This window comes from Lepidochelys kempii, chromosome 15 (assembly GCF_965140285.1).
Source record: "Lepidochelys kempii isolate rLepKem1 chromosome 15, rLepKem1.hap1, whole genome shotgun sequence".
NCBI classification, from domain to species: Eukaryota; Metazoa; Chordata; order Testudines; family Cheloniidae; genus Lepidochelys; species Lepidochelys kempii.
Genome location: NC_136394.1, coordinates 19,750,916 through 19,978,294, shown reverse-complemented (window position 1 = coordinate 19,978,294; position 227,379 = coordinate 19,750,916). Strand labels below are relative to the sequence as shown.

The following is a 227,379-nucleotide window of genomic DNA, read 5'->3' as shown; positions in this document are numbered from 1 at the left end:
CCCTTCTTTTTTTTAAGCTCCATTTTTTAAAATGGGGAGCTAACTCAACGAAAGGCCGTTTTAACCACCTACTTCAAACTACCGTCAGAAAAATGATAGTCCTCTACCTTCCCCTTCAGCCGGGCTTTGTGGCTAGTTTTATAGCGAGCTAACCTTAGAAGCGTACTGTTTGTCTGTGCGGATTGATGGTGCTCTTGGAACTGATCAGACTTAGAAGCTGAAGAACTTTGAACGACTGATGGATTTTTTTTGGGTGGGAGTTGCAGGAGATGGTGCAGCAGAATGGGTAATATGCTAAAGTGGATTTTTGTGAGCAGAGAATTAACACCATTCAGACAAACCCCACTGCTTAGTTTAATGGACTCTGTGTGCCTTAAATATACTGCTATCAATGGAGTGCAGACGATAGGTGCTGGCTTGACAGCCCAGGAAGTTAGCTTCTGTCATTCTCCAGCAGGGCATGGCGTGTGTAGCAGGAGGGCAAAACGTACGGTAGTTTTGTGAGGCAGTCTCCCTCAGGGGGCTGGACTGAAATCTCTCGGGTTAGTGTACGCACGTCAGAGCAGGGATTGTCGCTGTCTCCTTACTGCGCCCAGCACAACCGTCCCCCAGTCCTGACTATGGGCTTTGGGTTCTGCCACAGTACAAATAGTTACGGCTACTGTTCCTCACATGATCCAGCAAATATTAGAAACTAGGCTGTCACAGTGAAGCCCTGCAAACTCTAGTAGCTCAGAGCCCAGCTGGTGGATTTGAGGTGCTAAATTCATCACTTGCTTCAATGGGGTTACAGCAGGGATGAATAGGGGACTGAACGTTGGGTGTGGGCTGAATGCTGACCTGAGATCCAGGCCCTTCTGGGAGTTTCAAATAGTAGTTTTGCTCCAGGATCTGTCTGTGCCCTGGGGCCAGTCACTTCACCTCTGTGGGACTCACTTTCTCCATCTGTAAAATGGGGTGCTGGGAGGCTTAATTAAGGGATCTTGGGTGAGTGTCACTAATTGTAAAGCATGGAAAGCTATTATCAAGATCCCCTGGAGTTACAGTAGCTCCAGTTGGAAGGAAAACTGGGTCAGTCAGGAGTCTTAAAGTTCCTAACACTTGGTCATTAGGAAGGTGAAACTTTCTCATTCCATTTTTTTTATATTGATGCTAAACTAGTGTGGTTATGAATATCTGACTCTTAAGGTCTTTTAGCTCTAAATATCCATCACTTTAATACCACTGAACTCGTTTTATTCACACATGGCTTGTTTTGTAGCCCTCATTAAAAAAGTAAAGTAAATCCATTTATTCATGTCTAAATATCAGTGACATCATCGCAGACTTTTCAGAAGCTTTCTGGATCCATCCCTATCTTGGAGCTCTCAGCAGCTGATCTTCCAATGATCTGCCCCACACCATCCATCCATCTTCTTGCTGCTCAGCCCCAGCTCTGTGATCCTCCGCCATTCCTTCCATAATAACTTTCTCAAGATTAAAAAAACCAAGCCAAGGCTGAAGACTTGAAATATTGAAACTTCCACTATCGTAGTCTATAAAACACACACACACACACACCAACCTTTATTGACTGATTTTTCTCTTATGATAGGAGTCATATTTTAGCGCAAAGGGGTAGAATTAAGGTTAAGTGTACAGCCTTAACACTAACGTTTCTGACTTGAGTGCTTGCTGCTATTAATACTGTTTTTTGTAAGCATGGAGTTACAAGTATATTAAAAATATTTGCTTAGTGTCATATGTATTACTATTAAAAATTAAATGGCCACACCTGCAACATTTCATATGTAGTTACTGTGGATCTTTACTAGTTTCCAGGTGAGACTGGACAGGCTGGCTTTGTAGATCAAATATGTCACCAAGAGGGAGCACTCAACTTGAAATGGTCTCTTAAAGCTTTAACACATCCAAGTTAATGAAAGAAGACATTAAACTTGGAAGTCCCACAGAGAGCCATGTGCCACAAGTTTACAACCTACCCCTAGCCTTCCATGTAGAGCTTGAAACCATTAAACAGGGGTCAGCCATTAAAAGCAGGGAGGAACAAAGCAGAACTATTGTTAATCTATGTAACCATTTGGCATTTTTCTCTCAAAGGTGGCAGGAGCTCCCTTACTGTCTAGCCCACATACAGCTGCTGAGCAGGGCTCCTACTTATCTCTTCTTGGATCTGGTCTCCTCCTTATGGGCATCTCCTCCTTGGGGCATCACTCCAGCCATGCCTTTGCTGCAAAGCCAGCATGGGGCATATCTTTCTCAGCAGGATGTGCCCCAGAATGCTGTATTTCTTCCTGCTTAACTAGCATGTGTTGAGTCCTTGTGTAACCAGCAGCACTCAGCTACTGAATGTGTGATTCTGCGCCATTAACAGTCAGGCACAGGATAGGAGAAAATGGCATTGAGGGTAGTAGGAGCAGGCTGTGCTGGATCAGCTGTCTGGGCATTGCAGCTGAAGACAGTATGTTTCGTCCTCAAGTCAGGCTAATTCGCTATGCTGCTGGGCTGTTAGGTTTGACAAGGATGCATGTTTCAAAGTGAAGGCTTCACTGTGCGTATCAGAGATGGGCCCACACCACACATTCAGCTCTGGGTGAGCAGTTCCTCTGAGTTTCAGGGTGTTCAGGCCCACCTCCCACATATTGGCACATGTTCAGCTTAGACTGATTATACTGGCTGGAAGTACAAATATGGAGCCATTGCTTCAGACCCGATCTGCCATCGCTATCGCGCCGTCCAAAAGGAAAGGACAGGGTTTAAATTCCACTAATCGTAGAGGGCCAAAGTATCAAAGGAAGGTGTAAGAAGGTGCAGGTGGCTATTAAACCGGAAACGCCCCCAACCTGTGCAATGCAAATGGGCGTTTGCAGGTGGAAACCATGTAGTTTTGTGCACAAAGGGTCTGTCAGATGTACAGCCTCTCCACTGTGCTCCTAGAAAGGAGGATTGGGTGAGTGCACCAGAAATGCCCATCAGCAATATTTTTACTGCAGGGATCTCCCTATATTTTTAACATAATTATTTTTTTTTCCAACCAGCAGAATTTTGTGCCTGTTTGTATTACAGTAGCGCTTAGAGAACTGGGACCCGTTGTGCTGGGTAGAGCTGGCTGGAAAATTTGGCAACAATTTTTCATTGAAAAACACAATTGGGTCAAAATGAATGTGTTGATCGTGACAATTTTTTTGATGGGGGGAAAGTCAAAATGTTTTTGAGTAGCAGCCGTGTTAGTCTGTATTCGCAAAAAGAAAAGGAGTACTTGTGGCACCTTAGAGACTAACCAATTTATTTGAGTGAAGTGAGCTGTAGCTCACAAAAGCTTATGCTCAAATAAATTGGTTAGTCTCTAAGGTGCCACAAGTCCTCCTTTTCTTTTTTCAAAATGTTTTGTTTCAACAGTGTTGATTTGATTCATTTCTACTTTTATAGTCTACGCCAATTAATTTAAATATTGTTATGTATTTAATATTTTGTAGATATATTTAACATTTTAATATGGAAAAATGAAATTAATCAAAACACTGTATTGATTTTGTAAGTGAAATTAAGTGATACTGTCAACAATTTTTTCCCCAAATTTTCAGTTTGTAGAAAAGTTTGCATTTCTATTCCAAATTGGACCTATTATTTTTTAAATATAGGAATTTCTTGTGGAAGGGAACTTCTGGTACTTGATGTTATGCACTGCAATATACAATTTCAGGTTAGCTTAAACCTGTTCTTAATTAACTTAAGCTAAACCTCAATAAGCCTGATTTAAACCCAAATAAGAATGTCAAGTTTAGCTTTTTGCATCGGTTTAGAATCACGCTGTATGTTAAACTGGTGCACCCCTGCATGCAGGCAAACTCCCACAGCTAATGTCTAACCCGATTAGATAAGAGAGCTGTACTTCCCACTGCCAGACTGTGCTACCTTTCCCCATGACGCAGACTTTCTCTCTGATAACATGAAATCAAGAAAAAGCTAAATACTGTGGGTTTATCTACTCTGCAAAGAAAAACCCAGGGCACTGAATCTCAGAGCGCTGGTCAATTAACTCAGGCTTGCAGGGCTAAAAATAGCAGTGTAGCCATTCCCACTTGGGCTGGAGCCTGGGTTCTGAGACCTTCCCCACTCGCTGGGTTTCAGAACCTGGGCCTCCAGTCCAAGCCAAAACATCTACACTGCTATTTTTAGCCCCGCAGCCTGAGCCCTGCAAGTCTAAGACAATTGACCTGGGGTCTGAGACTCAGTGCTGAGGGTTTTTCTTTGCAATGTAGCCAGACCCTTTGACAAGAGTATATAAAATCTCTCCCTACATCCCCAGCTGGGCCCCAATTCAGCAAAGTTCTTAAGCACATGCCTAAATCCATCTCTACTTAGTACATTTCTTAAGTGGGTTTTTTTCCCATTTGAAGTCTATGCAACTTACAGTTAGGCCCATGTTTGTTATTTGCTGAATCAGAGTCTGTTTCCTCTGACATTTAAAAAAAAAATCTGGCTTCTGTATTAAGTATGAATTGGGGCACTGTGGATGTTTGATCTTTTAATTTCTCCCGGACAATTAGCTGTTAAAGGCCATGCAATAAGAGCAAGAAAGTAAAGAAAGGTAATTTTATACCAAATCCAGGGATAAGTCTCTGATGTGATCTATGATCTTGATATACCAAGTTGTTAACTATCCCTGTATAGATATTGCACTGGCAAAACAATTTTTTTTGTTAGAATTGCAATAATACACAAGGAAGAACTCACCCAGCAAAAGTCATTAATTTCAAAATGTAAAGTGGTTATGGTTAAAGTGTGGGTAAAGTGGTAAATTTCCACAGCCTTACTCCAGGACTAGGGGAGCTGCAGTCGGAGTAATCCCCTTGATCTCGCATTAAAATGCATTTTAAATGTTAAAAACACTGTCCTCTCAAAAACTCCAAATGGACAAACTGAAGGGGCCGATGCTAAGGCAGAGAAGCCAGAGTCCACTCCTTGAATTGCGTGAGTCTGAAGAGAGGTTGGGGTTCGGAGGGGAATTCACAACAAACTTGTAACCTTTATACGGGCTTTAAAAATCAAATAAATAATATTTCACCGGCCAAATAAAAGATTTGAGCAAATTGCAGAAGCAAACAATTTGCTCCCTTCCACTGCTCTTCAGGTCACGCTGTCTGATGTATGATAAGTGGTTAGTAAGATTTCAGCCTTCTATTATCTAATTAAAATTAAGGCCCGTAACATGGCATGGGTTGCTGAGACCTGTCTGGCAAAGGTGGCAGGGCTGTTTGGCTGGGCCCTCTATACAGTAGGAAAAGATCGGCAAGGAGGTGATGGGAATGTGTTGTTTTTGCATCCATTCTGAAGTGGAGCAGGGCTCAAAACAGTGAGTTCAGGATACAGTGAACATGGGGCTGAGTTTTGATGCCCGCTGTGGAGATTCTCTAAGGCCATCATGGGAAGAGCTCCTATTCTCGGCCCCTTGTGCCGTTCTGTAGCCTCTGCTCCAGCTTTAAGGGTATTGTAGGTTTGTGCCCCTGCTGCTTCCGGCTGGACGGGCCAGGGAGACTGAAGAGTGGGAGACCAATAGGCTCTGCTTCCCCAAACCCTACTGCATGGTGGTTCCTATGCAATTGGACTTTCTGATGCAATGGGGGTGTTCATCCCCCTGCTCGGCTACCAAATCCTCTCACCCTCTGTGTAGCAGAACCACTGCCATGAGGCCTTCCAGCATCGAGAATGGAATTTCCTCCGTGAAGTCATGAGCTGCCTCCTTTCCTCTCCATGCAGTAACCAAAGCTTCCCTGTCTTGGTTTCATCCCCTCAACACTGCAATGAAGGGGCTTTCCATTATCCGTCTAGCCACTCCCCCGGATCTGCGAACTTCAAACGGTAACAGGTAGGAGCCATGGGATTTCTCTGCTGCCTCTGGTGGCTTTGCTCACTCCCTCTCTCCGGGCAATGCTCTAAAGCCCGTCTGGCTCAAAGTTACTCCTGCAGTTCAATAGCTGAGCTCTTGAGTTGCACCAGACTGCATCAAGAGGCAGGTAACTGCAAATAATTTTCACAGGCAGTGATGCATCCAGAGCCATCTAAAGAGTGACAGACACACACACAACCATACCCACATCTTTTCTGACAGTGGTGGTGTTGCTGTGTTGGTCCCAGGCTATGTGAGAAACAAGGCAGGTGAAGTAACATCTTTTATTGAACCAACTTCTGTTTCCTTCCCAGATCAGAAGAAGAGCTTGGTGAAGCTTGAAAGCTTGTACTGCACCTTCCACCAAGACAAGTCGGTCCAGTAAAAGATATTACCTCACCCACTTTGTCTCTTTTTGTTTTAAGTCACAGTCTGATCTCTTCTGTTGTAAAAGAGCACCATCTGCTGGTTCCCGTCCTTGTTTTAGATTCGACTCAGGCTGGCATTAAAGGCTCATTACGCAATTGCCATAGTATCCAGCTTCTGGACCCACTGATTGTGAGACGTGTGTCTGTTTCTGCCAAAACGTTGTATCTGATATTTTGGGTGATATCCCCAAATTAGATGAGTCCTGGGCTAGTAGGGGGAAAGCAATCCAAATAGGCACCCACTATTAATCATAGAATAGAATCATAGAATCTCAGGGTTGGAAGGGACCTCAGCAGGTCATCTAGTCCAACCCCCTGCTCAAAGCAGGACCAATCCCCAATTTTTGCCCCAGATCCCTAAATGGGCCCCCTCAAGGATTGAACTCACAACCCTGGGTTTAGCCGGCCAATGCTCAAACCACTGAGGTAACATCAAAAATCTCGAATTACCTCTAAATTTTTTAAACTCAATCCAGCAGTTCACCAGCTATGCTCTTGCTCCTGAGAACTGATCCTGGCAGCTTAAAATAACTAATGTTGGCCATGGTTACGCAGCTAAAGTGCTGTGACGACTATCTTTCATGCTGACCACTATTGTCGCCTTGAGCTCCCCTGGCTGTCTGTATCCAGCTGCTGTCTCTTGTCCTGTACGGAGACTGTAAGCTCTTTGGGGGCAGGGACTGTCTTTTCATTCTATGTTTGTACAGGCACAGTGGGGTCCCGGCCCAGGACTGGGGCTCCCACGTGCTACAGTAATATAAATAATGCAGTTGAAGGCATTGCAACAGTAGTAGGTGGGCAATGAATGAAGATATGGCAGGTGCTTGGTCTCTAAAATACGGTAACCTTTTAAGCACGGTGACCACTTCTACTAGAGGGAGCTGGTGTGAGGGTCAGTTCAAGTCTGGAAATTGGAGAGTAAGTGAATGCAAAGCAGTGAGAGGGAACCTGAGCTGGGGAACTCCAGGCCTTCTCTGAGGGTATCTTGGGAGCCAACAAGAAACCCAGAGATAAGGCAAAAAGAGCAGAAAGTACCAATGTCTAGTGTAAAGCTAAGACCAACAGAAGGGAACACTAGACAAAGTAGCTATTAAGGTAAATATTGAGAACGGCATGCGGGCTTGCTTTCAAGACTGCTCTGATGAGCTATAAGAGCTTACACAGCAAAATATGAATGGATTAGTACAAGAACATATGGATTCTCAGAACAGTGCCTTAGACAATCCTCTTCTGTATCTTTTCCATATCTCAGGTTAGTGAATGGTATTAGCAGTGGGAAATTTTGTGCTGTTAGTTTTTGGACTGGGCCCAATGGACTGAGACAGAGGACCCTGACTCTCATCGCTGAAAGGAGCAGGGAACGGAAGATTTCCAGTGTGCTAAGGTAAGTTGTGTTTTATTTTTAAAGGTGAGTTACTTTAGCAGTACCTATCTGCTGTTTTGGTACTCCTCATTCTGCAGCCTGGAGAGGGCAAACCTTCTGATTCGCAGCCCCAGCAGTAGGGACTGTGGTTGCCAGTACAGGCAGCAAGTGAACCACTAACTTCAGATCTGTTCAGCGCCCCCCCCCCTCCCCCCCGTGCAAAGCATGAAGGAAAAAACAGTGTTGTCAGCATGATTAATTAGCATTGTGGCAGCTGAGCTCTGCAGTGCCTTTGAGGAGCAATTCCAGGCAAACCTTCTGAGGGTCCCCACTGCAGCAGCAGAGACCACTGGCTCTATCCTGCATCCATTAAAGTCAATAGTAAAACTCCCTTTAGACTTTAAAAAAAAAAAAAAAAAAAAAAGACTTTAAGCCCACCGGACACAGGCAGTCTGCTTGCCTGGGGGGGCAGGTGAGAGCAAATGTAGCTCAGGCTGAGTTTGGTATACCTGCTCCTTAGAGTGACCACAAGCAGAGCACAGGCCCCGAGCATGCATGCCTGCTGCAACATGCCTTTTCTCTGGTAGCTATTACCATGGGCATGCAGAGACCTGAAAAGTGTTTTAACACTCGCTAGATCGATTAGACATCAGTGTCATGCAAGCTACCCACCTTTGTCCGAGATAAGGCAGCGGTTCAAATTCTGCTCTGGTTTACATTCCCAGAAGGGGGCTGATGGCAGAATTTAGTGCACAGTATTGTATGCTGTAGGCAGAAGATACAATACCTGTGACTAGGATGAGCTGAGTAATTAGTTCAGGAGGATGCACCTTGGGATTTTTCCCAGTGAGATTTTCAAGGGCTTGTGTGAACGAAGTTCTTTTCTTTTATAAACTGAACCTGAGAGAGCGAGGAATGACGCTGACTACGTTTAAGGAGCATTTTCGCACTAGAAAAATAATCCATATGCACTAACTTCTCCCTCTGCTCCCATCGAGAAAGTCTAAGCTATTTGTCATGCTGTGCTGAATTGCTGTTTGACACGTGTGTAAATGTCCCATAGTCCCTGGATTCACTTGAATCCATTGAAAGGTTTTAGGACGTTGATTTCACAACTGAGTGAACTTGAGAGTAGCAACTGCAGCTCAGGGCAGGTAGATGCACCATTCAGCACACTTCAATGTTGTTATTGCTACTAAACATACATGAAACATTATGCTGCTCTCATAAAAACAGCAGGGAACTTTGATTTCCTGTACAGACTCCAATTTAGTTTTGATCATGCAGCAGAAATGCATGTGCAGGGAATTAAACCCCTCGTTAATTTCATTCCCAAAGATGCTAGGTAAGAGCTAGCTGTGTACTGCATATCAAATCCAAGCTACTGCCCTGATTCTATGGCTGCATAGACCTCATGATCATCACCAACAATCAAATGCAGGAATCACAAACCACCTTCACCAACTACTGCAATATTAAAGCTTCTATCCTTTGGGGGCGGCAGGAGGGGAAGAGGCACTTCCCAACTCTACCACAGACTTACTCTGTGATCTTGGGCAAGTCACTTAAGCTCCTTGTGCCTCAGTTCCCCATGTTAAAAATCAACCAAATAGCTCCTCACCCCCCTTTCCCGCCTCCCAACAGGCACAGAGGATAATGAACGATCCTTCCTTTAGCAGTCTTGTCTGTTTAGTTTGCAAACTCCTTGGGGTTAGATGTGTTCTCTTACTATGTATTTGTACCGCATATAGCAATAACGGGACCTTAATCTAAGCTGGGGCCTCTAGGCATTACCACAGTGATGGTGACACCATTAATGGGGTTTTGATTCTACAGAGATGGGCACTATAGAAAACCCTGCGATAGATAGATTTTCTTAAGAAAACCTGAATATCTAATCTAATCTAAGGCAGCTGTTCATAACTAGGCTCCATGGGGCACTTGCTGGTGATCTGTACACAGCTGGCTGATCACATGGTGCTAGCTGTTCTTCCTTCTTTCTGGCTGCTAAACTGCACTAAAGACAGGTGAAGTCCATTCAGTACTACTCACAATATTCCTTTACCACATAAGCAATTGTGGCTGTTGTGACGAGGATGTTATGCAACTGCAGATTGGGGTGGGGGGTCCATGGGGCTGAGGATGGGAAGGGAAAAGAGGCCTGTATGAACTGAAAATGCATTAGGAGGGGACTGTGCAACTATCAATTGCGGGGGGGGGAGCCAAATTGATGTTTGTCCATGAACCTGTGGGAGGGTAAATGGGCTCATGTGCTTGTACTTGGCCATGAGACAATAGTCTATTACAGTGAAGTTGACTCCATGAAATAAAAAATGTTTTGAGAAGCCCTGGTCCAAGCAATCTATAGATTGCTCTTAATGGTTTCATTGGCAGTGGGTCTGCTTCATCTTATTTTGACAGGCTGACTTTTATCACTTCTCTAAACAAAATGCGGCTGGGATCAGGTGATGAATCTTCCCCATCCCACATTGCCTCTGAAATAAGTCAGATGTGTTGGTCCTGAAAGGGACATGCTGTATTTCTTTCCCTTATTAGCAGAAACAACAAGTCCGTAGTTGATAATCTGGCCTGTTTATAATTGCCAACCATCCCAGTTTCCAACTGAATAAACAGACGTTGCTCCCTGATGCTAATCTGTAGACCCTTCTTACTAATATGGAAAGAAACCAGAGTCCCATTCATGTGGTTCTGCCCTATAAAGCAAGTGGTTCTCAACCAGGGGTACACATACCCCTCCGAGCACAGGCGCCAAATTTCCTTGGCGCTGGTGGGTGCTCGCCCCCAGCCCCGCCCCCTCCCCAAATCCCCGGCCCCACCTCTTCCCTAAGCATGCTGAATTCCTCCTCCCTCCCACCCTCCAGCGCTTGCCACGCCAATTTTTCCCCGTGGGTGCTCCAGCCCCGAAGCACCCACGGAGTCGGTGCCTATGCCTCCGAGTACATAGAGGTCTTCAAGGGGTGCATCAACTCATCTAGATATTTGCTTAGTTTTACAACCGGCTACATAAAAAGCACTAGCGAAGTCAGTACAAATTAAAATTTCATACAGACAATGACTTGTTTATACTGCTCTGTATACTATACGCTGAAATGTAAGTACAATATTTATATTCCAATCGATTTATTTTATAATTACATGGTAAAAATGAGAAAGTAAACAATTTTTCAGTAACAGTGTGCTGTGACACTTTTATATTTTTATGTCTGATTTTGTAAGCAAGTAGTTTTTAAGTGATGTGGGGTACACAAAACAAATCAGACTCCTGAAAGGGGTACAGTTGTCTGGAAAGGTTGAGAACCACTGCTATAAAGCACAGAGACTCAGAGCATGAGAACGCAATTTCCAGATGCACTCTGCTTTTCAGGAGATACATGCTGGTGCCTGATAAGGTGACACCTCATGTTATAATTGTGCAAATCAATACAGATAAAGTTTGCTGCAGAATACACTGCCAGATAGTTTCGTAAAGAATGATAAGATAGGTGGGGAAAAGAAAATGTTCAGAGTCCCAAGTAGATCAGGGCAATTTTTTTTTTGATCCAACCTTTTTTGGGGCAAAAATGCAGATTTGGTGACACCAACACATATTGAAAATTTGTGTTAATTTTGCCAAATTCTTTCCATCAGAAATAAACCCCCTAAAAATTTTCCCCAAAATTCAAAACGTTTAATTTTGATATTTTTGTAACAAAACTTTTGATTGATTTTGATTCAAAATGACATTTTGTTTAGATGTTTCCTTTAATTTTATTTTGAAAATGTTTTAAAAAATTAAAAATGCTCTAAATTGAAATGAAACATTCTGTTTCAAGTCAAACGAAGCATTTCATTTGACCTGAGAAGAAATTTTGTTCAATTCACCAAAAGTTTAAAAAATTTCAATTTACTGTTCAATCTGAAATGATTTGCGTTTAATTTTTTCAGAAGCGCCAGCAAACCAAAAAATCCATTATTTGCCCAGCGCTATTCCACTGGACAGCGATGAAGTCTGAGCAGCGAGCAATACATTATCAGACTGCTGGTTCTTGGGTGATATATTAAGCTTATACATCATCAGACCCACAGTGCTGTCCTGCTCTGATAATATATTAATGTAACATGTCTTTGCAGGGGCAGCCCTCTCATGATGTATTATCAGCTTGTTGCCTCCCATTCCGCTGAAACATTGTCCATTAGGCAATAATGCAGTAAATTTAGACTTTTGTGGGTGACTTTTCCCAGCTCTGACATTGATGCTGTCTGTGACTTTGGGTAAATTGCTTTATGTGCCTCTGTTTCACCATCCCTAAAACAAGGATAGTAATCATACTTATTACCTCCCAGCAGGAGTGCTGAAATAATTTGTATTGTGGGGGTGTTGTGAGCCATTGAACCAAACTCTAAACCCTGTATATGATGGAAACCACTTCAAGCCCCGGGGGTGCAGCAGCACCCCTAGTTCCAGCACCTATGCTTCTCAGAGATACAGTGAGGATTAAAATACTCCTCAGGAAAATCTTGCATGACCAATTAATTCAGGAGAAAAAGTGAGCTCTTGGCTCATACATAAAAACAACAAGGAGTCTGGTGGCACCTTAAAGACTAACCGATTTATTTGGGCATAAGCTTTTGTGGGTAAAACACCACTTCTTCAGATGCATGGAGTGACAGATGCAGGCATTTTATAATGACACATGAAGGGAAGGGAGTTACCTCACAAGTGGAGAACCAGTGTTGACAGGGCCAATTGGATCAGGGTGGATGTGGTCCACTCCCGATAAAAGATGAGGAGGTGTCAATTCCAGGAGAGGCAAAGCTGCTTTTGTGATGAGCCAGCCACTCCCAGTCCCTATTCAAGCCCAAATTAATGGTGTTAAATTTGCAAATGAATTAGCAATAAATGGTGTTAAATTTGCAAATGAATTTTAGTTCTGCTGTTTCTCTTTTGAAGTCTGTTTCTGTCCCCATATCTACTCTAGTGACACCATCAGAGGACTCAGCCACACCATCAGAGGCTCATTCACCTGCACGTCTACTAATGTTATATATGCCATGATGCGTGAACAGTGCCCCTTTGCTCTGTACATTAGCCAAACCGGACAGTCCCTACCTAAAAGAATAAAGGGACACAAATCGGACATCAGGAACAGTAACATACAAAAGCCAGTAGGAGAACACTTCAATCTTCCTGGACATTCTATAACAGATTTAAAAGTAGCTATACTTGAACAAAAAAAACTTCAGAAACAGACTTCAAAGGGAAGAACTAAAATTCATTTGCAAATTTAACACCATTAATTGGGGCTTGAATAGGGACTGGGAGTGGCTGGCTCATTACAAAAGCAGCTTTGCCTTTCCTGGAATCGTGTGCAGGGGGAGGCTGACAGGTGATGCTGAAAGAGACTGGCTGATGGTTGGAGAAGGGGAACTTGGCCACAGAGAGAGCTGGACCAAGTCACGTGAATGGCCGTTTTGGAGGGTTGAACCAGGGCTACAGGTCGAATGAAGAGGTAAGGAAACATGCGGCCAAGGGGTCAGGTGGAGGCTGAAGTCACTGAGGATGAGTGAGGAGAGAGAGGTGGAAGCTGAGGGGGAGGAGTTGGGTGGACGGTGGATGACAGCCCCAGGGAAGGGGAGAGAGAGGCTGGGCAGGCTCAGAAAAGGGGAGAGCCAGGAGGTGGAGGGATGAAATATGACAAGGTTGTGGAGGGCCGAGATCTGTTTAGAGAGGGAGGGGGCACGCCGGAGCCAGCAAGAGAAGGGGCAGGGGCAGCTCGGGTGACCAGATGTCCCGATTTTATAGGGACAGTCCATAGTTGGGGGCTTTTTCTTATATAGGCTCCTATTACCCCCCACCCCGTCCGGCTTTTTTCACGCTCGCTGTCTGGTCACCCTAGGGGCACCAGGGAGAGGGCGTGAGGCTGAGGAGGGTAGCGCAAGGCGGGCGGGGGCGGGGGGGAGATCTGGCTGTGGGGCAGGAGGGAAGGCCAGGGCCGGCGCTGGAGCGAATGTCACCACAGATGAAGGGGCCGGAGGCGGGGCCTGGATGCCAGGGGACAGGCGGGGCTGAGCCAAGCCGCCTTCGTTACACTGACAGAGCTCGGCGCCCCCCCCCCCCTCCCCGGCCGCCCCCGATGCTGGGGAATCCGGAATCCAGCGGGCTCCTGGCTGCCTGGGACCGGCCCTCCGGGGTCTGCGCAGCGCCAGGGGAGCGCGGATCCGGGCGGGGCTCCGTTCTGCAGGCTGCCCGGTCCCCTGCGGGGGCCGAGGTGGCTCGCAGGGCGCGGGCAGCCCCCCAGCAGCACGCCCTGGCCGGCCCGCCTGGCGCTCGCCCCGCGCTCCTCCTCCAGCTCCTCTCAGCACCGGGGCCGCGCGGCGCGCTGGGAAGGGAAGCGTGTCCCGAGCCGGCGCCCGTAGGGGATCCCGGGCGGGGGGTGGCGGTGACTGTGCCCACGTGGTGCCGGCCGCCGAGCCCCAGCCCTGCGAGAGCCGCGTAAGTGGCCGCGGCCGCTGCAGCTCGTGGCGCCCTTGCTGGGGGCGGGGCTGTTCCCCCGGACTCCCCCGGGGCGGGCGGACCTGGCGGGGGCCATGCCTGGGCGGTGGCGACTTCTCAGGGCGGTGGCCCGGGGCCTCTCGGCGAGATCGGGCGGCGGCGGCGGCGGCGGGGGGCTGAAGAGCGCGCCCGGCGTATGTACCCGTGTCTGGCGGGCGGGCCCTTCGCCTGGCCCCCGGGCTCCTCCGGGGGGGCGCGGCTGGGCTCGCAGGCTGGAAGATGGGCGCAGGGAGGGGGAAAGTGTCTGATCCTGATGGTGCAGCTTCCTCCATTCAGGGCTAGGTCCTCGCGGGGGGCGTCCAGCGCCTCAGGTGGGGGGTGGGGGTGGGGTGACCCCCCGTCGTGGGCGCCAGATTTCAGGAAAAAGGGGGACGAATTGGAGAACGTCCGGAGGAGCGCAACACAGACGATTAAAGGTCTAGGATACATGCCCTATGAGGGAAGAGAGAAAAAGCTGGGTTTGGTTAGTGTGGAGAGGAGAAGCTGGGGGGGAAGAGGGTTGGACTAGGTGACCTCCTGAGGTCCCTTCCAACCCTGAGATTCTGTGATAACGGTTTTCAAGTCCATAAAGTGCCCGAAGGAGGAGGGTGAAAAGTGGTTCTTGTGAGTCTCTGAGGCTAGGATAAGATGCAGTGGGCTTCAATTGCAGCCCGGGCGGTTTAGGTTGCACATTAAGGAAAAAAGAAAAGGAGGACTTGTGGCACCTTAGAGACTAACCAATTTATTTGAGCATGAGCTTTCGTGAGCTACAGCTCACTTCCTCAGATGCATATCGTGGAAACTGCAGCAGACTTTATATATACACAGAGAATATGAAACAATACCTCCTCCCACCCCACTGTTTCTAACTGTCAGGGTAGTTCAGCACTGGCACAAATTGCCTGGGGAGTTTGCAGCATCTCCTCACTGGAGGTTTGTAAGAACAGGTGAGACAAACACCTGTCAGGAATGGTCAAGTTGGTAGGTAGTCCTGCCTTGAGTGCAGGGGACTGGGTTAGATGACTTCTTGTCAACTAACCAGTCCTACACTTCCTTGATTCTGTGTCTCTTATGCACTTCCCTGCCTCACTCTCTCAAGGTGGCCGTTCTCAAGCATTCTGTATTAGATAATATATGCTGTGGCATATGCCATCACTAAGGCTGCGTTTTAGTCATGGGTATTTTTAGTAAAATTTATGGATAAGTCATAGGCAGTAAACAAAAATTCATAGCCCGTGATCTCTCCATGATTTCTACTATATGCCCCAGACTAAATCTTGGGGGGGGGTGGCCTGGGGGTGCCAAAGGTGCTGGGGAGGGGTGGCCCTGGGGATGCCACGGGTGCTGGGGAGCGGCGGTGGTTCGGGGCCCAGGACCCTGCTGGTGCTGGGTGTGTGCGTGGTGGGGCCAGCAGGCTCCCTACCTGGCTCCGTGCCTCCCCAGAAGCGGGGACATCCCCCTAGCTCAGCTCCTAGGCGGAGGCATGGCCAAGCAGCTTTGTGTGCTGCCTCCGCCCAGAGCGCTGGCTTCGTAGCTCCCTCTGGCCACCCGGCTGACTGAAACTTCATACGAGAGTGTGGCCTAGTGGAGAGAGACAACAGTGGGGGATCCAGGAGAAAGCTGGGTTCCATTCCTAGCTCTGTCAGTGGCTTGTTGGGTGACCTTGGACAAGTCTCCTCCCGTACATCTTAGTTTCCTGATAAGTAAAATGAGGCTAAAGATGCTTGTAAAGTGCTTTGTGATTGTATGAAAAGCACTATTAAAGAGCTAGGAATAATATTGTTAGTTCATTTATAAACAGGGGGAGCACCATTGGGCACCTTGCTCAAGGAACAGCTGTGGACCAACAGCTGTGCAACCCTGTTTGGACCAATGTTGGACAAGAAAGGGTGAGAATGTGACCAAATTGCAAAATACTGGCACAGGCTTGGTCTAAGTTAGGTTGACATCGCTACGTTGATCCGGGGTGTGAAAAAAAACTAGCTACTGTAGTTTAGCTGGGGAAGAGGAGTGTAGAGGTGGTGTCCTACACTGATGGAAAAATCCCTTCCATGGGCGTAGGCTTAATCTATGCAGAGGTAGCTATGCCACTGTAGTGTCAATAGTGTAGACACAGCCAAGTGGAAATTTTCTTAAATTACTTTCCCCACAGTTTCTCCAGCTCACAACCAAAAATATTAAACTGCGGCCCAAGTGCTGGGTGTGATCCATTCGCTGTTTGTTTTTTCCACTGATGGAGGTGCCGTTTTGTTGTTCGACTACTTGCTGAAGCCTGCTTCCTGCTCTGTCACTTTCAGTGGTTTGCAATGGCTGGGGATATGAGAGCAACTGCTGCCAGTCAGGCAAAAAGATTTAAGAGCAGCAATGAGGAAACAGAAAACCAAGAGGAAAATGGACACCAAGACAAACGGTTCAAGAGAAGCCAAAAGGATGTGGAGGATCAGAATAAAAAATTTCCCAAAAGGAAGATTGTTCTGTTGATGGCATATTCTGGGAAAGGCTACCATGGGATGCAAGTATGTGGTTAGGCAATAAATACTATTCAGCCTCTTGTGTTTGGGGTGCATGTCTGTCTCCATCAATATGTCCAAAGTAGTGCTGTGTCTGAAATGAGGGGAGGGAGGTGGTAACCAAGAAGGACGAGAAGCCGTAGGCTCCAGAAATCCAGGAGGCTGGGACACGCCTCGCTTAACCTCAGATTCAGATGTGTTAGTGTCATTCAGAGAACATAGTTTGTTATGCTAGCAGCCAGTCCGCACCAGCTTTCCCACCAGTGCAGATCCTGGTAGAACTGTACCAGAGCTGTAGCAACGAAGGGAGATTTTTCAGAAAAACCTTGCTGTAGATAAGCCTGCTGTGTGCACTGAAAGCACCATGCTGCAGCTCCACCAGTTCAATGAATGACCCTAGTGCTATCTTATAACGTCCCTGCTACCTTTCCATTGAGCTCTCTGGTTGAGGCTCTGCAGTTGTGGCTGTTTCACTGGCTCTTGGATTTTCCCCGCCCTGCTCATTTCACTTCTAAAATGTGTTTGGCCACTGTCGGAAGACAGGACACAAGCATCTGTGGGCTGGATGGACCTTTGGTCTGACCCAGTATGGCCATTCGTATGTTCTTACGTTTAGATGTGTACAAGCAAAAATGGTAATAAGCATTACATTCCGGAATGTGTCCTGTAGTGTAGATGGGTATTCAGTGTACCATTGAAACACGGCACATGGCCCCAAAACATGCAGATTACATTTCTGCCTCTTTCTGTTGCATTTTTTGAACCTGTCTATACTGGGGATACTTGCCCTAATGCAGCCCCATGGTTTTGATGTGCTGCACTGGAGTGGCTTACTTCAGTTTGGAAACAGGCTAAACTGCCCTGCTGCAGCTAAATTACATAGCGGGGGTGGGTTTGTGTTGGTGTAGCAGCAGTATAACAAAACTGCTACAAAATGTCTCCAGGATAGACAAGCCCACAGATACATGGCTGCTCTCTTAACCACGCTGTGCAGAAAGTGACTTTTCTAATGCAATAGTAGCAGCAAAGTTGTGAACCCTTAGATTTATACAATCGAAGCATGTATAAATCTAATTTATGAATATGGTGACTCAATTCCAGTGTGCTGGCTTTGGAGTGACGCTGGCTGTACTGGAATAACATCTCCTTTGGTCTCGTGTTGCAGACCCACAGATGGGTCATTTGTAATCTCCATATAAATCCAGTTACTCATGGTTTGGGCAGAGGTTGAGGAATCATCTGAAATCACTTCTATTTGTTACCAGCTACAATAGTAAAAGAAATACTGAAAGTGTATCTGTCTCATTCATAACTCCAGGTAAAATATAATTGGTAGGGTTTGCTAGAGAGGGGCAGTGCTGTTTGTTTTGTGAAGAGATAACTTTGAAAATTGATTGGGACTCTAGTGGTTATTGGGTTCTGGGTAACGATGGGTCTTCAAAGAAAGTATTAATTATAGTTTTCTTCCTCTATTTTATCTTCAGCGAAACGTGGGGTCCTCGCAGTTCAAGACGATCGAGGATGATTTAGTATCTGCCCTCATTCGGTCAGGGTGCATTCCAGAAAACCACGGTGAAGATATGAAAAAAATGTCCTTTCAGAGGTGTGCGCGAACAGACAAGGTGTTGAAGCTCTTTCTTTCATGCTCTAACAGAAGCTAGTAGCACTGAGATTGTTGTGACTGTCTCTGGTCATGTGCATTTTGGATCACAGATGAGAAATAGGTTTCAGAGTAGCAGCCATGTTAGTCCGCAAAAAGAAAAGGAGTACTTGTGGCACCTTAGAGACTAACACATTTATTTGAGCATAAGCTTTCGTGAGCTACAGCTCACTTCATCGGATGCATACTGTGGAAAGTATGCATCCGATGAAGTGAGCTGTAGCTCACGAAAGCTTATGCTCAAATAAATTGGTTAGTCTCTAAGGTGCCACAAGTACTCCTTTTCTTTTTACTTTAACTGTGTTCATCTATTTGTTACTTCTTCCTCCCAACCCACTCCTGCCCTGTTTGTTCCATCCTGTTTGATATATTAGGAATTTTTTGGGTTGGGGACTGTTTTTGTTCTTTGACTATGTGGTGTCTAGCACAAAGGGGGCCCTAATTCTTAACTGAGATTCATAGATGCTACCATGATGTACAGACTTGCATACAGCATGTGTTTGGTTTTGTATGACTCAAATGCAGTGAAATACCACAGCAGAGAGTGATAGTATAATATATTTTCAACCTTATCCCTTCCTCCACACTAACCAAACTACACTGCTAGCCCATGAGTGGACAGATGATTTTGTGGCTGAAGCACACAGTTGGGAGATCTGGGTTCTGTTCATGGCTTTGCTACAGTAGGCTTCTATGTGATTCAGGGAAAATCCTTTAAACTCTTTGTTATCGCAGTTTTACAAGTGGGGGAAAAATACCATGCATCTTTAGGTTTGCAGTGGTGCTGAATTTACTTGTGTGTCTTTCTGTGTGATTTTGACTTTATGGTTCTTCACTTCAGTTTGCAATGACCAATAACAGCAAAAAAAAATGAACTGAGAATGTAAACAGACTATCCATTTTAAATTTTTGTTCTCATACAGATCTTTCACTGTGGCACAACTACCAATGTGTGTTCTCGTTGTTTTTGTTTTCATAGGGCGTGTCTGCCGCTGGACAGATTGTGTCACTGAAGATCTGGCTGATAGATGACGTTTTAGAAAAGATCAATAACTGTCTTCCTTCTCATATCAGAATTCTGGGTAAGAATAATGAAAAAGTGGGTATCCCAGCAGTCTGTACAAACACTGATTTTAGTTTAAAGAGGAATTCTTTATCATGGAGCTTTTTGCTATATCATTCAGATTTTTTTCCCCCTCAAATATTTCAATGTGAAAAGGGTTTTTTTGTTCTACCCCCTGTCCCCCCCCACACCTTCTATTTTATATAGTTTCTTCTTGGTGGGCGGGGATTGTAATGTGGCTGAAATTGGCTGATTCAAAAGTTTTGTTAACAAAATGTCATTTTTAAAATGAGGACTGAAAAGAGTCACCGGAGGATTCAGCTCCAAGAACAAGTGTGATGCCAGAACCTACTTCTACATGCTACCAACGTTTGCCTTTGCTCATAAAGACCGTGATATCCAAGACAAAACTTACCGTCTGAACAAAGAGACTCTTGAGAAAGTCAACAAGCTTCTTGCTTGCTACAAAGGGACCCATAACTTCCACAACTTCACTTCTCAGAAGGGACCCAAAGACCCCAGTGCCAAACGGTACATCATGGAGATATATTGCGAAGAGCCCTTTGTGAAGGAGTGCATGGAATTTGCAGTGATAAAGGTGAAAGGACAGAGTTTTATGATGCACCAAATAAGGAAGATGATTGGTTTGGTGATAGCTGTAGTGAAAGGCTATGCACCGGAGTCCATCATGGAGCGCAGCTGGGGAGAGGAAAAGGTGGATGTCCCCAAAGCTCCAGGGCTTGGGCTGGTCTTGGAAAAGGTGCACTTTGAAAAGTACAATAGACGCTTTGGAAATGATGGTTTACATGAGCCACTGGAATGGACGGAGGAGGAGGAGAAGATCGCTGTTTTCAAAGAGCAACATATCTATCCCACTATTATCAACACTGAAAGGGAGGAGCAATCCATGGTGAACTGGCTGAGCACGCTCTCCATCCATGACTTCAATGCCACTTCTTCAGGGGTACAAGTCAATGACAGAAACTCAAAGGTAATGATTGAAACTATTATCTTTTTAGAGGAATACTGTCAATTTAAAAAAAAAAAAATTGCTTTTCTTCCTGAACACTTTTACCTGCTGTCACTACACCACCTAACATAACTATCACTTAAAGAGACTAGTCTAAAATAATCATATCCAGATGTCGAGAAATACATATATATATGACAGCATTTTGCGGATAGTCCCTTTCACTGCTTTTTGTTAGTTTTGCACATGGCAAGTGGAAAAAGGAAGAAATATATTAAAGCGCAGGAAGATGTGATTGCTAAACCATATAAATCTGGGTTGGGAGCCAGGGGCAGATGTTGCTATCTGTAACTAACTTGAATTCAAGATAGACTAAATTTCAAATTGGTAGGGTCCCTTTAAATACCAATTTGCACGGAGAACTCTCTTATCCTTTATCTAATTTTCTGTTTTGTTTAATGGTCTGTTCACTTGCAAAGAATCTTAAACTCAGAGGAAAGTAAGTTTAATTACTCTGCACCCAATCCTGCAAACCCACCAGTAGCCAAAACTCCCACTGAGCTTAATAGGAAGTTGTAAGATGAAACTTTTAGTGCATGGAACTGCTATTGATTTGAATAGGTATAACGAGGAGATATGGGATATAGTATTAAGAAAGGGAATTTGTAGACTGAAATTCAGATCTTCCTGAGAGATATGTTGGGCTGGGGAATAGTCTCCCAAGGGAGTCGTGGAAACATTGTTTGCTTGGGACCTGTTAAAACTAAGCTGGAGACAGTACTAGAAAAACAACTCAATGGAATCCTAATTTATTTTTTTAATGAATGTCTTGCAGCACACCTGAAAACTTGGAGTGGTGATTGAATAATCTTTAGTTAGCAGTTCTTTAAATTAGGGTCTCGCTGTGTTGGGAACAATCCTGCACTGACAAGGGTCAGACTAGGTCTCTTCCACCGCTAACATTTTATGATTTGTTTTGGCATGAAACAAAATTCTAATATTGAAATTAAAATCCACAGCCTGGATGAACTGCATGAATAAGGACAACTAGAGACTTGTCAGGGTTATTTTTTTACTTCTGGTAATTGTTTTGCTGTGGTGGTGCTGATGTAGATACAGTGCATGGAAACACTGTTGTCACTTGATGTAAAATGCTTATACCACATGCCACCTTAATTTGGTTTAATGTGACTCAGAAAGGTACAAAGAATTCTCTCCTGCCTCCAGTGCTGTTTGATGATGATATAATGAAGGCTCACTGATGACATGTTAAAGAAGCACTGAGCTGCTGGGCTAGCAGAAACCATTTGTGCTTGTTATCAATAAACTCAAACAAATACATCAGATTTGCAGTTGTCACGGGCTGGCTGGGAACAGATAAATAAGGAGTTTTGTGACAGATTCCATAATAAAAGTTTTTTAGCCTATTTACACTGCAGCATGTTGTGCTGATGGTTTTGTAGTTGGATACATTTACAGTCTTTTTATTTTATAATAGAAAAGGCCATTTCCTTTTCAAAGCTACATACAGCTGTTTGCATTTGGTTTTAAATCAACAGTTGGAAATCCATCATCCTAAGCCATACCGTGATCATTGCTGACAGTGCTTTTCTTTATTATAACTGCACTCTGAATATTTGTGCTAAGAAAACACTGTAGAACCCTTGACTTTATTCAGTCACATTGGCTCGTTCTTTCAAGGGACAATGTCAGTGTAGAATTCAAACTTTAAACCAGTTTCCTTATATGTGTTACTAATAGCCCCTTAGATTGTTTCTGTACAACTGAACACATTTTTAAAAAAGGAACTTACTTTTCAGCACTTGTACACAGGGCCCTATTTCTATGACAATTTGGACCTAAATTTTGCAGTGAGGTCCATAGATTCTGGAGTGCTCTGGGGAAATTCTCAGTTTTGTGACGGCTTCAAGAAATGTGGAGGTTTTCGTTGACTTAAATATGAAAAGGAAGAATACACTAGGTACAGGAGCCCTGTGTCGTTCATTGTGTTTTTAAATTAAGTTTTATATGCTCTCCCTGTGTTTTCAGTATGCTGCAGATTGTCATCATTCAGTTTCACACTTAACTGAACAGAGTCCTTCAGCAATTGCTTAGAATTTAGTAAACAATTCTATTAATGAGGTATGAGAGAATAAAATCCTGCTTCTCATCTTAAGATGTATTGGCTCTGCTGTGCTAACAATAATGACAGAATTGTTATTCCTGTTAGGCATCTAAATTGACCTGACAGCATCCCTGTAAGTTATTGCTTCCGTGGAGCTATATGGAACTGGATTCTTCCATTTCACTATCTGCCATAAGAAGTAAAAGACAGTATTTCTCCCCCCCCCGACTCCCTATAATTTCAAATGCAGTAACTAGAGGTGGGTCCAAGTCATGAAGTTTGGATCCAGATTCACCTTTCCCTAGACTTTGGAGCAGTTTCGATCCAGTCTTTTGATTTGGGTCTATAATAAGCTGATGACAAAACCATTTTTTTTTCATTCTACTTTGCAGAGCAACGATCTTGAAGGCAGTGATGGTTGTGACGATGACTCTGACTGAGTCAGTAAATAGCAGGAGCTGGGATCTTTGCTGCTTGTGATTCAGTTTGGGTAGAACTAAGTGGCCTTTCTAAATCCAGCAATCCAGTAAAGCAGAGGTTTTCTTGCATGCTGAAAATGAGTTGTCACAGATGACCAAAAGGAACTGGGGGGGGAGAATAATGCAGCAGTGACCCTGAAAGTGACTGTGTACACCACTAACTGATGCATTGAAACGTGGAATACTTGAAAACTAAAGTAACAAAAAATGTACTTTATAAAGGAATCTTATTGTGCAGGAATTATGTAATTTGAATTATGTTTTTATTACAGTAAAAGTGCTTATATGAAACATACAGTTATTTAAACATATGTAATCTCTACATAAGGCAAGTGCAAAACATTTTAAAATAGATTTTTTTTCTTTTTCTTTTATAAATTGAAGACATCTATGTACTATTTTAAAAATCTCTTTAGTTTACAGAATTTCTTCATCTGTAGCTGGAGTGATTTCCAAAATTTGAGAGAGAGACTTTTTTCTTTTTTTTTTTTTTGCATACTGTCCATGACTTTCACATGCAATTTGTGTGGGATCAGAAATCTATTGTTATACCAATGGATTCTCTGGCTAGATAGAGACTTAACTTTCTTTGCCATCTCTAAGCTTAAGAAACTGTCCCTTTCATGAATGAGATCTACTTTTGGAAAGCGGGCTGGTATGTGTGTATGAGGGGATACGTTGATCCTTTTATTTTAAAGATGTTATTAACAACAGATGGTTCCAATGTGTTCTTGTACTTGGACAATCCCAGAACATAGATGTATAGCTGCCTATGTATGCAGAGTATCTCCAGCCCAAGTAATTGTTTCACAAACCCTTTAATTAAGGTTTGTTAAACCACTTTGAACATGTAGTGTACTGTTATCACAAACGCAAACTACGAAACCTTAGAAGGGGTTCAGTACTGCCTGTGGTAGATTGCCAGGTATATTGCTGGTGGTTTGGCATCCCGCTCTACTTGCTAGGTAGCTCTTGGTTACATTTTGGCCTAAATGTGTAAAATGTAAGGTTCAAATTTTCAGTAGGCTTCAACCTAGCACGCAGAAACGTTGCATGGACAAATCCTCATTATTCATCTGCCCATTCAGATGGGGGGGTTGTGTGCAATAATGTGGGAATTTTATGTGCTGTCAAGTAGGTGTGCACACCTACACACATGGTTTCAGAGGTTGTGGCTGAAAATTTGGAAGAAGAAGAGGAGAATAAGCCCCTAACCTTGAAAGAGTTTAGAGGGGAGAGTATGCAACACTGCTTAAGAGACAGCTGCTTTTAACCAAGGCCTGACGGCCATTGTTCCTCCATGAGTTACATTTTAGTCTTCTGTGTTTTGGGCATATGAAGCTGCTACGGATTTTTTTGGTCAGACTTTGGGCTTAATTCACCATCTGTGGGACCAACTTCCTTTGGGGGTGGGAGAGAGAAGTAGCAGTGGTGCAAGCCTCCCACAACCCTCGTACTTAACGGGGGCCCTGGAGCCAGCTGGTGCCTTAGGAATGGGATGCCTAAAGGCATCTCTACATTATCGGGACTGTATGGCATAGGTACAGCACCATAGCTATGGTAGCATAACCCACAGGGTAGATATAGCGACAGAGGGATTTTTCTATCACTGTAGGGATGCTGTAGGTAGGTTGACGGAAGCATGCTTCTGTCAGTCTAGCTGCATCTACACCAGGAGTTAGGTCAACATAGCTACAGCACTCGGGGTGTAGCTTTTTCACACCCCGATCACCATAGCTATGTCAACCTGCATTTGAAGCAGAGACCAGGCCTAGGAAACATGCTGATTGAGCCCTTTCCAGCTAAACTTCACCAGGTGGGCTTCAAAAGAGGCTCAGAGCTGTGTAAATTAAAGCTCCCTTCCTGAGCTGGTCCTGGGGGAGGGCAGTGGCATTGATGGCAATGGATGTAAATTCCTACTGGCACAACATTCCCTGTGGGTTTGACACACAAACGATAGCACCTGTGGATGTGAATTAAGCCTATGGTCTCCACTGAATGTAATACTGTTCTCTTTTTGAAGGGCTGTCTCCTCTGTTTAGTTCTGTGCAATGTATTAAATGGTTTCTGTCTTAAGGCCTCTGGACTTAGGATTCCTTGTGGACTCCACTTCTGCCAGAGTGGTTTGTCCTTTTACCTTTATTAATAAGTTGCTGCCAATATTATGCTCTTGTGTTTTAATTAGGAGTTTTATTTTTATCCGCAGAAGGTCTTGATCCATATTTTGTCTTGTAGGTAAAAGCAGGAATGTGAGGGGTATGTCTCAGTGTGCCTTCAGGAGATGCTCTCTTCCCCTAGATATTCTTTTACATCCCTCAATATTTTGTATAACTTGTATCATCTTTATCATCTCTTCCTTTTTTTTTTTTTAAATCAACCTCAATCTGTGAGCAAAGTTTGGGTCATTCTTAATAAAATAACCATGGGAATATTGTCAACTCAATGGGAACTTTCATTTGTAACCTTTAGAGGAAACTGCCCTGATCATTAAAATTGAAATTTTTTACTTTATTTGCTCTCTGTGTGTTGTTTACTTTGTGCCCCTTACCTTGGAGAGGCTGCTGTCCGTTCCAGTTCTGAGTTCTCATTCGCTGGCATAATACTACAATGTCTGGGTTGCAGATTCCACACAGGAATGTTTGATTTGAAAGCAAATAAACCCATTGTTTGTTCATTGGGATACTTCTTCAAATTTAATGTAAAGATTCCTGGAGATAGACGTGGGCTTTTATAAAATCTGCTTTTAGCACTTGCTTACACTAGAAGGTTTTCTGTTGCTTTAACTGTGCTAGTACAATTAAAGTAGCAAGCTTCCCCTACCTGCAGTGTGGGTGTGGTTGTTTATGCCAGTATCTTAAGCGATGTCTAAACTACAGAGTCTATGCCAGCATACCCCCCTATTTAAGGTGCAGCTTTTTCACCAACATACTAAAAACAATGGTAGGTAGCTAAATTGCCAAAGCACTCTTTTGTCAGCATAGTTCCACCGACAGTGGACGTTCTGCAGGCATAGCTATGTTGCCCAGAGCTTTGTGAATTTTTCTCACCCCTAGCAGACGTAACTATGCTGCCAGAAGTTTGTAGTGTAGACCAAGTCATATTGTGGTTTGTGAAGTGAAATAGAATCATAAGACTGGAAGGGACCTTGAGAGGTCATCTAGTTCAGTCCCCTGCACTCATGGCACAGGCAGGACTAAGTATTATCTAGACCGTAAGTGATGTTCCCTTTATACTGGATAACTTAGACTACACTAGGGCTTGAACTCAAACTATAATGGTTTTAAAAAAAAGACTCCTAACTCACATTGTTATACCAATATAACTTCATGTACAGACCAGGCCTTCTACAATTGAAAACTTGGTCCACACTTGTCTGGGCAGCTGCCTGTGTCTGTGGGTACGTCTACACTAGAAAAATTATAAGCAGCACTGTTAACAGCTGTGCTGCCCTGTCTACCTCTCCAAGAGATGGTAGCTAGGTCAATGGAAGAATTTTCCTATCAACTTAGTGGTAGGATTAGGAGTGGGGTTTAGGCTTAGTTACTCGCCTGGTGCATGAATTTGTTCACAGCCCTGAGCAATGTAGTTAAGCTGGTCCAACTTTCTAGCACAGACCAGCCATGCGTAATAAGTCTGGCCCAGCTCATCTTGCCAGGCAGCATTAGTCAGACGCTCAGAACTAATGTGATTTAGAGAAAAGACAGATTGGTTCTTATTTGCCTTGTGCGCCTGCAGGGTGCAGGTGGGTCCTAACTTACTTGTTTTTTTAATAGGAAAGTGGTGATTCTTCCATAGTAACATGACTCCAGGAGCTGGGGCTTACGGACACGCACCACTTACCCCCAGCTAGAAGGCAACACATGGGGAGTTGGCAGCCCTGTCCCGTTGGAATTGGGCCGTGAAGCGGTGCAGGCACCCTAGCAACTTGTGTAGCAAGATGAGGGTTGTCCCCCCTTCCTGCCTCCCCTTGCTCTTGTCCGACAACAGCGCCTCTGGTGAGCACAGAGCAGAGGGGAAGTGGAGGTGGCTGGGAACCCTCGCTGTTCTGTCCCTGCCGGGTGCCCGTAGCGGAGTCCTCCGCCATTCTCTGTCCCCCCCTCCCCCGCGCGCTTGTGATCGCCCCTCGCCCGACAGCCTCGCTCTTCCCGGCTAAGGTGAGTCACTGCGCCAGGGCCCGGAGTGGTACACCCCACCCGGCATTTCTCCCCCTTCAGGGTGAGCTTGCGGTGGTACCACCCGGGACTTCTCTGAGCCGGGCCGAAGGGCCGCTGGGAGGCGGGGCTAGGCCGGAGACACTCCCGCGGCGGGGCGGGGTCGAGGGGAGCTGCCTGAGGGCGGGGGACCAGCTCTGAGAGGGGGGTGTTCAGAGGCGAGACGGTCCCCGAGGGGGTGGAGGACAAGCTCGGGCGGGGCGGGGCTCGCTCGGTTGAAGGGGGGAGAAGCTCGGGCGGGGCGGGGCTGGGCTCGCTCGGTTGAAGGGGGAGAAGCTCGGAGGGGGCGGGGCTCGCTCGGTTGAGGGGGGAGAAGCTCGGGCGGGGCTGGGCTCGCTCTGTTGAACGGGGGAGAAGCTCGGAGGGGGCGGGGCTGGGCTCGCTCGGTTGAAGGGGAGAGGCTCGGAGGGGGCGGGGCTGGGCTCGCTCGGTTGAAGGGGAGAGGCTCGGAGGGGGCGGGGCTGGGCTCGCTCGGTTGAAGGGGAGAGGCTCGGAGGGGGCGGGGCTGGGCTCGCTCGGTTGAAGGGGAGAGGCTCGGAGGGGGCGGGGCTGGGCTCGCTCGGTTGAAGGGGAGAGGCTCGGAGGGGGCGGGGCTGGGCTCGCTCGGTTGAAGGGGAGAGGCTCGGAGGGGGCGGGGCGGGGCTCGCTCGGTTGAAGGGGGAGAGGCTCGGAGGGGGCGGGGCGGGGCTCGCTCGGTTGAAGGGGGAGAGGCTCGGAGGGGGCGGGGCGGGGCTCGCTCGGTGGAAGGGGGAGAGGAGAGGCTCGGAGGGGGCGGGGAGAGGCTCGCTCGGTTGAAGGGGGAGAGGCTCGGAGAGGGCTGGGCTGGGCTCGCTCGGTTGAAGGGGAGAGGCTCGGAGGGGGCGGGGCTGGGCTCGCTCGGTTGAAGGGGAGAAGCTCGGAGGGGGCGGGGCTCGCTCGGTTGAGGGGGGAGAAGCTCGGGCGGGGCTGGGCTCGCTCTGTTGAACGGGGGAGAGGCTCGGAGGGGGCGGGGCTGGGCTGGGCTCGCTCGGTTGAGGGGGAGAAGCTTGGGGGGCGAGGGGTAAGCTCTTGGGGGCGGGGAAGAGGCTGGCGCCAGATCCCGGTGGACAGCAGCCCGGTGCCTTCTGTCGCTGATCATCAGTGGCAGCCCCTGGGCTGGTGGGCGGGCTGGCAGACCCCTGGGGCCCCCGAGGCCCTGGCTGAGCGAGTGTCTGTCCCGTTTTCCCGCAGGGACCCTGTCACGCAGCTGTCAGCGCTGTGGTGGGTGCAGCCCCGTGCTGCCGTTGTCCGGGGCAGGGGACGACCTGTCTCCTTGCTGAGCCTTACACCGCCCCTAAAGCTTGATGCCTCCACGCAGGTGTCTGTGCCTTTCTGGGGTTTAAGGTTACCCCCAGAATAGGCTGCTTGACTCTCTGTGCTCCTGGGACAGACGCTCCTTAACCGCTGGTTTGTTAAAAACAACCCAACAAAACACAGGCTGAGTTAAGCTTGGTGCTGCGTGGCCCCCCTCCAGCTGGTTTTTAGGCCTCGGGAAGGCGCAAGGGGAGTCCTCTAAAAATCTGGGGCATCGCTTGAAACAAGACACACTGGGCACCCTTACTTCAGACCTGGATATATATATAGTAAGAACATTTACTGCTTCACTCTTGCCTTGAAAATGTTGCTGTTTCCAGGGTTGGTGCTAGAAGAAGCATCAAATAGATTGACAAGCACAAAATGACACACAAACCTAAATATTTAACTTGCAATAGAAGACTAAAGCAAAGAAATGTAGTACTAACACAAACAAGATTCCTAGTCTAGACATGGCCTAAGCAGGTACCCAAATGAGGGATATATGGTGTATATTGGATACATGTATGTTTTACTTTAACTCAGATCTTCCTTGCTTTTATGGATATTAATTACTGTGTTAATGTTGTTTGGACTTAGTCATCTCTATTGTTAAGGTAAATTGGGCGTGCAGAGAAATACAAGGAGCTGCCTATCCGATATATTTTCTGTCTCGATGTATGATATCTATGTTGCTGTGCTGCTTCCCTGTATCCCCTGCCCTTAAGGGATATATCTCCTCTGGAAGCCTGCCTGCACCACAGTTACCAAATATAACTATTTATAATGAGTTGAATTCCAGTAGCTGGGCAGAATGGGAACATGACACTGCAGTTTGACCAGCAGCTCTAGGAATCCAGCAGATAATGTTTATCTTATTGCTAATCACAAATCCAACGTTGTCCAAAGGAGGTTTGAGCATTGATCTCTAGCACATACTCTAGTTATTTTGCCATTGCTCCAACAGGTTCAGTCTCAAAGCCCTACACAATCCAGCTCTGTACTGGTGCTGTCGTTACCAAATGTTTAGGTAGACATTCTAGATCCTGGCTTCAATATTTAACACCAAGATTTGTAAATGTTGGTGTGTTGGGAGATTAATTAATCTGAGGCCTTCAAATTATGGACTTTTTGTATATCAAGAAAGCTCAAGCATGGGTACAACTTCCATATTCTGGAGCAACTGCTGTTGTATGAGAATTCAGGTTTTGACAACCTCATTCACAGATTGTTTCATTCAGCATCTTGGACCTATAGCTAGTGAAGCAAACATTGTCAGTGACTAGCCGATGTCATATGAAAACTACTAATTTTCCACCATGAATCAATACTAGTATCCAAGGGCAGCTTCTAACAGCATCAAGTGTTCCAAGGAAAATAATTGAGCAGATCCATTGTATATGATGGGACATCAAGTAGATTAAAAGCTGGAGCTAAAAGAGGTGTGGGGAAAATGCTGAGGGGGGTCTCCTGGAGGAAAAGGGGAGAAGTTCTGAGGAGGCGGTCTTGAAGGGCTGAGGGAGAAGCTCTTGAGTTTGGGGGAAGGGGAAAAGACCAGGTCTCAGTGGCCAGCCCCGTGCTTTCTATAGCTGATTTTCAGTGGCAGCCCCTGGGCTGGCAGTGTGAGGACTGGCAGGCAGGCCCATATGGCCACTGAGGCCCTGGCTGACCATCGCCTCCTTTTTGAGCTACTCTTGTACAGGATTTGTTTAACCTTGTTTGCTTCGCTACAGATATACAGTAGTAGGGGGGCAAAATCCCTAAAAGCTAGAAGAGATTCAACCTACAACTCAAGAAACTGCTGATAAGAAAGCAGTGCTTAGATTGCCACTACGAATGGATGAGGGTTCTGAAGGAATACTTGATTGAACTATTTCTTGCTACATTGTCAAAAGGAATAGGATGAACTTCTTAGCTTTTAAGAAAAAATACCGTGTGCCATTACAAGCATACCTTAGGCAAAGTAGTTTGGATCTGGAGGAGGAGGAAAAATCTGAGATTATCAATCATGAGGTAAAAAACCTTTAGTAACTTGGAATGGAGACACTAAAGGAAATATTAGTGAAAGCACAGACGTAGCACAAATATTTGTACTCATGAGATCCCAAGTTCCGAAGAACAGTGATTTTGCTAGAGAAGTGTTTTTCAAGCAAGTGAAGAATTTGGTGAAGGCCATCAGAAACACACAGGAGGTAAGTAATATGAAGGAGAAGAATTGGGATGCTTAGTATGTACATCCTCGTAATCATATACATTTTCATTGTAATTTTAAAATAAAGTCACAGTCTTCTTCCTTTGGCAAGTAATTATATAGCAATTAGTGAAATCTTCAAGGTAGTTTAATTACATTGTGGTTTGCTATCTGAACAGACATAAGGGTTCTTAAAATTGTGTGTGTGGTGTAAAGTCTGTTGCCTAAAGCTGAGGATTCCATTTTCCCCCTATTTAACTACAGCAGCTGTAACTGGATTTTGTAAAACAGTGTCACAAAATGAAAGATGACATGAAAACTTTCTTTCTTAATTAAAAAGCATATATTAACTTTGGGAATGAGATTAATTCTTGTTGATATAAATGTTGATATATTCACGTACGGGGGGGGGGTGCCTTTACTCTGCTTAACTTGAACCATTTTTGTTCTTAATTGTGTCACTTAGCTGTGCTCTTATTTGGATCATGGCCCTTTTGTGACCAGAAGCAAGTTTTGTAATCGCGCAGTGTCCGCTGCTGGCAATTTAAAGCCTAGTTAATTTCAAAACTGAATTGTTTTCCTTCCTTTCCAAAGTTATTAATTAGTTTATCTCCTTAGAAAGTTGTCATACAGTAACAGAAATACAAATGGCTTAATTCTCTTTGTTACCTGTATAGGCTCTGACTCATTTTCTCTTTTCTTTCTCCCTTTGTTCCACCTCTCTCAACCACTCTGCTATATTGCTGCACCTCAGTCATGATCCCTAGCATCAATAAAGGCAATGGTTGAAGTGCCTGTTGTTTATAAAATGTTATGGGTTTCTATCATGGGAAGCTTTGTAATTCTTATATATTAGGAAGGACGTTTAAAAAACCCTTTTGATTTGAGTTGAACTTAATACAAGGGTTCCAATTGTGATAGGCCTTCATAATTGCACACACTTCCACTGTGATAGAAGTCTATTAGAAACAATACATGATTCACAGCAAAATATGCTTTTTCCTCTTATGATTTCAGTGAAACAGCTGTATAATGGAGTATTATCAATAAAATGCTGCATAGTTCTCAGAAATTTTAAAAGGATAATTACTTTCTTTTTTCACAATATTTTCTCTGGGGAAAAGATTGTGACAGAACAAGGCAGATGGAGATATATTCCTGCAACTGCCCACCTAGATACAAGTTAGAAATTGTTTTTTTTCATCTTAGCAGCAACTATTTCAAATACTGTTCAAAAGTTCTAATTTATGTATCATCCCAAGATTTTTTCCTTCATTAAATTTGATATGTTATAGAAGAATTCACTACTTTTGACTGCATCTCTCATCAATTAAAAACAATAAAATGTTGCCTCTAAACTTGCATGGCTAGTTTTGATAACAGTACAGCAAACAGCTTAGTTCCTTAGTTTGTTGTTAATTTCGTCTAATTTATTTACTTCTGGACTGTGCACTGTTTGGGTTTCCCTTCTCCTGGCATTTTAAGGGGGATTTTGCATCCTGCTTGTTGCTGTACAGTTTTCAGAATAGATCATACCTAGAATTTGTTCAAGTGATGCAAATATGAGAGTGTCAATTACAGAACTAAAGTAAAGATTAAGAGTTATGATCTACCTGTAAATTGCTAAATGCCCTCAATTTCCTTTTAAATCAGTGGGACTTGAGGTGTTCCATTGTAGAACTGGGCCACTCTTGTTAATGAGACCACTCTAACAAGTAAGGGTTTTGGTATTGGGCCCATTGTACTACTGTAAAAATGACCAGAGTGATTCCAGTGAGAATGAATGTCTGGAAAGAAAATGACTGACTGTGAAAACACAGTTATAATGGAAGTTTGTGGCTTCAGATGTTCCTCTTCAACAGCTAATGCCAATGATACAAGGTAAAAGTTTTAGAATAAAGCTGGTATACCCACTACTGATACCAAAGATTTATAGTTAATGTTTAATAATGCAAATGACCATGACTAGTCTAGTTTTACCTTTCTAATTAAAGATAATTGCTTACATTATTTTTTCTCTAATTGGAACATTACACCTAATACCAATTAATTTAACATAAAAACTCTCTGGGGTAAATTCCTGGTAACCTTGGTGAGAGTTGCACATCTCATTCTCAGAGCTCTGGGTTGGATATTTTACCCCTCTGTGTCTAATTTGCTGTTTTTCTTAATTGTTGTTTTAGTGAAGTTGTTCCTTTGATCGTTTGATACTCTGACTAATATAAAATTGATTGCCTGATTCACATCTCTTTATCTTGCATATTCATAAACAGAAAATTAGTTTATCATCAGCTTAAAGAGCAGCATTGCTATACAGCACACTTTAAAACACTGATTGCTTTGCAGCTTGGTAGCTGTAGTTTTTTGGTATGTAATTATATTATAGTGATGGTGTCCTGTGATAAAGCAACTTGGTTAACAAAAATCTCTGTGTTTTCCCTTTTGCTATCTTAATATTTCACTAGTTAAATTAGCAGAACGTCAACCCTTAAAATGGATATGTTATGATTTTCTTTTGCTTTGCAGGTAGAATGCCTCCCACTCCTCCAACAGTGCAATTTGCAGGACAGAAACAAAGCCAACAACAGTAAAATAATCCATCCAAGCATCTGTCTGTGGAAAATGTGGCAAGTTCACACACTCCTCCATCTCAGCTGCTCGGGAGGCAGCAACCTGCTGACGTCTTCACAGTGGCTTTCCCAGCTTCATTGCAGCTTTCACAGCATCAACCACCTGTCGGAGAGTTTCCAGAACAGCCTCAGAAAATGGAGTCCCAGCCACAAAGTATTTCCATCGTTTCGGCTCCATATAGCCACCTCATGATATCTCTTCAACAGCAGGTACAGCCAGCAGTCCATGTACAGAGGCAGGTGCCACTGTTACCTGTTGCTGCGTTGGAGCTGGTATTCTGATTAAAACTTCTTTTATACAAGCACTGTCTTGTATGAAATCTATAGAAAGTGTGGTTTTGTGTGTTATGTTTTGGGAAATGCATGCAGGTTTTCCTCTATTATGTTGTTTGTTTAACACAATTGGGTAGTTCTGTTTGACTGTGATAGAGAGAGAATCCTAGGAACAAAGACATAATGTTGTAATCTTTTTGTCTAGTTTTGGGTCTCTTACCATGTCAAGTTTGAAGGTAGGTAAACTCTGTTCATAGCCTTTCTGCTGCTTTATTCTCTTAAGGATTTACTTTTGTGAAGTAAATATTCCTTAATCTTCTTTTTTCTAGTTGGTCTAATACTCAACCCCAGGAACTTTAAGAATCTTTAGTTTTGTTTTTATTTCCTTTTACTTCACCAAATTAATTTTTATATTTAAGTGTATTTAATACCTGTGGAAGGTTTCATTCAGATTGACAGCCTTGAAGATTGAAGTCACCTGCCTAACGTGTACAACATAAGGAGGGGCATGCAAACTTTTTCACAGTGCCCTGACAAGATGGACCCTGTATGTTAGGTCTGAGATCTCTGGGGAAGAGAGAGTTATTGATTTCCTGTGCCCATTTAGTCCTATGCATTTCTGATACTGTCAGTAAGGGAGCAAAGTAGGGCCAATAATCGTGGGTTTTTTACTGGAACTTATTAGGAACCAATGACTCACTTCAGAGAGCCATCACATAGTAAAACTGGATTTTGATTATTAATTTGTAGATGAAAATCTTTGTGTCCATGCACACTTCACATATTCTGTAGCTAATAGTATCTGTATTCCAGTTTCTCTTATCATACAGTGGTAGCTCTCATAGGTGCTGACTCCGTGGGTGTTCTGGGGCACAAGCACCCACCAAAAAAAAAAAAAGAGATGTTCAGCACCTGCAGGGCTGGATTAATCTTTTGTGGGCCCCAGCACCTGGCCCAGCCCCGAGGCTCCTCCTGCTGCTCCGCCCCAAGGTCTTGTCCCTACTCGGCCTGTTCCTCCCAAGGCCCCAACCACCGCTTGCACGGTAGTGGGTGGGAGGGAGAGAGGAAGGGAGTGAAGAGAAATACCCACTGGCAAAAACAAAAGTCAGTGTCTGTGGTAGTTCTGGAGAGAGTGGTGCCTAGGAAAGGGCCAAGATATCTACCTTGTCTTTGCTGGAATTATTTTCTTCAGGACCTAATATATCAATCTGTATTTTGTTGAAAATAATATTTGTCCAGTTGTGATTTAGCAAAAGACTCCAGTAGCGGGTGGTTGCTTTTCTTTCAACTTGGATTTAGTAATGGCCATCAGGTTAAATGGTTGCTTTCAGCTGAAAAATGAAAGGTCTCTGTCTCAAGATGCATCATTCAAACAAACAGTATTACAATCTAGTGGAGGAAAGGGTGATTCTTCAACTGGTCTCTTTTGAAAATTCTGGACTTCAGACTATACGAGGGGTGGGCAAACTTTTTGGCCCGAGGGCCACATCTGGGTGGGGAAATTTCATGCAGGCCATGAATGTAGGGCTGGGGTAGGGGTTGGGGTGTGGGAGGGGAGTGTGGGGTGGGAGTGGAGTGTGGTGTGCAGGAAGGAACTCAGGGCAAGGGGTTGTGGTGCAGGAGGGGATGCGGCATTCGAGTGGGGGCTCAGGTCGAGGGTTGGCAGCTCAGGGCAGGGGATTGGGGTGCAGCAGGGAGTTGGGGTGAAGGAGGGGCTCAGGGTGCGGGCTCCGGCCCAGTGCCACTTACACTGAGGGGCTCTGGGGTGGCAGCTGTGCACAGCGGGACTAAGGCAGGCTCCCTGCCTGCCCTGGCGCCACATCGCTCCTGGAAGTGGCCAGTACCGCGGCCCCTGCGGGAGGGGCCGAGGGCTCTTTGTGCTGCCCCTGCCTCTGGGTACCTCCCCTGAAGTTCCCAGCTAATGGGAGCTTCTGGGGCAATGCCTGCAGGTGAGGGCAGCACGTGGAGCCCTGTTCCCTCCTTGCCCCCCCGCCCCCTCCAAGGCTGCAGGGAGCGGCGCGGGGCCAGGGTGGACAGGGAGCCTGCCTTAGCCCCACTGCACCACGGGGCTGGCAATCCCACAGGCCATAGTTTGCCCCCCCCCCCCCGGACTATACACTGAAGAGACTAATAGAGTAATCCTTTGTTGAAAAGGAAAGCAGTATTATGAATCTACTAAGTTTTGCACAGAGTTTCATGAAAAGTTTTGCATAAGAGTCTTATGCAGATCCTTTGCACTGGTGTAAAATTCACTCAGCATGCAGATATCATGCAGCCACCTGCATACTACAGCGAGATGTGCTTTATAAATTCTGATAGGGTATTATATTTGACTTGAGTGAGAGGCATCCTTCCTTTTCTAGAAAGGAAATGCTTTAAAAAGATTTTCTTGGAGGAAAAGAACTTGGGCCTCATGATATCAATTATGCGAGACAATTATCGGAGACATCATTATGAGACATTTATCCTTTTATCTCTAGTAAGAAAAGGCATGAAAAGGTGTGACAGACAGTCCTCCAAGGAAATAGAATCTGTTCCATATAATGGTATCCGAGAGGTGGTATAACCTGTTTTGTAAGCAGAGATGCAATTAAACAAAATAAATTATCCCAAACAGTAGTTGTATAACTTGTGTATGCACAAGAGCCAACTAGAGAATGATTACAGATATTCTTAAAAAAAATCCAGTAAATTGTGCAAGTTCATGCTTTGGCACTAGCTTTGCAAAGCTTCCATCTATGAAATGATAGGATAAATGGGGGAACTCCGCATGTAGTTTTCTGCTCTCTATTTTAATGTTAATTTGTATTAAAACTTATTCATCAAATTATTCCCTACTTGGTTCTCAGAATAAGAAAGGAGGATGGAATTGAAATTGTATCTGAGCCAGCCATCAATAATCATTAGTCAGATGTGTAGGCTTTGAAATTTTTTGTTTAAAGTGTGATATGCTGCATTGGGGGGAAAAGCTACTATGCTGATGATTATTTTCACCTTTTCAAAACATCTATTCTGAAGTCTTCAAGAGAGAGCACCACTCCATCCTGAGTTCCTCTCCTTTTGAGAATTTATGCAAACCATTAATGTTACCTGAACCGTTATTCATATTCTTTATTTGGATAGTGTGATGTAAAATGTGTGAATTGTTTCTGCAGATAGTAATACTTTCTTTCCATCATTCATTTCAGTGAAGAAGTCATGTCTTCTTTCTGTGATCATCCTTTTTTTTATGTAACAAGAGAACTAAGTATAGTTTTGCATATTTTTAAGGAAACCCAAGTGCATCAACGAATAGCAGACCTCAGGAAAGAAGGTTTATGGTCCCTAAGGCGATTGCCCAAACTTCAAGAGGCTGCAAGACCCAAATCTCACCAGGATTATCTACTGGAAGAAATGCAATGGATGGCAACTGATTTTGTTCAAGAGCGAAGGTGGAAAACAGCAACTGCTAAGAAGGTAATATGGATATGATTCTTTCTAACACACAGCATGGAAAAATAGGCAGCATTCTCATGGTTAGAACCTGGACACTGAGAGTCAGAATGCAAGAGTTTTATTTCTGGCTCTGCCACTGACATTGGGCCATTTTCAATCTCCCCGAGCAAAACAAGCATATTTGTAAACTTGTAAAGTTTGTAAAGCACTTCATAAAACACTTATATTTTCAGAGAATTCTAAAGTTCTAAAAGGAGTGACCTTTTGTCTTAAGTATAGGAACCTAGGTCTCTCATCAGCACTGGTGCTAGGTGATTATATATTGGGGCACTAGGTTATTCTGGTATCCTGTAAGGTGACATGAATGTAGATTAGAACATAAGAAATCTCTTCTCTGTGTCTTGGATTCATTTACGTGATGAAAGACTGCAAAAACAGTTCAATCCATGAGCATTAAATTATTGAGCATTATTCTCTCCTCACCAAGAGATCAGTTAATGGTTACCCTAATATATAATTATAGGCATGTCTACACTGCAACGAAATGCCCGCAGCACAGAGTGTCAGAGTCCAGGTCAGTTGATTTTGGCTTGTGGAGCAAGGTCTCCTGGACTAAAAATAGCAGCATAGATGTTGTGTCTCAGACTGGAGCCCAGGCTCTGAACCTTGGGGAGTGGGGAGAATTATACCCTCTCCATCTCCCTGGTTCTCACCAGGTTGCAGAGCCTGGGCTCCAGCCTGGACTTGAATGTCTATACTGCTGTGTTTAGCCCTGCAGCCCAAGCCCCATGAACCCAAGTCAATGACCTGGGCTCTGAGACTTGGCGATAGGTTTTTCTTTATGGTGTAAACATACCCTTAGAGTGTGTGTATTCCTGGTGTGCTTTGCTTAAAGTGTGCGTATATAGGCCTAGGGTTGTTTTTTTTTAGTGGTATATCTTTTCAGGGTATATTTTTTTGCTTTCTTCTCCAGTGTGAGGCACAAAGCAAGAAGCATAGAGCTAGCTGGTGCTACACTTTAAAATAAAACTAATGCTTTTATCCAGCTGATCAGAAATGTGGTGTGCTATCATGAAGATAAGAGACTTCATAAGGAGAGAAGAAAGAAAACAGAACAAAATCGACTGAGGCGCATTGCTGCTTCTACTGCTAGAGAAATTGAACATTTTTGGTCCAGCATTAAACAGGTAAATGTATTGTGAAAGTATAAATGCAAAAATGTTTAAAGAGGTAGTGTAGTGCTATTGAAAAGTTATTGGGCCATATCCTCATATGTGGTTGGTTTGGTTTGTCCTGCACTGACAGAGTAGTATGTTACATGGATGATCTTGCAGTGTACTAGAGCCAAGGCAAGGACTCAAGTAGTGTTGGGGAAAAGGGGCATGGTTGAGACAGTGTCTTGTGCCATGGAGATCCTGGGCTGCATGTTTGGCCCACTATAAACATTAAAACTTGACATAATTTGGATCATTCCGCAGGCAGATTTAATAGAATGGCATGTATAGAACAGCATCAGGATCTGGGCAGCAGTGCCGAGGAGAACTTTAAAGCCATTTTGGCACTCCTCCCCGTTAATGGAACTCTGCATTATGGCCATAGCTGAAGATCTGGCCCAATATTATTATAATTTCTAAACTGCCTATCACTGTAATATCCAGGTATTCTTCAAGATTAAAGATTCATTAGTTTCTTCTGGAAGGAAGAGCCACCCTTGCCTCAGGATCTCATTTAAAAATCAGTATCTGTAAAATTTCAGAGTTCCACACTGGTTTAAAATCTTCTATATTCGAAGACTTCTTAAAATGACAAAAAGCAGCAATTATGTGACTTGATTGGAATGAGGAGTGCATGTAAAGGTTGCCTGTCCTGTTGGTGAAGGAATAGAAGGAAATTCATAGTTCTCTTTAAGATTAAATGCAGTTAACTTCATTAATGTTTACTGCTTTCCTTTCACCTCACACTTCCTTTTTTAGGTGGTAGAATTAAAACTGCAAGTAGAAGAAAAAAGAATGAAAAATACCTCAAATGTACAAGAAATTTCAAAAAGAGGTACATGGATGTTTTTTTATCAAGACATTTTTCAGAAGATTCTCACAAGGTGGAAATGGTGAAAGGCCATCAAAATACTATTTAAAAACAAATGTCTTGGTCATAGTTTTGTATCCTAATTAACTTTTCTCTTTCCTAGTTTAATTAGAACTTTACTTGTGCTGCTGTTAGAATGGATATATTTGAACATAATACCCAGAAGTACCAAGGCTCTCACTGAGAGTTCATTAGCCTGCAGCCTTTGTTGCTGATCTCTTGTTCCTATGTGGGTTTAATATGGCACATCTCATGATTTTCTGAGAGACGGGATGCACCATTTCCATCAAAAAAACAAACTCTCTCTCTCACTTACTTCAGTGGAGTTGCACCTGCTTATGCCAGAGCTGAATTTGGTCCGAGAATTAAATTTGAACATAAATTAAAGCTACAGGACCTCATTGATTTCAGTTCTTCATGCTTTTTTATAACTTTTTCCTTGGCACATAATCATGAATGATCTCATACATTCTTGAAGAAATTGATTAAAAAAATGAAGAAACATGTTGAATAATTTTCAATAGGATGTGCTTTGTTAATCAATGAAAAAATGGTGTCTAATATGCTATTATAATCTTTCAGGTCAAGATACAAGAATTCAGGTAACTACTGTTAAATCAGAATGCATTAGTGAGCTAGCTTACTTATTTTATTTATGCTAATTTTACAGTCCTGAAATGAGTGCTAATTACAGTGAGATTTTTTGTTTTCATGTGGTCAATATAAGACATTCAGATAGTTAATGGTGGTTGTTTTAGTTCATTGTTAAAAATCCAACCTAGTCTCAGTAAAAACATGCTTAAACCTCAGTCCAGAAACTAGATGCATTAGCATAGTCTCCTGTCCCAACACAGTTTCATTTAAGTCAGTGTGGACTCGAGGTGTATAGTTGTCGAGATTAATGCCTGTGTTTGCGGGATTGGGGCCTTGTACTATTGTGTAATTATATTTGGGAGGGAGTCTGGGCAAGGAGGGAAAGTAGCATGAGAATTGTCTTTGGAAGTTTTGGAATGGTCTTACGAAATTGCAGCTGCTTACTGATTATTTTGCATCTTGCATGTTGAAGGTTTGGGATTTATAATTTGTGTAAAATAAGCTCTATTTTCTATTGTTTAGGATCCAGCAATATCTGGGAGAAAAAGAAAAGCAATCACATTGCTTACTGATCACGAAGGTCTGGTTTTTTTTTTTTTTTTTCTCCCAGTTGTAGTTATAGGTTTGTTATAAAGCTATCTGTAAGACTTATTTAAATTAGAAATTTAAGAACATAAACTCACTCAAAGACAAAATTGCCCCAAGTGTATGTGTTGTTTTGAAATGGGGCTTACAAGGCCTAATGATTGTTTAATCGTATGCTTGTTCCTTTAGACTTAAATTTTGAAGAAGCTTTTAAGGAAACACATTGTGGAACATGGAAATAATTAGTAAGGAATATCTTCTGCCAAGATGTCCTTGTGATTAAGGCTGTAAGAAAATCATGAGCAACAACTTTGTTTTGTGAACTGCATCTTTTAGCAGACAAAACAAGTTTTTATAGTTGTCACAAATTTCAGCGCCTCCAGCCCTTAGATGCTGCTTCCAGCAGCAAGAACCAGCCTCTCTGCAGCTGGCTCTGTGTACCTCTACTCCCTGCCAACAAGGAGAACAGTCTGGTTTGAAATGGCATCCCTGTGTTTTGACCACGTGCATCCGGTTGCCACACCACTTACTCAAATTTGGCCTGGCTGCCTGTTCACCAGGGTCAAGCCAAGTTGTTCTCCTTGTCGGACAGGCAGGGAACAGAGATACCTGGAGCCAGCTGCAAAAAGTCTAGCCCCTGCCGCGGGCAGTAGCGTCCAGGGGCAGGCAGTGCTGAAATGAACCCCTGGCAGCCTGGCCCGGTAGGGATCTGCGGTATGAGGGGAGGGATGGAAAGGAGGAGTCTGTGCTGCTGTCACTGGGGCAGGGTTGCCCAGTTAGTGCGCTCCTGCCTGCTCCATGCTGCAATGGAAATTCCTTCCCAGTCTCCTCATGATGGGGTGGAGCAAGCCTGGATATGGGGCGAGGTTGCGGTTTTAGTGTGAGCACACCAAAACTGCAGCTTTAACAAACTATGGCCACAACTTTTGAACAAAAATATCACAACTTTCTTATAGCCTTACTTATGATGTGAAAAGCAGCTTATCTTTAATTTCACTGAGGGTAAAGTGGGTGAAACTCACCTATTCCTTATTCAGTAATAAATCTGACACACATCATTTTAAAACGACAGTTCTCAGCCTTCTTGGTTATCTTTGGAGCTACTGCAGGTACAACACAACTGTAAATGCATATCATGTCAGTAAATGACAGTAATGCTGACTTAAGTTGCATTACATGAGGGGCAAATTTGGCTCATTGCTGAGAAAATTCCTAGAGATTACAGTTAAAGTCACTTCTTGTAATTTAAACAGAGAAATTAAATTGCTCACATTTTTTACTCGCAATATCAATAATGCTTGGTTTTAGAGACAGATGAAGAGAATGCTGAAGTGAGAAATTTTGAAAAAGAAAACATGGGTCATCAAACTGAGTTGACTGATTTAGCCAAAGAAGGTAGGAAGATTGTTTATCAATCTTATGTATGAGGGTTTTTTCTTTTGTAAAGAGTCTTTCTAGCATAGGTATCTTTCCAATGTGTATATTGTAGGATACCTTTTTATAAGATAATGCTGATCTCCTGAAATATACTTGATCTGGAGAAATGTCAGGTTTATTTTTATATGAAAAAAACCTTGGTGTGCATGTATGTATGCGTGCATATATAATGTGTGTGTGTGTGCGCGTGTGTGTATGTATGCAGATATTGTCCCAGTCCACAATTCTTATATCCCAATGGTTAGCACAGCTGAAATGTACATTTTTGAATGGCATGTCTGTATATTGCATCAGTTGTTACTGAAACATGCATCACAGGTACTGGAAACCTCATGATCTTTATTACTTTTGTTCAGAAATGGAAGACTCTGTAAGTGAGAGAGCGAGCCCTCTGAAGGAACTAGTATTCATAGAGTCACTCCTCAGAATTGATCAGCATGCGAGTACAGAGAAAACAAGTGCTGCAATGAAACACATGAGAGACATAGTAGAGGTTGCTGCTGCTGCAGAAGTGCTGTTACCTAAAGACAGTGCTCGAATCACAACGACAGTAAAAGGTGATACTCTGTCCCTGTTGTATGGGACTCTTAGAGAGTATCAGAAGATTGGGCTGGACTGGTTAGTGAAGTTATATAAGAAGAATCTCAATGGTATTCTGGGAGATGAGGCAGGACTTGGCAAAACTACTCAAGTCATTGCCTTTTTCACACACCTGGCTGGTAATGAAGGTATGAAGTGTGAGTTTTTAGTTTTTACTGTAAACCCATATACATAATGTCTTCATTGTCAAATATATGTCTAAAGAATAAAAAATAATTGTTCTAATCTGTTCCAGTCATGAAAATCACGGTAGAATAAATAAAGACTTCTGACTGTAAGCTTTTTCTGTTTGTGCATCAGTTTTTAATGAATTGTGAAGCCATGTGCATTTTTCTCTAATACATGTTGTATTTATACCTCCTTGTAGGTAATTGGGGTCCTCATCTTGTTGTTGTACGGAGCTGTAACATACTGAAGTGGGAGATTGAACTGAAACACTGGTGCCCTGGGTTGAAACTTCTTCTGTATTTTGGCAGCCAAAGAGAACTTATAGAAAAAAAACAGGTATTGTAAGAAATCCATGCACAAAACATGTTGTTTGCAGTAGCATAGACATGCCAAAAGAGGCAGCAAATTATGACCAAGAAACAAATCTCAGAAGTGTCTGGATGGCTAATTTAGCCTGTTTGATAGGGAGTTTTTCCATTGACCTCAGTGGGTAGAAACACTATAATAATATGCAGATTTATAGGAAGCAGTTTGGAAAGAGTCGATTGTAAAGAGAGAGAAAAGAGTTATTAATGACTATCTGTTACCTCAAGAGAAGACACTTTGTATCTACAAGTTGTTTCCTGCTCCCTGGTTAATTAATAATGGATCCAGTTATCCCTATAGATGAGAGTTTTACAAAACTTAAAAGAACATGAATCATTGTGAGTTAAATTAACGATCAAGAAATAAAAACACTGCAATCCAAGATCTTCTAAATATAGCTATGCAGCAATTTATTCTGAGATTTATATTCTAAAATCACAGAATGGTAAATTTATTCTAATACTTTAGTCTTTGAGTAGATGATTTTGGAATTATTGATCCTCATTATGGATGAGTGGTGCCTCTTGATGTAGGTGGGTAGATGCTTTAGTTCAGATACCCTTCTATAAGGTGGTCTTACATCTGTATTCTTTGTTGTTCTCTGATTATGCAGCAGTCTCCTTTCAGAGAGAATGAGAGAGCGTGTGTGTGAGAGTGAGTGAGCAAAAGAGCACTAATCGTGGTTTTGCTTGTGACCTGCACTTCATAGTTACCAACAGGAGCGGCTTTACAGTGGCCAGCTGATGCAGTGGCCAGCTGATGATCTGCTTTCTTTTTCGGTTTCAAGGTTTACCAACTTTATGTGCAAAACAAATAATAGAGTTTTCTCTGATTCTTATTTTTTAAACTTTCACAGTCAAAGGATGTGTTGGACATCTGCTGAGAATATTCTGGTTGTGCCATATGAGGCTTTTTGCAAAAGTTCTTTGGGCCTTCTGTGGGGATGTTGTCCATCTTTTTTAGTTGCTGTTGTTTGACTTCACTTCCTCTTCAAGTTGGAGGTCCTTCATAGCAGTGTATATTTCTGACTTTGTGCAGTTTTCCCATCCTCTCTGATGCTTTTATACTCCACGGAATTCACATACGCATTTTCTCTTGGCTTCATACGGTGCCAGAGCAGGAGACAGTTAATGAAATCGCAGGTCATGACAGTTATATGTCTCTTTACCTTGTGCGTCTTTGTTGACTTTTCATTTCAGTCATGTAGTTAAAATTATTTGTGCTTTTGTGTTTCTAAATAGGTTCCCTAGTTTGCATTTCCCCAAAATATCAAGTCTCTGGTTACTCAAGTGACTAGCAACTTTTGCAGTCAAGTAGATAGTCCTTGTGGCCCTCGTTGGTGGAATCAGCCTAAAGATTTTCACTTGGCTTTACAAGATATCAATTATTTGTCAGGTTTCACTCCTATTAAATTGAATACTATGGATATCTTTATTTTTAATCTCTTAAAAATATTGTAATACTTTGCTTCTTATTTAAACTAAAGGCTTGCTTCTGTATAATCAAAGCCTTGCAATTTCAGCAAATGATTTTAAAACATAATTTAAATTTAAATGGACTTCCTTTTACTATCAGGTGTTTTTGGCTTGCTAGAAAGCTAGTTGTTTTTAACTTGTTTTAGCATGGCTTACAGAAGCAAATTTTGCTGAACAGAGAAAAACAACCTCCATTAATTATGTCCGAGATTATATATGATTCTCAAGGTTAGGCAGAAAATTATGCCCAGGCACTGACACGTTTAAAAATAATCACTGTTATTTATTAATCAGTATTTATCTAGTCATATTGATTATATTTTATATTATTGTGTTCCTAATAGCTTAGCCACAGTCCAAAATTAAATAAGGCTGATTTACAGTACACTCTTTTGAATGTAAAACTTTGCATGTAAAAAGATTGTGAAATAATATATTTGAATCCCAAAAGGAGACCCACTCACCAATCTTTATTCTTCATTCCAATAAAAAAGAGAATAAAGATTAAATCTTTAAGATTTGTATGTTGCAGGAGTTGATGAAACCCAATAGTTTTAATGTATGTATCACCTCATACAAGCAACTGTTTAAAGGCCACCAAACGATGAGGAAAATGCGATGGAAGTACTTGGTTGTAGATGACGTGCAGAAAATCAAAAATCTGACAGAGAAGCACTGGGAGGCACTCTTCCATCTCCAGAGGTCTGGAACATTAATAAACTATTTCCTCTTGCATGTCTCTATCCATTATTTTGTGATAAGTTTTAAACTTATTTTTTCTTTTAATTTGTTTGATGTGGAAATTACTCTTTTTAAATTATTAAATTCATTTGTAATCCTAGAGTTGTCTTTCTTATTGTTCACAGCCAGCATCGTTTGCTCCTGATAGACACTCCTTTGCCCAATGCGTTGAGGGAGTTGTGGACCATGCTGCATTTTCTAATTCCAGGAATTTCCGTACCTTACCTGGATTTCCTGGTTAAAGCAGCCAATGAGGGGACCCAAGATTATTGCCATAAAGTGGCTGCGAGATTGCACAGAGTATGTCCACCTTTAAGATACTCTTTTAATCCTATTGTGAGTTGCCACAGGTAAATAATCACTTAATTATTACTTATCTTTATTCTTTTAGATAATTCAGCCATTTATTTTGCGAAGATCCAAAAGACATGTTGAAAAACAATTACCAAAGAAATATGAATATGTGCTGAAATGTCATCTTTCTAATCGGCAGAAGGCTATGTATGAAGATGTGATATTACAGCCAAGGTAAAGCAAACAAATAGTGAGTCATAATGTTGCCTTCATTAGAGTGAGAGAATATGCAAGTTTTCTTACTGCAAATAGGAACGGAGATTGGTGGCAAGGGAGATTCTTTTGAAGTGAGCCATCCAACTTAAATCTCTTGACTAAAGGACATGTCATAATAAATGCAGTAATCATTTAGTTTAACATTAATTTACTTTTTCTGTCTTTTTATGTTCAAAATCACAAATGTTTATTAAAAATATATTTAACAGATTGTTCATGAGCAGGAAAGAGTAAATTAAATTGACAAGTAAGTAAAACAGATGAGTTACATATAATTACAGACAGTGGGATGATATGCAAAGTTTCCCATAAGCATAACATGCGCATACAAATATGTACATACATACTACACCTCAGATCTAGATTAAGTTCTCAAGTGATTTTACTAGCTGAAAGACATGCGAATAACTAGCATAAATATTATTTGACTATTTGTCTGAATTGCTGTTCTTTTCTGCAGTGAACTTTTCAAGTTCTGACTCTCAAGAAATTGAGGTATTAGGTCAGGTATTAAAATCTAAGGCCTGATCTTGCAAACGCTTACTTACATTCATAAGTTCTGTCATGTTAATAGTTCCATTTAAGGCAATAGGACTACTCAAGAGATTAAAGTTATGTTAATGCTTAAGTGTTTGCAGGATCAGGACCTAAGCAGTTAAAGTTCTGCTAGCTTTGCTTAGACTTCAGAGGAATTGTGGAAAAGATTTTCCATAAAACTTTTCAGAAGTTTTTGATCTTACGATAACTCTAGAATCAGCAATTAATGAAAATGCTACCATGTCTATTATCTCTGGAATGGTTCAGAGAGCTAGAAAGGCTAGGCTACTGGAAACTAACTTTTCTAAATCTAATTTTGATTTAAATTTATTTTCATTTAATGAATAGAATCCAAGAAACTCTTAAAAATGGAAACTTTGTTAGTGTCCTTCATGTTCTGATGCAGCTCCAAAGGATCTGTAATCATCCTGATCTGATAAAACCGAGGCTTTCTGGCTCCTCCTATGTATCAGAGACACTGGAATATACAACTGCTTCTCTAGTACTAAAGGTACTAGAACGGGATCTTTGGAAGGTTAGTGGAAAAGTTAAATGTTAAAAATAATCCTTGTATGCTTGGTTTAACACTTAAAATTGTTTTTCAAATCTAGCTGGAGACATTAAGTGTGTGTTCGCGAGTGAGAGTGTGTGCATGTGCCCTGAGTGCCCTAATCACTATACTATGGAATATTTTCATGTGGGGCTCCTTCAGTCTTTCTTATTGAAGTTATTTCATTTTAATTAAATAGATGAATAATTAAATATTCATTGGGCCCAAGATAGAGTTAGAATGATTATGTAGCATAGTGGTTAGGGCACTCACCTGAGAGGTGGCAGGTCCCTGTTCAAATTTCTTCTCCTGCTCAGGAGAAGGAGAGACTTGAACTGGGGATTTCCCACATCCCGGGTGAGCACCCTATCCACTTGCCTAAGGGTTATAAGGGAGGTGTGTCATTTGCTTCCCCCCCGCCCCGGCTGTTTTGTTTTGGGCCCAGTCAGCCAAATGCCTATGTTGCTCCAGTTCGTGGGTTGCTCACAGAGATAGGCACCTCCCTGCAGCCTCAATGTAGGAGCCTAAGTCCAGAGCGGAATGGGGCTTACCATACACCCCTTCGGTTGGCATCTCCAATTGGCTAGTTTAAGTGGCCCCGCTGTCCAGCCTTCTGGCTTTGTGGATCACAGTCTAAGGTGCCTATTTCTCCTTGTTAATTGGTTAGGTGCCTTAGGTGCCTAACTCAGGCTTTGTGGATCGTAGTGTTGTTCCTCTGACTTTTGGTGACCTGAGCCAATCACTCTTTTGTCTTATTCTGCCAGAATCTTTTAAAGTAACTGCTTTATGTAAAATCATGTGATGCTTGATCTTTCTTCTTTTCCTTGCTTTGTCTTCCTACTGTTTCGTATCACACTTGATCGCTAAAAATTACAAAGAACCTGTTATTTCTTAATTTTCTGGTTAGGAATTGTTAGAATTTTTCTCCATATTTTTTATTTTAAACTAAAATTAGGATTCAGACACACGTCTCTTTGATCTGATTGGGGTGGAAAACAAAATGACTGACTATGAGGCACAAGTACTGCCCAAACAAAAGGTGACTAGAAAGCTTATTGAAGAGATCTACAGCTCCCCTCATCTTTCACCCAGACCCAACCCAATGAAGCTCAAATCAAGCAGGTACACACTGTTTTGGAAATGCCAGTCAAAAAGAGAACAGTAGTGGGGAAAGGGGGAGGTTCAGAACTGTCTCATGCTCCCCCTGACAGCTGCTTGAGACTATATGTTTGTCCCCTGAAGGAAAGGGGGCTGTCTTTTGCCACTTAATAATTTTGTTTATAATAACCTATAAAGTTATGTCTACACAAGGATAAAAGACCTGCAGCATGGCTGTACCTGGCCTGGGTCAGCTGACGAGCTCACGGGGCTTGGGTTGCGGGGCTGAAAAATCCCTGTGTAGACCTTTGGGCTCAGGTGAGCTCTGGCTTGTTGATGACTGTAAGAGTATCCTATGCGGATTGTATTAGACATCTGTGTCATTGGAGGAACCTTAACAATTGAAAGGGCAGCTAAATTAATATACAGAAAGGAAAGTTTCACATAATTCTGGTGACAGGCAGTCTTACTCTCAGTGGAGAAATACACACTAAGCTTAATTACAGATTATTCTGTAGACTGTTCTGCTCTGTAGGTGCTCAAAGCATGTGAGATTACAGGGGTCCCTGTCCCACATGTCCCTGTGCTGCAACCAGCCGCAACTGAGGCCTTGTGCTTTGTAGAGCACAGAAATTGATCCTTGCTAACACCTCTGCGGGAGGTGGGGGTAGGAGAAGTGAAACACTCAAAAAGAGGTGGGAAGGATGCAGGCCCATGACCCTGTTGTCTGTCCATACCAGCCCATAGAGCTGACTAGGTACCTGGGGATATGCTGCACCTTCTGAAGTGGTGTAGCAGAGAATGTGCTTCCTCTGCATGCTGGTAAACTCTGGGAGAAAGAACACTCTAGGAAGGAATTGACTCTGGGGGGCTCCTTTAAACTCTAAGCCACTATAAAGAGTAATTGGGCCTTTAACTTGAGTTTTGTATTTGGATGAATGGGTTAATAGCATTCTTATTAATTCTTAATATGCCTTTTCTGTATGTGTTTTTTTTCTTTTTAATATCTAGGTTATTTCAACCAGTGGAATATGGACAGAAACCTGAAGGTAGGATTATAGATTTCCTAAATCCTTCATCATGGCATACAGGGAATACAGTAATGGTTATGGCAACACATCATGGGAAAAAACAAGGAAGATTGCCTCCTGCCACGTTTTCAGCAAATCATAATAAGAAAGGTTTGATCTGTATGCCAACACATTGTTGTTACTTTCTTTTCTCTCCAGAGCTTTTTCAACACAAAGTAAATATTCCTTGTCGTCTGAGAACTATCCATATCCAATGATTTTTTGTATCCCTTTCTTAAATGTAACTTGCTCAAGTTCTCTAACCCAAATTCTCTCTCAAAGTCAAAACAGATAATTCATTTTTTTCTTCTGTAAGGAGATTAACATTGCTATGCAAACCTTGGAAATTTTAATGTTCGGGGATCTCTAGGGATTCCATGGATTTTCATCTTGATGAAATCAATTCCACATATTTCACCTGCCATCCTTAGTGTCAGACATGTATCAACCTTCACTGTCTCTCTGCATAGGCTAACTAGACTTAGACATGCTAGCCTTTCTTGGTCTTACTGTAACAGTGACCACTAGAGTCGCAGAACACTGACTTGAATCATGTGACACAGCCTTCTGAAACCTTGACCCGTTTAAGGTGACTGAGAACAGGAACTAAAGTCCTGCTTGTTACACCTTTATTAAATTATCTGCATGCTGATGGTTAGCCTATGTATGATATAGGTCTGTGTAGTTACATAAATAGAAATCTGTTTGGAAAGTATCCATATTCAGTACTGAGTAGGACTGGAGATAGAGAGAAGACCCTATAAAATAATAATCATCAGATTCCATCTAAAAGCTTACTTAGTAAGCAAGAAAACAAATCTTGAATTGAAATAGAAGTTGGAGATGGAAAAGGCCTATTAGATAATTCAGTCAATTTCATAAATACACTTACTGCCTAAACTATATCAGGCCATATTTTTTAAAGCCCTGCAAAATGTGTGAAAAGTTTAAAACGTATGTGCACATTATTGCAAATACTACTTACAGTGCAAATGTGGAATGTGTCCACACAGCTATTGCCCTGTTGTTCCTGACTGTCTCTTTCAATCAGTTACAAATTGTGGCTTCATAACCTAAGAAGAATATTAGAGGTAGAGCTAGTCTGTTTATTTGTGTCTTCTGGGGAGGTAAAGAAAACACTGAATTGTACTGAAGAAGCTATGATTGGAATAGGGAATCCTCTACAGTAGCTCAGGGCCAAAGTGCAGCTCATGACCCAAATGTGGAGTTTGGCTGATCTGCTTTCCTATCTGGAAATGTGACATGCAATGTGTGTGTAGGGTCAGTTCCCAAGTTTTGAGGCTTTGACTAAGAAACATCTCAATTTAAATGCTGTGCACCTTTTTCCTTCTGTTTTTACCAGGTGACAAGATAGTAAAACTAAGCCAGCCGGCCTCCACAGCTGGAGCCCAAAGCAAAACTATTCATCCAAACATGCCTGTAACCCTGCAGTTTAAAGGGAAAACATTTACTTTATCTTATGGCCAACTCTGCCAGCTTACTGGAGGACGTCTTCGGCAACTTCAAGGTACTGTACTGTTTAGCTTCAAGCAGTTGCTTTTGCTAAACCCGTTGGAGCAAAACATCTGGCTGTTTATTGAAAATCATCTTGGATTATCATCTTTTTTGGAGAAGAGAATATGCCTGCATATATGTTTGCACAGTGCCTGCCTGGCACAACAGGACCCCAATACTTTATTACATAAAAAGTATTATATTATAGCTTTTATAAATGGTTATTTTAATTGCAGTAATGGACAGGTTTGTATTCTCTTTAACTTGCAACATTCTACTGGCCCACTCACCTCGATGATCGATGGATAAAAATATTTTATTTTTCACTGTTGTAAATCATCATGTCAGAAAGGAGAGGAAGCCTGTAACACTTGTGCTGGGATTGTGTCAAAATTGTCAAGTCTTTTTTTTTTTTTTTTTTTTGAGCTCAGTTGCAAAATTATACTTGGGAGGCATTGGGAGCAGTGGACTGAAAGTTGGGATTCCTAGGTTCTACTCCCACCTCTCGTACTCACTTGTTTTATCATGGATAACCTAAACAGTTTATAAACGGGCAGAGGCAAGTTATCTTAACTGAATACTTTCTTCTGTTTCATAGGACATAGTTCAGTTCAATTGAAATAGCAAAGTTCCTTAAGCCCAACAATTCACTTTAAGGGGTGGTCTCGGGGTAGGTGACTAATGAATACTGAGAATCTTAAATTCAAATTAAATCCTGCTATTTCTCTCTGTCTACCATCGTTATTGTAAGCCTCCTCTTCAGGAGTACACAGTCTAAATAACCTGGTGTTTAACAAGAGAAGTTGTTAGTACCTTAAATTACAATAGCATTTCAACACACATTAAAATTATTACAAGAACAATTTAAGTCCAATCCCTTGGCAATGCTTTTGCAAACATCATTTTACCAGCAGTGTTGATGGCTTGGTAATTTTACTGTGTTGCAGAAGCAACGCTGAACTGGGAAGTTGCTGCTTGATACTGCGTGCTGCTTTGTCCACCTGCTTGAATGATGTGAACAGGCAGTGCTGAGATGAGAGTGCTGACAGCTGGTATCTCATTTCAGGGAGATTTATGCCTTTCTCTTTCTGTAGTTTCACTAAACACACACCTCTTTCAGAGTGTTGGCAGGATCCAAATATCAGCTGCTGTCACTTTTTTTTTTTTATTGGTTCAGTCCCTTCAGGGGATGGTCTCGGTAGCATCTTCAGCTTGTGAACACCCAATCTACTAATGCACATGCTGTAGGATTGTAAATTTTCAACTTTAAGGTGATTACTTTTGTCTTTGTGCTTTCCTTAAAGTAAAATGAATGTGTATAAAAGAAACCAGTTTCAATTAAAATATTTCAATAATTCCTTGTGTGGGTTTAAAACTAAAGTTTTTTCTCTTTGAAAAGAAGAGGGGGTGATAAGAGGCTCTTGCCTTAGGTTTTGTGGCCTTGATAAGCTAGGAACTACACATCACTACTCTTTGAGCTCCTAGACAAAGAATAGCTTTACATTCTTTAATAAGGGAGGGTGACCTGCTCCTTAAAAAGACACTCCTGTTGGTTGTTAGAATCTACAGTAGCTTCACCCACAATTTACAATTATAGACTCCTACCAGTCACACTATACAAGGTAAAAATCACAATAAGTAACATTTAGATGTATTTGTTCAACATAATATACAATAAAACAATATATAATATTTAAGCAAAATAAAGTTTTATAAAGCTGCATTCCAGAACTTGTGCTATCAGATCTGGAGGTGATTAGTACAGATTTATGACCAAAGAGGTGGTATTTTCCTTGAAGCTTTTCATATTTGTACTTACTGGGAGAAAGCAAAGATTTCTTAGGAATTCTTCAGCTTGTCTGGACATTTCTTTTAATAAAATAAGCAGCCAAAAACATAAACATATGCTTCACGTTACATGGGCAACCTCTGCTGAAATACTTTAAAGGATTGGAAAACATGCCTTACAGTGATAGACTCAAAGAGCTCAATCTGTTTTGTTTAACGAAAAGAGGATTACTGGTGACTTGATTACAGTCTATAGGTACCTAAATTGGGAACAAAACTTTTATGTCTTCAATCTAACAGACAGGTATAACAAGATCCAGAGTCTTAAAAGCTGAAGCTAAACAAATTGAACCTGGAAATAAGGTGCAAATTTTTAACAGTGAGGGTAATTAACTATTAGAATAATTTATCAAAGGTTATGGTGGATCTCTATCACTGGCAATTTTTAGATCAAGATTGGATGTTTTTTAAAAGATATACTCTAGTTCAAACAGGAATTAATTCAGGGGAAGTCCTTTGGAGGTCAGACTAGATGATCACAAATGTCCTTTCTGGCTTTGTAATCTCTGAATCTATATGTATGAACGAAATTGTATCTCCTACAATTCAGTAAAGGCAAGTTTTTAAAATTATAGTAAATGTTATAGTTATGTTAATAACCATTTTTGCATTGATACTGAGGTTTATGCCCCACGGGGATACTAAGGGGAGTTGTAAGGCATAAATAACATTTGTAACGTGATTAGAAATCCTTAGATGAAAGGCACTATGAAAGTGCAAGTGTTACTAAGAGTAATGTGGAAAGGAGAAAGCGTTTGATAGTCAGTGACAGACTTGTTAGACCTAATTTACTCTATATAGTCAAAGTTTTAGAGAGCTGATGAGTCCTGGAAATAAACATATACAATATGGGAATGAGGGCTTTTCTTTGGAATTTGAGTTCAGGTTCTCCACACTCCTAAAAAGACTTCAGGAAAAGATTTAAATTTATACCCCAGAGTGGGAAGTGAATTGGAACACCTAACCTCAATGATAAGTTAAAGAAAGGAAAAGCTTTCAGGGAGGGGAAGAGTGATAATGCATCTGCTGTCTTCTAGGGCTCTTTTTGGTGGGAATGGGGAACTGAAATCTATAACTTGTCTTTAAAAAACCCCCAAAAAACCTTAAACCTAAAATTATTCTGGCCCGGTAGCAGATATGCATATTACTGTGTAGAAGGGGAGTTTCTGGAGGGCCATTACTTCCAAGACGCTAGAAGTAGGTAGATTGAGGCAGTAAAATGTGTGAGCTGTGGGGAAAGTTGGCTTTGGGGGGTTTATGCCGTTGGAAGAAATAGCTCACCTTTTTTAGGCCAAATGAAGAAATGGCAGGAATCCATTAACGTGTCTGATACTTGTCTGGTATTTAGAGTGATTGCTCTCTTGTGGACAAATTTTCATTGCATTCGCTCTTACGTAATTATTTATCAGGACCATGGAGAGAGGGGAAATTATGCACAGGAGATTTGTGAGGGCATAAAAAACATTTATAGGAAAAATGGCTAGGTAGCACTATACTGCTTTAATTGTATGGTTTCATTTTTTTATTACATGAAGTGGCAAATACATTCCGTTCAAAATAGGTGTAGAATAGATTTGCCATTCCCAGAATTTACTCATTAAATTGTGCATTTACAGTTGCAGGAAGTGTTCTTCACATTGTTTCAGTGCCAGGCTTGCGGTATTTGCAATCTCAGTGGCCAGTTGCCTTGTTGCTCCTCTATTGTGCTGGGGCTGGGACTGTTCAAGATGCTGGCTTCCCAGAGCATTTAAAGTATCGAGCAGATTTGCCAACGTCTACAATAGTAACGCAGCAAAGTATAATGACAGGTTTCAGAGTAGCAGCCGTGTTAGTCTGTATCCACGAAAAGAAAAGTACTTGTGGCACCTTAGAGACTAACAAATTTATTTGAGCCTTTAGCTCACGAAAGCTTATGCTCAAATAAATTTGTTAGTCTCTAAGATGCCACAAGTACTCCTTTTCTTTCTGCAGCAAAGTAAGTAACTCTTTCGCCAGATAGCATACGATAATCTGTCATTTCAGCAAAATACTATTTATTCAGTTTGGAATATGATTGAAGTATTAATATTAAGAATGAGTTCTGACGCTTCTATTCAGAAACAAAGAAAGAAACTTATTTCATGACTGATAACATCTGACATCTTTGGGGAGTGTGGCATGGGTCTACAGACTTTGTCATCTATTTGAGTACCTAAAAGTACCTGTCATACACCTTGGATCTAATTTTCTGGTTCTGGAGACTGAGGACAAAGGAAAGGAAAATCCGTCTATATAAAACTGACAGTAGTTACATATTCTGGATGTTGTTGAAGTGTAACAGTTGATGTAAATTCAGATAAGGAGTTCTGTCAGAAGATGGCACCGTGCCTTTCTGTTAGGTACATAATACATCTGTTCATACTAGAATATATTTTTGTACAGTATAATTGATCATCAGTTGTTTGAGTCTGCAGTATAATGTAATTGAATACTGTGGAACTGTCGAGTTGATCAATCTAAATGGACACTGTTGACAAGCAAAATGTTTTGTTTCATCTGAAAAATATATTTATTTAAAAATAACCAGAACCATTGTAATTAAAGATGGGATGCATGTACATCATACTGTTCTTGAACTATGCCCCTCAGCTCCATTTGTAAGAACTGGAAAATATTAAGAGCTGACAGATATGCTTTCTGAAACAGGCAGAGAATGGGATCCTTGTTACTTTGAAATAGCAAACCCTTCATCAGAGCAGAACAGGTTCATGGTATATGAAGCATATATGTTTCTGTAATGGTGTGACTTATGAAGTCTGAGCCTTGCTGTAATTTTGGTGAGATGCCCAGTTGAGCAGCTGGAATTTTGACTGTTAGTATGCATTTTGGAAAAATAATATATTTAAAAAAATCTTTTAGGAGCAAGCATTAAAATTTTTGAACTATTCAAAATGTCAGTTTGTTTCAAAAAGACACTTAAGTTTTGTCTTCAAAAATTGACTGAAGGGGATTACAGTGAATGATCCATGCGAGCATTTAGTGTAGTTGGATATATTTTGACCGCACCTAATTAATATATTATCTATGAGAGATTGGTCTTCTGTTGCTAATCAGACTTCTAATAGGCAAGGAAATATAACTCTGCCATGTAATATGAGATAAATAACATTTCTTTTTTCAGTCTATTTAAAATTGAAATATAATTTTTCCTTCAGATTATGCCCAAGAGTGTTATTTCTTTTGTTTTATTAAAGCCACCAGTTACTCCCTCTATATTATTAGAGATCTGTTATGTTCTTTGTGAAATTGTCAAGCCTTCTGGGGTCTTTGAATGAAAGGTGGAATATACATGTCAATCTTTTTCTTTTTGCTGATCTGTGTGGAGTTTTTAGAGAGCAGTAGATTCCTATATCAGAATATCATTTGTATGCATCAAATTAAATTGTATATCTATATCTGAATATTGGCTATGAAATAAATACCTTCTTTTTGTCTGTCTGTTTTCTGGAAAAAATGCAGTTACCAATTTGGCCGTGGATGATCCAGAAACTGAATCAAAATCTGTATCTACCGTAGAATGTCCAACACAGGTATAATACTAGATATGGTGGGGAGGGAAGGGGTGTGTGTGCACACGCACCAAGTAGAACAGTATGTTAACAAAGCATGCAGAATATACCTCCTGCTGTAATTCACACATTGCATAAGGTAGAGGAAAAGTTTGTAGCAGCAGGCAGGACATGGAATGTTGATGTTGATTGCTTTAAAATGTCCTATCCCAGTATCTACATTTTCATCATACTTGTATAATTCTTTACTGCATTTTGTTTGTTACCTAATCTTCCCACACTGCCATTATTGGAATTCACACTTAAGGTAAAGTTTCTCTTGCACAACCTATGTTTGTGTGTTCTTTTGTTTACATAAGCGATATCTAGTCAAAGTATATTAATAACAATTTTATTATAAAAGACAGCATTTGACGAAAAGAACAGGCACCTAAAAGAGCGCCTGGACAGAATATTTTCTGGAAATGAGCGACGTTGTTCCAGAGTCCCAATGTATGGCAGAGACATGTTGGGAATTTGCTCTTTGATTGGTGAAAAAAAGATTCCTCAGCAGAGTTCTACCAGGGACAACAAATGGATGTGGGCTGGTTTTGTGAACTGTTGCCTTTCTTCAAGTGGCTCAGGAGGCCAAAATGATCCACTGCAAGCCCTGATCCTGACATCCGATCAGCGACAGGAATCCCTAAAGGATTATATTAATAGGTAACTGTAGTTTAATATAAAACTGACAAATCTATATTTTATCTGGTAGTAAGATACGGGATTTTCTGAAGGCATTCCTCTCAGCTGTCCTATTAATAGACTTATTTGCATTTGGCTTACACAAACTTTACCACAAAGCTTTCCCTTCTGTAAAATATTTACATTACAACTGCAGAATCATGACAACTATTCTTTTTGCTAAAGAAAGTAAATCTGTTACATCAAGTTTCCTGCACTGTTCCTTGTTTCCCTCATATTTGATTGGTCTCCCATGTTGTCTCTACATTTTGTATCCTGGCAGGTAAGAAGGTACTGTGGTTGTAAATTGCATGGTAATCCCAGGTTATCTACAAATATTGAACATTTTACATTGCTTCTTTTTTAAATCAACAACAAAAAAAAACCCATACAGACATTTCTGTCTCTTTTTTAAAAAAAGTTGAATCTAGGGTCCACACTGAGCAACAAATATAGATAAGTAAATGATAAACTAAAGAGAAAACAAAAGGAGCAGAGGAATAGTGGATATCTGGTTAGTTTGGATTTCTCTTACTCTATGTTCGTCTGTATAGGTAGGTACACTAAGGAGTCCTTGGTTCTCCTTGGCATGACATAAAGGTTTTATCCATTCATTTACTTTCAAGTGCCTTTTTCTACTCTCCAACCCATAATCTCATTGTCTCACTTTCTCAGTGCAGCAGATAAAATCACTGATTTAACCTACACTTAAGAGGATGGGTTGCAGGATGATCAGTTCCTACTGTATATAAGACACCCTGGGAACAAGAATATAAAAAATTATGTAATAGTCAGAAAAGCACACATGAGGTTTAATAGTTATTAAATATAAGGATGATTCTTGGAAGAGGTATTATGCTGGTAGACATTGAATATTTTAATACTAGTTTTGAATATTTAACTCAGTGTTCCATATAGACTGTGGATTTTTAGCAGCTCAGGCTATATTAAAGTTTTGCTTCATTTTACAGCGCTCTCTGTGTGCTGCCGGCAGCAGTTGCTGCTCCCGCATATTTGCGTGTCGGAAATCCTCCCCCTTCATATAGGCATGGAATGAAAATTTTCAAGCATAATCTTAAAGAGCAGGCAGCTCCCTATTTATATCAACTGCAACAGATTACAACTCCACGCTTACTACAGTTCCCTGATCGCCGACTGGTGCAGTTCGATTCAGGTAAAGGAGAATGGGTGGCAATATTCTACAAACCTCCTTTCTCTGGCACTTGAATGCTGCATGCAAACCTTTTATTATTCTCTTTCAAAAACAGGCAAATTGGAAGCTCTTGCTGGCTTGCTTCAGAAGTTGAAATCTAAAGGACACCGTGTGCTGATTCTAACGCAGATGATTCTAATGTTAGATATACTGGAGCTGTTCTTAAATGTCCAATTTCTCACCTACATAAGAATTGATGAAAATGTCAGCTGTGAGCAATATCAGGTGAGAGAGGCCTCTTAACATCTGTTTATTACTAATTCGTATAACTGGAGGAAGAAAGCCCAAGTGGAGATTTATACAACAGCACTCTAATGTTTTGAAAAATTAAAGGAGTACTTGTGGCATCTTAGAGACTAACACATTTATTTGAGCATAAGCTTTCATGAGCTACAGCTCACTTCATCTGATATATACAGTGGAAAATATAGTGGGGAGATTTTATATACACAGAGAACATGAAACAATGGGTATTACCATACAGATTGTAACAAGAGTGATCAGGAAAAGTGAGCTATTATCAGCAGGAGAGCAGGGGTGACGGGACCTTTTGTAGTGATAATCAAGGTGGGCCGTTTCCAGCAATTGACAAGAATAGTAGGGGGGGGAATAAACAAGGGGAAATAGTTTTACTTTGTGTAATGACACATCCACTCCCAGTCTTTATTCAAGCCTAAATCCATCGCCCCCCGCCTCTCCTGCTGGTAATAGCTCACCTTTCCTGATCACTCTTGTTACAGTCTGTATGGTAACACCCATTGTTTCATGTTCTCTGTGTATATAAAATCTCCCCACTATATTTTCCACTGTATATATCAGATGAAGTGAGCTGTAGCTCACGAAAGCTTATGCTCAAATAAATTGGTTAGTCTCTAAGGTGCCACAAGTACTCCTTTTGTTTTTGTGGATACAGACTAACACGGCTGCTACTCTGAAACCTTTAAAAATTTAAGTCTTCCTATTTGGCAGTGCCATAGGCCTATTATGTATTTAGCTAGAACAACTAAGTGGTAGTAGCACAGAAAGCACATTTAGTAAAAACCGATCAATTAAATTGCTAGGTGTCAGTGAAGAGAAGAAGTTGCCAAGACAGCATATCCTGAGTCGTCCTGCTTCATGATTATTTCTTGTAGAGAGCCTTAAATCATTTTATCCCAGATGAACAGTAGCTCTTATGTTTTAGTAATATTCTTGACTTAATGCTTGAGATTATACTGTCTGTAAATGCATGGTGAGTGTTTTTAAGTTTGTTGGCTTTTCCTCAGCCTTACTCCAGGGGCTTTTTTGCCTGTATAGTGCCCTGGCATTGCCTGAGGATAAATTAAAAATATGCTCAGATCCCTCCCCAATAGGACTCTGCATTTCCTTTGGGGCCTACAATTTGAGCAAACATTAATCTCAGTAACATAGTTAGTTCTTCTTTCTCATTTTTCATCTCCTATATATCACTGTGCTTTGAGCCGGATACAGTGTAAAACATCAAGAAAAATATTTTGCCTTAAAGCAGCATAGCAATCTGCACAGTATGGGGCAAGTAAAAAGAGAAATCAAGAAGAAAGTATGCATAATTTAACAACAAAAGAAGATATTTGTGATGTGTTCTATGGAGGATAAATGGAATGACTGCGTAGAACTGTAGCATTTAGATTGGTCAACTAAAGCCTGACTCTAAAACATTTCAGAATAGTATGTAAATTAATTTAAGATTATTTATTTGTGTCAATTTATAAAATATTAACAAAAAGACTGAACACCTTTGACCTAGATCACAAAAATAAATAATAAAGTTAGCAGTTTAAGATCTTCTTGTTCTTAAGGTGAAGTAAAACGTAGTTCAAAGATTTCATGTACAGCAGTTTGGAGTTGTAACTATAACTTTTTCCCATTTAGGAGCTGATAAAAAGATTCAACAGAGATAAGCGAATCTTCTGTGCCATTCTTTCCTCCCACAGTCCTTCCATGGGTGGCAGTCATGTACAGGCAAACATTGTTGTGTTCTGTGACACTGATTTAGATCCACTGATGCATGCAAAAGCTCAGGAATGGTGTGATATAATTGGGAGAAACAAAGACATCCACATATACAGGTGACACTAGTATTTAGAAGCCAGTGTAGCTATTGTAAAACTGAAAAGGGGAAAGATACTTAGACTGACCGAAGTGCTCCTAGCGATGGCTTTGGGATGGGGTTTTCAAAAGTGCTCAATGTTGGCTGAACTCTGCTTCAACTAAAATCAGTTCCACTATAAAACATCTGCGTTATGATGTTGGGATATTCTCCATCTGAAGACTTTTTTTCCCCCCTTAAGACTAAAGGGAAATTTAAAACCTTGTTCTTTTCCATCATTATATCTCTGTCTTCCTCTTCCATTTTTCTGTTCTCATATTCTAAATCATCTGTATTTCTCAGTATTCTGTTCTGACTGTTACGGTTAATATGCCTGACAGTCTCTTGATGGTGATGGACAATAAATGTCCTTGCTGATCGAAGTCTATTGGTAGCTTTGGAAACCATTGACCAAGAGATGTTGGTGATCATGAGGCTCTAGTCTCATAATTTCATAGACTTACCACCAAAAGAGATCATCATGATCATCTAGTCTGACAACCTTCACATTACAAACCTCACTCACCCACTCCTGTAATAGGCCCGTGACCTCTGACTGAGTTAGTGAAGTTCTCAAATCTTGATTTAAAGACTTCAATTACAGAGGCTGTTCCAAAACTTCACTCTTCTGATGGTTAGAAACCTTCATCTAATTTCAAGCCTAAATTTCTGGATAGCCAGTTTATATCCATTTGTTCTTGTGCCAACACTGGCCTTTATCTTAAATAACTCCCTCTTTCTTTCTTGTATTTATCCCTCTGATGTATTTATAGAGAGCAGTCATCTCCCCTGGCAGGGAGATCAACAGGAGGTATAGATTGTGGACTTTTCATACTGGGGATATGCATTGCAAGCATCTTTATGCTTTGAAGTTATTCTTACGTAAAGTTGCTTTTTTATGCCAAACTTTGTCCTGTATTTTGAAAATATCTGTTTTGAAAGTGATTTTTGAACTTGTAAAAGAACTTTGAAGTTTTTAAAATCAAGGTCTCTAATGAAAATGTGTAACAGGCCCTGAACTAAATTTGTGCTGCTAGACACTGCTATAATATAAAGAAAGTTAGCTGTTAAATGCTTAGTTTCAGAAGAACATGCCTTTAATGGTACATTGCTGTATTTACTGGGTGTTTTGTTCCACAGGCTTGTAAGTGGTAATTCCGTAGAAGAGATGCTGTTGAAAAATGGCGCAAAATCTTTGATTAAAGAAGTAGCTGCTCAGGGAAATAACTATCCTATGACATTTTTAACACAGGTACTTCAAAATATTTAAGCATGTGAGTAGTACTATTGAAGATGCATAAAAATTAAAGCTATGTGCATGTTTGAGAGCCTTACTAGATTGGTGTCAGAGTGCTCAACACCTTGCCAACGTTCCCTCTAATTTTTGACAGGCCGTGTGCGCAAAAAATTTCTTCTGTGCAAATTTTTGTGTGCATGGTGTTTCGGATCTGGGTGCGCGCGCACACGCACACAGCTTAGAGGGAACAGTGCACCTTGCAGCATTGCTCTCTTGAAGAGCAGCCTTTTGCCTGGGGCTAGTAATATCTTTTCATAAGCATGTAACATTAAACTATTATTGTAACGTAGTACATTTTGTGCCTGCCTAGGAAATTTTCATGATGATTTTACAAGGCTAGTTTAAAAGCTACATTGATTGTTCTGTAGCAGTTAGTAACTATGAAATGAATGTAGAAACATTTCTTTACATTGAGAGTTAAATTTCATCCAGAAGAATTTTTTCAGATTTGTGTAGAGTGATTTTTTAAAATTAATTTCCTGGTGGTACATTATTAGGCTAGATGAAAAATAAGTTGTTTCAGCAATGGCTCCCATTTAAAGGGGCACACCTGTTTCCCACTGTGGACAAGATGGGCTGTAGAAAGAAATAGGGTAACCTGTATGTCCTCTGCATTCCATAAGGCAAGATCTGTCATATGATACCATTGTCAAGACAGGTCAAGTTGAGAACTTAATGACTTTAAGATAATCTTGTATTATGTGTTAAGAATTTTCATAGGTAATGCAATTATAATTCTCCCTTCACTGACAGACTGTTTACTGAAAGAACCAAGAATGTGGATTTAAGATAAAATCAGCCATTTCAAATTTTCTAATTATAATTGGGAATCCAAAACATCTTTTTGACTTTCAGCAAACTGCTCAGGAGTTACTTGAAGTACATTCTTCGTTAGAGGACCTTGATTTCAGAGTCAAAGCTGGGGAGTTTGTGGTACTTTCTGAGAAACCTTCTCTGGCAGAAACAGTCTCGTCCAAAGTTGCACGGCTTTTTGCAGAGGTAAGAGAGAGGAACAGAAATACTAATGGCCTGACTTCACTTCGACTGAAGTGTTTTTGTGTTTAGACAGGTTACTTGTACCCCAGTATTTTAACTTCTGTAGAAATTGTATCAAGAATGAAAAAAAGTTTAATTTAGACATAGTCCCTCAGGGATAAGTATGATGTCTGGCATCATTCATGCGCACTCAGATTCTGGCCAGATTTGCTGAAAAACTTGCTTAGATTCTTCTTTTGGGGGAACTGTGGCAGAGTTTTGGGATGAAGCAAAGGTTTTATTGTTTTGGCATCAAAACCATATAAATTCAGTGGGTTTTGTAGGGCTGTAACCTGAAATTGTATGAAAGTCAGTGATTGGGCTGAAGTTTTTGTCTGAAACTCAAAACAAAACTTGAGATATAAATTCCACATGAATCACACCTAGAAAAGATTTTGGTCCACAAAACAAAATCATCATTTAAATACAAATCTTAAAACTACAATACCCACCTGTTGAAGTGAAGAAACAGATTGACAGAGCCAGAAGAATACCCAGAAGTCACCTACTCCAGGACAGGCCCAACAGAGAAAGTAACAGAATGCCACTAGCTGTCACCTTCAGCCCCCAACTTAAACCCCTCCAGCACATCATCAAAGATCTACAACCTATCCTGAAGGACGATCCCTCACTCTCTCAGATCTTGGGAGACAGGCCAGTCCTCGCGAATAGACAGCCCCCCAACCTGAAGCAAATACTCACCAGCAACTACACAACAAAAACACTAACCCAGGAACCTATCCTTGCAACAAAGCCTGTTGCCAACTCTGTCCACCTTTCTATTCAAGGGACACCATCATAGGACCTAATCACATCAGCCACACCATAAGAAGCTCATTCACCTGCGCATCTACCAATGTGATATATGGCATTATGTGCCAACAGTGCCCCTCTGCCATGTACATTGGCCAAACCGGACAATACACAAAGGACTAAATGGACACAAATCAGACATCAAGGATTATAACATTCAAAAACCAGTCAGAGAACACTTCAACCTCCCTGGTCACTCAATTGTAGATCTAAAAGTCGCAATTCTCCAACAAAAAAAACCTCAAAAACAGACTCCAATGAGAAACTGCAGAATTAGAATTAATTTGCAAACTGGACACCTTTAAATTAGGCTTGAATAAAGACTGGGTGTGGATGGGTCATTACACAAAGTAAAAACTATTTCCCCATGCTAATTTTTCCCCTGTACTGTTACTCGCACCTTCTTGTCAACTGTTTGAAATGAGCCATCCTGATTATCACTACAAAAGGCTTTTTTTTTTCTCCTGCTGGTAATAGCCCACCTTAATTAATTGGTCTTGTTACAGTTGGCATGGCAACATCCATTTTTTCATGTTCTCTGTGTGTATATATATCTTCCTACTGTATTTTCCACTGCATGCATCCGATAAAGTGGGTTTTAGCCCCCCGAAAGCTTATGCCCAAATAAATGTGTTAGTCTCTAAGGTGCCACAAGTACTCCTCGTTATTTTTTCATTTAAATACTGTAATGATATATGCCTGAGTGTTACACACAGATCTATTGACCGGTTTCAGAGTAGCAGCCGTGTTAGTCTGTATTTGCAAAAAGAAAAGGAGTACTTGTGGCACCTTAGAGACTAACAAATTTATTTGAGCATAAGCTTTCGTGAGCTACAGCTCACTTTATCGGATGCCACAAGTATTCCTTTTCTTTTTACAGATCTATTGGTAATCCTTCTAAGATTAAATTTAAAGAATGAACTAAATGATTACAGTGAGCACTCCAGAGAATAAAGCTTTGGAACTGTTCATTCTGTAGCATACCATAGATTTGTATTACTAAAATCTGATCCCAATTCTTAGTTGAAATAAAAGCTCTAACCATCATAGAAATTTTTTTTTATGGATGAGGGCACATCATGTGTTCTCATTTTGTTTAATTTTAGCACATCTGCTAAAAAATTGTGTGGTGATTTTTGAAATCTGAGGTAATAAAGAAAATAAAAGAGGTCAGTGATGAGAAAACTCTCATGATTGTTTTCGTACATCACCAGTTCTTTATTTCTGCAGTTGTGCTATTGCCCTATTCCTGGCTTTGTTCACTGACTCAAATGACAAATGGCTTTATATTCAGCTAACATTCTCATAAGTGTTTACTTTTCTAAAATTGAGAGTAAAGTCCAATTCCAATGTAACTTTTTTCTACAATCACACACTCTATTTTTTCTTATAATGTTTTTAATATTTTCACAAGGCTCTTAGTGTTGAACAGAGAAAAGAGGATCTTGGAAAATATTCACAAGAGGCAAGAATTGAGTCAAGAACTGAAGTAACTTCAGAGTTATGCTGTCCAAGAAGTATTAAGGCTCCGTCACAGTTAGAGGAATTGGCTGACATTATGGATCTGGTAGAATTATGTCTCTTACTTTTATGTCTAACCTTTGGAAACATTTGAAAATAACTTCCTGTGTGGTAATGAAACAGAATTTTATTGAAGTACCCTAACATCACCTCACTGGCATCAAATTAATTGCAAAGCCTTGGGTGATAGTCTGAGCTAGTTATGCCAATCTATTGGGCCATCAACACAAACTTTTCAGTCAGCAAGTTTTCTCTTGAGAGAGTGAGTGCTCTGGGGTAAAAGTAAATGGTTTTACTTAACCAGAAAGCAACCCCAGCTTGGGTTACAGCCCAGCACTTTCCCAGATGTATGTGCAACCCTCTATCTTCCTCCTAATTATCAAGTTAGCTATTTTTAGAGTTTCCTCTATTTCCTTAGTCTGATTGGGCCTTCATTTCCCATCCCTGCCTCCTTGTTGCTCTACGGACCCCCGTGCAGAGATTAAACAGAGAGTTAATATCCTGCTTACTGGAAAGCAATTAGGGCTTCTTTACAGTATTCAGGTGGTATTACCTTCATTTTTCAGATGGCAAAATGGAGACCAAGATATTCTGGCCTATCCCTGGCCATATTGAGAGTCAGTAATAGGACTAGAACTTGGGAATTTTTGGCCCTCAGGTCTATGTTCTGATCATCAGATCATGCTATCTTTTTGTGCATCAGAAATAAATAATGGTCTTTTTCCTAAATAACTGGTAAAATAGGTTTGTATTTTAATTATAAACCTAAATAACTAGCGGTATGTGAAAATGTGTTTTCCTAAACAGCTGACGCCGATTGAAAAGTATGCTTTGAATTACTTGGAATTATTTCCTGAAAACAATGATCAGGGAAAGCAGAAAGTCAATGAGGTAAGGAAATACATTTCACTACTGGGAATATACCATTATAAAATTGGTAACCAGTATCGCTGAGGCTTTCGTGACAGCCCTTTGTGCAGCTGTGGCGCAATACAGACGGTGACACACATTGTCGATGAATGCCCACTGACTAGGTGGCCTAGAAGAACTGCATCATGCCACTGAAGATGCCATCGCTTGGCACACGCTAAATAAATAAATAAATTAGAAAAATACTACTGGAACTCTTGTCACTGAAGCTTTGTTTAAAATGGTTGTGCTTAATATTACATTAAAAAAAAAAGACTAAATAGGACGAAAAAGACTTAGTGAGCATTTTATCCCTTGCTAAAATAAGTTTTGTGTCTATGGATGGCGTGGTAGGTTTGTTTCTGTGTCCTGGCATTTCCTGTCTTACTCCATGAGAATGCAGGTTGATCTTAGTAAACTCTTCGTACCACTATGTTGTCATGTCAATAAATACATCCATTCCTTAGTTATATCCACATATGTGGCAATCCACTTTTAAATATCATTTAATTTTTTGTGAAAAGCTAGGCAGTTACTTTCTGAGATTGCAATGCTGTAAAGCTTAATTTAATTGTACTGAATTTCCCTGTTAAAGAAGTCGAAAACTGCAAACAGAGAGTGGGAACTCAATCATATCAAAGAGCTGAAGGAAAAGGAAGATAAAATGCAGTTGGAAGAAGAAGAAGAGCTCCTAACCTACACCAGGCAAGATGCATATAACATGGTAATTTCAAAGTAACCTTAGTCCTCGTCTGTCATGAAATTATGTATTTGTGATGATCATTGGTGCATTTAAGAGTGAGTTGGTGGTACCTGTTACACTGGCTCCCACCTTGTATCCTTTAACTCTAGGTTGTAGTCTTGTCCACAGAAGTGACCCTAATCTATCCTAATTTTGAAGAATTGATGGTTTCTGTTGGGGGAAAAAAACAGCAAGTCCATAGGCTGATTTGTCTTGACATTTGGCATTGTTGGCAGTGCTAAGCAAAAAGTGGGAGCTCAAGAGAGAGAGGAGGGCAGAGGAGAAGCAGGAGGAGATGAAAGCACTTAGCGTCTGGGAGTGACAGTGTGCTGCACCTTGAAGCTGATCTTTTTCATTAATGCACTTAGTTACATTTACTACAAAATTAAATATATTTACTATAGTTATTGTAACTATACCTATTCATTGTTAGCTGCTTGTTTGTAAATGTTGGGATCTCTTCACTGGTATCATTAAGAGTTGTAAAAAGAAAAGGAGTACTTGTGGCACCTTAGAGACTCACAAATTTATTTGAGCATAAGCTTTCGTGAGCTACAGGTCACTTCATCGGATGCATAGTTTGTTTATTGCATCCGATGAAGTGAGCTGTAGCTCACGAAAGCTTATGCTCAAATAAATTTGTTAGTTTCTAAGGTGCCACAAGTACTCCTTTTCTTTTTGCGAATACAGACTAACACGGCTGCTACTCTGAAACCTGTCATTAAGAGTTGTATCTTTCCTGTACAGGAGTATGTCTGTGAAGACCCAGATGGACAAATAGAAAGAATGTCAGTAAGTCAGTAACTTTTTTTGAAGAGGAAATAAACCTATCTTCAGTTAGTTAATTAATCATGATGACATATATGTGTTTTTTGCAGATTTGGACTCCCCTTACTCTGCCTTCAGATCACGATAACGTCTACATTGATTCTGTTATGTGTCTGATGTATGATTCCACACCAATTTCAGAGTCTAAGCTGCCCCCTTTATTTGCCAGAAAGGAGAGTAAGCAATTCAGAATGGATCCACCTGGTAGCTTTTCCTTATTTATTTCTTTGTGAAATTTTCCATTTTATTTACAATCTCAAGTGGCCAAATTTTAAAAAAACATTTATATGTTCAAACCCAAAGATTAGGGTGTTTGTATACCATTTCTCTATGCAAATTAGATTTTTTTTATATATGTGAATGATTTTGAGTGCTGACTTAGAGACAGGGTGGAGTGCCTTTTGAAAATTGTGTGCCAGAAGTCTTAACCTTTTGTATTCTCTGAACTGAAATAGAAATGAATGAAATTAACAGGAACTGAGCAGTGAAACCTGTGTTATTCTTCCCCCACCCCCCCAGCCCCAATTAGACTTATTTCCTGTCTTGAGAACCACATTCAGTACATTATCTAAACTACAGTAAAAATGAAAGTGAAAAACTATAGTAGCTGTGGTTTAGTAATATTTAAAGGAAGTCAAAGCTATTACGATAGAAGAGTTAAATTAGAAATCACTGGTCTTATTAAATTTATTTATGGTTGACAATAAATTGGAGGTAGACACCTTTTTACATGCAAAACACAGGATTGTGAACACTTCTCCAGTAGAGCCAGATGACTGGTATAGTCATCTTTTTGTTATGGATTTTTTGCTTTAACAAAGTTCCACCCATCCTTTCACTGAAAAGGTCCCCTCTTTCCACTGATAGCTGCAGGTCGGAGGAATAAACATCGTCATGGAGAGGTGGCTATTCCTCCTCGGTCACTTTTTCACCGAGGGACTCCAAGAACGTTGAAAATGCGTCGAAAGGTCAATGAGCAGAAGACCATCCTGCTGAAACAGCAAACATATTTTGCAAAACCTTTGCCTGTTGTTGTCAAACCAGCTGCTGAGGCAGCTGCTGGGCAGGACAATCCTGAGTGGCTGATCAGTGAAGACTGGGTGCTGCTACAAGTAACAAAGTCCTTCTGTTCCATTATTGGGATTTTGGGGTTTTTTACTTTTAACTATAGTTTGTTTATTGGCTCCAGAAATAACTTTTCTCTGACTTTCTCTCTCCAAAGTTATTTCCAGCATCTGTGAAGTCTAATTAATTTGGTGACATCCACACACAGAAAACATTTACTTTACACTTTGTAGTATTAGTGGTGTCATCCTGAGTCTTATACCTTCTTCTTTTCTAGGCAGTGAAACAGTTACTGGAGCATCCTTCAAATCTTGCCATTATGTCACCGGTGCACACACTCAATTGGGATCTTGTTAGTGACCTTGTTAACTCCTATAGCCAAGTTTATCACTCACCAAAACAATGCCAAAATCGGTATGAAAATGTTGTTATTCCAAGAGAAGAAGGAAAGGTGAGTTTAAATTGAATTGTGCATTCCTTTAAAACACTAGGGGCACCAATTTATTCAGTTTTCATTGTAGACTGTACAGCATTTTGCTTGATTTATTGTAAAACTGCCCTAGTGTTCAGCAAGCATATACTGCAAAATTCTGTATACCATGGTCTATTGGCAAGCATTATACACATTTCTCACACCAGACAATCAATATGGAGTATGTTTAATATATCACATTAAATAAATGTACAAAATGTATTCCACTAATACAGGACAACATTTTACATGCCTACTTTGACTGCCTAGTTTGAATAGATTACAGTGGTGTAACAGAGTATAGAATATATAGATTAACAAAATAAATGATTGTGATTACATCTGATATTAAGGAAGAATTAAAAAATCTGAATTAACTTTGATACTGTGGTGTAGATTATAACTTTCACTTATCAACTGGGTACTTCCATTTGATCCAAGCAATAGCGGTTCAGTCTTCACCAAAGCCTGAATCTCTGTCATTAATTATGGATTGAAACAGACATCCTGGAATAAAATGAGAATAATTTGTAGAGAAGAGCAGACTGATTTTAGAGTTTGTCAGTGAAACAAGTTACAGCACAGTAGTAAATTCTGTTTGTATACATCTTAATTAGAGCTAAACGAATAATTTATTTTATATTTGGTAGTCAAACCAAAAAATCAGAAAAAAGATTTAGTTTCTAACCACAACTAAATTTGTTTTGTTTTCCTCACCTAAATGAAAGAACAAAAACATTTTTTGTTTGGGCCAAATGAAATTTTTTGAATGTCAAATCAAATCAGTATTGTTGAAATGATGTGTTAAATCAATATTGTCAAAATGAGATGTCGATGTTTCCAATTTTTTTCAGTTTTTTTTGGTTGAAACTATTTGCTGAATTTGACCTGAATTCACAAATAGTTTGAGCTCCCTGTCCCCCAAATGCATTTTTTGGCAAATGTTTACTATTTGCCAAAAATATTTCACTCAGCTCTTGCTTCTCTACAGCGTAGAGGCAAACGTGTTAGTGTTAAATCATTAATTCTGTGGATCAACTCTAATTAGTGCCTCCTGGATTAGTCGTATCTTTCTGGAAGTGATTCTTTGGACTCAAATTATCAGACTTTATCACATACCAACATTGAGTCATAAGTGAGGCTCACTGAAATATCTGTGCAATTTAGAAGCATTGCTGTTAATTGGCTATAACTATAGTGTGCAAAAAATAAAACTGAAATATTGTAACAATGTCTTCTGTTTTATGACTGATTTTGACGGTCATCTAAAGGAGAAAGCAAAAACTAGTTATGAGTGTGGTTTTCAGAGAGAGTTTACACCTGATGATATCAAATAAAACAAATTTTAAACTTAATTTTGCACTATATAGTAAACCACAAGTTTAAAAAAAATTAAGTTCCTAACTTTCTTTCATCAATATAAAGGATTTACCTCTTTGCAATCATGTCAGGGAGATAATCCAGTGATTATTACAAACTTAACAGTTAAGAGAAGTTGAGTTATGAGAGAGAGAGAGACAATGCACACACCTATTATTATAAAAACATTTCTTGAGTCCATAGAGTAAGAGAGGAACCACAGATATGAGCTTATTAAATATGCAAATATGTTTCTCCCCCCAGAAAAAGAAACACGGTCTGATCATTGGGAACAAAACTCTTATATGTTATTCCTTGCTCTGACACTCACTTGATGAATGACCTTATACAAGTCACTTCATGTCTTTTGACTCAGTTTTCTATCTGTAAAATTAGGAAATTACATGGTATTTTCAGGTTTAACTGACATTTCCAAAATTCCCTGATGGTGAAAAGCGCTATAGAAGTGACTATTTAATAACAGATTTGTTGGTAAATTTTAAAACAAAAATGACAAGGCAGTTATTTCTTTTTAGTTTCTTCAAGTGGCAAAAAATTGAATTAGAATGTGTCAGAGTCTGGTTTAATATAAACCATAATTTTTGAGATATTACAGTGGTGAATTATGACATTTATCATCTGATGCTATTTTTATTTCAGAACATCAGTAGTCACCCTGTTTGTGCCAGACATATCTATGCTGAAGACCCGAATGCTGCACACACCCAACTTTACATGAGTCACTTTGATTTAATGAAAAAGATAGCAAGAAGAAGAAGTCCCTCAGTTAAACCTCTGTATGTTTACTTAAAGCCCATATCATTTACATGTTTTAAATCTGATAAAAATGATGTTGAGAATGATATTCTGTGTGTGTGTGAGAGTGTGAGAGAGAGAGAGAGAGTGATGCAAACACACACAGACAATTCCATTATACTTATCAAAGGCGTTCTGATTCCACAGATATTCTTGTGAATTTCAGTTTGGGCATGATTACCTTCCTGAAGAATCCAAATCATGCTTCAGTAGTCGCAGAAGTTGTAATGTCTCAATTGCACCTCCAGCTAGCTGTATGAATGGTGAGGTGGGCATGCCCCACTGATTAGTTATCTCCTTTATGCCCCTCTTAATCCCAGCAATATGGCTACCATCCTTTTGGGTAACGAGACCTGCATAAAACTCTGCAACTATGGTCCCACCCTAAGAGTGACTCTTTAAAAATGGCATTGTGAAATTCATTGATTTGTCCATTTTTTTTAGGACCGACAACCTGCAAACTTACAATGAGCTTTTAGAGCCAAACTGGGTTCTTTACATGTCATGCATCATATCCAGTAAGAAGGTCTGCAGATTGAATTGTGCGCTCTACCACACCCGTGCCATCCCATTGTGGTATAACTAGGGTTGTTCTAACCTTAGTGAGGCCAAAATCTGAACTATGGGGTACAACAGGTATAACTGAGGACAATGTAGAACAACAGTGAAAAGGGAAGTTGGAAGTTTTGTTAGATGGGTCGGGACCACTGGGTCTTTTGGCACATGCAGAAGCATGAGAGGCGATTTTAAGACTGGGATAAGCACTATAGTTTGGTTCAGCTAAAATGATCAGCAGTGAAATAGTTGCCAGCTTAAACATCAACACTGTTATCTTCATATTTCAGATTTAAAGGCCATTGATATAAACTGGGCACTTCACACATCTAGCTACTCTGAAAAGGATATCTAGCCATCAGAACTAGCCAGGCAAGGACTGGAGTGCATGTTGCATCTGTTGAAAGGGTGGCAGAACTCTTGCTGCAGTGTGTTTGGGTCAGACAGAATTCCTTCCAAGGATTTCCAGTGTCTCTGCACATGCTATAGCATGACTGTTACTTGAGAGCCACAGTCCTACAACTTCTGCTCATCAAGAGAGGGGGGAGTCTGAATTGCTGTAAAAGAAGGTTATTGGAGAAACCTCATTGTTACTGTATTTTGGCAACCTGGATCAATTTTTAGGACATCCAAAAACAATAGCTGATTTTCACTTTTATGTTTGATAGGAAGGGAGAATGGGAAGATGATGGGCAGGATATAGATCAGGATTAGGGTGTAAATCTGAACTCCAGTCCTTATTTAGTCTTTTGTCGTCTCTTTTGAACCTTGTAGACATCAAACAAAGCCTAGTCTATGCACACAGATGCATCAGTTTAACTAAAGGTGTGATTTTTTTTTTTTTGATACTTTGTGTATGGACACTCTTAAGGCATGTCTGGACAAACTGTGTGTGTGTGTAAATCTACATTGCTCCAGCCTGCTGTGCACTGGCTGCATGGTACCTGCGCTCTAGACGATTCCTAGTACATTTGACCTATTGCTGTTTCAAACAGCAGTGTATAAAGCGCACCAGGGAACTTCTAGCATGCATCAATAGGATAAATCATGCAGGGTCACACCAAGAATTAGGCCTGGTCTACACTAAAAGTTAGGTTGACTCAGCTGTGTTCCTCAGAGTTGTGAAAAGTCCACACCACTGAGCTCTGTAGTTAAACTGACCAACCCCCGCCATAGACAGAATTCTTCCATCAGTTTAGCTACAGCCTCTCGGGGAGAGTGGGGTGGATTACTTATGCTGATGGGAGAAGCTTCCCGTTGGTATCAGTAATGTATACACTGAAGCACTACAGCTGCAGTGCAACTGCTGTGCTGCTGTAGCGTTTCAAGTGTAGACAAGCCCTTAGTGTGCAGCAGGCTGGCATGCTGTGGTCTTTCACCCCAGCTTGCTGCACACTAACTGTTCATCTAGACAAGCTCTTAAGTAGATTTAAACCTCCTTTATATAGGTTCAGGGCAAGGTAAACCGATATAACCAGTTTTAAACCAATAGAGCAGTGGTGCCCAAACTTTTCAGGGTAATGCCCCCCCCCCCCGCCCTGTCTGCATCCCCCCAGAACTAGGAACATGGACAGGGTAAAGGGGCCGCAGCTGGGGGTGAGTCTGGGGTCAGGGGCTGGGGTCAGATGGAGAGCCGCAGTTGGGAGTCATTGCTGGGGATGGGGCCAGAGCTGGGAGTGGAGCAGGGCTGGGTGTTGTTCTCTCCCTGTCCGCTGTGGGGGCTGGCCTGGCCCCCACCGCCCATGTCTCCCCCAAACATTCCTCTGAGCCCCCATACAGGGGCGCACCCCACAGTTTGCACTCTGCCATTTACATTGGTCAAACTGGACAGTCTCTACGTAAAAGAATAAATGGACACAAATCAGATGTCAAGAATTATAACATTCATAAACCAGTCGGAGAACACTTCAATCTCTCTGGTCACGCAATCACAGACATGAAGGTCGCTATCTTAAAACAAAAAAACTTCAAATCCAGACTCCAGCGAGAAACTGCTGAATTGGAATTCATTTGCAAATTGGATACTATTAATTTAGGCTTAAATAGAGACTGGGAGTGGCTAAGTCATTATGCAAGGTAGCCTATTTCCCCTTGTTTTTTCCAACCCCCTCCCCCCCCCAGACGTTCTGGTTAAACTTGGATTTAAACTTGGAGAGTGGTCAGTTTGGATGAGCTATTACCAGCAGGAGAGTGAGTTTGTGTGTGTGTGTCCCCAGGAAAAAAAAGGGGAGGGGGGGTGAGAGAGCCTGGATTTGTGCTGGAAATGGCTCACCTGGATTACCATGCACATTGTAGGGAGAGTGATCACTTTGGATGAGCTATTACCAGCAGGAGAGTGAGTTTGTGTGTGTGGTTTTTGGAGGAGGGTGAGGGGGTGAGAGAACCTGGATTTGTGCAGGAAATGGCCCACCTTGTTTATCATACACATTGTGAACAGAGTTGTCACTTTGGATGGGCTATTACCAGCAGGAGAGTGAGTTTGGGGGGCGGAGGGTGAGACAACCTGGATTTGTGCTGGAAATGGCCCAACTTGATGATCACTTTAGATAAGCTATTACCAGCAGGACAGTGGGGTGGGAGGAGGTATTGTTTCATGATCTCTATGTGTATATAATGTCTGCTGCAGTTTCCACGGTATGCATCCGATGAAGTGAGCTGTAGCTCACGAAAGCTCATGCTCAAATAAATTGGTTAGTCTCTAAGGTGCCACAAGTACTCCTTTTCTTTTTGCGAATACAGACTAACACGGCTGTTACTCTGAAACCCCACAGTTTGGGGGCCTCTGCAATAGAGTATGTCTACTTGTGTTCGCACTGCTTTAACTAAACTAGTTTAACTAAACTTGTGCAAGTGTGTAGATAACCGCAAAGTCTAGGGCCCAGAAGTAGATAGAATTAAGTAGTAAAGGGAGAGAGGACCTAATTCTCAGTGCTCAAATCTTTTCTTATTCACAAGCTATTAGTCATGATGCAAGATTTTCTGTTCCTGGAGGTTTTTATAGAGCCTTTCAAAAATCAGCTATTTAAACTATATCATATTTACTTCCAGTAGAAATAACTATGATAAGCCATCCTCCATGATTCACGCTGCATTCTGCTGTACAGAGTCTATGTCAAAAGAGCAAAAGGTATGTTCTCTCACTCTAGAAGTTTATTCTGTAATGTCATCATGTGCTTTATGTATGTATTATTTGTATAAGCAACATTTAAATGGGTTGTGGAAAATTCATATTTTTCATGGACATTTCAAAATCATTCTATAGCAGTGTAGAGTATTTAAACCCCATTTGCCAGTAGATCAAAGGTATCAGCATTTCTTCTACCTATGTTAATTCCTCTGGGCTTTGTCCCTTTCCCGGGCCAGGAGGTCACCTGATTTCTTTGTCTTCAACCCTTTAGCTCTCACCTTGCAGAGGGGAAGGGCCAGGCTATCAATTGCCAGGAAACAGGGTGTCGGCCATTCTCTGTGTCCAGACCCCTGCACACACCTACCTTCTAGGGCTCTACAACGATCATACACCCTTATCCCACCAGTTGTCACAGAGTCCCCGGGCGATGCTCTGGAACTGCTCCCAGTGAAGCCAGTCAGGACTCTGGGGAAGTCTCCTTTCTGTGAGCAGCCTGTCTTCAGGACACATAGCTCACACAGCTTCCACCTTCCTGGGTCTGACCTCGGAGCATTCAGCATCCTCTGCCCCCCTGTGCGCTTCCCACAGTGAGTCCGCCCAGGTGGGGTCCTGGGGAAGCCAGAGGGTCATGCACCCCAACTCCGCAGTCAGACGTGACAGTCAGCCAGCCAGTAAAACAGAGGTTTATTAGACGACAGGAACATGATCTAAAACACAGCTTTGTAGGTGCAGAGAACAGGATCCCCCAGCTGGGTCCATTTTGGGGGGCAGTGAGCCAGACAACCACGTCTGCACTTCACTCCTCGTCCCCAGCCAGCCCCCAACTGAAAACTCTGTCCAGCCCCTCCTCCTCTGGGCTTTATCTCTTTCCCGGGCCAGGAGGTCACCTGATTCCTTTGTTCTCCAACCCTTTAGCTCTCCCCTTGCAGGGGGGAAGGGCCTGGCCATCAGTTGCCAGGAAACAGGGAGTCGGCCATTCTCTGTGTCCAGACCCCTGCACACACCTGCCCTATAGGGCTCTGCAACAATCATACACCCTTATCCCACCACCTAGATACTTAAGAACTGCATAGGGGAAACTGAGGCACCCCCACAATATTCAGAGGAAACATTAAGAACAGTCCTGCTTCATCACCTTTGAGACCGACCTGAGCGGGGTCACTTTAGCCGGTGACCTGGAGAAGTTCGAACCCACCAGCGTTCCCATGGATACCCCAGCATCTCTCCCATTCCTTGGTGAGAGTTACACCAGGCCCTTCCAGTTTCACGCCCTCCCTTATGTCAGGGGTGGTTGATAGCACTTGCATGCCGCATATGGAAAGGTTTATGCAGCCTGTGCCCTTTTGCCACCCCAAAACCCCCAGGGGTCGAACTGGGATCGGGTCTTCTCCCAGCACTCCAGTCTGGAGGGCTGCAATTCGGGCTCTCTTGGTTAAGAGCCCCCATCTTGACCTGGGCCACATAGTGTTCACTTACAGAACTAACATGGAGACATTCCTTTCTCAACAACCTTGTCTCCCCAACAAGCTGGCCAAACAAAGCCACTTGGTTATAGGACTGTTTAACTTTCTTAACAGCTTTCACTCCATCTGAGACCTTTTCAAAGCTGTCCACACTGGATCTTTCAACAGGAAAGTCAGTGGCTTGGTGTAACATTCTTTTTCACTGACTGACCAGTTGCTTCCCCTCTCAGACAGCTTCTTGCTGAGAAACACTACAGGGTGGAATTCTTGATCCGGTCCTTTCTGCATTAAAACTGCTCGCGCACCACGCTCGGATGCATCTGTGGTTACTAGGAATGGTTTGTCAAAGTCTGGGGTACTTAGTACAGGGTCAGACATGAGTGTCGCTTTAAGCTGGTTAAAGGCCTTCTGACACTCTTCGGTCCACTGAATGGCATTTGGCTGTTTCTTTTTGGTTAGTTCTGTCAGCTGCGATTTGGCTGTATTGCGGTACAAATTGCCTGTAATAACCGGCCAAGCCTAAGAAGGATTGGACCTGTTTTTTTGACTTTGGGACAGGCCACTTTTGGATAGCATCCACTTTGGCCTGTAGGGGGTTAATAGTTCCTTGACCCATGTGATGTCCAAGGTAAGTCACTGTGTTTAGGCCTATTTGACACTTCTTAGCCTTAACAGTTAGTCCTGCCTCCCTTATGCGCTCGAAGACTTTTTGTAGATGTTCCAGGTGTTCTGCCCAGGAATCCAAAAATATGGCCACATCATCAAGGTAGGCAACTGCATATTCTCCTAATCCCACTAGGAGACCATCTACAAGTCTTTGGAAGGTGGTGGGTGCATTCCGCAGCTGGAAAGGGAGTGCATTAAATTCATACAGCCCGACGTGTGGTGAAGGCTGACCTTTCCTTGGGGGATTCATCTAGCGGTACTTGCCAGTACCACTTGGTTAAGTCCAAGGTAGAGATGAACTGGGCCCGTCCCAGTTTCTCTAATAGTTCATCTGTGCGTGGCATTGGATAGTTGTCTGGGCGAGTTAGTATTTAAACCCCATTTGCCAGTAGATCAAAGGTATCAGCATTTCTTCTACCTATGTTAATTCCAGATCCATTTCTTTTTCAGACTTTGTGGCTTTTAAAATGTCCACAAAATTATATTAGATCAGAAGCAGAAAGGCACCATGTTGTATTGCAATATTTTTATGAAGTCATTCAAACTCCTCTGATCCAATTTTTGGTACATACAACTAATGGCCCATTTCAGGATATCTCTTTTGCAGGCTTTAGCAGGAGAAAGCAGGATTTTTACAGTGAAGAGCTGTAACAAACAAATAGTACTATAATGCAAAAGGAAAAAGGTAGCAACAATTAATATTTTCCCCACCTCCTATTGTTTTAGGCTTTGACCGAACAGCAGACAGGCCCAGAGCCTCAGCAGCAGTGTGCTTGCTAACTCTAAATTCAGCAGCTCGCTGAACAGCAAGCAGAAGCCCAGCTTCAGCCACAAGAACAACTGATGGTGCAACAGCCACAGTTAGTAGTAAAGACTGTGGTAGCCAACCTGGCAGGATTAGTTGAAACTAAATATCTCTAAAGCTGAAATTTGGATCTTTCCACTTAATATGTGCAGAGATATGCACTCTTCTAGGTCCCGGCCCTGCAACTGGATTAGCAAGCCTTGATCCCTATGGCCTTACAGAGTTCAGTTGACTTCAGTGGCGCGCCACATAGCTGCAGGAGTCTGCGCTAGCAAATCTGATTGCAGGATTGGGCCCTTTGTGTTGTGTTGCATGAGCAGGTTGGGCGAGAAAGGTGCATTTGTCTTCACTTAAACTGAGAAAGTTGATGATGCTCTAAACTCAGATGAAATCAGTTAGATGTGCAGAAGTGCCTATTAGATCATCCAGTCTAGTCCCTTGTGAGGTTTTAATCTCCACCAGTCAGGGATACATCCAACATGATAGGAAAAGAGATAAGTGAATGAAACACTAGTGTTAATTTAAAAACATTTACTTTATAAAACCCTTTAAATGTAGTTATTAGACACAGTGCATGAACAGTACCCTTTTTTAAGTGAAAATTTCAAATCTGTGAAACAGTACAGAAGCAATCCATTTTTGCTGTTGTGTGTAGCAATATCATTTTGAAAAAGCTTTGAAATGTTCAGCTAATTATTCCCGGCCTAACAGAGTACACAGTCTTGAGTTCTCTAAAATCCCCCTGGTTGGAGATGGTGTATATTCTTTTAGTTAACTTTTGGCAGGGTCAGTCACAGGCCACCTGCACTAAAAAATTAGCATTTTCCATTGAAAATTCTGATAAATATTGTCCTTTGCTTCTGAACTCTTAAATATTACAGCCTTGCTGTTCAAAGTTGTAAATTGGTGTCAAATAATTAATATGGACAAGATTCCTGTGTCTTTATCCCATGCTAGATTTTATTATATGGAAAATGTCATTCAGCACAAAGAACAGATCAAATGTACTTATTTATTAATTCATTCATACTTGTTCACTGTGTCTATCTCAGGCTCTAGGCGCATGTGTCAGACATCATGCTTTGTATTGTATATTTAAAAAAACCAACAACCTTATATTCTAGAATAAATTGACCATGATACTTTGTTACTTTGTGTAACACTTTCTAGGCTTCAGGAGGTGCAGGTACAGCTCAGGTACAAACAGCTGCAGCATCCAGTGCTCCAACAGAATTAGTGACTGTAACATCTACTCAGGGTTCTCAAGCAGGAATGTCTGTGGCAGCATCATCGATAGTAACCACCAGTCTGACAACATGGCAGACCCAAACGCCCTTAGTGGCTCAGGTTATGTCAGGTAACCGCTGTTTTTTTCACATTCTGCTGCTGAAAATAAAACTGCTAGAAACTTGCATTTTAAGTGTTAGTTATTTTCAAATTATTAAGTAAAAGAAGATGGGAGGGGAAGAATGTCAGTTTACACTCTGATGAGAGATTGTCTTCTATATTTTTCCTTTTATAGCCAAGCCAACAGAAGTTCAGCTTTTTAGTAAAACAGTCACACCTGTCCATTTCCAGCTTCCTGGGCAGCAGGAGACAGAAGCAGTTGAGGTGCAAGTCCCACGGATTCAGTCCCAGGTACACACTTTGGGTACATCTTCACTACAAGCTAGGCGTGTGATTCCTGGGCTTGTACACATACTCGTGAGCTCTCATTGAGCTAGTGTGAGTGTAAATAGCACTGGTAGCAGCAGTGGAGACACAGCTTAGCTGTGATGAGTACATACCTACTAGGGTTTGTACTAGGCACAAAGTACACTGCTATACACACTTGCACTAGCTGAATGAGAGCTAGTGTGAGTGCGTGTACATGAGCAGGGGAATCATGCCGTTAGCTTGTACTGCAGATGTAGCCTGAGACTCCAGTCCAAATAAAAAGTGTAGGAAAGCTCTTACAAGGAACGGATATTTTAAGAAAAACATGTCTCCAATTCTTTCCTTAGTATTTCTTCGCCAACAGAAAAGGAATTGGTGGGAAATTTTTGTTGTACTGTTTGTAGTTTATATGGTTTTAAACCATGAGCATTCATGCCGGTTTGATGCTTCTGGTGACCAGATTTTCAAGACCCCTCCCCAGCTTGATTTTGCCTGGAAGGGCGGAGCTGGAGGTTTTGTTCTTCTTTGGCTGAACTTTTGAGAATGCCCATTGATTACTTTAAGCTGCCCTCCTTTGCCTGCTTTCATGATGTTTCTACATAATGAACATAATGCTTCTAAGTTAATCAACATTTCTTCCTACTTAGTCACAGGGTTCACTGTTGACTGGCATTACACACTTTCTTTCAGTAAGTCCTCTGCTGTTCAGAAAACTGTACTTTCCCACTTCATCTGAAGATGTACAGTGTTTGAGTATAGTTCATTAAATGTGCTCTAATGGTTAGAACAGGAGACAAGATGCCCAGATTCCTAAGGTTCTCTTCATAACTCAGCCCCTCACTGTGATATCTGGGGCAAGTCACCACAGCAATTTAGAATCTCAGCTTACCCATGCATGGCATGAGGATATTATTACTTATTTACCTTTAAGCAAGGGGATGTGAGTATTAACTGTAAAGTGCTTTGAGAACTTCTGATGGAAGGTACTATAGAAGTGTAAAGTATTTTTATTATTAAATTAAATAGGATAGAGAACCATAATTGAATGAAATCTTTATCTCAGAACCTGAAAACCTTTGCACAAATCATATGTGCAGCAGAAGTGGGAAAATTAAATGTTAGTACAGAATAGAAATTGCAACTGACCTGTCAGCAAGAACTGTAACATTAGCAGCTCACTGCAATCAACAGCATTTGGGCCTGGAGCAGCCCTCACTGTTACCATAACTAGCACCACTGTTACAAACCTCAAGTGTACCGTATTTAAAAAAAACCCAAAAGGTCCCAAACACAACAGAGCTAGATGTAAAATGATTCCAGTGGATTAGATAAAGCTTTTATATTCAGTTTCTGAACATATAATTGTCATGTTGCAAAGATCTAGTGAAAAACAACTAATATTCTTTGATCCTGATTCCTTGCTGCTCAGATTCTTGTTTCTGCTTCCCAGCTTCAAGCACAAGGACAGATCCAGATCCAAACACCTCAGGCAGCACAAGTTCCTCAGGCAAATCTTCCAGTGATGTCTGTTCCACCAACAATTGTACCATCTGCAGGAGCTGCAACGCTCCCTCTTACTGAGATCTCTGTCACTGAGATTACTGTTGCCCTTGGGCATCCACAGAAAGCAGCAGGTACAAAGAAATCTCACTCAGAGGCAATCTTATAAATTTCTTCCAATTTATTAAATTAATTGGACTTCAGAACCACTTTGACACTTAAATTTTAAAGGTTTTTAAATTAGGTTACTAAATTTATAGCATAGACTAATATTTTTCCTACTTTTTTGGTGCTTTTAGAAGACTCTTATTGAAAGCACCCTTTTAAACAATATATTTGGTTGCAAAGTAACTTTGTAAGTTGTAGTAATATCCATGATGCACAATAATTGATAGTCCTTCCATTTATTTTTATATTTCTAGAATGTGTCTAATTTTGCATACTGGAATTTGTAGGCAAGACTAGAAAAATGTCCTGTTTGCCAGTGGAAGTGGACTTTTGTCAAATCCTGTCAGAAACTAAATTTTATATCACAATAATATATATGGTTAGATAGAAATATAATAGGAAAAGGTAGACATTTTGATGATATTCTTAGAATAAATGTGTGTTACATTCTAAATACTAACATTTGCACCTTATTTTACTGCTGATTTGCAGGAGCCCAGACATTGGATGTACATGTCCATCAGTTTCCAAAACTTACACATCAAGTAGCTCAGCAACAGAGCCATTCATTCCCAGATGGTTCAAGGCCAAGCTACTGTGTAAAAAAGGTAAGCACCTTTGCCTGCTGTCTCATTCAAATGATATATGCTTTTCAGTGTTGTTTTGACAGTTTTGCATCACTACTACTTTGCTCGTCGGTAAGCCAGGTACTAGAGATGATCTTCTCCTTTAAGTGACCTGCTAAGGATTTTTTAAAAATTGGGTTTTCCAAGGTTCTGTTGTCAGCTCGGCCACTGATCAGTTCTGTAACCTGGAGCCAATCAATCTTTCTATGAGTATCTTCTTATCTGTAAAATGAAAGCATTACTCACCTCACAGGTGTTTTCTGAGAATTAATGTTTGTAAGGTGATTTTGAAATCCCCAGATATGTGCTACATAAGTGCAAAATAATATTATCCTTATTAACTCCAAGAATCTTGGTCTCATTTCTCTTATTTTATAAATGGCAAAACTGATTACAGAGAAATTAAGTGATTTGGCGAAAACCACACAGTAAATCAGTATCATGTTTGGGAACAGCATTTCATTCTCCTGACTTCCAGTTATATTCTTAGTCTCTGGCTTCTCCAGAGTTTCTGCCATCTCTTACCTTTGTTTCACATTTTTGACTGTGTAAAATGTACAATCAGCTAGTAACTTACCTTCATCTATAATTTAGGTTCAGGCTCAGTCACAAACTGCGGCAGTGTCCCAGTCACCACCTGCAGGTCACCACGCCTAAATGATTTCTGCAGCAATGGCTACAGCTCAGTTGATCCCCCAGAAATCAATAGAGGAACAGGTCCTGACAATAGTCTCTCTCCATTCACTGACCCCAGGTGTACAGAACTCAGCAGTCTCAACCAAAATTATCAAGTAAAAGTGCACAGATTACCTACTTTCATACTGTGAAAGCATCTATGAAACCTTGTTGAACTAATGATTACATTAGAATAAGCAGAAAAGTACAGTATTTTATATTTGCTAAACCATGACAATAAAATCCGCAGGTTGTCCACATTTTATTTTCCAAATGAAGACTCGAGCACTTTTTTACAGACATAAATGCAAGAGAAGTTATTACTGAAATCTGAAAAAAGAAAAATGTACTCAACATTGAAAATATATTAATTGTAATGTACAGATAAAAGGTCTGTTAAAATGAAATGCTTTCTGCTGACAGAAAATAACCATCTTTCTGTACCAAAGCAGTGAATAACTAAATTACAGAGACAGAGGTGTAATCAACATGTTCATCATTGTGCTAGGCTATTGTCTCCAGAACAATATCAAATAATAGCCAGTTATTTTTTAAACAGAAGTACATTTTACTTGTGGAGTGTTGCACTAAATGGAATGCGTAAAAGTAAAAACTGCTGGCTTTTTTTTGTTAGAGCTACTGAACTGAATAGGTGTCCTGTTAGGTGTATGGAAACAAAATGCAAACTAAATTTTTAGATGAATCTTTAGTGCTGTAAAGTAGGAATTCAGTGAGCACTGACATACTGCCTAAACCGAGTGTAAGTTGAACAATAAAGTGTCCTTTCTTTTTTATATAAATTGCCTTCTTTCTGTCCTGTTTCTTTGTGCGTGTCTGGGGGTGAAAGTAACTTGAAGGGGGCATGGCCTCAACTGGAAGAGGTGATTTAAAGGCCCCGGGACTCTGGCTGGGAGCCCCGGGGCCTTTAAATCACCCCGGAGCTACCGACTGCAGAGGCGGCTGAGAGCCCCAGGGCAAATTTAAGGGCCTGGGGCTCCGGCTGCTGCAGAGCTCTGGGCCCTTTAAATCCCTGCCGGAGCCCTGGGGCTCCAGCAGTCAGGCTCAGGCAGGGATTTAAAGAGCCTGGTGCTCCTGCCACTGCGGGGAGCCCCAGGCCCTTTAAAGCCCCGCTGCTGGAGCTCCGGAGGTGATTTAAAGGGCCCGGGGCTCCCCGCAGTGGCAGGAGCACTGGGCCCTTTAAATCACCACCGGGGAAGCCGGTCTGGTCTGGTGCGGCATACTGGCTTTTGCCAGTATGCCGTACTGGACCGTACCAGCTAACTTTCACCTCTGTGCATGTCTCATGTTCCTATGTACGCTGTTAACAAAGTGTGTGGCCTGGGTTAAGATTCTTTCCCCTCTGACCCCCTGTGGACATTCCCAACACACAGCTTGGGTGGCCCTGCTTTAAATGCCTCTGGAGGGTGGGTATGGGGTCTGTGTAGAAAATCTCCCAGGGCTTGCTAATGTGCCCTATGCTGAGCTCCATCCTGAGGGGATCCTCTCCCGCCCCACTGCTCTCTGTGTTGTGTCCCTGCCCTGCTCTCTCACTCCAATCACTCTGAGCGGGTGATATGATTAGCAAGGATGAGGGTCCTGGTTCCTGGCTGTCCTCCCTAGCATGCCAAAGACAGGACACGCGTATGGGGCGACCTGCCCCCTACCCCTAGCGCAATCCTGCTGCTCCCACTGTTTGGTTTGAGCCATTGCGCATACGCAGTGAGGGAGTCACAGTACAGGAACGGAACTCGCGGTTTGTCTCCTATCAGCGCCCGTAAGAGATGTATTTATCCCCAGTGACAGTCCCCAGCTTCCTGTGAGGAGGGAATGGAAAGTGTGGCCCCAGCTCTTGGGGTAAGTGGGTCCCCTCCGGGGGTGCCAGAGTGGGAGGTGCTGGGCTCCCCTCCGCCCTGCACCCATCCCATGCGCGGGGAGAAGCTGCGGTGCGGGCCTGTGGAGTTGGGTCCTCCAACTCCAGCTATTAATCCACCAGAAGCCCTATCAAATCCTATGGGTCTGCTCAACTGCTGCCCTTGAAGTGCTTGCTGCTGCTGCATGAGCTGCCCTTGAATAATATTGCTGATCTGCGGTGGCAAGTTAGTAGTTGTAACATGACCGGGGCTAGTCAATGGTTGCATGTTTGCTCCACTAGCTACAAGACTTTGAGGTCCAAGATGATGAATGGTGCCACCAGTCTGTGAATGAGGTTGTGAAAGCCTGCGTTCTCGTACAGTTGCAGGTGTCCCAGAAGATGGAATTTGTACCTGTGCTGCAGTTCCTTGAGCAATTTGTGCAATTCCGGATCCTTCTTGATATACAAAGTGTCCACCATTTGAAGGGCTCAGACTGATCTGTCGCACAAGCAAACTAGCATCTACAAATCCTCTAGTAGGGCTCTGGCTGCACATACCCAAGCCAGAACCTGGAGTGCCTGCCCGAACATTTGGTAGTGACTGCACTGGTACAGGACTGGGTTGTGTAGGGCTTTGAGACTGAACCTGCTGGGGCAATGGTGAAGTAACTTGAATATACGATGGAGATCCATGCTCAAACCTCCTTTGCTGAGGGCTAAACTGAAAATTTGGTGATGTTGGATTTGGTATTGGCAAAGGGGTAAGTGTTATCTGTTGGTTTCCTGATGCTACCGGTCCAACATTCTGCAGTGTGATGTTCACATTCTGCCCAGTTACCGGACTTCTACTCATTATAAATTGCTGTATTTGGTAACTGGGGGACTGTGGTGCAGATGGGCTTGCAGAAGGAGCAAATGAAGTTGCAGGGGACTGCGGTAAGTTTGTCTGCTGCTCTTCTCCCTCACTACCTGTGAAGGATCTGGACCTCTGGAGCTGACGCTGAACATTCTGAGGACCGTTCCCATGGTGCATTTTCACCTTTTTGGTTTTTTAAAGTAAATTCTAAAGGAATACATAAAAACAGAAATTTAGTGACGCTAACTTTTTTGGGGTAACTGAATGTTAGAAGATAGACATTTGAGTAAGAATGTAGAAGTTTTTCTGCCTCAAAATTAGGAACACATTCTACCGTTAGAGTTAATTAAACCAATAACCTTCATGCAATTATTCAAAATATGGATGGTCTGAAACACAACCACCCCAACTATATTTACTATCTAAACCTCTGATACGCTTCTCTGGCCGTCTAAGACATTCTGGAATAACCCACAGCAAGATGGTAGAACAAGGCATACGTTCCTCTTTTGACCAACCAAGCTGAGATGAAAGTTAAAAGGCCGCTTTCTCCTTCCACTTGCTGTGGAAGATCCAGGAGAAATGTAGGCTCCATTTTTCAAACGGCCCCGGGAATCCCCAGACCAAGGCCCGCTCCTCGCGTGGGACGGGTGCAGGGGAGCTCGGCAGCCCCGGCGGGGACCCACTTACCCCAGGCGCCGGGGCCGCACTTTCCCTTCCCTCCTCCCAGGAAGCTGGGGGGCCGGACACATCCGCTACGCTGCCCGCTGCCCCTAGCGCAATCCTGCTGCTCCCGCTGTTCGGTTCGAGCCACTGCGCATACGCAGTGCGGGAGTCTCGGTGCAGGAACGGAATTCGCCGTTTGTCTCCTATCAGCGCCCGTAGCGGATGTGTTCCCCCCCCCCCCGGTGACGGCCCCCAGCTTCCTGTGAGGAGGGAAGGGAAAGTGCGGCCCCGGCCGCTGGGGTAAGTGGATCCCCGCCGGGGGTGCCGGAGCGGAGGGTGCCGGGCTCCCCTCCCCTCCGCCCCGCTCCGTCCGCGGAGCCGGGCAGGCCTGGGGCTGCGGCCGGGCCCGGGCTGCGGGGCACCCGTCCCACCCGCGGGGGGAGGCTGCGGCGCGGGCCTTGGTCTCTGCTCCTGCCCCGCCGCGGGCGACCGGGGAGGCGGGTTCCCGGGAGTTCCCGGGGCCGTTAGGAGTTAAGTGTAAAGGGGAATTCACACCCCGCCCCCACGGCTCCCCGCTGAGCAGCATCCTCCCGCTTTGCGCTGGCGGCGGCGAGCCGTGTGATGATGATCGGGGGGGACGTGAACGCTCGCCTGCCCCGCCAGTCTCGGGGCTATCCAGGGCCGGTCTCTACAGACAGGTCTCGGTTTCCGTCCGGGCGTGGGGCCGCATTGCAACCTGTTAAAACTGGGAGTTCTGAGAAATCAGGATTCACTTGCCTGAAGTAATTCGTGTTACGGGAGCACCGCTCGAGCCCGTAATTCAAAGGGTAATCGCCCTTCCCGCTTTCCAGCCAGGAGGTTAATAGCGGGGTGTGCTGATGAGGTCTCATTATCAAGGGTTGATTGTGCATTTTCACTTATTTGTAGATTGCCAAGCATGATTAGTGTTTGACAGACAAATTAATATAACAACTCCTTGTTCCTAGGAGTTTAGATTTAAACTAGCCAGCAACCATGACAAGAAACGGGGGAGTGAAGAGGTTTGGCACACTATAGACCAACATATTTGTATGCAGTGAAGTATTAGAAATGGAACTGCAGTTTTCAAAATAAATGAGCAAGGTAGGTTTTTTGAAATATTAGCTTTCTTTTGATTCTCCTGCTAATTTGCAGTGCCCAGTCTTTGGCAATCAGTCTCCCTGTCAGTGCACATCAGTGAGATTGTACTACACTAGAATGCCAAATAACTTGAAAACCAGAACATTTTTCACTTTAGATAATGTTGTTGAGCCAAATTAGATATGTTTAAAAAATGGAGCCTTCATTTCTTGTGGATCTTCCACAGCAACTGGAAGGAGAAAGCGGCCTTTTAACTTTCATCTCAGCTTGGTTGGTCAAAAGAGGAACGTATGCCTTGTTCTACCATCTTGCTGTGGGTTATTCCAGAATGTCTTAGACGGCCAGAGAAGCGTATCAGAGGTTTAGATAGTAAATATAGTTGGGGTGGTTGTGTTTCAGACCATCCATATTTTGAATAATTGCATGAAGGTTATTGGTTTAATTAACTCTAACGGTAGAATGTGTTCCTAATTTTGAGGCAGAAAAACTTCTACATTCTTACTCAAATGTCTATCTTCTAACATTCAGTTACCCCAAAAAAGTTAGCGTCACTAAATTTCTGTTTTTATGTATTCCTTTAGAATTTACTTTAAAAAACCAAAAAGGTGAAAATGCACCATGGGAACGGTCCTCAGAATGTTCAGCGTCAGCTCCAGAGGTCCAGATCCTTCACAGGTAGTGAGGGAGAAGAGCAGCAGACAAACTTACCGCAGTCCCCTGCAACTTCATTTGCTCCTTCTGCAAGCCCATCTGCACCACAGTCCCCCAGTTACCAAATACAGCAATTTATAATGAGTAGAAGTCCGGTAACTGGGCAGAATGTGAACATCACACTGCAGAATGTTGGACCGGTAGCATCAGGAAACCAACAGATAACACTTACCCCTTTGCCAATACCAAATCCAACATCACCAAATTTTCAGTTTAGCCCTCAGCAAAGGAGGTTTGAGCATGGATCTCCATCGTATATTCAAGTTACTTCACCATTGCCCCAGCAGGTTCAGTCTCAAAGCCCTACACAACCCAGTCCTGTACCAGTGCAGTCACTACCAAATGTTCGGGCAGGCACTCCAGGTTCTGGCTTGGGTATGTGCAGCCAGAGCCCTACTAGAGGATTTGTAGATGCTAGTTTGCTTGTGCGACAGATCAGTCTGAGCCCTTCAAATGGTGGACACTTTGTATATCAAGAAGGATCCGGAATTGCACAAATTGCTCAAGGAACTGCAGCACAGGTACAAATTCCATCTTCTGGGACACCTGCAACTGTACGAGAACGCAGGCTTTCACAACCTCATTCACAGACTGGTGGCACCATTCATCATCTTGGACCTCAAAGTCCTGTAGCTAGTGGAGCAAACATGCAACCATTGACTAGCCCCGGTCATATTACAACGACTAACTTGCCACCGCAGATCAGCAATATTATTCAAGGGCAGCTCATGCAGCAGCAGCAAGCACTTCAAGGGCAGCAGTTGAGCAGACCCATAGGATTTGATAGGGCTTCTGGTGGATTAATAGCTGGAGTTGGAGGACCACCTGCTTTTGGAATGACATCACCACCCCCTCCTACGAGCCCTTCACGAGCCACTGTACCACAGGGTCTGTCTAATCTTCCTCTTACTCCTACGGTAAGTACAGGAGTGAAAAAACAACCTAAAAAGTTGGAGGAGATTCCGCCTGCCACCCAAGAAGCTGCTCAGATGAGAAAGCAGTGTTTGGATCATCACCACAAACAGATGGAGATTCTGAGGGAGACTTTTAAGGAATATTTGATTGAACTATTTTTCTTGCAACATCTTCAAGGGAATATGATGGACTTCTTAGCTTTTAAGAAGAAACACTGTGTTCCATTACAAGCATACCTGAGGCAAAATGACTTGGACCTTGAGGAGGAGGAAGAGGAAGAACAATCTGAGGTTATCAATGATGAGGTAAGAAATCTATTGTTTAATAGTTTGGAATAAAACACTAAATTAAATTGTGGCAATTGGATACCAATGTATTGGATTCTACCTTAAATTATACCTTAGAGATATTTTAAATTTTATTTCTGATTGAAGTAATAGAGCAAACTTTTTAATGAAGATTCTGAGTGAATTGTAATTTTGCTATGTGACGACTGAAACTGAAGGTTGGTTTGAGCATACAATTGGAAGCATGTATTTTAAGAACAGAGGTAATTTAATAGAGGGGAAAAGAATTAGGGCTTTGAAGGAAAGTACACTTGTTTTCTCACTGACCAAGTTCATGTCAGTATTCAAGTCCCCACACAAAATAGTTAAGCTCTATCCTAAACCCACAGAAGTTTTGAATTGTTGCTGGAAGCATGTTAGCTTATAAAAAATTATTATGTATCCTAGAGTAATTTTAATTTATAAGTTATCATCATGTAATACCTACATTAAAAAAAATAATGAGATGGAAAAACAACCTTAACTTGGAACTTGGCTTTTGTCCAAAGAATTTATAGTTTGTGCATAAAAAAACAGTTTCCTGTTTTAATTAAACAAAATATTAAAGTTCTTTGAATGAATTCCATGCTTAGTAATGGCAAGTGACTTGAACCAAATATGGTAACCAAATATGATGCACAATTTTTCCTGATTAGTTATATCAGTGCATATTAATTCTGACCTGCGGTACCCCTCTACCCGGTACATTTTGGTGGCCTGAGCAAAACCTGTCTTGAGCAGACTCTGACAGTTGTGTAGCAAGTAGTTGTGATGTCATGTTTGGCACAATGAGTAAATTGATACCACTTGAAACTCTGAAATACCCTTTTTCAAATTATGTATCCAAAATAGGGAAGGGTATGTATTTGCCAGTTTGCAAAAGGATTCCATTCAAAAAGACTTGAGTATGTTTGACATTTCTATAACAGTTCCATATATCTTCAATGAAAAGTTGATGAACCTTTAAACTAAAGGGTTACTAGTGGCCCCAGCTTTAGTTTGAATTTGCAGATGGGTCAGAAGTTGTAGCATAATGTGTAGCATTTAGTATGTTTGACGGGAGAAGAAATTAAACTGTGACTAAGATCAGATACTGATAATTTTGAAGAAATAATTGGTTTCTGCACACAGTAGCTTAAATTGTGATAACAGGATGTCTTATTTATTTATTTTTTAAAATCAGCAATGGGTGTCCATGAATTATTCCTTGTGGTTTGAAATTTATTGTCAAATTGTTTGCCTGTCCTTGTTGGTCTATTTATTTGTCACTAGCTGAAATGGCCAGGTCTGTTGTACAAATTCAGGGGCACATCCTCACCTGATAAATTGACATAGATCCATTGAAGTCACTAGAGCATTGACAGTGCACACCAGCTGAGGATCTGCCTCTGTCTTTTGGGGTTCAAGTTTGCTCACTCTTTTTTTAGTTCTAAGGCACAGTTTAACTTATACAGACAGTTATATTTATGCTATATGTGAACAGCTAATTGCTCATAAAAGTTGTAATCATTTTAACTGTTGTAGGATTTTGCAAACTGTGCCAATAAACTTGTTTGACCTAACAAATTAAGATAGCTTTTGCAAATCAAGGCACCTTTTGAGTATGTTTTCTTTCTTTGTATTTTTGGTCTTCCTCTCTTTTATTTCTCCCCCTCTTTATCACTTTCTGCTAAAGCAATGCACCTCATCCCTTGCCTGGAAGGGCTGATCACTTTGGAAATTAATGGGGGAGAGAGAATGGTGGCTATGCTCATTGCTTAAATAAATGTTCGGGCTCTCTTGAGTTCAGACTGTCTGTCATGCTAATTTGTTGTCAACTAGGAACTGAGATAATTAAATTTAACCCACACTGTTACTTAATCTGGATTTAAGACAGTTTTTCAGTGGTGAGAGTCATTGGAGGTAGTCTGTCCCCCTCTCACTCTGTTCTGCTATTAAAAATGAAACAGAACTCTTCAAAAATTGTCTATATTCAAACCAAACTGTACTAATGGTCATTTAGTTATAATCCCCTCTTCAGTGAGGTACCATCAGTACAGTGTAAAACAAGTGTGTTGATCAGTTTTAAAAACTTTTAAAAAGAAAATGATTCTCCCTTTTTTTTTGTTTTTTTGTTTTCCCCAAAATATTTTCTCTCAGGTAAAGGTTGTGACAGGAAAGGATGGGCAGACTGGTACTCCTGTTGCTATAGCAACCCAGCTTCCTCCAAATGTTTCTGCTGCTTTTTCATCCCAGCAGCAACCGTTTCAGGTACTTTTCAATGGTTCTAAAATGTAGTCTCATCCCAGATTTTTTTTTCTTCATTCAGATTTGATATTTCTTAGCAGAATTCGTATTTTCCCAAGAGCCCATCCGTTGTCATCTAAAACAAACAAAACCAAAAATAACTTCAAATCTTGAAACGCATGAATGTTTATTGGGTGTTGAGGAAAGTTAAATCTTTCTTGTCTCAAAGTTGCTGGCTTATTTCATCAACTTTCAGCTTGAATGTTTTTCACTTTGGTTTGTTTGTCGTTTGTTTCCCTAAAGCATTTGGTTCATTTGTGCATTCTGCATAGTAGTAGTTTGGATTTCTCTGTCTGTGGCATTGTAACTGTGGATTTCTTCTCAATTTCTTTCTTTTTTCTTGATTGATTGAAGGTTTTTGTATATGCCTGCAGAAGGTATTAGATTTTCCTTGCTTGCTATATAGATTGTATGATGCATTTTTCTACCGAAAAACTTCAAAATGAGTCATCATAAGTACTCCAACTTACCTCACTTTCACTAGATTTATCATGGGTATCAGGTAGAAGAAATAAAAGTGTTTAGAGGGTCCCATTTTAGACAGAAGTTTGTTTTTGGATGGGAGCACACTGAAGAAGGTATCTAAAGAGAGGAATGACATCTATAAACAGAACTAATTATATGGATCTGTGGCGATGCACTTTTAACACAGGCTAGCTTGTGTGTACATCACTGCCTTCTACTGGGTATTTCAGACCTACTTCAGTGTACCTGGCTGTTACCCTCTTGCTGTTGGCCCACAAAGGATAAGCCCTAATTCTGTAGTTGAAATATTCTCTTTCAGCTCAAATGTTATGCACTTCTATTTTGGTGAGGAAGATCTTTAACAGCAAATGTACCTGATGGGCTATATATCCTGCCTTACCTTACAACTTGTGCAACCCCACTAACTTCATTCTAGATTGCCCTGGGGCTTTAAGTCAAGACAGTATTATTGTCTGTATTCACAAATATAATTAATTTTATGTAAATTAAAAAAAAATTAAATTGTTTAGCGAAGATGTGTTTGTTTCCAATGCTTTTTAATGTGGCCAGTAATTACATAGGTTTCAAAAGTTTTTGAAAGTCAGTCATATATCATCTTTTGTTCAATCCATTTAAAATATATGCATTTGAAAACATTGTATCAGTTGACTTTGTATAGCACTTGTGGATGTCCGTAAGCTCTGCCCATACTAATGACATCATAGTTTCCATAGGAACTAAGTTACTTCAAAATGAAAATAGCAGACACACTAAAAATATACAAAGTGCTGTGAGTAATATGATTATTCCCAAGCTTTTAGCAGAAAAACGATAGTACGCCTCACATCCTTACATCATCTCTCTCTGTTGCTGTTTATAAAACATAGTAGGTATCTTGATCAGTTCTGTCATTGAATTTGGAGTGTTGTAAGCACAGTAAGTTAAAATTATTATGGTGGACATCCTGCCTGATAACCATATAGTACCCAGAACTTTTCATTATTTTTAAGAAGATTTAGAACAATTTATTTTCTAGTGCCAGTGTTGTACAGTTGCATTTCATATAAAACATAGTGTTTGCTCTCAAAAGCTTATGTTCTAAATTCAGTAAAAATAATGCAAATAAGTTGGAGGCATTCATATACTAAGTGTCAGTCCAGAAACCTGAAACAAATAGACCTGGAAATCGAAGCCAGGAGCAGTAGTAGAAGTCAGGTGAAATAAATGGGTTTTAGAGTGGGCTTTGGAGGAGAAGGGTTGCTTAAGTTGTTGCTCAGAAAGACATTTGGTACAAATAGTGTCTGAGTTGGATATATTAATTAATTCTGTGCAATTCTATGGTTGTATGGAAGGTGTGCATTGTTTATTGTAACACATTATTTGAAATCAGTCATATTGTACACATCTAAATTTATCATACTTTGCCAAACTTAACTGTTTGGGCCAGGTGTCTGCTTCAGACTAAAACTTCTTTGAAAGTTTTTCATATCCAACGTGACGTAACATTATTACGTTTGTTAATGTAAATAAAAGTAGTGAATTAAAAAGGAAACAATGAAGGCAGACAGTTAATCCTTAATCATTTGAGTACCATATTGGATGAGTGCATATGCCATATAGTTTGGGGCAGTGTCCACCGTGCTTGCCTAAAAATTCTTAACTCAGATGAACATCTTAATACCATACACATACCACTGGTGGTCATAAATGTCTATCTGTTAATCCTAGACTTGGACAGGGTCCTCATATGTGAGGTTGAGCAGAATACATACTACAGTACTTAAGTACAATGGGATGCTATGCATATAAGATGTGTGTGTGTTAGTTTATACTGTACAATAGGACACTGAAGATTTTTGGACACCTACAATTTATTTCAATATCGTTTTGTGTTTACTTTCTTGTGCTTTATTTAAATTGGTATGGCTTTCTATAAAAAGAGGGGAGGAAGGAGAAAGGAGGAATCCCTGAGAGCATTGGAGTTGTGAATAGACTAAATGTACCGTTTGAGAAATTACTGTCTTCAGTATAGATGTATTTAGATATACAAAAGGTATGTTATGATATGTTGTGATAAATCCTTTGGGAAGTGCTTACTATGCATTTGCATAGTTTTTGCCACTTTCAACAGCCAGTTGCACTTAGAGAACTACAGAATGGTAAATTAATTCCTTTTTAACGACTAGCATAATTTCCTCTTTTTTTAAAAAAAAAAAAAAGAAAAGAAAAAAAGAAAAAGCTGTTAAGAGCTTTCTTTGGGTAACCTTTATTTTTTGCATAGTTAATCTCATAATAGAGTATGTGGTGATAGCATGATAGTTTGGAAATTTGCACAAAAGAACTGTGCACCCATAAACTCTCCTAGACTTTAAGCCCTTACTGGCAATGCTGTGGAATAGCTGAGGGCCAAAAGAGCATGCAAATGATCATACAGACAACCTGCTTTACTTCAAAATTTCAATATCCATTTGACTAGCTGTACCATTACGTTCTAGTAGTCAGCTGCTTATGTCTAATAGCAAGCTATAATAAAATAAATTTAAGTCTGGGATTCAGAGAAGTGGAGCTGAAATTTACATCTGGGTTGAGATTTTTTTTATTCCACATTTTGATTCTGAGCCATTTTTTGGCCAAGTTAAACAGCTGACTTGTGGAGCTCAATCCTGAGGCATGCCAACCACCAGCTTCTGTTGAAGCCCACAGTAATGTTGATGGCCTCTTGGTAAGCTTAAACTCTCTTCAAGATCCAAATTAACTTCATTCACATGCTTTCCAAATATTTGGCATACAGAATTAAATTAGCCCTGCATACTGAATTTTTAAAAAATAAATAAATAGTCTTTATTATATTTTACCATATTTACTGGTTACTGATACTAGTACTATGCAAGGGCTGTGTCTTCCAATCTGATTTGCCATCTATTTAATTCTGTAGTGAGGTAAAAATATTCAATTTTTGACATGACTATTTTTTTTTAATGCAATAACAGTGTGATGATACATGCACTTGGTTGTAACTTCATTGCAGCGTCAGGCAGATGGCAGGAGGAGAGAGGTCTTGTATAAATGTAAATCCTTAATAGCAAAAGGAACCCAGAAAAATAATGGCCAAGTATATTTTCTTCTCCCACCCCATTTCCTAGTTTTATTAGCACTTTCCTTGAAACTCAAAATTTATCACACACATAACTGATTTCCTCTTTTTAGTTAACATAATTATACTTGAAAGCTGAATGAAGGACTCTCAGGGTCACTTTATATAGCTTTGTTATAGGAGTATTTAAAAATTGCCAGAAGATATTGAACAAGTCTTACTTTTTAGAGTATACAATCATTTTGAAGCGCTAATAATACAAGTAGGTGTTCTTTGGATTAACTGTAACTTCATGTGTTGTTGTAAGGGAAACTGATGAGGTAGCTGAACTTTTATGATTTTTGGTTTTTTTAATAGCAAACGCACACAGGGACTCCAGTAACGGGGACTGTGAATACCATAGAAATTGAAGCTTTTAAGAGACAGCAAGCACTTACTCCAGCAGGTATGTTTGTCTTCAACAATTTAATTTTATTTGGAAGGAATATAGAAGACCCACTACTGCATAATTATTGAAATGTAGCTTTGCCTCACTCTGGCAATTGCTAGATCCTTTGGCCTATTCGTTGTGACTGGTATGGTGCAGTGTGTTCCACTTACAACAAATGGGACTGGATTTGGCAAGTGTAGAAATATCAACAAGTCTGTCATTTGGCTGAGGGAAAGTGAAGTTGGTCACCTTGAAATATAAAGGAACTCTGCCCTTGGAGCATACTCCTCATGAATGCTACACATGTGTAGTGGAGTTGTAGCTTTCTGAGCTGATGTTAAAATCATGTGTAGTACTTTTGCTTTGTAAACTGAACCCATTCCATTATACCATGCCATAAATGGAATTTGAATATCACAGATTCGTCTAAGAGACCACGAATTGAAGTGGGCCGTCATGGGATGGTTTTTCAGCATCCAGGTGTGGCTTCAGGAGTTCCTCTACAACAGCTAATGCCAACGGCACAAGGTACTGTCACCACATGCCAATTGCAAATTAATTTAACAAGGAGATGAAAGTGATGGGACTAGAAACTTCGGCTCCTAGTCTTCTGAGATCCTAGTTCCACCATAGACTTCTCCTTGTAAATTAATTCTTGGTATGCAATGCCTGGTTTGTTTAAGGAGCTGAGTGATGGGCTCCAGTGGTGCATGTGGGCATGGAAGTACGTCACAAGTGCTGGTGCAAAATGGTTAGCTTAGGAGCTCTGGATCTAAACCAAGGGTTTGTGAAAAAAGTAGCTCCTACTTTGCCATATGTGTGATAAATGTTGGTTTTACTTCATTACTGGTGTTAGTTCGCTGACGGTCATTTTTGGTCCAAGTGTGTTAATGTACAGCATCCTCCGTGTATAACATTCAATGAGTTTTGAGCTCCCGCTAACTCATAAATAGTTGAAAAAACAATTAGGAAATCCAGAAGACAATTTAGTAAAGAGAATGCATTTTATTGTAATTGATTCTTATTCAAAAATTGCTAGCTGCATTCCTTTGTTTGATAGATTGTTTACTGTAATGATGATTTATTTTTGTGATTGTGATGTGGTATTTTCAAAGTGATGGTATCTTATCACCAAGTAAGTAACAAGTCAAAATGTGTTCGCTGTCTAACCATTTTCTGGTTAAAGTGGTAAAGAACATTGACACTTAAATTCATCTGTGCTGATTTCCTCTTGCTTTGCAGGTGGAATGCCTCCTACTCCTCAAGCAGTACAGCTCACTGGACAGAAACAAAGCCAGCAACAGTATGACCCATCCAAAGGTCCTCCTGTGCAGAATGCAGCAAGTTTACACACTCCTCCACCTCAACTGCCGGGGAGGCTGCAACCTGCTAACGTCCCAATAACGTCTCTCCCAGCTGCACTGCAGCTTTCACAGCAACAGCCACAGATAGTAGAGTCTCCAGCACAGCCCCAGATTCAGGTGAAGACCCAGCCCCAAAGTGTACCCGTCACTTCTGCTCCACATAGCCAGCTCCCAACACCAGTTCAACAGCAGGTACAGCCAGCACTCCATATACAAGGACAGACACCAACACAAGTGTCCCAGCCGCAAGCTGCAATACAGCAACAGGTATATAAATATTAATGTTTGCCTAATGTGAAAAGCTTACTCCTAAAACAACTCTTGTTGCAATAACTGGGAGAGAATGACAGCAGTCTGTTCTTATAAATATGTGAAATATGTTAAGTGGCTGAAATTTTTAAACTCTACAAGACAAAATAAACTTATGTAGATGTAGCTTGTTGAGTAAAACAGTAAAGCATTTGTAAAGCATTTTAAATGTAGTATTTCTAGTGGATTAAAGTTAGGTCAGCATTTGGCTGGCTAACATATTCTCCTGTAATGCAGCATTAGGTAATATTTGATTATAAAGTTCCTTATCTCTCCGCAGACTGTGACGCTGACACGACCATCTGCAGATGCTGCCCAAACTTCTCAGCGTCTTACGGCGAATTCATTGCCACCTGTCTCCTCTATTCCACCAGCAGCTCTCTCAGGCACAGCACCGCTTTCTTCATATCCAGTACAGACAAACAGAACTTCTCCAGCAACTAACAAGTCACTGTCTCCTATTGCATCAAAACCCCCAGGCTTAGCCGTAACTACAGCACCTAAAACACAGAGCCCAGCTCAGAATGCAGCGGTGTTACCTCAGGATAGCTCTCAAGACAAGCTTGCTGAGCAAGTAAAACTGGTAAGAATTTTCTTTCGGAACCTAAAGACCGCTAACGTGAAGAAAGGTTACATTGTTGAGCTGTTAATATACACAGGAGAGTTCCAATTTTTATTTCTCACATTTTTGGTTATATTTTATGCAGTTCCAAAGAAGCTAGAGATAAAACTGCTAGTGAAATCAGTCTTCTTTGCTAAATGCATTTTTCTTTTTTGTATTTCCATAATATTGATCACACCTGATCACTCAAGATGTACTGTTGTGGTAAGATAACTTTTCTAAAATTGAGCCAGGTCATTCTGCCTCTTTAACAGGATCCTTGTAGATTTTGTTTCTCCTAATAGCTAAGAAGGATTTGTAGTGAAGTAGTCTTATCCTTTATTATATTTTCCTTATATAGTAAAGCTCTGATTTCAGTAAAAAAGGATAGTTCAGTGTAGTTTTCATAGGTCTTGTAAGTTGTTTGCTGTGCTTTCATATGAAGTGTCTGTCTGTCTTGTGTTACCGAAGGCACTTTGTTGAATACAGTTTGAACTATTGTAATTCTTATTACAACTGAATCTCATTTAGTCTGTTAATTTTGGCACTTCAGTGCTATGTGCAGACTTGATTTGTTTCCCATGGTGTAGCATTAAATTTAAATGTGAAATTTGTTTATGATATTGGGACTTTATAACACTTTTTTTTTTTTATTCAGCTACTATCATAGCTGCAGCTGGACAGAGGCATCTGCCATTGAAATGTATTTGTACATGACATATTTGTGGAGGGATTTTTTGTTGTGTTTTTTTTTTTTGTAGGAAAATCAAATCCATCAACGAATAGCAGAGCTGAGGAAGGAAGGCTTGTGGTCTCTGAGACGATTGCCCAAACTCCAGGAAGCCCCGAGACCCAAATCTCACTGGGATTATCTGCTAGAAGAAATGCAATGGATGGCAACTGATTTTGCTCAAGAGAGAAGATGGAAGATGGTTACTGCTAAGAAGGTACTTTGAAATATGTTTTTGAAGAGAAATAACTGGTCTTGCTGTCAGTCATCTTTGGAACAATGTTATTGAAACACGTATTTTGTCTAGTTATAGTAAAATCCTTATGTTTTTAGATGGAAGGGAGTGCCAGGAGTGTAAAGTATTGGCATTTCACCTAAATAACTGGCCTGATTTTTGGAAGTGTTGAGCACCTAGCATCTGCCATTGACTTTAGCGGCAAATGCTGCATTCTCAGCAGTTCTGAAAATCAGACTGCTCATTTAGGTGCATCAGTAAGGATTTAGGATCCTAACGTTAGGCAAGTTTGAAAATTTTGGCCATAGTGCGTGTGTCTCACATCAGCCACGCCCTCCAATCCAAAAATAAATATATAGCACTTTTATTACAAGTAGATATATGTATACTGTTGGGTGGTTAATAGTTTGTTCAGTTCTGATCAACCCATCTCGTAAAAAATATAGCAGAAATTGAAGGAATTCAGAGACAGGCAATGAAAATGAGGCATGAAGAGGTTTCCGTATGAGGAGACTGACAAAACTTTTAATTTAGTTAGGAGATTAATAAGAGGGAACCAGAATGAAGGATATAAAATAATAAATAGTACAGAGTAGATAAATCAGGTACTACTGTTTATCTGTACTCATAATACAAAAGTAAGGGAATAGTCGATTACTGAAAGATAAATTTGAAACTGATACGGAAATGTATTAGTTATATATTTTTTTAAAAGTATGCATTAGCCTTTAGAACATGCTGCCAGAAGATATTGTTGAGTAGAAACATTTAGTAAAAGTTTTGAAAAAAAACAAAAACAAAGAATTAGACACTTCTGTAGAAGAGAACATCCAAAGTTGTGACCATATGGTAAGTGCTATTTTTTTCTTTTCTCTTTTTAAAGGACTGTAATCCTTAACACCTCAGTACATAAACCAACCACTAAGTGTGTGTCTACACAGCAAAGAAAAACCCAAGCTTTGGGGTCCTCCTACCCGCAGAAGTCTACATGGCAGTGAAACAGCCCCACAGCCCAAGCCCTGTGATCCTGAGTTGGCTGGCACGAGCCAACCGCGAGTTTTTTTTTGCTGTGTTAGATATAACCTCAGTGCCTGGGGATAGGAAGAAACTTCCCATCAGGGCATGTTATTCCATGGTTATTATTGTGTTGATTCTTAAACCTTCCTTTGAAGTATCTAGTACTGGCCTCTTCTGGGGTCAAGAAGTAGGATTATTAAGGACCACTGGTTTAATTCAGTATGTCATTTCCTATTCTGTATTTTAAATTGTTGTGAATTCAGATCCCTTCTCCTTACAGGCGATATCCTAATGCAGTGCACCACTTACCTTGTTGTTCAAAAATTTTAAATTATTTTAGTTTATATTTGAAATACTTATTTCACAAGTTTCAGAGTAGCAGCTGCGTTAATCTGTATCCGCAAAAAGAAAAGGAGTTCTTGTGGCACGTTAGAGACTAACAAATTTATTTGAGCATAAGCTTTCGTGAGCTACAGCATCCTATACAGCAAACAGGGAAAGATTAAGAATGAGCTCTCAAAACTGGATACTCTCATAAAAAAACCAACCTTCCACACAAACTTCCTTGTGGCTGGACTTTACAAAAACTAGATAAGCCATTCACAACACACACTTTGCTTCTCTACAAAAGAAAAAGGACACTAGATGCATCCGATGAAGTGAACTGTAGCTCACGAAACTTATGCTCAAATAAATTTGTTAGTCTCTAAGGTGCCACAAGTACTCCTTTTCTTTTTATTTCACAAGGAAATTCTAAAATACATCTTATAAATTATTCCAATAACCTTAGGACTTAGTTTTGCATTAGTAAAGTAGCCTTAATGTAAATAAGACCATAATCTAGTAGACTTTTCTGTCTTTTTTTTTTTTCATTTCATACCAGTTACTTTTCTGACAAAGAAAGATTATAGAAATATTGAAGATTAATTACACCATAGGTGCACTGAAACTATGCTACAGTTAACATCTAGTTGATGGGTAAAAAATCTAATTTTAAGAAATGTTCTGATGTATATTTTGAGGAAACCTCATTCAGAATCTAATGTTTTTTATTAGATGGTGAGAACTGTGGCTCGCTACCATGAGGAAAAGAAACTTAATGAAGAGAGAGCCAGAAAAGAGGAACAAAACAAGTTAAGGCGTATTGCTGCCTCAATTGCTAGAGAAATCGAATACTTCTGGTCAAATATTGAACAGGTAAACTGTCCACTTCCTTAAAAAAAAAAAATTATTTGTGACTGCCAGATTGTTTTAAAGTCTTGTTAGAGGCTCTAATCACATTTTTGTTGCAATTTTATATATTAGGTTGTTGAAATAAAACTGCAAATTGAATTTCAAGAGAAAAGGAAAAAAGCATTGAATTTAAGGAAAAGTTCAAATAAAGGTAATTGTGTTTCAGTTTATTAAAACTGGAGTATAAATTCATGGGCCACCCTACGGTTTTTACATATTTGCATCCACTTACTCAAGTATGGGGTCTCATCTTTTTGACAGTAGAAATCCAAATTGTGAATCATGGTATTTATTATGTTTTACTGTTAGACTTTACTTATCTTGATGGTTTTTCTCATGGATGCAATTAAATGTTAACATAAGAAACACAAAGTTACTGAAGTGTCTGTTGGATGTCTGTAATAATTTTCCAGGGAAAGATACAAAACCTGCAGAAGACATTTCATTGGAAAAAGAAAGTGAGGTGGTAAGTCTCTTTTTTACTTGTTACTTAGAGTCTCAGATTTATTCTAAATTTTACTGCTTCTTATGAAATATTTAATTTTTTTGTCTGTTTCAAATAAACACACAAACTGACATTAGCTCTTTTAGACTAACACGCAAACTGACACTAAACAGATTTATGGAAGTTTAATGCTGAGTTTTTGGCCTTAAACGATTCATCATTGTGTGCAGGGGGGAAAACACAGTATGTTGTTAGTAGGGTGACCAGATGTCCTAATTTTATAGGGACAGTCCCAATATTTGAAGCTTTGTCTTATATAGGCACCTATAACACCTGTCCCACTGTCCTGTCCTGATTTTTCACACTTGCTGTCTGGTCACCCTAGTTGTTAGGAACCATAAACCTTTGACATTTGAATGTTCTGAATTTTTTGTGTGTCTGAGATTGATAATATAATACCTTTTGAAAAGAGAGTTAATGTTTATCCAGGAACCTATAAGGGCTTCAAAGTGGCCATTCTAGTGTTTAGGGATGAAAAAGATGTTTGGACTTTTTTAAAGGGTATATTATTTTCCCAGTCACACACATAGGCTCTGATCCTACAAAGTGATCTCTGCAGCGACCTTTATATCTGCATACAGTCCCATTGACATCAGTGGAATTCAACTCATGTCGATGCCTCTGATTGACTTTGGTCAACTTATTATACAAATATTGGTATGGATAGTTAGATTTAAGGATTAGCTGGATGGAGATTTAGCTTCCTCCTGTCCTATAAGTCTTGTTTATGTATTGGCTTTATATTCCATGGGTTTGAACATTTAAATTATTTAATGCTAGGGTTCGCTGTCATTTGGAAGGAAAAGAAAGGCAAGCACATCCTTGACTGATGAGGAAGGTTAGTCACTTTTTAAAATTCTGTCTACAATGCTTGATGCATTTGTCTTTGGAAGTGTGGGTATGTATTTTATATATTTAAAAACTGAACACTGATTTTCAATCTTGTGATCCAGATACCCTGCATTTTCGCCACATAATTGCCAACCTTATCCACTTCTCGGCAAAGATTAAATAGCAGAGTGAGGGAAGGTGCTTCAGTGACGTTTTATTACCAAGACTTTACTATTGTTACCTATTATACCCAATCCTTCCCTAAATGCCCAAGGAAAGAGATGAATAAACATTTTGTGGTATTGGCTTCTTCCATCGTCTGCTCCTTTTTTGTGGAATTACCAACTGAATTGAGCTATAGTTTTCACTTTAAGAACAAAATAATATTAATAAAGAGACTTTTTTAGAAGCATGGATGCTGGTATTGCTAGAACTAGGGAGTGGAAGAAAATCTTCTCTTGTGGGTCAGTATATCTGATTATAATTTTCTCCTCCTCCTCCTCCTCCTCTTTCTCACTTCTCCCCAACCTCCTTACTTGTTTTTTACACTGCTTTTTCAGGGGGATTGCTATACAGGATCAGACTAGTGGTTCATCTAGTTTAATATCCTGTTTGACAGCATACAAACTGCTTCAGAGGAAAAACTCCTGCAATTAGCAGTTGTGGGATAACCTGGCCCCAGGGAAAGTTTCCTACTAACACTCAAAAGTTCAAGATTGACTTATGCCCTGAAGCATGAAGGATTCTATCCCTTCCAAACCTCTTTTGTTAAAAAGAAAATATTATTGTAATTTTGGATATTCTTGTTGTTCATATAAATATCTAATCCTTTTTGGAATCCTGCTAAGGTTCTCAGTGATATCCGGTTATAGTGAGATTCAGAGATACCTAAATAGTGACTTGCATAGCTTCTTGAGCTGGTGAGATCTTAAGAACCTGTACTCCTCACTAGATCACAGATACGAAGTAATGGAGATGCTACAATCTACCACTGTCCAAAGTTCAGCAATTACACTGAGACGAGGCTACCTTAATGACCTTTCTCTCTTGCTCAACTCCACTGTGATATCCAGTGCCTTTGACTTGGGAACAATCTCCAAAGCAGGCTTAAACTGGCAGATCTATTATGTATACAGTCATACTCTGTTTTTTTTATACTTGTTTAACTAAGCTGCCTTTATAAATGTGTGTTTCGGTGATAGTTGAAGATGAAGAGGAGACAATTGAAGAGCAGGAGGCTAAAGAAGGAAATATAAACCATCAAGCTGAACTTTCTAACTTAGCCAAAGAAGGTAGGTATGTGGATTGCCTGTGGACACAAGTTTGCTACGTATTGGTGGGGTTTGGAGTAAAATGTGAAAACGTATAGTAGTTACTATATTTGCAAATATGGTAACTGTCAAATGAGTGTTTGTTTTTCTGAATCCATTCAACTTTCAAACCATGTATAGTTTGTATTCCTGTGTGTGTTTTTTGTTGTTTTTAATAGTGGACTGTGATGAATGTTAGTGTTTATGGAGTGGTATGTATAATGATTACCTAATTCTTAAGTAATTTGGTTTGGAAAAGAGTTTGTATAAATGTTTTTATTTAGATGTTGCTCCTATACAAACTCTACACTAAAAGGGTCCCATCCAAATCTCCAAGTGCCCTTGATATACACTGAAAACACAAGAGCATTGGAGATGCAAATTAAAAATTGACTAACATGGCAGCACTTCTCCTTCTTCCCAACTACCATGATCACTGGTCATGTGAGCAATGCTGCTTAAAACCCTACACAGCACTTTCCCATTAGATAGAAATCCCACCAGCCTCAGGTGCCTTGGCTCTTCACCAGTGCCTGCTCAACCAGAATGGCTTTGCAGCAAGGCTGGAAGGCCAGCAGATTTGGTCTATTTCAGATCTTGACAAGCTAAGCATCAGAGGGGAAGGGGCCTTTCCAGAGAATGCTATGCCAGTAACCTCCTCCCTTTTGTAAAACTGGTCAGAGGCAGGTGCATGTTGCTGCTGTGCAAAATACCCCACAGAGATTGCCAGCGTCCTTCAGTTTTGATATCTAACAAGCCTGCTGTTTTAGTGCTGTGATTCTCCTAAGCAGTAACTGATTGTCAGATTAGATAGTGGGTTTGCATTGTGGTAAGAACCTACTGGGTTGAGCCAACTGACTTTAAAAACGTAGCTTTGCTTCCATGTGTTAATGATCTTTAAAGTCAATTTCTGAATTGAGTACTGTGTGGATTACAACGTATATCAAAGCATCCTTGGTCATTAAAAAGTAATGTTATTGATAACTGCTGGTTTTTAGTATTAATATCCTTGTATTTGTTCTTCAATAACCTTCAGCTGAATTGCCTTTGGATGACTTAGTAAAGATGTATGAAGGTGCATTTTCAGAGAATTTTCACTGGCCCCAGCCAAAGCCTGACTGCAAAGAGGACACCAGTGAAGAAGGTAAATTTATTTTTATTTTATTTTTGTTAGAAGAAACTGATTGTTCATTGGGCTCATCTTATCAAGATGGTTCATGCTATAGGAGAACAAATATAAAGTAAATCACATCTGAAATTAATAAAAAGTACAGTACTGGTGTCTATGGGATTGTATGAAAGGTGGAATTGTCTTGTGGTTAAAGATCTGGAAAGGTGCTTGGGAACTGTGTGTTATATTCCCGGCACTGCAAAATATTTTCTGTATGATCTTGCACAAAGCATTTAATCTCTGTTTATTAGTTCCCAATGTGTAAAGTGAGGATAATACTTCCTAACCTACCTAACAGGAGTGTTGTGTGGATAAATCCAGTAACATCTGAAGATGGTCAGAAACTATAGTGAGGGTAGCCATAGAAAAGCCTATAAATGAAGTATATACGGTTGCATGCAGAGTGGTTACTTTTCTTATCGTGATGTGTCCTAGATATTATGTGTCACAGCTATCATTGGTCACAGAATTATGCATTCTGGGTTCAGTTTTAGAAAATTGGGAAATGCCAGAGGATTTCTTAGAGGGAGTGTAAAAATGTATTTCTGTGCCAATGGCCCCTACAAACTAGGTAATGTGAGCATTCAGAACGTGGTGCTGCACTTAACTTGATTTTCATTTTAGCTTGGCTAAACAGAAGATAATAGAAACAGTGAAAACAATTTGGTAACTTACGTCTGATGTTTTATGTCTGTGTGTAAAATAACCATCGACTTGCATCTTATGTAGAATTGGAAGACCATATAGGAGACCAAGAAAGCCTTCAGAAGGAAGTGGTACTTATCGATTCACTTCTCAGCATTGATCAGCATAAGGGTGTAGAGAGAACAAATGCTGCAAAGAAACACACAAAAGACATAACAGAAGTTGCTGCAGCTGCGGAAGCACTGTTACCTAAAGGGAGTGCTCGTATCTTGACGGCGGTAAAGCTTCTCATTTTCCATTACATCGTGTGTTTGTGCATAAAGATTATTTTTTAAAAGTGTAGCTTTAAAACTGGAAATACTGCATAAAGGAATGTCTTTTGTTGTTTGCCTTTTAGCCAGCATAATATTGGATGCAGCCTTGCACCCTGACTTAATGAGGGGAATAGGAATTGAAAGTACTGGGATTCCATTCCCCATTCTTCCAATGACTGGATCTTGGGCTTAGGCAGTTCACTTAATTCCTCATTACTCAGTTTCTCCATCTGTAAAAGTGTATAGCACAACTTCATAGAGAGTGTTGTGAGGCTTGATTAATTATGAGTGGGTCAGGATCTTCTAAAAGGAATGCTAGAAGTAGAAAGCAAGCAGTGTTGCTATTTCCTCAAGAAATTTTGCACCATTTTTAAAATATTTTATTTTTTTAATAATCAATTAATAGTAAAATATCGTCATAATTGTGGAGTTATAGAAGGCAATGTTTGTTTACTTGCTTCCTTGAACTTAATCATACTCTAACCTTTGATCAAAAGCAGCAACATAAATGCATATATTCTTTTGGCACAGGTAAAATATAATACTCCATCTTTATTGTATGGCACTCTCAGAGAGTATCAGAAGATTGGGCTGGACTGGTTAGCGAAGCTATATAAAAAGAATCTCAATGGTATTCTGGCAGATGAGGCTGGGCTTGGCAAAACTGTGCAAGTCATTGCCTTTTTTGCACACCTGGCTAGTAATGAAGGTAAGCTAATTCTGCTGTTTCATGCAACTTTAATTTAAGGTATACCAGCACTACCATTATAAATCACTATTTTGCCTGTTTACAGCTGTCCTGCACATTTCTTGAAACTCTGCCTACAATTGTGGTGATTCCTTTTAAGAATATTGGCAAAAAGCTGGCAGTTTTAGTCACTTCTTGAGTAACTACTAGAAGTGCTGTTCTCAAGCACTCTTAAACTATCTCCTTCTGGTTAAGAAAAATGGTCAAGATACTCAAAATACTCATCGGTGTTTGATAATAAGCTGCATTATGTTATATAAGGGATTGTTGTTTCCTGGCTTCCTCTAAAATCTCTGTGTCTTTGTTTGCTGTGGTTTGCGAGAGGTAGTATTTATCTCCAGAAGCGGTGAAGGGTGAGGTATTTATAAAGCTCTTCTGATGCCTGATTAAAGGTGCTGCAGAGCTGCAAACTATTATCTGCACTTTAATACATATTACCTACAAACCGAAAAGGATGCTAACTTCCCAAAGACTGCATCTGACATGTGCTGACCACGTTCCTCAGATCTGCATGAGTCATTTCTAATGTAGCTGCAGTCTGGGGTTTCAGTTACAATCTGGGGGTTTTTGTTTTAAGAAGTACTGACACGTCCCAGTGAAAACCTGTTGGGTTCATCGGGGGCAGAACTGTATAAGCAGCACACAAGCGTTGTGGCAGCAAAACGCACTATTCAGATACCCTGAAGGTGGCTCAGGTATTAGATTAGATTTGCTGCTGTTGGTAAGTGGGATGAGGAGGGGATAGGAGCCAGCTGCCAGCAACATCAGAAGCTAGTAGCAGAAGCTGACAAATTAATGTACTCTGGACAAAATGTGAGAGAGAGAGAGAAACAGAGATTCAGTCTTACATCATCATCTCTTTGATTCTGTGGGTTCAAATCAGACTTTGGTAGCATATGGGCAAGGACAATTATTTTAGTAAAAACCTGTTTATATTGGAATATGACACTCAGGTGCCTTCGTGTTTTAAGTGGACAGTTTTAGTAGTTGATAGCCCACTGCTCAATCTGCCATTCCCCTGCCTTGGATTTTGGGGGCCAAATTTTTTAAAAATCTCCAGTTTAACAGTATTTTTTTAAAAAATCAATATTGTGTAATGAACAAATGACTCAATTCACTTCTGAGACTCAACCATTGATAGACAATTGCCGTTACAGAACTGCAACCTTGAATTACAGTTTTGTATTCTCTCAGACTAGTTAGCAGTTGATCTTATAGTAGTCCTGTATTGACATTAGTATTGGCTCACACAGTGAATTCAGTACGTACAGTTCTTAACTTTAAAAGCAGAAGGGAGAAAATGAGTTTTCAATATTTATCCCATGTCTGTTTTGTCCTCTGCTGTATTTTTCCTCCTGTAGGTAATTGGGGTCCTCATCTTGTTGTTGTACGAAGTTGTAACATACTGAAGTGGGAGCTTGAATTGAAACGTTGGTGCCCTGGATTGAAAATTCTTCTGTACTTTGGCAGCCAAAGAGAACTTAGAGCAAAGAGACAGGTATTCTGTTTTGCAGGGTTTATTTTTAGTGATGAGACTAGATCACTGTTTAGGTACACAGATTTATGCAGCTTGTTCTTGTTGAGATATAACACAAAGTGAACAATGAAATAATGTAATGTGGGCTTCTTGCATTTACCAAGCACTTCTTACCCAAAAGTCTCTTTGAAAATGCAAGTGAAGCAACAGGGTGTTCTAAGTATTGAACAATACGTACAGCACCCTTACTCACTTCTGGACCCCGACTGTAGTTTGAAGACCAGGATTAGCTTATAAATCATTTGGGATGCATTTTTTTAATAGCTGTACAGTGGATAGCATGCAATCATAATCACTGGAATTCTGCCCTTACTTTTCTGTCCTACTAGTATTAACTGTTGGAGATTGTCTGTATGGATCATAATTTATTTTGGTTTTTGTAGGAATGGATGGAACCCAACAGCTTTAATGTATGTATCACTTCGTACAAGCAACTGTTTAAAGGCAACCATGCCTTCATGAAAATGCGATGGAAGTACCTAGTCGTAGATGAAATGCAGCAAATTAAAAACATGACTGAGAAGCACTGGGAGGCACTCTTCCATCTCCGAAGGTGTGGCGCATATCAAAAACTTTTCCTTCGTGTTGCTTTTAGATCAGTTTTTCTGTTAAAAAATTCAAGAATTCTGTTCCAGAATTATGTAGAACTAATTTTTCTATCTGCCCGGGTTCTTACATGGATAGTATGATAGTTGCACACTGTAGAGTTCCTTTTACTTGAGCAGTCAAGGTTCAGAGACCTGCTTAGCGCCAAATGGTAGCAGCTCACGTAGCTCTGTAGCTGCTCTGTTCTGGACCTTGACTTGCTCAAGCAGAAAAATTCCCTACAATTTTTTTTATGCTATGGAAATAAGAAACTAGTTTGGTGGATAACTGCTTTATTTTGGATGCTTCGCTAGTTTTGCATAAAAGCTCCAATGAGTGTGTCAGAAGGCTTAAGTTAATAAAACTTTTTAAAAAAATTCTTTTTATTAAAACACTCAAGCATATAGGAAGCTCTGTAGTTTAATATTACAACTATAAAGATAACTGTCCTAAATGTTAATGTAACACTGATTGGTTTTGTCTTAAATTTCAGATTTTAATAACTAGCATTCTGTCTTAACCATTATGGCTGAGATTTTCAGGGAAACTGATTATTTAGTGAAGATGCAAATATTGTTGGAGGCAATGTTTAGGGAAAATGTAGAGTTTTTATTTTTGTGTTAATTTGGTTTATTGTGGATACTTAGTGGTGTTGTATGCTATGGGGTTGCTGTTTTTCTTTTTTTAAAAAATTGTGTTTTAAGTTTTTGTCAGATACCCAGGGAGTTCAGATAAGTGTCTCATTATTTTATTTAAAACTACTTAATTGTTAAACCTCATTACTGAGTTTCTTTTTCTTATTGTTCACAGCCAGCATCGTTTGCTCCTGATAGACACTCCTTTGCATAACACTTTGATGGAGTTGTGGACCATGGTGCATTTTCTAATTCCAGGAATTTCCAGATCTTATCTAGATTTCCCAGTGAAGGCAGCCAATGAGGAGAATCAGGATTATTGCCATAAACTTGTTATAAGATTACACAGAGTATGTCACTTAATTTTTTTCTCATTTTTACGTCAGTATCCAAACACAGTTGACTCAGGAGGGTTCAGATTGATGAATTCTCTGCCTTTTCTTAACATTTGGATCAGCTGATACAGGAACTCCTTCTATAAGCATTGTGTTATACATTGATCAGAGCATTGTGTCTTATGTGGAACACTGGGCCTAAAGTATGGAGCCCAGAATTTATGCAGCAGGGATCTTCCCAAGCCATCTGCCCCTGGGAATCCAGTACAATCATTAGTAAAACCTTAAGAAAGATTTGCATGTTCAGTTTGGCTGTTTATATGGTGTGCACAAATTTTCAATGTGTGCCACAGAATTTTATACTGATAGAAGGGCATTTTAGAAATTGTTGGGGGAGAAACTGGAAGTGTCTGCTAAAATGATAATCACTGAAATAATTATCAGTCTTTAGCATCTCTTTACTATGAATACAAGCAGTTCACACCTCTCTCAAAGCTGCCATTTCAGACTCGGGGGAGGGTTGACTTACATTCTTTTTCCAGCTTGTAGGGTGGGTTTTGATTTGTGTGGGTTTCCCCACGGCCAATAAGGGCTAAAATTGTCTTTAACAAAAAGCAAAAGAAAACCGAAAGCTTAGATTTCGGAGCACCTTTATGCAGAAATTATAAAAACCAACAAGCAGCAGTTTTGCGGCCAGTTTTGTAGCAGCGTAATCGCGTTATACACAAGTGGCTGCATAACTGCTGCTTGTGTGTGCATTATATCTGGTAATCTTAGCTTCAAGTTGTCAAAGTATCTTTAATGTGAGGGAAGATTATTTAATTTATTATGAATTAGCGAGCAGATCGAGGGACGTGATCGTCCCCCTCTATTCGACATTGGTGAGGCCTCATCTGGAGTACTGTGTCCAGTTTTGGGCCCCACACTACAAGAAGGATATGGATAAATTGGAGAGAGTCCAGCGAAGGGCAACAAAAATGATTAGGGGTCTGGAACACATGACTTATGAGGAGAGGCTGAGGGAACTGGGATTGTTTAGTCTGCAGAAGAGAAGAATGAGGGGGGATTTGATAGCTGCTTTCAACTACCTGAGAGGTAGTTCCAGAGAGGATGGTTCTAGACTATTCTCAGTGTTGGAAGAGGACAGGACAAGGAGTAATGGTCTCAAGTTGCAGTGGGGGAGGTTTAGGTTGGATATTAGGAAAAACTTTTTCACCACCCTCCTAGTGAAACACTGGAATGCGTTGCCTAGGGAGGTGGCGGAATCTCCTTCCTTAGAAGTTTTTAAGGTCAGGCTTGACAAAGCCCTGGCTGGGATGATTTAATTGGGTATGGGTCCTGCTTTTGAGCAGGGGGTTGGACTAGATGACCTCCTGAGGTCCCTTCCAACCCTGATATTCTATGATTCTATGAAATTTTTCAGATGATTCAACCATTTATTTTGCGAAGATCAAAGAGAGATGTTGAAAAGCAACTAACAAAAAAATATGAACATGTGCTAAAGTGTCGTCTATCTAACCGGCAAAAGGCTATGTATGAAGATGTCATATTGCAGCCAGGGTAAGTAATTCAAATAGCAAAGTGAAAAAATCTTATGATTCTACTCTTTGGATAAGGAGATTTTAAAAACTACTTAAGTCCTGGGTGGTTGCATTTAATATTTTTCCTAACCTTTTCGTGACCAAAGAATATGACATAACTACCCTGAAACTTCTAACATTAGAGCCAAATAATATGATGGGCTTTGAAAAAAGCAACCAGTTACTTCTGGAAGCCTAAAATCAAGTTCTCATGGTCAATTAAAAGCTGTTTTGGAATAATTTTTATCCTCTGTGGGTGCTTCTTCAAACCACAAAGCCACCAGAGTTCAACAGAACGGTCAGTTGCTACTCATGGGATGTCCAGGAGTGAAACGATAGGAATAGTGGTGTGGGTAAGGATGCTGCTGACTGACAGAGTTGTGGGGTGGAGAACCTGTCTGTTTAGACCAGGGGTGGGCAAACTTTTTGGCCCGAGGGCCACATCTGGTTATAGAAATTGTATGGCAGGTCATGAATGCTCACGAAATTGGGGCTGGGGTGCAGGAGGAGGTGAGGGCTCTGGCTGCGGATGTGGGCTCCAGGGTGGGGCCGGAAATGAGGAGTTCAGGGTGCAGGAGGGGGCTCTGGCTGGGGGTGCGGGCTGTGGCGTGGGGCTGGGAATGAGGAGTTTGGGGTGCAGGAGGGTGTGCCAGGGCAGGAGAGGGATTAGGGCTGGGTCAGGGGGTTGGGGCACGAGGGGGTGGCTCAGGGGTGCAGGCTCTGGGTGGCGCTTACCTCAAGTGGCTCCCAGAAGCAGTGGCACGTCCCCGCTCTGTGTCCTATGTGGAGGTGCGGCCAGGTGTCTCTACTGCACGCTGCCCCGTCTGCACATGCTGCCCCTGCAGCTCCCTTTGGCTGTGGTTCCCGGCCAATGGGAGTTGCTTGGGGTGGGGGCAGCGTATGGAGCGGAGCCCCCTGGCTGCCCTGCGCATAGGAGCCAGGGCGGGGAGAGGCATGCCGCTACTTCCAGGAGCCACGCGGAGCGGTCCCCAACCCTGCTCCCCGGCGGGAGCGCCGGAGCCAGGCAAACCTCAGACCCCACTCCCCAGCAGGAGCTCGAGGGCCAGATTAAAATGTCTGGCGGGCCGGATGCTGCCCGTGGTTTAGACTGTTTTTGACTTTAGGCAGTGTCCTTGGTTCCTCAGTTTCATAATTCCAAATGCACATTTACATATTTTGAAATGATATTGTGTTACACTAAATACTCCTGGAACATCTCTCCATTTAAAACCTAAGTATATATTAAGATTGCTATTTAACACATTAGACTTCAAATTCTAGCCCTATGAGTTCAATGCCATCTGTTTCAGGCTTTATAAAAACTATGCTTAAACTGAGAAATTTTAAATTATTTTTTTTTATTTGATAGAACCCAGGAAGCTCTTAAAAGTGGACATTTTGTCAGTGTCCTTTACGTTCTCATGCAGCTGCAAAGGATTTGTAATCACCCTGACCTGATAAATCCCAGGCTTTCCAGTTCCTCATATGTATCAGAGGCACTAGAATACGGAACTGCTTCTTTGGTACTAAAAGCACTAGAGCGGGATGTTTGGAAGGTGAGTGGAAAAATGAACTGTTTAAAAATTGTCTTTGCAGAATGTTGGTGTTTAGTGAACACAGCATCAGTCTCTCATTCACGGGACTGTGCTACAAGCCCAACTGTAGATTATAAGTGGGATGAATTTGCTATTGGGAGTCCACCACCTAACTGAACACGTTACTACATTTTTCTTTCTCCCTGCAGTATGAGTTTTAAGAAATGGTCGAGTAATAAGTTTGCATTCGTGTTCCAGCTGTCCGAAGAGAAATTGGCTTAATTTTGCATTACTGTTATGTATTTTTTGTCTTCAGGAGCTTTCCTATGCCCCAAAAAACACTCTTCAATGAGAAGAAAATCTGGATAGGCTGTAGCAGTATATTTAATTACAGGGTTCCAATTAATTTTCCTGCTTTCAGGATTTATAATTGCCTGGGGATAGTATGGGATAGCAGGGGACACTGTGACTTTCTTTTTTAATACCAGGGTGAGAACTTTCTGATTCTTTGCACTATTGTTCTTGTGTTAGCACAAATGGTGATGCTTGGGATGGCTTATTGCCAAAGTAGTAGTGTCGCTCTAGACGAGCAAGGGAAAACAACCTCTTCACCTTAAGAAAGCAGGCTAAAAGTCGAAGGCGTGGTCCCTTTGGATAGGTTTGTTGCTGTCTTTAGTGCGTATGTACTATGCCTACGTAATGATGGGCATGTTAAAAAGACAGTTGAACCTTTTTTCCACACTCTTAAAAATCTGTGTATGCCCTGTATTTATATTTACAAACTATATTTGCTGGTATTTTGCTCAGTTGATGATATTTGAAATACCAGGAAAACTGCAACTTAGGTAAAACAGAGTCCTGATTTCCCTAACTCTTCTCAGTTTAATTCCTCTCCTAGCCAATTTAATACTAAAGATGGGACTGTCAACTGTAGTTACGGCCAAAAAAATACCTGGAGATTTGGCATTTTCAGTTTAACTTTTATTAGTTTAAAAAAAAATCCTGATTTTCCCACCCCCCGTTGAAATGTATGCTGTAAATGAGAAAAGCCAGCAATATTAGTTTCACTTTAAACAGCCAAAAGGTGAGAGTCTAATTTTTCTGTGTCATTTATGTTGAACTTTATTATTTTTATGTGCTGACTTGTAAACCTTATTGTTTCACAATAACCCTAGGATACAGACATGTGTCTTTTTGATCTGATTGGGGTAGAAAATAAAATGACTCACTATGAAGCACAAGTGCTGCCAAAACAAAAGGTGACCAGAAAGCTTATTGAAGAGATTTACAGCTCCCCTCATCATCCAGCCAGACCCCACCCCGTGAAGCTCAAACCAAGCAGGTACACCCAACTTCATATGAAAATGCTATTGCTTTGAGCTAGAATATTTAAAAAGGAATGCAGTTCATCTTAAACTTGTCAGAAGTCATCTGTCACTGAGTTCTACCTGTATCTAGTTTATAGGTTCATTGTATTTTCAAAATGTTTCTCCATGAAACTGAATGTTAGATTTAAAGATCCCTTCTGGTAATGCATTACATTCGTCAGACCACATCATACTCTGTATTTTGTTAGTATTGTATGGCACGCTTTCAGCTCGTTTGCCCTCAAAACTAGATTTTGGTTTAGTAAAGCGTGCTATAAACTGATAATGGGGGTTAGTTGAGCAGACTCGGGCTCTAGATCAACAACAAAACATCATTATGACATGACGCACTTTCATGACAGGCACGTTGTATGGAGCTGCTTTGTGAAACACAAGACACAGGCTACGTCTGTGCTGTGCTGCAGTGTTGACTGTGGAGATGTGAATGGCAGAGGGCATCAAAATGTTGCAACCTAACTGCCTTGTGTGGGTGCTGCTGGCGCAACTAAAAGGTACCTAGTTTGCGTTAACATATGTTAACGCCAGGTAGGTACGTTTTACTGTGTGCCAGCAGCATCCACGTGAGGCAGTTAGAGCACAACATTTTAGTGCTTTCTGCAGTTCACACTCCCATAGTCCGCACTGCAGCACAGTGTAGACAAGCCACGAAATCCACTTTGAGTCAATCTCTAGGCTTGCTGAATTTTTACTTTGGCTAGTGTGGTGTTATGGTTCACACTAATATAGAAGTAAATCGTCTTTGGGTCTAGGAATCCGAAAATACTGAAAGCAAATCTTGCAGAATTAGTGAATATTTTGCAGGTAGTTCTTCAGACATTTATCTGTGTCTGCAATAGCATAGGAACAAACAGTGGTATGCTTTCTAACAGTATTTCTCTTGTAAGGAACCAATGTACTGAAGAATCTGGAGGTTGTAGAGATTTTTTTTCTAGAGATGCCATAGGGGGGTGCCCCACTTCCCTTTGAAAATTCTGAGGACCTCCTTCTTTTTCCTGCTTTCTGCCTCGATTCTTGCAGCCCATCGTAGTAGTTTTAATTCTTCTGCATGTGTACTACACAAGTATATGCTGGAATCTATCACTTGGTGTTGTGGTGAAAGAAATGTGGCAATTCATCCCCTTGGGGCTTAGTGTACAGATTTTGCAGCACTTCTGCATACATGTAGATTTTCTAGTATGTAATAACAAGACTTGCAAACTTTATCAGATATCTGCCAGCCAGAGTCTGGTATTAAATATGATTAGATAAGAGACTGATCAGTGAAGGCAGAAGTGGGATGCTGGAATTTCTACCAGTGTTGAGTCCTATTCAGATGCTCCCTTGTAGACGCAAACATCTGCAAAGGAGAAGGAACTTTCCTTCTTGTCTTCCTTCCTTCTCCTTAGCTGGGTCGAGTGGCCGGATATCTTTGCTCCGCTCCTCCTTATGGCTTCTCCTTTCCTCATACAACTCCACACCTATGTGTTACAAGTCATAGCTTTTCCAAGCAACAGTGTCAGCGATTTTTAGTTGGTTTCACTGCTGTCCACAAGGGTTTTGAAGAGTAGTTCATAAAGCCAATCCGCTTCTTTTTCAGTGTCATGCTGTTGCTGCTCTTGGAAAAGCTGTGAGCAGCAGCCGAGGCAATGAAGCTGTTGGTCTGCAGATTCAAGAAATCAGCATTGCGTCAGTTGAAATTTGTTTTTTTTTAAAGGAAAGCTTAAATTTAGCAGGCACAGGTGGGCTTGGTCTCCCTGTTCCCCTGGGAAAGTTGAGTGGGTTAATCATTTTCTCTTAAGCTTTTATTTTGCATGTACTTTGCAGGTTGTTTCAGCCAGTTCAGTATGGGCAGAAGCCTGAGGGCAGGACTGTAGTTTTTCCAAGTGCTCAAGTACAGCGGACAGTGACCACAGCAACAGTAACTCAGCAGGGACAAGGGCGAGGAAGGTCACCCATTGCTACAGTATCTGCAAATCAAGGTAAGAAAGGTATTGCGACCTGAGTTAGTTAAGCCTCTGAATATACTGACATATGCTAGTTTGTTAATAGAACTCTTCTTTCCTCTAGCTTGATGATCTAGATTGCTAATGGCTTTTAAAAAAATAAAATAAAAACAAACTAATAGCCAGTACATTTCCTCCACTAGTTGCTACAGTGTGACCTACCATTGTAGTGCAAAGCTAATCCGGTGTAGCCGAACTGATAATGCATGAAATATAGTGGGACACAATTGGTATTTAAACCCCCAACTGTATATAATGTTCTCTTGAGTTTAGGGTTTTACAGGGCTTTTGTGTATATACTTCGTCTTTTTAAGAAATGCTTACCAATGATATACTGTTGTAAAAATAGGATGGCGCGATAGGTACGGGTAGGAACCCCAGTCTGGAAGGAAAAGCCATTCCTTTAGCCATTGTAACACCCTGTTGGAAGGTTTCTTTTTAATGCAGGTTGTTTAAAGCACTGGAGCTAAACCCTCTAACAACTTGCCCAAACAAACCTTATTGATTGCAGCGGCAGCAGCACAGTTTCAGACAACTCAGGCTTCTACCAGTGCTCCAAGACACCAGCCAGCAGCGACCTTCACCACAGCAACTAGCACAGCCCATCCTGTGAAGCAGCGGGGTCAGACCACTGCCCAGGCCTCACAGCTAGGCCAGACCCAGCCACAGGCCCCCTCGCACACCCTCCAACAAAGTGTGCTGCCTCAGAGGCTGGTACTGACCTCTCAGGCCCAGGCACGGTTGCCTAGTAAGTGGCCTCCCCTTTCAAGGTTTCTCCCACCTTTTTACTACAATGAGGTTAAGTTACTAGGCACCCTAAAATGTGTACAGAATCTTTGTTTTTTTTCACTCTTCTGATTAGCCTTGCTCACTACGCTGCTTATGACCAAGGAAAATCAAAAATTGGATAAGAAACAATAGAATTGCTGTGGACATACATTAGTGGTGTCAACTTAATCTCCTATTTCTGCATGTTTCCTCTGCTGGCAAGACTTCCTTCAGACCAAATGTTTTAGCTCTATCCTAATTATTCTTTTCATATTAAACACTAATCCATCTGCTTAAAGACCTCTCTCGCAGAGACAAAAGTCACAACTGTTAGGCAGAGAAAAGCAGTGAGGCTTTGCTTTAAGGTTGTATGTGCCCTGCCTATTAGCATGTATATAGAATACTGAGCACCGATGTATTAATTTTTCTCTCTGGGGTAATGCACTGCCTTTACAAAAGCTAAGTTTCATGCCACCATTTTGTAACTATACTTGACGCTTTTTGCTTGTAAACTTTCTGCATTTAAATCAGAAAAATCTCGATACTTATAATTTTAGAGCTTTCTGACTTGTCTAAAAGTGCAGCTCACTTAATATAAATCTTGCTTACGCTGCACATTTTAATCTTCAAGCTTTTTAAAATGTGTTTTTTCTCATTTTATTTTGAGTGATTATTTTGTCTCTTCTTTAAGCCTTTCTTAGTGCTCTTGAAAAGGCAGTGGAGATCACTTTAATATGTATACTTATTCTGTTATAAAGTGTCACATGAGTTTTCAGGTAGCTTTTACACTTTTTGCAACTAAAAGAGAATGGATAACTTCTCAAATGTTGATGTTTAATTTTAAATGATTGGTTTTTTCCTGTCTGTCCAACAATCACAGAAAGCAATACCTGCTGAACTTTTATATGACACTTTTGAAGCACTTTATATAATTATGCATGGAAGGCGCTTCAGCACCAGTTTACTAACCAACATTTAGAATTGTTGGGACAGAAGGGCATTCATTAATGTATGTTTCCCTCCTTAACAGGTGGTGAGGTAGTAAAAATTGCCCACCTGGCCTCCATAGCATCAGCACAAGGCAGAATCGCACAGCCAGAGACACCTGTAACACTGCAGTTTCAAGGGAATAAATTTACTTTATCACACAGCCAACTCCGCCAGCTGACGGCAGGGCAGCCTCTGCAGCTGCAAGGTACTCTTCTGTCCAGCTTCAATCAGTGGGTTTTCTAATGCTGATACCCTAGATCATTGGAACGGGGAAGGCTTTCCTCATTGCTGTACTTTAAGCATATTAAAAAAGGAGGTATTTTTTTCCATTGATAATACCATTTGTTGTGTCTTTCCTCTGTGTGTGTGCTGTGAGGGGCAGCAAGGTAGATCTCTCTAGAAAAAATATACACCTGTTGGAGGAAATGTGGTTACAGCATTTTTATAAATTTTATTTGAATATTTCATTCGTGAATATATTCTTATATGTATATCGTGCAAATAGAGTAAAGTAATGCTTTAATTAAAAATTAAATACACAGTCATGTGGAGCAAAATTAAAGTAATCTTTAACCTTGTTTCTGCACCTCTCCATAATAAACTAATGTGTGTCTATTTTAACCCAGCCACTGCCATGGGCAGAGTACATGGCATACGATATTCTTGCTCTGAAACAGCCCCTCTTGGCTCTGGTTATGGAGGTTCTGTGGTTTGTAAACTCCCATATTCTCGGGAAATTTGCTTAGCTGCAAAAGAAGAGACTTTAATTAGGCCCATGAAATAGATGTAATTGCGGAGGGAAGGTGATGGGCTTTTCCTAGTTTTAAAATGATTTAGCCTATGAGGTTCCTTTCCTAAGTGGGGATATTTCTATATGTAACTTTGAGAAAATGGTTGTCCTGACAGCAGAAAATCTTAAATTTTGAATCCGGTAAGTAAATTAGATGTACAGCAAAATTAAAATTAAAATATTGTATATTTGGGGAAAGAAATTACATAATTGGGAGTAATTTTAAAAACAAATACCTACATAGATTCCGAATACCTTGCTGCCTTTTCCTTCTGGCATGTAAGGAAATGATGTAATTTTAAGAACTTCCTTCAATTAGTTTCAGATTAATAATTCTTGCATTAGATGAACAGTATCTTTACATTCATTCACTTTGAATGAGATATTCCCAGCAGGGTATGCCTTACCTGTTGCGGCAATACACCCTGCCAGAGAAGACGTTTGGTTCTTCTCTCTTTTGCGCTGAGTAATTTTTTTCATTTAACTCACAATTGCAGGAAGTGTTCTTCAAATTGTTTCGGCTCCAGGCCAGCAGTACTTGCGGCCTCAGGGCCCAGTTGTCATGCAGACAGTCTCTCAAGCTGGAACTGTTCAGAATGCTCTTAATGCTTTGGGAAACCAGCACCAAGCAGGTGTGCCAGCTTCTACAGCAGTAACACAGCAAGGTAGGTGCTCTATCGTGACGTTATGTCTCCGGTTTGACATCTACCTAGCAAAATTGCTTTTTATGTATTTCAAGTTGCTTATTAATTGGTACCAGGTAATTGCCATTATTAATTCAGAAACATGCCCTTGCTAACTGATGGAGCTATTTTGTTCTGTTTAAGTGGCAGGGATTGAGTTACCTAAACTGGAAATGAACACAAATCTTTAAACCAAAACAGTCTTAGGTTGGAAGGTGGTATAGCTTAATGTTTCATCCTTCAGCCGTGATACCACGTTTCAGTGCAGTTTCAGTACCACTAATATTGCTAAAGTTCTCCAAGAAAAACAGGTAATTCTCAGGACCGTATATTTCTGAAGTAAAAAGCTTAAACATTCTATTTGTTTAAGATGAGAGAAGAGTCTCCCTGAAACTACTGAGGCTACTTTTATATATTATAAAGGAAAACTAAAGAATGACTTCTGTGATTCATCTTTTAAGCACAGTAAAAAATATTTTGGAAGTATCTATTTTGACTTTCAAGACTTTGCTTTAAATGCTGAATGAATGCCATTATTGCAGATGATGGGAAGCCATAATTGCTTAGTTTGTGTCTGTATATTGCAAACTTGCATGTATGCTGGAAGCTCAGAGTCGCTCGTTTGCTTAATGTAAAAATGTTTCCACAAGAAGATGTCCTCTCTTTGCTTCTTCCAGTTGATTATTCCTCTTAACTGTATAATATATTTGCCACAGATTGTGCTAATTGAGTCTAATTGTTCATTAGTGTATCAATTCAGCCCCGAAATGCAGTGTCATATTGAGTAGCAGGGAGTTAGTACAAACTTTCTACTGAGAGCATTCAGTATTGGTGAGCAGTGTGTGTGCTAAGAAATTATACATCTTCCCTAGAAATCAAGAACAATACTGTGTTCCCACTAGGTGAATGCTATCCTTGATGTATGTAGTTTTATTTGTTACTATTGTGTAATATTCTAGTAGCTGGTTTAGCTGTTTTGGGAAAGAACTTGGAAGCAACTGCATTCATACACCTGCTGCAAGATAAGGCAAAGATGTTATACAAAAGATGTATTAGGTGCATTTTTAATTATATAAATGTTGTGTTTCATTGTATGAATATTGAATTGATATATTTTTGGAAAGAAGATCTAAATTACTATGAGATCCCTAAGATTATGACAGCATCATTTTATCTGGCAGGACACTCTTTTTTTATTTTTTTAAAAATTGGATAATTATCGAATTGTCAGACTAATACAATAATGTTGCAAATGGCATACACACCAGATCATGAAAGCACCAGGTCTTTGCATAAGCAAAGCAAAACCCAGGCAATGGCATTGCTCAGAAATGTTGATTGTACACTTGCTTAGTCAAATTTCAGAAAGACGAAAACACTCTCACAACTTCTGAACACATTTAGTGTTCCTTTACAGGACAATAATTTTTTGTGGTGCAAAATATGTAGGGAAAGGGAAGGAACACAGACAAGTAATTACATGAATATTGGCAATATATTTACATGTTTGTACCAACATGCTTCATACAGAGCCAAGTTATTATGGCACAGGTACTTGTTGTGACCTTAGGTTCGCCTTCACATTTAAACATCTCTCTGCTGCTTAAATCCTGCAAAAGCAATACGCTGCAGATACTAGATGGTAAATGTACAAAAAGAATTGCCTGAATATAAAATCCTAACAGTAATACTGTCTCTTTCATGTCGCTCTTCCCTGAACAAATAAATACAGAGGGGAAAAAATACAGAAAAGACTTACCAAAACCATCTTTAAAAAAATAAGATGGTGGAGAATACTTGACAATCCTATAAGGTGAGACTCAAAACTAGGTTTTTTAATCACGATAGAATAATTTGATATACCACACTTATAATCACATGCACTAGTAAGAGAAGATAAATCAAAGTCCTAGTAATAGAGCTGAGGACAAAAATTAAGGTTATTTAGTACAAGCCCAATCCAGCTGATTGTAAATCAATTTCTCCTCCTCCTCCTCCTCTGTATTATCTTGTAAATTTAACAACTTTTTCCTTCAGATCTGTCCTGTAGACAAATGAGACCTTCTCACTAAAGGAGAAAAGCAGGTTAATTGAGCAAAGCTATAGACAAAAAGCAAAGCCTTTTTTCCCCAAAGAGAACTTTAAATGGACAAAGCTCTTGCAGTATGTATACTGAAGTATAAGCAAAAACAGGTTAATTTCTGTCAGAAGTGAGAATAACCAGGTTATGCAATTTTTACCTCTGTCACTGGTCCTAATTCAACTTGGCTTGCTAGTATTTAATGGCTGTTCCATGGTCCTTTTGTTCTGCCTTTGGGGCTTTGTTTGTTTTTTAAGCAGTTGGTATGAACATCTGTCAGCTGTTTGAATCCTGACAAGATTGGTACATTGTTAGAATGTTATATCGCCGTAAAGACTGAGAGGTTCTGTACATCATAGATATAAATATAAACACTTGGTTTATCTTTAGTTTGTATTCCAGGTAGAACTGCAGTTACTAACTTAACATCAGGTGACACGGGGCCAACATTAAAACCTGCACCTACCCATGGTGGACAATCACAGGTACTTGTAATTATTTTGCAGTGTAAACAAAACTTCTCAGAATTAATATTGTATCAATTCCAAATAGTATGGGAATAAAATTTACAAACTAAATAAATACAGCTGGAATATATAGCAGTTTTGATTTATAGGGTAGGCAAAACAATTTCTTTCAGTATTTCAGATTTTGTTTAGACTTTTGAATTTAAAACAGGCTAGGAATTATTAATGAAAACGTATTTTGGTAAATAAAGCTCCACAGCAGTGAATGGATTGCTTGCGTATTGGCATACAGGATATTACATAGTAAATAGATCATAAGTATGCAATAATGCACAGAAAGACACAATTTCCTCCAGTTGTGGAAACAATTATGAGAACCATCAAATTCCCTGTGTGTTCTTAACATGGAGGAAGCTTAGAAATAGATGAAATTTTTAAAAGTTGTTGAAAAGGTGAGAAATTTTTAGGATACCCATAAAAATATGGGGAGACAGCAAACTTATGCAACGTTTGAAGAAGCCTTCCACAGGATGAATAGTCAGATGTATCTTAGGAAGTTTATACATTTATTGGAGTGTTCCATATAAATTAACAAAAATTTTTTTATGAAACTATAAGGAAGATGTAAGTTAACAAAAGCAAGGAAATTCAAAGTCATGCTGGAAGTGAGCCTTTTAACTAGAGATGAATTGAATTGTGCTCTTCCAATTGTACATGGAATTTTAATCCTTTAGCAGTTGGACCCAAGTAGCTGTACCACTTGGGCAACTGAATGATATAAAACGTCCTTTATCTCTACTCTGCTGTTTTAATGCTTGCAGCTTCGCTCTAAAGTAACTCATGCTCTTGTCAATCTCGTTATAAGCAGCACATTTTTTGTCACTGTTTCTTGGCAAAGGACTCATTTGAAGAAAAGAACAGGCTTCTGAAGGAGCGCCTTGACCGAATATTCTCTGGCAATGAGCGCCGTTGTTCCAGAGCGCCAGTGTACGGCAGAGACTTGCTGGGACTTTGCTCTTTGATTGGCGAAAGAAAGGTCCCGCAACACTGTGCCACTGGGGAGAACAAATGGAGGTGGGCTGGCTTTGTGAACTGTTGCCTTTCTTTGAGTGCCTCTGAAAGCCGAAGTGATCCACTGCAAGCCCTGATCCTGACATCCAATCAGCGGCAGGAATCCCTAAAGGGTGTTGTTAATAGGTAATTTGTGGATTTCATGATTATGGATTTCTACTAAGATAGTTCTTTTCAAACATCTGTAAAACTGCCTTTTCCTGTTCATAGCTTGTTCATTTTAGGCCATTTAGCATTGCAGTAGCAGACATGCATTACAGTAATCGTTATGTTTTTCTTAATGGCTGAGTGTAGAATCTTTTGTTCTTTATAATTGTCACTGTCTCCTCTATTCCTATATGTCTGCGTGTCTTCTGTGTTTCAATTAAGATACGAGAAGAATTTCTCAACATATGAGCTTTCAGATGGCTCTGTAGCGCAAAATGGGTGCAGTTTTCCTCAAAACCCACAGTGCAAAGGAACGTGTTAGAGAGCGAATTTCAAACTTCTTTTGAATTGCTTACAGTAGGGTTGGTACAGTTGGGGCTGTTTCTTACCAATGTCTGAGCTGCCATTCTTTGGCACAATGGAGGATTGATTTACACATGGACTGTCCACTCTCTTCTTTGGAGAGCAATTGACCCATTGCCACTGCCAGGAAAAATGCTAGTTTCAATCTCCTTTGCATGGAATAAATATGTTTGTTTTTTTTCCTTACGGAAATTCATTCAACTGCCGCTAGCTCATCAATAGGGCCCTACCAAATTCATGGCCATGAAAAATGTGTCACGAACCGTGAAATCTGGCCTTTTGTGTGCTTTTACCATATATGATACAGATTTCACAGAGGAGACCAGCGTTTCTCAAATTGAGGGTCCTGACCCAAAAGAGAGTTGCAGGGGGGTCGCAAGGTTATTTTAGGGGGGGTCGCAGTATTGCCACCCTTCCTTCTGCACTGCGGCCTTCAGAGCAGTGGCTGCTGACTGAGGGCCCAGCTCTGCAGGCAGCAGCAGAGAAGTAAAGGTGGCAATACCCTACCATGCCGTCCTTACTTCTGCACTGCTACTGATGGCAGCCCTGGCTTCAGAGCTGGGCTCCTGGCCAGCAGCCGCCACTCTCCGGCTGCCCAGCTCTGAAGGCAGCACCACCACCAGCAGCAGCGAAGAAGTAAGGGTAGCAATACCGCGACCCCCGCACTCCCTACAATAACCTTGCGACACCCCCCTCACTCCCTCAACTCCTTTTTGGGTCAGGATCCCTATAATTGCAACACCATGAAATTTCAGATTTAAATAGCTGAAATTATGAAATTTACTATTTTTAAAATCCTATGACAGTGAAATTGACCAAAATGGACCCTGAATTTGGTAGGGCCCTACTCATGACATATTGAGTAGAAATTAATATTTAGATTCGTAGACCCTGATCCTGCAAACAGTCTGAATACTCATGGGAGTAAAGTTCTCAGTCTACAGGCTCAAGGCTTTAATCCTTTATTGTTTTATTGCAGAATATTATTTTGTAGCCATTATCCAGATTGGTCTACAAAAACTAATTAAAACATTTTACTCTGAGACAGCTATAATATTTAGTAAGATACACAAAGAATTGTTTCAGAGTAGCAGCCGTGTTAGTCTGTATCCGCATAAAGAAAAGGAGTACTTGTGGCACCTTAGAGACTAACCAATTTATTTGAGCATAAGCTTTCGTGAGCTACAGCTCACTTCATCGGATGCATTCGGTGGAAAATACAGTGGGGAGATGTGTATATATATAGAAAACATGAAACAATGGGTGTTACCATACACACTGTAACGAGAGTGATCACATAAGGTGAGCTATTACTGGCGGGGCGGGGAGGGAGTGGGGGAACCTTTTGTAGTGATAATCAAGGTGGGTCATTTCCAGCAGTTGACCAGAACGTCTGAGGAACGGTGGGGGGGGATAAACCGGTTGGAGAACACTTCAATCTCTTTGGTCACTCGATTACAGACCTAAAAGTTGCAATTCTTCAACAAAAAAACTTCAAAAACAGGCTCCAACAAGAGACTGCTGAATTGGAATTAATTTGCAAACTGGATAAAATTAATGTAGGCTTGAATAGAGACTGGGAGTGGATGGGTCATTACACAAACTAAAACTATTTCCCCATGTTTATTCCCCCACCCCACCCCTCACTGTTCCTAACACGTTCTTGTTAACTGCTGGAAATGGCCCACCTTGATTATCACTACAAAAGGTTTTTTCCACCCCTGCTCTCCTGCTGGTAATAGCTCACCTTAAGTGATCACTTAAGTGATTACAGTGTGTATGGTAACACCCATTGTTTCATGTTTTCTATGTATATAAATCTCCCCACTGTATTTTCCACTGAATGCATCTGATGAAGTGAGCTCTAGCTAATGAAAGCTTATGCTCAAATAAATTTGTTAGTCTCTAAGGTGCCACAAGTACTCCTTTTCTTTTTACAAAGAATTGTGAGGCTGTCTATATAATGGTGTAAGAATGGGATTACCCTGGGACGCTGAAAGATGATTGCTAGAATTGATCACTTAAAAATGCAGTTTCTTCGCCTCCTGCCTATTGAAATAGTTCTGCTGCATTTTACAGGACTCGCTGTGTGTTACCAGCTGCAGTTGCTGCTCCCCCATGTTTGTATATAGCAAAACCTCCCCCTTCATATAGTCATAAGATGAAAATCTTCAAGCACAATCTTAAGGAGAAGGCAACTCCATATTTACATCAGCTGCACCAGATCACAACTCCACACTTACTACAGTTCCCTGACCTCCGACTGGTGCAGTATGATTCAGGTAAAGGAGAACCTGTATTACACAGATCTGCTTCCTCTGGCAGCAGTTGAATCTTGTGTATAAAGTCTTTATAATCTCTTCTCCCTAAAACATAGGAAAGTTGGAAGCTCTTGCTGTCTTGCTTCAGAAACTGAAAGCCGAGGGTCGCCGTGTGCTGATTTTGTCACAGATGATTCTAATGTTAGATATACTGGAGCTGTTCTTGAACTTCCATTTTCTCACATTTGTCAGAATTGATGAATATGCTAACCATGAACAACGTCAGGTAAGGTCACTTTGTCTGTTAGCACACATATAGTTGTGATATACTTCTAAATTTTAATTTTGACCATGATACATGAAGAGGAAACCTGCTTTGTCATTTCAAAGTGAATGAGAAATCTAGATTTTGTTCACTTTTCATTCCATCAGAGTGAGTGTAAACTTATTTCAGTATTGGTTTATGGTTCTGCTTACAATTTTTCCCCCCCATCTAGGAACTGATGAAAAGTTTCAACAGAGACAAGCGCATTTTCTGTGCCATTCTTTCCTCTCACAGTCGTTCCACAGGTGTCAATCTTGTGGAGGCAGACACTGTTGTATTCTATGACAATGATTTAAACCCAGTGATGGATGCAAAGGCTCAGGAATGGTGCGACAGAATTGGGAGATGCAAAGACATCCACATATACAGGTGACTGTTAGACAGAGTAGCCTTTTCTATAGCATGCTCTAATTTAAAATTAAAACTTAAAACAGGAAACATTGCTTCTATGTGATTTAAAATTCAGATGGAAAAAAGCTTAATTTTTTAGCTAATTAAGGAAGTCAGACACAATAATAACTAATATTTGTTTGGTGTCTTGTAGCTGTGTTGGTCCCAGGATATATGAGAGACAAGGTCTGTGAAGTAATATCTTTTATTGGACCAACTTCTGTTGGTGGAAGGTGGAAGTTTTTGAGCTTCCCAGAGCTCTTCTTCAGGTCTGGGGAAGGTAGCCAGAGTGTCTGAGCTCAATACATATAGGGACAGATTGTTAAACAGAAGAGGTTCACACATGCTGTAGAAGACCACTTAAAATGAAGTGCCAGCATTTCTGTGACGCTCAAAAGTTTGTCCCTTCCACCAACAGAGGTTGGTCCAGTTAAAGATATTACTTCACATACCTTTCTCTCTAATTAACAATATAGTCTGTCTTAAAAACAATAGATTTTGTGAAACATTTATACTGAAGTCTTCTGTAGTATGGAAAATTCACGTTAACAATCTGCTAAATTGCTCTTGATTTTTCTAGATGAATTACTACCCTTTGGTATGTTAATTTGATCACTAATAGAGAGTTTTATAATGGATGTGTTTGGGTTCCCTTCATGGAAAATGTTACGGTAAGATCGGACTGAGAGGTGAAAAAAATCATAAATAACGATCACAATGTAAGAATGCTCAATGGTAGAAACTCCTAGTATAGATTCTTTCTCTAATGTTTATTATTAAATTATATGTTTCACAAATGCTGTTGTTTTTTATTTGTAAATAATGGCAGTTTTATTAATGATAGCCCACCCTTTGTGATAAATCTAAGACAAAGTAAATACGATGTCAAGGGCTTGTCTAGGATAAAAGGTGTGTCCTTAAATTGCGTTAGCCTAGTATGTTTTAACTAGCATATTTTACAACTATAGTGTATTTTTAACATGTGTTAGCTGGGAGGGGGTGTTGAGGCTTCACCTCAACCAGCTTATGTGTAAATACAACTTGCCCTGTCCACACTAGAGTTTGAAAATATGTTAGTTAAAATGTGCTAGCTAACACTGTTTAAGAATACACATTTTATCCTCCTCTAGACAAGTTCAGCTTTATTGTTCAGGGTATTCTTTGATTTCTGGAAACCATTGTGAGAATGGTATAACAAATTCTCTGTCATTTTTTCTAGGCTTGTAAGTGGTAATTCTGTAGAAGAAAAGCTTCTGAAAAATGGCACTAAGGATTTGATCCGAGAAGTAGCTGCTCAGGGAAATGACTATTCCATGGCCTTTTTAACACAGGTACTTTTATGTTTTTTCATTTTTTTCCCCAAAAGAGATTTCTCATAATTGATATGACTTATTTATCATAAAGCCAGAGGGTTGTAGAAATGTATTTAGATTGGTATTTGAGTTAAGCAATCAGTAATTCTAATATATGTCTAGTTAATACACTGTTGTTAAAAGATATATTTGGGCCACCTAGTGGCCCGATAATATACAATTGTGCTCAAGAGCTGGGTTTGATTTCAGCCTGGTCTTTTACCCATTGATTTAATTCTGTGGAGCTCGAAAGGATAGAAGTGGCAATATATAGCTTTGAAAATGGGGATATAAAGTGCAGGCATGGGAAATGTGAACTGTGGGCCCTTCAGAACTCCCTTACAGTACAATTGGTATACAAAGTACACTTATCCTTCTCTACGCTCCTCTGGCAAAAATGTACTGAAGAAAAAGGAACATCTTTCCAGAAATACTGTCAGAAAAGTTAAAGATTAATTTTTCTCTCTTAACTAAGATCCTACTTATAAGCTCCATTTGCCCCCAAGTTAACTGTGAGTAACATCAGAAATTGAATGAAGAACTGAATGTACTTTTTCTCCTCTCTGCCCTTCCACCAAGCAAACTATCCAGGAGCTGTTTGAGGTTCATTCTCCTATGGAGGATTCTGGTTTTAGAGTGAAAGCAGAGGAGTTTGTGGTACTTTCTCAGGAGCCCTCTCCAGCAGAAACAATCTCACCCAAAGTTGCAAGACCTTTTATAGAGGTAATTGCATAACACATTTGTGTTAATGGGCATCAGAGGACAAGAGGAGAAGGTACAACAGTATGAGTTGAGTCTGAAATGTCTGCCTTAACTTTTTGAATTCTCACTTTTGAATTCCATTGTTTAGCTTTTTTGTATAAAATTTTCTTCTGTTTTAGCAAAGTTTATAAAATATATATAGCTGAGTAGTCCATTGGAGCTGTTTGGTCTCTTTGCTGAATACATACGTAAATATTTATTGAAAAAATTTGCATCGTGTATGGTCTGTTTTTTTTAAACATATTCAGAATGTAAACAGTGGGATTTCCTTACCTGACCTGTGCGCATGATGTGTATTAACGCTAATGGGAGATGAACACATGCACGAAGAGCAGAAATACCAAATTACTCCTTTTAATAGCCCTCTGCAAAAGTAATTCTTAATTCTACCTCTGCGCGTGTAGCTTTTTACAATAGTGTGGCTTTTTATTTAACCAGTTTCTTCAAGGTACTAGAGCAATTGGTCTACACAATAAATTAATTGCTTGTTGTCCTCTGCGTTTGAAATCAGCTAGTATCTTGAATTATAGGAATAAGAAAGCCTGTTCATTTGTTAATGGTTGAAAGTAATTTTTGGAAATATTTAATTTTTTTAATGCCATTATAGTGTGTGGTGTAGGGAGAGCACATTTAATGGCAAAGTAGACAGGATGTATATTTGTATAGTTTTCATTCAAAATAGTTGATATTGGGTGTGGGTAGAGCTGGTCCACTATGACAGGGCTTAACACTTTTATTGTGAAAGCATGTACTTGTGTTAATTTGTGACTTTATTTACAGTCTTCAGGTTGCTCGAAAGCTGATTGAAGTCCATGAAAATCTTTCCATAGACTTCAGTGGGCTTTGTGTCAACCCTCTTAAGCCTATTTTTGTAATCGTATATTGTATCTTTTAAAACCTACATTTTTTTAAAGGCTCTCAACAGCATTGAACAAGAAGATGAAGAGCCAAACAAACATGTACAAGAAGCAGGAGCAGAATCAAGCATAAAACCTTTAATTTCAGAACTGTCTGAGCCAAAGTACAATGAAGAGCCCTCGCAATTGCAGGAGTTAGTTGCTATTGTGGATCAGGTACCATGACTTTCCATAAACATTTTAGTTCAAAAACTTCAGCTTTCTGCACTCTGACCCTGGAGCAGCTTGGCTTTCTAAAAGTCTGATTCTGCTCCTGTTGAAATCAGTGACAAAACTCTAGCTGACTTTCATGGGGCATTATACCTTAAACAAAGGAGGTTTATTTTAAATGACAGCTTTGGTAATCCCTGTTTGCATTGTAACTTTGTTTATCCTCAACAATAACTGTGTTCTCCTAATGTATTCCCTTAGCTTACTCCAATTGAGAAGTATGCTTTGAATTATTTGGAGCTCTTCCATGTTTCCACTGATGAGAGTAAACCAAGAATAAGTGAGGTAAGGTATCAGTGAATACACATTCTTGTATACTTCTGCAGTACATACAAGCAGAGATACATCTTCACTATGAGTGGAAAACTCCTCCAAAGATATTTGATTTATCCTAGGCACTATTATGAGCCTTGGCACCATAGTATCTGAGCACCTCACAAACAGTATTGAATTTTTCTTCCCAAGACCCCTTAGAGGTAGGCAAGTATTATTCTCATTTTACAAATGGGAAACTAAGGCAGGGACATTCACATGGCCATGGTCCTGCAAACACTCATGTATGTGCATCACATGAAATGTAGGAATAGTCCCATTGACTGCAAAGGGATTGCTTATTTGAGTAATGTTGAGCACATGCATAAATTGCAGGACTGGGGCCCAACTATCTTGCTCAAGGTGACATGGGGTGTCTGACGGAGCCAAGTAATGAACCCCAGATCTGAGCTTATTTATTCACAGGCTAACCCAAATGATCCTTTTAAACATCACTGGGGAGCAGAAAACCACTTATTAAATTTTCGTTAAAGAAATGTTTAACAAAATGCAGGTTATAATGTTTAAATAGTGCTCTACCTGAAAATTAGAAATTTCAAAAGAATATTCCCATTTCCCAAAATGCAAATTGACAATGTCCCTGTCAAGATTTTAGTCCATCGGGTAGTACTCTGTCGAGCTTTATAAATGGACTGAGTTGTCACTTAGGTGGAATTGAAAGCTGCAAAAAAAGCATGGGAATTTTATCACATGAAGGAACTGAAAGAAAAGGAGGAAGAAATGCTTTGGGAAGAAGAGGAGGAGGAACTACTTACCTACACTCGGGAGGATGCATACAACAAGGTAATGACTTAGAGATTATTGTCACTTAATAGCTATTCATTTTTGGTGTTATGCAGTCAGTTCACTGGCATCATTTGAACTGTTGTCTCTCTTTGCTTTATAGGAATATGTCTACGAAGGCCCAGATGGACAAACAGAAATAATGCCAGTAAGTTATTTAGGCTTTAATCTGTTTGAAGAGAAGAAATCTGTAGTTAGTTAATAAAACATAATGACATGTATACTGTGTTTTGTGCAGCTTTGGACTCCCCCTACCCCACCTCAGGATGACAATGACATCTATATCGATTCTGTTATGTGTCTGATGTATGATACCACCCCAATTCCAGAGTCTAAGTTGCCCCCAGTGTACATCAGGAAGGAGCGTAAGCGACACAAAACGGATCCATCTGGTAAATGTTTGGTTCAAAAAAGTTCTGAGACTTATGAGCTGAAGGCAAAATTAAATTTTACATAGTGTCTTCCAATACCTTGTGCCACATAATCGGTGTCCAAAAAAATCAAAGGGTCTGATCATGCAGTTTTTACAGTCAGGTTTGAAGTGTCTGAAAGTTTTGTCTGTTTAATAGCTGCAGAATCAATTTCAAAACAGGATAGTCATGAACTATATAACTTGCCTATTACAGTCTCTCTTGCCACTCGTACATTGGGACTTATTGTTTAAGATTCCTTTTTACTTTGTCTGTCTTCCTTTATACTGTAAACAATTACAATGTCTCATTTCTAAACCGGTTCTTTTAATATAGTAATTGGGCCAAAGTTAATTTGCAATATGCTTAGCTGTTTAAAACTTATCACATTATTTATAATGTGAACAATTACAAAAACTACTGGGCATATTAGACTTAGTTAAACCAGTGATACTCCGACTCAGGCTTGCAAGTCGCAAGTGGCTCTTTAATGTGTCTCCTGCAGCTTTTGCATCAGATGATATTAAAACGCTGTGTGATTTTAATTCTTAACTGGCCAGAATGCTTTTACTATGTTGTTAATTAAGTTATCAACTTGCAATAGGTTATTTACTTATTTGCTGTGACAATAAATATAATATAGTACCATAGTAAATGACCCAATGAATTGGCTCTTTTGGGTAGTGTTGATCTCCGATTTGTCTCCTGCACCACTGAGGTCTGAATATCACTGAGTTAAACGATACTTTTTAATAGGTAGCTGTTGGTTTAACCTACAGTCATTAGTTTTATGCACAGCCAGATAGTCACTACTGATTTGTATGTGTTGCTTGCCATAACAAAATGACCTGTTTTACTGTCTCACTGAAGATGGCATCACTTTTCTAGCTGCAGGTAGAAAGAAGAAGCAGCGCCATGGAGAGGCTGTTATTCCTCCTCGATCACTTTTTGACCGAGCCACTCCAGGGATGTTGAAAATGCGACGAGAGGGCAAAGAACAGAAGAAGAACATACTGTTGAAACAGCAAACGCAGTTTGCAAAGCCTTTGCCAACTCTTGTCAAACCAGCTGCTGAGGCTGGACAGGACAATCCTGAGTGGTTGATTAGTGAAGACTGGGCACTACTGCAGGTAAGATGAATGCTCTCCTTTCCAGTCTCATCATTTTGCTATAATGTAATTATTAATTTCGGAATTGGCTATTTTCTGACTTTATCCCTGTAATGCTATTTCTAGTTTCTAGGGGCTAGACTGGCACTTTGCAGTCTGTTCTGAGTGAGGGGCAGCCCGTAGCTGCACTGCTACAGGAACAGATCAGGGACCAAAACTGTGACTGTCCGTCATAGTTCAGTGCCTGTTTTCCCTTTGCTCCACAAAGGAAGTAAGCTGCACCAGCCCTTTTCCTGGCCCATCTTTCCGTACATGCCAGATCAGTTGTGCTGGCTGAGGCAATAGAAAATGTAGCTGAAATTCTGTACATCTGTGTGGGAGGGAGAAGCTTCCATCAGATGCTTCAGCTTCAGGCAGCTGCTCTTCCACCCCCATGTTGTAACCAATATTGTGGCAAGCTTGTGCGGGGGGGCGGTAAGAGCACCTTATACTCAGTTATTCCTCTGCACAGGAGTGCAGGCTGGTTCTCTAAAAGGGTTTTTTGGGGTTAGCCTGAGAATAAGGTTTCTTTATGATTAAATTAATGGCCTGACAACACATACAGAAAACATTTAGCTTAGAAGTTTGTAGTGATTTTATTTGTCACCCTGAATTTTGCACCTTTTGATTTTCCAGGCAGTGAAGCAATTACTGGAACTTCCTTTAAACCTTGCTGTCATGTCACCGGCGCACACACCCAATTGGGATCTCGTTAGTGACGTTGTTAACTCATGTAGCCGAGTCTATCGCTCACCAAAACAATGCCGAAACCGATATGAAAATGTCATTATTCCAAGAGAAGAAGGAAAAGTGAGTTGAAGTTGAATGGTGCATCCTTTTGAATTTCAGTTTGTAGTGTTCTTTTTCTGAACTCTGTAAACATGGTTTTCTTATATATTTCAATTTATATATAACTGAATAACTTTTAAAAGTATGTAAGAGTATCCTTATTTGAATTTTCACTTATTTTGTGATTTACTTTGAAAAGAAAAAGCACCTGAACAAAATCTGCCACAAGAGATCTAACTTTCCTTCTTGTTTTACAGCTAATGTATGAAGCTAATCCTAAAAAGAAGACAAAAAGCATTTATAAGGTGTGTATTGGTATTCTTTCCAAATCAAATCTAGACCCTGTGGTATTTAAGATTGGTAGAGGTGGGCAAATGATTCCTTGAAGATCTATTGAGTATTTCTTGAATCGTGAAACAGCAGTTAAAATTCTGACTCTCTTTTTGCTTGTTGGTACGGTAGATTGACACCAGATTTCAGCACCTATAATTAGTAGCTAAATTTGTAATTCACACACACAGTTCCGTTGTTTCAGCTTAATCACTAGTGAGTATTTGTCCACTTCACAAAAACACCGCATAGTTCATCATGATTATTATCATAGTACTTAACATTTATACTAGCACGTTTCATATAAAAATTTAAGTGATTTAGAACTAATGAATTAATCTTTAAAACACCCTTGCGTGGTATAGTATTATCCCCATTTTACAGATGAAGAAACTGAGTCACATAGCTAAGTGACTTTCTCCAAGCCACACAGCAAGTTACATGACAGAACTGGGAGTAGATCCAGAAGTTCTGCCTTTGGTCCCATTCTCTGACTAGTAGTCAGGCTCATCTCTCATTTGCCGTTGCTGCTCAGGAGAAGCCAAGTTCTAGAAGTAAAAATGGTGCTGGAGAGTAACATAGCTTTGTTAGGAGAGCTGTGCTGTGGTAATTTTACAGTGCTTGTATGCGATATGCATAACATAACTATAAACAAATAGCCAGTGGGCTGTCACTTCACATACACTCTCAAAATCTAAACTAAAACAAAGAGTATCTTTCAAATTAGAATTTGCCATTCTGTGTATCTATAGAGTGGAGATTCCAGATACAGTGTGACCTTGGGATCTGCTCTTTTTTTTTTCTTTTTTTGTATTTGCGTTATGTAGTGCGCATAGAGTTGTGTGACAGCAAATTATAAGTAATGCTAGGCAGAAATCAGTCTGTAATCGATTAAGCTGGACTGTGTGTTTTTAAGGAATCTACATTCATTAGGTATTTGTGCATAAACAAGTGTCATTTTAGGTTTTTTTAAATGTAAAGGTTTTTTGTGTGTGTTTATTTTTAGACCAAAAATAGTCGTCCGCTTCGTACCAATCAGATCTATGCCCAAGATGAAGGTGCAACCCACACCCAGCTTTATACTAATCATTTTGAGATGATGAAAATGATTGCAGGAAAGAGAAGTCCACCAATCAAACCCCTGTAAGTAAGCTAAATGAGGATATTTCCTATTTCAGTATATACTAAAGGTGCCCCCAGCCTTTTAAACATAATTATATTCTCAACCACTCTCCTAGCAAAGGACCGTTTTACTTTCTCATGTTTGTGATGCAAACATGCTTTTCTGCTTAGCTGTTTGTCTCTCTGTTCTTGAACTCTTCCCCTTACCCCTGTTGTCCTGTGACTGTGAGGATGGAACTGATAACTTTTCTTATGTGGGTTAATTTTTGATCCTTTTCGGTGGGGGTGGGGAGGGGCGGTAGTGGGGCAGAGAATACCCTTTAAGAAAAGTCTCCACCGTACAGCACACGTTCTTTCTGCCTAAGCTACAAAAATCCTAGTAATATCTTATGCTTATTTGTGTGGCACCTGCCAGCTACATTTATTTAACGTTTACTGTAAAAGTCTGTCTGTCTTAATGCATCCATCCATGTATGAGCATGAGTGCTGCTGGGAATGCTCAGAAATGCAAAGTGTTACCTTACAAAACATATAAAATTAAATGTTTCTGCTAAGGTTTTTTCTCTCCAGTAATGTAATTTTGGTTAATTTCAGACTTGGCATGAATCCTTTCCAGAAGAATCCAAAGCATGCTTCTGTGCTTGCAGAAAGGTGGGTCGTTACTGTCTCTTAAAGGGTTTAAAAATGGCTTAAAAACTGGGATTTTGTTTTTAAAATATTCATTTCTAAATTATTTTATTGCTTTTATTCCTAGTGGAATCAACTATGATAAGCCACTTCCCCCAATTCAGGTTGCATCCCTCCGAGCAGAGCGTATTGCAAAAGAGAAAAAGGTACATCTTTACATCTCAATCATATAAACTGACTGCAGTAAAAGCAATCAAGTGAGATGCCCTTCCATCCTATGCCTGAACTTACCAACATTGTGTTCTGAGTTTGCTATGAGTGGGTAGTTGTAATTTGTGGGCATTAAACCCGTATTACTTCCTTTTACTTTTGAGCTCAGTCTTTTCCTGTTCGATATCCTACTGCAGCAGTAGTCCACTAATTTCTGTCTTCTAAATAATAACAAAATAAAATTGCTCTAGAAAATGAATTATGGGAATGTGACATGAGCTGACTTCTAAGGGAAGTTGGCCACGATAGTGGCCTGCACATGCAGTGTTCCAGTCTTCTCTTTAGTTGAGTTTGAACATCAAATTCCTGAAGCAGGAAGTTTCCTATTGGCCTGACTTAATGTAATAGTATTCACAAGCACCTAGGACTCTCTTTTCTTGAGAGACACTCAAAAAGTAACCTACTTCCTCATTTTATTGTTGTTCATTCTGTAGCCCCCATTCATATTTTATCCAGTAAGAGCTGCCCTGCTTCATCAGCTAATGTAAGGGCATGCTATATAGAGCACACCTGGAGATCGGTTACTAAGCATGTTGATGGCTAACTCCTGACTGAGTATGGAAGGTTTGTTTTATGTGCTGTTTTGAAGAATTTACTAAACGTATTTCTTTTACGCTTCCCAGGCTTTGGCTGAACAGCAGAGGGCACAGCAGCAGACAGGCCCACAGCCTCAGCAGCAACAGCAAGCTGGCCAGCAGCAAACTCAGCAATCAGCTGTGCAGCAAGCGCAAGCTCAGACTCAAGCCCAGGTAGTTCAGCAGCCACAGGCAGTGGTACAGACTGCAGTAACTACTGTGGCCAACACGGCAGTATTGGTAAGAAAGGGAAGGCTTGCCGCTTCTGAAGCAGCGACTTCAGTTCTTGTGTGTGCACCATCTATGCATACGTTCTTCATATTGAAAGTGAGAATTCTGACTTGATATAGAGCAGGTTAAGTCACAGTACCCTGTTCATTTCCTGGATAGGTTGCATATCTTGGTTTTCATCCACTCACTTATTAGGATTCCTTGGAGAATTCATGCTAGAATTGAGATAGTAGGCTGTGGTAGTCTCTGATGTGAAACTGCCATCAACAAGGACATCAGCCAGTAAAACTACCTCTTTGTCTGATAAATCTGAGCAGATACGGGCAAGGTACATGAAAAAAATTCATCCAGGTAATTTGGGGAGTACAACTTCTCTGTAGTGTTTTTTGTTTGTTTTTTTTTAAATCCCTCTACCTGTGGAGATCTTTTATCTGGAGGAATATGGCACAGTGCAGTTCAAGAGATGCATTTTCTTTGTGGAACTCTTGTTCCTTTGCTCAGACAGTAATGTGAAACTTCTTAGAATGACTTGGGGTCTTTCTCCTCAAGATCACCAGTTCAAGTGTCAGAGTCCCTGAAGAATCACATGATGAAATGCCAGGCTTTTTGGTGCTGCCTCTTTCTTCAGCCCATCTGTCTGCTGGGTCAAAAGGAAGATGAGAGAAGAAACTCATTTATGACAGTTATAACCGACTGTATGGGACAAGTCTTCATTACAGACCAGTTGATACATGTTAACCGAAAGAGACTGTAGGCCAGATTTGTTCCCATTGATGTAAGAAGTTGACACCAAGGAGTAATTTTGCCAAGAGATTCTGTTAAGCAGCTCAAAACCGAAAGGTTGTGTGAAACAACATACACTCTGGGGTGGGAGGTAGCCGCTGGGGAGGGGAGAGAAGAACTGTTATAGCACACCATGACCCTGATCCTACAGCTGGATCCACGAATACAGGCCCATGACATGCCTCCTTAGCTTCAGTGGGGCTCTGAACAAGCTCTAGAGCCTGTGCCAGTGGAACTGATAATAGGAGTCGGACTGATGTTTCGAAGGCTACAGATCTTGTATGTTATAGTTTAAGCTCCAGAACTGACCTGCCGCTGGCAGGGGTTCACCCTGCAGTGTCTCAGCCGTTGAGAGCAGTCTCTGCCCCCCCCCCGCCCCCCCCCGGTCCTGTCATAGCTGCGGGAACTACGGGTGTGGGGATTGCTGCAGCACCCTCAGGCTTTATGCGGGGCTCTGCTCCCAGCCCTGCACGCTGAGCCCCAGTCCCATGCCTCCACTTTTGGCCCTGTGCATGGCCGCTGGCCCTGTACCTGAGGGTCCCAGCTGCTGGCCCTGCCTCCAGCTGTGGCTCCAGCCTCAGCCCTCTTACCCCTGTCCGGGTCTTCCCGCCCGCCCGCCTCCCCGGGAGACACGACCGTGCTCCCAGCCCCAGGTCAGGGTGTGTGGGGGGGTGGACAGGTATAAGGGCCCCCCCACTATTAAAAATGCTCCAGTGCCACTGGTTGCTTGCGGCAGCAGCAGAGGGATCCTGGAGCTGCTCAGCGGCCATGGATGGGGGTCCCCCCACAGCTCCCAGCTGCTGCTGCCGGCAGCAGAGGGACCTTGGAGTTGCTCAGCAGGTGGTGGGGGCCCCCACACACAGTTCCCAGCCGGAAGCGGCAGAGGGACCTCGGAGCTGCTCAGCAGCCCAGGGCAGGGCCCCCTCCCACAGTTCCCCAGCCTCCGCCGCTGGCAGGGCCCCGCCTCCCCCCACAGCTCCCTTGCAGCTCCCAGCCACTGCCAGGGGGGCAGGGTGCTGGACCCTCCTCCTTCCCCATTTTGTCAGGGATGTTTTTAGTAAAAGTCAGGGACAGTTCACAGCTTCCGTGATTTTTTGTTTATTGCCCGTAACCTGTCCATGACTTTTACTAAAAATATCCATGACAAAGTCATAGCCTTCGTTATAGTAGGTGCTGATTTAATTTCTTTAGAGAAGAATCAAAGTACCACAGCTCTGGGAGAGAGATGAATATATGCATATATAGCTGCACATGTGCTACATGGTGAAATGGCACATAAGTATCTATGCACTTTTATTATAAGATTTTTTTTTATATATAAATGTTGGTAGTTATCTCATTCTCACAATAGGGCAGCTATATATGTTAAACAGAAAAGTAGTTTTAAAGACCTGCACTAAGTTGTTTTCCAATTTGTCTCTGAAATATTATTCAAATTGTCTTCTAAACAGGCTGGCACAATCAAAACAGCAGTCACTGGGACAAGTATACAGACTGGTAAGATGTTTTTAGTGATGGGTGAAGAAATACAGAAATACTCCTTTGTCTTTTTTTTTGTAGTAGTCTCATGGTTTTTTTGGGTTTACTTTCAGCTACTGTGAGTGGGAATGTTATAGTGAATACAGTTGCTGGAGTCCCTGCTGCTACCTTTCAGCCTATTAATAAACGTCTGGCTTCACCAGTTATACCTGGGACACTGACAGTGAGTAAATTTCAGTAGTTGTACTGTAATTTAATTATTTTACTTGCAGATTGTAGCAGCACAATAAATTTCTAGCATTTAATTTTTTGTTAGTTTTATGTATATAACTCTGCCCATAGCTAACTTCATTTAGTCTGGTATATTCTCACCAGTCTGTATATTTTCCAAAGAAGAGAGTGATGCAGCTAATGGAAATGTGTTGCATAACAAATACGGTTATAAATGAGACATGGGAAAAGACTTCTTAGATCATTCAGCCTTTACCACTGCCAGTCCATCTCTGATCAGTGATCCTTTTTTTGAAATACACACAAACAAATCAATGTTGATAAAAGCAAAGTAATTGGAAAAGGTTCAGAAAAGGGCAACAAAAATGATTGGGGTATGGAACCGCTTCTGTATGAGGAGAGATTAATAAAACGGGGACTTTTCAGCTTGGAAAAGAGACGACTAAGGGGGGATATGATTGAGGTCTATAAAATCATGACTGGTAGGAAGTGTTATTTACTCCTTCTCATAACACAAGAACTAGGCATCACCAGATGAAATTAATAGGCAGCAGGTTTAAAATAAACAAAAGGAAGTATTTCTTCACACAACGCATAGTCAACCTGTGGAACTCTTTGCCAGAGGATGTTGTGAAGGCCAAAACTATGACAGCGTTCAAAAAAAGAACTAGATAAATTCATGGAGGATAAGTCCATCACTGGCTATTAGCCAGGATGGGCAGGGATGTTGTCCCTAGCCTCTGTTTGCCAGAAGCTGGGAATGGGCGACCGGGAATGGATCACTTGGTGATTATCTGTTCTGTTCGTTTCCTCTGGGGCACCTCACATTGGCCACTGTCAGAAGACAAGATATGGGGCAAGATGGACCTTTGGTCTAACCCAGTATGGCCATTCTTATAGACAAGACATCTAAAACTGATGAGTGCAAATGGGGGAAAATTCACACTTCAATAGTATAGTTAAAGGCTTTCAGGTCAGAATACTGAGAATGAGGTGACTGGCCATTTATTAGATAGACTGGAAAGGTATGTACATATTTGCCTTTATTTATGACATTTGTATCTTAAAATATGTCCTCTGTTTCCAGAAGGTTCTATGGTTTTAAATGTAAGTTGAAGGTAGTGAGGAATAATGGTTTTTTTCTTCCTTAGACTTCAGGAGGTACTTCTTCTGCTCAGGTGGTACATACTCAGCAGCGAACAGCAGCAGCACCTGCTGCATCAACAGAATTGGTGACCATAGCATCTACCCAGGGTGTTCGAGCAGTGACATCCGTGACTGCGTCAGCCGTGGTAACTACCAACCTAACGCCAGTACAGACCCAGGCGAGATCCTTAGTGACTCAGGTTACGCAAGGTAATAATTGTGTGGTGATTCTTTCCTAGTGTACTTTAAGTGCCTAAACTTCCTGTAACTTACTTGACCACCTCAGCCTCAGAATATTGGAGTCAGAATTTACCAGCAGTACAGCTGTTAAACACTGCTGAAAACTTTTAACCTGCTTATCCTTAGTGCCAGAAATCACAGGGGTTAGTTGTCCTTTCTGTTTTGCTAACAATGATCCTATTGCGTTCCTGCTTATATAGTTCATTTGGGCCTCCCTACCCAGTCTATTTCCTTTCATCTAATCCTGAATCTCTCCTCAGAATCAGTGTCGCGAAAAAGGACAGGGTTAGCAATTGTACTAGAACTGTTTCAGTGAAGATGATTAAATTAATCAAATGTTGGAACTTTCTCTTCAGAGCCTTTTTGCTTTATTTACAGCTGCGCCAACAGTTCAACTCTCTGGCAAAACAGTCATACCTGCTCAATTCCAGCTTCTCAGGCAGCAGCAGCAGCAGCAGGCCGCTCAGGTGCAGGTTCCACAGATTCAGACCCAGGCACAAGCCCAGTCTCCAGCCCAAATAAAACCTGTCGGGAAGTTATCACAGGTGAGGGAAACATTCCGAAGAATGCTGTTCTTTCCTGTTTCTTTAAACACTTACCAGTGATGTCGTCTGCGGTGACCTATGGTCTCATACTAGACAGAAAACGGGTTCTCTCTTAAATTCACTGCCGGTGAGACTAAAATTTCATGGAAGCACAGGGCATGCCAACTGGTTCAAGTTTGTTAAGTCCTTCCATGAAGTAAAACAGTAAATAAGCACTAGGTATTTGCTCTCTGGAGAGCCACACTGTAAAGGAGCTACGTTCTTAGTTCCGTTGCTCATTGATTAAAACTGGCAGGCGAACTCCCATAGCTTAAAGTTTCAAAGTCTGCTCCCACTGGAGGTATATCCGCCTTTCCTAAAATCAATAATGAAATTGAAAGCAATAAAAGTGTTTCTACTTTCAGGAGCAGCTGCTCAAGTTGCAGAAACAGAAATTACAACTTCCTCAGCAGCAAGCAACACAGCAGCAGACGCAGCCAGGGGCCCAACAACAGACAACACAAGTACAAGTGCAACAGCAGCAGCAAACTCAACAACTTGCTGCTGTCGCAGCATCACGGCCTGGAGCAGTACTTACAGGCACTACTGTGACAAACCTGCAGGTTGCTCGTCTTGTAAGTTGCTATACACTTAGTTAAAAATGCACTTAAACAGCTAGTTCTACACTGGTTAAAATGAATGAGATGTTGTATCTGAATCTAGCACCTGATTCTCATGTACACTGAGGCCCCTTTACACTGCTCTGGCAGCGTAAAGGGGACGTAAAGTGAATGTAAATGTAGTTTAAGCCCATTTTAAGCTTGCTTTATGTTGTTAGAGCAGTGTAAAGGGGTCTTAGTGTAAATGAGAATCAGGTCCTTAGTTTCTGAACATACAGTTATCATCTTGCAATGACCTAGTTAAATACACCAGATATTATTTTTCTGTACAATAATCCTGATTCCTTGCTGCTTAGACTCGTGTTCCTGCTTCCCAGCTTCAAGCACAAGGACAGATCCAGGCCCAGACACCTCAGGCAGCACAAGTTACTTTGGCAAAGCCTCCCGTGGTGTCTGTTCCAGCTGCTGTTGTGTCATCTGCAGGAGTTACAACTCTCCCTGTTACGGTTGCTGGGATTAGCGTTGCTATTGGGCAGCCACAGAAAGCAGCAGGTACTTCGTTATGCTTCTTGAAATACAATGTCATTTAAAGTTGTGCTTTAAAAAAATTCTGTGGCACCTCAAATAATGTCTAGTACAAGATGCTGTCTCCATCTCATTTCAAGACTTAACAGGATACAGTTTGAAATTTAGTCTACTTTAAAAATGAGTTAAAACGTTTCAAGTACTAGATTTGTCTGGACAGTTCGTGCTTCTGCAGTCACATCTGGCTATTTTTAAACTGTTTTCTCTCTTTCCTGCTACGCTGTGGAAAAATAATACAAATCAGAAAAACTTATCTATGTGCAGAGGGCCTGATCTAAAACCCATTGAAGTTAATGTAAAGACTCCCCATAACTTCAGCTGGATTTTCTGTCAAGTGTACAAAATTAACCAGGAGGACAGAGAAAAGTAAATGTAACCTTTCAGTTATAGTAATCTTTGGTGTTACTTTTAACAATCGTAGGTAAGGAATTTTCAGACAGAAGTATGATTTCCTTTTTAAATGATAGAATATTAGAAATATGGGGCTGGAAGAGACTTAAAGAAGTCATCAAGTCCATTCCCCTGTACTGAGCCAGGATCGAGTAAATGCTAGACCATTCCTGACAGGTGTTTGTCCAATCTGTTCTTAAAAACCTCCAGTGATCGGGATTCCACAGCCTCCCCTGGAAGCCTATTCTAGAGTTTAACCACCCTTCTAGTTAGAAAGTTTTTCCTAAATCTCCCTTGCTGCAGATTAAGCTATTGCTTCTTGTCCTACCTTCAGTGGACATGGAGAACAATTGAACTCAGTCCTCTCTGTAGCAGCCCTTAACATATATTTGAAGACTGTTATCAGGTCTTCTTGTTCAAGACTAAGCATGCCCAGGTTTTTTAACCTTTCCTCATAGGCCAGGTTTTGTAGTCCGTTGATCATTTTTGCTGCTCTCCTCTGGACACTCCAATTTGTCCACTTGTTTTCCTAAAGGGTGGGGCCCAGAATTGGACAGAGTACTCCAGCTGAGGTCTCACCAATGCCGGTAGAGCAGGGCCCAATTGCCTTTTGCATCTTGCATATGACAGTCGTATTAATACACCCCAGAATGATATTTGCCTTGCGAAACTGCATCACATGTTGACTCAGTCAATTTGGAATCTGCTATACACCCAGATGCTTTTCCACAGTTCTACCACCTGACCAGTTATTTCCCATTTTGTAGTTGTGCATTTGATTTTTGCTTCCTAAGTGAAGTACTTTGCACTTATATTTACTGAAGTTGATAGTATCCCTTTAAGAATAGGTGGTGAACCGGTTTTCTGTATAAAACCATAGTAATCACACAATCTCTGAGAAGAATAGTCTTTAATGAAGAATAGAGTTAAAAGCCATTTGAGTAGCAAGCTGAGATTCAGTTTAACTGATATTTCTGTACCAGATACTCATTTCAGATCAGTGTCTAGTATGACATGTAAAAAATTCTTCTAACAGGGTATTCTAATACTAATGCGGTGAAATTTTGCTTAATCCTGCCTTTAGATACAATGGCATATACTACCACATCTCTTTTAAAATCAGTGATGGTGATGGCACACGCATGCTTCGTAGCTAATTTCACAGAACATGCTTAGAATGTTCACTTTTGTTTGAAGGGCGAGAGAGATTCTGTTGCTTAAAAGGCTGCTGCATGTTTACGGTCTCTTACCGCACTCCCAGCTGGAGAGAAAGGCACTGTTAGGACTCAATCCTGCAAGGACTTTTCCTTAACTTTAAATATGTGAGAAGTCCTGTTGAATTCAATGGGATAACTTATGTGCTTAAAGTTTAGCATAAATCTCTGTACTCCGTGATTTAAGGATTTAAGCACTCCTTAAACACACTTAGCAGAAGTGCTACGATGAAGACTCCTCTTTTTTCTTTTTTTAATTTGCAGGAGGACAGACAGTGGTGGCACAGCCAGTGCATGTCCAACAGCTGCTAAAACTCAAGCATCACCCAACAGCACAGCAACAGAAAGCCATCCAGCCCCAGGTTGCACAAGGTCAAGCTACTGTACAGCAAAAGGTTACTGTCCAAACCCAACATCAGACTTCACAGCAACAGAAAGTTACCTATAGTGCACAGCCAGCCATTAAAACCCAATTCCTGACAACTCCAATTTCCCAGGCCCAAAAACCCGGTGGAACCCAGCAAGTGCAACCACAGATACAGGTACAGGGACACAACTTCTCCCCTTGAAGTTAATACTGTGTGACTAGAAAGTAGCAAAGACCACAGTCTTACTGCAGTAGAGTCAGGTTAGAGTTTTAGTTGCTGCTGGCTTCAATACTAGTTACATGTTCTTAAAAATTGGCTGTAGTTGTAAAACTCACTGGGTGGGATTGCAACCTTGTAGTCTGCCGCAGGTTCTGTCTTGTACCCGGGAGCAGATCAGAGAATGAATTGTGACTTGGAGAGTCATGATTCGTCCCCCACACCTTCCTTGCTTTTGTGGAGAAGTAAGTTACGTCACCCTTTTCGTCAAGCAGTTTACTCCCCACTGCTCACCCACCAAGCTGTTCTCACCAGTGATAAGAAGAGGTGGAGTAGAGCCCTGGCTCTACTCCCATTTGCCATCACCTTCCTGCCAACCTGTTTGCAAAGGGGAGACAAGGTGGGTGAGGTGATCTCTTTTATTGGACCAACTTGTGTTGGTGAGAGAGACAACCTTTCAAGCTCTTCTAAGAAGTTGGTCCAGTGAAAGATATTACCTCCCCTGCCTTGTCTCTCTAATATTTTGGACCGACATGGCTACATCAACACTGCATACAGTGGGGAGTAGTGGGTAGGTGGCTCCTGCTCTCCTCTGCACAGCTAGCTCACTATCTAACCAGGGCAAGCAAGGAGATTAAAGAGGGGAAGAAGTTTTATTCCCCTGTACAATCAAGTAAGGGCTGTGACAGTCCAACCCTTTGGAATTACTAACCTTGCTGTAAAAAGAACAGGAGTACTTGTGGCACCTTAGAGACTAACAAATTTATTTGAGCATAAGCTTTCGTGAGCTACAGCTCACTTCATCGGATGCTAACCTTGTTGTAGTTTTTCAATGGCTTAGCAACAGTGTCTCACATATACAAGGTGTGGTTGAAAATTTGGCCCCAAAAGATTTCTTCAGTGCAATAGTCCTAAAGCTTTTGATGAAAAAAGAACACCACCAAAGTGCAGAATTCCACACTACCCAGTCCAATGGCACTGGGATGGGCATTCCAAAGGACAGTTCGTTAATAGCATATTTTAAATAACGCTGTGGCTTGATAATAGACAGACCCATCATAAGCTATTTTACCACATGTATAGAGAAAATAAATATCTACAAGATATTCGTCATTTTTCTCTAATCCCCTTTTCTGTTTCATGCTGCTAAAGGTTTCAAAGCTTCCACAGGTGGTCCAGCAACAGACAACTGTTGCCAATATTCAGCAGATGGTTTCAGTTTCCCAACAGGTAAGGGGCACTCAGGCTGAACACAGGAAAACAATCTATTGCAGGTTTTCTTATTTGGAGAAATGTATTTTTCTTTCCCCTGTACAGTATGTAAAATTTGTAAAATACCTAGTATTTTCATTGCCTTTCCTAAAAATTAAAACGGTGTCCCTAGCCTCCATTTGCCAGAAGCTGGGAATGGGTGACAAGGAGTGGATCACTTGATGATTACCTGTTCTGTTCATTCCCTCTGGGGCACTTGGCATTGGTCACTGTCAGAAGACAAGATACTGAGCTACATGGACCTTTGGTCTGACCCAGTATGGTCGTTCTTATGTAAAACTGCAGTCACTGGGCATGTGATCAACTGCTATATATTTCTATTTCTTATTACTCTTGATGAGCCTAAATCAGCTTCTCTTATGTCCTCTGCAGCTAAAGAGAGCTTCTAAAAGTTGTGGCTGTTCATCATGATGTGTAATCGAAGATAATGATGGATAGGAAGAGAATTGAGCTAATGGCAGCCAATTCAGTGATTGTTCTATTTAAAGTATAGGAGAAAATAATAGAATTACAAGCTTGTTTGTTACTTTGTAGTGGCCAAAGTTGTGCCAGGTGCTTCACAGAAAACAAAGAAATATTCAGTGCAACACAAAATGGAATGGGGCAAGCAAGGATGAGGCAGATGAAGAGGAAACTAAAAATTAAGGCCTTGTCTACACTACGAGGGGAGATCGATCTAAGTTATACAACTTCAGCTATGTGAATAACGTAGCTGAAGTCGACGTACTTAGATCTACTTACCACAGGGTCTACACTACGCTATGTCGACAGGAGACGCTCTCCCGTCGACTCCCCTTGTGCTTCTCATTCAGGTGGAGTACAGGAGTCGACTGGAGAGCGATCTACGATCATTTTAGTGGGTCTTCACTAGACCTGCTAAATCGACTGCTGATGTATCGATTGCCCTGCATTGATTCCCCCGGTAAGTGTAGACAAGCCCTAAGTAGCTGATAGTTGACTTTAAACTGTTTGGAATAAAGGCTTTCAGAACATTAGCAATAAACATGTCTTACTCTTTTTCAGTAGACCTAAACATTAAGGGTAGGAGTTTCAGGTGATCAGTGCTGACCTAAAGTCTGCTCCCAATCAATAAAAACATAGCTCTTATAAAGCACTTTCCATCAGTAGATCTCACAGCCCTTTACAAAGGAAGTATGCATCCTTCTCCCCATTTTACAGCTGTGGGAGTTTTACCATTGACTTCAGTGGGAGCACAGTTAGGCCAGGGCTAAACACTTCTGAAAATGCTACCTTCAATGTTTACAATTTATCTGCACCCTTAACGCAACACTTCACAATGGATGGGTTTCCTCTTTGACTGACCGGGCGGGCGCTTGCTGAACCTCTCACGGTGAGACTTGGGCACTCTGCTTAAGCTTCACTTCTCCCTTCCTCATTCTGCCTCTGATGAAGGCAGTGACAGTTGATGTTGCTCCTCCACTTTCATTCCTGTGATCTCAAAATGGATAGACAAGCTGGAGAGCATTGAAAACCCCCTGCAGTGGCCACAGCTGTGCAAATTAGGTGCTAGGACCAGGCTCCCTCACTCAAGTGGGGATAGAGACTGCCTGCTGTAGCCCCCCTGTCCCCACTGCCTTCTTTAAAGATGGGCAAGGGACCTCCAGTGGCTTTACCCACAATGGCTGATGCTTTTCCCTTGATCTCTTCCAACCCCTCTCCTCTCCTCCCTGCTTTCCTTCACCTGAAGGAAACAACAGTATTGGAATGTTTGACTATCCAATGACCATACCCTCCCCACCTCTCTTGTGGGGGGCGAAGGGAGAATGCTCTCTGACCCACTGCAAGAAGGCTGGGTGATAATTATCTTGGCTTTTAGCTGGAATGCACAGGGCTACAGGTACCCTGTCTCCTTTCCTTACTGCAAATGGAAGAGGTAGTGCGGGGTGTGTGCCCAAAAACTGTCTACTGTGATTGGTTCGCCTGTCTGTCAGTCAGAAGTAAGAACATCCAACCAAGTAAACTGCTGTACTGTGGTGCAGAATACTAATGAAGAACTCTATGTATTTAATACTGAACCACGTTTTCATCTCCTGTCACCTGCATATTTTTAGGTTCAGGCTCAGCCCCAAACTGTGACACTGTCTCAGACGACTGCAGGTCAACAACAAGTCCAAGTGATTCCAGCAACAACTGCTACAGCTCAAGTGGTCCAGCAGAAACTGATACAGCAGCAAGTTGTGACAACAGCATCTCCCCAAATTCAGGCCCCAGGTGTACAGAACCCAGCCCAGGCACCAGCAACGTCCGAAGCCCAAAACCAGCAAGCAAAAGTGCAAATGAGGACGCCTACTGTCAGATTGAAGGCACCCACCAAACCTAGTTGAACTAATGATTAAATTGAAATAAGCATGGATATACCACGTTTTGTGTTTGCTAAGCCATGGCAATGTGGGCAGGTTCTCTGCAGATCTCCATCCAAATGAAGATAAATCCCTTTCATTTTTTAACAGAAGGATTTTGGCGGTGGACATTTGACATGGAAACTCTCAAAACAAATCAAACAAAAAAAACTTCAGAAAATGCTCATAAAGTTTATACAAGGCGCATTCTGCCCCAGCAGAAAGGTCTTATTTTCTGTGCTTGTTCAAACCATACGATGCAAATGTTATTTACATTTAATTTCTGCCTAGCTTCACAAAAAATGGTGATATCCCTTAAATGTTGGTAAAGTTCATCCATGTAATATATTGTATAACTGCCAATAAGAATATGCAGTCTTCTGCTGTAATGTGTATGAGCGTTTAATATCCATTGCAAAGCCATACCAAGAACTAAGTGTGACTTGTGTAGCAGAGTGCTTTCCACCTGGCTGTGAAAGCTATTCATGTGGTTCTCACCCGAGGTGATCATCCCTCAGAAGAACCAATTATATTTGACGTTCTCCCTGCAGAGTTTAGCCAATAAATGTGAAAATTTGTAAGTATCTGTAATTAAAAAGAAAAGAACCATGTTTCATCCTCCATTTTTGTAAGTCTTTTAAAATGTTTGTTAGTAGTTCTGTGTACAGTTTATTGAAGCACCCAACCTGTGCGCTCACTCTCATACTTCACTTTAAAATAATGGATATTCTAGGCATGTGCTGAATACTGTATTGATAGTAGATGTGTATTAAAGTGTACCCCTTTTTTTTGTAAAAGAATTGTTTAATTGGTATCTCTAAACAAATGGCCCTTAGTTGTTTCTTATGGGACTTCCAAATCGGAAAATCGTGAACAGATGGAGTTTAATACATCAGTTTAATTCTGCTTTTGCAACATGTTTAAATGTTCAGTACTTTCTACTCATCTTTCAGCTTGGGGGAGTGGGGAATAGAAAATGTAAATCTAAGACTAATTCTTCAATTGTGTAAAGAATAAGATCTAACTTTTGTACTATTCTTTTACTAAAGCTAATGATGAATGTATCTTCAGGTGGGTATTTTGGATGCCTCTTCCTCCACATCAGTTTGCCTTATTGTTATCAAACAAACGAGGAAAAAGCTTCATAGAACTGGGCGGGGGGAAATGCTGCAAAAGCCTGTTTGACAGCACTAAGAGAGGATTCAAAAAGCTCTTGGATGAATAGATTTGTTTTACTTTGGCCACAAAACTGCAGGACACAGACATGAAATTCAATGAAAATGGTAATATTCCATTTCTGAAAATTGATTTTTTTAAAAAAATCTGTAATCTTTTCAATATTTTAGGAGGGGAGTCTAATTAAAAAGGAAAAAGCATATGTATATCTTTTGTTCTGATTTCTATAGATATACAGTTATTCGTATCAAACAGTAGCACAAATGGCTTAAATAAGAGAATTCACAAGCAGCTCCTCTGTTTTAAGTAGGAAATATGTCATCAGTTAAGATCCAGAATATAAACGCTGGGGTCAGGCAGCGTTCCTGATTTTTAATTTTTTTTAATCTCATCACTTCTTTTCTCCTGCATCTTACTATTTTCCTGGACTCCCAAGTTGTAGAATTTTTTTTACTAAGTTCGTACATGAGCAAACTAGTGAACAATTTTTTAGATTCCCCTGATTGCACCTGAGCCAGGGCCATTAGCTAATCTTTATTAGCAGCTCTGCAACACAAACTAATAGAGCTGGCAGTGGAATAGTTAAAATGCAATGACAACAGGATAACAGACAGCATGTACAGTATATTGTTTCTCATCCAAAAGCATTGCCTAGAAGTAGTACACCCCATTTTACTTTCAAGTGTTCAGCTCTTATGTACTTGAAAGGGGGAACACTTCCAACAGTTGGGAAAAAACTGCTGACTACATCAATGTGCTGGTCTAAAGGGTCTAAGAGGCAGCGTCTAAAGAGGCAATTTTGTTTTTATTGTTAAGGTCAGTTAATAAAGATTAAAATCAGATTTTTTTTTTCTTTGTCACTCTCCCAAGAAGGTGTTAGAAAGTCAATCTACCTGTAAATACTTTATGAACAAATATTTGTACTTGATCAGTAGGATTGTAAGGAATAGTGATGTATCCTACCTGAAGGTGTAATAAAGTGTACATTTTTATAACACATCTGTCATTTCAGTACTTTGTAGGGTAAATAATGTTCAATACACTTTCACTGGTTTTTTTTTTGTTAAAATGCGTAGGGCATTGGCTTTTAAAAGTAACTAACTGACTGCTATCAGAATGCAGCTGTGTTAGTCTGTATCCGCAAAAAGAACAGGAGTACTTGGGGCATCTTAGCATAAGCTTTTGTGGGCTACAACCCACTCCATCGGATGCCTAGAATGGAACATATAGTACAGGGCATTGCTGGCACATGGTGGCATATGTCACATTGGTAGATGTGCACATGATATATGCCCCTCTGCCATGTACATTGGTCAAAGCGGACAGTCTCTATGCAAAAGAATAAATGGACACAAATCTGACACCAGGAATCATAACATTCAAAAACCGGTAGGAGAACACTTCAACCTCTCTGGCTACTCAGTAAAAGATGTAAGGGTGGCAATTTTGCAACAGAAAAGCTTCAAAAACAAACTCCAGCGAGAAACTGCTGAGCTTGAATTAATATGCAAACTAGATACCATTAACTTGGGTTTGAATAGAGACTGGGAGTGGCTGTGTCATTGCACATATTTAATCTATTTCCCCATGTTAAGTATCCTCACACCTTCTTCTCAACTGTCTAAATGGGCCATCTTGACTATCACTACAAAAGTTTTTTTCTCCTGCTGATAATAGCTCATCTTAACTAATTAGCCTCTTTCAGTTTGTATGGCAACTTCCACCTTCTCTCTCTGTGTGTGTGTATATATATATATATATATGCAATCTTCTTACTATATTTTCCATTCTATGCATCCGATGAAGTGAGTTGTAGCCCACGAAAGCTTATGCTCCAATAAATATGTTAGTCTCTAAGGTGCCACAAGTCCTCTTGTTCTTTTTTACTGACTGCTAGTAATTTGCTCTTGGGAGGGAAAAGACATTTTTGTCCAGGGGCTTGCCTGTTTTTTTTTTTTAAATGTTAACTCGGACTGGCAGAATTAATGCATGTAAAAATTAACACTGATGTTTACGATCCAAATCGGGATGTTTACCTGCAGGGAGAGGATTGACTCCAGGAGCTGGGGCTTTAAGGATGATAATCAGGGTGAGACGCCTGATAAATTCATGGCTGTTGGCAGCGGGCTGCTGCCCCCTGGCCCTGGTGCCGGGGGTGCAGGGCAGTGGGAGGGGGCCGCCGCCGCCGCTATGGGGCTCGGGGTGCATGGGGGGCTTCTGCCATGTGGTGTGGGGGCTGCTCGGGGTACGCGGGGGGGCCGCCTCGGCTCGGCCCGGGGCGGGGCGGGGACTCGGCTCCGCCGGGCCGCGCTTCCCGTGGCTGCCGCCGGGGGCAGGGCGGGCCGGGGGCTGGCGGCCGCGTCCGCACACGTGGGGCGGCCCCGCCATGGCGCAGCCCGGGCAGAGCGCGGCCGCCGCGCTGGCCGCCAGCCTGGAGTCGGTGCTGCGGAGCCGGGGCAGCGCCAACCGCGTCTTCGACATCCTGGAGCTGCTGCAGGCGAGCGGGGCCGCGGGGCGGGGGCCGGCAGCGGCGCGGGGAGCTGGGGCAGCGGACTGGGGGTCAGCAGCAATGGCGGGACAGTGAGAGGACCGGGGGGGGGGGGTGCGATGGGGGCTGGGTCTGTGGCAAGGGAGAGTCGGGGACGAGGAGTCAGAGGCAGGTGTGGGGTGGCAGTAGGGGGCTGGGGGGACTAGGAGTCAGAGGCAGGTGGGGGGTGGCAGTAGGGGGCTGGGGGGGACTAGGAGCCAGAGGCAGGTGGGGGGTGGCAGTAGGGGGCTGGGGGGACGAGGAGTTAGAGGCAGGTGGGGGGATGGCAGTAGGGGGCTGGGGGGGACTAGGAGTCGGAGGCAGGTGTGGGGTGGCAGTAGGGGGCTGGGGGGACTAGGAGTCAGAGGCAGGTGGGGGGTGGCAGTAGGGGGCTGGGGGGACTAGGAGTCGGAGGCAGGTGGGGGGTGGCAGTAGGGGGCTGGGGGGGGACTAGGAATCGGAGGCAGGTGGGGGGCTGGCAGTAGGGGGCTAGGGGTGGGACTAGGAGTCGGAGGCAGGTGGGGGGTGGCAGTAGGGGCCTGGGGGGAACTAGGAGTTAGAGGCAGGTGGGGGGATGGCAGTAGGGGGCTGGGGGGGACTAGGAGCCAGAGGCGGGTGGGGGGATGGCAGTAGGGGGCTGGGGGGGGGACTAGGAGTCAGAGGCGGGTGGGGGGATGGCAGTAGGGGGCTGGGGGGGACTAGGAGTCGGAGGCAGGTGGGGGGATGGCAGTACGGGGCTGAGGGGGACTAGGAGTCAGAGGCAGGTGGGGGGATGGCAGTAGGGGGCTGGGGGGGGACTAGGAATCGGAGGCAGGTGGGGGGCTGGCAGTAGGGGGCTAGGGGTGGGACTAGGAATCAGAGGCGGGTGGGGGGATGGCAGTAGGGGCCTGGGGGGAACTAGGAGTTAGAGGCAGGTGGGGGGATGGCAGTAGGGGGCTGGGGGGGACTAGGAGCCAGAGGCGGGTGGGGGGATGGCAGTAGGGGGCTGGGGGGGGACTAGGAGTCAGAGGCGGGTGGGGGGATGGCAGTAGGGGGCTGGGGGGGACTAGGAGCCAGAGGCCGGTGGGGGCTGGGGGGGACTAGGAGTCAGAGGCAGGTGGGGGGATGGCAGTAGGGGGCTGGGGGGACTAGGAGTCAGGCAGGTGGGGGTGGCAGTAGGGGGCTGGGGGGACTAGGAGTCGGAGGCAGGTGGAGTTGGCAGTAGGGGGCTGGGGGTGGGACTAGGAGTTGGAGGCAGGTGGGGGGTGGCAGTAGGGGGCTGGGGGGGACTAGGAATCAGAGGCAGGTGGAGTTGGCAGTAGGGGGCTGGGGGGACTAGGAGTCAGAGGCAGGTGCGGGGATGGCAGTAGGGGGCTGGGGGGGGACTAGGAATCGGAGGCAGGTGGGGGGCTGGCAGTAGGGGGCTAGGGGTGGGACTAGGAGTCGGAGGCAGGTGGGGGGATGGCAGTGGGGGGATGGCAGTAGGGGGCTGGGGGGGACTAGGAATCAGAGGCAGGTGGGGGGATGGCAGTAGGGGGCTGGGGGGAACTAGGAGTCGGAGGCAGGTGGGGGGATGGCAGTACGGGGCTGGGGGGGACTAGGAGTCAGAGGCAGGTGGGGGGATGGCAGTAGGGGGCTGGGGGGGACTAGGAGTCAGAGGCGGGTGGGGGGATGGCAGTAGGGGGCTGGGGGGGACTAGGAGTCAGAGGCGGGTGGGGGGTGGCAGTAGGGGGCTGGGGGTGGGACTAGGAGCTAGAGGCGGGTGGGGGGGGTGGCAGTAGGGGCCTGGGGGGGGACTAGGAGTCAGAGGCGGGTGGGGGGATGGCAGTAGGGGGCTGGGGGGAACTAGGAGTTAGAGGCGGGTGGGGGGATGGCAGTAGGGGTCTGGGGGGGGACTAGGAGTCAGAGGCGGGTGGGGGGATGGCAGTAGGGGCCTCGGGGGGGACTAGGAGTCAGAGGCGGGTGGGGGGATGGCAGTAGGGGGCTGGGGGGAACTAGGAGCCAGAGGCTGGGGGGGACTAGGAGTCAGAGGCAGGTGGGGGTGGCAGTAGGGGGCTGGGGGGGACTACGAGTTGGAGGCATGTGTGGGGTGGCAGTAGGGGGCTGGGGGGGGGACTAGGAATCGGAGGCAGGTGGGGGGCTGGCAGTAGGGGGCTAGGGGTGGGACTAGGAGTCGGAGGCAGGTGGGGGGATGGCAGTGGGGGGATGGCAGTAGGGGGCTGGGGGGGACTAGGAATCAGAGGCAGGTGGGGGGATGGCAGTAGGGGGCTGGGGGGAACTAGGAGTCGGAGGCAGGTGGGGGGATGGCAGTACGGGGCTGGGGGGGACTAGGAGTCAGAGGCAGGTGGGGGGATGGCAGTAGGGGACTGGGGGGAACTAGGAGTTGGAGGCAGGTGGGGGTGGCAGTAGGGGGCTGGGGGTGGGACTAGGAGTTGGAGTCAGGTGGGGGGTGGGAGTAGGGGGCTGGGGGGGACTAGGAATCAGAGGCAGGTGGGGGATGGCAGTAGGGGGCTGGGGGGACTAGGAATCAGAGGCAGGTGGGGGCTGGCAGAAGGGGGCTGGGGGGACTAGGAGCCTGAGGCAGGTGGGGGCTGGCAGTAGGGGGCTGGGGGGACTAGGAGTCAGAGGCAGGTGCGGGGATGGCAGTAGGGGGCTGGGGGGGACTAGGAGTCAGAGGCAGGTGGGGGGTGGCAGTAGGGGGCTAGGGGTGGGACTAGGAGTTAGAGGCAGGTGGGGGGATGGCAGTAGGGGGCTGGGGGGACTAGGAGTCAGAGGCAGGTGGGGGCTGGCAGTAGGGGGCTAGGGGTGGGACTAGGAATCGGAGGCAGGTGGGGGGATGGTAGTAGGGGGCTGGGGGGGACTAGGAATCGGAGGCAGGTGGGGGGCTGGCAGTAGGGGGCTGGGGTGGGACTAGGAGTCAGAGGCAGGTGGGGGGCTGGGGGGACTAGGAGTCAGAGGCAGGTGGGGGGTGGCAGTAGGGGGTTGGGGGGACTAGGAATCAGAGGCAGGTGGGGGCTGGCAGAAGGGGGCTGGGGGGACTAGGAGCCAGAGGCAGGTGGGGGCTGGCAGTAGGGGGATGGGGGGACTAGGTGTCAGGCAGGTGGGGGTGGCAGTAGGGGGCTAGCGGGACTAGGAGTCAGGCAGGTGGGGGGATGGCAGTAGGGGGCTAGGGGTGGGACTAGGAGTCAGAGGCAGGTGGGGGGATGGCAGTAGGGGGCTGGGGGGGACTAGGGTCAGAGGCAGGTGGGGGGATGGCAGTAGGGGGCTGGGAGGGACTAGGAGTCAGAGGCAGGTGGGGGGTGGCAGTAGGGGTTTGGGGGGACTAGGAGTCAGAGGCAGGTGCGGGGTGGCAGTAGGGGACTGGGGAACTAGGAGTCAGAGGCAGGTGGGGGGTGGCAGTAGGGGGCTGGGGTGGGATTAGGAGTCAGAGGCAGGTGGGGGGTGGCAGTAGGGGGTTGGGGGGACTAGGAGTCAGAGGCAGGTGCGGGGTGGCAGTAGGGGCTAGGGCTGGGACTAGGAGTCGGAGGCAGGGATGGTTGCGGGGGTGGCACAAGGAGTCAGAGGCAGTTGCGGGGGTGGCTTTAGGGGGCTGGGGTTGGGACTAGGAGTCAGAGGCAGTTGGGAGGGCAATGGGGGGCAATGTCAGAGGCATGGGGGGGCTTTGCAGACTGCCATGCCAGGGGGTTCTGTGGACAAGCTTGGTCAGCCCCGATGGGAAGGTTTCCTGCTGTCTTCATCTCCCCACCTGTCTCTCTGCGGACCAGCTCTCTGACCTTGCTGCTCTCCCCCAGGCGGAGGAGGCGGACGTCGTCCTTTGCGCCATCAGAACCTGCAGCCGGCTGTTCGGGGCGCTGCTGGAGCGGGGGGAGCTGTTTGTAGGCCAGCTGCCAGATGAAGAGACCTCTCTCAGAGGTAAGCGAGCGGCTGCCTGGCTGGTCTCTGTGGCTCTTGGAATACCCTGCCCACGTGCTTGTGTGGCCCCAGTTCCCAGCATTATCCTGTAGCGGCCTTGATAAATTTCCACTTTCATCAGAGCAGGTTAAATCTCCCAACACCCCTGAGGGTGAGAGGAGCCGGTAAAGCCTGGTCCACAGAGAGGTCTTGTACCAGTTTAACTAGGGAATGTCTGTACTACACAGGTTTCAGAGTAACAGCCGTGTTAGTCTGTATTCGCAAAAAGAAAAGGAGGACTTGTGGCACCTTAGAGACTAACCAATTTATTTGAGCATAAGCTTTCGTGAGCTACAGCTCACTTCATCGGATGCATACTGTGGAAACTGCAGAAGACATTATACACACAGAGACCATAAAACAATACCTCCTCCTACCCCACTCTCCTGCTGGTAATAGCTTATCTAAAGTGATCATCAAGTTGGGCCATTTCCAGCACAAATCCAGGTTTTCTACTACACAGCGTATTCTGGCTTAACCCTTTAGTGTAGATGCAGCCTGGGGCGCAGGAAACACCCCCCGCCCCCCAACAGCACTAGCTACATCAACAAAGGTTTGGTTGGCAGAACCGTGCTGGTCAAGAATGTGGTTTTTTCACACCCTTGACTTAACATACCTATACCACTATAACTGTCAAGTGTAGACCAAGCCTTAGAAACGAAAGTCCTTAAACCAGTGCAACTCCCTAGTGTGGACGTGGTCCTACCACACTGATATCAGCATTAGCATAACTGCATTCATTATAGGGGACTGCACTGATTTAACAAGATCTGTTCCTAAATTGCTATAGTGAAATCAGTCCCAGATATCAGTGAAGAATAAGTCCTAAATCTTAGTTACCACTTGGAAAGGATGAGCTTGTAGCAAAAGCACCTGACTTGGAGCCAGGAGATCTGGATTCTGTTCCCTGGTCTGGCACAGACTTTCCTGTGCGACCTTGGGCCAGTCACTTCACCTATCTGCATGGCAGCTTGCTAATTAAAATGGGGATAAGGCTTCCTTATCCCACAGGGTAGATTGAGGCTTAACATTAATGCACTTTGAGATCCTCAGATAGAAGATGCCAGAGATTCAAGTATTACAAATGGATAAATTGAGGCCTAAGGGGGTTGTAACTTGCTTAAGCTCACTGATTGAGTTAGTTCCTGAACAAAGGATGGAACATGCCTCGTAATGCTGTTACCAGCTGTAACCCTTAGACTGCTCCCCTCCCTGAGCAGGACTATCAGGAACCACATTAACTTCTCTAATTTGCTCCATTTCAGTCATGCTCACTGGCATTCAGAAGCCTCTCGCTTTGTATTTTGCCCTTCAGATAACTACAGTGCAGAAGACAAGTATAAAATATGGATGAGGCATCGTTATAACAGTTGTGTCAACTGTTTGGTGGAGCTGATGAGCCATGAGTCTTTTCAGGTCAAGGTAAGTTTTGTTAGTTTAATAATATGCTGCCTTGTGCCAGGTGTCCCTTCCAGAGCTTGCAAAATCGGCAGGAATAATACTTGGATGGGATGCTTTTGAGGTGAACACAGGGGAAGATATTTGCTTCAACAGGTTACTTCCCCAGGGATGTGCTGCCCACCGCTTCCTGCAGCGCCCATTAGCTGGGAACAGTGAACTGCAGCCACTGGGAGCTGCAGGGCCTGGGCCTGCAGATGGTCAACATCAGTAGAATGTCTTGTGGCCTGCAATCAGATTAGCCTGATGGGCCACAGGTGGCCCACCACTGTCATAAAGACTTTTTGCCTTCCTCCCTCAAATAGCACTTCCAGTGGTATCATATAAAGTTGGGACTTCCGTTGTTGTCCTATCATCATATTCATCCTGACTAGAGTGAGCATCCCTAAAGTTTATTGTGGGGTTTTTTAAATCTCTCTTTTGTCTCCTTTAAAGGAATTATCACTCACTACCCTTATGAAGTTTGTTGACTTGGAAGGGAAAAACCCTTTGGTCAAAGAAGAATGGAAGGGGAGTTTCCGTTTTCCTCGTGAGCTTTTAAAAGTGAGTAGCAGGACTTAAAAGTTGTTGTTGTCGTCAACTATTTTGTGTCATGCACAAAACCTAAACATTGGGGACATATGTTCATGCTCAGAGGCCATAGAAGACTAGGCACTGACTTTCTGATGCTCTCTGAGATAAGAGGTCTGGGGTAGCTCATGGCTAACAAAAATATCTCTGCTAGTGTTTGTAAATAATAAATATTGACATGCTGCTTTTTTTTTCCAAAACCCTTTGCTAGTTAGTTGTGAAGAACTTGATCCCTTGTGAAGAGGACTCTTCACTCCTGATTTCACGTTTCCAAGAATACCTGGAGTATGATGACATTCGCTACTTTGTGATGAAGGCTGTTGCTGAAAATATTGGACAAGTCATGCAGAAGACAAAAGAGGTGATTTGAATATTCTAGTTGAAGTGGGTCTGGGTACCCCTCAGTTTGGAAGCTGCAACATGTAGGTGAAGTGAGTGTCTGGGGTTCTCCAGCCATACTGCATATCGTTTATCTCAGTGGTTTGAGCATTGGTCTGCTAAACCCAGGGTTGTGAGTTTAATTCTTGAGGGGGCCATTTAGGGATCTGGGGCAAAAATTGGGGATTGGTTCTGCTTTGAGCAGGGGGTTGGACTAGATGACCTCCTGAGATTCTGTGATACCTGGAATGCCCTTCATGGTCCCAGTGTTGGTGTCTGAGACCTAGAGAGAGACGTGTGCTCCTTTGCGTGCCATGAGCTCTTTCCTATTTTCTTTGTATGCCAGGTTTACGGAATGCCATCCTCAATTTTAACTAGGCATAGGCCAAGAGGAATGTTTTTCTGGATTACTTTGCATAACCTCCTTGATTGGGTATTGTGTTCTGATTTATCCAAACCTGAGCAATCTGAAAGGCTCAGATAGAAGGTTTTGATTTTCGCTTCATTCTCTAGTGTGCAAACACTGTCAGTTTGTTATTTCTATCATCAGCAGTCAAGTTTTTGTTTTGTAAAACAAGGGTTAGTTCAGACTCAGGTTTTATATTAGACAAACCAGCAAAATTTAAGACTGGGAGAGTTTGTAAGAACGATTCTAATGTTGATTTGTCTCTGATTCTAACATCCAGAGCTTTGTGTTAATTTTTTTTTCTAGTTAAATGCTATCATTGCGTGTAAAATGGACTAATGTGTAAGTCACTGATCCTTTGTGCAACTCTTACTTATGCATGTGCTTTTTCCCCCATCTCCAGGTTCCTCTTCCAATTTACCAGCAGAATGTCTTTTCCCTCATTTCATCAATGAGCATGCCAAGCAAAGAGAATGAGGTGGTCAATTTCATGGTAAAGCAAGGTAGTGGATTTTGTAGTGTTGATATTAGCTTCATGTGATGGCCTGTGAGTAGAGGGGGAAAGCATGCTTTAGTGAGTTCTAACAAGCAAACGCTCTTATGTGATTAGAATGACACCAAATGTAACAAAATCCAACTTCTGCAATGCAGAACTTTAAAACCAAGTATTCTGCACACTCATGACCATGTATTTAAAATAGAAAACTTTCTACAGTCCTTTTTTAAAACTGCTTTTGAGGATCTACCCTCTTCTGCTGCCCTGGATCACCTTTTATGGAGGTATCTCCAGCTGCTAATTGAGAGAGATGCTCTTGAGGAAAGACAAACCATGGTGGTGCGGGAGCTCTAGTGAGAGATTGTTTATAAACAAGCTTTGAAACATCCAAACCTGCTTCAAATCTGGCAAAATGTGCATGGTTGGTTATGGTCACTTTAATTGGTGTTTATTCCTCCTTTCCATCCATCACTCTTTAACCGAGATGGCCTTGGCAAGCCTAGAGTCTCATTAGCTCAGAAGTTTATTCCTTCTATATTTTTGATCAAAGTGCAATGACATGAGAAAATCATACTTTGTTTAACTCCTCTGTGCTTAAATCTGCATGAGAACAATTTGATTAGTGCTGTCTGAAGTGAAAAGCTTTTCAAATGTCCACAGCTCCATGTAGATTCAGCCTGAAATAAAACTGAACTCAGTTCTGCTTGGCTCACTGTAATAATTACGGTGTAGCTATTTGGAAAGGTATCGGTTTTTGGTCATTTCAAGTTAATTATTTGTCCTGCTTTTTTCCCCCCCTTAAACAGCTAATCAGGAAGAATGGAAGGTATCAAAGCTAAAGGTAACACTTCATTTGATAATTGGCAGAGTTGAACTTTTTCTTCATCAGTATGTTTAGCTCAGTGTTTACATTTTTTGTTTTCAGGAGCATAAGCGAGCCTTTGAAAGGATGTGGCTTGGCTTTCTTAAACACAAGGTGAGTGTGAGCTGGCCTTTATTGCTTTAATCTAGCCTTATCTAACTCTTGCTGCTATTCCAGTCCTGGAATTTTCTGCAAATCGTCCATGCAGCTTAACACACTTGGCAATGTGAACAGATGCCCTGGGGGACTGGATAAGAGCAGACACATTCACTTTTGCATGTGATTTGGGTTTAGATGCTGAATTGAGGCCACCTCTGTTGCATTGCTCCACCCACCCACTCATAAACCCGAAATGTTTTTCATTAATATCAGCCCCATGTCACCCTATAGAGTTCCTCTCCCTGTTTGATACCTACACCCTTAAAAGAACGGAAGCCAGCTCTCCTATCCTGCTGTGGGCCTTGACCCAGCAAGTCACTCTGTGGGAACAGAGCCCTGCACAGAGTGTCATTGATTTCACAGGGGGTCTCTGCAGGCACAGGATCGGGACCTTTGTCTCTGAACTACGCTATATCTGTCCAGCCCTTTCCAGTTCTAGCCTTTAATTAAGTGTTGTTTCTCTTCTCTGAATTCTTCTCTGGAACAAGTGTTTAATGTGATGTTTCCATCTTCACAGCTACCCACCAGCCTTTACAAAAAGGTTCTTGTAATTTTGCACGACTCTATCCTGCCTCACCTGAATGAACCCACCCTCATGATAGACTTCCTGACAGTCGCCTATGACATAGGTGGGTAAAGAAATAGGCTTCTGTGAATCTTGGGGGATGACAAAGGACCGATGGTGCTGCTGCGTCTTTCTTTACAGTATGGTATGGGCTGAGAAAGCCACATCCCCTCAGCCTTTTCGGGGGATGATTTAAAGAGAGATCCATCTGGCTGATTCAGTAGGGGTGTGTTGCTTTTGGCTGGAAGGGAAACAACCTTGAGGAAAGCAGGGAAAATAGGTAAAACTTCAGGAGCTTTGAGAGTGAGGTAAAGAGAAATAAACCAAATTGGTTGCCAGTACCTATTGTGTTCTGAGAAGTAACTTTTCATTCTGGTTCTTTGTATGTAAGAAGATTCTGCTCAGAGCTTTAGATCGAGGCATGTACCAGAAAGATCTCTTAAACCACAGAGTTCAATCAATACTGTTGTGAAACAAGATAAGCTTCCACCTTGGCTGTGTTTAAATATAAGATGCACCACTTTCCTGCGGAACTGTTAATTCCAAGGCAATCTCTTTGTCTCCAGACATTGCCCTCATGGGGGGGATTAGGCCAGCGTTATGGTGTCTCTTTCAGCTCCTATCTCTTTGTGGATGTATCCTTTTAACTAGAGCTAAAATCAGTCAGTAGCAAAAAGCTCTTTAAGTGATTTGTGAGTCTCTGGAAGCCTTTAGTTGAATTCATATCCATTGAATTTTACAGCCAGCCATTACACTGGGGGGTTTCACATAGGTTAATTGCTTCAGTTTCTAGGGCTCTGAATTTTGTCCCCCTTCAGGGTCTGTTTCCGTTAATGTTTGCTACAGAGACCAGTGATGACTTGTCGGCTTTGCTAGACCTTACTATCCCACTTTGCTCTTTTATAGGTGGAGCAATCAGTCTTCTAGCCTTAAATGGGCTATTTGTTCTGATTCATCAGCATAACCTGTAAGTAAAAAAGAATGTCATCTTGTTTAAAGGGGAAAGTGTTCTGTTTGAGTAGAGTTTTGCGGTTCCTTCTTTATATATAAAAGGGACTGACATGGATTCCCCAGTTCCCTGTGCTCTAAAAACCCCCTCATTAAAAAGCAAAGTACTGCAGGGTTCTGCACTAGGGTTCAGCCCATTGGGGGTTGGGCTCTTTTAATAATCTGGCCCTTACTTTAAATGCCTAAATGGAAACGGAATCCCTCTGAACATGTGAGTGCAGAGCCCTTGAAAATCTAGCACCACTTGTGCAAAACGCTGCAGTTCTCATAAGGACACTGCAGGATTTGGGGCTGTTACGAGAGAATATTGCAATATGTTTTAATAAGGCGTGGGTCACACCCTTGGAGCTGGTTGTAGCTAGCATCAGTGAGATCTGGGACACATTTTTACAGCAGGTAGTGTATGGGTTTGAGCTGAAAAGCTCCCAGTTGTGACTTAATCCCTGAGAGGGGGAGAAAAGGAGGCTAGATGCTTGTGTGTGTTGTAGGATGGGGTGAATTTGCTCTGCACTTGTTTCACTGTGTGTTCTCTATGGTTGTAAATCACCCCTGAATAGGCATCAGCCCTTCTGCCACCCCCACCACCTGCTGCTCCATGAATGAGTTCACTTTCCTTTTTGAGGTGTCCTTTGTTCCACGACCTCTCTCTCTGTCTCTTCACATCTGAGCCTTGGTGACTTTGGCCATCTCAGTCCACTTCCTTGGTCCCCGTTGTCTTGCCAGCAGTTTGGGCAAGGGGTGAATGGGCATGAAGACCTAATTGCCCCTCCAGGAAAAGGTGAAGTCACATTAGCAGTGCGTGGGAGCTTACACTCCCTCTGTCAGTGATCCTGAGCCATTGTCATCAAGGGGAGCTTTGCCATTGACATCAGTGGGAGTCGGTCAAGCCAGTGAGAACTCCAGGCACCAAAGCTGTCCGGGCAGCACTTACCAAAAGCACAAAACTCACCTTACAATTTTTTTTGGTGGCTGGAGAGAGGAGCCTCCATCTGGCCGCTCAGTTGAAAGAGGCCAAATGAGGGTGCTCTAGAGAAGGGGACAGGGTCTGAGTTTAGGTTATAAGAGTGACAGTGTGCCTCTGAGTCACTTACAAATCAAGTATTTGCACGTCTGTTTGCTTTTTCTAACAGGGAGTATCCCGACTTTTACAAAAAGCTGTACAGCCTCTTAGACGCCTCCATATACCACGTGAAGTACCGAGCCCGGTTTTTCCATTTAGCTGATTTATTTTTGTCTTCATCGTAAGTACCTTTTTTGATATTATATGACCAGTTATTCCCCCCTCCCCCCCTGCGTTTCTGTCCAACCAGAGACTGCCCTTGAACAATCCTCTGTGCGTGCTGACTAAATGTATTTTGCTCTGTCTGTAGGATCAGATTCTTGTTAGCCTCATGTAGGAAACTGAGCTTGAGAACGTGACTTAGTCTTGTTCCCTCATTTTGCACATGCAGAATTTTTGAAGATTTGTCATATGTATGAATAGAGGAAAAAGGGAAAAGGGCGGTTGTGTATCTAAATGTTATCGGCAGTCCCTTATGAGCTCATGCTGCTCTGCAGGTCAGTTGGCTGCTGTTTTAAACCAGTAACTGGAAATGGAGAGGAAACACCATTCTCAACATGGCTTTAGTAGCAAGTGTGCAATTCAGGAGTAACATACAGAGCACATGCAAGGTTTTACAGGCCTTGGGCTGTAAAGCCATTGAGAAGTTGCTGGCCTTTTGTACAAAGGGGTTCAGCAGCCTGTCTTAACACTGTCAGTTCAGTGCATGGAAAGAAGAAGTTGGACAAACAACCTGCTGATTTGAAGCTATATTTCTATCCCTATACTGCAGCGATGACACAAACCAAGAGTAACAGAGTTTGTGATTTACCACTAGAAAATCTGTGTGAATTTGTGTGTGTGTTAGGCCACAAGACTGAGTAGCTGTAACTCAGCTGTAACTCAATCCTAGCTCTCCTGTCCCAGAGGAAGTGTCTAGATTGGCTGATGGGTGCTGTAAAATGGAATTGGTTAGTAAAAACAAGGAAAACGCTCATACGCTTATCGGGCATTGCAGACAGGTTTGGTCTTCATTGGCAGTTGGAACACTCGCCTTAGTCCTAAAGATATTTCATAAATGTATCACCATGGCCTGTGTACCAATCTCTCTCTCTCACTCACCCCCCCCCCCCTTCATTTAAAGAACATTATTGAGGTTACAAAGTCAAGCGCTCACAATTTAGCAAATTCCTGTACAAATTACCACATTGCAAAGCTACGAGTCAATTTCTTCTGGAAATGTCCATAAAGAGATGCCACAGATGCAGATCAAAAGATTGCAGGGGGCGGGGAGAACAGGGGAACACAAGAGTTGATCAGAGATCAGTGAAATTTGAGATTCTAGGCATGGCTCAGAAATGGCTGTGGATGGCAATTAGGTGCACAGCTCATTGACTTTCACTGGGACTTGGGTGCCAGGCTCCAATTAAATGAAAAGGTTAAATTTTTTTCTTGTAGCATCTTTACATTGGACAGTCCAAGGTGGTCATATCAGCATGAAAGACGTGCTGTCAGCGACTGCCTGTGTTGTGTCTGGATTAGATTTTTAGGAGCCACATGCTGCAGAGTTGCTTGCTAGAGCGCTAGCTAAGGCTTTGACACTCGCATATCTTCTTGGTCTCTCTTGTTTCCAATAGGCACTTGCCAGCATACCTGGTGGCAGCATTCATAAAGCGCCTCTCTAGGTTGGCCCTCACCGCTCCTCCCCAGGCTTTGCTCATGGTCATTCCCTTCATCTGCAATCTCTTCCGGAGGCACCCAGCTTGCAAGGTTCTTGTGCACAGACCCGGCGGGCCTGAAGGTAATAGGGGAACGGAGAGGAGGCTTGCAGTGCTCTATGAAGCATTCACAAAGGGGCCAATCCACCAGCTGGGGAAAGTGAAATCCCATCTCCGGGTCCCTTCCTGGGGTTTTATTAACAAAGATTCAGAGTAGTCTCACTGTCCCTTGTTTGTCTCCAGGATTTCACAGTTCTCATGGCCCATCTACCAAAGCTCCCCAGTCCCCTCCAGCCAGCTATTGCTCCTTGCTGGTGTCTTCCTCTCAGTCACTTCCACCCAGCAAAGGCACAGAGCTCCTGCTAGGTCCTTCCCTGGTGCTAGGACTCCCTATCTGTTCTTCTGCCTCAGAGGCTGGAAGCCCTGTTTGAGAATGTCTGCAGGGCTCATGGCTAGAGGCAGGCATGTGGACCTGCTACGACAGCTCCCAGTTTGAGTGGGCTCCGGGACTGACACATCCCCACACATACCCCTAATGGCACTGTGGTGCCGGAATGTGTATTTTAAAAAGAACCAGTAAAGCTAGAAACCAAAGGGTTGTGGAGGAGGGCATGGTAAGTAAATCCCTTGTGCTGAGATCTAGCTGCTAAACCTGCCATTCTTTAGGTTTCCATCTAAATAAATGCTTTCAGAGGACGTCTGTGTGGATGGATATGTGGATGCGCAACTGATGGTTTTTGGTGCCCAAGTTGAGATGCTTCAAAGGGCCTGATTTTCAGAGGTGGCTGCTTGGCACTTTCTGGACATTGGGTTTCAAATTGGTCACACAAAATCACTAGTCACTTGAAAATGTTCACGTCTGTAGGTGTGTTAAGCCGTTTTAATCTCTTTCTTGGATGCCCTGGGGCAGACTTTATTGTGCTCAATATAAAGAATGAAAATTTATTTTGGATATGAATAAATGTGCTCGGTCTTTCCTCAGTTCCCAGTATTTCTCCCACCAGGTTGTCTTAACAGCCTCCAGGGTCTTTATTGCCTTTTCCGTGAACTGCTTGAGGATGGTTTTGAACAACATGAGTGACAAGCTGGGGTTGTGAGAGACTCCTGTCTTCACTTCAAACCATTCTGGCATCGTGCCTCCAGTTCTCACAGTCACCTCCTGGACTTGTTACAGTTCAGCAGAATTAGCCGCTGTTTGGAGTGCGAGCAGCCCTGAGGTCTGCCAGGTCACATCAGTGCAGGCTTATTCTTCAACCGCAGGCGTGTCGGTTATGGTTTCTTATCCCAGTCTAGCTGTGGCTGTTGCTCTCTCTTTCTGCCGCGTGTCCCTGGTGGTGTGTGTGTCCCCATACAGGGAAGCTATTAGTTGTGCATTGTAGATGTTCCGATTAATCTCTCTTTCTTTCTCTCAGATCTGTCAGAAGATCCATACGTTATGGATGAGGAAGAGCCGTCCGAAAGCAGGGCTTTGGAGAGCTCGCTGTGGGAGCTACAGGTAAGTCCTCTAATAACCTGACTGGTGCAGGACACAGGGCACCCTCCTGCCCCCCTTCTTTGCTCACCTCCCCTTCGCTGCATGACTTTACAGTGGGAGGTGTTACTTAAAGGAACATGGTTGGAAATGAGATGACTTCCTGGCCAGTGTCCTGCTTGCATTACGATAGGAACTGAGGGGCAAGAGGCAAATTATTTCACGTGCACAATAGCTGGGCTGCATTTCTGTGGAGGGAAATGATCCCCAAGTGCAAGTCTGTCTGGCCACACAGCCAGAAGCACACAGTTGGCTGCAGAGAGCAGCAAATATCCTGCACTGAATATGTAAGACATTAGGGCCGGGAATAAAAATGATCCCACTAAACCAGGGGTGGGCAAACTTTTTGGCCTGAGGGTCACATTGGGGTACAAAACTGTATGGAGGGCTGGGTAGGGAAGGCTGTGCCTCCCCAAACAGCTTGGGCCCCCGCCCCCTGACTGCCCCCCTCAGAACCCTTGACCCATCCAACGCCCCCTGCTCCATGTCCCCTGACCACCCCCGGGACCTCACCCCCTATCTAACCCCCCACCCCGTCCCCCAGAACCTCTGCCCTATCCAACCGTCCCGCCCCACCCCACCCCGTCCCAACTGCCCCCCCAGAACCTCTGCCCCATCCAACTGCCCCCTGTCCCCTGACTGCCCCCCAGAACTCCCTGCCCCTTATCCAACTCGCCGGCCCCCTTACCATGCTGCTCAGAGCTACACACGCTGCCGCTCTGCCCTGCAGGAGCGCGCAGCCCCGCCGCCCAGGGCGCTGCCTGCATGGTGGCGTGGCTGCGGGGGAGGGGTCGGGGGCTAGCCTCTCCGGCCAGGAGCTCAGGGGCTGGGCAGGACGGTCCCGCGGGCCATAGTTTGCCCACCTCTGCACTAAACCCTTGTGGAGTTTAATTGGGATGAATCCAGTTGGGCTCTGTGGAACTGAAAATCTGGAGAAGGTTATTCCCTTCCGCCTTTTCTTTGCATTCTCCCGTCAGAGTCTAGCAGGAGTAGAATGCATTAAATTCTGGGTGGTGGCTCTAAAACGCTACAGCGAGGTTACGATTTCCCGTTTCAATTCTGTGGGGCTTTTGCCTAAGGGAGTAAGCCTGCAGGAAGCTATGTTTGTGGGAGCCGGACCTTGGTTGTGATGGACACAGGTGGTGCCCTGTAGTTCTCTCTAGTCAGTCCCTGCCTATGCTAACCAGTGTCCCTACGCAGGGTCTCCCTGGATTAAGGGGCTGCTGACCACATGACAGGAGGCTGGATTTCTAGATGCTCTGCATCGATGCTGAAGGTGGGAAGAGCAGCAGATCCATCACTGTTACTCAGGCAATAAGGCCCCAAACTTCCAGGGTATTTGGGTGCCTAACTCCCATGGGTATTAGGCACCTAAATACCTTTGAGGATGTGGGCCTTAGTCAGACTAAGCTGGTGCTGTAACTGATCAGCAGAGGGTCAGATGCCAGCAGTGGGGGTGGGGATGCCTGATGGACTCGTCTCGCCAGCTCCTGATTATAGAACGTACCATTCTTCTTGGTGTTTCAGACCCTTCAGAGCCACTATCACCCTGATGTGTCCCAAGCAGCTGCCATTGTGAACCAGTCACTGTCTGAACTGGAGGATGACATATCTGAGCTCCTGGAGCTATCTGCCTATGAGGTAGGGTTGTTCACTCTGTGTGTTCGAACACTAATAATGGACGGGGGCTCGGGTTAGATCAGGTCCTGCAGGGGCTAGCCATGGGCTGCACCACTTGCTGTCCAGGGTGAATGGGTAGCCAACCTCTGGGAGGAGCTACGCTCCTTCCCACCTGCCAGGTGGGAGGGATGTAGGAGTGGGAGGCTGTGACGGCAGCAGGGCCTGATTACACCAGCCAACTTGTTGCTAGTTTAATACTCATTTGCCAGCTCTAGTTTGTCCTGGAGAAATCCCAGCTACCAAAATATTTCCCCCTCCCACCTTCTCGTATTGGAGCCTGCTGCAGCCGCCGTGAGGCAGAGGAGCTGCCCAGAGCTCTGAGCACCACGTCGGCCCCTTGTTAGGGCTTAAGTGCCTGGGCCTTTGCACTGGGGGTGAATTTTGTCTTCCATGCAATGCGTGATGCTGCCTTCACCTTGTTCCTTGTGCGGTGGGCTAAAGGGTGCAGCTCCTTTAAACCGCCGTCTGCTTCCGGGCTGCTCCTTTAAAAAACTATTTCTTTTTCCCCCCATTGTCACATAACCAAAAAGACCTCGAGAATCCCTGGCTTTCCCCTTTTCTGCTCTGGGTGTGGGGATCAATGTCTGGCCTTGCATGACTGGAATCTGTATTGCCAAAAAAATTCCCCTTTTGCTACAGAGTTCTAATGACACCCCAAACACGTTTGACTTTGTTTAAATAGCTTTTCGATAGAGAGCTAAAGAAAAAAGCCACCGGCGTGCCCCTGGAGTTTGAACAAGTGAGAGGATTGTTTGGCAAGAAAAACGATCTCTTTGCAGAGCATTTTGCATTGGAATGATGCTGCCTTTCGGTAATACACGTTTCTTTACGGCTGACTCTGATGGTGGAAGACACACCCAGCTGATTCATGAGTATTTCCATTGAGGTTTGGCTGTGAAATCTAAGTCGATGGTTGGACTAGTTGAGATGCTCCTCTGACCTTTGTCAGCATCCACAAATAGACTCTACCATCTCTTCCTCATAGCAGATTCCTTGTTTCTCACTGGCCTCCCTTTTGCATTTTATCTTCATCTCCTGCCTGGGGTTAGAAAGAAACTGTCTCTGTAGGCAGTTATTCCATAATTGTTCACTGCTAGGTTCTTGCACCTTCCTGTGAAGCGTCGGGTGTGGGTTATTGTCATTGACTGGAGACGGGGCTGGATGGACCTGATCAACTCTGGCAGTACACTCCTCACGTTGGCCTCTGGGTGTGTGAAGGTGAGGGGAGCGGGGGCCTGCTCAACCCATTAGGCCTGGGTCCTGCCCAGGTTTCACTCCAGAGCTGGCTGCACTCTTGTGGTGGAAGAGTTGGTCCTGCTGCAGGTGATCTCAGTATATGGCTTGTAAACTGGTGTCAGGTGAATGACACTACAGCCATTATCGTCGACATATATTTGACAAACTTTAGCTAGTAAGAAACTAGTTTAATTGGAGAAGTATTATAAACTTTTACAGGTACTGGGTTTTGGCTCTACGTGCAGAGGCTGAAAGAACAGACTCAATTTCCAAAAGCAGCTGTTCACACACGACACCAACTAACTCCATCTACTGTGGTGGCAATGGGACCAAATTCTTGCATACACGTCAGTCACTTGGTACAAAGTTGTCTTAGCAGAACATTACCACAGGCTAAATCTCTCCTGCTTTGAACATGAGCATACTCTTGGGGATTTCTCTGGCTAAATGCCTGGTCAAATTGCAGTGGGAGGCCATGCTGATCCTGGGTATTATCTCCCGAGTGCTGAGAGTTGGCTAAACATAGTTCCACTTACAACTTGGAGGAAGAGGAACGGAGCCAGTGGAAGCCTGAGTGCCCATTAGGATTTAAATAGTGTATTTTCACTGTTCGATGCAGCAAGGTGAATAGTTTGGTAAAGTCCCAGACTTGGATTTCCAGCAGTGATGCAGAAATTTCCTTTGCTGTTGACTTGTGTTTGAATCTTGAAGATATTGAGTGTGCAGCCGTAGATCCAGCTATGCACATGCTTAACTTTAAACATGTGAGTAGTCTCCTTGAAATCAATGGGATCCAATGGTCTTTAACAAGTTGCTCTTGTCCAGTTAATTTTTAGCTTTGTCTTGCAACAATTTGAACAGAAAATGTTTCTCCATCTCCTGCAAGAAGCAGGTAAAAGGTGGGAGGACAGAAGTAGAAATCCCAGGGTCCTGCATAAATTGGGGCAGAGTACATCCTATAATAGTGTCTTCTAGCTGTCCAGCTTTACATTTTCTCCAAGCTGTTAAGTGTGGAACAAGTAGCAAATTACCAAGGGCCATATACAAGGAATTGAATAGATAATTTCTCTCGGTGGCTATGGGAGATATGATCCTACTTCCCAGAGTGCAGTGCTGAACACATCTCCTGGGGTTGTTTGCTCTCCAGCACCTCTGCTGTTTTCACTTCAGATAAACTTCCAAAGGATTTGGCTGGGATATTCAAGGGATCTTTAGGGAATTACATGCTGACCTCGAGTTGAATTTCAGTAGGAGCTGGGCACCTGACTTCCTTAGGAAGCCCCCCGCCTTCATTATTGGCTTCTCACGTGCAAAGGCAGGAGTGTGATCTCAACCGGTCTCCTTGCCCTCGGCTCCCTGTCTTCTGATATCAGTGGAAGGGTGATACAGTGGTTGTGACGTTAGCCAGTGACTTAGGAGTTCTGGGTTCAAGCCCCCCACTGTGCCTCTCTTCCATATCTGTAAAAGGGGGGTGATAGCACTGCCCTACCTCACAGGGATGTTGTGAGGATCAGTACATTAATGATTGTGAGGTGCCCAGACACAACAGTCATGGGAGCCGTGTAAGGACCTAAGATGTTCTTGAATAAACTTGTCGGATTTTTAACCTGACGTGTCCTTGATATGTTTTGTCTGAAATGTGTGACCTTTGCTACCCTCACTCGGTGTTATTGACCACTGTTAAAACGAGACCTGGCTGCGGAGCCTGATCCCTTATCTCCAGCTTCCTTCACCCGGACTTTGCCTTCACTGATGTGCACATGAAGATGAGCACGGTGCAATCGTTTGAATTTCACTGCAGAGCTAATACTGGGCTTCTCCTGTTAGATCTTGTGATCGATGAGAGAGGGTCCCTTGTTTCAAATGATGACTAGAAGAATAAGAGTTGTTGGATGTGAGAATGTATGAAAGTGTAGCCATTATTTGTAAGCATTTGTAATACAACTTCTGAGACTTCCAACCCTGGAGGGTGCTAGGAAAACCGATTGTATCCTCATCCCCAAATGGTTTGCTTCTCATTAATTCTGTGTGAGATCAGAAACCTGCAGGTGTAATATGGGCAGAACATTTAGGCATGGTTCACGCATGGTTGGGGGGGAAGCTGATATAACCCCAAGTGTGGATCTAAAGGTGCTTCCAACCAATATAACTTATTCCCTTTCTTGTGCAGGAACGAGCTATACCACTCAAAGCACTGTTCTAATCATAAAACCGTGTCTGTAGCAGAGGAGGTTGTATGTTTGCTCACAGCTTAGCACAGTGGGGCCTGGTCCATGACTAGCAATCTTAGGTGCTATGGTGTAATACACATAGGTTATGTTGGTACAACTGTTGTGTGTAGACAAGGCCTCAGTGTGACCGCAGGCTGGGTGGTCAGGAGGAAGATACCCATTCCTGCTAGCAAAGGAAAACCTGGTGTTTCATGAGCTGAAAATGCCGCACGCAGGAAGACAAGCAGAGTTTTTCTTACCAATCAGATTGACACCACCAGGATTCAGAGGGTTGTACGGGGGAAGGGGTGCGTCCGAGCGCTGGAAATGTGTGACCGGAATCCACAAAGATCTGCTAGGGACAAGTAGATGCCCTAGGGTTAGGGGGATATTCATCCTCGTGTAGGGGCACTGCTGAAATCTTTGAAGGGCTTACATGGGATTTAAGCAGCACGTGGGCCACATGCTGGGCCCGCCACATGGGTGTGAATTTCAACCAAGGTGAGGTCAGATTTCTCCCCCCCCCCCCCCCTTTTGAGCGCAGTGGCGCTTTCCCATCTACGTTAATCCCATCAACGCTCTGCTGCAAATACCAGTGCTGTGTGCGGGGATCTCTTGTGCCCTGGGCTTCTGAACAAGCCCTTGCATTTCTAAATAAACCAAAGAGTAATGAGCTGGGAGAGGCTGTCTCGCATTGCGCTGGCTCTGCGTGCCCGCTCTTGTTTGTAGCCTGTATTAATGAGGAAAAGCTGCTGACAGTACAGGCGGTGTGAATTCTGAACTGTCTGGTAGCTCCTCAGCTCCTGTCAGGCAGGATCATAGCCAGGGAGTGCAAAAGGGAACAGAAGATTCAGATTCCCCCCCGTGCTGGACAGGTGAGTCAGTAGCGACAGCCTCCATCATGGAAGAGGCTTGAGAGTCAGGATCCGGACAATTTTAGTTTGCGTCAAAGCACTTTTTTTAAACCAACAACGCAGTAGTGGAGCTGACTGGGAATTTGTCGACAGAACTTTTGTGGGGAAAATGCCAGTTCGTGGAAACCGAAACTTCCTGGCAGGGGGCCAATTTTGACAAATTTTTGTACTTTTGAAAAGAATTTGATTTATTTTCTGAAGGGATGTGGATGTAATGGACGGTGAAGGGATGTGGTTCACAATTCAGCCTACTGCTACTCTTGAGGCAGAGCCAGGTGTCTCCAACGCCAAATGAACTGGGAGAAGGTTTTATGGTTCCACTCTGGCGGTCACGGTGGTGTGGAATTGGAACAACAGAAATAAGATTCAGGAAGTAGGACTTTAGATTATTGTAGAAAACAGGTGCAATTCTGGAAAATTCTCCCTCTATAGTTGCACCGACGGAGAGTTTTTGGCCCTTGTGCTCTTTATTGACGCCACTGTTGGCCTGACAAGTGAAGCGACTTTTGTAAGAAGAGCCCCGTGCTGGACGTGGCAGTGGCCTGACTGCCCTGAGCTGTAAACACAGTGCTGATTCAGGAAAAGCGTACATGGGTCATGTTGAGCACATGCTTAAATGGCTTCAGTGTGACTTAAAACTAATAAATGTTGTTAGTATTAGTATGGTAGCGCCGAGGAGCCCGGGCATGGCTCCACTGTGCTAGGTGCTGTACAAACAGAATCAAAGCACAGTTCCTGCCCCAAAGAGCTACGATCTGCTTCCTAAATTTGACACTCTCGAGTTAAGCCTGGGTTTAAGCACCTTTCTTGCCCAGAGCTACTTTCTTAAACTGGGTACTTTGGTAACCAAAAGATCCTTTCCCCACCTACAGACCATCTTGTCCTTGAGAGGGTTTCCTTCAACTCTTCACAGAGCTTTTATCTTTAAACTCCCTCCCTCCCCCCGCCCCGGAAATCAGAAGTTATAAATATTAAGTTTTGGCTGCGCCGTCTGCCCTCACAGAACAAAGCTTATCAGGCTGCACACCCGCTGTTGCTGCCATTCCCCAGGTCCCTGCAGACTAAAGATTAGAGATGTTTTAATCATACTTGGTATTAACTGGAGGCGAGATTGAAGTACAGGCAGAGAGGGGCATAAATCACTCCTGCTATTATTTGATTTTTATCAGCCGGGGGGGGAGCTGTTCTCGCACAAAAGGGACCTTTATGAAAACAGCTTCAATCAAACTCCCCTCTCCTGCAGTTGTGTTGGTGTGTCAATGTACTTCCTGCCTTTGGTTTATTTTCATAAACTCCCATTCATTTAAAGGCAGTAAATATCAAAGCCGTCCCAGGCTCCAGATAAGGGAGGGAGCAGCTCACCACAGTTGGATGAGATTTTTCTATCTTGCTAGTTAAAGTCCAAGTGACTGGGTTGGTGGGGGTTTGAATCTGCTTGGTTGGGTTTTGTTTGGTTGGTTTTAAGATATTTATCATTTTTAATTAAAAAAACAGAGAGAGAGAGAAATGTGCAAATACCAGCTGGAGCCATGGCGCCGATTGAATTGTTTGCTCTCGACACTGGCGAGCAAGGTAGGGGGAAATGCATGCGCTGATCACGTTCCAAACCAGGGGCCTGCCCAAGGATTTGGTGCATTGGGAAGAGGGTTGGGGGTGGGTGGGCTTCTACTATTCTGATTAGCAACCGTTTCCCGATGGGGGAAAAAGCAGAGGTGGCCCTGTTCCAAAACGGAGACGTTGGTGCTGGATCCATGTTGGTCCATCCAGAGACAAGTTAGCCTGCAAGGAATGTAGTGGTACCACTCCCAGTGACTAGATGCATAATTACACACATCTCAATAATACGGAGTCCTGCCATCCGTGCAGGGGGCTGGACTAGATGACCTCTCGAGGTCCCTTCCAGTCCTATGATTCTATGAATAGTGATTATACACGCTTGACGTTCAGAAATCGGGGTTTGTAAATAAGCAGTCAGCTACAGTGTCCAAGCGTAGCGGCATGTTCAAAGTGCTCTATAAATAAAACCAGGAGAAAGCTGGATTGTAATTCGTCGGCTGCCAATGGCTTACGACTTTTTCAGCTTTGCCATCCCTGTGTTTTTACCACTATGTCACAAAATGTACGTGAAGGCGAGGTTTGTGCCTGAGGTAAATTACAACCTAAACCAGACAAATAGGGATTATGGGACCCCTCGGTTCAGTGGGCACCTGCCTTTTCCAGCACTATCATCAATATTCATTAACTGGAATCTGTTGGACTTGAAGATTCACTGTGGTTAATAATAAGGCAGGTGTCCAGTTTGTGTGTAATTCATGAAGGGAGCCTCAGGGCTGTTTGAAAAAGCAAAAACCAAACTTGCTTTTCTGCAGAGTTCCTCGGCATGGCAATCCTTGCAGCAGTGAAACATGTAGACTCTCTCCAGTGCTGAAGGAGATCCCAGCCTGCGATTGATGGGGGAGAGTGTGGATCAGTCCAGAGAGCTAGCTGCCGAAAGTGAAAAAATGTAATAAACAAAAGGAGAAACATTTATTTAAAGTAGCCCCAGGGCCACCCTAGCTGCTGGTGTGAGGGGCAGTATTTGTCACAGTTCAGAGGTAGTGGGATTGCTGTCTCTTTTTCTTTTCTAAGCGAGTAACATGTTTGTACGCAAGTGGCGGGAGGATCAAGCTGTTCGGGAGCGCTGTCCCCTGCTTGCCGGCAAGCTTGGGTTCCACGGGTACTTGCTTAGGTGGGAAATTCTTTGGTGGGTGGAGTTGGGTGATCAAACCACCCTTCCTGCAGTCCTAGCAGTGTCTGATAATGAAACCCCACAGGCAGAGCATTTGGGGGTAGTCCAGGGGATGGTAATGGGATGTGAAGTGTTCAGTGAGACACTTGAATCTAAGTCAGTTTGGCAGGAACAGGTTGTCACCTGTCAATGGGCAATGGTTGCCCTTAAAAAGCATCTTCCATTCTTAAAAGCTTAGCCTCTATGAGGAGATCGGTATGGGGAATCCCTCGCCAACCAGTCAAATCTTTAAGTGGGGCGCTGGGTGTTCGCTGCTGTCTGTGAAAGCCCACTTCAGAGTAGGCTGTGGTTCACATTGTTAAAAATCTCCTCCAACATTATCAGCAATTGTCATGTTTGTTGGCAATCTCTGCTGCTGCTCAGCATATGTGCAAGGTGTCTCTGGTGGCACATGGCCAGGATTCATCACTGAATTTGGTCCGCAGGTTGGATCACTAGCTTCCATGGCCCGGGTGAGTGCGAGGTGAATGCTGATTCATGCCCCCCACTGTCTGCTGAGCCCAGAGATTGAAGTGACATACATTGTACTGTCTGTCCTCTCGTGCTTAGGACTGCTCCTTTCCATCACCCTGAGGCATGTGGTTGGTTGGGGCCATGGAGAAAAGCCCCGCAGTGTCACTGTCCATGCTGAATGTGTCTCGTGTGTCGATCCAGCACCTTCCACAAGCATTAATTCCCCAAGTAAAGCAATCTCTCACTCACACGTAATAAACCCAACAAATTGGGCCACCAATCACACCCAGTGGAATCTCATCTAAAGTGTCCACGGTGGGGAGATGAGCATCTCGGACCCTCACAGTAAACTGCCTCCTAATTGAGTTAAAAAGTGCAGAATCTTTTCTCTGCTGGCACCCCCGTTTTGTCTGATAAACGAGCCGAGCAAACCTTATCACGGAGCAGACTGCCGTTCTGCTAATGCAGCTTTGCTTGGGCTAAAGATAATTGATGCTTTAATAATACTGCATGTGACCCATGAGAGCGGGGCTGAAGTACTTATGCTGGGAGAAGCATAAATCACCGGCAGTTTTGTTTAATTTTTGTCAAATGTTTAGGCTGGGAGCGAGGGGGATTTCTGCACTGCAGTTGAGAGGAATGAGCATCCGTCTCCGAGCTAGCAAGCGATTGAGTGATCACCCCTCCTGTTGCCCAAATCAAGCAACAGGTTGCTAGGAGCGGCTTGTTTCCAGCTGTCATGTAACAAAAGCAAAATCAGCTCTGTCTTCTAATGCCAGGTCTACCCTACAAACTTACATCAGTGTGAAAAATCCATATTTTTGAGCGACATACAGGTAGTTATACCAACCTAACTCCTGGTGTAGACAGCACTGTGTGGCTGGGAGAGCTGCTCCCATTGCCAGAGCTGCTGCCTCTCGGGGAGGTGGATTAACTACATTGGTGGTGGGAGAATGCGACAGCCGTGCTGTATGTGTAGCCAAGCCCTCAGAGTTGAGGAAGAAGGATGAAGGTGTTACCACAGCATCTTGGCCAAAGTCACAATACAGCACAAGGAGCCATCCCTGTGCTGCACTGGCCCCAGTGAGCCAGCCCCTCGATTGTACAGAGAGGGAAGAGTTAACCATGGATGTTCAGCAGATCTCTCTGCTTAGGGGTATTTGCTATGCAAGTAATGGGCAGCAGCACGTGCCACCGCAGGGGACCGTGTAGTCTAGCAAATTGTTGCTTACCTTGGCTATCGCAGGGGACAAGCCTGACATTACTTTGAGTGTTTTTCCTCTGCTCGTGTAAGAGGCTACAAGCTTAATGCGCTCCATGGGCCTGCTTCAACCACCGTGGAAGCGGGTGGAAGTGGATGAAGCTCCTGCTGCAAGACAGACGTAAAGGTGTCTTTGGGGCAAGGGCCCTCTCTTACTATGTGTTTTAACAGCATCTAGCACAATGGGGTCCAATCCTGGCCCTCTTCGATGCAACTGGAATGCAAATAAATATTACTACTAAATCCCATAAACCTAGAAGGTGACTGAAGTTACCAATTGCAGCACCTCCTGTTGAACAGTACAAAGCTACATCCGACAACATTGGAGGACAGTTCAGTTCTGGTTCCTCAAAGCCCTTACGTATGTGCTTAACCCTAAACATGTGCCGAGGGGCTGGAGACATGCTTTGCTGAATCGGAGACGTGCTCTGGGGGCCTGATGTCTCATGCTGGAAAGACTTATTCAATAGCAAAAATGCAAGCACTTGGAAGTGCAAAAATGCCACCATTTTTTACCAAACTCTTTTAGTGGCTTCCCGTTGAACACGTGCCTGGTGATTTGTGCCACGTGGTAGAGGGCTGAATTGCACTCTTGGGCCACAGAGCTCCCTCGGTCTGGGTATGCACTGCTGATTCCCATCACTGCAAATTTCATACATGGATTGAGGGCTTTGGTCCTAAGAGTCCAAACTACTGGTGTGTCCTGGAGAGGACAAAACACTTGCTACTTGCGTTGGCCCTGATTCTGTATAGAGAGCCATGTGGGTACATGGGGCAGTTGCGTGCTTCTCTGTGTGATATGGGGGCCAGAGAGTGCCGCGCTGCCCTTTGAGAGAATTTTGCCCTTAATGTTTCATGTATAACATTTAGTATTGCAAACAATTGTTCTCCCTTGAGTTTGTCCCATGCTGGCCTCTTTACCACCAAATCTACTTGCCTGTGTACAAAACCGTGGCAAAGGGTCATGCCTTTGGAAGTAATCTGTGTTTACTGTTGTGGAGAAAGAGAAAAAAACCAGAAGACCTAGATCATGGGGAAAAGTGTTTGGGTTTACTCTTAACATGTTTCCATTCTTGCAGTATGGGGCAGAGAAATATGTGATCATTAGTTTGCAGGGAACATTCTGATGCGCGGATGGGGGTGGGGGGGAAAAACTCGCCATACATTGGCAAGATATTGCTATAGGAGGCCTGTGCTGTGTTGTTTACTGTAGGTCTTACTGTGCAGCTCTCTGACCGATCAGTTACATTCCAGCCTAGGTGTGGGAATTGCAATGTGATTACTGCTTGGTGGAGTGTATTTATACTCTGGAGATGTTATCATGGTTAGCCTTTGGCAAATAAACGTGCCATCAAGCCTGTCCTCCCCCCATCATTATTTAGTGGTTTTGTTCTGTGTTGTACCAGTCGGTTGCAGGTGGCACAAGGAGAACCCAGTGGAGATCTCAGAGATCCAGTGGCAGAGTAGGCAATTTGAACTATCTTTCAGTGTATCCCTGGCTAATTTTAAAGTGGAAGACACACTAAAATTGGGGTGAAAGAGACAGACCTCAGCATCAAGGCGTGCTGGGCCTTGTTGGCAGGGGCCAGCTACAGCCAAATCCTGCTTCTCTGCATTACTGCACATTTCCTTAGCAGTCAGTGATGAGGCAAGCGAGGTGAACAAAACACAGCTTTATTAACACATGCTGAGAGCGGGCCCCCGCTGTACATTTCTGAATATAGGTCCCTGACCAGCTTAGGTCCCTCTTGAAACCTGGTCCTGTCTGTCAAGTTCTGTTCCTGCAGTGCTGTTGACTAACCGGGAGGATGCTTGTCTAAAGGTTATAGAAACATCGAAGGGTGAGACTTTACTTTCTTTTCTCAGCCATTTCCAATTATGTGTTTTGACTCACCAGGAAGCCAAAGGCCTTAACAATTAGCATAAGTTGCTACAATAGTAAATCACGATCCTTCTTCTTACCATCAGAGGGCACATGTCTTGTGTGAAAATTGAAAGTGGGGAGCAAGGAGACGGGCAAAGTGGATGTGTTGTCAGCAGCTTATCGTGTGGGTCTAAAGACACGCAAAGCCCATGTTACAGGCTGGCAAAGATCAGTTACGTAAATGTGTGTAGGAACGGCACAGCACAGTGTGGTACTGTGGGCAAGGGAGCATGCTGTTACATGGGTGAGCCAGGGATGCAATGGGTCAGTGAACGTATGCGAGTCATGTTGGGCAGAAAAAGCCAAACCTGGGCTGACTGTATCTATCTCAATCTGCCATCCAGTCCATCTCCAGCTACCTTTTCCCACCAGACGTGGTCGGTATCAAAGATGAGCTGGTGAGCAGGAGAAGTTGTTCACCACAGCATCTTTGTCCTGCCTGACAGAATGAGGCTTTTTAGATGGATGAATTAGCAATTAGTGCCACTAGAGGTCAGTAAAGACTAAGCGTCAAGCCGGCTGCCCAGAGGACAGTCCATCGCAAGGAGGGAGTGGGGAGCAGCAAGGTGGTAGCTGTGAGAAAGGTTATGTTGCGTTCCCAGAGTAAATCGTTAAACATGTGAGGACGGAGGCTGTGGTGTTACCCAGAAATATGTCCAACGAAATACAATTGTGCAGAAGCATTTGCTTACTAAGGAATGATGTCAGTTACATTTGATTTACTGCTTCTCCGAAATAACCGTTTCAATTGGTTAAACAGCCAGACCATACACGTCTGTTGATAGAATGGGCCTGGAGTGGGCGCTGATAAATAGTCGTCTTCTCACAGTGACCTTGGATCCTGGATTTTATTTTTTAAAGTAATTTGCAAATGGATTAAAATGAGGCCTCAGACCCCTAATGCTTTCTTGGTGCTATAGAATTCCCAGAACCTTTAATAGGTTAAATTATGAATCTTATAAATGGAGTAAGTGTAACCACATTGGAGGGCTACATAGCCAGAGGACAAATCAGCAAAGAGAGTGGCTCATAACACGAGATGAGCATTGGTAGTTAAAGGGATGCAATCAAGGTTGATGCCCCTATAAGAAACTGACCTACCATGACACAGTTGTATCCTATTAAAATATTTATCTTCAGGATTGCAGGCAGGCATTTCTTCCAGCCAGCTGAATCAGACATCCCTACTGCGGGCTATAGAGGTGGAATTAAGAAAATCACAGGCTAACAGTAATGTCTACCCGCTCTTTGGCTACTGCTGTAGTTCACGGTGTCAGCATGCAATGAGAATAAAATGCTTTTAACTGATGGTGCAGGCTTTTCTGCAAAGCAGCTGCCCTCATTCAGCACCAGTGGTGCGTTTATGGGCAGCGAAGCAGCAGATTGTCATTCAGCACGGGCTCTGCTGTTTTGGCTGAGTTTTGTGTAGCAGATTTCAATTACAAAGCCCATTTAAAGTCGTTATTTGACTTTTGCTGCTGCTGCTGCGTTTCTGGGCGGGCATGCACAAAATAAAACGACCAGGCCCCCTTGAGAGCTGGCAGTTCCCAAGGTATCTGCATATGGGATTTCTACCTCACTAGGTTTAAAACTGGTCCCAAAGATTCCTCACTTTGGCCCTGATTCAGGGCAGCACTTAAGCACGTGAGTAAGTCCCACTGGGGTTAACAGGGTGTAACCACGTGCTTGATGCTAGACATGTGCTTAAGTGCTTTCCCTGCTGTGCAAATGGACTTTGCAAAACATGTATCCAGAAATGTCTGAATAAAATAGCAACAATGCAAAAAATTCAACCCCAAATGAACGTTTGTCCTTGGATGTATCCTTAACCCAAGGAACAATTCCATTTCAGATAACTTTAGGGCATGGCAAAGCATACGGGGGTCACCAGAGAGAAAACACCAAGGATCAGGTCTGAGAGATCGTGGTGTAGAAATAGCCAAGTCACGGGTGCATTGGCAAGGAGGTGAAGGATTGATTGGACACCAGGCACTTTCATTCCGATAGCTGCTCCCTCCAGCTCAGGGCTGATAGGGTAGTATTGGAAATCTTTTACATCGTGGACAATCTTGCCTTTGTCCAGGCTGAATCTACCCTGGATAAACAGGTACATCATCTGCCATTGCAGCTGTGGTCCCGCCTCTTCTTTGTCTGTGGCACATCATAGTTTAAGCTCCTGAGGATTGTAATGCTTTGGTCTAATTCTCATTCTTAGGCTGGATGGTGTTAGTGGCCTCTGATATACAGGACTTCAGACTGGATGATGTGGAGGCCCCTTCTGGCCTTGAACTCGATGACATTGAGTCTCCAGGGATGTCAGTCCAGCAGCTGTAAACTCTAAATTCACAGGAGCATCACCACTCAATAAGTTGGAATCTAAATAAGATTCCAGGGCTGTCACTCTGTGCGTCACTTTGGAGCCTAAAATGTCTGTACCGCAGCGGCATAGTAACGCCTAGGCGACAAGGCCTAGGCCTAGGCCGGCAAATTTATAATAGCAGCCAGAGGCTGCTTCCCCCGTCGCCGGTTCACGCCCTCCGCCACTGACCCCGCCCCCACTCCACCCCTTCCCTTCCCCAAATCCCCGCCCCGGCCCCGCCTCCTCTCCTGAGCGTACCGCGTTCCCCCTCCTTTGCGGAGCTGTTTCACACGCAAGCGCTGGCAGGGAGCGGGGAGAAGCAGGACCCAGCAGCGCGCTCAGGGGAGGAGGCGGAGGCGAGCAGGGGCGGCGGGGAGCTGCTGGTGGGGGCGAGGGGGGCAATTAATTCAGGGCCTAGGGGCGGCAAAATCATTAATCCACCACTGCTGTACCGTGAGTGTGAAGTGCTGGAAGCAGCTATAAGCATGGGTGAGGTGGTGGTTCAGAATATTGCCAGGTTGACTCAGGTTGGGTTTTGTGGTCTGTAACCTTCCAAACGTTAAGTTTGCAGCCATTTTGACTTTACAAATTACACTCGTGCAATCTGCAGCTACAGTAAGGCATGTATCTATGCCAGGCCAAGAGTCCTAAACCACTGTGATATCAGAGGTAGCTCAACCAATCACCATCCTTACTCTACAGCTAATTTGCATGCAACCATTTCATTGGTCATATGAGGGAGACTGCACGGACGAGGGATTACTTGGCCCAACTGCCACGTGCATAAATCTCCCATCACACCCCCTCTGATAAAAATTAACACAATCATTTACATACCAAGACAACCAGCATACACAATAACCCCAAACATACACACACCCTTACCACAGCGCACACACCTTATTCATCAGCTGCGCAAATCCACACAACTTCCCTAGCACAACACAACCCACATACAAACCAACACAACCACCCACGCATAACAACCCCAATTATCACTCTGAAGCCTAGAATACCCGTTGAGTCAGTGTGAAGCAGTGGAAATAGCTACAAAGAGGGCCTGGAGCTCTTTTGTTCAGACTACAAGCAGGTCTGGGAATCGCAGTCCGTTATCATCCAGTTTTTAAGTTCTCAGCCATTTTGGGCTTTTTTTACACACACGACTTTGAGAATGACTCCTGTTCAACAGCTCAGGCTGTCCTCTACTAATTAATATAATCCTACTGCCTGTCGCTGGTTGAGAATCAAGGGTCCTTCCTGGACTCTGTGGTTGGTAGGTAGAATCATGGTGTTGGGACATTGACTCAAGTAGTTTGGCCTCCTGGCTGCACCCGTGCAGTTCTTTACCTACAGAAGCAGGGAGATAGATAAGCAAAGTGCCTTTCACCGCCAGCGTGGATACTCTGGCCTGTGTTATACAGGGAGTAAGACTAGAAGATCTAATGGTCCCTTCAGGACTTGCAATCTTTTAACCTTAAAAATCCACAAATGTATGATAACGGGTGCATTAGAAATACTCCTCGAGAGAAATAATGAGGTGAGAAAGGGGAACACCCCACTAAACGTTTATCCCAGCCAACCGGGATGAATAACCCCTTTATCACTCCTATCTGACTGAATGCATTCTCCCAGCTGGCACTGATGGGTTGCTACTATATCAGAAAAAAATATATAATCCTTGTATCTGGTCTATTTTAGGTGTTTCTAATGTATCCATCACTGTAGTATCTAGACACTATCTTGCTTCTCTTTAATCACTGCTTGTAGTAGAGTTATTAGAGTAAAATTAAAATAGCTGCACAATAAAACTCCACATTAAGTTACAAGTATGGTAAATTTCCCTTAAGTGTAGTAAGATAATAGTGTAGCCGTGAGGGTTCCATACTACACTGAATTATGGTGATAAACTGTGTTGATCCACAGAATAGTTTTATGTAAGATCCAGCATAGTGTCCATAATTTTGCTACCATTCAGCTAGTCTGATTTTTTTAAAAAAGGCCCTTCAGATTGATAACATTTTTGTACACACTGTTCAGTTTTTATAATTTCCAAATTCAGTATGGTGAAAACATTCCACTAGAGATAATAGCTGATTGGTAGTGACAGCTGCTTTCTAAGGATTCTTAGGCATCATTGTAGCAAGGCATATGCTCACCATCATTGCAGAGTGGGAAAATAGGTGCCCTCCGTGACTGATCTCTGTCTGCGGGTTTTCTGTTGTCTAGTTCATTGGAAAATAGGGTTTCAAAAGTGGGGGTCTAAAATTAGGCTTCAGAGTGCATATTTAAACACTTAAATAAGTGGCCTTATTTTCAAAAATGCTGACCACCCAGCAACTCCCAAGGGCTAGTGCTAGGAGTAACCAAAGCTACCAGTAGTTACCAGAGGTGGGGTCTATGCAGTCCAGTGGTTAGAGCTGGAGATGATGTGTTTGACTGCAGGGAGGCTTGATTCCTAGTCCTCTGTCTTAGCCACTAGATCACATGGACCCCCCCACCCCTAGACTCTGCCAGTAGGTTTGATTGTTCCTCACACTAGTGCTGCATTCTACTGATGCTGCTATTTCCTCTTGCAAAAGGACAAAAGATTATTTCTCCTCCCTACATCCTGAAGTCTCCTTTTGGCCATGATACATTCCTCCTGCAAATTAAAGCAAGGAACTGACAGGGAGCAGGGGGAGGAGGAGTGGAGTGTAACAGGTTGTTCTGCCTTGTTTACAAAATTATTTCCCCAGGTAATCAGTGCCTGAATCCTGGGCATAGATGGTTTCAATGTCATGCTTGAAATATGGACCAAGGAAAGTTGTGGATCCTGCCACGTCAAACATCACATGAACTTGAACATGATGGTGCCATGGGATGAGCATCTCCTTTGTTTCTTGAATTCATTGGATGTTTGCTGGAGGGAAAGGTACAAGGTACCTTATAGCAGCCAACAGCTGGCTGAAATCATCTTCAGCGCTGATCTTGCTGGTTACCAGGTGGATGGGGAATGGTAAACAAGAAAGCATGCAGATCCAGTTGGTTGTCCTTTAGAAAGCCCTTTGGCTCTTCTCTTGTGCAGAGCCTTCTTTCACTTCTTGCTTCTTTGTATTGGAGATGGAATTGCCACGACCGGTTATGGTTAGTCCCCACTGGCACATACATTCCCCTTCCAGTGGCATATAATTTGCACAATGGCGTAAGTGTGCAGCCACTGCCTTCTGCAGCCACCAAGACATTGCTTAGGACTTTTTGCCATGACAGTGCTCCACCAACATTAAACAAGTACTCCTCACAGGGGAAGGTGGTATTATTAGTCACATTGTACAGCTGGGGAAACTGAGGCAGAGAGGGCTAACGTTTCCAAGACTACACAGACAATTGCAAACAGAACTCACAAGGTCCTGTCTCCTGGGCAGATGCTCAGCTCCTTTATCAGGATGTCTTCCAGGGAACCAAGATAGGCCAATGCGCGCAAGTATCACTATAGCTTATGTTATAGGCCAGCTCCTTCAGTGTAGCTCCATTGAAGTCAATCAGTGAAATCAATGAAGCTGTGCTGAAAGACACCAGCTTGGGTCTGCCCTACTTGTGTCTGTTCTGTTGGTTAGTTCTCCTGGTGCCAAGTAGTTAAGTGATGCCTAACTGGACAATAAATAAGTGCCACATTTAAGGAGTTTCATTTGATTTTTGAATTTTTATCTCTTTTCAAGTGCTGGATTTTCTTTTAATGGCATCTTGTAAACTGGACAGTCTCTCCTTTGGGGACACCTGGTGAAATAGATCTGATCTGTACAGGAAAAATAGCACTAAGCCCCTTAGGGCCATTCGGCTCTGAGAATGGCTTGCACTGCTATTGCCGAATATTGACTGGGTCAGGCTTTCAGCACACAGAGCTGTGCGTCACCTGCTACAGCCAGGCAGCTGGTCACTTAGCTGTTAATATTGACGGAGGGAGTTGCCTAATGTATGCATGTGCCATTAGACTCCTGGCTACTGTGTGACATATACCAGCGGTGATGAGGTGACCTTTGGCTTTTTTTGAGGTCATGCCTGGCTCTTGCCCCAGATGCTTGTCAGCGCAGCGAAACGGCCTTAGCCGTGTTTGTTCATTTCCTGGGCATTCATTCGCATTGCACACGTGCAGGTGGGTCAGCCGCCTTTGAGGGGACATCTGTGGGCTCAGGCCGACACTGTGGGCTGGACTCTCTTCTCTCCTCTATTTTTCACCAGCGTAACTCCATTTTCTTCAGGTGCCGCACACTCCTTCTATACACCTTTGTGTACACCGTTGTGATAAACTGCAATGGTTTCCTAGCCTTCGAATGCACTAAGACTGCGGCTAGCTGTCCTCAGTGCCGTAAGAGAAGTGCCTCCTTTTTCACATGCTAAACCACAGGACGCACTCGTGGGATTGGGGAACTGGCTCCCAAAGCGCTCCCACACCGTGCTGCGATCTCCCTTGCCTCACTTGGTCTGACTGTTGTTGATCTGTCTGCATTTCAAAGGACTGTTGCTCATTCATATTTGTGATCCACTTATTGGCTCGCTCTGGTGTATTGATTAGTCCAAACTCACAGCAGCGGTGAAGCCTCGAGGACGTATCCTAGAACTCAAATGAAACGTTGAAACGCTTCTGAAGCCAACACAGGGAACTCCCCCTTCTGCAGGATGGGACGCAGTGGAGCAGCTTTGAAAGGTTTGAGAAGTGGGCTGGGGACAATAATACCTTCAGAAGCATGGCCAGGTTTCAGAGGTAGGGCTGGAAGGGACCTCGAGAAGACAAGTCCAGCCCCCTGCACTGAGAATGAGGGTGCTCTGTGGAGAATTCGAGAGCCCTCAGGCCTGCAGTGCTTCTAGTGATGGCACAATGTGCAAATAAACAGAGTGGAAATGCAGCAGAGGGCCAGATGGAGAATTGTGAGTCAACTCAAAATGAAATTTTTTCAAGTTCTCATGTCAACTGAACTGGATTGTTTTTAGGTTTTTCAGTTTGCCCTTCCCATCCCAAGCCGAAAATCCATGAATCACTCAGCCATACCTAGCAATCAGTACCTGCTTATCCCATCAACGGAATCGATGCAAGGTGAGTGATCCGGGCCTGGTTCATGAGCCACAAAGAAACCAGAAGCAATGCATGTTACTCAGTAACAAAGACTGTACAGTGCATACGCTCAATATATCACCCAGAGGACATTTTTCTCACAGTCAGAGAGTCACTAGTGGGAAGCGTGGCAAAAGAGTAGGGCTGAGGCCTAGCCTTGGGAACGCCGTCTTTGGAAGGGCCATCTCTGGGGAAGGGATAAAATCAGTGGAAGCCCCCAATGGTACGGCAGAAATTTCTAGCCAAACCCTGATGGGCAATACTGAAGCCACCATCCCAATGTTGCAGGCCAGGAAAGGTTGGTTTGCCTGTGCATTTTAATTGCTCGTTCTCTTTCCTTCTTTATCTGATTGGATTGTGAATTATGTTGGGTTTTGCATTTGCAGTTAGAGAGTAGAACAGATGGCAAAGGCTTCATTGGAAGTGACGTGGCCATTAAAATAACTTGTGCTCTTCACTGACAGTTCACAAGAAAAGACCTTTTGCTCCACGGAGACATTGAAAGAAAGTCACTACAGCAGGGTCCCACTCTCTTACTTTTTCCAAAAGACTCCCAGCTGATGCAAATCAGCGTAACTACACAAAATCAGCATTAAAGCCAAATTATACTCCCTGTGGATCTGGCAATGTACGACTTTAGAACGGAGAAGCTAATCAATTTCTTTTCAGGCATAAATCTCCACTTTTTTTCTGTTTACAATCAGTAATCCCGTATTTACATATAATATCGCCATGGTAGCCTGCCAGTCCCTAATATACTAGCTAGCTCTTCTCCGCTAGTTTGAAAGGGATCAGTGTGGGATTATTAAATCAGTAAATGTTTTATGGTTTCATCATCATCTAACAAACTGAGATGGATACAAATTGCAGGATCCTGCATTTGTGATGAGAACCAAGTGAAATTTTTGACACTAGTAGTTTATTTGCTGAAAAAACCCTTTTTGGGTTGACCGAAGCTATTGGCGAATTTGAGTCCAATTCAGGGAATAATTTGGGGAAAATAATTTTTATGACCAGTTGATGTGTTTTTGTTCTGACATTTTTTTTAAATGAAACTTTTCACCTTTTTGTTTCGAAATGACATTTTGTTTCAGAATTTAGGTAACCAACAAAACAAAGACACACAACATCCAAACTCAAAACAAAGTGGAAAAAACACAACAAAAAAATTCCCTTGGGTTAAACAAAATGGTTGGTCTGACCCAAAACAAATTTGTTGTTGTCGTTTCAGTGAGAAAACCCAAAAAACTCCACGGTGGGTTGACTCTCAATGAATTTTTTTCAGATTGGCCATCAAACCAAAAAATCTAGTTGAGAGATTTCTGTGAGGGTAAATCGTATTTGCTGTGACCTCCTCATGGCATCTTTGCCACATACTTACCATTGTTAATATTTATTTGTATCACAGTAGTGCCTAGAGATTGCAATTAAGATCAGGGTCCCTTTGTGCTAGGTGCTATATGCACACATAATAGTAGACAGACCCTGCCCTGAAGTGCTTACATCCTGAATAGATAAGACAGACAGAGGAAGATTATCATCCTCATAGTACCTACAGCGCTGGGAACTTTAATTCAGATCTTCTAAATTTTAGTCTAGTATCTTAACCACAAGACCATCTTTCTTACAACTTACCTTACAGATCCAAGGTGGGTGATGTGAGGCCTAATTAATGTTTATAAAGTGATCTGAGGGCATTGGATAAAAGGTGCTATATACGAGCTATTGTATCACATCAATGTTATTCCCTAAGGATGAAATCCTGACCCCGTTGGAGTCTTTGGCCAACTTCAGAGGGGCCAGGAGTTCACCCCAGTTATATAGCCTATGTGGGGAGTGCCATGCTCCAAATTCTGCACTTCCCTTGTGATGGAGCCTCGCTCATATCCACACATCCCACCTAGCGCCTTGCTGCCCTGTATCTTATATCCGGGATGCCACACAATGAAGCTAGCCATTAACAGGCTGTGTCACACCAGTTCAATAAAGTATTAAATGACTTTGCTTGTCTTTTCATCAGTGAGGCACTTCCATTCAGCCACCTCCAACCCTGGCTGATATTTCTCAATGAGACTGTAGAAAGAGAATTTCATCTCAATAACAGAGCAAGATTCCGTTAGACATGCCACTAAGAAACTTGCCTATGTATATTTTAGATTTGGATTCATTTATTCTTTTGCAAACCGGGGCCTTTTTGTTAGCAGCCACGTATGCTGAACAATCCTGTCCTGGCAGGGCGCTCATTTCTAATGTCTGTGGCTCTGCAGTGTAGTTTTGACTGGACTGATCGGTAGCATTTTCCACATAGCATTGTTTGTCGGAGTGAATGATTGTAGCCACAGGCCTGACTATACTTGGGGCATCATTTTCTAAAACTTGGCTTTAATCTTTATCACTAGGTGTACCAGCGTAACCGCCAAGCTAGCTCTAAGATTAGGCAGAAGGTCTTTGCTTGGTTCTGGCCGTGTTAGCCTGAAACATCTCAGCCTGTTCGTAGGTGTTACTCTGGCTAGAAAAGGACTAAAAAGGTGCTGGTGATTTGTTACTCCTGGATATCTGGGAGGTGGGAGCTTGCTGGGGAAGGAGGATGTAAGTTGTAGGCTGAGTGACGGAGGATGGCCCTATGGTGAAGGCACAGGGCAAGGACTCGGGCAAAGTAAGCTCAGTTCTTACCGCTGCCATCGATGGCTTGTGTGACACTCTGCCTCTGTTTCTCATCTGTAAAATGGGGATAATATCATTGCCTTTGGCATTTTGCCTGATCTGCTTGTGTAAGCTCTTTGGGACGAGGCTGCCTCTTCCCGTGGGCGAGATGGCAAAGTTCTTGCCCAGATTGGGAAGCATGAATTGAAGTGGGAGTAACTACTCACCAGTGTCACGACGGAACTCACAATCTGGCCCTGTGCATGTGTACTTTGTATTGGGGCCCCTGAGCTCACTTGGTGCCTCTGGGTGCTACCATACTACAAATCATCTGTAACGTGCAGCCTTGTTGGAGGAACTCTGGGAACAGCCAGCCCCTGGGAGAAGGTTTGGGCTGAACTTTGTTTTCCCATTTTTGTTTCCTTTGCTAGCAAAGGGAGTGGGTGAGTTTGGGCTCTACACAGGGAGCACATTGTATTTGCAGAGCAGGCTGAGGAAGGCACTTGCTCACAGGCTTCATGGTCTAGACCCTCAGCTGGTGTGAACCGTCACGGTGCCACTGAGCTCAGTAGATCTCTGCCAGTTCACACCAGATGAGAATCTGATCCTTGGGTTTAGCTGATCGACCTCGCGCAACTGGGATTTTGTAGAACTGTTTCCATCAGGTTTTTAAAGGAACAGTTTGGGAAATGTGCACCCTATTCAGGGCATGTAAGAGAACAAGCTTCAGAGAGAGAGAATTGCCCATTTCTAGCCCTAGAGTGTCAGAACATAGACCTGCCACTGAAGCAGGACTGAATATTCCTCCCCCTTTGTACTTAGATACTTGTAACTGTTTGTAGAGGAGAGAAGCCCTCATTTCAGGCAAGAAGGAAACATTTCTATGGCAGCTTGATTTTTTTTTTAAATAAATGGAAGCTGTTCAAAAAGGTTTGGAATGTTAGAAATATTCTACTATTCACATTTGTTTTACGTGTTCCTACGGCGCCTGGCACAAAGGGGCCTTGATCCTAACTGGGGCCTCTGGGCAATATTATGATGTAACTGTAAAAATTATTTTTTATTATAAATAAATAAATAAGGTTATTGTAATCATTAGAAATCCTGGAGGAGGTGGCTTAGTGGGTGAGAGGGATGAAAAAAGCAACTTATGACATGCCTGTATGTTTTGTGTGTGTGTACATGCCCATAAAAATATATCACTTTGATTTGGCAAAGTGTTTTAAAAATATTTGTATCAATGTCTCTCAAACCAAATACAAAGCCCATTTTTTAAAAAGCTGGCTATGCCCCGAGAAGGCTTTGCACAATATAGTGTCAAATAAAATCAATATGTTGCACTTGACCTTGGTGAGGACTTGGGTTGCCTGCCGTGCGTCCTTGCTGCAGAGCTCCCTGTTGACTTCTCTTCTCCACGCTGATCGGCGCTTTTGGGGCTGTAGTTTTGTTTAACAGCTCACAGTGTTCGGCTCTTGACAGCACAAGCGTGAATTATTTAGAGGCACAGAAACAAAGTTGGACGAGTACAGTACAGAGACAAAAGAGGGTAACACTGAAGTGCAAGAGAGGCCAAGTTGAAAAACACACTGATGCAGGAGGCTATCTAGGTGAGCAATCGATGTTATCTGTGAAACAAAGGAAACAAAACAAGACTTGATTGTAATGCTAACTTCTCTGTATGACTGGATTTTATTTCCAAGGAGGGTCAGTGTGTATGATAGGCAAAGTGCAGGCTGCTACTCCATTATACTTGGGATAAATAGCCGTATGGGCATTTCCTAGCCATGCTTGCTCAAAGAAAGGTATCTTTTCATTTGCTGGTGTTTAACCTTTGGTACCCAGTTTGAATTGGGTCCCGGCTGCAATTTGTTCTAATTTGAGCCAAGTAAAAAGCTCAGAGGCTTAAATCTGCAACAGCACGCGTTACAGCACAGAGTCATCGTCAGTGAGCATCATGGAGTGAGTTCCTCTTGGGCTCTTTCCTACTGGGGACTGATGTATTAGACAAATGCAGAAGTCATATGACCCAAGTATGAAAGAAACACTTAGAAGAAGGTTCCATACAGCTACCCAAAGCCACCCAATTGTAAGGAAACTCACACCAGTCATTTTTCACTATATGGGGGGAAATCCTGTACTTGGAACTGGCGTTAAATTTTTGTAACTTTGTAAAACCATCCTGCCTTCAGTTGCTAGACATAGTAGAGAACAAAACATAAAGGGGCAGAGTGGAAAGGTTATCCAAGGTCATGGTTTTTCATTGTCACCCAGTTTGCTAAGAGCCTGATCCAAAAAGTCCATGGAATTCTTTTCATTGAGTTCAGATAGGCTTTCGATCAAGCCCTATTTGCTAGTTTGAAAAATCCTGGTTGCCCCCTTTTTCCTCATCTGTAAAATGGGAATGATATTTGACCTGCATTGTAAGGCGCTTTGAGATCTACTGGTGAACAATGCTATATAAAAGCTAGGTATTGTTGTTACATGCATAGGGTTTGATGTGATGCTGACAGTCCTGTCCATGGCCTTTTTTAGGTGTCTCTCTGCCTAATGACTTTGGAATATCTTCAGAGTATGGTTAAAACAAATCCCTGAAGATGACGAAGTCCTAAGTACTTGCACGGGATGGTCAGAACTCAGTCGGCTTTGGTGTTCACGTATACGAAATGAAAGCCTACATTACATAGCACGTGAAAGGCTTTGCTAATTAAGTGCTCCTATATAAACATTACAAACTGTGTCATTGCAATCTTCCTAAAAACAGTCGAATAGGCCCAACTTCTCCCTTGCAGTGCAGCATGGTTACTTTGCCCCCACCCCACTCATGCCAAGTGGCCCTACGCCCAGCATAGCTGGCCATGGGATCCTCAGAGGTGATGTAGAGAGAGAGTACCCACACATCACTCCCTGCTGCTAAACTAGGGGGAATTGTCTGAGGAAAGAGGTTGTGACCATGGCTTCCTTATACTCCTCCAGTCCCTGGCTACTGTACTGGCCCTGTGAGGACATTATTAGCCAGTGTAATTTAGACAATAGACAGACTGCCGGTGCTATAATGGCTAAACTGCTTTGTATGCTCCTGCTAGCTCCCGCCAAGCTACTGCAAGTATGTGTATGCAAGTCAGGGAATTATGCCCCTCGCTCATAGTGCAGCCATGGCCTAAGAAGTCTGGACTCCCCCCTCCCCCCCCCCTTGTGGAACTGGTGTTCATCTGTACAATGATTTTGTTAAATAGCTGCATTCGCTCATTGGTATTTTATACACATTTGTTGAATTTCATTCTTCTTTAACATTACACCTACCAGACATTTTTCACATGTAGAATGCTACTAAAACCTATATTTACACACACACACGCACACACCCCCCACACACACCCTTTAGGACAACAAATGACCAGGAAGGGATAGACGGTAGTAATTCACTCATATTTTTCCCTGACATTTATCAAAGGCTCAAGTTTTCCTCTTATGGTTTATGATGTTATCATGGTCCTGTCTAAACTGCTACCTCAAAATACATTCTTCAGGGTTATTTTCTCCATAAAACACTGACAATAATAACTTCTCCTGTAAAACCTTCAGCTCCTGCTTGCACTGTAATTTTAGAACTGCCAAACCATCCACGTAAATGTGATGGCTAGCAAATTGCAGGCTTGTAGATATTTACTATCCCTGCTTACGACCACCAGGTCATGTTATGCCGTTGTGATGACTTATTCACTGAGTTGGCGAATGCAGACTCAGATCACCGACAAGGTTGGTTGAGGCAGATTTAATGGATCATGTCCTTTCAGCTGCCAAGAAAGTTGTCCCAGGCCAGTAGATCCTGCTACTGAACCCAGTTCCAGTGACATTGAATAGAGATGGATTAACAAAAGCAGAAACAACATTTGCACACATGCAGCCTTATCTAATCTAATCCAATCTATCGTTCTGTGTACTTAGATGGCCCTCACCATCAAAGTATCTGAGCACTTCACTTCAAGGCTGCAGCAACAGGCCATGCCCAAAATTTCCAGCCAAACTGCTTCTCTGTCTGCTGCTTCTTCCAGGCACTGCAGTGTCTCTTTGTCCTCACCTCAGGCATGCTAGGAATCCCTAGGGCCAAGAGTGGCTCTCAGTTATTCATTTTATCGGGCTGCTCATCAGAACCGACATCCCGGAGCTGTAGGATCTTCTGGAATTCTCTGGCTAGAGAGCACCCATCACATATGGAAAGGACCACGACCTGTAGACAGACAATTGGTTTGACAAAGTATCACAAATATGGAAGTAACTGGCCCAGGTCCTTGTTAAGGGTGAGACACAGTAAATGTAGTGTTCATTTACATCAACAACAAATTTCACCCACTAGCTTTATTGCATCTCTAGTTTTGCCACAGCAATATATTAATTTCTGGTTAAGCCTTCTCTCTCCATTATAGAAATCTCTCTCCCACCAACCTGTACCATTGCTGGGACTCACCAGATGGCCCTATTGCAAGTCGTGTTACAAGTTTTGTATAAACAGCAAGCTCTTGGAAAAATACTTATTGTTAAATGTGAGGCTAGCTGCATTTGATGTGGAAGATCTCAGCAGATAAAGTCTGTCCTGCTGGAATCTCTCTGCAGACATCCCCTTAGAATGGTGCTTAGCTATCAGGAGGAATGATTGCAACATATATAAGCATAACCGAGCTAGCTCACAAAAAATAGCAGTTTAGCCACTGTGGCATAGGTGGCAACATGGGCCTGTTATCTAAGTGCAATCCCATCCCATCCGGGACCATTGGGATGTACTTGGGTGGCTCACCCATGCTGCCACAGCTACACTGCTATTTGTAGCGAGGTCGCTTGATCAAAGCTAGCTAGGGTATGTCTGCACATGCTGCAATCACGTGTCCCAAGTGCAGTGTAAACATACCCTTAGATGTAGTTATTGCCTACACGTTTATATGTACCCAAACAAAAACATGCCAAAACATGACAGCATCCTCTCTGTTGCACGGGATGTCCTCATAGTCCACACAGTGCTCTAGATTGTATGACTTAAACAGGTATCACTCAAAGTATTTATTACTACTACCAGAGCACCTCAGAGTACCATAGACCAGGCTATCGCTGTGCCAGGCGCTATATAAACACAGACCAAAAGGAAGTCCCTTCCCCCAAAGGGTTTACAATCTAGGTATAAGACAAGAGACAGGAAGGAAACAAGGGGACTGGATTGGTCAGCATGATAAGAAGTGGGCTCAGCACACCTGTGGCCTAATTCTTAAGTTTAATGTAGGCCTCATAGCAAAGGAGAGTCTGAAGGAGGGATTTGAATGAGGACAGTGAGGTAGTCTTGCGGATGTCTACGGGGAGCTCATTCCAAGTGTGAGGGGCAGCATGGGAGAAAGGGCGGTGGTGGGGTTTTCAGTGTTGCGCATTCTTAGAATGGAAAATACTGCAAATACAGTGGACAATTTCACTATATATTGGGTGGTAACAAAGTATTCCGTTTTTAAAGAACCCCCTTTCCCTCCCGCACTGTAGCTGAGGTCAGACAGTAACCTGTGCTGTGTTGATTCGGTGTTCTGAGAGTAAACGGAATAAGTGAAATATTGGTCCCATTGATGACCATGGGAGTTTTGTCATTGTCTCCAATGGGATCAGGAATTCTCCCAGGGTGTGTTTTTGCTGACTTTTTAACCCCTGCAGTCAGGCTCTGCTAGTCACATAGACCACACTCACTAGACCCGTCTTCTCTTGGTAGAGCCATGGGCTGGGGATGAGATAAGTGGCAATTAAATGGATTTGTTTGGATTACAATGTGGAAAGGGTAGCTTGGGTTTTCTGCAGCTTGCACTCATCATCTGTCCTGCTCTACTGAACCTTCCCAGGGAGAGTGTTTTGACCAAAATGGGGTATTTTTTAAGCTCCTTGCAACACAGATACAGTCTCTGCTGTCTGAAAAACTGTGAACGTTTGAAAAGTTCTCCGTCCCTGACTTTCATGTGTCCTAATTTGCAGTGCGCACTGTGCTGTGTTTGAGGGCACTTTGTTCCTGGAACTGCATTGATCCCAGGAGAGAGCTGGTGGCTTTTTCCAAATGCAAATTATGGTTATGCCCACCATTAGAAAAAAATGCCCAGTCAGCCGCAATGATTCGTATGCGTGACAATTTGGGGAGTCTGTCTACACAGGCTATGAACTCCGTGTGAGCTTGTGAACTCACCGTATGTGTTTTTCTCAGACCTTGAGCTCCATTTTGAATGTGCAGGTGAGTTGTCTTCGTTTGCCTCCATGTTGGACTGAAATGCCAAGGCACAGTGATGAAGAGCTGGCTATAAGAGGGTCATTAACTCGAGATGGCCCTGTATTCAAATACAAATATCCGCAACAGTAGGCAGGCTCCCACTCAGAACTGGTCTGTCAAGAGAGGGGTTGCCAGGCAATGAAGTTACCTGGTCTGTGATCACCTGTTGAGGCTGATCTGGCGGTCACCTGACAGAGGGGCTAGAAGGTTATATTTGGGGCCTTTGGCCATTTTCACCAGCTCAAGATGAGGGAAGCTGCTGCAGGAGCCTGATGACACAGAGGGGATCCCTGCCTACCTGAACACAGATGATCCCCTAAAGATTCCTGAGGGAAGGGAAGCTAGAGGGAGGGGCCTTCCATTCAGAACGTTTGCTGTGTTCTATGCGATCTGTGCTGTCTGGCTATTTTTTGTGCTTCAGCAAAGAAAAAAGCTGCGTTAGAATCCAGTGTAAAGTGTTTCTGTGTGTTATGTGCTACACTTGTCGTGTGCCCTCTTGAAGAGGCAAACCAGAAAGCTCACACTTTTGAGTGGAGTTCTGGTACGGGGTGTGTTTAAACTACGGGGAGAGCGTGAGAAGCCAATGCTGGGTCCAGGGGCTGGGCAGAGGACCAAGTGATCTAAGCTCTTGGAGCTCGATTGATGACCTGCACCTCAAGCGTGTGCCTAGGGACCCCAAGACAAGGACAGTGCCTGGGCTCGTTCAGATTCCTGAGGCTTAGAACACTTGAGATCCAGCATCTGGATCCCCTCACAGCAGTCTGATGCCTGGCCAAGAGAGGGATGCTCAACCAGACCTTTGACAATACAGAATTCAGGGTTGCTCAGAGTTCCTAAATGTCCTCCAGTTTTAAGGGCCTCACTCTCGTCTCACATACACTAGTGTAAGTCAGGAGAAATTCCACTGATGTCGGTGGGTCTGGTTCTCCACTGCCTCCTGGTGTAGTCGTTTGAAAGGTGTAAAACACTTCTAAATCAATATGATAGCATTCTCCCCTCTATTTGTGTCAGTGCTAATGAGCACGTGGGATGTAAGCCAGTGGAGAATCAGGCCCCATGGAGTTCCAGCAGCATAAAAATGGTGAGAGATCAGAATCCAAGCCCCATCTGTCTATAGTCTGTTACTGTGAGTTGATTTAGAAAAGACAACAACTACTGCGTGTGTAGGATCCACAGTGTTTTGTTTTCTGCAGAGCCAGCACAGGGGCACAAGTTAATTAATAATGAACCTTTTCCCCCAGAGTTACGCAAACAGCGATGTTGACTATACCGATGCGGACAACTAAAAATGAGTAGAAAGTGCCCCATGTTAATTTCACGTTTTTGAAAACACAGCCGTTGGGGTGGGGGGAGGGGGGTGAAGTAGGGGGGAACCAATGCCTGGCCAATGTGGAGGGAGGGCAAAGCTGTATGGGAAAGATTTAACATGGAGGGCTGTATAAAAATGATAGTAAAAATAATTTTAAAATGTTCTTGGCGTTCTCCTTTCAAGATGCTTATAGTGGCTGTACTGACCATTTACAGTGTGATTAAAGGCACAACTCCGGCCATAATCCCTGTGTACCTTGTATGAAACCCTCCCGCCAGAGCCATCGGGTGGAGAGCAGCCACACAGTAGCAATAATATAGGATAAATGAGTCGTCCTCAGAGAAGGAGGAGCTTGTAGTTAAAGGACTGGAGTGGGACTCGGGAGTCCTGGCGGTGGCACAAGTCATCCTGTCTGACTTTGGGCAAGTCACTTTGGGGACATCTTCCCTGCAGACTGAATTTCACCTTGTCACTCTTGGCCTCCAGTGAGACACTTGCTGCTTGTGCTTAACTGGGTGTCAGCTCCCTGACCACTGGCCTGCCAGTCACCCAAACACTCTTCTCTGGGCTCTGCTTAGGCACCCCTGTGCCTAATCCCCTTATCCACTGAACATTCACAGAAATATCAGGTCTTCTGTCTCCAAAGAAACAGTGTCTAAGCCAGCCTGAATGATTCAGCTCAGGATCAGCACCTTGTATAACACAGCACTGAGATACTTTTATAGTGAAAACAACGGTAAGTTTATTTTCAAAGATGGGGGACTCAAGAGAAAGTGAGAAAGGATAATGGACTCAACAGGGTTACAATTAAACCAAAACCATAACACTAGAGACTAAACGTAACAGGCTAACCTTCTGTCTGTGGGACTAGATCTCACCCCAAATGGCCATTGAAGCATTTTCAACCAAGTCTGGTTGAGAGCCTGTTTTTCATGAATGTAAATATACTGCCCAATTGCTTCCTAGGTGCAGGTCCTTCTACTTGTAGCCTCTGACCTGTAACCCCTGTCAGGCCAGTTAGCCTGAGTTTAAAGCACCACCAAACTCAATAGATTCCAAGTCCAGAAGGAACCATTATGATCATCTAGTCTGACCTCCTGTGAACACAGGCCAGAGAACTTCCCCAAAATAATTCCTACAGCAGATCTTTTAGAAAAAACATCCAATCTTGATTTTAAAAGTGTCAGTGATGGAGAATCCACCACCATTCTTGGTAAACTGTTCCAATGGTTAATTACCTTCACCATTCAGAATGTGTCCCTTATTTCCGATCTGAGTTCGAGTAGCTTCAACTTCCAGCATTGGCCTGTGTCCTACTTTTCCTTCCTAGATGGAAGAGAATACTTCTTTTCTCTCGCTCTTTGTCAGGCTTCTCTATTTAGACTGCCTGCTTTTTAGGGCACTCTGGGTACGTCTACATGCAGAAAAAAGCCTCACAGCAGCGGGTCTTAAAGCCTAGGTCAACTGACTTGTGCTCATGCTATGGGGCTAAATATAGCAGTATAGATGTTCCTGTTTGGGAGGGAGCCAAGGCTCTGAGACCCTCCTCCTTCCTTGGGTTTCAGAGCGATGCTTCAGCCTCAGTGGGAATATCGACACTGCTATTTTGAGCCCCGTAGCCTGAGTGCCAGTCAGTTGACCTGGGCTCTGAGATTCACTGACGTGGATTTTTTTGCAGTGTAGACGTACCCTCTAACTAGCACATGTAGAGTGCCTAGCACAAAGGAGTCCCAGTCTTGGATGAAATCTATTGGAGCCACCATAATATGAATAACAGCTAGGAATGATATTCAAAGACTGCAAGTGGGGATTTCAAACACCCTGCCTGCCACACTGATGTTAATAACCTCAGTGGAGTTTTGAGAATGGGCAATTTTGTGTGTGTAAGTTTTATTTCAGGGAGTCACAAGGCAAAAAGAAAAAGATCACGTTATTTCTAGAGACGTGATCGTTGAACATTGACAAGGAATTGATCACAATCCCGAAACAATGCAATGAATTGCTACAGCTGGGTCATGCTGCACAAACTTGGATGTATCAAAATGGATTAGAAAGGTGAAATTTTTGCTCATTTATCACAAATACAGATGCCTCGGGTCAGGTGGAAAAATATTCCCCTTGGTTAGGTGAAGTAACTGAGGCACCTCAGATGAGAAGATTCCGGGTGGATGGATGGATACATGTACAATGCGCTAATGCAAAGGTCAGGAAGCAAACATTGGAAGTCCAGGACGCTGGCTGGAGTAATTCCCTGGAGGGCATATCGTTCCAGACCCCGTGAAATTAGGCTGGCATAGCCTGAAAGCTGTAATTCTGCTGCTATGGCTCATAAAATCACTGGACGCTGAATTCATGTTACTCACACCAAGACATGGAAATGACCAAAAGGCCCAGCTTTCATACTGAAGAAAATTGACTTGCCATCATCTCTTACAAATGGATGCAGCTAGGGACATGTGTCTATGGAACACCATGTGTGAAGAGCCATTACATCCTCCTGGGCTCCATCCGCAACATGGTTTTCTAGCTGTATTTTGGGCACCTATGGCACATGAGGAATAGGACACAGCGAATTGAAGATTTCCCCCCTGCAGTTATAGCTTGGCTGGCTGGCATATCGCACACCGATGACATGTGTGTCCCACTTTGCATGCCACAAAATGCTGCAGTCTCTCCCGCTTTCCTCTAGGACCTAAATTCCTGGTGACAGTAAACCAGATTTGACAGAGGGTTCAGCAAAGGATCCTCCACCCACCTGCTCTAAGGTGGGGTAAGTGGGTGTACAGCACCCTGGGCAGTGAAGGCAACAGCCAGGTAAATCACATAGCGGGTTGCCAACCCTCCAGGATTGTCCTGGAGTCTCTAGAAATGAAAGATTAATCTTTAATTAAAGATTATGTTGTGATGAAACCTTCAAGAATACGTCCAACCTTATCATATAGGGATGCATGGGGTATTCTCATTCTCCTTTACATCTCTGTGGATAGACACTGTCCAAATTGAACTAACCCTAAATGAACTGAAGTGACAATATTTTGGAAAACAGAGCGAATGACTTTAAAATGGTGGATTACTTCAGGTAGGAGAAAGTGGCAAGTAAGAGAGGATTGAGGGTCCAGCAGTTAAGGAGCTTGCCTGAGACTTGGGAAACTCATGTTCGGTTCCTCTCTGACGTCCTGCTTTGCTTCAGTTCCCCATCTGTAAAATGTGGCTGATCATTGAGGGGTTTCCTGAGACACATGCATAGGCATAGTTCGACTTCTGTATTTGCAGGGGTCAGCTCCAGTTAGGCCAACAGTGCTGTGCAGGGGTGTGTATATGGGGGCAATGACATACCTTAGAGTTAAATTTTGACCCCCTAGTTTCTGTCCCCAAACGACTGCCATACTCTCTGAATAACCAGCTGGATTTTTGGAGACATAACATCCAAGTATTATTGTGCCTTATTCAATGATAATTCGAGGGTAACTGCTTGCATGGTAATAGCCATTTAGAAAGTAACAATTTGTGCAAGGTACCAAGAGAAATGTTAGAAGAGGGATTTTATCATTGACTTACTATAGTGCAAGTCACTTGGTAAATCTCTCCTCTCCAATGCAATTCAGTGACACATTTTGTAACTAAGAGCTGGCAGGGCCTGCTGGAGGAGGAGATGAACAGGGACATTAGCGTTGTACTATGGATAAGAATATTATCCCTCTGCCCTCAGCCTCACGTACACGCACACACAAAATGTGTTTCTGTTACTTCCCTCCCACTTCAATATTGACTACTTCTGAGCAGCCAGCCATCTGTATAATACTGAATGGGTTCCTGCCCATCCTGTTCTCTTCCCTTCCATTAGTAAATGAAAAGCCTGATCAAAGTATTTCATGTCATTCCCTGTTCTATTTTCCACAAAGCTGCTTAGCTAATTGAGGAAATAGCTGTTTGGAATCCAACACTGCTTATATTTCTGCAACCTAACTGGAGCCTAAAAACAGTCCTTAGAGATAAAGGGACAGATCCTCCAATGGGACGTGACTGTTTGTTGGCGTAATCTGACCCTAAAGCCATTGATAACTGGCCCGGGGGAGATCTCCCCAGTGCAATGCAGCAGAACCAGAGTAGAGGCCTTCCTGCTACTTTCCTTTCCATTGGCAGCTGTAGTAGACACTGAGGGCATTTTTTCTCAGGCTTCTAAGAGGATGGGCAAATATATGGTGATTTATTACTAGTAGTAATGGGTTTACTGTGCCAAAGATGGAATCTACCTCGCCAAAATTTACCTACAAGGGTATTTTTAATGCTATCTGCCTGTCATCAAATCACACAGCTCAATGTAAGAAGAAAGAAAGAGACTTACCATTTTAAAGGACAAAAGGTACCAGATAGTAAAGTGTGACTGTGTCGAGTCCTGAAAACACATCTATTCATGAGAGAATTTCGGGATCAGGAATCAGTCTTGGGACCAATCTTATGTAACATTTTTATTATTCACCTTGGCACAAAAAGTGGGAGTGCGCTAATAAAATTTGCAGATTACGCAAAGTTGGGAGGTATTGCCAATACAGAGGAGGACCAGAATATCATTCAAGAAGATCTGTATGACCTTGTAAACTGGAGTAATAGAAATGGGATGAAATTTAATAGTGCAAGGACATACATTTAGGGACTAACAACAAGAATTTTTGCTATAATCTGGGGCTTTATCAGTTAGAAGCGATAGGGGAGGAGAAAGACCCAAGTGTATTGGTTGAACACAGGCTGACTGTGAGCCACTAATGTGATGCAGCTGTGAAAAAGTCTAACGCAGTCCTAGGATGCATCAGGTGAGGTATTTCCAGTAGAGACAGGAAAGTGTTAGTACCATTATACAAGGCACTGGGTATGCATTTACCCTTCCCTATATCTGCATGTTTCTGATATTCTCAGTGTCAAATACAACAGAGCGTCTGTCATCTAGCCATGCTAATGTAGTTTGGAAAGAGGAAAGTATTTAGGGTTGGCAGAATTCAATTTTTGTTTTTTGATAATGTTGAAGGTTAATATCAATGTTTTAAAGCATTTTTTCTACTTTTTATTTCAATCTTCACAGTTGTGCAAAAGTATAGGTTTTTATTTTTATCGATTGAAATTTTCACACCTGTGGGAAATTTTACAGCGGGGGAAGTCAGTCACTACTTATTTAATGACAGCAGATATTGAGATTCAAAAAGTCAACTGCTAAAACTCAAATAGTCAACATCACATGTCAAAAATATACAAAGAAAATACCCTTAAATCAAACTCATTTAATAATACCTCAAGCAGCATTTTCCTTAGTTTGCATAGCTGTACATTTTGATTATTATAGATGGCAATGTTTTTTTCATCAGTTCATTGTGTACAATGAAATTGACGTTTATTGACATTTACTGATAAAAAAATCTAATCCTTCCATGTGTAAATATATTGAAACTATGCATGGCTAGGTATGGTTATTGGTTACACAAATTTAAGACCCTATAAATGCCATGATCCATGTGTTTTTTCAGGAGCACATCTAGACTGTACAGGGCAAACCTCAAGTCAAATTCTGGCTGATGTGGGAAAATCGCATAACCATCACCAAATGCGCACAAGCATCCATATTGCAAAAGCAATGTTAATGTGCACTTGGATTCCTCCCAACACCAGCCTGCCCAATACAAGCTATTCCTATTAGCTGAATGGGTGGGTTGTGGTAGTGGCCATTTTCAGGTCAGGGACTACGCATGCAATTCACGTGGACCCCCTGGCTCCTATCATGGGAGCTGCGTGGCAGCCAAGAACTGGCACGAAGTCCCAGCAATTGTAGACCGAACTGCATATGGAACAGACCACGAGTACCGGACATTACAGCTGGGTACAGGTCTGGGTGGGAGCAGCAGCGGGTGGGCAGGGAGCCAGTGCAGAGGAGCCCCAGTGAGAGACCCTAACTGAGCCTGGCTTGGAAACCTTCCAGGCCCCTCATTGCTTGGACTAGAGACTGGACCAGAGAGGGCATGCCAGGAATTAGAGCCCCGACTCTCAATTGGACTGCCCCAGAGACCCAAACAAGAGTAGCAGGCATCTTGAACTGTAACCATTTAGGCTTCTCTACCAAGGGTATCTACCACCTGACCTTTCCCTTTCCTGACTGCCCTGGTAAAATACCCTTTCCCTCAGCCGTGTGTCTGAGTGGTTAGTGGGACTCACTAGGGCTAGCTCCACCAAGGCCTAGCTGCTCAAGTGCCTTCAGAGCTTGCCTCCAACTCATGGCATCCTTGGCATGCTATTGGCACCCTTGGGTTTGGGGCACCGGGCAGCCACAATTCTTTCGTTGGATTCTGGTCTTCCAATGATCTCACAGTAAATTACTGAGGGGCAGTCTCACAGTGTAAGCAGATGCTTACTGGAGTATGAGAGCTGGGAACTGCTCTGGTGTCTCTCAAGGTATCTCTTGCCTGCATATGTCACATATCATGGTCTGATTAGTTTTAATCTAAATTTTAATTACATTTCTTAAACTCTTGTCACCTTTTATTAGAACATTTTCACTCTTAAGAGATTTGAACAGGCTCTGTCATACCTTTTCATAGACCAGATTCATCCCTGGTGTAACACATCTGGGCAGGATCATCAGGTGGCGTAAGTCAGCATCACTCTACTGAAGTCAGCCACAGCTGAGGAGTTAGCCCACTGTCCCCCCTGGTGTTACACCAAGGAGTAATTTAGCTCATTTTCTTAGATTGAGCTTAATCCTCAAACTCACTAATTTTATGTCTGCGCATTACCTGAGAGGTGCAAAATGGGGTTATGTCCCTTTGTAGGCTTCGGCACAGCGTTTCCTTTTGCTGCCATCAAGGTGGGGGATCGTCCTTCGGCGTTTAACTGAGAACTCAAAGCAAATGCTCACTCAAGACAGCTGAATTTCCCTTGGTTCTGACTCACCAGAACTATGGCCCAGCCTAACCTTTGAGCTCGTTAGAGGCATCAGGGCTGCACGCACCCTCCGCTACACTGATGGAAGCTTTCGGTGTGAGCCAGGGTTGAATACAGCTCTCCCTGTTACATGAGTGTAGGGTTTGTGGTTGGCCAGCCTAAATAATGCTGTCATTCAATTCATTATGAGAAGAGCTGACAGCTGCGTAATGGCCTGTGAATGCAGACGTGGTTGTGCCGTTATCATACGGGGCATGTCAAGGCGTAATTAGGATTAACAGCTCTCTGCCTCCTTGTCTGGAGGTAAAAAATGATCCTTTCACAGCATAGTGCCTTGGCATGAAATTCGCATCTCGCCCTGATCACAATAGTAGCCCTCTGAATATTGCTGTGTTTAAACAATTTTGCTCATTGCTGGCCTCACGCTTAAAGTTCAATCCACCTAAAATGAAGGTTATTAAAGAAGTGGTTTCAGACCCTCCCTGATGGCCTGGCAGTGCTCTCAGTCTCAGCTGCAGTCATTTGAATCATTGTCTTGGCCGATTGTACACGTCGCCTCACTGATAAACATTCAGGAGTCAGAGTTTTCAACTAGCGGAAATACTTTTCAAAAGCGCCTGGCACAGCCCAGTTCAACCTTTGAATTGGTCCATGCTTTGTTGAAACAAACCGTTATGTGACAGGCGGAGAGCCCTGGGGGGGGGGAAGAGAAATAAATACATTTTCCCAGGTTCTACAGCAATCTTTTGGAGTTGTGTTATTCAGTAATGTGCTTAGCATAAGCCGCAGTCAGCTGAAGTAAGTGACAATTTTGTCTGAGTAAAGAATGCAGGAATTTAGTTCCTGGGGATCAGTTAACTAGTTTTAGGGTCATTTTTGAAATACCCTATTTCTGAAGCACTCCCTTGCTTGATGAGAAGAGAAATGGTGAAGGAACAAGGCATGCCATTATGAGTGGAAGCTGGAAAAATTACACATTTTTCTTGCAAGGACATGTAAATGGGGGTTGGACTAGATGACCTCCTGAGGTCCCTTCCAAGCCTGATATTCTATGATTCTATAAATATTAAGCGCAGAAACTGAGCTGAAAATGATCTTTGTCACTGTTTTTTTACAGAAGACATATTTTGCAATAAAAATAGAATTAAAACGAAAAATGCTGAGAAAATTGTGGTTATCCCATTACATTAATAACGATGTATCCGGTGCAATTCCTAGCACAATGTTATTTTCACAAGGTAATTATACACCAGAACACCAACTGCCTTACATTCAGTAGATGACTACGATCTTTAGAATGATTTTGAAAGAAACAGATTGGCAAATATGGCAGGCATAGGACCTTAACATATGAAAATTAGTCTGCATGTTTACAGTGCTGGAGCAATGAGGTAGGGGTAAAAGTTTACATTCTTCAGTCATTTTTTAGATCATTGTCATGTCCCAGAATTCCATTTCCTGTTTCTGTTGGGATTAACAATGGAGTCAGAATGCCACTTTCTGTTCTTATTTTTGTCCTGGGAATTTCAATTGCTGAGCTTGTAGCTACTGTTGACATGAAAATTAATTTAGGGCATTCCATTTTTCTCTTCTTTTTTAACAATCTTGGGGCATGAGACTTCTCTCATTGGCAGTGGTGTAAATCAGGAGTAACTCCACCCAAAGTCAATGGAGTTAAATTGGACTGAGTGGATGGAGAATCAGGTCCTTTGTCCTGAGCATCGGGAAAGAGCTCAAAATCTGAACACCCACGAGAGCCTTTTGACAGATAGCAATAAACTAGATGCTCTTGACCTTTTGAATATGATGTAATTTTATCACATTTTCATTCTGCCTCCACTTCGTGTGGTGCCGCGCTATATAATTCAAAATCCGACGTGATTTGCCAGTGGTGTTACAGAACACAGTGAAAGGTCAGGGTACAGAATGCATACAGCCTGTTCCTTGTAAGGAAAACTGTAATTAACAGCATTGTATTGTGTAACATGAATCTGCTCTCCAACGATTACAGTGACTAGAATGGAAAATGTTACAAACGTGACCTATTCCCTCGACAAGCCTTAAGAGTCTAACATCAATGTTAGCCTTACATATTGCAAGGAAAGTAACGATTGAACAAATAATCATTGCTGGTTGGGGAGGTTTATAAGAGGGGAAGAGAGATCCTGCCATTTGATGAACTACCCGTTGGCCACCAGCACACTGGAAGCAAAGCATTGCAAAAGCTGGGCCTACCTATTTAGAGGTCATGCTCTCCTTCTGCACAGGCTGATCTAGAGTCTGTATCAAACCCTTTTAGGCTATGTCTACATTGCAGTCAAGAGGTGAGATTGCAGCACATGTAGACATAGCTGAGTTAGCTTTGTTCTACCTCGGATAACAATCAGCTGCAATCACGCCTCCCATGGACAGACAAAGTGGAAAAAGCATGCCTGGGGGTTACCATTATCATACAAACATTCTGTCGGAAAGGCTCCAGGAACCGGCGAGACAGTATGCTAGTCCACTGGGCATTAGGGAGCCAATCTAGCCAGTCTATTGACTTGAAGTCACACATAGACTCGTATACTCCCTATACTTTGCTGGATCTGGGCCTACCAGCGTCATCCTCAGAGTGGTGGCTAGTCTGCCTTCCTTTCATCAGTTATCTTGAAAGGCTATTGCAGCCCAAAACCTGTCTTCCCCCATGACACCTTGCCCATGTGGGGCAAAGTCATTTCTCCAAAGCCTGATATTTTTGCTTATGGAAGTGATTATATTTCATTAACTATCATCTGAGAAAACAAATGTTTTGCCCTTTGTCCCACATGCTTGGCTCTGTGCGCAGCACGGTGATTTAGTGCTATTTCTCTATGCAAAAAAATAAATAAATAAATACCAAGTCACGGCCAATGTAATAGGTCTGGTCCTGTGTGACATTTGTTCAGGGCTCTGTCATTCCATTTGGAAGCAATTCTTTAGGATGTTCACTCTATCTTCCTTTATTGATTTAAAGTGTCAGCAAACAATGGCTCAGAAGTAAGGTAGTAATAGATTAGGGAACCTTTTACCTCTAGGTCACTGGTTCCAATTTGTCCCAGTCAGTTGTGGTTGAAGCATATTGCCATCTGGGGGCCTCTGCAAGAGGAGTTGGTCATCTCATGTACAGATGTCTCCAACACTAGAATTGTCCTTGTGGCACTCTGGGTGACACTCATAGCAGTGAGGCCAAAGAGGGGGTGGGTCATGGAGATGGATTTTCCATTTCCTTATGGTGGTGATCCCACTGAGTCAGGTGTGAGCCCTGTTGGGGATGTGGGGGGAGAACCTCTCTGCGAATGGGAAGTGGAGGGACACTGAGGGGAAGGATTGAGGCTTGGCCAGGGGACAGAGGAACAGCTGGTTCTAGGCTGGGAAGGAAGGTCCGAGGGGTTCCTATCTGCTCCTGGCCCATTCCAGCCCCACTCCAAGTTCCCTGGCCCAATCCCAGGCTCTGTAGCGGCCACTGAAACCCCTCTAGGCCCCGCTCCCTGTTCCCCTGCCTGTTCCCAGGCCCACAGCAGCTGCTACAGATTCTCTGCTTCCCACTCCCTGCTCCTTGGCCCAATCCTGGGACCCGTGGAGGCAACTCCAGCCCCTCTGGTTCCTGCTCTTGCCTCTGACTGCCTCCCTCCTGGTGTGCATGAGTTTACATGGGGGCGGAGCGCCCCATATTTCCACTGCTGGGAGGACTGTCCCCGCCTCGCTTCTCCCCCAGTTCCACTACCTTGAGGTATATTGCTGAGTGGGAAGCTTACACTGGTGATGTTTATGCTGTATCTGCTTTATGACTAAACACAGGGCTTCATAGTACACTGAGACCTCACAGCCATGAGCGGGGATCAAACCTTGCAGCTTTCCAGTGCTGAAAACACAGGCCTTTACCACCTGAGCTAAAAGCATAACACTTTAGCTGCGTGCAAATATTCAGCTGGCGTGGAGTCATGAACAGATAAGCCATTTTGTGTGTTCCATAAAGGCTTCCAGGCAGATGCCCTTCTCAAGCAATAAATGTCACCCCCAAAAACAACAAATGCCAGCGAGACTTTTTAATATTCCTCTCCGGCCCCCATGACCTCATTAAGTGTTCTACCAGTTCCTCCCCAATGGGTTCATTTTTCAAACGGTGACAGCGGAGGACTGGCCCGAGAGTTAGAGCAGTACCTCAGCCAGCCCCTGCTGCCGCTGGGACAGCCGCCTCTTGTGGAAAGGTCAGGCTTACAAAATTACCTCCAGTAATGATCCCACTTGAAAGTGCATCCCCATCCATCGATACACCTGAAAAATCATAATGCACGTTGGCAAAGGTGCTTTTATCTCAGCTAGAAATTGCAAAAGCTTTTTCCAAGAGAGCAATTTGACAGGCCTCCAGCCTTTTTCACCGCGCCACATGGTCAGCTGATGACTACTGCATAGTGATTCTCCTCTGCCTTGATATTGACTGCTGAGTTGATTCTTTGCCAGGAGAGTGGGCAGCTGCTGGAGTTATTATTCATGTTATCGCAATGGGGGGGGGGGCGGGTTTTGTCAGATTATGCTGCTGAGCTTCAGCTTCTGTTTTTAGGCTTTTGACTTGATGCTGTTTCTACTTATGATCATGCGTGTGTGTGGCTGGGTGTGTGGGTGTGGGTGGGTGTGGGTGTGTGTGTGTGGGGGGGTGTGGGGGTGTGTGTGTGTGGGTGGGGGGGTGTGGGTGTGGGTGTGGGTGGGGGGTGTGGGTGTGTGCACTTGCATGCAGTACTGCAGGTGACAGCCGGCTTGGCTCAACACTGATTTTGATTTAATCCATCTTCCAGGTGGAACAAGAATCCTCTGTAGGGTTTAGTAATCACTCAGACATTTATTTATCTGTTGGCAGCCTGTACTTATTGGGACTCCAGCCCTTCATTGTTTTATTTTATGTTTTATCTCGGAGGTCAGCTGAACAGATTCCAGGCCTGGGGATATAAATCCAGACCCCTCCCTCTGTAGCTCTGACAGGCCCCAGAAACAGCCAGGCTGGGCTCTGAGGAGACCACCACCGCAACAAAGCCCAGTTCCCACCTCCGGCCTCGTGCGCTGAGGTTTGGGCCGCAGAAAGGACCCTCAGAACAGGAGCAGGGATACAGAAGCAGCAGAAATGTCTCCCAAGCTGCATGGAGCAACTGTGTTGTCACTACCAAGCCTGGAGAGAGGAGTCCTTTCCCACACAGGCCCCGCCCCCTGCCAATCCAAGGTACTTGGACCTGGTGTGTGTGCCGGGGGGATCGATCTCCAAGTGTCTGAGCTCTTTGTGATGCTTACATGGGCTGCTGTCGTCTTACATTGAACAAGTCACTATGATGAGCATAGCCACAAAGTGGTGTGTCAAAAGGGATTCCATGCATCAGGACATAGCATGAAGGCTGTACCTGTGGCATGGTAAATTTGGGGGGAACATAAGTTAGATGTGGGGAAAATAAAGGACTGGACTATGTTGGGAAAATAATTTATGTAGCGGCAACCCAACTAAACTTAAAATCACAGAAATTAGAGCTGGGATATGAGATGGGGTCTCTCAGAGCCTCCTGGTCATCTGCTACTTTACGGAACTTGTCCACATGGCTGTCCCCGTCAGTGAGGACTGAATGTAGGCTCTTCTGCTTCAAAAACACAGGGACTTTCTATTTCGTCTGGAGAACCCTTTCCACCGGAGTTTGGTGTAGCTTCATTAACGAGAGGAGCATTAGGGTGTATAGTCTCTGTGGGCCACTCGAGAGTGACAGAAGGTAATCAGCCTCTTGGGAGCAGGCCTGACTTTTCAGCCAGTCGAGAGTCGTGGTTCTGCCAATACCGTCCATTATGAACACAAATCGAATTTCTGGCCAGCATGGCATTAAAATAGACCCTTGAAAGCTTTGCCCAATCTCATTGTTCGGAAGCAATTCCTGATCTTCAGAATAAACTTTCCTTGGCTCATTTTTATCACACTTCAGAGTAACAGCCGTGTTAGTCTGTATTTGCAAAAAGAAAAGGAGTACTTGTGGCACCTTAGAGACTAACCAATTTATTTGAGCATGAGCTTTCGTGAGCTACAGCTCACTTCATCGGATGCATCCGATGAAGTGAGCTGTAGCTCACGAAAGCTCATGCTCAAATAAATTGGTTAGTCGCTAAGGTGCCACAAGTACTCCTTTTCTTTTTATCACACCGGTTCCAGAATTGCCTCCTTAAACGTCATTACTAGCTTCATTTGCATGTTTTTTTGTTATTACCTACACTGTAGAGCAACTGGGAAGAGCGCTGCTACTGAGGTTTTAATTGTGTCCATTTTTAGTGTAATGTACCAACTCCAAGCCCACCTGGCTAGGCTGCTATGCTGTCATGTAACAATCGGGATACAGCATCACAGAACAATACAATTGAACAGTGACTAATTTAAGCTAGACTGCACGAGGAAGCCTGGACATTGATTGCAGAATACTGAGTTCAAAGGTCCTCTGTTTGGTCTTGTTTATGCTGGTGTGAATCAGAAGTAACTCCAGTGGAGACAAAAAAAATACAGGGAGATACAGTCCCACAGTGCAATGAACATCTCAGTGACCCTGGAATAAAGCTGTTAATATATGCTAATAAACTAGCAGGAATAATATAGCACTAAAATAATAAGGAAGTAGCAGAAGAGATATTTAACGGCCAGGGAAGAAAAGAGCTGATATTCCTCTTGACTGAATGCCATGTCTGCCGTACAGAAAGGGAATAAGCCCTGTCTAGCGAATTGACTTTACAGCGTGGTTGGGATTATTAATAGCAGTGGATGTTAGGATGTTATTTTCTTCTCTGGGCTATTCTGTTGGTTTTGGGTTTTTTGGGTTTTTTTTTTTTGCCATTGTCATGGTAGCTACAGCAACTGACTGGTGTGCTAGGACCAGCATACTCAAGGGGCGTATTTATTTTTATTGGATTTACTCATTTCATTAGCTTCCTTTTTCTGGGGCCACATCCTTGATCCTTCATCAATAAAGAGACTTTGTTCAGCAGTTGGCCACAGGGTACAAGGGGATGGAATCCTCCTCCCACAGAGGCATGACATAAGCAGGCTCAGGGCTGCAGTAAGTAGCATCATGTTGTGCAATGAGGGATTTGGGCCAGTAGATCCATCTAGCTGCAGACTACTCTCCACCCATCTCGTGGACCACCTAGCCAAGCCCCCTTCCATATTGCCATGGGGGTTGTTGCTGCAAAATAGTTCTCCATGATCTGCAGAGTCCCCTGTCCAGGCTCCCCGCACCATGTTGGCCCATTCTTTGCAAAGGCCACTGCATTTAGGGCCTGGTATGCCAATGGAAATTTGGGGTGGATGAAAGGTTTGGATGAATTGACCTGAACCTTCATCCAACTCTCGAGCTGAATCCAGATGTTTGAGGTTTACAAATTTTTCTTTTCCACTGAATGCATCCAATGAAGTGAGCTGTAGCTCACGAAAGCTGATGCTCAAATAAATTTATTAGTCTCTAAGGTGCCACAAGTCCTCCTTTTCTTTTTGCGAAACTTTTCTTTGTAATTCCTGATTTCAGCAGGGGTAAAACCAGAACTACAGAAATACCAGTGACAAAAGGGCTTGTCCATACCAGGCTGGGCTGGAAACCACATCATATTTCCAGCCTAGTTTTTTGGGGCCCATCTGATTTGGAGAAGTTGGGAAAAGCATTTGGCTTCTGAGCCAAGGTAATCAGGCTTTGACTCATTTGATCATTGCCAGTGAAGACTGTCATATCCATTTGCTTGATGTGAGTACTAGACAAATTGGAAGCAGGCTACACTGTGATTAACTTCCATGTAGAGCTGTTAATAGATTTAAATCCAAATCTATGTGTTCTTTCAGGTTATTCTCTGTTTCTTTGCTCCAGCTTAATGCAGATGAACAATGAGTTAAAAACCTCATGCAAACCATAACCTTGAAGTACTGTACATTAGGAATGATAAATTTCAATTTTCACACCCAGGCTAAAGATGTTCCTCAACTTAATTAAAATGAATTATTTTTGCAGAGATTAGACATCTGCTGGAGGGAGTGGGGTTGCAAATTTCCTTGGTATCAGCATAAGGCTTTCTGATACAGGCTTTTCCCAGGCTGCTGAGGCTTATTTATGGAAAACCAATAAAGTTTTGAATCAAGATCTTAAATCTTGCTATCATGTCTAAAATGTCTAATAAAATCTCCTTTAAGCGCTCTGCATGTAAAGCCAATGCTTGTTATTGGCAAAGTAGCTTTCTCTTCTCCCCAGAGGTTGAAGAAGCTCATATCCAAAGGGCAATCATACTGCGAAATTACACCTGGCTTGTAATTTTGGATGGTGAAACTCTAAAAATCCTAACAAAGAACTTGAAACTAATTTAATCTTCCTTTGCATGGAGGCAAGTGGTCTGACATGTGATAAGCAGCTAGGGGAAGCTGTTGGTCCATTATACTCTGATTCAACCAACTGGCTGCCGGTGCCATCCACAGCAGATTGGTATAGGCTGACACTAAATCTGCCTTGGGTCTGACTGTGGGGCTCAGGGAGCAGGGTGTGTGTATAAAACAGAATAGCCCTTGCGGAAAGCTCCACTGAGAAGCTGAACTGACACCTGTGGGTTTTATAAATGCTGTGTATACCCTGGAGAAAAAGTAGATTAACTGCAAAGCCATTTAGATGATAATCGTAAGTGGAGACAGTGTGGCATGGTTAAAAAAAAACCACAGAATGGGTGCTGAATTGGGTGTTTGATTTCTTGAGCTTGGAAATACTGCCCTGCAACTCAGTATCAATGTAGAGAACTGGGTGGATCCTGGGCTTTGAGACCCTCCCCCGCTGCTGGGTTTCAGAGCCCAGTTTCCAGCCTGAGTGGGAATGTCTACACTGCTATTTTTAGCCCCATAGCTGACCTGGGGTCTGAAACTCACTACTGTTTCCCGCCTCCCCAGTGTAGACATAAGACTCCCCAGTTGCCATCCCAGCAGAAGCAAGCACTGACATCTTGTGGTCGCTTCGTAAGGGGTGATCTTCACTTCAGTGTTCCAACATCCTTGTCAGGATTATATCAGAGAACTTTCCAGGACATTGAAAGCTGAGAAATCACCATGCAATCAGCTCCTTTTCCTCTTGCACTGATCTATGCATTGCCCATTTTTTAGATCAGAAAAAACTACTGAATTCTTCAGATGATTAATTGTAGGCTAAACATCCAAGCTTCTGTCCAGAAACTTATCACCTCTACTTACTCTACTCTACCTTGAACACTGAGGCAAACTCTAAAAGAGATCTAGAGAAAGGTGGATTAACAATATTATAGTCCAATCTCCAGCCTCATAACATTGACCACGTTGCATTTGCCCCTCCCTGGTCCAGGTGGAAGTATATTGCTGTATCTTTACGTGTTTGGGTTCTTGTTTCCTTTGGAGATGCAAGTCAGGAGGCCCAAGTTAAGTTGCTCAGTGAGTTGATTATGTCTCCTGAGAGTTCCTTTTCACTCATCGTGAGGGCTCCAATCCTGCAAGGTACTATCAGCTTTCAACTTCCACTGACGTCTACAGGTATTGAAGGGTCTCAGCACCTCACAGGATTGGGCCCTAATAATATGTATACATTAAGTGCCCAAAGTCCATTGAAGTCAACTGGAGTATTTCCAGTGACTTTAAAGGGTTTTGAATCAGGCCCCGAATGCACAAAAGGTACACACGGAAAACAAAGCGAGGAGGAGGGACAGAAGTTTGTTTTTCTGAGATGGTTTAAAGGTGCAGTAGTGAAGCTGACCCAGTGGTCCAACTGTAAGCAAGACACCCAATGAAGGACGTGGCTTTCTTAGTTTTGGAGGAGACTGGACATATTTGTGGCAATTAATTTGTATAACCATGCTGAGGATAACATCGGAAAAGGCAAGAGAAGCAAATAAAAAAAGCCATTACTTTTTTTCACCACTTTTTTCAACTAGTCTCTGCAGGTTCTTATTCCACATGCACCACCACTTCCAGTAGGTGTGGTAAGCAGCATGTGTATCATCTGTTATGTTCGTGCCTAGCTAGCATGTCCTTCAGGAGGGGTCTTCTTCACCTCATTATATCTTGCGCAAAGAAGCTACAGATCTCGTTCCTTGTTGCAGCTCACCTAAGGAAAATTGCCATGGGAACTCTAAGGATTATTGCAGCTATTTTGCATGATATGTGACAACTCTTCCTGACTGCTACAATGGCCTTTTTTCTCCTTTGCAAACTTATCTTTCTTCCTTTGTTTTCAAAAACAAAAATGAACCTGCTGTTCATCTTCTATTTTCTTTCCGTGCTCTGATGCAATGAATAAGTAGACCTGAATCACATCGCAGGAGTTACAACAATGTGATATTTCTACAGCTAAATCTGCATAAATACAATATCTTGGAAAAATAACAAGATGCTGTAAGGCAAATTAATTATCCCATTGGGACATTCATTATGCATTATCTAAATCTCTCCGTTTTCTTTGCCTGCTTTCATTTGGAGCAGTTATTTCATTTTATGTTTTGGTCACATTTTCAGCCCTTTTGTCAGCGACTGGAACATAACTGATATATTTAAAGCAGGTTAAAGTCCATCTTGAAACCTTTTACAAATATCATGAGAATATTAAGATGCTCTAAAATTAAGTGAAAATGCACTTTGCAGACCTTCCTTGGGGACTATGTAGCATTACTTTTCATCATGCCAACTAAAACTGTCGTGTCTCATTTTCCTTTGCTGCTTTTTATGAGCTTGTTTTTGCTGTCCTCCCCCCCCCTTCTCAGGAATATGCCTCTATTTATCATCATAAATATCTATTGTCGAGGCTCATATTCAGTCACCCCACCCAAAAAATAAGTCACCTTTCCAGATGAGATAATGGGGGACAAATAGCAGTATTGTACAGATTGCTCTAAATTCTATGGATAGGGGATGAGTTTTCAGTCGGGGTTTTCTGAGCTGTGCCAGCACCAAAGTAGCAAAATGTATGCCTGAACACTACAGAAAAAGTCACATTTTGTCATCATTAAATGGGTTTTGGATCAGATTCAGATCGTGAAACACACACGTGATAGGTGTTAGGTACATTGCTTAATGCACCACTGGAAGGTGCTCAAACACTACAGTGATGAGCACAGTATAAGAATCTATACAGAATAATAAAGGATGCCCGTAACTGTGAATTATGACTATTTAAATTGCAAGGCAAAAAACATTCAAGACAACTTTTATAACATTAATTATGAGCTTGGAAGTGAAGTTATGGTCTAGATTGATATTTGAATTTGCACCACTCCAAAATTGACAGGTGTTCAGGTTTGATATTTCATTGCCAGCCCATTGTAAAGAAAATAATGGTATAACAGACACAGTGTCAGACCTTCTATGGTGGTTAGACACCGAGGTGAGGAGTGATCGACTGACTGATATGAATTTCCACAAAGTTTGGAGAGGGGTTTCAAACCATTGGTTCCAGTTTGGACCCAAGCTCACCAAAAGAATTGCTACATGCAAATTAATTTACATCAACTGCATGAGCTACTTTTGCAGTTTCACAGCCAATCATAAGCGATCTCTGAACTAACGACACTCAATGACGACTAGTGACGGAGCCGAGCCACAAAATTTGGCTGCTAATCCAAGATGTCACAGTGACGTTAAATACAGTAGCACAGAATACCCATTTTGTAATAGTAGCCACTGGATACTGAGCCACATCTTACTGTAAGATTAGATATTAGATACAATTAGATGCCGACAAATTGATGCCAGTGTGTCAGCTTGATCCCGCTCCCATTGAAGTCAGTGGGAATTTTGCCTTTGGCTTCAATGACAGCAGAATCAGGTCCAATATGTGTAACAAGTTATCAGTGCTATGCAGTATACATGACCAGGTTAATGTTTTTAAAAGTGGGACATGGCTTTCTGTGCTACCTGCGGACCAGTAGGTAGCTCTTTTTTCTGTTACTTAAAATTACCATGAGGTAGTTTGCTACGTCTGTATCAAAAGAAGAAACATCTTGATGCTGACCTCAGTGTCTCCAAGTTTAGAAGCCACCTGTGCCACTGTAGCGAAATGAAAGACTATCAGGTCTGTGATGTGGTCTAAGAGCCATTCACATGGCAGGTAATGGATCATTGAGTGACCTGGTCAATTACTTGCGTCACTCATACTCATTTTGCTTTAATCGATCTTGATTTTCATTAATTTTTGAAAGATACGTTCATTTTCCGGCTAACTAACTTTGGTTGGGATCTTGCATTTATGCATGTTGCTCTGTACAAAACGTTTTGTATTTGTCCAGCTGACTCTTTCCACAGCACAATTTGGGCAAAGCAGAGAAAAATGTTTGCAATCTTCACAATTTTTTAAAATCTTTTGCGGTCAAGGTGAATTACAAGGATTTTTTGAAGCATCGCTTCAAGAATACATACCGTTTGAAGGAGACAAATAAGTAGTTACCCTCTGCTTTTCAGGGGAACCTAATCAGAGGTACTGTTTACAAAAAGCCCATTGTCTTTTCACCGCAGAACAAGGACAAGATTCTCTGTGGTGATTTAATACTTATGACAGTTCAGTGTAATGATTTATGGCCATCTTGAGGTTGCAAACAGGCAATACTCAAGTTATTACTTTTAATTTGCTGCCTCTTTAAAAAAAAATGTAACCACAAGGCTAACTCCTGAAGTTCTTACTTAGCTTTAACTTAATGTTTACTCAGTCAAAACTCCCAGCAAAGTCAGTTGAGTAAAGATCTCAGGACTTAGTCTGTACTGCAGTGTGGCAATTTATGCTGCCCCATAGACATTTTTAGAACTGCAGCTGGAGTCGATCCGACTGATTCACATGACCCAGTTACGCTGGTGAGTGAATACTGGCACTGCTTACAATGATCCGTGACTATTAAGAGCTCCCAGGGAGTTGCTGGTGCTCAGCACCTCTGAAAATCACGATGCTTATTTTGACAAATATTTGAAGACTGTTACAATGCCCCCTCCCAGTCTTCTTAAGACTAAACATGTGGAATTGTTTAAACTTTTCTTCATCGGTCGGGTTTTCTAAACCTTTTCTCATGGTTGTCTGCAGTGCTGTCAGGCTAGCCTCTCTCATAATATGTGGGCATGTCCTTGTCTTTGTGTAACCAGAAGGTACAGAGGCATGTGACAATGAACAAGAGAAATGGGAGTGGGGGTGGGAGAAATAACCAACATTGCTGAACCTCAACTAATGTTCAACTTGAGTTTGGTTTGAGCTTTGGATGGCGGTTTATATCATTTTCTCTTTTGCTCATTTAATGATGTCATGATAACATTCCTGAACCAGGGAGAGGAGGAACATTTTCAACCCACTTAAACCTTTAAACTAAAATGCAATTTCAGATCTTTTAATTTGATTTTCTTAGGGGCACTGGGCTGAGTGCCAGCGAGAAAGAGAATCAGACAAGCTGATTTCCAGAGGAAGATCACATCTGCACAAGTCAATGGGAAAACATATGAACTCTACAGACGATTGATTATGGTGTGTGTGTGAACTTAACAAAAGCATATGATAAAGGAGTTCCTGTCCTATTTGGACAGAAGTAGATAACTGGAACTGAGTACCTGACTGGAATTATCACAGGATTTTATGAAGACTGCAAGTGTTATGTAAAAGCCAAGGGAAGATCGTTGGCGTGACTCTGTGTCAAAATAAGTCTTTGTCAAAGATATACTCTGTCTCGCTGGTTATTTAACATTGCTCCAGAAGCTGTAGAGAATTTGAATATGATAAGGTTGTCCTTTAACCAGCATTCTGGAATAGCAAGTTCTCCAATGATGTAACCATTATTTATTAATCACACAGAAAGCCCAAAAAAGAAAGGAAAATGAAAGAGTTGGAAATTAGAAAGCAGAAAAATCTGATCACAGGTATGCAACTCAGTAAAGGCGCATACTCAGATTCTGTGTTCACACTGGTAATTCACAAGTAGCTCTGCTGAGGGGAATGGAATTATAATATGATAAGTGTGATCAAAAGCAGACCTGCCACTACTAGACCTTCAAAGTGATACGAGAGGTGGATGAACCCGAGTTTATGGAATCCCTATTTTAACTATAGAAGTGGGTGAGAGGGGAGGTAATATGTGGCAATACAATAAAGTAAAATGAAGCAATTCCATAATTAGGCATTTGTAAGACTGAGGAAAACAGAACTGCCGTAAGAATTATGAAAGCAAGATATTATAGTATACAAGTCTCTGGAAGCCTGAGAAATGGGTGAATAAGAAAGAAAGGAATTAATAGGGAAAGACAAAAAAAGCACTGGCTCGTGGATTTTGCAAGGCAAATCAGAGACAGTTAGTCAACATGTTTTCAGCTGTTCCTATCCGGTCACTTGAATAGAGACAGCACAAGGCCCAAAACAAGGAAAAGAAAGACACAAATGAAATTTGTAGGGACTGAATCCACATGAAGTGACACTGACAATGCCCTGGTGGACTGCAAGCACCAAGTGACACATGGGAGAAACCCAAGGAAGACTGGGAAAATGGGTTCTGATCCAATTATAATCAACCTGGATTCCATCCGGTGATTCTGACCTTTGGTCATTGCTGATCTGGATCAGCTACTTGGATTACAGTATTTTTTGTTACTACAGGCTGGCTTGCAGTGAATGGTTCCTAACCTCCATTTTATATTTGCTACATAAGTGCAGATAGCTGGTGAAAATCAATTGTATTGTTCTAAATCTGAATGAGATTTAATTGGTGTGAAGCCCAACTGCTGTATGCAATTTGAACTAGGGAAACGGGCCTTATCCTGCAACCCTTACTCATTGTGACTAACTCTCATATGTGCATTGGCTCATTGACTGCAGTGGGGATCGGGCCTTGTGCTGTGGGAAAGGATCAGATACTCATCCCTGTTAAGCTGTTTTGTACTGCTTCCCTGGTGCGAACCAGCCTGAAAGCTGGCTTAATTAGCCAGTGGAAGATTCTCCTTGCACTGGGGTATCTTCTCAGTGGGTAGAGTCAGTGTAGTGGCTATATGCTATTCCCCCTGCAGCTCCCCAACTAGTAGAGTGGCTGAGACAATGGCTGAGCACTTCCACATTATCACGCCAAGCCTGCTGGGACACTCAAGGGATGAGCCACCTGGCAGAACTTTCAGCAGCCCTGAGGCTGCTCTGAGTTATTTTTGCTTAAAGCTTCAAACCATCTTTGGCCTATCCATCCCTACAACTGTGCTTAGCAAACCTCAGCAGTAGCTAGGAATCTACTAATCAGTCCTGCGCAGCACTGCTAGGTTTCCAGCTAACTATGATGGGCCTGATTCATCCATTGATTTCAGCGAAGTTTCACCTGAGATAAATTTGGCACAACAAACATGAGGTTATTGGAGGTTTGTCATATTGACGAGAGAGAAATGACAGGCCAAACCTGAAAGGCTACCCAGAATACACAGACTCCATTAGTGGGAAGCTCAGTTGTAAGCTCAGTTAAACAGAACTAATTAAAAAGTGATTTTTTTTTGCAAGTAACGATTTATTTTTATGAAACGGTTTTATTAAGGTTTCAGGGACTGTATCACAATAAATAAGGCACCAAGATAAATGAGCCAGCACAATTAACACATGCCATGATTCAGCCCTGCAAGCTTTTATCTCGTCATACAGAATCTTTATTCACAATGGTAGAGCTCTTACATTGCAGCGGTTGCAAGTCTGTCAGGGAAGCTACTTTACCTGTTTAGAGCACGGGCATTCTGCATTTTTCCAATCTGCCAGATTAAAAATAATGCTGAGCTGAATCGTTATTTTATCAACCTATCTTGTAGAGGGTGAAATCTTGAGGAGGGCTGAGGATCTGAAATCCTGGGGAGTTTGTCACAGACTGAGAGCTGCAGGCTCCAAAGGATTGGTGCAGTTCCTGTGTGATGGATCAGCTAATAACATGCAAGAGTTTCTGCCGGCGGGACTTGAAGGTTTCTCCAGCAACATATGGAGCATTCAATCAGTGCCCCAGATTATTCATCTGAGCACCATCAACAACCAAAGCAGAGATGAACGGGAGAGTTGCCGGTTCCACAACAAAGAGTCCAATAGCAGACTGGGTGATGGGGAAAGAGGCTGTCGTTGCTTCTTTGGGATTCCTTTGTCACTGGACTTTGTGGGACACTTCTGCTTCTCAGGGACTCCTGCAAACATTTTCTTCAGGTCTGCTCGGGGGGGATTCACAAGTCCTGACTTTCTCTTTGGGCACCAGGTTCAACTGAACGCCAAATCTCAATCACAACCAGGGTTGTGGGTTCTCTGACTCATGTGAGTAAGCCCTGCTTTGCGCTCCTTCTTCCCTTTCCCTGCGCTGCTGGATGGTGTCTGCAGCACAGTGCCTTTGTTCTTAGAGAAGTCCACTAATCACACTGTCATCTTCAGAGGAGCCAGACTGCCCCATCACAGGACGAACCTATGCGAGAGAGGCATTCTGGATGCTCCCCCAAGCAAAGATTTCCTCCTTATCATTCTGTCAGGGGCACAGAATGTGCTACCAAAACCCTGTGTAACCAGCGGCTGCCCGCCTGACCTGCCAGACCCACATGGGCTCTTCATGGATTCTAGGGGATCACTGAGAGAGGTGGGAGGATCATTCATTTGTGTGGAATAATGGTGTTTCCTCACCCCTAGGTTCTCTTCTTCCACAGACCAGTTTCTCCCCATGCCCAGGAAGGGAAGCAAGCAATGCTAAAGAAGCTGCTGACCTTTCACTCCTTGTGGACAGGAGCCAGAGAGCCATGCATGGATCTAAGGGTATGATCATGTCCATAATAATAATGAGCAACTCCAATAATAAAGTACCGGTGCCCGAGGTATGTGGGGTGATGCACAGACCCATAATTTAGTCCTCAGTGGCTACGCATCATAATAATCATGGTGAAATGTATTTGCAAATGTAATGTGGAACTCTAATGCGATTTCGCAGGCATACATGTCATGCTGGTTATCACATCTTTATGCTCCTGTGCACTCCTATGCCCTTTTTCACGCATCCACCAGTGGGGAAATCAGTTTGCCTTCATAGGAAGGGAGCTACAGCTACATCACTTTGGAGACCAACTAATGAGCTCCTGAGCACGGAGCGAGGTTTCCAACATCGTCAAAGGTGGCAGGATGTAAATAAAAGAGATTATTATCATATTGCACTGCAGTGCCAGCTCCTGAAGCCCAGAGAAATGTTCCCTTCGGTTGAAAGACAAATGGGAAAAAACCCAGACCTGACTCAGTCGTTTCAATCAAGGTGCCACAGGAGTCACGGATGGATTAGCTAAAGCACAGCTTTTAAGTAAGAGAAATTCTGTGCCAATCACCAGAAGTTCTCAATTGCACTGAAAATCGCTGAGGCAGATAACTGGCATTACACCGCCAGACAGTACGCAGAAGCTTTTTCTATTTACACCCAAATATAATTAGTTAGTTTAGTAACTGTGTAGTAACACAAATGGGTTTGTACAGTGAGCTGCGCTGTCAGTTGATTCCTCTTTTAGTTTTGTCAGCAATTATTCTTCATCCTGCATTTCAATTTAGGCCACTTAGAGGCATGTTATTATTACATGTATCACTGTAGCACCTAATCGTAGATCCCGGCCCCCAGAGTGCAAGGTGCTGTACAAACACAGAACAAAAAGACAGTCTCTGCTGCAGAGTTTACAAGCTATAGAATATTGTCAGTGATTCTGCATCTCATGGTGTAGGAGCCTCTCTGTTTAAAAAACAACCGTTCATGAGGTGAAGTGACTGAAAGAGAAAGAAACATTGTATTTGTTTTAAATCGGTCGTGCCTGATTAATACTCTCTACCTACGGATTGATCCTGGTGCCATGAACTCAATGGCAGAATTCCCACTGTCTTGAACAGATGTAAGACGAGGCCAGTTGGAAACACAAGGCCAGATGCTGATCGATGTGCAACAGTTCAGTGACATTTTACTCCACCACTCGTTTCTTTGGCATCAACGGGACTACCTGCGGAGGGAGGGGCTATTTAATGTGAGTAAGGCTGTTGGAAGCTATAGACCCATTATGTCAGCTAGTGCCCCGTGCTGCAAACACAAGTATTTTTCCTGCTGTGTATTTGTTTGTGTTTTAGTCTAAATGAGCCGAGCAATGGGTTGTCACCATTTTCTCTGGGAATCTCCACCATGGTCTAATAAATCATACTGTCTAGCTACTTAGGCCACTTTCCTAATTAGGAATACTAGGAATTAGGAAATTAGGAATACTTTCCTAATTTCAGCTCATTACTGCTTTTATTGTGCTAATTAATTTTTCTCCCTCTTTGGCATTTACATCCTTTGGATTATTTTTAGCCTGCCTTTACGGTCACCAATAAGCAAGTCTAAGATATGTCCAACTATTAAATCTGACATTTGCCATTCAAAAAACAATCGAACACATAATGTGTGGGCTGTACCCAAATGCTGAGTATCTGACACATGAAGGGCAGCGTTCCTCTTAAAAGAGCAAAAGGCAAGTCGTGTGGAAATTTAACAAGCTGTCTGTGCCAATGGAAAAAACACATTTCTAGAGGACATTTTTCTAACTCTGAATAGGACCTGACCTCTCTTTACCATCGCTTTATTGCCTTCCTTTTTAAGTACCTGTCGCATTGGTATTCTTATTTTATACTGTTTGTGTTTGTGGGTTTGGGCACCGTTGCACTTCATCCAACAATAATCCGCAGCAGGTCACATGTTGCTGATCCCTCCCCTTGTTGTTTCCAGTTGCTAAAGTGCCCTCACAAAAACTTTTCCGCTATCGCTTTGTCATGGGAGCAGTTGCTGTGGTTGCCGCAGGGATGTTCTGTAACCATGGCTAGGACGACAGAGCTGTCAGAGCATTCTTTTTCAGATCAAAAATCTCAGAGCAGTCAGGGCAGGCTTAGTAAAAGGCCGGGATTCCTACATTGACTCTGACTGCTCCTTGATGTTTGAAAAAAAAAAAAAAAGCCTTCCATCTTGCCCCACACTAACTATGTCAACAGTAGCACCTGCCCACGCCAACCCTAATCCTGGCCCCGTGTGGACGGGAGGCCTGGCAGTGGGGCTGGAGAGAAAGCCTGACCCATGCTCAGCCCGCAGCAGTGGGTCCTGTGTCCCGCAGGGTTGGACCTGGTGCCCTGCTCCAGGTGTTGGACATGGCGGGGGGTGCGGAGGGGGGGTCACAGCGTCACTCAGATTAGGTCTGCCAGATCGTCCGTCATGACAGAGAGTCAGGTGGGCCAAACCCAAGGGGTGCTGTGATTTGGTACGCAGGCTGCAATGCTGGGAGCTGGGCTCAGCTCCCCTTCCCCCTACCCTGAGACAGGAGCGGTCTCTGCGGGATGAGTCACAGACATAGGAAAAAAAAATCATGGACTAATGGGGAAATCATGCTCTCTGTGACTTTTTTCACACCATGACAAACCTGCAGCCTAACCATGACCACAAAGAGAGAGGTGGGTCCTCAAGACAGCTGCTGTATTAAGAGGTGGGCCACACAGTTTGAAAACCTCTGTGCACTAAAGAGAAAATCCCAAAACCATTATAGTTTCCCATTATCCAAAAACCCTGTGTAGTTGGGCTAGGCGCGGCATGCTGCTCTGTGGCGGACATGGAGTAAAAAAAAAAACAAAAAACCCTCCTGACCCTAGTTCTTGGGAGTAGCTGTGGAGCCTCTCCAGGGACAGTAAAGTAGCCACGTGGCTGCAGATGCCCCCCCTCCGTCATGTGCCCCTGGGCACAAGGGACAAAAAGAACAGAGGGATCCTTGTAGCGACACCAGCTCAAACCCCATGCCTGTCTCCTGCATGTGAACATACTGGTTGCCACACAGAAGCAAATCTCTGCCCCATATGGAGAATGTGCACCCGCCAAGCTCTCCCCAGCTCCACTGCTTGGAGGTCTTTGATACTTGCTGGAGATGGGAGCAGGGGCTGTCTGCTATGCGGAAAGAGTACACGTGAAGCATGCCCAGTGCAAACGAATCCCTTGCCAAGGAGCAATCGCATGCGATGAATGCAGTATGAAATGTGAATGCAGGGCGTGCTTCCTGAGGGAGTTCATTTTTTGGAAAAAAAAAAAGTTCTAAAGAGGGAGGGAGGGGCAAACAATAGGCTGAGAGACAAGGTTTATTTGCCCTCTCAGCCTGGAAACAACGTTGGGCTGTAGGATTCCCAGTTACCCTATCAAGCTGCATTGCTTCTACCGTGCAGGTGCAAGGTATGAAATCATGCAGAGCATGCGTTTCCCACAGAGGAATGTTGAGTGATAGCACTGACTTATCTGAGAGGTTAGCTGCTCCCTCCCAAGGCTGATTAGTTGCCAGTCAGATTCACTGAAATTCTACATGGCCTTTCAGGTAAAGGGAAAAAAGGTATCTTGACTTATGGTGTATCTTTCTGTCTGGAAATTTAGCTTTGAAAGCAACCTGTATCTATGATCTATTGAAGCCTCTCCCCCTATAATTCGACTATGACCTTTTCTCCATCCTTCCAGGAAGGCTTTCAAGATTAAACTGAAAAGTTACTAGCAGCTGGTTTTCCCCCCATGCAGTCAGAAAGATCTCCCTGTAGGGTGAGCTGCTTTACAGGTTTCAATCCCCCCACTCCCTCCCAAAAAAACCAAACAAAACAGTTCAAGTCACTTTGGACCGACACTACTCTGAAACATGGGGGAAGGCCACTTCAAAGTAGTTTGCACCAATGAAATGAGCAAACAGTGCTGTACTGTGGGGAAGATACAAACACCACTGGGATTATGCTGACAGGTGTCACTTTTCAGGGCAAGGGCCAAACTCCCTGTAAAAAAAAAACCCCAGAGGTTTGGCCAAAGTAAGAACTTACTTAGATCTCCACCAAAGATGAAAATTGATCAGAACCTGGGTTTTAGTTGTGATGTGGGAAAGTTTGGTTCATGTTTGTGGGGGTGGTTTTAAGAACATTTTTTTCAGGTGCCACTGCATTCAGTCTGTGCTAGTTTTGGTCAGGACTGGAAATGCTGAAATACCTTTGGCAAGGCTGGTTTCTTATGTTATTTCTGCCTCTTGATGAAAACTCAGAGACTACCTGAGCTCATGAGATTTTCCAAACTGGATACGTTTTGTTCAACTCTGAGAAACACCCTCTGAAATGTTGAGGTTCATTCATCATTAATTGAAACTCTGGGACTCTGTCCGAATGACCCTTCAGTCTCCTAGATCCAGACAAAACACTTATGGAGTCAAAGAAGCATCTCCAAACAGAAAAACCACTATATATGAGCAAGTCTGTTCCATATATTTCAAAGGCGGTTACTGTTGCACATGCAAGTCAATTAATCACAATACCTGTCTCTAAGAAAGAGGCTGCCATGAAACCCACTGAGACACGAAATACAGTGTTACAAGCTTGGAACAAGAGGCCTGATGCATGTTATTTAACATGAGACGAGCCTTAACACTATTCTTCACTTACTCTGAATGCAATCAGGTTTAAACCACTGACCATGGCTGCAGCAGGGTGATTGATGTCAGAGGTACTGACTCAAACATTAAGACACAGCAGAGTGCTTTTTTGGACTAAACGTAACTTGTTTTTTTCCGCCCCACCCCCACCCCCTTGATCTCTCATACACAAATTTTAAAGGTCATTTCAAAGGCAGTGAAAATAGAGCGCATGGCCATAAAAGAGAATGCTGCCTCCCCCTTTATGATAACTATGAGGCATTTTCTAAATGTGCTCAGTTTGATAGTTACAGCCCAAATCTTTTATGTGCCAGTTTCTCAGCCAGGTTTCAAGCTTCGGTGATGATACACTCACTGGTATGGGAAATTTGGCTTCTAAATGTTTTCTTTAGTCTTTGGAAAAAAAGTCTTCAAGCAGTTTTAAAAGTGTCAATCCTCTCAGTACACAGTGCGGGCACTAACCAATAAAATTATTCACCTTGAAGAAACCATCTGCTGTCATTAAGGACACTGCCACATTGTTTTCACTTTGAGCGGTCCCCTGGGATGCTCTAAATGTCATTAAAATACTGTGGTTCCCATTATCTTTCTGCTAGATTCACTTTGTAGAGGAAAAACATGACAACAACAAACTAGGCAGGGATTTCACTAAGTCTGGTTGTGCACGTGTGTGTGCACATGCATAAATCAAGTTAGTTAATCATTCTTTGCAGAAAATTTCCAGCTTCAAAACACTGCTTTTAAAAATTATTTCTGCTTACCTATGAGGCTGATTTGATCTGGTGACCTGTGACTGTTCAAGTAAGTTGGCCTGACTGATCACCAAGGGTTGCGTTGCAGGATCAGGGCTCTTGATGACTGTTGCTGTTGTGTGCGACAGCTGATGTGCTGTATTGCTAGGTGGCTACGTTCTGTGGCGGTTAAGCCGTGAGCAGTTCTGCTTGGTCAGCGTGCCTTCAGAGAAGCCTCACTGTTATGCGGAACTGCAGTGAAGAAAGGTTAGCGTCAATCCAGGACCCTCAATCTCCATTTTCCTTACCGGCTTGATCACTGAGGACAGAACAGTTCCCAGTGAAACTGCACTTTTCACCCTCTGAATATTTGTCCCCTTCCTCTTTGCCTTGAGCCAGTCCTTTATAAAAATACGATGCTTGACAATGGTGCAACCCATTTTTGAACAGCGAGAGATCCATCGGGGGGCGAAGGGAAATTGTCTCTGGTGCCTCAGCCCAGGCTGTGCCAGTAGCACCATTTGAATGCTGTCCAAAACTCACCTTTACCGTGAGCAGCAGTGCAAGTAGGCCGGTACGCGCCGGTACACCGTACCAGCAAGATATTTCTAGCTGGTACAGCGTACCGCAAAGACACAGGAGGAGCCGGCAGCCTCCTCTTTGGCATGGCTGTATCACGCCCCCCAGCCCGCCCTCTGCTCTTCCACGGAACCGCCTTTCCTCCGGCTCCATCTGTACAGCAGCAGCCCCACCAGAGGACAGGACTGGGGGGCAGGAGGAGCTGGAGGCAGTAGAGCAGCTGCACCAGAGGAGCTGCCAGTGTGGGGCTGCCCAGAGGCTTCACATTTTGCTCCTTTCCCAAAGTCTCCAGCACAGCAGGAGGAGGCCAGAGCACCCTGCCCCACAGGTAACGTGGGCGGATCATGGGGAGGGAATGGGGAGAGCATGGGGGCCCCGCATTGGGGGCGGGGCAGGGTGGAATCACATGGAGGACCATGTGGGGAGCTGACATGCTCCCCCTTAGCTGGTGGCTCCGTACTGGTAAGAAAGATATTTTACTTGCACCACTGACCATGAGCCGCAGGAGAAGCTGAGACAAGCTGTTTCTGCTCCCCCTAAATATACCAGGGGTAATGGCTGATCTTTTTTTTTTCACTGCTTCCTCCTCTACTGAGCCTTTTTTTAGTTCTTTTGCTGCTCTTTAAAAAAAAATCATCTCCTTGGCTGCTTTGTGGGAAAGGACGTAGGACTGCGGCTCAAGAGAGAAATGAGGGGAAATGTTCCCGGAATGTATGTTTCAGGGTCACTTTTTGCTATCAAATCATCTCACAGGAAGTATGACAGGCCTTGGTATCCAGCTCAGTGATGGATGCTCAGCCACATCTGAAATCCAGGGCACTGTTACCTTGCCAGCACTCTGCATTTCCAGGGCCAGAATCTGGAGGCACTGGCTGTGTGAAGGAAGAATTGGAATGTCGTGGTTCATTTACTCACTTCTCCCCTTCTCTGCCATAGAGATCAAGGATAAAAGGGAAAAATAAGAGGACAAAAGGGGGGGGCGCAAAGGTTGAACATTGTTTTTGTAATGGGTTGAACCAAGTAATGGAGCCTTGTTTATTTAAACCCCTGGTTTTAAACCACTGCCGTTTTTTGAGGTACTTGGGCTCTTCTTTCTGAGAGACAAGTGGTATTTATTTCATGGAATCCATTCAGAAGAGCTGGGCCCTTTCTTAAAACAAATCACAGGCATTTGTCAGGAGGGGGTTTATAGCACGATGTTCAGTGGGGTGGGGTGCAAGAGAAAGTGAACACAAAGAGACCCGAAGAGGAGGAGCCGCCCTGTAAGTGAATCCATGCAAATCAAACGTCAGACCATTTTCTGAAGTGTAGCAGAAAAGGTTGCAGATGGGCCAATCCACTGCCGCAGACTTAAGGGACCCAACACCCCATAGGGGTGTGATGGCTTTGCACTGCACTATCAGCAGATTTGGGCTTAACACCTGCATAGCCAGCAAGATAGGACCCAGCCAGCTGGGGGGGGAGGGGGCAGCGGGGAGACATAGCTTGGGAAAAGAGGCTATGTTTGGCAAGGTCAGATACGTATAAATCAGTGTAGCTCCATTTCAGTCAGTGGAGCAATGCTGATTTGTACCAGCAGAATATTTCGCCTTTTGAACAGCCTCCGGGTTGCTCTAAATTATGCCAGGGACCTGCCTGGAACCCAAATGGCCCAGGATTGGGGGCACAAAGGCAAGCTTTGTGTTACCCTCGTCAGCTGTACAGTGTGGTTCATCAGCTGTTGCCAAGGATTAGGGGCTAGGGGGGTCACATAATTTTGGATAAACACCCAGTTGCTTGGTGGCTATTTAATAAAACCGTAGCACTTTTTGGAGACTCACCCATCATTAATTATGAAGGTTTCATCTTATTGACCACAATCATTCTACAGCATACTGCAAAACAAGAGCTGGCTTCAGGTCATACATGAACTGAGGTTTAATTTTTTTCAAATGAGCCAAATGTGTAGCCTGGGGATTTTAGAACTATAAGGATACTACTGTCAGTGATCTTTATTCATAACTCATGATATCACATAGCAAGAGGATGTTGGTGCTGGATAGTTAATTGTATCAGAAGGGTAATGCCATGCTTCTTTCTGTGACTGAAGAAAGCAGGCAAAGCTAGATATTTCTGAAGCCATTAGACTTTTAGCCTCTTGCTGTGCAGAATTGTTACAGTCCTACCACCTAATTCCTAGAAAGATATTTACGAACACAAATTTACAAACACTCAGGTTCCATTTACAGTGGGTTAATAGATAGTGTAACAGAGAATTACTCAATCGTTATGGAGTCCGACAGATCAATAGCTTGTTTATAACCCTGGCTTATAACAATCTATAGTACCATCTAGTACACATGCCGCTGTCTGTAACGTGCTCGTAACATATATTAAAAATTTAAGAGCCCTTTATGAACCTGTGACGGGTTGCCCCCCTTAGGATGCCACCTGATGTGCTGAGACACCACAGAGCCTACCTGTTATGCCAGTCTGGGCACCCTTTTTGCTTGTCTTGCCGAGCCAGGCTATTAAACCTCCTCCAGCACACACACAAGCAGGGCCACACCCAACTGCAGAACGACCCAGACACTGAGATCAATTCTGGGAACACTCAGCTAAAGGGACTTGCCCCAGCACTCAGGTGTCCACCTCCCTTGGAGTGCAGACCCGAAGTTATATTATGAAAACTGCCTCCTCCTTCAATGTGGAGGACAGTATTCACAGCCTCTCCCCCTACCCAGTTATGAATTGTACAAATGGGGTTATATTATAAACAAGAAATAAGTTTATTAACTACAAAAGGTGAATTTTAAGTGAATATAAG

The 227,379-nt window shown here is 42.9% G+C and overlaps 5 protein-coding genes and 1 non-coding gene across 37 annotated transcripts; 5 read left to right on the top strand and 1 right to left on the bottom strand.

Moving 5' to 3' along the window:
• Positions 1-14,011: 14,011 nt before the first annotated feature.
• PUS1 (pseudouridine synthase 1) lies at positions 14,012-25,531 on the top strand. Of its 4 annotated transcripts, XM_073312641.2 has the most exons (7): positions 14,302-14,368; positions 16,015-16,102; positions 16,511-16,729; positions 18,208-18,345; positions 19,363-19,465; positions 19,740-20,437; positions 22,934-25,531. In XM_073312641.2, exons 3-7 carry the CDS (start codon positions 16,520-16,522, stop codon positions 22,979-22,981), a joined length of 1,197 nt encoding a protein of 398 aa, XP_073168742.2. In that variant the 5' UTR covers positions 14,302-14,368; positions 16,015-16,102; positions 16,511-16,519; the 3' UTR covers positions 22,982-25,531. The 4 variants fall into 4 exon arrangements, with proteins under 4 accessions (XP_073168740.2, XP_073168738.2, XP_073168739.2 ...); XM_073312639.2 differs by lacking the exons at positions 14,302-14,368; positions 16,015-16,102 and adding an exon at positions 14,012-14,174 and having other exon boundaries at positions 16,366-16,729; XM_073312637.2 differs by lacking the exon at positions 16,015-16,102 and having other exon boundaries at positions 14,198-14,368.
• A 1,514-nt stretch (positions 25,532-27,045) lies between these two features.
• On the top strand, positions 27,046-82,796 carry LOC140898633 (E1A-binding protein p400). Of its 10 annotated transcripts, none has more exons than XM_073312743.2 (38): positions 27,048-27,174; positions 33,260-33,573; positions 36,907-37,092; positions 38,118-38,258; positions 39,045-39,120; positions 39,739-39,758; positions 40,273-40,330; positions 41,644-41,730; positions 42,129-42,500; positions 42,740-42,876; positions 44,914-45,083; positions 45,248-45,422; positions 45,514-45,650; positions 46,578-46,764; positions 47,735-47,901; positions 48,889-49,058; positions 50,311-50,475; positions 55,809-55,879; positions 56,262-56,560; positions 57,550-57,752; positions 57,847-58,016; positions 59,682-59,878; positions 61,039-61,150; positions 62,051-62,194; positions 64,458-64,610; positions 65,372-65,455; positions 66,069-66,197; positions 66,963-67,007; positions 67,094-67,220; positions 67,911-68,155; positions 68,386-68,559; positions 70,600-70,736; positions 74,359-74,437; positions 78,542-78,728; positions 78,894-79,009; positions 80,478-80,661; positions 81,188-81,303; positions 81,916-82,796. In XM_073312743.2, exons 2-38 carry the CDS (start codon positions 33,499-33,501, stop codon positions 81,976-81,978), a joined length of 5,358 nt encoding a protein of 1,785 aa, XP_073168844.2. In that variant the 5' UTR covers positions 27,048-27,174; positions 33,260-33,498; the 3' UTR covers positions 81,979-82,796. The 10 variants fall into 10 exon arrangements, 9 of the variants coding, with proteins under 9 accessions (XP_073168848.2, XP_073168844.2, XP_073168843.2 ...); XM_073312742.2 differs by having other exon boundaries at positions 67,094-67,247; positions 74,362-74,437; XM_073312738.2 differs by having other exon boundaries at positions 67,094-67,247.
• LOC140899024 (small nucleolar RNA SNORA49) lies at positions 59,048-59,185 on the top strand. Its single transcript, XR_012155191.1, has one exon. It is a non-coding gene; the product is annotated as a small nucleolar RNA SNORA49 (small nucleolar RNA).
• A 373-nt stretch (positions 82,797-83,169) lies between the features above and the next one.
• Positions 83,170-85,547, bottom strand: LOC140898635 (putative EP400-like protein). 5 transcript variants are annotated; one of them, XM_073312748.2, is made up of 2 exons: positions 85,124-85,547; positions 83,170-84,911 (listed from the first exon to the last, which is right to left on the bottom strand). In XM_073312748.2, exon 2 carries the CDS (start codon positions 84,879-84,881, stop codon positions 83,784-83,786), a length of 1,098 nt encoding a protein of 365 aa, XP_073168849.1. In that variant the 5' UTR covers positions 84,882-84,911; positions 85,124-85,547; the 3' UTR covers positions 83,170-83,783. The 5 variants fall into 5 exon arrangements, with proteins under 5 accessions (XP_073168849.1, XP_073168851.1, XP_073168852.1 ...); XM_073312750.2 differs by having other exon boundaries at positions 85,180-85,547; XM_073312751.2 differs by having other exon boundaries at positions 85,205-85,547.
• A 44-nt stretch (positions 85,548-85,591) lies between these two features.
• Positions 85,592-149,101, top strand: EP400 (E1A binding protein p400). Of its 16 annotated transcripts, none has more exons than XM_073312727.2 (55): positions 85,592-85,670; positions 86,357-86,492; positions 87,071-88,420; positions 90,581-90,691; positions 94,644-94,731; positions 95,137-95,244; positions 95,959-96,347; positions 96,670-96,972; positions 97,752-97,937; positions 100,029-100,169; positions 100,278-100,356; positions 100,619-100,671; positions 101,491-101,548; positions 102,744-102,833; positions 103,888-103,995; positions 104,752-104,945; positions 105,513-105,690; positions 107,091-107,227; positions 107,650-107,819; positions 108,662-108,836; positions 110,245-110,381; positions 111,771-111,957; positions 113,112-113,278; positions 115,128-115,282; positions 115,818-116,054; positions 117,105-117,269; positions 118,352-118,519; positions 121,008-121,102; positions 121,983-122,281; positions 124,745-124,947; positions 125,043-125,212; positions 125,424-125,620; positions 126,861-126,972; positions 127,573-127,716; positions 128,670-128,828; positions 129,084-129,167; positions 129,864-129,998; positions 130,102-130,146; positions 130,237-130,390; positions 131,297-131,538; positions 132,193-132,366; positions 132,603-132,650; positions 133,682-133,818; positions 134,392-134,448; positions 134,552-134,630; positions 135,318-135,509; positions 137,735-137,780; positions 137,876-137,985; positions 139,145-139,349; positions 139,758-139,924; positions 140,329-140,538; positions 140,880-141,075; positions 142,977-143,254; positions 144,449-144,526; positions 146,641-149,101. In XM_073312727.2, exons 3-55 carry the CDS (start codon positions 87,101-87,103, stop codon positions 146,911-146,913), a joined length of 9,393 nt encoding a protein of 3,130 aa, XP_073168828.2. In that variant the 5' UTR covers positions 85,592-85,670; positions 86,357-86,492; positions 87,071-87,100; the 3' UTR covers positions 146,914-149,101. The 16 variants fall into 16 exon arrangements, with proteins under 16 accessions (XP_073168828.2, XP_073168833.2, XP_073168822.2 ...); XM_073312732.2 differs by having other exon boundaries at positions 131,279-131,538; positions 142,977-143,107; XM_073312721.2 differs by having other exon boundaries at positions 131,279-131,538.
• Positions 149,102-150,438: 1,337 nt separating this feature from the next.
• Positions 150,439-169,273, top strand: NOC4L (nucleolar complex associated 4 homolog). The gene is made up of 15 exons (XM_073312262.2): positions 150,439-150,601; positions 154,402-154,522; positions 155,877-155,983; positions 156,455-156,562; positions 156,801-156,950; positions 157,777-157,876; positions 158,676-158,710; positions 158,795-158,845; positions 159,408-159,519; positions 160,362-160,422; positions 161,594-161,704; positions 163,140-163,303; positions 164,633-164,715; positions 166,279-166,392; positions 167,114-169,273. The coding sequence occupies exons 1-15, from the start codon at positions 150,491-150,493 to the stop codon at positions 167,228-167,230; spliced, it is 1,545 nt and encodes a 514-aa protein (XP_073168363.1). The 5' UTR covers positions 150,439-150,490; the 3' UTR covers positions 167,231-169,273.
• Positions 169,274-227,379: the final 58,106 nt, after the last annotated feature.

What these genes read in the sequence shown, in the direction of transcription:
- LOC140898635 (XM_073312748.2), bottom strand. Translation starts at nt 84,881, where the DNA reads ATGCACCATGGGAACGGTCCTCAGAATGTTCAGCGTCAGCTCCAGAGG.
- EP400 (XM_073312721.2), top strand. Translation starts at nt 87,101, where the DNA reads ATGCACCATGGGAACGGTCCTCAGAATGTTCAGCGTCAGCTCCAGAGG. An exon ending in GCTAATGCCAACGGCACAAG is followed by an intron (nt 95,245 to 95,958) that starts GTACTGTCACCA and finishes CTTGCTTTGCAG; the next exon opens with GTGGAATGCCTCCTACTCCT. An exon ending in TTGCTGAGCAAGTAAAACTG is followed by an intron (nt 96,973 to 97,751) that starts GTAAGAATTTTC and finishes TTTTTTTTGTAG; the next exon opens with GAAAATCAAATCCATCAACG.
- LOC140898633 (XM_073312738.2), top strand. Translation starts at nt 33,499, where the DNA reads ATGGAGTCCCAGCCACAAAGTATTTCCATCGTTTCGGCTCCATATAGC. An exon ending in TAGAACGGGATCTTTGGAAG is followed by an intron (nt 46,765 to 47,734) that starts GTTAGTGGAAAA and finishes AACTAAAATTAG; the next exon opens with GATTCAGACACACGTCTCTT. An exon ending in CTAAAGGATTATATTAATAG is followed by an intron (nt 56,561 to 57,549) that starts GTAACTGTAGTT and finishes TTCATTTTACAG; the next exon opens with CGCTCTCTGTGTGCTGCCGG.
- NOC4L (XM_073312262.2), top strand. Translation starts at nt 150,491, where the DNA reads ATGGCGCAGCCCGGGCAGAGCGCGGCCGCCGCGCTGGCCGCCAGCCTG. An exon ending in CAATTTCATGGTAAAGCAAG is followed by an intron (nt 157,877 to 158,675) that starts GTAGTGGATTTT and finishes CCCCTTAAACAG; the next exon opens with CTAATCAGGAAGAATGGAAG. An exon ending in GACAGTCGCCTATGACATAG is followed by an intron (nt 159,520 to 160,361) that starts GTGGGTAAAGAA and finishes GCTCTTTTATAG; the next exon opens with GTGGAGCAATCAGTCTTCTA.
- PUS1 (XM_073312637.2), top strand. Translation starts at nt 14,270, where the DNA reads ATGCCTGGGCGGTGGCGACTTCTCAGGGCGGTGGCCCGGGGCCTCTCG. An exon ending in GGCTGAAGAGCGCGCCCGGC is followed by an intron (nt 14,369 to 16,510) that starts GTATGTACCCGT and finishes TGTCACTTTCAG; the next exon opens with TGGTTTGCAATGGCTGGGGA. An exon ending in TTCTCATATCAGAATTCTGG is followed by an intron (nt 19,466 to 19,739) that starts GTAAGAATAATG and finishes TTTTAAAATGAG; the next exon opens with GACTGAAAAGAGTCACCGGA.